Raw genomic sequence first — 271,128 nt, 5'->3', positions numbered from 1 at the left:
TAGGGCCATCTATATGCCTCATTTCCCCAGGTAACTGCTTAAAATCTCTGCTGGTGTCTCAAGCTCAAGATCTCAGAAGCTGATTCCCAGAGAAAAATGACCTGCATTTATTGTTCAGAGAGTTTCTTTGGAAAGTAACTTATTCATGAAAGGTGCTAGTGGACTGTGTTAAGCACCTCTAGAATCCGGGTCTTTCCCTGGAGGACTGAACTTCTTCTAAAGCTGAGACTGTAATTCTGAATGAGAATCACAGAATAGAACTGGTGGGCACCAAGAAGTTCTACCTTTATAAATATATGAAATTTTTCTTTAGGAAGTTTTTAAAACTCTCCCAATATTATTTCATTTTTTTTCCTTCTTGTAAATCTCTCCGTGTTTGGGCTATACACTTTGAGGTTATGTGATTACATGCATATTCATTGACAGTTATCATCTTTTTGAATATGTCTTCTCAGTGAAAAAATTAATCTGCATTATGAAGGTACCATTTAACATTTATGCAATCACATTACCTTATCTACTAACTTTATTCATATACTACCAATTGTCCCAGTGATATCCTATGCTGTAATATTAGTTTCTGGTTCAGGAACCAATCCAGGATCACACGTTGCATTTAGTTGTCTTGTCTGTTACATCTCCTTTAGTACAGATTGATTTCTCAGCCTTTCTTTGTCTTTCATGTCATTGACATTAAAGAGTACAAACCATTTATTTTGTAAAATGGCCCTCAATTTGGGTTTGTCTGATGTTTTCTTATTATACTTTGGGTTACAAGGTTTTGGCAGAAATACTACAAAAGTAGTGTTGATTCTATCTCAGTGAATCACAATAGGAAGCACATGATGACAGATTGTCCTATTATTCATTACAATAATTTTGATCACTTGTTTAAGGCAGTGTCCACCAAAACTTCCAACTTTAAAATTATTCTTTTTACCCTAAATTAGGAAAGAAGTTGTAGGGAGACATTTTGAAACTGTGTAAATATTCTGTTCTTCAGCAAACTTCACTCATTCATTTTATCATCTTTTCTACTTCTTGCCTAAATAAACTTTTACTGTATTGGCAAATTAATGATTGTTAACTCCATTCTCTGTCTTCATTTACTGTATGGCATATAAAAAGTTTGTTACAAAAAGTTTTGCCTTCTACCCCATCTATTTAATTATCTATCTGTCTATAGCTATTTATTTATTATCAGTATTTACTCCTGGGTCTATATCTATTCAATGGAATATACTCTCTTACCATCATTATTTATTTTAGAGCTTTTTCTTTCTTTCTTGCACATGATTTCCAGACTCATCTTGTACTTTCCTTGTCTCTGTCTTAAAATCATCCAGTTCTCAAGCAAACTTTTCAGTAGGGAATGGTATTTAGAAATCTGCATATGGTTGCTCAGAATGCTCACTGCTAATGAAGCACGACTGTTTATATCCCTTCCCAATGGACAGAGTTATGAAATACATAGGTATAGATTTGAATATAAATACCATATTATATCCTCTCTATATAGCTATATTTATATTTAGTTTATAAAGCTTATAAATTCACACTGATGCCTTCAATTTGAATGCCAACCACAGCAATGAGTCTAATCTTCCCATTTCCGTATTTGTAACTCCCCTTTTCAAAGTCAAGAAATCTGACTCCCAGCCTCTGTGGTATAGTCACAGATTTGCTCGGCTGTACTGTGCACTGAAAGAAGGTTCTGATGCAGTAATCCACCGACTGTGAAAAACAAAACTGCTCAATAGAGTACAAGATTTTTTGCTGCTCTTTTTTTCTTCATCCCCACAACACAAATATCCAAAGTACTGCGTTCAAAAGGCAATTGTTGGATCGGATTTGTGGTCACCAAAAGTGGGGCTGCAGGAAGGAGGAACTGGATGAAGGTAGTCAAAAGGCACAAGCTTCCGGTTATACGCTAACTCAGTACTAAGGATGTAAAGTGCAACATGATAAATATAGTTAACACTGCTATATGTTATATATGAAAGTTAAGAGAGTAAATCCTAAGAGTTCTCATCACAGGAGAAAATCGTGTTTTCTATTTCTTTAGTTTTGTATATGAGGTGATGTGTGGTAGTCGTCATTTCATGATGGAAGAAGGTCAGACCAGTATGCTGTACAGCTTCAATGTACACAGTGCTGTATGTCAATTATATTTCAGTAAAACTGGAAGGAAAAAAGAAAAGAAACTGAGGCACGAAAGGGTTAAGCAGTGTGGTAGAGTCAGGACTTGAATTTAAGAATCAGACTCTTAGGAGATCTCATTGGCCAAAGGTTCTGCACATGTTTGTCAGAATCCTCTGGGGGTATTTGGTAAGTCTCTTTCAGTTCCTCTAAACATTTATAAATGGAATCACACTATACATAGTGTCACACAACTTTTGTTTCCCCCACTCGGCTATAACTTGGACATCTTTCCATGTTGATACCTATGTTTCCGTCTCATTATTAGTCCCTTATCCTTCACTGTCGCCCACGTGGGGTCTGTTCACCCCGGCCTGCCTCTCAGCAAGAATCCTGCGGGCAAATTTAGCTAGAATCTCTCCTTTACTGCTGATGTCTCTTCACAGTAATTTTCCATTCACTGACCCCTACTCACCCCCTTGGCTAAAATCCCCACTTTTCCTTGTTTGGTTAGAGTTGAGTCCAATCTCTCTCCCCCACTGCAGGGCAATGATGTACTGATCCCTACACCCATCAAGATAATCCCCCCCACCCCACCCCCCTATGAATGAAGCCTTCCTCACCACCTTTGTCAGAATCATTAAGTAATTTTTTAACACTCCCTCATTCTGCTTATTGGCTATGAATCCCCAGCTGCCCCTGCTGCACTTGGATTCCAGTTTCTCTTCCCTGTTGTAATAATCTTGGACAAAGTCTACCTTGACAGGGTTAACAAGTGTCAGCATAATTTCTCTTTAACAAGTGTAGTGTTCACTGGAAATGGGCAAGGGGAGGGTCACTGAAGATGGACCGACAGCGGTAAGCAGAGATGAATCCCAGAGGCCTTGTATTCCGTGCAGTGGGAGCCAACAAAGGGTTTCAAGTAGGGAGTTGTGAGATCAGGTTTCCAGGTCCCCAAGACTGTGCTGGCAGGCCTGTGGAGGATGCTTGGAGGGAACAAACTAGAGGCATCGTTGTCCACAGCTCACTGGCGGCAGCTGATCAGATTTCAGGAGTGGGGGTTGGCCTAAGCAAGCACCTGCCACCGAGTTGGCCCCAGTGACTTACCAGATGTTAAGGGAGAGCTTCCTGCTGGGTGGGGGAGGAAGTATTTCTAGCAGCTGTGCCAATTTTTTCTTTTTAATCATCGCACGATCTGTTTAACGAACCTAGAGCAATCAAAAACTATGGTCCTCCCGGAGCCACTCCATACGTCTAACATTTCCTCCCTATATTTTTAACCATCAGATACCATGTATTTGAAAATTTTAGGGAGGAATTTAATTCCACCTGAGAAAGAAGAAGCAAATATGAGAATATAATCATTTGAAGATGAAACATTTCAATGAAAACCATATACAAGAGACAGTTTTGTGCTTGAATTTAGGAAGAAAGAACAAAAGTTTAAAAAAATAATGATAAAATTGTAAATATACGCATACATGGAGGGAGAGAGAAAAGAGAAACCGGTAAACATAAAAGAGCCACTAAACCAGCACTCCTTGCTGCAACCAGGTTTTGCTGAAGAAAGAAACACCAAACAGACAATTCAAAACCCTAGAGTTTAAGCTACACTTTTTCTTGTTTCTGTTACTGTGAACCGAATGTAATCCCTAAGGGTTTGCCATGTACGGGTGTTCTCTACTACGTGGGGGTGACAGATGGAATGTTTAGTAAATCAAGAGTTCAAGGCAGGGCCGTAGCCACCGGACCTGAGGCCCCCACGCCTTCCTTGCACGCAGGTTCCATTCCTCCACTTAGGTCTCCGTGGCCCCACTCATTCCAGCGGGAATCTTGAGGAGGGGAGTGTGAAGTGTGGGACACAAACGGCGTCAGCAGGGGACCAAAGGCAGGCTCCTGCCTGACCGGCAAAGGGGGTGCTCTGTGCGGGAGGGGACTCGGGGCACAGACCAACGATGGCGGCCTGGGAGGGGCTGTCCCTGCCGACCTGCAGGGCAGGAGCTGGGCATCCTGAGCTGTGTGAGGTAGGATGAAAAGGAGATGCAAGAGGGAAGAACTGACTAAATAGTTACGTGAGTTTCGTGAAAAGTGAAAGAAGGAGAAGCTGGGAAAGAGGCTGAGAAGCCTTCCGGGCAGGGAGGAGGAGCCGGCAGAGCGCTGCGCGCCGGGACCGCCAGGCAGGAGGAGGGGCTGCGCCTGAGGGCGGGGCTCCGCTGGGCGGGGCAAACCCGCGGCCCGAGACCGGGCTCCGAGGCGCGGAAGTCGGACACGGGCGGCTAGAAGCTCAAGGCGGGGGTGGGGAGTAGGGAAGGGGGAGTTACTGTTTAATGCGTGCAGAGTTTTAGTTTCAAAAAATGAGAAAAGCTCCGGACGTGGTTGGGAGTGATAGTTGCACAACAATGTGAAAGCACTTAATGCCACTGAACCGTCACTTAATGATCAAAAAGGAAAATGTTATGGGATGTATATTTAACTACAATTTTTTCAAAAGCAGTACGGGTTCACCCTCAGGATTTCTAAACAGAGGCAGAAAAGAGTGGAGAGCAATTAATGTGCCATCTTTAAGTAGAGGCGAGGGGAGGACACCAGGGGTGGACAGTGCTGAGGGAGGCCTTCAGAGAGCCAGGGGCTCCCCAACAATGCCCCCAAGACTGCAGTTGGCATCAGGCCTTCTTCAGCTTCCTGGACCCGCACAGCCACCTGGCCACCAGGCCCAGCAGCTTCCCACAGAGCCACGCGGTGCCCAGGGTGGCCACCAGCAGGAACAAGAGGACGTCGAGCAGGTACTGCTCATACCACGGCTGCTGGAGGGCGTGGGGCTTGAGGTGCGCCGCACCCCCTGTCTGGAGGATGTGGTCGATCCAGCCCACCAGCCGCTGGGCGGGGGTCAGGGGGTGGGAACGCCTGATGATGCTGGCGGCCACCACAGCAGATTTGTACCTGTTGGCAGAGACACGGGTCAGGTGTTTACTCAAGTGGCCTCAGAAGTCTTAGAGACCTTGTATCTCTCTGGGACTGGGACTGGGACTGGGCATTTCTGCTTTTACAAACATCTTCCCACGTGAATATGCTGTGCAGCCATATGACCGAATCACTGAGGTAGGAGATGAACTGCGCAGATCAGTGACTAAGAATATTGTGAGATGTGGGAGGAAGCACGCTGCTTGCTGCATTGGGTGTGGTGGCCACTTACCTTCCCATTCTGCCTCTACTTCTGATGCCAGAGGCTTCTCCCAGCTTCTCCACTCTGGCCTCCAGATGTGCCACCTCCCTCTGCTAGACCCTGGCTGCCTACTCGTGTTCTTCCTTTCCCTACTGCTTCTGGTCTGACTTTGGAAGACACCCGAGTGCCCATGTCTCCATGGACCTAAATGACGAGAGGGTCTAGGATGGTCCTGGCTCTAGGTCAGGATTTCAAAAATGAAAGCTATTTCCAGCAACACCATGGGCATGAGCACAGCACAGGGAGAGCTGGCTGTCTCAGAGGCTGTGAACACAGTTTCAGGACAGTGAGCTCTAGGAAGGACAGGGGAGTGTATTCAGTAAACAGCTGGCTTTCATTTCATGGATGTCTAAGCATTCCTGAAAAACACCACGCTCCTTTCCTTTCTTACCTCACACACACACACACTTTTCACCATACACACAAAAGACTGCCTTTCAAGCGCCAAGAGCTGTTGGTTGGACCTTGCCACTGTTCAGCTGGGTCCCCTTGACAAGTTCTTACTGATACCTGCATGCAAAGATCCATGCTTAGTGCTAAAACTGCTAACATATAAAAGTGCACACGTATTATTCTGTGTCCTGGAAGTTTCAGCTTTTACTGAAAAAAGACCCATGTGGTGCCCATCGTGGTTTATGTCTTCATTCAGTGTAAGTAACCACAAGCCCAGAGAACAGAATACCTCTTGTCTTCCATGACTTGCTTCATCTTTAGAGCTAGTGTCTCAGCCTTCAACTGCTTTAACCGGATAGAGACTCCAAAATTTCTGGCTTCAACTCGGAGCATATTTTCATACTGGTCTCCAAGGATAGGAATCCCCACCATGGGCACACCATGTTGGATGGCCTCCATGACACTATTCATCCCACCATGGGTGACAAAAAGTCGGATGTGAGGGTGACCTGTTGCAAATAAGAAAAAGAGCAGAATATTTCAGGATGAAGTTTCAGGACACCAGGATAAGCAGAAAAGGCAAAAGAAAATACCAAGGAAAGTTTAAGGGGTGCTAGAGCCATTGTAAAAGATGATTTTGCTTGCTACACAGCCAAGGATTCCAAGACTTGCCTCTGTATAGAGACTCCTTGCCTCAGCCAAAACCCAGAGGAGGCTCAGAACCCAGGGAGTTCTGTTGAGAATAGTTCTAAGCAAGGCATATACCCACCCATCCCTCCTTCTATCTCCCCAATGCCTCTCTTTGCTTCTCTCATCTGTTTTCTCTTTGTGTTCCCCTATGTCTGTCTCTCTCTGAGCAAACTTTTCTCACCCAACAATTAAAAGCCATCTTCTCTGAATTCCTGATACATTCATTGACATCAAAACTCATGTAGCACTCATAAAACTGACACTGTATGTATTGTCTTTTTAAATATATGAGAAACCCCTTGAAAGCAAAGACTGGATTCTACACCTCAGTATTGCAAGTCCAGCCTCTCCATCCCATCCTTATTTAGAGCTAAGTAAAATGATTGTTGATGGTGAAGAGTTCAGCTTGTGTCAGTCAACTGGGTTATGCATCACAGCCTCCTGGTTTCTTCTTTGAAATGAGAATCATATTCCACAGCCCAGACTTAAAGAAATGCATTTGTAGAAGTGGAAACAGGAATCTGTTTTTTTTTTAATTCTACAGATTATTTTGTCATAGTCTTGGTTACCAGCCTCTGATCCAGTCAGTGGCTATGGCAGTGAGGGGTACCTAAGAAGCAGCTCTGGGCAAAGATAATCTGTTGAGGGGAGGAAATCCTCTGGTATCAGAGACTCAGTCTGCCAAATAACTGGCTATGAGGTTGCTCAGCTTGGCATTCAGGTATATTAGCATCAATGCCGTGAATGTATGAGTTGCTCACACCTTAATAGTTAAGGAAGATGTACTGAAATGTGAGTGTGTCTGTGTGTGAGTGTGTATGGGAACATGGATGAACAGGTGCTCATGAAGCCACCAAATAGAGTGGCAATGTGCCCCCTGGTATGTGTTCTCAGAAATCACAGGTTGTTTAGGATTACTTTTGGGTGACCTCACCCAAGACCAAAGGCAGTAGGTCAATGTGACTTTGATGGCTGTAGATATCAGGCCTCAGATAGAAAAGAATGAAGGGGAGATTGCGGTTGTGGCATGTGGTCTCATAGGAAGTATAGTCTGATTCCCTAAGAGCTCCAACTGGCTGCCCAACTCCTGCCCTCTAAAGAATTACCTTGTGCTGATGAAGTGATCCAGCTAGAGATCAGAGACTTAATGAGCCCAAGGACGTGTAAATGAGAAGAAAGAAGCAATTCTGGGCAGTCCTTACCCAGGAGGTCATTCTGAGGAAGCCAGTCCACGAGTTTCACATTTGCTGCCAATTTGATGTCTTTGGGCCAATGGGAAGCTTTATACTTCCATATCACCCCTTGAGGGAGTCTAGCAAAGGCAGCATTCATCTCCTTGGGGACTTCCTGGGACCGAATGACGCTCACCATGGAGCCCAGGGTCACAAGGACAAAACCAGAGTCTCCAAACTTGGCGATGAAATTCTCAAATTCCTGGAGAGAGGTAAGAAAGGAAAGGAGCGTGGTGTTTTTCAGGAATGCTTAGACAGCCATGAAATGAAAGCCAGCTGTTTACTGAATACACTCCCCTGTCCTTCCTAGAGCTCACTGTCCTGAAACTGTGTTCACAGCCTCTGAGACAGCCAGCTCTCCCTGTGCTGTGCTCATGCCCATCGTGTTGCTGGAAATAGCTTTCATTTTTGAAATCCTGACCTAGAGCCAGGACCATCCTAGACCCTCTCGTCATTTAGGTCCATGGAGACATGGGCACTCGGGTGTCTTCCAAAGTCAGACCAGAAGCAGTAGGGAAAGGAAGAACACGAGTAGGCAGCCACGGTCTAGCAGAGGGAGGTGGCACATCTGGAGGCCAGAGTGGAGAAGCTGGGAGAAGCCTCTGGCATCAGAAGTAGAGGCAGAATGGGAAGGTAAGCGGCCACCACACCCACTGCAGCAAGCAGCGTGCTTCCTCCCACATCTCACAATATTCTTAGTCACTGATCTGCACAGTTCATCTCCTACCTCAGTGATTCGGTCATATGGCTGCACAGCATATTCACGTGGGAAGATGTTTGTAAAAGCAGAAATGCCCAGTCCCAGTCCCAGACCTGGACAGCTTATTTTTTCAAGTCCCCCAGGCAGTTCTGAAGGACAGTTGTGACCTAATGTTGTCATCTTGGCTTTAACACATTTTGTCAGTTCTTCCAAATACTTCTCTGGATCCTGACTCTCTCTGGACTTCTGTGGCTCCCTGAACCCCAGCTCCTAGACCTTTACCCTATTGGGTTGGTTCCATCTCCCATAACACTGCCTGATTTACCATCTTAAAGGACCAGTTTGACAACAGCATTGTCATCCTGTTATAATTTAAAAGCAATGTAAAACCATTACATAAAAATTGGAAAATGCAGAGGAGAAAATGTTTTGAATAAAGCCTCTGTTATCTCACAACCATTACAATCCTTACTCCCAATATGCCCTTGCTTAACAACTCCCTCCCCCTGCCCTGTGGCCAAGGCTGGCCTGCCCTCCTGTCAATGAAGCTTCCACCAGCCTGGCTGTGTTTGTACGACTGCATCTTCCACTCCCTCATCCAGCCAGCATCACCCAGGGAACCCAGAAACATCTCACATCTATCTTCACACTTTGGGGCCCCTGTTATCTCCATCCAGAACATATTCCCTCCCAGCTCCATTCAAAAAAAATCCTGCCATCAACTCAGAGTCCATCTAGCCCGTGGATCGCTCCCCAGCTCTTCCTGCTCACTCAATGCAAGGTCAGTAGCTCAGGCCAAATCAGGGCTCTTTCTGGCTCTGAAATAAATGGTAGTGGGAGAGCCATGTGTACCACCTGAGCCTCTGTCCCCGCATTTATAAAAGTGCAGGTCATCATACTTCCCTCTGGGTGGCAAGAGAGTGAAAAAGATAAATTCCACAAAATTGCAAGCCTGTGAGGATAGGTAAGAGGCAGGCAATTCATCTTAGCTTTCCTTCCATTTTGAAAACTTCTGCAGCAGTGGTTCTGAGTCTTATGTATTCAAATGGATTGGACAGTTTTGCAATTTACAATGCCCAGGCCTGACCCCAGATCAGTCACATCAGGAGGCCTAGGTGGAGTTAAGGACCAGGGCTCTACAGTCTGGGGATGCTGGAGACAATGCCTGCATTCTCACTATGGGTCCCGCACAGTCCCGCCTTGATCACACCCTGTCTCACAGTGTTGTGTGTTTCTCCATCAGTAACTCATCCCCTTAACAATTCTTGCATGATATGATCACGCACAATGAAAATGTAAACATCAACTTACCACAAGGCTTATCCAACCAGGGCCAGGACTGCAGTGAGGCGAGAGAGGGCCCCGGGTATAGTATTTAAGGAGGTCAATCTCAGAATTGTCTAAGTCCTAACTCTGCGCTCGCATGACAGTGAAAGTCAGTACTTCCTGTAAAAGTGTGGCCTGGTGTCTCACTTAACTCACCTTGTACCCAGGATCCCAGTGGCGGGGACAGCCACCAGCTCTGCCCCGAGGACCTCTGCGTGAAATCCATATCAAGGGCTCAAACTTGACTTACCTGTGGCACTGGTTTAATAGGTTTGGCCAATAAGCCTCCAACATACACAGTGTTGGGAAGCAGAGGCCGAGCAAATTCAAAGGCAAAGTCGGAGTTAACAAACCACAGCTCTGCTTTCTTTAGGAGATGAGACAAAACTGGCCTTGGGCCTTCTGGGAAATGCTCCTTGATGGTCTTGTCAAAGGCAGAATGGATTCGCCGTTGCCTCATGCAGAAATTAAAGAACATCAGGAAATTCTTTACTCGGCCCCAGAAGTCCATGCGGTCAGTTAACAAGGAATGGAATACGGGTACATAAGACAGGGGGCTTGGTGGCCCGAAGTCCACAGTGCCAAATGAGGTAGGGAGAAAGGACACAAATGGCCTCCCAAGCTTCTCAGCAACCAGGAAAGGACAGTAGTCAAAAGTTTCAACTACCACCAAGTCGAAGTTCTCATTCTTTAAAGAATTCATGATATCATGTCTCCTGAGCAAATGACTGCACTGAAGCCCTAGTTGTTCCAAAATATTGAAATAGTGCTCAAATGTGCTTCTGTAAGAAAAAATAATAATAAATGATAAATATTCATTGGAGGTGTTAATACCACAATACATAAAAGAATCTTGGGCTACAAAGGAAATATCCTAGGAAAGACAGACCACACCTAGCGGTATCCATCTTAGTCGACCACTGTTCATAGATCGGTACCCTCTTTCCGGTCACTCTGGGCAGATGTTTTCTCTCGAGAAGGTCCCCTTCCTTCTCTCTCCCTTCCCTTGCTTATCCAAATCCCCAGCACTGTCTGTGCCAGCTCTTAGAAAATATATGTTTGAATTCTCAATTCCTGAAATTCACGGGCACAGATGAATTATGCCAACTGAAAACTGATTGCCATCATTGGGACTCTGGGCCCGTGGCAGACCTCACAGATCTCTTTCTACTTGATAAATTCTGTGATGTTCTCTTTAAACTTCATTTACATACTGAACTTTTCTTTATGAATGGTTTTCTTGTTCACTTAGCAAAACTGTGGAAGTCACTTGGTGGCACCATCCCATACATATTGACAATATAGGCTATTTTTTAAAAAATTACTGTGTAATCATGTATGGCAGATTTCCTCACCCAAGGGAATCTTTGGTCATATTAGAACTCAAAATCTCAGCTTAAAGTGGGAATTTCAGGTTTCTATGCCCACAGATTAAGCAAAGAAAAAAATCCTGATTTTGAAACATGTTAGTCTTTCCACTTCAATGCAGGCTGAGGCATCCAGAGAAGATAATGGCAAAGCTTACTGACATGTAATGAATACATTGCCTGTGGGATTATTCTAGGAACCTGTCTTCCTGCAATGCTTTCCCATCACTGCCTGGATAGAATATGGCTGTTTCCTGTTTGTACAACATATGGGGAAATAGATGAGGATAGCCATCTGCACTTTAAGGTACCAGAGCTAACAAATGCAAGGACTCAAGACATCAGAGGTCTCCGGGCTACCTGAAGGACCAAGAGGACCAGTATTCTGGCATAGCTATAACTGTCCACCACTGCACTGTTGCGCCTCAGACAGAGAAGGTCCAGAGACTGAGACATCATTTTCAATATGCGGGTCTCTATCTAATTCTTAGGGTTAACTTCAAGTCACACAATGGGAGTGACCAGCTCAAATCATCTTCTACAGTGTATTTTTAAGGATTTCACATAACAAAGGAGTGGTTACCAAAATTTTGGGATAATTTCACTAATGCTATAAAAATCCTAGATATAGCTCATTAATCATAGTCAAAATTTAGCTAATAAATAGAAAAAATTTCAAGAATGCATGGTTACCTATATCTGTCCTCAAAAATATTAAATTGGGGAGAGTAGACAAATCATATACTTACAGTATATAACTAACATCATGAGACAATATACATTAAGTGTCAGACGTAGGTTAGATCAGACCTATACCAGAGGGACTGTGGTCTTCCAGTTTGAGTGAGGAATGGAGGCTTTCTGGAAATAGCCAGATTTGAGCAGTTACCTTGGTTAGCAAGTAGATTTTCAAGAAAAAAAGAAGGAATGGGTCTTCTGTCATTAACCAAGATAGACATGGATCTCTTCTGCCTTTCCACTTTTATGTCTAAGATTAAGGAATTACATGTTCCTTTCCACTCCAGATGAAACAAAAAGAGAGCCAGCTGGAGACTGGCACTTGCCAAATGTCTCTACAAGGAATGAATCACGCTGGCCCTTGCCATCTACCTCTACAGGGATTGGATCATGAGCTGCTGCACACACCCTGAAAGGCGTTCAGGGTGGAGATCAGGAATGAGGTGCTCTGTGCTCTGGGAAACTGGCAGAACAGGCCTTCAGGTCGTTAGATAGTTTCCAGAGGAGATTTTAGGTGTCAAAATTCTTGCATCATCTCATAGCTAGAAAATCACTAAAATCATCAACGGAGCCCTCTGTTCCTCACGACTAGCAGCAACCTCCTGCAAAAAAAGTGTCTTTGATTGCATGTACCCCCCTTCACCGAAATCACACATATACTGACCTTCCCCCTACCTCTTGGAGCAGTTCCTCAGAGCTGTCTGAAATGCTGTCTCCCAGGCTACAGTCCTCATTTTGCCCCAAATAAAACTTGACTCACAACTCTCACAGTGTGCATGTTTTTTTTTAGTCGACAGGAATCAGCTTCATGTCTTATTTTGCACAAGGTTGATTGCTTTTTAAAAGGGCTTTACATGGCCAGATGTTCAACTTCTACAAAACCATTGTTTAAAAGTCTCCCCTAGATACATGTGAGGATAAAGGAAGAAAAATAAGTGGAAAAGGTATCTTTAATTTAGCTACCAACAATGAGAGGTTGAGGTGCCTATGCTTCTGTGTTGCGAGAATATAGACAAAAATTGTAAGTGAAGTGTTGCGAAGAAGTCCCAGGAGAAGCTACCCCCAACTTGCTACACAAGTACCTTTGTGTTTACAATGGAAGAGAGAAAAAACAGAGCAAGAAAAATCTCCAGTGGCTGGAACGGATGATTTGGTGTGAAACACTTGTTTACCCAACTATTCACCCATCATCCAGCCCCACCTCCATCCGTCTCTCCCTTCATCCAACCATCCCTTTGTCAAATCCTCAGTACAAGCATTCACCCATTCACTTATATTACCAACATTTTGACTCCTTAGTTCAAAAATTTAAAACATTACCTGCCTCCCAAAGTTTCTTCCATAAAGAAATCAAAGGACTTCTTAAATTCCTTGTTAAAATCTTCAGGTAGAAGCCAGTTAATGACATTGTATGATTTCTCACCCTCTTTAAAACCTAAGAAAGCACCAATGGGTTAAGTAAGATAAATATGCCACACAACATGGATTAGCAGCGCGATAATACCGACATTTGATTATGGCCATAATTTTGTATTTATCTGAATCTTTGTCTTTTGAACTATTTTTGTTCCGTCTGGTTGCTTTCTCATTCGATCCCGTATACTGAAAGTGTTTATTGAGAACCTTCCAATAATTCAGGAATGCTTTTCTATTTAAAGCTATGGAAACTTTCATTTAAAGCTTTCATTGAATGTATAGCTATTTGTCTTATTTTACTGAAGAGAAAACAAAGTTAATTAGTTTAAGACAATTTGTCAAGGTTGATTCCAGAGTCTCTGCTCTTTCTGTTTTAGAAAAATTCAACTTCATTATTTAAAGTGATACATCCAAATAGTTTTGTGATTCAGTGAAAAATACTGAATGGCTTCATTAAAATAGTAGTCTTCTGCACTGCTACTCGCCAACTTGACTTCTTCCCAATGACCATGTGTAATAAAAAGTCTGAGTCTATTTTTGATGTTTGACTGCTGGCAGGCTTCAAGCCCTACCTCCCTTTCCCTCTTCTGTGTCTAATTTGGGCAAAGTGATAAGAAAGTCCACATGCTCCCTCCTCTGGCCCTAAGTGGAAGTTTCAAACCATGCAAGTTAAGACAATAGGGGGAAGCCTAACTATACCCCAACCCCTTACCCACAGTAAAAACTAAAGCTAGTTATCCCTCCCTACTCTACACAGCTATTTTTTAGGTGCTTGAGAACCTGCCTTGTTCTTCCCAAAATAAGGCCATATTATTTGAATAATAAACCTTTCATACTCTTAATACGTGTGTGCCTACATCAGTCATGACATCCAATCAGCTCTGTGTAGGAATTGTGAACAGATTAATGGTGGGACTACACATCACAGCTCCCATACCCAATCTTAGTGAAATAACCGACTCTATTCAAGGATCTACTGGGAAATACTTGGCAGTCATTGATTTGGCTAACCCTAACCCTACCCTAACCCATGGTAACCACAAATCAAAAACTTATGATACATATAGAGCAAAAAGGAGAGAGAAAGGAACACAAGCGTACTACTAAAGAAATCATCAAACCACAAGGGAAGACTAAAGAAGAAAAGAACAGAGAAGCACCACAAAAACAACCAAAAAACAAGTAACAGAATGGCAATAAATACCGACCAATAATCACTTTAAATGCCAATCAAAAGACATAGGGTGGCTATTGGATTAAAGAAACAAGACCCATCTACAAGCTGCCCACAAGAGACGCACTTGAGAACTAAGACACACACAGACTGCAAGTGAGGGGGTGGGAAAAGATATTTCATGCGAATGGACATGACAAGCAAGCTGAGTAACACTACTCACACTACTCATACAGGACAAAATCGACTTTGTAACAAAGTCTATAACAAAAGACAAAGAAGGGCATTATATAATGATAAAAGGATCAACACAAGAATAGGATATAACCTTAATTAACATACATTAACCTAATATAGGAGCACCTAAATATATAAAGACAATATTGAGGAGGGAGATCAAGATGGGGGAGTAAGAGGATGTAGAGCTCACCTCCCCCCACAAACACATCAAAAATATATATATACATACATGTGGAACAAGTCTCGTGAAAAACTAACCAAACTAGTAGAAGGACTTCTATACAATCAAAGACATAAGAAGGAGACACACATCGTCAGGTAGGACAGGAAGGAAAGCCCCACGTTCGCATCTGTGCCCCGGGAGGGAACTCAGAGGAAACAGGAGATTGCACAGGTGGACACTCACCCTCAGGAGCGAGCAAGTCAAGCCACAGACTGGGTGTCCCAGCCCTAATGTCCTATGCATAGGAGAAAAGTCCTCCCCTCCGCCCCGGCTGCTTGGAGAGCCTCTGGGACATACATAAAGGCTGGAAAAACCTAGCCTCCACTTGTGAGCAGTGTCCAGGTGCTGGCTGGCCCCAGACAGGGTGGACAGAGGTCTGCCCTAGCGGCCGCCACCGTGCTGCACTCTGAGTCTGAGCCGAGCACACACCCAGCCTCACTCACTCCACACCACAGCCTGGCACTGGATCTAGGGTGGCCAGGATCTGGGAAAAGACTCAGTCTAGGGATGCAGAGGTGACCCAGGACCCCAGGATGTGGCCCAGGTGGGGAAGCAGTAGCCACTGTTGGTGCTTACTCAGATGGCACACCAGAAGCAGCCCAGACTTCTGACGGCAGCGTGGCCACTTGAACTCCCACAACCACCATGCCATGCTCTCCAGTCCCAGTCAAGCAATTGCTCTGGCCCCGCCCACTCCACACCAGCAGCCTCGCACTAGATCTGAGGCAGCCACAGGAGGGGAACAGACAGGATCCTGGCTGCATCTAGGCGGAGCTGCAGACCCCCAAGCAGGCAGTGCATCAGATCTCTGTAAGCACCCAAGCCCCACTTGCTTCGACACTCCCCTTCTTTGGGGTAAAGGCCCCAGTGTGAGAAGAAGGAAAAACACACGCTTACAGAGAACAGAGCCAGCATAACTGACCCTTAAGGATTCCCCACTAACAACTTGAGAGTAAACCCCATTCCTGACAGGCAAGTAATGGCCACTGAGCAGAGAGGAAGTCCCATCTCACACCCTGTACAGCCTCCTCCAACACCAGCTCTTTCTCTACCAAGGTGATGACCATCAGCACACCTGGAGGAAAGACATGACTGGCCTCCACATCAAATCCAGCCCTCCCATCAAAGGCACTGGCACATTTGGTACCTAGGGATGCTCCCACAAGAGATCAGCTCTTCAAGACCATGATTCATAGAGACAGAGAAAGTTAAGTAAAATGAAAAGGCAGACAAACTACTCTCAATTGAAAAGCAAGAGAAAACCCCTGAAAAAATAATGAAACAGGGATAAATAATCTGCCAGACAATGAATTCAAAATGTTGGTAATAAAAATGCTAACTGAATTAGGAAAGAGAATTGATCTAAGCACAGATTATTTGAACAAGGAACTAGGGTTAAGGTTATAATATAATATAATATAATATAATATAAAGAAAACTCAATCAAAAATAGAGAATTCAATATCTGAGTTTTTTTTTTAAGCCCTCTAGAAGCAGTAAGTAGCAGACTAAATGACAAAGAAGAACATGTAAAGTGATCTGGAAGATAGAATAATGGAAATCATCCAATCAGAGCAGCAGACAGAAAGACAAATTGAAAAAAAAAGCAACATATGTGATCTATGGGATAATATTAACCATGCCAACGTTTGCATTATAAGGGTTCTAGAAGAGAGAGAAAAGGGCATTGAAAATGCATTTGAAGAAACTATGGCTGAAAACTTTCCAAACCTAAAGAAGGAAAAGATATCCAGGTACAGGAAGCACAGAGGGTCCTAAACAAGATAAACCCAAACAGACCCACACCAAGATATATCATAATTGAAATGGCAAAAGTGAAAGATAAAGAGAGAATTCTAAAGGCAGTAAGAACAAAAACAAGTCACATACAAAGGAATGCCCATATCAGCTGATTTCTCTGCAGAAACTTTGCAGGTCAGAAGGGAGTGGCATGATATATTCAAACTGCTGAAACAGAAAAGCCTCTGCAACCTAGGACCCTCTCTGAAGCAAGATTATCATTTAGAACAGAAGGAGAGATAAACATCTTCTCAGGCAGGCAAAAACAAAAAGAATTCAGCAATACTAAACTTACCCTAAAACACTGAAGGGTGTTCTCTAAATGGTAAAAAATAACTTATAGGAAAGGGAAAATCCCATTAGGAAAGGCAAATATAGACTAAGGATTGAAGGTCAGCTTCCTCAGTGCACTGATGCCATTTCTTTATTAAAGGTGTTAATAAATAAATGAGATGGGGAAACATACTCAGATTAGGAGTTAATAAATGGCTCAAACATTTCAATACACTGAAATAAGCATCAGGTCAGAAATAATAACCTAACCATGTATTTCCCTGTTTTGCAGGTGTCTAGCCTAGATCTGCTACTCAAGTGAAGAAGGAATATAGTGTTTCAAAGCCTCGGGAATGCCCACGATTAGGGAATATTGAAAGAAACTCTAGGCACTTAAACCTGGAACCTAAGAATAAAATGGAAAGGATCCATAAGCTCCCTGAATTGTTTATAGATTTGGGCGTACATTTATTGGCTAAAGGGGTAAAAGATAGTTTCAGTAATTTCTCAATGTTCATGCCAAAATTATTTTTAACCTAAAAATTTAATTTAACTTAATTTAATTAAAAATTTTAATTAGATTAAACTGTAATTCTTAAAATTAAATTTTAATACACTACAGTTATTTCATCAGATCTGCTGTCGAGGAAGATGCAAGAGGATACAAATATAAAACATGCTCAGTGAAGAAAACAGAACTTAATCTAGAAGGTGTTTGAAATGGTTTTAAGTAGGGACTCAAACAGATATTTGTACACCAATATTCATAGCAGCATTATTCACATATCCAAAAGATGGAAACAACAGAAATGTCCATCAACAGGTGAACAGACAAAATGTGATATATACATACAATGGAACGTTATTCAGCCTTAAAAAGTAATGCAGTTAGGACACATGTTACAACATGAATGAGCCTAAAAGACATTATTCCAGGTGAAATATGCAAGATACAAAAGGACAAATATTTTATGATTTCATCTATGTGATGTACCTAGAATAGTCAAATTATTAGAGAAGTAAATTGTCTTTACCAGGGGCTTGGGCAATGAGTACTGGGCAGTTACTGTTTAATGGGTACAGAGTTCCAGTTTCAGATGATGAAAAAGTTCTGGAGGTGGATGGCAGAGATAGTTGCACAGCCACGTGAATGTACTTAAAGTCACTAAACTGTACACAAAAATGGTTACAGTCAATTTCATTTATGTATATTTTGCCACAATTAAAAAAAACTTAAATTTCAATGGAAAAAAATTATTTTAACAATCTGAACAATTACAAAGCCTTCAAAGTTTTGTAACTTCTCAGAATTTTGTTCCTCAAAGATGCTGCTTAATAATGGATTTTTTTAAAGTCAAAGCCTGAGCAATACTTCAAATTGAGCAATCCAGAGCTTAAAGTCCTAAATCCACTCAATGCTGTTATTAACCTGCCACGTGACTTTGAGTTAATCATTTGCGTTCTCAGAGCTGCCATTTCCTTCTCTGACAACAGAGAGGAGTTGATAAAATTTATGAGCTCATTTTTGCTAAATTCTTTAGATTTTAGGCACTTCCTACATCAGTATACACAAACTCATGGGCAGGCACTGATTTTTCAAGAAAACAGATCATCTCAATGATAGATTCTGATCTTAGCTGCACAAATAAGGGACTCCCTGAGAAAGCTTCTTTAAATTTCAGATATCATAAGAGGAGATGTCATTTATGCTATAGAAAAATAAAAGTGATCCTTACCTATTAGAAAGCTCATATATGAATAATACATCTGGTCAACAGATTTTCAAGCCAAATTATAAAGTAGTATTTATCAAAGCAGTCTGTGACAATGTGTTCAGGGTTGCTTGGGATGGAGTAGAAGTCCAGTAAGGGAGGAGAAAATGGGACTACAGAGTGTGGAGTCCTGGTGGACAGAGCCCAGAAGTTTTCCTATACCTTACATAAACACACACACACAAACGCACATATGCACACACACACAAACACATATATGTACACACCCACCCTTTTCATTCTTTCAATCCACTTAGACTTTTGGGGAAGGGTGATTTTTTTTCCTGTGTTATCATATCTTTTTAAAAATGGAAGTATAGTCAATTTACAATATTGTTTTAGTTTTTTAAATAAACTACTTGAAAAGCCCTTCTATGCAAAAGACATTGTTGTTCTTTGCCTGGAATACACCAAATTAAGAGTTCATGAGAAAGGATACCTGATAGCAATAAATTTCCTCTCTGGAGAAACATGGTGACATTATGACCGTGGTCTTGAAGAATCTGAGAGATCCGGTCCATCAGTAGGAAATGGCTTCCACCTAGGAACAATGCACAACTTGCTTTTTATAATGATAAGCGAAGAGGTCCTAAGATTGATGCTGATAAATCCAGGAGGGGGCCAGGTAGGGAAACAGAAAGTTGGTGGGAAGTAGAGGAAATGAGTTTCATCAGTCAGTCTCTCCAGCTCATTTTGAGTGAGCCCTCGCCCACCCACCCAGAGCCTGCTGGCCTGCTGGCCTTGACATGTGGCAAACTGCCATCAAAGAAGTTTCCTTCTTGTGACTCTGGTCTCCTGTCAGTGTGAGAAGCTTTTCATTTTAAGGCCCTAAAGAATTCCTGATCCTAAGGTACACACTCTGCCTTTTAGCCAGGGACTTATGGAGACACTGTGTCCTAAAGAAACAACTACACTGGTGGAAATTTGGGCACAGTCCTATGCATGTGAGTGTGAAGGGTTCCTAATGGACAATCAACTGGAGCTATTTCTGGAATCCTTCTCTCTGGAAATGCATGCTAGAGTAGGAGCCAGAAATATGGGTGCTTGAATGTGAGTCCAAGAAGCAGCCATTGAAGCAGAAGGATGTGGGGCCACCATTTAGAGCCAAAATGCTTGAGATTCAAATGTGTTGGGCAGAAGTTTCTCAGTTAGGGCCTGAATTTTTCACATCCATTAAGACATGCAAGATAACTGTGGGGCCCGTGGGACAGACCTGCAGGACCCTAAATGCATGGGAGACTGGGACATCCCCCATCCTAGGACAATCCTGGGATTCTAAGAGAAGCTTCACCCTTGGGAGAGGCACGTGCTCCATCGCACTAACCTCTTCTCTTAGAACTGCTCCAACACAGGGACTTGGCTTGAATCTAAGGGTCTCAGCAGCAGAGAGGCCAAATCAGGAAAGAAGATAATGGCAAATGACAAGAGTCTGGAGATTGAGGTTAGAGGGGTATAGAGCTAGAGAAACAGTGAGTAGCTAATTTCCAAATTTTTAATATATAGACTTGTATAATCTGCAGTAACAGGAAATAATAAAGTAGAAATCCTCTTGCCCACATTTTAATCCTAAGACCTGGGGGTCAGGAAGAAGGGGTGATGGCGGGTTCACCCAATCGCGGAGGGTCTTGGTGAGCCCCAGCACATTCTGGGGCGCAGGCGTGGCTTCCCGCACTTCACAAACCACACCAGCTCCCTCTCAGAGTCTGCGGAAGGAGAACAGTGTACTTTCACGGCGTGAGGGAGTTCTTTTACATTATCACCACAAACAGTCAGAAAGAAAAAAGATTTCGAATGGAGTTAAAGAGTGATTTTGAAACTCCCCACTGAAAGGTGGGTGACAGCGGAAGCTCGGGGAGAATGGTATTTGGGTAAGAAACCCTGAGTACATATTGGTATGTACCATTAGGGAGGTCTGCTGTGCTCTTGCAATAGGCGCCTCACTTCCCTGACCCTTAGTTTCCTGCTCAGAAAAACATACTGGGAACTGGATTAGATGATCAGTGGTTCCTTCCAGCTCTAAGATACCCAAGTCTCAGTGATCTAAAAGTGGTCTAAGAGAGCCCACAGTGGGTTAAAATAAAGTCTTAGGGAAGACTTTATTACCCTATGATTACCCCTGTATCTTGATACATTCCTGTGGATGAAAACACTCCACTCTCCTAATTGTCATTGAAAACTCTTCCCTGCTCCACCTAGCTCCTATGCAGCCTCAGAAAATTACCAGTGCTGCCCCCAGGAGAACCTTTCCTTGGCCTCTAAGAGGCTGCAAACGCTAGCTAGCCACAATCGTGTGAGCTTCAGAAGTTGTGAGCCTCTGAATTTCCAGCCTGCGCCCTGGAGGAGGAGTCCGGAGGTCTCCTGCACTGGGCTGGATCTCAAACTTCTGGCCCCAGCTCCGCACTATGGAGAGCGTAAACTGAGCAGCAAGAGAGAGGAGAGGGTACTCCTGTTTTCTTCAAACTATCCCGTCTACCTCGGTGGCGGCAGGGCCCCTTTTCTGCCCACACTAAGGGCTCCCACCTTTTCATCCGCCGGCCGACAGGGTAAACAAATCCGCCCAGACTGGAAAAACACATGGACCAAGGGCTGTTTGCCTGAGCCCTGGCGCGGGTGCCTGGGACAGACCTGTCTCTGGATCTTTAGCCGCTCACTCACCCATCAGGGACAGAGTTAGGATTTTGGCGGTCTCTGAAAGCAGGAGCCCAGGCAGTAGGAATCCGACGAGAAGCAGCACCCGCTGTCCCCGCATCCTCGCTCCGTGTTGAAGCTGCGGAGCCGAGCCCTGTGCTGAGCGTCCTGCGCTGAGAGTGTCCTGTGCTCCGCGCCCCGCGTCCCGCGCGCGGGGCGAAGGAAAATGTTGCGCCGGGAACAGAAGGCGCTCAGGCAGTGAAGGAAGGGCGCGGTCTGGAAACTTGGGGAAAGGTAAGAGCTGATCCTGCCCGTCTTCCCTTCTGTTTGTCCCTTCCTGCCCTCCTCCCTCAGGGCGGACACCTTTGGATATTCTGTCCTCATCCTCCCTACATTTGGGTAGCGGAAAGGAGGGGTCAGTGAGTTGATCCTTAACCCATTGCTGTCCACATAATCTTCGTCCTCCCTGTCTGGACAATACTCTGAATCAGGAATGGTAAGGACCTTGTGAAATCACGTGGCTGACAGCTCCACCTCCAAGTGACTTGAACCTATCTCTGTTTTATGGACGCTTCCCCGAATTTATGGTACCCCCACCTCCTAACGGCTCTAATTATTTCATACTGCCATCCCCATGGCCTATTTCCCCAGGTGCCTGCTTAAAACTCTGCTAGTGTCCTCAACTCAAGACCTCCCTAAGCAAATCCCCAAGGGAACTTGACCTACCTTTCCTTGATTATAGTTTTGAACACCTCATAAGGAGGTAATTTATTCATGAAGAGGTGTTAAGAGTCCTAATTCTGAAGTCCAGGTGGTCACCTGGAGGACTGAACCTCTAATTCTGAATGAGCTTCACAAAATAGGTCTAGAAATCTTTCCAGAGTCTTCTCAGGCACAAGCTGGGGTCATCGTGTAATTCTGCCTCTGTTTTTTAAGATTTGACACCCAAAGCAAAGGCAACAAAAGCAAAAATAAACAAGTGGGAATACATCAAACCAAAAAGCTCCTGCACAGCAAAGGAAATATTTCATCAACAAAATGAAAAAGCAACCTACAGAATGGTAAAAAAAAAAAAAAAGTTGCAAATCATCTATTAAGGGGTTAATATCCAAAATATACAAAGAACTCATACAACTCAATAACAAAAAAATCAATTAAAAACATATCCTTGGACGAAGGATATGAATAGACGTTTATCCAAAAAAAGGCATACGAATGGCCAAAAGGTGCTCAACATCAATGATTGTCGGGGAAGTGTAAACTAAAACGAAAATGAGATATTCACACCTTTTAGAATGGCCATTATCAAAAAGACGAGAAATAACAAGTGTTAGTGAGGATGTGGAGAAAGGGAACCCTTGTGCACTGTTGGTGGGAATAAAAATTGGTGCAGCCCCTATGGAAAACAGTATGGAGGGCCTCAAGAAATTTAAAGTGGAACTACCATATGATCCAGTAATTCCACTTTTGAGTATTTATCTGAAAGAAATGAAATCACTATCGTGAAGAGACATCTGTACTCCCTTGTTCATTGCAGTGTTATTCACATTAGCCAAGATGTGGAAACAACCTAAGCTGCTGTTCCTCAATGGATGAATGTGAAAAGATGATGAAGTATATAGATATATTTATATAATGGAATATTATTCAGCCACGAAAAGAATGAAATTTGCTATTTGTGGATGGACCTTGGGGGCATCATGTTAAGTGAAATAAGCCAGACAGAGAAAGACAAGTAACTTATGATCTCACTTACATGGGAAATCTAAAAGAAAAACAAAACAAAAACAAAACAAAAAATGAGCATATAGATACAGGGGATAGATTGGTGGTTGCCAGAGGCAAGAGGTGGGAGGTAGGCAAAAATGGGTGAAGGAGGTCAAAAGGCAGAAAGCTCCAGTTATAAAATACATAAGTCATGGCGATGTAATGAACAGCATGGCCACTATAGTTAATAATACTGTCTTGCCTTTTAAAGTTGCTAAAAGAGTAAATCTTAAAAGTTCTCATCACAACAAAAAAATGTGTAACTATGTGAGGTGATGGATGTTAACTAGACTTATTGTGGTGCTCACTTTGCAATACACACAAATATCAAATCTTTATGTTATACACCTGAAATTAATGTAATGTTGTATTTCAATTATACCTCATAAAATTTTTAAGTTAATTTTTAAAAACGAGTAGAAAACAAAAGCCTTCAATGGATTTCATGTCTACAAGTTGAAATGAGTCCTTGAATTCTGTTTATACTATATCTTCTATCTACAGGTCTTTATTTTCCACCTGAATGGAAAGCATTACATTCTTACATGCTTGGGCATCCTTCACATAGTCGTGGCCATTGTGGTGAAAGAGAGAGAAGTGGGTCTTTGCCAGCATCACTAGTTTCCATCCCATCTATTCTTGTACCTCTCATAGTGCATTAGCAAAATAAAGGATTTTTTAATCCAACTCCAAACTTACTAATTTATTCAGCAATTTTATCAATAGCTAATTGTGTTCCTGTTCTGCTAGACAGACAGATGCTAAACACAATAGGCAATAAAATACATAGTATATAATGGCAAATGCTATTAAGAAAAATCACACAGGGAAGGATATGTGAAGGGTCAGGTATCAGGGGTATTAAAATTTTAGGTGGCATAATTCAAACGAACTCTAAAATTTTATGAGTATCAGAGAAATAGGAACACAATATTTAGATGCATACACATTTACAATAACAGTGTCAGGTACCATATGTTCCCAGTGAAACAACTCATCTTCATTATGAAAATACCAATTTTGTCTCTAATAATGCTTTTCACCTAATCTATTTTGTCTGATGTTGTTCCTAGCTATTCATGTTTTATTTTTTCCATTAGTGTAACATGACTTCTCTTTTTCTATCTTTTTATAGCCAATCCTCTTGTATCCTCACGTTTTAGATGTGTCTCTGACAATCTGTTTGATGTTTTTAATCAAGTCTATTGAACTCGATAGGTTCAACTATGAATAGATAAGGTTATCAAGAGGGAAAAAAAGATCTTTGGTCAGTTTTGTTCCTAAAGGATCAATTTCCATAATTAATACAGTTTCTTAGTTTTCATCATCCCAGTCCATTTGGGGACCAGTTAATGGAGACATCTGCCACAGGTTCAATATGCCATTTCACATTTGAGCAAAAAGAAATTGTCAGGCAGGCAAACATTCTAAATTTGCTCATTTTTGGTAGATATGAAACAAGTCAGACATATGAATGAGTCTGTCCATATACTGTACATATCATTTTAATTGAGTATTTTAATAGTGGGAAAAGAATCACTATTTCATTCATCCTCCTCTTCACAACATAGTGAATGATATCACTATCCAGTGACAGGCAGACGTAGATACCTAATGATGTGAGGATAATCTGCAACTACAGTCTCCTTAATGTGTGGCTTTTATTTCCTGGTGATGGGCTTAAGGGTTTATATTGTCCAAACTTCTGGTTTCCTGTTGTCCTACGGGTCCCACATTTTCTCTAGTTGCTTTTTTTTTTTCCACCCAGCATCCAAAGAGTGCTTCCCTTCCCTTTTACACTCTCCTCTCTCAGAAATGAAGCATCTCCAAGGCTGCTACCTTGGTTCGCTCATGCTTTTTTGTCCCTTTCCTGTTGCCATAGCTTTGATCTACCACGACTTTTTTTTTTAGGATTTTTATACAGAATGTAGATTTTCCAGGCAAAATTTTAGCTCATCCTTGGGCTTTCTATGGCCCTTTTGTCTTTTCTGGACTATTTTTCTGGACTTGCTAGGTCTCCACAATGCTTTGTAGCAGGAGCTTAGGAGGGAGCGCTGCTAAAATTTGACGGTTAAGTCTTCCACTTATGGAAAGGTGTGGTGTGGGTTTTCTTTGCTTGTGGTGGTTGATTTTCTTTATAGTATAAATAGCATTGAATTCCCTGTAGTTTGTGGAGGGCAAAGCAAGGAAAAAGTCCTTGTGGCATGTTCCACTTCCTCAGTCCTGATAGCTGCGCCAGCATTTTACAAATCTTAATGCCAAAGGGGAGGACATTAGCAAAGAGTGGGGTAGGCTTAATGAGGGAACAGTATGCATGAATGCTCAGGTGAAGTCTAGCACCTATTAATGAGTCTAAAGTCCCCATTCTCCCACACATGTGGGGACATTTTGAGGTTGATTCTTAACCCTATCACTTGTGCAAATTCTTTTGCACAGAAGTTCTCAGAGCTGTGCTAACTGAAAAGAGAATCCATTTGCAAATCACCTTTTCTACAAAACTTTAAATAAGGCAACTTTCACCCTCCTTAAACCATGAAGGCTTAGTTCCCACTCCTTTATGGCAATCGTCCCCTGAGGGACAGCATACCTCCCTCTCTGTACTGTCCTTGGAATCACCAGCTACAATTCCACCCCCTCTTCTCTCATCTGCACAGAAATCAAGGCTGTGGCTCTGACAGAGATCATCCCCTCCTTCTCCCTGCCTGTGGTCCCCATCACACTTAGAAAGTCATTAAGGCCAATTCCAAGCCAGGTGCCTCCTCAGGCCCAGCCAGAGACCATCACCAAGAGAGCACAGTTATTATTTTCATTATGTCCAAGATTGTTTGCTGCTTTGGTGTATAACTATAGACCAGGACAAAATATCAGAACAGAAACAGAATAGAAAATTCTGCTTTGACGAGTCCAGCACCGTAGAGTGTTCTTTGACCATATGTCGTGTCCTTCAGACACGATAGGTTAGTCAACCTGACACCCACTTCCAGATCCCATAGTCCTCAGCAGCTGCCACTGCAGAGGTTTGCCCTTACAGCCTTGCATGCCCGGTGACAGAATTCTGGGCAATGAAGACAGAGACTCTTAGCCAGGTGGAGGGGGAAGATAACTCTGTGAAAACGTATTCTTTCCTGATCAAAGGGGTATTTGTAGCTTCCTAGGCTTTAATGGGAGTTTTCTGGAGAAGCAAATAGAAAAGCAAAGAATTTGCATAGTGTCTGTCTGTTATTCCATGAAAAATGATGGTGGCAAGAGTGAGGAGGAAAGGCTAAGAAGACATCAGCGTGGAAGCTAGAATGTTGTCTCAGTTCCCCTCTGAGTGCCCTAAAGAGGCACTTAGTGTGTGAGAAGGAAGGCGAGTTTCAAGGATTAAAATCTGAGGGTTGTTTGTACGAATTACCCAGGGACAGAATCACGGAACAGCCCTTGCTGATTGGCAAATAAAAAAGGCCACAAGTACCAAATAAACTCCAATCATAGACGAAGCCAGTGAGCAGGAATTTGTAGCAAAATTAGCAAGTAGATATGACACGGATAACAGGGGTTGCTAGAACTGGTGGCAGACTCCAAAAAAATGGTGACCTCTACACACACACATCAATACAGACCCCCAAGTTAGTTCTTGGCATCAGGTCATCTTCAGGTGGCCCCACACAGCCACCTGGCCACCAGGCCCAGCAGCTTCCCACAGAGCCACGCGGTGCCCAGGGTGACCACCAGCAGGAACAAGAGGACGTCAAGCAGGTACTGCTCATGCCACGGCTGCTAGAGGGCGTGGAGCTTGACGTGCACTGCACCCCTGTCTGGAGGATGCGGTCGATCCAGCCCACTAGCCAATAGAGATGGGGCCCAAAGGGTGGGTGCTTCAGATGATGCTGGCGGCCACCACTGCAGATTTGTATCTGTTGTCAGAGACAGAGGGGTGGCAGCAACATTAGATGGCAAGTTTTCAGCCTCTTGAGGCTGGACACAGAAGGCTAGTCTGTAACCAGGCAATTATAACCTGGCCCTGAAATTTACCAGCAGGGTGCATATAAACAGTTCCATTTTATAAATCTTTATAAAATTCAACTTAATGCTGAAAGGTGGGATATGCCTAAGTCAATCCCTGCCTTCATGGAGTTTAGGATCTACTAGACCGAAATATACTCATGGTTGCTAGTTGGGCTCATTAGTAACAAAGCACCACTGTTTGTAGTCCTTTCTGTGGACAGAGGTAGGAAGCAAACAGTTACGAATATAGATACCAAGATTCCATATCTATTTCTGTACCTATAGATGCTACAGCTATGTCTATTATTTAGTTACTGAAAAATCATGAATTTACACTACTTCAGTTCAATACACCAATTCAATAGGTTTTTCTAATATTCCCCATTCTTTCATTTGTAATTCCCTTTTCCAAAAGGAAGAAACTTGGTTCTCAACAGCAAATTATACCAACCTAATTTTAAAAATGGGAAAAAGACTTGATAGAGCACTTTATGAATAAGTATATCCAAATTGCCAATAAACATACAAAAAGATGTGCAAAGTATACCTCAGTAAGTATTGGGAAAAAATTAAATTGATGAGTCAACTGATAATGATAGAAGCATAATATTTACTAAATGGGGGCAAATACCAGATAAAACAGCAAATATTGTAGAAGTTGTTTGCACGTGGAAAATAGGGTGAGGGAGTGGGCTGAGCTGGTAAGCAATGAAATAGGGAACTCTTTTTAAATTTTAAATTAGCCTAGTAGTACTTATTTACTTTTAAAATTATTTGCATATATCAGTTTGGAAAAGAAAATTTATTTTATAAAATAGAAAGAACATGGGTTCTAAAATAATTCAAGAATTTAATTACATTCAGTGAGCCTATGTTTTCTTGTCAGTACAGTGTAACAAATCCTACAACAAATAGAAAAGTAGAGAAAAAAGAACAAAATTAGACACCATTACACTCTTGTTTATTGAGGCTATGTGAGATATTTACTTCCTTTCCCTTTGATAATTTGCATAAAATAAAATGCACAGATCTTAACTATAGATATCAAGGATTTCCAGCATACATCTACTATCATGTGACCACAACCAAGACTGACATACAGAACCTTTCTTTCACTCCAGAAAATTCGCTGTTACCACCTTCTGGTCAATACTTATCTGCCCAGAGATAATCACTATTTTTACTTCTATTACACAGATTCATTTTACCTGTTCTTGCACTGAATATTACACAGTATGTACTCTCTTCTAGGGGGGAGGAAGGATCTGGCTACTTTACTTCACATAACTTCTGTTAGAAGTTATTATTATTATTCTATATTATTGGATGTAGCAGAATTTCATTTTTATTGCTGTGTAATATTTCTTTGTATGAAACCATAATTTATCCATTCTATTGTTAATGGGCATCTGGTTGTTCCCATTTCTTACTATAAATAAGGCTACTGTGAACATTCTTATGCATGCTTTTTGTTGGAAATATGTGTGCATTTCCCTTGGTATAGATCTAGGGGTAGAATTCCTTGATCATAGGGTAGGGTATGTAAATCTTCATTAGATACTACCAAAACGTTCTCCTAAAATATTGTACCAATTTTCATTCCCACCAGAAATGTATAACAGTTCTAATTACTTCCTATCTCTGGTATTGTCTGTCTCATTCTTTTTTAATGTTAGTCTTTCTGATGGATGTGAAATGATATCTCTTTGTGGTTTTAAGTTGCATTTCTCTGATGACAAATGATGCTACGCGTCTCTTCGTAAGTTTATTGGCAATTTGGATATCCTTATTTATAAAATGCTCAATCAAGTCTTTTTTCCATTTTAAAAATTTGGTTGGTATAATTTTTCCTATTTTTAGTAGGAATATTTATATATTCTAGATCAGAGTCATTTGTCAGATATACATTGGGGAATATCTTCTCCCAGTATATAGCTGCCTCTTTATTCTCTTAATGAATCTCTTGATGAATTGCAGTTCTTGATGTAAGTCAATTTAGTTACCTTTTGTTTTAAGATTACTGCTTTTTTAGTGTCCAGTACAAAATAACTTTGATTACCCCAAGTTCAAACAGATAGTACTTGTTTTCTTCAAGAAGCTTTTGATTTATCTATATACTTAGTCTATGATTTATTTCAAATTTATTTCTGTGTACAGTGCTGGATACAAGTCAGGGTTCACTTTTTCCCATATAGGTATGCAGTTGCTCCAGCAACATTTATTGAAAAAAAAATTTAAACCTTTTTTCCCCACATTAAATTGCATCACAGTTTGGTCATCAATCAAAAAATCATACGTGTAGGATTTTTTGTGAATGCTGCTAGTCTGTTCTATTGATCTATCTTTATATCTTTATTCCAATATGAGCCTGCCTGGATGACATCAGCTTTAAAGTCTTAAAATTAAAAAGATTGACATCACCAAATGTTGGTAAGGATGTGTATATGGCCAAATATTGGAGAACTATTTAGCAATTTCCTTAAAAGATAAACCCACATTTACCCCATGTCTGAGCAACTGCTATCTCTGCATGAAAGGTACCATTGTGAGGGTGATTCCTCACTTCCAAAAGGAGCCCAAAAGTTCTACTTACTTGAGGTGTTCATTCAACAGGTTTGTCCATTAAACCTCCAATATAAACAGTGTTAGGAAGCAGGAGCTGGGCAAAATCAAAGGCAAAGTTAGAATTAACCAACCACAGCTCTGCTTTCAGTTGAAGATGGAATAACATTGGCCTAGAGCCTTCTGGGAAATGTTCCCAGGTAGTGTAAACAAACAGTGTGGCTATACCATTCCCCTAAGGAAGAAATGAAGAACATCAGAGAATTCTTCACTTAGCCCTAGAAATCCATGTGATCTGTTAGGGAGGAGTAGAATGCTGGACTGTCAGACACGGGCTCCTGCAGCCCCAAATTCATAATTCTAAATGTGCTAGTAAGGAGGGTTGCAAATGGCCTTCCATGTTTCTCAGCAACCAGGAGAGGGAAGCGATCGACAGCGTCAGCCGCCACCAGGTGGAAACTCATTCTTTAAGGAGCCCGTGATATCTGCCCTTCTTAACAAATGACTACAATTAGTTGCATGTAACTCCATGATCTTGAAAAGGTTTGTGAATGAATCTCTTCAAAAAAAGAAAAAAAGACGTGAAAGACAATTCAATATTAATGGAAGGTGTTAATCTTAAAACACATGGAAGTTTCTTGGCATCAGAAGAAAACATCTAGAAAGCTCTTCCAGCAGCAGCATCCCGCCAGCTCCGCTGCTCTCCCCTGTGAACTTTCTGCTCCAGCTACTGCTCTTTTCATGACCTCCAAATCCACCATGCCATTTCCTTGTTTTTTTGTCATTGCTACAATTCTTTCTGGTGCTTAGAATGTTCGTGCTCTCTTCCTTCTTCCATTCTTCCCCTCATCTCAACTGTACCCACCATCTTGCAGTGCTATTCCTGCTCTGCCTTCAGGAGTTACGACTGGTGGCTCTGATCTCCCTCTCCTGGCTGAATGCTGACATTCATCCATGATGCTCTCAGTTACCTTCCGTTATGTGCTGACTTTGCTCTCAGATGAACCTGTGTGGAGCACTTGCTTTCTGGGGCTGTCAGCATCTTGATGACAGGGTCTTGAACACAAGTGGAGGAACAGCATTTTTTATTGAACAAACCACTCTAAAGCTGTGCGCCAGCGACATCAGCCGGTCTCTTGGTTTCAACTATTGGGCCAACAGATGTCTTCACATTCCACTGGCAGCAAATCTCTCAAAAAAAAAAAAAAGTCACTGTTTCCTGGGCCTCCTGTTGAAGAGCCAGTGAATGAGGACTTTGTACCTTTGTTCACTCACAAGGGCCCCTTCTGTGATACAGATTCTTAAAACCCTGCTGAGGATTAATATCCCGTGTCAGCTTTTACCTGAGGTTTTACTTTGTTTTACTGGGGATTCATTTATTTTTCTTTTAATAATGTTTAAACATTTGCTACAGCTTATACAGAATTTAATAAATGCCCCACCTAAGGGATTCTACACTGATGATCTCAGGACCCAGACTATTGGCTGAAAAGAGAGATTCCAACTTCCCATGCCCAGAAGTCAGTCAGCTGATGAAATGAATGATCAGCAATTGAACTGTATGACCTCATTTTACTAAAGTGAAGGCCCGACTAAAGTGAAGTTCTCTCTGAGAGAGAACTCTGCCCTGTGCCCTCTGGGGAGTGATGTTGGGAGAGACAGAGACATGGCTCAAGGCGGGGAGAATCTGTACCCTGTGTGCTAGAATCCCTGGGAGCTTTGCAAATACATCTATGCCTGGATTTCATTATAAAACATTTACATAAGACACTCTGAAATGGAACCGAGACATAAGTAGTCTTTCAGAATTCCTCAGGTCATTCTAATATGCAGCCAGTTTTCAGAATAACTGTTCTGGAGGGAAAGAGAAGGCAAAGAAGTATTTACCCTAACATAAGGACACAGGGTATATCACCACTCACATATATTTAAATGGTTCAAATATATTTACAATTGGTTCAGAAGAAAGACGAGGGAATGCACTAATGTTGGGGAAAACATCGTTAAAACTTCTGTTTCAATAAGAAAATCCCGTCTGTGAGGAGAATTCCTGATAATAATTGGGAGCAAGTGAGAGGAAGTTGTTTCGTCAGCTCAGCAGTGGGACAGGTAGGGCAGGCTTCTTTCCAAAGAATACAAAGTTATGAGGGAGAAATAAAGGTGACCAAATGCATGGTCAGTTCAGGCTATGGTATGTTTGATGGGGGGTCTTCTGATTGGTTCAGAGGAGGAAAAGCAGACAGCTAGCATACTGTCAGAAAGAGACAGGCCAAGGAGGTCTTGAATTCAAACAAGCTTGTTTCTTTTCTCATTCTTAGGGCTTTTCTCTCTCATGATTATGGAACAGGCAACATTGAAGAGAAGTGGTGATGATGACATCCCTGGCTTGCTCTGAATCGTAAAGGTAAAGATTGCAGCATTAAGGATGACATTCACAGCACTTTTGGGTTCTTGTTTATACATATACATGTCTATATATATGTATGCAGATATGTATCCTTTATCAGAAAAAAAGTTTTAAATTTTCTTGTCTTTTTTATTATTTTTGAAGTGTACTTGATGTACAATATAAGTTACACATGTATAATATAGTGATTCAATTTTTAAAGGTTATATTCCATTTATAGTGATTATAAAATATTGGCTATATTCTGTGTTGTACAATATATCCTTGTAGCTTGTTTTATACACAATAGTTTGTACTTCTTAATTCATTACCCCTAAACTGCCCGTTCTCCTTCCCTCTCCCAACTAGTAACCTCTATTTTGTTCTCTGTATGTTTATATCTGTATCTGCTATATTCACTAGTTTGCTGTTTTTAGATTCCTCCTAAGTGATATCATACAGTATTCATCTTTGTCTGACTTATTTCACTTAGCATAATACCCCCCAAGTCCATCCATATCGTTGCAAATGGCAACATTTCATTCTTTTTAATGGCTGAATAGTATTCCATTGCATATGTATACCACATCTTTATCCATTTATCTGTTGATACTTAGGTTGCTTCCCTATCTTGGCAATTGTAAAAGATGCTGCTATGAACATTGGGGTGCATGTATCTTTTTGAATTAGTGTTTTTGGTTTTTTTGGATATACACCCAGGAGTGGAATTGCTGGGTCATATTGTACTTCTGTTTTCAGTTTTTTGGGAAACCTCCACACTGTTTTCCACAGTGGTTGCACCAAACTACATTTCCACCAACAGTATAAAAGGTTTTTTTTTTTTTTTCCCTCCACATCCTCGCCAACATTTGCTATTTGTATTCTTTTTGATGATAGCCATTCTGACAGGTGTGTGATGATAACCATATCCTATTGTGGCTTTGAGTTGAACTTCTCTAATGATTAGTAATGGTGAGCATCTTTTCACGTGCTTGTTGGCCATCTGCATGTCCTCTTTGGAAAAATGTCTATTCAGGTCTTCTGCCCATTTTTTAATTGGGTTTTTTTTTTTATGTTTAGCTGTATGAGCTGTTTATATATTGTGGATATTAACCCCTTATTGACCATATAATTTGCAAATATTTTCTCCCATTCAGTAAGCTGTCTTTTCATCTTGTCAATGGCATCTTCTGCTATGCAAAAGCATTTAACTTGAAATAGGTCACATTGCTTATTTTTGCTTTTACTTCCTTTGCTTTAGGAGACAGATTCCAAAAAATATTGCTACAATTTATATCAAAGAGTGTTCTGCCTATGTTTTCTTCTAGGAGTTTTGTGGTTTCTGGTCTTATATTTAGGTTTTTAATCCATTTTGAGTTTATTTTTGTATATGGTGTTAGAGAATGTTCTAATTTCATTCTTTTCATATGTAGCTGTCCAGTTTTTCCAGCAACATTTACTGAAAAGACTTTCTTTTCTCCATTGTATATTCTTGCCTCCTTTGTCATAGATTAAGTGACCGTAAGTGCATGGGTTTATTTCTAGGCTCTTTATTGTGTTTATTGTGATCTACATGTCTGTTTTTGTGCCAGTAACATACTATTTGATTACTGGAGCTTTGCTGTATAGTCTGAGGTCAGGGAGCATGATTCCTCCAGCCCTTTCTTCTTTCTCAAGATTGTTTTGCAGTAATTTGGGGTTCTTCTTTAAACATATGCATATCTTTATATATACATGTAGATATGCATTCTTTATCAGAATAAAAATAATGCTTTTTAAAAAGTAGAATTTTACATGCTGTGCATAAAAATTATTAAATGCTGTACATAAAAATAGAAATTTTAAAAATGTGACAATGAGTGTGTATATGTCCATGTATGACTGAAAAATTGTACTGAACACTGGAATTTGACACAACACTGTAAAATGATTATGAATCAATAAAAATGTTAAAAAAAATAGAAATTTTAAAAATATAAATGTCAAATTTTATTAAAGTTTTCTGCATCTATTTGAGATGATCATGTGATTTTTACTTTCAACTATTTTTAGAAAACTTTTACATTTTGAAATGTAGATACATTCAGAAAAGTGCATAAAATATAAATGTATAGTAAATAAGTATAAATAGAAAAATGTTTGTAAAAAACGCCCAAGTACAAAAATCAAAACACTGAAAACACTGCCCTTAGTAACCCAAAGCCTGAGTGATACTGCTGAATATTCATCCCTATCAGAAGCATACTCTGACTTATATAGTAAATTACATGACTTTCTTTATAGTTTGCTCAACTGTAAGTGCACTTCTAAACAATAAAATCTTAGTTTGGGGGTTATTTTTGTTCTTTTGCTCTTTTGAATTGATTTTTTTAATCATTCCATTTTCCCTCTATTTGAAGCTGTATCTTATTTCTATTCTTTTAATGATTACCAAAGAGATTACAGTAGCATGCATCCTTAACTGAAAGTCTAGCTTAAGCAGTATCTTTACTCCTCCTGGATGTTACTATGAACGTCAAACACTATAATGCAGTTTCCTCCACTCCCAACTTATATGGTATAAGTTATGTAATTTAAGTCTCTATATATTTTAACTTTATTATGAAATAAAATGTACATATAGCAAAGCATGTACTGTTTAGCAATTCATTACCAAGTGAACACCTGAAAAACCACCACCCAAGTCAAGAAAGAGAACACAGGCAGCAATCTGGAAGCTTCTCTTGTGCTCCATCCCATCACTAATTCCCTTCCTCTTCCTCAAAGGTAAGCAATAGCCTGACATGTTTGGTAATCTCCTCCTGGTTTTTTTTTTATGATTTTACTATAAAGCATTAATCTTTTGACTCTACAGCTTTATCTTTTTTTTGAACTTAAAATATGTAGAATCACACTATGTTTTCATGTCTGGATTCTTTGGAGCCACATTATGTTTGAGTTTCATCCATGTTGCACAGATGTAATTAATTCATTATCACTTAGTTATTCATATATATATACCTATCATATTGAATAAATAAACCCATTCTGTTCATTGAGTTATCTATGGTTGAAAAAATTATGAATAAAGTATGAACATTCTTGCACATGTCTCTGGGTACACACATACACACATTTTTGTATGATATATATACCGATTGTCAAGCCTAAATTCACCTTCTGGAAGGTGGGAGTGGACCATATATGTCGGGAGTGGAAGAAACTGCATTAATAGTGTTCCAAAGTCCTGTAGCATCCAGGAGGAGTAAAGATACTGCTTAAGCTAGATTTCCAGTTAAGACTTTCATGTTTTCTCCTGTTACCTTCTAGAAGTTTTGTGTTATAGTTTTAGTTAATTTGAATTAATTTTTGTGATAATTTTGTATAAAGTCAATGTCTACACTTTTTTTTTTTGCATGTGGTTGTTCAGTGTTCCAGCATCATTTGTTGAAAAGACCATCCTTTCTCCACTGAATTGCCTTTGTTCCTTTGTCAAAGATCAATTGACTATATGTATGTGGGTTTATTTCTGGGCTATTTTGCTCCATTGTCAGTTTGTCCATTCTTTTGCCAATCCCACAATGTCTTGATTATTGTAGCTTTATAGTGAGTCTTGAAGTTGGTAGTGTCAGTACGCTTTCAATATTATGTTGTCTCTTCTGGGCCTTTTGCTTCTCCATATGAACTTTAGAATCAGTTTGTCAACATCCACAAAGTAACTTATTGGGGTTTTAATTGGGATTACATTGAATCTATAGATCAATTTCGGAAGAAATGACATCTTGGCAATATTGAGTCTTCCTATCTCTCTCCATTTATTTTGTTATTTGATTTCTTTCATCAGACTTTTGCAGTTTTCTTTATATAGGTCTTAGATACATTTTGTTAGATTTATACCTAAGTATTTAATTTGGGGGGGGGTACTAATGTAAATGGTATTGTTTCTAATTTCAAATTCCACTCCTCTATTGCTAGTAAAAGGGAAAGTGTATGTTAACCTTATATCCTGCAAATTTCCTACAGTCATTTATTAGTTCCAGGAGTTTTGTTTATTTTTTGGGTTTTTTTTTTTTTTGGTCAATTCTTTTGGATTGCTATGTAGACAATCATATTATCTGCAAACCAAGACAGTTTTATTTCTTCCTTCCAAATATGTGTATCTTTTATTTCCTTGTCTTGTCTTATTGCATGCATTAGCTAGGGCTAACATAAATGGTGTTGTATTTTTAATTTCAAATTTCATCTATTCTTCTTGGTATATTGGAAAGCAATGCTCTGTTTTCTTGGTCAGCCTGGCCAGGTTTCATCAATTTTACTGATCTTTTCAAACACTCCGTTTTTGGTTTCATTGATTTTCTTTATTGTTTTCCTGTTTTCAGTTTCACTGATTTCTGCTCTAATTTTTTGGTAACAATTACTATTTTAATTCTAAACACAAGATAAAGTAATGTGGAACCTGAAGTACATTTAATTATTTACCTTAAAATATTTCTTTTGTAATACCTGTTAATAAATTTGTAAGGAACAAAAAAATGCCTCAGTCTACTTAAAAGTTTAATCTCAATGATGGTATGAAATAAAACAAATAATCAGCAAAATTCTTAGTAACTTGTAGAAATCTACTTTATTTCATGCAAAGCTACATAATTTCTTATATTTTAACAGATAATCAAATAAACATTTCAAAAATTCATTACATCACAGTAAGTTAAAATACTACAGAGCAATTGCAAGACCATGAGTTTGTCAAAACCAAACTGAGAGAACATTATGCATAGATAAGGCCAAAGATGCTAACTTACTTATAGTAGCACTTTGCAGGTTTTTCCAAATTCATATTTGAAAATGTTGTGAGAATCTGGAGAGAAAAATAGTTAAATCTACAACGCATTGGTCAGAAAGGAAAACATTTGCCATTACATACCAAGCAGTAACAGCTGATTAAAGATAAATTTGGCATCATGCACCAAAAATGAACATAATGAACATTTTGAAAATTATGATCAGATGTACATTTGAAAAGACTTATCTTCTATTTCACCTAATCCACTGAATTAAATAAGTAGCAAGTACTTTATTAATGCAACACAGAAATTAGGCTTTTGGTATGCTTTGCTTGGGTACTGGCATGTATTAAAAGATACTAAAGAGATTTATGAATATTTCAAATTCTACTAGACTACTGAATTTTAGAATACTGCCCTAAGGAAATAGGTTCAGGGCAGAACTTATTTGAGAAAGATTATTAAACTACTTAAAAGCAATGCTACAATTAGTTACTTACAAAAACATTTTATAAAAATTAAATACCAGGAAGTAACAACATCAACATTAGAGTTCTTTTTTCAATGCTACAATGTATAAATATATATTAGATTACAGTAATTTAAAAGAAAGATCCACATGCTCTCTACCTTATAAATGAGAAAAATCCAAGTTGTTTTCAAAATATGGACAAAAACAAATCCATTGGATTGCTTAAAAAAAAAAATACAGAATCTCTCCCCTACAACTTGGTGTACCAAATAGGGAAGATGCTAGCCAGTATTCTTTTGAGATATACACCTTTAAGTGACTATGTTGATAAGATTGATGTCAATAACTCAAAACAGTGTTGTACAGTCAGATTAACAAATTATGACCTTATCCTACATGTCTGCCACAGTAAACCACTCTTTCTAGTCTTTTGCACTAAGTACAATAATAATCTCCTTTTGCAAAATGATTTGCGATCAAGACAAAAGAAAAGATTTTCATGGGAAAAAAGGTTAATTCTTCCTAGGGAGGGTTAAAAACAAATGTCTTCTAGGATATCTATGAGAAAGGAACATGCCAATATTCTTGCTTTATTAACAAATTCAAAATTACAGCAAGGCTTTGATCAACCTCAGTGGACAAATCTTTTGAAAATGGAAATAAAACTGTAGGAAAACCAGACTGAACATGAAAGGGATTAGGGGTAAGGGCATGTTCCCATTGCAGTGGGACCAGAGATGGGACAGGGCTAGTGGCTATTCCACTGGTGTAGATGGCTCACAGGGCCTGGTTTCCAGGAGTTGGTACAAGGGATAACACTGCCTGGTCTTCCAGGTCTCTGAGCAGAAAAAGTCGCTGAGTTGGAAAGAAGTACCCCACACAGAGCGAATTCATATTTCAGAATGTCTCCTGTAACCCTCTTGTATTGTTCCAACCTCTCTTAACAAAAACTTTGACAATGATGTATGTTATTTACGAATTCCTTTTCATAAAAAAGAGGTCTCAAGGTTCTTAATGTTTTGGGTTTGTTTGTTTGGTTTTTAACAATCACTGTTTTTGGAAATCTAATTTTATGCTGAAACATTACACTGAGAATAATTCATTTTACTGAAGTGCCCTACTTAAGTGACAAAAAAGACAATACACTGAGCTAGCATGCATCACATTTACATTCAGATATAGCTTAATTGCCTAGCAAAATCTGTTTCACTACTTTATGTGCAATACTGCTATTCAAGTCATGGGATTTGTAGTCAGAACTACTACCTTTTACATGTACTGATCATCAAAAAGCAACTGTGTACACAAAACAAATGGAAGAAAAATCTGTCAGCACAGTCTAAGTTATACTATAAAGAGAGGCATCAGAAAGGAAGGAAAGTATAAAAGGAATGAGAGATGAAGGAAGAAAGGAAAGATAAAACTCTAAATCCATTTACTTCTTAACGTTTAGAATTCAATACAATATATTACACTTTGAAGATTCAAGTATGTTAAGATTATTCAGGGATGTGTTTTGTCTCTTAGTGCAAATATATTTATCCTTGTGATTTTCAGGCATGGCCCACTCAAATCACAAGCATAAAATTCACATTACTGAACAGTGTGAATTATAATTATGGAGAGTTTATTTTTCCTTTAAAATAGCAATCAACACAAAAATCAAGAACATTCCCTAAATCTACTAAAGGTATTTAAAAATGAGGTTTGCTATTGTACATCAATGAAACTTCTTCATTAATACTCTAAAATATACTTAAAAAAACACACAGGACTTTCCTATCCACATTTAACTTCATTTGGGTACATAACCAGAGTAAATTTAAGAAATGACAATATAATCAAATAGTAGAGCCCCAAAACAAATCAAATAGCAACATTTTTTTTTAGAAAGTTTCGATTGTCGAATTCTCTGATCTGTAAATAAATAGCCCTCGCATGTTCTGATTTGCTTCCTACTATTGTGAAATGAGGGCCTCTTGTGTGATGAAGTTATTCCAAAGGCCTTCTATTCATTTGATAAGAGAACACATTCTGATAATTAGGCTTATTTTAATAATGATTTTTACAGAAATGCTCTATTGATAATAATAAATTATTAACGCAGTAACAAAAGTTAATTAGCAAATTACAGGTTAATGAAATTAACAGATTATTCATTGTTACTTTCTGCAATGGTTATTTTGAATTACTGGCTTATCGAATATCCTTACCAAACAATTATTTATAAAAATAATTTAGAAAATTTAATCAGATAGCCATTGTTATGTAAGAAAGACATCAAAAGGTAACTGCCAGAAGTAATTCAAGAAAGGTACTTTACATGCAAAGTGTATGAACTTAGTAGTAATGTTTTGCAGTAGATGTCATTACATTTTCATAAGTTTCTCAAAACAGAAAATGTCCGTTCTTACTACAGTTTTTTATACAAGGTGACTTAACAAATATTAACTTAGTTCCCCAGCAATAAACTCAGTGGTTAAATCATTACCTTCTCAACACAAATGTACCCAGCCAGGTAACCTACCTATATGATCTGATCATATATGAAATCCTGCTAGATAAATTCTGATTGAAAAGCTGAATACTCTGGATCACTCAAACAACCAAAAATTGGTTTGAAAATGACTCCAAAGTCTTAAAGGGATCTATACTATTTGTGAATTATTACATATAGTTCGATTATTATAAAAAAATTAATAATGGAGGAAAGTAGTACATTCCCTTACATATTTCTATCGACTTATCTCAAGTTATTGTAAGTTATAAAGTAATTGGATCATCTCTTCTCTTTTTCTATTTCTACAGTAGCATCTCAGTTTCATGATAAAGCCTGATGAGAAACAACATTATACTTAAGGAAAATATTCCAAAGTAAACCCAAAGACTAAAAAATAAACCGTATTATTTTCACAGGATCTTGATGAAGTATTCCAAAAAGAGTTTTTGCTTGGTGGACTTACAAGCTTCTCTGTAATAATAAGAAACTGGACCCCTTTCTGGGGTGATCCTTTTCCTATCCAATACCTTCAAATACCATTTAAGGAAACCAGAACAGCTAACAACTTATTTTGTCTTTTTAAACTCCACTATCTAAACATCAACTCAATACCCTCACAATAGCTTTGTGAGGTAGATCAGGAGGTAAACAGCAAGTATCATTTTCATTTCGAAAAAGAAGAAATTGAGGCACTAAAAGGTTACATGACTTGCCCAAAGTTTCAATGGTCAATCATGAAATTACAGTGTTAAATTATCTCTGCTCCTGGCCTACTGCTCTCTAACGATACTTCACAATAAAAGGCTGTGTGTGTGTGTGTGTGTGTGTGTGTCCTTAAATGGACAGCCAATATAACCTTCGAGAGTAAAATCTATCCACTGATAATTATTTTAAAGGGGATCTAATCTCAGAGATTGTAAAACTTTTTAAAAATCAGATTATTAGGATGATACGCTAGTCCTTTCAGTATCTGCATAGAACTGTGTCTTTTTAAAAATTTACATGATAACACTAATAGGAAAATAAAAAATTTAAATTATGATTCAGGGAAAAATTACCTTCAAGAAACATATAATCAAATTGTTTGGGTGACTATATAATTCACCTTCAAACTGGGATATTTAAGAGTGAAAATGAACGCTATTAAAAGTTACGCAGGATAATAGATGTTAAACTAAGATGGCCGTGGGCAAGTTCAAGTATGATCACCACTGGGTGAATCCACAGTATGGATTCTCTAAGAGCTGCAAATACTTCAGGGACATAAAAACTCTCTGCAAGTGTGTTGTGCTCAACTACATCCACTGTGCAATAAAACGCTGATGATTTAAAATATATCTAACTTTGGCTTAAACACAAAGTTTAAAAAATTCAATTTAAAATAATATATTTAACCAACAAGTTATTACACATCTCCATTATAATAGAGTTTTCTGTTCTCTGTAAACCACAATTTAAGTGTTAGTAATAACAGTAAAGATTCACTTTGTAACATTTGAATAACCAGATGTTCCTTTTCAAAAGGCATAAAGAGGCACCTTTAAAAAGTGGATAATTTTGTGGGGCTCTTCGGCTATTAAAAAAACCCCACACTTCACCATTAACAATTGCAATTCTCCTTGAGTGGAATGATCAACACTTAAATCAGTATGCTATATGATAAAGGGGAACACCTCTCTAAAATGAAATCTTTTACAAAGCAATACCAAAAGCGTAAGATAATTTCCAGTTACTACCAGAGACTGAAAAAGTAATACACTGCCTGATTATAGTACACATGCTGAACATACAAACACTATCAGTTGAAGTATAATCTTAATTATACATGCAAAAACCTCACTAATTTACATACAGAGTTGAAAAAGAGCTTTCTACATTCAGTTATGTCTGGTAAGTAAGCTTTGTTTTAAGACATGGGTTTTGTAAATATGGTTATTATCTGAGGTCTCCATCTCTTTGGGAAATAAAGGATCAACACATCCTTCAGAAACAGCAAAAATGTAAATCACAATAATAAAACTGTATAACATTATTCAGTTATGACTTATGGCTTCCTTGGACCTTTAAAACAATTTTCCTGAAAAAAATTAATCTGAAACAAATTTAACTACATATTTTCAACATATACTGATCTTTACCATGAATGAAATCCTTCCACCATAACTGTACTTCTAAGGCAGACACTTCAGGAATGGTATGTAATGAATCCTATTAGAAAAGATGACACTCTATTTCAGTGAACAATATAAACTATTATTACTAAGATGTGATTAATTTTAGTGCCTTTTTTTATCCTGACACTTTTCACTGAGAGTTAAGTGTAAATTCTAGGGCATACAGATGTTCATAAAGACTGAACTAATGTGTTGATCTTGGTTAGTTATTCCATAAATTCATACAGACTTTAAACATCGTCAAATATTCTGCTGCGAGACATTGAGAGGTATCGTCCACCAGGCTGATACCTGAAAGGTGGATAAAGAAATGATCTGAGGCATCAAAAATAATAAAGGAGGAGAGAAAAATAAGAACACATTAAGAGGAAGTGGCTACATAGTTTGTAAGCACTGTAAAATCTATTCAGTAGCTGAAATCAGAAACTTATTCTCAAAGGATGTTATTCCAAAGGGATTTACCTAATTACAAACCAACCAACAACTGTTTTAGAACCTATGCCATATGACACATATGGCAGGATGAGAGACGTAAAAAGAAAAGGGTGGGGAGATGTACGACAGACACATCACGGAACGTAAGAGATATTAATAGATATTCTAGGTATTAATCTAGATTGTTGAATATAAATACACTATTCTCGCTTCCTTGCTATTTATAAGCAATACTATAGCAAATAACTTCATGTATATATTTTGCTTTTGTTTAATTATTTTCACATAGTATAGTGGCTAAAAGCACAGACTCTGTAGCCAGAGTCCCAGGGTTTAAATGCCTAACTGTCATTTACAAGGTTTGTGATGCTGGGTAAGTTACTGAGCCTCTCTAGATCCAAATTCAATTGGATTTACAACCATAAAATACAATTATTATTGTTAAAGTGCTTAGAACAGTGTCTGACACCCAGTCATAGCTATGTAACTTTTGCTAAATAGGATACATTTCATAAATGGGATTGTCAGAAATAAGCATATAAATACTGTTAAGATTCTACCAATTGATTGCAATTCTTCTTTCTTATTTATAATACCACTAGTTGCTTATGAAGATACTTCTAATTGCCACCACTGTATGCTATTATTTCTTAACTATAAAAGCATCAGAAGGTATAAAAAGGTATCAAAGGTTGCTTAAAATGCTTTTTATTGGTAGTAAAGATGAGTATTTTCCTTACGCTTATTTATCTTGTCAAGGCAGAACGTTATCAAAATTTCAGAGGAATGCTGGAGCCAAAATGGCACAGCTGGAACTTACCTTCCTGACTCAGATTCAAGAGGATCATCAGTGAATGTTTCTGCATTAAAATCCAAAGGTTCTGCATCTTGGAGAAGTTCTATTCGGTCCCTTTCATTCCTATTATTAGATCTGGTATATTTGGATGCTGCTGCAAAGGAAGAAAAAAAAGTCCACTTACTATTGTCTTTGTGGGTCACAATCTATGGACACACAGAAAGAAAATTCAAGATTATAAAGAATCTTTATTTTGATAGTGAAGACAATATTAAGAAAAAATAACTACATGGTTATCTTAAAATCAGATTAAAATAATAAATAGTATGACAGAAAATAACAAAGAAAAGTTCTCCCTTTAGCTAGTCAAAGCTCAGAAGCAGCTACAGTGCAAAGACTTAATATGAATTAGAATTAATACTTAACTATGGTATCGTAACAGTGAAACTGTTCAAATCAAATCTAGTTTCAGCTGGTTTCACAGTGAATCCAGGGCTGTTACATCTCATTTCTCAGCTAGGATTTTCTTTAAGGTATAATCAACTCAAACGCTTCAAGAAAGGCTTGAGTCTTTTTCCCACGAGGCAAGAGTTCAGGGCAGTAATGTCCAACAGAAATAAATTGCAAGCCCCATATTTACTTTTAAATTTTCTACCAGCTACATTAAGAAGAAATAGGTGAAATTAATTTTAATATATTTAATTTAGCCCAATATATCCAAAATATTATCATTTCAACATGGGGTACCAGCCATATTGCAAATGCTCAACTGCCATATGTGGCTAGTGGTTACTATCCTGATCAATGCAGGTCTAGAGAACTCTCTCTTTATGTGATATAAGGTTTTCTTTATAAAGAACCTAAAGTTTTCACGTTATTCTGAGCAGTCCAATAGCTTCAATAAAACTATGATACAATTCTTTTTGAAAACTTAAGGCAAGTCAAGCTCTCACACCTTACATTTTTGTCATCTTGGACTCTGTCCTTCATCATTTCCCTCATTCATCAGCAAACACTTGTTGCCTACCAAATGTCAGGTTCTAACTCATCATCCTCCCTCTGTTTTTGAGTTTTAACTGAAACTTTAGCTTTCTTCTATTTCCTTTACCCTAAATATCATCCAACACATCCTTTCCTCTTCATCTTCAGGGTCACTATTTATTTTATGCCCTCATCATTTTTTGACTGAATTACTAAAACAGATACTAAACTGGTTTCTGTGTCTCACTTACCAGGAAATCATGCTTTTTATAGATGTCAAATTTCTCTTTCTAAACCAAAAATCTAAATCATGCTTCTTTCTAGATTGAAATCTTATCTTTGGGATAAAACCCAAACTTCTGAGCATGATAATACCTGTTTCCCAACTATCTCTGCAGCCTCCCCTCTCATCAGGCTCCTCATACTTTAGGCTGTAGTCACAGAGAAAAACCTAAATTTCCCCAAAGGTTCTCACATGCCACTCATTCTTCCTTTTAAAGACACCTTCACCTGGATAAGTACTACTCATTTCTAAACAGCATTTCTTTATAAAACAAATCCTTTCCCAATAAAGAATTCTTTTTCCATCCTCTGAGCCAAGTTCCCTCAGCATCAGGTGTGCACCCTTATACTACCTGAGCATTCCTGCATCTCCCCCAAAAACAAACAACCTCTGCCTTCTATTTAGTGCTGAATCCTGGACAAAAACAGGTTTTCTGTTGCTTCCCAGAAGCAGGTGGCAGGGTCAAGGGGAGGTTTCTTAACTCAACCCACCAGCAAATGTCCTCTGCCTGGTATCAGTCCCTCACTAAATTATGGGTATCCCAAGGGTGGAAATTTATCTTCTTTGTATTCCTGGGAAACTACCTGACATATATGGGCCAGTCAGTAAATTATTATAAAAATGACTGAATATCCTACACCAACTAATAGGAAAGTAAAGAAAAACATCTAGGTAAATAGAAATCAGTATCTGCCTAGAATATGACTGGGATAAGTATTGTTATTTAGGGTAGTACAACTACAACTATTCATTTGATGTCTCAGATGTCTCCTCCTACCAGAATGCATATGTGAGTTTCCCCTTCCTCCCCTATGCTGAGAGATAAGAAGGGAAAGTCACTGCAGAACCACGTGTACAGTTCTATAAAGATATTTCTGGATGGGGAGCCTAATCCTCAGTCTCTATGCAAGTAAGCACAAGAAGAAAAATTTCTAAGAAAACTAGACAATAAACTACTTACATCGGTTGGTACTAATATCTGAGAAGTTTGATTCTTTTGGGTCAATATGAACATTTCTGTTTCTAGTAGAATCTTCTCTACTGTGCCCATAACGTTCTTTCCATTCCTAGCAAAGAAACACACATGAATATACGACACAAGAATCACAGTCAGAAAATAATTCATCAGTGTTAACAGATTTAGATTATATATGGAAAGTAATAGGATCTACTTTCTTTTTCATCAGGAAGTCATCAGATAATCAATATAATTAGCACAGTACCTTTAAAACTCAGATCAATAATTTTCTTATCTCAACATGATTTTAAGTCACCAAACTTAACCTGAATGAAGACATTTATAGACATTTTTGCTAGCTATGACTATTTTAAGTTATTGAATTCTTCTATTTAAAATGTCAAAATAATAGTAAGGTTACCCTGACCATATAAAAGTTATGATAACTCATAATGAGATGTTAACAAAATTTTCTTCCACCCCAATAAACTACGAATCTTAGACACCTGAAAAGTCATTTTTCACAGCAGAATTAAGAGTACTACACAAACATAATTAGATAATGACATATGGCATTGTATCTTAACTGTGCTAAAACCATATTAACTGGAATTATACTCATTAGATTCTTAACAGCTGAAAGGGATTTTAGAGGTACTAATTAAACCTCCAGTGCAGTGCAGGATCTCATTTAAAATAGCCATGCCAGATGTTATTTGGCTGTCTTACTAGAAGACCTGGAAATTTCTACGTGTCATCCCATTGCAATTCTGGTAAACTACGGAAGTTTTCATAGAGAGGTGAACTCTGTCCAGTAACTTCCACTCTTTGGTCCTAGTTATGCCTTCTGAAATAAAGAATGAGTCTCCTCTTACATGATACACACTAAAATACGCAAAGATAACTATCATGTTTGCTGGGTCTTCACTTTTCCAGCATGGACACACCCAGGTGTTGAAAATTTATGGTAACTGTGACTAGATTTTTCTCATTTTTGCCTTTTCATTCTCTGGGAGGTCAGTTTGCCTCAGAAAATGAAGGACTAAAGAAAAATTAAAGAGGAATAAAATTAATGTCACATTACAAAAAAGGCATAATTTTAAAGCAATCAAAATCACTTTAATAGCAGGATTACATAAATTTATTCACTTATTCAATAAATATTTACTGAGCACCTACCCTAGACAAGAAACTCTTAGATGTTAGACATGAAGCAATTTATTACTAATGACTTTTTAGAACAGGGCTGACAGGACACCTCACATGTATGTTTGCAACTATTAAAATGGCCTTTCTGTAAAAATATATCCTGTGTCATTTCCCTACTATTCTTTGGTTTTTAGCCAATTATTCTAAATCAATAAAATTCTTACGATATTTCACATTAATCTCTAGGTTACAGCAATTTAATAAGTACTGTACTTACTCTTCTTCGATTTTCACCTTCTTCTTGTCGTTGCCTTTTTCTCTTCTCTAGAGACAGAAAAGTGGTCTCAAATTTGGTATAACATGGTTTAATTAGATGTAGAATAACTGAAGTAAAGGTATCAGGCTATGACCAATTTCCTTTAAATTACTACAGAGTCAAAGGTAATAGGATATTGGTGGAAAGAACCTTACAGGTCACCTAACTCTATAGAGAATACCTTCTCTACTTTTGTTGAAGATGGCCCTTTCGGCGCTATCTAAATAGTTTTAGTGAGGAAGAAGTTCTTCCCCATGGTGACTTAAAATTTGTTTTTCTGTAACTTCTCTTTTTCTTTACATCTTATCTTCTAAACTAAGTTCATACTTCTTTCTGTATAAGAGTCTTTTCCATCCCTTTCTTCTGGCTATATACTCAATGGTTCTCTCTCATAAGATATGCCCTACAGACTCATCGTTCCAGCTATCCTCTCTAAATTCCTTCTGACTTATCAGTCTCACTCTTGAAAATCTTACCCAGGACTAGACATTATATTCCAGATGAAGTCTAATTAATGCAAAAAGCAGTAGAACTATTATATTAACTAGACACTACCTTCCTATGAGAGCATGTGAAGGCTAGACTGGCTTATTTTAGAGCCACAACACAATTTGGCTTACTTTTAAGTAAGATCACACAAGAACCCCAGACCCAGGTAGGGAGGATATCTAAGAGCCAACATCCTAAAACTCACGTTTTGTTCTTCTTTCCCCCCAATTCTACCATCACTTGAACGTCAAGAAATTTGGTGCAGTCAGTTTTGAGATTGGATTCTAGTAGAGTGTCATGTATTCTACCAGGTTGTTAATGATCATCATTCTAAAACCCAGTCTTGGCTTGAATGATTTCCTATGCAGCATTAAAATAATTATGATTCTTTAACAAGTTTTATAATTGTATTTATCTTGGCAAATCAGTTTCAAAGCAAACAGGAAAATGACTCTAATACCAAACAAGGACATTATTTAGTTGCACACATATTAATAATTTCTGCTGAATTTCTTACAAACAGATGAAACAATCATGTTTTTAAATTATTTTTGCTATGAAAGCTTTACGTAGAATTTTAGCTAAAATAATTAATTTGTGATTTCTTAAGATCAACTAGAAGTTATAAATTATACAAACATTAATTTTGTACTTTGAGTCTTAGTACTTTCCTTTCATTTATTTGAAAAGACAAACTTACCTCGTCTGATTAATTCTTTTCCTTCATCAACTAAGTCTGATGTCATATCATTATCTCCCATGAACTGCTGGAAACCAAGTAGATTCAAACAACGAGTTCCCAAACTAGTAAAGGTAGATTTTCAAAAAGATAACCATTATTTTACACTGTAAATGCTTCAATTATTCTTTAGTATTGTCATCCAAAAGAAACCTATGTTTTACTATTAGTTATCATGTCAAGTTACATAGAGTGACATTTGTCTTTCTTGAATAAGTGCTTATTTCTCTTTCTAGGATGCTTAAATGCCTAGTACTCCATTGACTAGGGTATGCACCATACCAGATTTTTTCCTTCTATAGTTGACAAGGCACTATCCCACCCATCTATTCCTTGATTCACATAATAATCTAGTAAGAGAAAAAGAGATGCTAATCTTACCAACCTAACTACTAACATGATAAGACATGATTTATATAACACAAGCTCCTAATGTTCCATTTGTAGTTTATAAACTTTTTAAATGAAAAAGTATACAATCAAAATTTAGTTTTAGACATCCAAAAGATGATTAGTCTCTTCCTTTAATACACCATTTTCATAATATAAACCTCTGTTTTTTTCTACTTTACATAAAAAAATTGAAAATATTAGATTTTCTATTAGTTCATATTAACAGTTTTATTTTAAATTATAATCCTTTAGCTCCTTTACTTACAATAAGGTAAAATATAGATATTTTTAAAAATTCAATAGCGAATTTATTCAAACAATACCTGTCTGTTTACTCAATATCCTGATATTGGTACATATATAGTATTTATGATAACTATATAATGGTATTGGAAGATTTAAATGAAAAGTGGTTAGATGAAACTCATTTTTGTTAGAAAAGCAAACTGATTGACATCAATAAATTTTTTTTAAAGTAGCATTTTTGGTGTGTCATGGAGCACATAAGCAGTGAAGAGGATAGGCAGAGTACAGGGTGAGGGTGCCTGACACGTGGAAGTGGGAAGACAGGGCACCAGGAAGTCAAACGTACCTGTCCTTTAAGTCCTTTTGAGTCTTACCTCTGCCAAGATGCTACCACTTTTTCTGATCCTATAGAAAAAGCAGCCTCATATGTACTGCCTGATTATAATTGCTCCTCACCTGACCCATTGTGCTGGCTATGGTCTGAAGTATCTAGAAACCCAAAAATGACCATGGGGAAAAGCCCTCAGACTAATTTATGCTACTGGATATAAGCTGGGCATGGAAGTGTTTTATAAGCTACACTGACTGCTAGTATCAAAGGTCAGGACTTGGAGATAACATTCTGTAATTAATCCTATCACTTTGTAGTCTAAATTCTTGTAAGAGAACAACTCTACCTCCCTTTTCTTGACAATATCTCGGGAGGAAGAACTTGACCCAATCATTCAAGCAATCTCTTTAAACTATCCCTAGCATCCCCAAAGCCACAATAAAACAAAGAACCAAAATCCAACCAGTGAATATTTAAAAGAGCTTTAAGGTTAGAAAGAATATCCAGATCAATCTAAGAGTATGTGGGAAAATAAGCAATGTTAAGTTTCTTACCTAAAATAAGTAGCAATGCAGAGAATTACCACCAACATAGGATAATATATATAGAACCCATCTGCAATAAAGGATAAAACTTTCATGGAACCCATAATCTGAGGAGCAAGAAAAAATTAAGTTAAATTAGTACAAGTTCTATATCTTCCAACCATTTTCATCATTAGAAAATTCACCCAGAAACTGTTATATCAATAAATTTGGAGTTTTCAAAAAATGAAGCACTGAATAGACTGATTTTTAAGCTCTCATCACAAGACAAAAAGAAAATTGTAACTGTGACATGATGGATATTAACTAAACTTATTGTGGTAATCATTTCACAACATATATATATATCAATTTATATTGTACACAAACTAATACAATGTTATATATGTCTATTATATCTTAATTTGCTTATTTATTAAGATTTTCTCCTAAATGAAATTAATATTTTATATTTATTACTGAAAATCATCAAATATGTTAAGACCATAAACAGAAAAGTTAATATTATTATAGGTCAGGTCTACTGATACTGCTCAGCTGGACAACCTAAAAATGTATATATATTTTTTTAATTGAAGTATAGTCGACTTACAATGTTGTGTTAGCTTCTGGTGTACAGTGTAGTGATTCAGTTATATATATATATACACATATACATATATGTATTCTTTTTCATTATTACACGTTATTGATTATAGTTCCCTGTACAATACAATAGGACCTTGTTTCAAAAAATAATTTTTTATTAAAATCACTTTTATCCAATTATTAGTAATTACATATATAATCTTTGAAAGAAAGTTTTAGTTATTTTATAAAGATCTAATAATGCTACAGAACTTTTCTGCCAGCATTAAAGAGAAATTTCACAGTAATAGCATCCCATGTAGATAATGAATCTAAAGAACTCTTTTCTGAACATACTTACAGATGTATAAGCAGTTGGCTGTGTATTCTGGTGAGAGATGGATGAATCCATATGGGTCAAACCCAAGAAATTAAGACATAAAGGAGGAGTCAAACGGCAAAATAACCTGCAATAAGCATTTATAAACACAATATATAAGATTATATATATATATAATAAAGCAGCAAAATACATTTTATATTATGTTGAAATACATTAAGAACATTTTAGATCACTGTAATTATTATTCTCATCTATTTGTATTTTGAATTCTAACTCAGAATTGCCCTTACTTACTTGGAAGACATTCTGAATATCCTATTAATCACATCCTCCTTAAAAACAGCAACACCTACATGGCAAAACACCAGCCTCAGGACACCTCCTTTGGTGGTGTTTGCACTGCTTTATCTGAACAATTTGTAGAGTAGCTTTGTATGTACCTCTTCCAAGACTACCATCTCTGCAATCTGTCTCAATAGCATGATAAGAACAGTAACATCCTCAAGGTGAACTGAATTCAGTACATAAAAGATCCAAACTTGTATCAAAGTATGCCACTCTGACAACTACAGGTATAAATAATTGTTAGAGCTGAGTTTTGACCAGATAAAAAGAGAACATGGCTGGAGATAAAAATGATGAGAGGGTATGAATACAAAGAGGTAATGTGAGGAGTTCTTTTATGGTGATAGAATAGTTCTGTATCTTGACTGTGCTCGTGGTTACAGGAGACACACAGACACACACACACACACACACAAATGAATAAAGGATAAAAAATGATGAGAAATAAATAAGGTCTGTAATCTAGTTAACAATAATGTATCAATGTAAATTTCCTGGTTTTGATATAGCACAATCGCCACATAAGATGTCTCTATTGGGGGAAGTTGGGTGAAGGTTAATAGGACTCTTTGTATTATACTTACAACTTGCTTTAAGCCTCTAATTATTTGTGGGAAAAGTTAAAAAGAGTCTTAGAGATGCTTCAGATATTGATTTCTCTTGAAGTTCCCCAAATCTGGCTTTTATAAAACCTAGTATGACTAATTTAACAACATGGACAAATAATAGATTGTGCAACCTAGTCCAAGCTAGAGCCATCTCTCTAAACCTCTGCTAAATTTCTTAGCAAAGAGTATTCTTTTTGGTGTTCTTAGTCCTCCATAATTCAGTTCCAGGCCACTGAATCTCAGAATACTTTCTAGGTCTACCTTCATCTCTAAATTCTCAAATGCTCCTGTCATTACTAACTTACTTATTGACTCTCTAACTGGTAAATCCAGGCTCACTATATCTTTCTTTTCCTTTCTAATCTAGCATACCTATTTTAACCTTAAACTTCAAGCAGAATTTAGCTAGCAATCGACAAGCATCTAATTAATACTAAAACCTAATCAAAATTAGCTCATAGAAATACAGGTGTTAGTGGAAGGTCCATAAATAAGAAATAAAAGAAAGAACCATGAAAATACATGCAATGGAGACATTTTTCTTGTTTCTAAACACAATCTACTTACATGCCACTGAAAAGAAGGCTGTAAGCATCAGTCTGATGATGGGAAGCCAAGTAATAATAGTTAAATACACGAATCCTGAACACAGTAGAATAAACACAGATACTGAGGAAGAAGATGGAAAGGAAGCAAGCAATCTAAACAAAAAAACAAAACAAAAAACCCAATTTAAGACTGAAAGACTTCAGCACTTTGTGTACAATCACAAGCCCTGTACTTTAATTTCAGCTAACATTTACTGACATTCTAAAATTTAAGCATAGTCACAATTTTTTAAACTCCTAAGAAAATGAAATTATGAAAAAATCTACATCTCAATTAGTCCCACATCCTATCCATAAGTTTCAAATCCACCTCCTGAAATGAGCCTGTTCTCCCATTCCCTTGGAAACTCTTCACATGAAGTTATGAAGCTTCATTGGCATAAAGAGGATCAAGGTATTCTCATAAAAATATTTTGCACTGTTTTGCATCTTTTCATCTCTCCTCAAATACAGTTCTTAGTTTCTATAGTCTGAGTAAAATGTTGAAGCTCATTTTTAGAAGTCTGAATAATAACACTGTGGGAAACTTCACTGCTTTCATTATTACTAAAAGAAATATATGGAGAAAAGCAACAACAGTTAAGAATTATACTATAAACTGCCATTTATTTATGATAAATATAAAGTAAACTGACCTCAATATAAATATAATTGTATGTTTTTTCGGCCAGCTGTATGAAAACTGCAAAGAGGGATAAGACAGGCGTAGTGCTAAAGAATGTGCACTCTGACCACACAACAATTACGGAGAAGATGGACAACACCACGGCAAGTATCCTATAAAACCATGGCCGCAAAAGACACTCCCAGTACCACTCTGGAAGATAAAAGAAAAAAATGATTAGGAAAATCATAAAGGAATAACAGCATATTCACAGAGTTTTGAAAAAATAAAGTAAACATAAGTTCTAATACTGTGACACTGTGGTATTCTCATTAAGTTCTTCACACTAAATTTGATAATATTTATAGATTATATACTAAATAATCACAAAGGAGAATAAAATAATTATGACTATTGAATGTAGGTTTTGCAAATAGACTAATATATGTAAATAGTCAAAGAGGACATTTTAGGGGAACATTTTAGTAGTATATCAAGACTAAAGATGAGAGCCAAGCTTCTGATTTAAAATTGCTTAAAATTCTAATTGTTTCAAATACATAATAAGTATATAAAATATTCTTAATATACTGCATATATTTTTGCATAGAATTTTGGTTATATGTGAAGTAACAGTGGAAACTGACAGATAATAAGTTATATGACAAGTAAAATAATTTTGGGAGAGAAGTTTATCAGACATATAATATTACCACTTAGTATAAGTTAAATAACACAAATGCAATTCAACTCTGCATTGGTAAAAAAAATATATACTACCCTTCAGAAAAATCATCATTGAAATTTATATCAAATTACATACCAATAGTAGGATTATAAAAATATTGAATAAATCTATTTTCTGGCTCCGGAGATTGAAAGGTGTGAACAAACTGACAAGTACCACTAGTTTCATTTTTTGCTACATCTTCTAGATAAAATGCTTGTTCCAAAAGAATCTGCCACTGTACTTGAGTTCGGCGGTGTCTCTGAACTGAATAAATCACCTAGAAAAGAGAACAGGGGTATACCTGTCAGTGTTCTGATCCAACAGCAGTACAACTCCCCACTAAGGAGCATGTCTGGGTTGTCACAACAGTGGGGAAGTGTGAGTAGCATCTACTGGGTGGAGCCAAGGATGTTAATATTCTAAAACACATGTAATTATGCTCAGGGAATAATTCTCCCTCCCAAATGCCAACAGTGCCCTTGCCGAGAAACACAAAGTTCAAACACTTCAAAGAACAATGATAAGGACAGGATCAAAGGAAGTTTCTAATACACATTCAGTCAAAATTTCTTTTTTTGTGGGCAGTAACTATGAATCTAACTAAAACTGTCAGAAGGTAAAATGGCTATACTTAACAGAGTTACCTGTTTATGTAGTTTTACCAGACTTTTTTCACTTGGATAGGCATTACGCTTTTCATCAAAATCTTCATAATCATCCATGTTCCTACCCATTTTTTCCTGATATTCTACAGGGCACTGAAAGGAACAGGTAGATCTTTAGAAATCTTATTTGCAAGAAGATAAAAATGTTATTTTTATTAAAAATCTGTCATTCTTGGACATTTCTAATTTTCTCACAAACATCTTCCTTCATTGGTATCTCTAAATAGTCGGATTTTTAGTTGCTGATGTTTTCTTGAAAATGTTTTTTAAGATGCACTGAGTTTCTTCCTACCTCTATTAATATTAATCTTTATGCTCAGATACACTAGGTGGTGATGGGTAGGGCAGGGTATCTTACCTACATAAAGCAACTAGCATTTGAAGAAGATTATTTTAGGTAGGCACCTACTGAAAATGTCATTTGTTTTCCTAGCTAAAGAATGAAGAAGAATCACAACAAATTCAAGATGTTAAATTTCTGAAAGGCATAGTACAGATGATTTGGAGTCATCTGCCCCACTATTAACAGTCATTTAATACCTATATGAACTTGAGTAAGTTAGTTAACCTCCCTCAAGAGGTCTCAAAAGGTATCAAATTTAAGAGAAACGATTAGAGACTTGATTTTCAAGACTATCATATTAACCAAAAGGAACACTAGCTAATAATCAATATAACAGATTAAAATATAGGAAAATAACTGGACAGCCACATGCAAAGAAAATGAAACTAGACCACTATTGTACACCATACACAAAAATCAACTTAAAATGGATTAAAGACTTGAATGTAAGACCTGAAATCATAAAACTCCTAGAAAAAAAACATAAGCAGTAAGCTCTTTGAAATTGTTCTTAGCAATATCTTTCTATATATGTCTCATCAGGCAAGGGAAACAAGAGCAAACAAATGTGATTATATCAAACTAAAAAGCTTCTGCACAGCAAAGGACATCATCAATAAAATTAAAAGACAGTCTACCAAAAAGGTGAAGATATTTGCAAATGATACATACGGTAAGAGGTTAATATCCAAAATATATAAAGAAACTAATACGGCTCAACAACAAATAACCTGATTGAAAAATGGGCAGAGGAACTGAAGAGAGATTTTCCAAAGAAGACATACAGATGGCCAACAAGTACATGAAAAGATGTTCAACATCACTTAATTACTAGAGAAATACAAATCAAAACCACAAGGAGCTATCACCTCACACCTGTCAGAATGGCTATTATCAAAATGACAAGAAATAACAAGTATTGGCAAAGACGTGGAGAAAAGGGAACTCTCCTATACTGTTGGTGGGAATGTAAATTGGTGCAGCCACTACAGATGACAGTATGGAGAGTCCTCAAAAAATTAAGAATAGAGTTACCATATGATCCAGCTATCCCATCTGGGTATTTGAAGAATAAGAAACACTAATCCACCTTGCAGCATAATTTATAATAGCCAAGATAGAAAAACAACCTAAGTGCCCATCAAGAGACGAATGGATAAAAAAGATGTGGTATCTATACAATGGAATACTATTTGGCCATAAAAAAATAAATTTTGCCATTTGTGACATGGATGGACTTGGAGGGTATTATGCTAAATGAAATAAGTCAGACAGAGAGAGAAAGACAAAAAACAATAAACAAAAAAAAACAAAAACAAAGTAAATGAACAAACCAAACCAAATAAAAATAAATACATAGATACAAAGAACAGAGTAGTCGTTACCAGAAGGCAAAGGGTAGTGGGGAGGGTGAAATGGGTAAAGGGGATCAACTGTATGGTGACAGATGGAAAATAAATTTTTGGTGGTGAGGATGTTGCAGGGTTTATAGAAGTAAGACTATAATGTACATGAAAACTTACATAATGTTATAAATCAATGTTAGTTACCTCAATAAAAAAATAAAGACAAACATACAAATCTTTAAAGATAAATAAATCGAATTAAATACAGAAAAAGGAATAGTTCACTGGTTCTGTAAATGCAGAGAAGACAGTTGGGGAACTCATTCCTGGAATAATCAATTTTGGAAGTATATTTAATACCCTTAATGCAATACCAATACATCAAAACCTTAACTGTATGGTTTCTTATTAAATATCTGTATTAAATATTTCACAATGTCATTCATTCTATGAAATATGAAATACAAAATAACATGTAGAAGGCTGATTGAAAGTGATCATTGAGGTCATAGTTTATTTTCTTACAGAAGATATGCCTTTAGAGACCACATTTAATGACATTTTTATAAACTATAAAGGTCTAGCTCCATCACTAAGTCATGGAAATCATTATTTATTACTTTACATAACCTCTATAGCCACATTTCAATGGAAAATACTGCCAGTAAATAAGGTTAAGCTTATAATTAAAAAAGTATAAATTCTATGAACAAATTACTACTGGCTATAGTTAATATTTCCCTGAAAATGGAAAGCAGTTAGAAGACTTCAATCATGGGCTGTTCTCATACTTTCTTTTTCTGGTGCTTTTATTATGATGTTATATCACATAAACATATTTCAAAGGAAAACAGATGAGATATAATTTAATTACCTTTTTAAGTATTGTGTCCACACATTTTCTCAATGGGTGGTTATACTTGATGCTCTCATTCACTTTACGAACTTCCTATAAAAACAGTAAGAGAAATAAAAGTATTTCCATTTCCATAGTTTAGACACTTCTAATGAGGATGCTGCAGGTACTATATATATATTCTTACAAGTTTGGTTTCAACCCAAATTACTTAATATGTACACAAAGTTTCATTCACAGAATAAATTTATTAAGAACATAAGTCAAAACATAAAGTTATAGAACAGCTATAGCTATACCCTCACGCTTTTCATTACTTTCTAGATTTGCTGCCTTATCATTTGCTTACTTGGTAAACCAAGATGAATAAACATTATAAAAAGTTATGAAGGATCAGGCAAACTTTGCAATTCTACAGGAACAGGACTGTGTTCACCTTGCTCATCAAGCTCAATTATCTCATTATCTAAAGTACAGTGAAGAAACCAAAGCAGAATAGGCTAAAATGTCACAAAGCACCTGTTCCTTTCCAGTGAGAGAGTACTCTACAGCAGTCACAACTAATGACTCCCTATACTTTTTTTCAAGTTGAGAATACACTATATGCCAGCACTGTGCTAGGTATAAGGTCACCACAATCTACACTGGAGGGTGTGGTGGGAAGACACGGTGTTACAGGTCTTTCACTAAGATTACAGTGTGGTGATGAGATAATTAAACAAACACTTTAATGAGTGTGAAAGGCATAAAGGGGTTAGGGAGGGGAATCTTTAGAACCAGTAGTTCCCAAAGAGTCACAATATTCCATAATGCTAATGAAATTTCAAAAAAGTTAGAACAACTGTTCTAGGAAGAAGCAACATGTTCAACGGCTAAGGGGCAAGAGTGAACCTACCAGGATATTATAAAGAACATTTTGATTTTAGGGCAGAGAATGGCCTTAAGGGATGCAAAACTGGAGGCAGGGAGACCATCTGGCATATAGACAAAGTTATGAAAAAATGTAATTTATATAACAAAAATCACAATTCTTAACATATGGAGAGCTCTTACAAATCCATAGAAAAGTGGGAAGATAGAGAAGAAATGCCATTGGCTAGTAAGTATCTGAAAAGATATACAAGTTCACTAGAAACAATTACAAATTTTTAAAATGAGAACAGTTCTCATTTATTTGGAAGATAATTTAGCAATATCCATCAAAATTTAAAACATGCAGACCTCATGAATAATCTGTACCAAAAGACATTGTTTCTGTCAAAGAGCTTAGCTTAGTGAAGAAAACAGACATTACTCAAACAGAAATGGTGTAAAAATTGCTGTATAATCTAATGTGGAAGACTTTCTGATTATTTAAACTAAAATAAAAAGCCAAACTGAGGATAGGAATCAGCCAACCAACGGAAGACGCAAGAATATACCAGACAAAGGGACAGTACCATACGAAGGCCTCCAAGTGGAAGTGAACAAGGAGTTTCAAGGAAGTGAAAGAAGTCCAACGTGACTAAAAGGAATGGAGAGTGAGGGCCTGAGCAGCACTTGATCAGGCTGAAGAAGTAACAGCGAAGCACTTCAGAAGGCCTTAACAACAGTTTATTCTGAGGTCAATGAGTAAGGCCTAAAAATGCAAATGACAAGACTTGGGGTTTTAAAAGGTGCTTGAAGCATCATCACGTTACATTTCTAAGCTGCCTTAAAGTTTTATTGACTTGTTAGCATAACTTTGAATATAAACAATACAGTCTGATTATGTATTATATATGAAGATCACATTTTTCCTTTAAATTCTTCAGCATATTAAACAAAAACAAGAACTGAAATAGTTAACTACTGATATTTACTATACCTTATAAATTTAAGTTTCTTTCAAAAGTTTGTAGTTTTTATAAAGTGTGGAAAGTATTCGAAATACTAGCTTACTTTCCTTATATAAAATAATATAACTTTGAACTCTGTCATTATTGTGCCTAATCAATTCTTTACCAGAAAAAAAACATTAAGTCAGTCTGAGAGGCAATTTTCAGTGAAAATAAGTAGCCTGTTTCTCCCTCTCCAAAATCCTCTACCTTGAAAAATGATAGAAGGTAGAGATGACTTCTTAGACCATGTAGCAAAAAATCCTTCTGAATGGTTTGACATGGCTTATAAGTTTTAATAATGCTTCAAAGAAAAGTAACAGACACACAGATGTACACATTCACTCCACAGAAAACATATGAAACACTATGCTAGTTTTACAAAACTGCATTTGGGAGATTTTACGGATAGCTGGAAAACATAATTAATAACTACCAAAAAAGCCCTAGGTAATTGAACTTTATGATCTGTTAAAAGATGTATTCAAAAGCAGTATATTTTAAAAGTTTTCTCTCAAACTAAATTATTCATATTCTTGGTTCCATGCTTTATTTGATGCACACCTCCATCAAAGTGGTCATCCAAACTACAAAATGGATCATGTCTCTGCCCTGCCTGCAAGGTGTCAATGATTCTTCAATGCTTTCAAGACATAGCCTGGACTTTTCATTCTGACATTCAAAGCCCAGCTATCTGGCTAAAAACTGTCTCTCAAACCTTACAAGCTTTATCTTTCCAACATAAACCTTATGCTTAATTAATTTGCTTTTAAAACCTCTTGATATCTGACCAGAATTCTGTCAGCTATGAAAATTCTATCCATCCTTCAAGGCTCAGGTCATATTTTACTGCCCCCATTTCATCTCCTTTTCTGATCACAACTCAAGAAGTGAAACTTCTCTGCACTACAGCATGTATCATTCACACTGCATTTATCATATACTGTAAGGGACTGTACAATTTTCTACTCTAGGTAGTTAGTGTCCTAATGATCAATTCCATATAGCACTTAACATGGCAAGAAATCACTATTAAATGATGAAAAAATTTTCTCTACAAGTTTATAAATTTTCAGATACCCAGAAAAACAGAAGGGATCCCAAACTCCCTTGAAATATATGAATAAAGAAATGCATGTCTGATAAATCATGCATTATTTTGAGGGAGGAAAAAAGGCCCGGAGTTCTCTTGCTGTCTATGTGGACCTGCTGCTATTTTCAAAACAACCATTAAGAAAAAGAGTGGTTTCTTACAATATAAAAATGTGTCAAATTAACACCTGGTACACCTTAAATCTATACAATGTTATATGTGAAATATATTCTATAAAGAGTGATTTCTTATTTACATGGAAAATTTTCTCTTAGTTTTTCAAATCCTTCACACTTTAAACCTACACTAAAATAGCAAGGAAGGCATCAACTGAAGTCCTTAATTTTCTATATCCTATTCCTAAGTAGAGGGTTCCTATTTAACAACAACAACAAAATCTATCTTTATTCAGACACTGATGATTCCTCCTAGCAAAATCCAGACCTTGAATAATAAACTGGACTTAATTTATACAAGGAATTTTGAGAGAACTGGTGAAATCTATATTCCTTAAATCTGAAACAATTGAATTTAACACCAACTTTTGAGGTGAACACTATCAAATTTAAATAATCTTTTAATTATTTTATTACCAAGTATTAAGTTTCAAATATTTTTCAAAAAATTCAAATTTTCAAATATTTTCAAACACATCAAATATAAAAATTACCAAACATAATAATCTTCTTTTGAAAAATATAATAATATCCATCATAGGCTTGAGAAAATATAACAGAATACTATTTATAGGAGATTTATATTTTGAATCAATGTTTTCTGCTATAATTCTTGCATTTTATAAATAAATGTTGAAAAGTCAACATAAAATTTTTCAACCACAACCAAAGAATCAGTATACATTCTTTTGTTCATTTATTCATGCACTTAAAAATGGTTGCTGAGTATCTAGGAGTCTGAAAGACCAAGAAAAATGTTATGGGTCAAACTGTGGTCTCCCAAAATTCTTATGTTGATGTCTTAAGCCCCAGTACCTCAGAATGTAATCTTATTTGGGAATCCGATTGTTGCAGATACAATTGGTTAAATTAATATAGGGTCATAGTGGATTTGGGTGACCTCTAATCTGACTGGTGTCCTTATGAAAAGGGGAAATTTGGACACAGACAGGCATGCAGGGAGAATACCATGTGACTATGAAGACAGAGATCTGCAAGCCAAGGAATACCAAAGACTGTCATTTAACTACCAGAAGCTAGGAGAGAGGCATGGTACAGATTTTCCCCACAACCCTCTAAAAGAACCAACCCTGCTGACACCTTGATCTTGGACTTTTAGCCTCCACAACTGTGAGGCAATACATTTCTGTTGTTTAAACTACCCAGTTTGCAGTACTTTGTCACAACATCCCCAGGAAGCTAACACAGAAGGCTTTTCTGAAGAATTCTCATTTATTTTGAGACCTGAAAATGAAGTAGGAATTAGCTAAAGAGACTGGAGAAAAGAGCATTCCAAGAGTTTGGGAACAGCATACTCAAAGACAGAAAGGAGAGACAATGAATGCAATGGTTAAGAGTAGGGGTTGGCAAACCAGATTCAGTCCAGCCCATGACCTGTTCACATCCATGCTCATTCACTGATATATTATCTATAGCTGCTTCCATGCTACAGAGACAGAATGAATAATTGCAACAGAGATCACATGATACACAAAGTCTCAAATATTTACTATTTGGCCCTTTATGGAAAGTTTGCCAACTCCTATTAAAGTATGAACTAGAGTCAGACTACCTGGATCTATCACTCAGTAGCTGTGTAAATATGGAAAGCTTACTTAACCACTCTGTGTCTCATTTTCACTTATAAAATGAGAATTAAAAAAACTCCCCTCATAAGGTTGTTCTCAGAATTAAATGTATTAATATATATGAAGTACTTATAAAGTACTTATAAAATCACAAGCATATTAAGTCTACATACTTGTTTGCTATTATCATCACCACTATTAAGTGTGAGGAACCAAAGTTGACTGGTGTGCAGAAGACAGAGGCTTGAGATAAACCTGGAGAGCTAAATGTGGGCCAAATTATGTGGTAGACCACATTACTACATTTTAGAGTTTACTTCAACATGAATAAAAGCCTTCAATGTAAGGTTTTAAGTTTAAGAATAACATTATTGGAATAGCATATTTTCCCAGAAGAGAGAAATTTGAGGTGATCATGATAATCCTTTTTAAAATCAATAACCAAATTATTATTTAACAGCAAAATTTTACAATTTGCTGCAATTCTGGGGTGTATATTACTGAAATATATACTTTCAACAACTTTACGAAGTTGGTTCAAGTTATATGAATTTTACAAGTAAAATGAAGTGCCTTAATAAGATAACAGATAGGAAACAAAACTCATGGATACAAATTCCCATGCAAATCGTTCTTTAAAGAGGTTTCCAGACTTGATGGGATTACTTTAGGTCAAACCTTCAGGAAGAAGCGTCCTCTGATTGCTATTTTCACTTCTACTGTGTCATGGTAACCATGTAACTCATCATCTAATCTGGGAAACTTTTGAGTCTTTTAACGATTAAAAGTTTTCCCAAGACAGCAAGCATAACTGTGCACTGTTGAATACATTCTCCCTGCAACTCTGTCAGTTAGAAAATGGAGATATCTCATGAAGCCGAACTGCCAATAAGAAGTCATTTGAAAGCATGAGATATTCTTAAGAATTGCACATGACCAAATTTTTAGTACAAAACTCATTAGTGTGCTAGCAACAACAGAACCAACACTGTAGCCAAAAGGAGTTACGCACAACATGATCAGTGTTGAATATAAGGTTTAAACTTGCTTACCTCCATGACATCTTCTAAAGTTTCTTCTGCATCTGCTTTCTCTGTCATCAATTTGGCTGCCTTAAAATAAGTTTTCATAAGTAGATAACCTTTTTTTGCTCCATTCCAGTATGATCGAGGAATTTCCACCAAGCCATACCCCAACAACAACACAAGAAGAAACAGGCCCCATGTATTTGCAGCAGCTATCCCAATTGTCTGAAGCTGGTTCCTAAGACAGAGAAAACATAAGCAGACAGCTGAGACAGATCATTTTTTCCAAAAGAAATGTAAAATGAAACTAACTAGGGTTAGACAGTTTTTCAGAAAAGTGCCCTAAATGGAAGGCTAGATTTTTACATGAAAAAATTTGACCTTCAAATCCTCAGCTACTTTTTTAGTAACAGCAGATAATGTCTGTTTAAAAGGAAAGTTAAAGTATGACTGCAGAAATAGACTTTAACACAGGAAACGCTTCTATTATAGTTAAAATTAGACTCTAGGATAATTCATGGCAAAAATTATCCTGAAGAAAATTTATTTTTCATTAGGTGCTTTCTTACTCAACATTAACCAAGAGAAGCCTGAAAAATTTTAAAGCCTAAAAAAATTTTAACTTGTGTTGAGGAAGACCCACAAATCTCAAGAACACAATAGTAAGGATTATCATTACTACTCTATTCCTGAACTTTTCAGATCCGGCTCTTCACATATATTACAGATCACAAGTATCTTATAATGCTTAAATTTAATGTTAAAGAGAAATATGCCATCAAATTATACTCAGAACAAAAGAAAAAGTATTCATAAGTTCCAATGAAAAAGAAATCTAGGTATTTAGTCATACATAAGATTTGAAAGTCTATTAAAAAAATCATGAGGGTTAATACTTTTAACATATAGCTCTTAGACGAAGCATTAGTCCTTCGTCTAGTAGGTATATTGAAAGATATTATTCCATATTTTCCACCTTAGTAATACTGATTATTAAGACATTCTTTTGGGGGAATCTATAAAACATATAATGAAAGGCTTCTCAATGAAAAGTCTGTTTACTTAGATATGAGATAAAAGTCAATTTTTAAAAATGCAAATGTACACAGAAACAATGTTAAGAACATGGCTTTTCTTACCATTCTAAGTGTAAATGTGGGTTTACAGCTACATAAATTAAAAATGCTCCAAAAATTAGCAAGTAGGTGCCATAATAGATTGCATTCTCAATCAGTGCAGTTTTGATCTTTCCAGTGATGGAAAACCCTCCTGATCTTGCATATGACTGCATAAAAGGTAACAGAATCCTAGAAGGTTAGAAAAAATATGATTAAAAAACACTTGATATGTCTGTATAATCTCAAAGTAACAGAAATATGTGAATCTCAATTTTAATGTGTAGTTCTTTTCATGAATAAGTATGATTTTGAGTAATTATTAATACTGAACAAACTATGATAGTTGACTGAATAATTTTAATATTAAATTTTGGGGAGAGCAAAGCATATTCCTGGAAGCAAAAGGAGGCCACAATGACTAGCAGAGAGTACAACAGTGTGAGCAACTAATAATGAATCTAAAAAAAGGCCTTTGAAACTTTTACAGAAATTTAGATTGCATCCAAAAATAATGAGGAATCGTTTTCTTCAATAGAAAGGAGATATGGTCAAATTTTAGTTTTCTGAAGTTTTCAACATGGAGAATGGACTTAAAGAGGACAAAATTGGAACTATTTGGAGAGGGTAAGTGATGGCGGTGTGGTAAGAAGCAGAAGCGGGGAAAGCTGGTTGTCAGTATTTTGATTTTGAAGTAGCTAGGACATATCCCAAAGGATGTGTTCAGAGTTCATGAGAAAGAATCAGAAATATACATAGATTTGGAGTCATCACCATAACAATGGTACTGAAATAACATCAGTAGATGAGATCTGGAAGAGTGAATATATAGAATGAATGAGAAGTAAATAACTGAGACTGAATTCTGAGGAATATCAACTTTTAAAGGTAAGATAGACAAAAGAAGAAGAGGCCAGTAAAGCAGACTGAGATAGAAAAATACAGAGGTATGGAAGAAAACTAAGGAGTACATGGAGCAGAAACCAGAAGAATTTGAAAATGGAGAGAGAAAACAATAGAATCAAATGCTGCCAACAGGTCAAGTAAATGAAGAGCCTGTATGTGTGAGTGGAGAAGGAAGGGTAGAAAATAGGGTTCAATCGGTTGAGGAAAGAGTAAACAGTGAGCAAATGGAGACACTAAATATAGACAAGTCACTTAAGAAGTTTGGTTGGGTAGAAGAAACTACGGTATATTCATAAAATGGAGTATTTTACAGAAGTGAAAAAGAAAAGAATACTGAGACATACAATACAACATAGAAGAATCTTCCAAATATGTGAGCAAAAAAAAAAGAGAGAGAGGCAAAAAAAGTACTTACTATGTAACTCCATATTTATAAAGTTCAAAAGCAGGCAAAACTAATCAATGTTGATGGAAATCAGAATCATGTTTACCTTGTGGAGTGTAATGACCAGGAGAGGGGTATGAGGGAAGCTTCTGAGGAGATTGTTAGTGTTCTGTATCATGATCTGAGTGCTGATTATATGGGTGTATTCAGTTGGAAGAAAGTCAAACTACAACCTGTAAACTTGTCTGTACTAATTTACACTTAAAAAAAGTCTCTAAAAATTTTTAGCTGTGATAAAAGTAAATCATTGAGGAGGAAGACAGAAAGCTGGAAAGGGTTGTCATCTGAGAGACTTTCAGTATTTTTTTTTTAAGGATGAGAGAATTGTGCTTGCTTGGTTGAAATTGGAGGCTGTAAGTATAGGTAACAAGAGCTAAAGGAGATGGGTCCATATTTCAGGAAGAGAGATTAATTTTAAGAGTGACTCTTTCATTCCTGGGGCGGCAGAAAGAAAGTGGGTAGTAGGTAGGTTTCTTGGTGAGAAGCTGAAAAGACCTGCCACCTGATGACTTCTTTTCTCATTGGGAGGCAGTAAGGGAGGCAGGAGAGAAGGTGACTGTCTCTAGGATGTAGGGAACAGCCGAAGTTTGCAGTGATTGGAAAGATCTGTTGTGGAGAATGAAGAACAAGCAGACCAGATGAAAAAAGGATGAAAGTCTGGCACTGTTGAGGGCCCAGTTGAGTTCCATGAACATACTATAGGGGCACTATGCTATGCTGTGTGATTTTTCTCTTGCAATGTTCACTACCTTTAGTTTTAGAGCTTTGTTACTTGCATAATATATAAAATGCTCAGTAGGCAGTGGATAAAGTATGAGTCTAGAGCACAGCAGAATGACAACGCTATAGCAAGTAGAAAGAAAAATGTGGAATGCAACATGGGTCAGTGAAACCATGGCTTTGATTAAAGTTATTGAGAGAGTCAGATAACAAGATGACCAAAGATGAGACTCTAGGGAACACCAACTTTCAGGAAACGGGCCACAGAAATGGAATCCACAAAGGAAATTCAGAATGTTGGGTTAAGGACATAGAAAGAAAACCAGGGGATAACGATAACCTTAGCGTGAGCAGTTTCACATAATAATGGGGCTTGAAGAAGGTAAAGAGGGAAGGCAAAAACTGGAAGGGAATGGTAATAAGGAGAATTTCTTCTTCCTGTTTTTTATTTCTTGTTTTGTTTTTTCCTTTCATTTCTTTTAAGATATGAGATTTGAATGAGCAGAAAGCGAGAGGATACAGATTTAAGGAAAAAAATAAGTGACAGGAATAAATTCTAAAATATGAAAGTTCACTGAAAAAATAACCACCTTTTAAAATTTAGCTAAAATTTCAAAAAGTTTATCCTTCACTACAACTTACCATGTTAAAAATTGTGATGTCCAATATACTACCCTCCAGAAAATTGGCATGATCCCATCAGGAATGTAACTCCATGGCTTGAAACACGGATGTTGGCTATTTAATAACAATTTAAAGCCAATTAATCATAAATGATTATTTAAAGGAACTATATAACTAATTTGTCTGTGGCAAAGTTCACTTACATTCAGCTTTCAAATTACTGATTCTAACTTGTACAATTTCATAGAAAACTTAAAACTCAAAGCTGATTGTCAAACTAAAATAAGACACAGAGGGAACAAAACAGTTTGTTCTAAAGAGGAATGCATTTAAATTTTCAACTTTCAGTGTTTTTAGTCACTGAGTAGAAAAGAGGACATAATGTTCTAGTAGTCTAGTAATGTGACAGTTTTTTAAAAGGAAATACATCATGAAATCAAACCTCTAATTTGATTACCTTTAAGGTTGATGATTACTTTTAAAATACTCACCCTATTTGTGGGGTTGGTTATGGTGGGGGAGGAGAATGACATTAGGTACCCTAAAGAAACTGGAACCCTAACTAATCAGTGAGTGTACCACATCTCCCATGGAGATAGATGTCAGCATATATAAATAATTCTGCTGGAATTTTCTGAAGATATGTGTATCTGACCATAGATTCTCCCAGTAACACTCAGCTTTCCTAGACTGTAAGGCTATTCTTTAGTCCAAGGGCTTTCACCAAAAAATTCACAATGGTGCTTCAAGAGGGAGTAACATCTACATTTTAAAGTCACCCATATCCAGCTTAGATCTAAAAATAAATAAGTAAAAGCTATATAAAGAAGCATGGAAATATTACTTAAAGCACTGGTAAAAGCTATACTTCGTATTTCTTAATTTTTTACTTGAAAGTTTGATATGAATTCAACATAACCTTTTGATAATTTGAACTTTATTCTCAGTCTAAAACTATAATGATTTCAAAGGATGTGCAATATGAAAGGAATATCCTACATACAGAATAACCTCTTTGTCCTTTATCACAACCTCGTAAATTAGGCAAATGAGAAAATGCACGTCCCCATTTTTTTTGAACAAAGAGAGGCTGAGAGGACAAATAGCTTTTGAAGTCACATTCTTAGTAAGGGACTGAAAAATCAGGTCATCTTCAAGTTTCTCATTAGCCCCTACTGAAAGGCCTTGTGTACCAATAAATATTAAAAGTTTATTTAAGATTTAAATTTAAATAGAATACAAGGTAATTAAAAGTCTACTAGCAAAGGATGAAGGGGAGGAGGTGAGTAAAGAATGAAGATAATCTTTAATAAATATAAAATCCAGATGGTAAAAAACTGACTTTTTAAACAAATCAAATTGAATTTGAATATACAATAAAATTACAGTGAATATACAGTGGAGAAAAAGCAGTCTTCAATAAGTGGTGCTGGGAAAACTGGACAGCTACATGCAAAAGAATGAAATTAGATTCATTCTCTAACACCATATACAAAAATAAACTCAAAATGGACTAAAGACCTAGATGTAAGACTGGATATTATAAAACTCCTAGAGGAAAACACAGGCAGAACTCTCTGACATAAATCACAGTAATATTTTTTTCGATCCATCTCCTAGAGTAACGGAAATAAAAGCAAAAATAAGCAAATGGGACCTAATTAAACTTAAAAGCTTTTGCTCAGCAAAGCAAACCACAAACAAAACAAAAAGACAACCCATAAAATGGGAGAAAATATTTGCAAATGATGAGATCAGCAAGGGATTAATTTCCAAAATATACAATATAGCTTAGTATCAAAAAAAAACCCAGCCAAAAAATGGGCAGAAGACCTTAATAGACATTTCTCAAAAGAAGAGGTACAGATGGCCAACAGGCCCATGAAAAGATGCTCAATATCATTAATTATTAGAGAAATGCAAATCAAAACTACAATGAGCTATCACCTCACATCACTCAGAATGGCCATCATCAAAAAGTCTACAAATAACAAATGCTGGAGAGGGTGTGGAGAAAAAGGAACTCTCCTACACTGTTGGTGGGAATGTAAACTGGTGCAGTCACTATGGAGAACAGTACGGAGGTTCCTTAATAAATTAAAAATAGAGTTATCATATGATCTAGCAATCCCACTCCTGGGCACATATCCAAAGAAAACTCTATCTTAAAAAGATACATTCACTCCAATGTTCACAGCAGCACTATTTACAATAACTAAGACATGGAAGCAACCTAAATGTCCATCAACAATGAATGGATAAAGATGTGGTATATATACACAATGGAATATTACTTGGCCATAAAAAAGAACGAAATAATGCCATTTGCAGCAACATGGATAGACCCAGAGATTACCATATTAAGTGAAGTAAGTCAGAGAAACACAAATACTATATGACATTACTTACATGTGGAATCTAAAAAAATTAAAAAAGATACAAATGAACTTATTTACAAACTAAAAACAGACTCACAGAATAGAAAACAAACTATGGTCACCAAAGGGGAAAGGAGAGGGGAATATATTAGGAGTTTGGGATTAACAGATACACACTACTATATATAAAATAGATAAACAACAAGGATTTACTGTATAGCACAGGGAACTATACTCAATATCTTGTAATAACCTATAATGGACAAGGATTTTAAAAAGAATATATATATATGTATAAGAATATAATATATATATATATATTATGGGTATAACAGAATCACTTTGCTGTACACCTGAAACTAACACAACATTGTAAATCAACTATACTTTAATAAAAACAGACACTTTTAAAACAAACTCCTCCCTACAATATTTTTTAAAAAAGGAAGAAATTACCTTGGCACTGGGGTAGCAGTTGCATACAGTCCTGTAATATTGCTACTCTCAGGAGGGCTCGAGTTCGCAGCAGCATGCTTGCACCGGTTGTATATTGTCTAAAGCAATGAATGGACGGTTTAAAAATGAACATCAAAAGGTTACCAAATACTTAAGGGATACTAGAGTGTGTCAACCTATCTACCCAAAATTATCTTCCTGGCTACACTTTTTAATGATCAAATTCATATAATAATGTATAACTTCAAAATATGTTAAACTTTACATACTTTAGCTGTCTTAAAAACATATCTCAAACATGCTGTATGATTACAACTGTCTTTTAAATAGTGAAAATCAGTTTCACCTCTTACCGTACTAACATCCAGAGGCAGTATGAAGACAATAAGAAAGCAGAGATACCAAGCTAGCAGTGTTCCAACAATTACAAGTCTATGCTGTTTCTTAAAGTCTCCATATCGATGAAGTAGGAATAATGCCAGAAAAAAGACAAAAACAATCTCGAGTCCCAAAGCTGCACCACTCATTATTCAAATGTTCACCGTGAACAACCAAAGTAATTCATATACAGATCTCGATCATATCTGTAAACTGGGGGGAAAAAAAGCAGTGTTAACATAGGAAATGGCCAATCGGAAATTTATTAATGTATTCATAAACTTCTTTAGAAAATGTCAGGCTTTATATTGGACCAAAAGTAAGATGAAAAGGATAATTCCTATTTTCAAGCACTTATGTCTTATTTTTTAAAGCATTTGTTGAAAATTTCATATAAATTATGTCTTCAGAAAAAAGCTATTTTAGCAAAATTTATACTAGCTCTAAAAATATTAATCAGTAAGAATATTAGATGTGAATAGTTTCAATATAGTATCACGTGGAGTTTGTTCCTTAATATTATAAATCCTAACTGAATGTTTTATATTAATATACTATTGACTGGATTCTAGGAAATTAAATATTTTGCAGAAGTTTTCAAGTCACCCACAGTCATTAATCAAGACTTTCTATCAGAAAAGGAGGGAAAGAAAGAAAGAGAGACCATTGTTTGATGCAGTATTTTTCTTTCTTTTTTGCTACCTATCTAGCTTTCATGACTTGAAATTCTTATTCATTTGCTGTTTATAAAATATACTTATTACTTTTCATCTATCTATATAAATCATATTTAAATAAAGGAAAATTTATCAATGATTACTGAATAGTCATACATTTGAAAATATTTTTAATTATAAACGCTGATGATACAGACATCAGAAAATGGTTTATGTGATTATCTCTCTACTCTGATAAAATAATTTACCTTTACTAACTGAAGGCAATTTCACCTCTGTAAAATCAATATCAGGCATTTTTGTTTGTTATGAACTAATTACAATATTCCAAGGAATGAATTAATATCTTAATATAGAGAATCAAGAGTATGATGTAACCCACCAAAATAAAACAAGGCAGAATCAATAAAGTACTTCAAGTCAGCAAACACCTGTAACCAAAACTAGTTATTAAAATAAAGGAAGTTTGGGTCCTTTAACAGGCTAAATTTAAATTTATATAAGAAATATCCCTACATGGAATATCACAAAGGAAAATCACATTTAATAAAGTATTTTCTTCACTATTTCTTTATATTGTTGAGGTAGTTTCTTTCCATTCCTCTGTAGATTTCAACCAATATCTTCATTTTCCTTAAATGTCTAAAAATGAACCCCGTTTGTCACTCTCTATTGTCATATCCTGCTATTTTTCTTCAAAGAACTTATCTACCTGATACAATGTATAGTCTTTATTATCTTTATTGTAAACACCCACCACCATATACACACATACAGACTCCGGGAGAGCAGATCTGACTATTTTATTTAGTCCTATATCCCATGTCTCTAATACAGTGTCTGGCATAAAGTGGATACTCAAAAATTATTTGTTGAATGAAAATGAATAAATAAAAAACATTACTGTATACTCTAGTATATACACTATTTTTTATTACTGCTGACTTCAAAGGCAATGTAAAACTCTTGTTATAGTCTCCAAAATTGACTTTACAAATACTTATTACATCTCAAAAGGCTTCAAACTCTGCTCATTACTAACTACTACCCAAATTTTCAAATTTCATTTTCAAAGAAAAGAAACTTGTATCACCACAGGATCAGTAAGTCAAATCCTATTTTTAAGCCAAGAATAGATTAAGTGGTTAGATGAAAGCTCAACAAAGAATGTGCTGATGAAAACTATTACCATTTTCAGGATACAGCTTTAAAAAAAAATCATTCAATGTGAATATAATTATTATATGAAAAATCCTTTACGGTTTGACCTGGATATTTATTTTGCCTGAAGCTGTCCAGTGTAAGGAATATGACAATCACAGAAAAATATCAGAGATTAGCAAGGAAATGCTAAAACACTGCAGAACCAAATGATGGAATATTATTGAAGACATGATGTTTGTTAAGATTATTTAATAACATTAGAAAACTACTGGAACGTTAACTGGGAAATTATATTCACACATTTTTACATAATGTGCATAAAACTAAGAATGAATGAACAATGAAATGTATGGAGACATCAATAATAGTTAAGATCATGGGCAAAAGCAAACAACAACATCAGCTATAAACTTGCCACTAGTTACTAATAATTTTATGATGGCTATCAATTTTTCAGTCTGATTCATGGTCAGTACTTCTAAATGTTATAGATGAATAAACAGAATTATGGACCTTTTATTCTAGTAATAAAGAAATGATTTGGTTACATCTCTTCCTATACTCACTGTCTGAGTCTCCTATTGCTACTGTGAAGAATTACTGTAAACTTAGTGGCTTAAGACAACACCCATATGTCACAGTTTCTGTGGGTCAGATGTCCAGGCACAGTATAGTTCAACTGAGTTCTCAAGATCAAAATCAAGGTGTCAGCAGGTTTGTGTCCCTTTCTGGAGACTCTGGGGAAGAATCTCTTTCTAAGTTCATTCAGGCTGTTAGTAAAATTCAGTTTATTACGGTTGTAGGACTGAGATCCCCGTTTCCCTGCTGGCTGTCAGCTGGCATTTACCCTTAGCTCTAGAGGCTTCTTTCCAGTCTTTGCATGGGGCCCTGCATCCCTCTAAGCCAGCAATGGCTTGTCAAATCCTTCTCATGCTTGAAATCACTGACTTAGTTGGGAGGAAGCACTGCTTTTAAGGGCTCATCTAATCTCACTGGGCCCACCTGGATAATCCAGTCATATTTACTGGTTCCTGGGATGAAGGCATAGATATTCTTGGGGGGGGTGTCTATTATTCTGTTTACCACATCATCTATTTTTATTCAAACTGAACTCTTGTTTTATTATGACACCAGGTTATGCCTAGGGGTGTCCCATGAAACTAGAGTTAAAACTTGGGGTTTTGCTAACATGAGATAAGAAAATAATAGTTTTAAAGTCCATATGTTTGATCTTGTATGTAAATTCAAGTGAGGAATGATTTTTTTCACACTCCAGAATGATAGTACTTTTCAAGGTTCCTTATGAATTCCTATAGCCTGTTTTGGTTATTTCAACCGAGTAATTTTCTGTTCAAAGCTAGGGGTGCCTTATTCTCCATCTGATTTAGCTATTTCTATATTAAATTCATAAAATAATTATCAATTAAAAATAAGCAAAAATTGGATAACTCAAGTTTGGCATATTAAAATAACTGTCAAAGAGAACAGCAATTTGGCAATATGTATCAAAGACCTTAAAAAAGGTAAATACTCTTTGTCCTAGCAACTCTTCTTCAAATAACTTAGAGAAAAACATAATTAGGAACAAAGATTTATCTACAATATTATTTTTCATAAGAGCAGTATTTAAATATAACATTGAAACAACTTAAATTTTTCTACGAAATAGTTCAAAAAGTCTTTAAAATGTCCACTAGTCTCACTGTGGTCCATTGCCTTTTTGAGAAAAGCAGCCAAGGGTTTCATAAATCACTAATTCTACTAACCTGGCCACGACCCACAGGAGCAGGGATCACTACCTAGAAGAAAGACTCCAGTACAATGATTAAAGGAGCCAGCCAGATTCCTCCAGCCTACAAGGAAGGTAAGATCCAGAGGGGGACACTTCAGAGATGTCAAATGAGGGTACAGGTGGGATCTGAGGGAGTATATATAAGAAACACACATATATCCATGGACAAAAATATATCAAAATGCTAACAGCGGTTGTCACAAAGTAGTAAAGAGGTGACTTTCTTCTTTGTGCTTTCTTTGTATGTGCTTAACTCTAAGTAATAAACATGTATTATTTTATAATTTTAATATTATTTAAAAATCAGTGCAGTTATATGAAAGTAAAACACTAGACAATGAAAAAAACTGCTGTGGTGTTAAGTGCCTAGAATTACAACTGTTGTAAAACACAAATGTTTTATTAAATCATGGTAAATCTGGGTTCCAAATCCCATCTCTAATTAATAATTGTGTAACTTTATGCAATTTAAGCTATTAAATGAGGAAAAATGATCACCTCATACAGGTTGCTATGAAGATCAAATGAGTTACAAAAGTAAAACACCAAGTAAGAGTTCTAGAATGGGTCTTCAATAAATGCTAGTTGCTTATCTCTGCCTCCTCCATACCATCTGCTTTGAAAAGATAATTAGTTCCCTCGATGGTCTGAAAGCATAGCTTTACCCAAAATGGCCTTTTCCCCCTAAAAAACAAACTGTGAATGGATACCAAATGCTTTTTGCTTCTCATCCTCTATGGTTACCACAGCCTGGGCCCTCACTCATTCCTATAAAACAAAAAATCTCACAGAATTGCTCCCCTTGTCTCTCTTGACAAGTGGGATTACCTTCCTAGGTCTGCAAGATATCCCAAACACACCTTCATCTGTCCTTTGTGTTTTGTCCATTGTGAAGAGACAGAACATATCTTAGAGCCATGTCAAGAAGGTGCACTTGACACACCAACGTCATGTAGAAAAGACAACATTATTCTTCTAGGCACATGATCAAAATGGGGGTGAATCAAAATGGATCATCTGTTGAATTGTAATGATGTGCAGCTATGCAAAAATACACTTGGGGCAAAAGGGCAAATAAATATTCCTTTGACCACAGTAACAGTCCTTCTAATAATATTCTTCAAGTATTAAAGTAATGTGTTTAGGCTAAATGACAAAAATTTTAACAAATGTTAAAATCTGAAGGCAAATCAAAATTTAATTCCATGTGATTAGAAATGAAAAAGAGACATAAGGCTATCATAGGTGAACATTAACACCACAGGAGCAAAGTTGATTTTACTCAAAATCAAAATATTAATTCATTCATTCGATCAAATTTTAGCACCTAATATACAGGCACAGTTCACCTTCCAAAATGTCAGTTCTGAAAGTCAAACATTTAAAATCCAATTCAGTGTTTTACCAATCATCATGATATTATACAATACTACTTTCAAATGCCTTAATTTGTTTGTTAACGTTACCAACGTGGAGGACTGTTTCCTGAATACTTTATGGTTGATAAAGGTTTTTCAGGCTAAACACGCTTTAAATGGAAAATTCAAAGGTTAAGATAATTTTGGAACCTAAAACATGCCAAATATTTTCAAAAAAAAGAAAAAAGAAAAAGACAGGAAGGAAGGGTTAGTAGCAACTGAACAAGAGAACACTGACAAAAATTTTGTCAAAATCTAAGATTCTGAAACTAAAGGAAAAAGTTTCCAACTAGAACCTAATGATTCATCAGACAGACTGTGTTAATTTAAATATGTATCCTTACTCAAATAGGTGAATAAAAACTAGAAATCAAGTCAAGATCCAAATAATGAAAAACCAAAGGAATCATAACTAGATGTGAGTAATGAAAATCAACAATTCTTTACCATCAATCAAAATTTAAATCTTCTACAGACAATCATCCCATGTTTAACAATTTCAGGTATAGGGAGAATTCAGCTTATGATACAGATAAAATATCACCAGAAAAATGTAACTCTCACTCTAAAAATGCAAAAATGGCATATTTTTTGAAGCCATCTTCAAAACTGAGCTGAGTTGCAAACCAACCAAGTGAACTGAATTTCAAAGTCTAACAAGCTCTCTTGAAGAAAGACAAGCATATACAAACCGTTCCACCTTTGGCAAGACATGAGAGAGGTAGCAACCATGTAAGTAGGCAAGAAGAAAACGACTGGAATCGTAATGGATTCTTAAAAGATTTCAGGTAAGGAGATTAAAAGACTTACTTTGGTTAATTAGAGAATAATCCTTAGAATCCTTCCTAATAACAAAATAATTTTTAAAAAGGAATAGCTAACATTTAGTGTGAGTTTACTAGATTCCAAGCATTGCAATAGCACTTAATATACTATCTTAGACTTCACAACCCAGTAAGGCAAGACTCTTAGTATCCTTGTTTAATACAAGAGAAAACGGCACAGAGAAGGTAAGAACTGGGATTCAAACCAAAGCATCCTGACTACAGAAGCTGGCTAACAATTAGGATACCAGAGACTTTACTCAAGTGCAGATGTACTTTATATATATATTTTTTTCGGTGGGAGGAGGTAATTAGGTTTACCTATTTATTTATTTTTAGAGGAGGTACTGGGGATTGAACCAGGACTTTGTGTATGCTAAGCAAGCACTCTACCATTTGAGCTATACCCTCCCCCTAGATGTACTTTCTTAATGCAATTTAGACTTTTTAAATCATTTCTTTTGTTCAGTTTTCATTTGTTCACTTCATTTCAATGAACAAAGTAGAAACATTCTCCTATTAACTATTCCTTTAGACACATCAAGATAGACAGCTAATAAAGTCATGTTTAATATAGAATTTAACTAAGACTTTTTTAAGTTTGCAGGTAAGACTGCCATAACTTATGACTCTCATCTACATGGGGAAAATTAAAAAAAAAATAGAGCAAATGAGAATTAGGAAACAATCCTTCTGTTCTTGCCCCAATCTGCCCACAGAGAGCATTAAGCTAAAGAGAATTAAAAAATCTACTTGAAAATTAATTGAGGGTACAGGAGGAATCTTTTGAAATTTGATTGATAGAAATTTCTTGCTATATAATTGTTCTTAGTCTTTTGTTCCCCAAAGCTAAATAACATTTAAAAAAAACTAGATGAATCTTAACATTTACTTCATGCTATGATGGAACTAAGGAAAAAGTACATCATTCTTCTAGTTAAATAGAATATCTTTTGTCACATTTGATTTTCAAAAAGAACAGTAATACATTACTGAATATACAAAGAGAGCTTATAGTCAAATGTAATTTCCAGTCCTTCTTGGCCTGTCCTATGCCCTGATAATACTGATCATCTTGTTAACTAACTATGCTTTTGCCCCTTGTATGATAAACATTTTCCCAATTAACAAAATCACTTAGAATAGTACCTGAAGCTTCCAAAGAGTACTAGAAATTACTCTGTCATCTGCAGATATTTAAAAAAAATTGTAATTGATTCGTCCTAGATACTGAACTAGCAATTCTACTTCGAGAAGTGTGGCATACCTCTCTCACTAAAATGGGACACGGAGTGTGGTGAGTAGATTAAATAAGCAAAATTAATCAGTAAAACAAAATAACCCACATCAGTAGCAATCACAAGGCAGTTCTTGAAAAGACCAAGCAGCAATCAATGCATAGCTAGTTACTCAAGTCTTCAGTGGGCACAGTTCCTCATATTAAAATACCAATGCATCAAGTCAGGCTTTTATTTACTGTCTTAAGAGAGCAGCCATGCTTGAAAGGAATGCACAAAAAAGTTACTCCCATTTTAAGAAGCTAAATTATTTCTGTTGCCAGGGCAAACTGTTAGTGAAATAGCTGTTCTACAATTTGAAGACACTGATTTTCAAAGTTGACAGGCTTTCTCTAAAGTCCCATAGAGGACCTCATGTCCACCAATTCAGATTATTTCAAGTATTCTGAAACTAGAAATGTTCCTTGGCTCTTAAGCAACTATAGCTAAATTCTAGTACAAGGCTATTTTTCAACTTTAAATTTAAAATTATTCCATCTATTAGACCTTTACTATCTATAAGATCTATATCTAATGTGGCCTCTCCCAATTACTTTGTATCTCAAAACTTTGTTTACTCTCATCATGGCATTTTAAATATTTTTTCTTGTTTATTCTTTCTCCTCCATTAGCTTATAAGCTCCCTTTGTCTTGTTCACTTTCCTAAAGGAGATTGTAACTTTTTTTATTAAAAATATTTCCTCTGAATTGCAATTTTAAAGGAAGGGATGTAGGTTTCAAGCAAAAGCAACTGCTTTCTCCTTAGCCAAAGTAACATAAAAGTAATTTTATGTTAAAAAAAATCAGAACATTGTATTTAAAAATATTTTCCATGTAACATTAGTTTAATGAATTGTGAACATTCAGCCTAGTATTCTTCACCTAGTTTCAATCAAAATCAATGTAAACAGATCCTTTATTCACACCAAGTTCACTTACTTTCAAGAACAGACTGACTAAAGGTTCATGAATGCCTTCCTCTGTCAAGAGGTGGTTATTTTTCAAGATAAGCACCAAGTCTGAAACAATCACATATCCGAGCAAGGAAGGTTTAAGGCCAATATATTGCAAAGAATTTTTTTTAAGAATAAAGAAGATATGTCATACAGCATACTGAAATAATATTATAATATTTATGTGATGACGCTGGACTGTTTACTTCGGAACTTTACAAATCCTCTCCATTTTTATCAGAGTTGGGAATTTACTCCCCTTCTCTCTTCCACTGTTTTCCCAGGGTCAAAGTTACGGTACAGACGGCACAATGGATTTCGCAGGATCATCCCACCCAGGCACACTCTCTACTCGTAACCATCTCCAAACTCTTCTCCGCAGATACAGGCTAAAGGCAGCCCACTTTTAGGAAGCAGGGCTACCAGAAGCAGCCGGTTGAGAGAGAGCAACCGAATGGCTTTATTGGTGGCCCCTAGTGTTGCATTGAAAGCCCTTCGTAAACACAGAGTCGCCTTATTTGCTCTCGGGCTAGTATTTAAGAGACTTTTCAAGTCTGCGAGGGGATGCTCAGCTTTTCCATCGTTACAGGAACCCCCGTGGTCTCCAGCTCCTCTCAAATTAAAACACCGCCTCCGGTTGCCACTGCGCTTTTGTTTGCAAAACGCTTTCACGCGCGTTTTCCGATTTGACCCCGACTCTAAGCCTGTGAAATGAGTGTCGTCGTCGTAGTGCCTATTTTATAGATGAGGAAAGGACCCTACTCACAGATCCAGTCGTAAGGCCTCCCTCTCCCCACCGGAGGAAGCAGCTCCCGGGCAGCAGGGCGACCAGGTGTGATGCCCGCGGCTGCAGTCTCTCACCTGGCCGGCGGCTGGGGATGTGGGCCCCGTGGCGGCGGCCTCTCGGGGTCTCCAGGGTCCCTCTCTCTCGCCTGCGCTCGGTCCCAGACCCCAAAGCGCCTCGCGCTCTTCCCCTCAGGCTCACCGTCCGATCTCGCCGGACAGCGTCTAGACGGACCAGGAAACCCTGCGTCCGCCACAGCCGTCCAGGTTCTGGGACCCACACTCCTTGGCGACGGTGGTGGCGGTCCCCAGAAGGCCTACGGGTTCCCTGGAAAGGAAAACCCGTACCCAGTCAAGCCGCTGACATTTCCCCGTCAGCCGGAGCACCGCCCGCTTCCGCTTTCACGCCTACCCTGTTGGCCGTCCAGGCCCGCAGCCGCGGGGGGTTGTGGGTATCTCGAAGGCGGGCAAAGCTGCAAGGAAAGGAAGTAGAGGCGAGTGCGCCGGACCGCGAGGAAACTACAATTCCCAGCAGGCAGCGGGGCCGCAGGCGGCGGTAGCGGAGGAGAGCGGGCAGAGGGCTTCTGCGCGCGCGGCGAGGATGGAACGTTGATAGAGTTCGCGGGTCTCGCTGCTGGGGGCCTGGGCCGCACGCAGTGCGCCGTTGCGCGCCAGAGCGGGAATCCGAGAGGCGGGCACATCTGCAATTAATGCAAGCATTTAAAACTCCCGAACCTGCGGACGCCATGCATAGGTAAGCCGATTGCAGAAAAAGGCAGAATATGAATGGGCCGTCTTAAATCTTAGGCCGCGAATTCTGCTACTTGCTAATATTGTTAGTAATGCTGTATTGTGAATAGCCTCTCCCCTTCTTTAGGAAAACCTGGATGGGTGGATGCTTTAGTGCGGTAATCAGCGTGCGGTTTTAATTGACTTCCCTTATTGGGCTTTCCTGCAGCTGTTTTCAATCACTGTCTGATTGCCCTCCCTCTTTCCTTGTCTGCTCCCTCCACTTTAAGAAATTCTTGAGGCCTTCTGCGTGATCGTAAATCAAAAAGCCTTTTCAGTTTGTTCGGTTTGATCGGTTATTTTCTCTTTCATTCTTGGGAACTCGCCGCCGGCATGTAAAAATGCAATTAACTTAGCCGCTGTGAAAGTTTTCTACAATGCGTAATTTGCAATTTCGTTCAGGCCCACTTTAGAATTATTTAGGGGTGTGTTTTTGAAAGAAACGGGGGCTATTGTGCATTCCTGCAGGAAACACCTCCAGGAGATTCCCGACCAGAGTAGCAACGTTACCACCAGCTTCACGTGGGGATGGGATTCTAGCAAGACTTCTGAACTGCTTTCAGGCATGGGGGTGTCCGCCTTGGAGAAGGAGGAGGTGGACAGTGAGAACATCCCCCAGGAACTTCTCTCAAACTTGGGCCACCCGCAGAGCCCTCCACGAAAACGGCTGAAGAGCAAAGGGAATGAAAAGGACTTTGTAATCGTCCGCAGGCCTAAGCTGAATCGAGAGAATTTTCCAGGTAAGGTCTGAGGATAAAAGTATCCGTCCAGTAAGCGGTGGATTGAGCTACTTTGTTGGTAAACCTTTGTTCAGGGATCTTTAGGATAGGGTTCTTTTAAAACCGCCTAATTCTGAAGTTATTTTCCAAAGAAATGGGGCAACTCATTGTCTTTGAAGTCTGCAGGAATGTTGGTAGGTATAATGGTGCACAACTGACTTTTAACCCATGTGAAATTTTAACCCCGTGAGAAGACATTCCTGCCTTTTTTCCTTAGAAGGGACTCTGCCTGATCAAAGGCCAGCTCAGTGTTGCTGACAAATGGGAACATAAGCCATGATCCTGTAGGATTCTTTTTGTCTATATTCTGCTGCTTTATAGCCCTGGTTGAGCTTTTTGCCCTAATCAATTTAGTTATTCGTCAAGGGACTGCTAAAGTGAATGTTGAACTAAATGGAGGAGGCTTATCTTCCCAGGTCCATTCCCAAGTGGGATTCTTCTCGTATGTTCTGTCTCCGTTACTACTAGTTTTATTGGTTCAGTTACCCAACCCAAAAACCTGAGTGTCAGTCAGATTCCCACTATCCCCCAACATCCAACCAGTCATTGAATCCTTCTCTCTTCTCTCCTGAATATTTCTCAAGCTGTCATCTTCTCTGGCCGGAATACTGGAATGGACTCATAATTCCAGCCTTATCCTCCCTGGATCCATCCCCCAGAGCTAGAGTGGACTGACTGAAATGTGGACCTCACTATGTCCTTCCTCTCTTAATAGCTCCCTATTCCCAGGCTTCTCAAGCAGATGATTAAGTGCCTCCTGGCATGGATCAGAGCCCCAGGAGTACTCAGAGCCATAGCGTAAACATAGTGCATTGACCTGGGGTTATCAGTTTTTCTTGCTGGTAAGCCATGTGAAACATTAATTCAGCAAATATTTACTGAGCACATTCTATGTGCTAGGCATTGTTCTAGGTGCTGGGGATATAGCAGTGAGCAAAACAAAAACATTTTCTACCCTCATGGAGCTTTTGTTCTAGAGAGAGGATGCAAGAAACATAAATCTGGTATGTAGAATATTAGAATAAGTGCTGTGACTAAAAACAAAAGTAGAACAAGCCAAGAGGGATGGAAGCTCTGGGGTGGGAAGCTGGTTTGCAATTTTAAACACTGTACTGAAGAAAAGTCTCACTTGGACAGTGAGCTTTAAGTGAAGGCATAAAGGAGATGAAAGACTGTACATTGCAAATGTCTTGGAGATGAGATCCTCAAGCCAAGGGAGCAGCTAGTGCAAAGACCCTGGGGCAGAAAAATGTCATGTTTGTTCAAGGAACAACAAGGAAGCCATTTTCCAAGAGTGAATGAGCAAAGGGGAGATGGGCTAGAGATGGCGTTGAGCAGAGTTGCAGGGTGACCTTTTAAAAGGACACACTGATGTGTTGAGACTGAACTGTTGAGGGTTGAGGATAGAAGCCTGGAGACTTGTTAAGAGTTGCGGGAGTGGTGATAAGCAGTGCTTAACTTCTGGACAGAGTCTGACATTAGAGTGGACAGAATTAGGAGGCTTTGAAAGTGTCTGTAGAAGAGGTGCTCATAGTCTACAACTGAAATTGGGTGGGTGATGATAGAAAAGAAGAGACAGATTCAGGAAATAAAAATAAGGTCTTGCAAAGCCAAGGTAGAGAAATATATCCCTAAATTTCCCCTTCTGGGTTTCTTGGAGGATGGTTGATCGGTTGCTTGTTTGCTTAGCTTTTGACCCTTTCTTTGGGAAAGAGGACTGTCAGGTTATGGTCCGGGGATCTGAATCAGGAGTTGAATTAATTAGAAAGGCAGTAAAGGATTGTGGTGAGGTCAGACAAATCTGACTTTGAATCCCAACTCTGCTGTTTACTAACCTTGGGAAGTTTTTTGAGCCCTCTGCACCTTAGTTCCTTTGTGAAATGCAATAATACCCGCGTCACGGGCTACTGTGAAGATTAAATGAAGGAAGATGCATAAAACCCTTAGCACGCTGCCCACACAGAACACACACAGTCAATCAGTAAATCCAGTTAATTTGGTTGACAAAATGACACCCAGTTGAGAGACTACTTCACTTTTTCTTTTGTCCTTCATCCCGTTAATCTGATCCTGTTAGTGTAGCGTTTTTTTTCTTCTCCTTCAAAATTTAATGCCACTGCTATTTTTAGTGCCTGGAATGCAGCACGAGCAATTTGGTGCTTGACTAACCAAATGTGGTGAAAGACACTTCCTGCTAAGATGAGCAGCTTTTGATTACTTTGCTCCACGCGGCTAGCTTCTAACATGGAGTGTGGTTGCTGTAAGTCCTTCCGCGTCCACACACACTGGTGGAAATAAAAATGACGTTGTTTAAGCTGTGGAAACAAGACAGAAGGTCGAGGGGTGGTTGCTGTCTTCTAGGAAAGGCGAGTCAAGTTGAGGAAAGATAGTACGCAGTAAGGAAAGCTCGGAGTGAAGACGGAGGCTGATACAGCGGAGTGATGAGCTGTTAAGGCAGCACGCGCTGCACCAGGCCCGAGGGAGGGAGGCCCGCGCCCAGAGGACCCAGCTTTCCTGGTGATTCCCACTGGATGTGGATGAGCAAAGCGGAGGCTCTGGGAAAGAGAAGGATTTGGAAATGGTCCAGTCACGGAGTCTGAATTGTTAAAATTGACTTCAAAAAATAGTTATCTGAAGTGAGAGAGAAAAATAGTGACTTTATGTTTCCTATGACCTAACAGAGAGGCCAGTTGTATGCTCTGTCTGTGCGTGGAGTTACACACAATGCAGATGGGTTAATTGGGGGGAGGGGGAGGAGACAGGGAGGCCACGGAGGGGCAGCTGGTGTAGCGGATTCCCTGTGGGCCTCCAATGGAGCTGGATCCTCATTCTAGCGAGTTTTGTCTGCAGTTGTCGGGACAGGTGGCTCACAGCTCTGCGGGGATTAGGCTGGAACAGGCCACACCTGCTTCACAGAGCTATCTGGTGACAGTGGGCCTGGGCTGTGTGAGTTTCTCTTGGTTCCTCACTTGGCAGTCTCTCTTTTCTGCCGGCCCCAAGCCAGGCTCACATCTGTTGATAAATCCTCTTCATCTGTTTGTTTTAGAAGATGGAAACTTTGTGCCAGGACAGGTCTGATGGCCCTTGGGGTGATTGTGTGGAAAGCACTGGGAGGAAATGTCCCAGTAATGAGGTCAGTAATGGACAGAAAGAGGACAACTGCATTTTATGCACTGTTGTTAAATGCCCGTCCTGGTCCTCGTCTTCTCCTCCCCGCCCCCACCCCTCGTTCCGCCCAGACAGGGGAGACCCATGGAAACGCTGTTGAACCACTTTGTTGATCAGCTTTCCCATGGCTGTTAAACTGCTTGAAATTCCAGGCCCCCGCAATGGTTTTCAGCCTGGAGACTCCGGAGTTTAAGACTATGCTGATATCCCCAAGGGAACGTGTTCAAAGTGCAAAATTCCTGAGATTCTGATCCCAGGGGTCCTGCCTTGAGCCTGGGAATCTGCTTTTTAATACCCTAGAGGCAAATATTTTTCCTCCTTTTTTTTTTTAAGCCATAAGTAATATATCTTGCATTGCATTCCTGGGTAGGTATCTAAAGGCGAAATTGCACAAAACTGGATTTCTCCTTCCTAAGATATTTCCTATTCTCTTGCATTCCATTCTTTCAAAACAACCCTCATCAAACTAAATTGATTTCATGACTCACCAATGAGTCTCAGCCTGCAGCTCCCAAAACTCAGCTCTTTATGGGAACCTTCCCCGGGCATCCTTCATTGCCCTGTAGCTTCCTTTCATTCATTCAGTAAATACTGATTGAGCCTCATTCTGGCGATCAGGGATACAGAGTGAATGTCACAGACCAGAGATCCTGCTCTCACGAGGAAGTTTAAGAAGCATGGAGGTGATGAGGCCAGAAGTGGGCAGCTGGGTTTGCACCTGAGGAAAAATGGAAATGGTAGTGGCTAAGGGTGATGACTAGCAAGTTTTTGTGATTCTGGCCAGTTTTCGCCTTTCATGGCTCTGAAGTATGTGTAACTGCTTCCGTGTCATTGAAGCCTGGAGCCCTTGGGCTTAATAATTACTTTCCTTTCTGTACAGACCTAGTGTGCAGCCTGGGCTGGGGGCGAGGGATCAGAAGAAGTGAGGGGAGGAAGGACTTGCTCTGGACTTTCTCATCCGCCCTGGGCAGACAGACCAGGCAGCAGTGTGGCCAGGAATCCAGGAAACAGATGGCTGATGTTTTGAGAATTAAATACGGCAAGTAAAGTTAGATTAAGCATATCACAAGCCTGGATCCCAGCCACGAGGGCAGCTATATGAAGACAGACTTCTGCCTCATCTGCTGGAACCATTCAGTTTCAGGCTGTAACGCCACCCACCCCTCCAGCTTTCACCCCCGGCGGGGGTCCCAGCATCAGTGTCAGCTGTCCCGTGTCGGCCCCATGCAGCCCTGAGTCCTCGGCTGCTAGCAGAGGCTGTGCATTCTCTTGGCCACGGCTCCTTCCGACTGGTAGCCGACCCACTGCTAACTCTCGGCATCTTTGTTTCACTCCCTCTCCCCTCCACCCCTCCCTTCCATGCCCTAATGGGTTCCTTTCTCCATAGCGAGTCAAGTTGAACTCTCACCTTTTTGAAACTTGTAGAACCCAGAACAGGAGAGAGAATCCTAGGGTTGAAAGAGGGCAGGTTTTTTCGAGTCAGGGCTGGGTTTGAATTTGCACTCTGCCATTTGCTAATTGTGTGTAATTCTAGTTGCATCTTCTCTTGAAGCCCCTCCCCCCATCTCCAAGCCTCCGAGTACTGACAGGGGTCCCTACCTTTGTCCCTGGGTCTTGTTTTCAGCCTCATCCCTCCTGAACACCTACAGGGCTGAGCCATTCCTTTGCAGGTACTGTACCCCGCGCCACCTGGCCGGCCTTCAGACAGCCGCCTTTGTGGCTCTGTGCTTTCACCTTGGGACATGGGGTTTGAAAACAGAAGAGACCCACATTTACCTCTTAGCTCTGCCACCTAATAGTTCACAGCACCTTGGTGAGGTTAATTAATAACCCCACTAAAAGAGGTTTGCTCACCTATAAAATGAGATACTGCTACTTGGGGCACAGGGTTGCCGCAGAGATTAGAATCAGTGCACATTAATAAATGCCTGAGATTTTTTAGGGCTTGCAGTAAACGGCAGTTTTAAATGCCAGGTTATGTATTTGTTTATTAGTTTGTCTCCCCGTGAGGCCATCGGTGGGGGACTGTGCCTCACAGCCAGCTCTCAGCACCCATACATAGTTAGGCACCCAGGAATGTCTGTTGAAGTGCAGCCCTAGGCCAACCTTGTCATTTTATGAATGAGGAAACTGGTCCTAAGAGGCCAACAGCCTTGCCTGTCTATAAAATAAAGCCAACATTCTTCTCTCAGGTGTCAGTCATTCCTTTGTGAGATTATCAGATGAGCGCTTTCTAATATGCACTGCCAGGATTTGTCCTTGGCGCTGAGTGTAGTGGTTAATTGGTTAAGGAATGTTAACCAGTCACACAGAGACCAAATTAACACATTCACAGTTTGCATAAAGGGGGAGTAAAAGATACTATGCGTTGAGCAATAATCTATGTGTCAGGTATCGCGATAGGTGCTAGATGTGCAAATCTGGGTGCGGGGCTGTGACGGTGACCTGGGAAGGCCCCTCTGACGAAGTGACAGTCAAGCTAAGATCTGAAGGAGGAAGAGGAGTTGGGCGGTGAAGATGGACATGGCAGTGCAAAACTCTCCTAATATTCTAGACTTAGCTTACTCGCGTGGCTTCACTGCCTGTCTTTGTTGTCCTCAGCAGACTTCTGCATTCATTGCTGTGCCAGCTTTTCCTTCTAGCATTTGATTTACCAATCTCATATTCTAATTGTTCCTGGTTTCTTACGTTTTCCCAATAAAATGGGAGGCATCGAGTTCATTAATTAATTTCTCCCACTCTGCACTTCACAATGAGCCTCCCTGTTTCTTTTCCCCACCATCTTTAGTGTAGACACTTCAGTGCTCCATCCAGAGCCCCTTGAAGTTCTCAGTTCCTTTTTATGCTGATGGCTTTCTCCTCCACGAGGGTGACACTCTGTGCTTGAGGGCTTTCTCTGGGCAGGTGTGTTGGGGAGGCAACATTCCTGCTCCCTCCCAGAAGCCCCCAACCAACGAGCGACAGCAGTTGGTGGATTAGTGCTCCAACACCTGTGCTCTCGGCTGGGACAGCTCTGGGGCAGATGCTATATGCTTTCCTAGAGTCCCCTGCAGATTTGAACCCCAGCTCCCCATAGCGATAATCTGCTTGTTAACATCCCCAAATTGGCCTCCTGCCCTTCCATGTCTCTTTCCACTCTTACCAGTACTTTTCTGAGATCACTTTCCAAATAAACACTTTAATTCAGATCATCAAGATCTGCTTCTGGGGATCCCAGACTTAGATGGAGGGTGTTTTGGGGTCTTGACTAAATCACCCGATGCAGCCCTTATCCAAACCCTACTCAGACCTTAGATGTTTTCACATAGCTGAAAATTCCAAGCAGCATTGAAAAGAAAAGGTCACCAAAGGAAAATGTACAGATTTAAAGGTGCAGGGAGAGGCGTGGAGGCAAGAAAGAGAAAGTTTGACTCTCTGCTGCTTAATCTTTTTGTCATAAGTTACTTAATCTTCACAGTGAACAACTTTGAAAGATAAACCTTTTTATTCCCATTCCTACAGATGAAGAAACCGAGCCCCAGAGGGATTGAGTAACTTGCCTAAGGTTCACAGACTCGGAGGCAGCAGAGCCGAATTCCAGTCGAGGCTGTGCTTCCTCCTCAGTCCCCTAGTTCACAGACTTGTTGGGGAGGCCAAGCACCCGGTATCAGGATGGTTCTCAACACATCAGATTCAAAGTTGCACTAAGCGTGTAATTCTTTGCCAAATCAAATGCTAAAATCTGATCTCTATATGCAAAAGGCAGCAGAGATCAGGGAGTTAAGAATTAATGGAAGAAAAACTTGAGAAAAGCCCATTCATCAACTTTTTTCCAATTCGGGGAGCAGAGCAGGTACCCTGTTGGAAAATTTACATCCTCTGTCCACACTGACCTTGGACCAGGATCTTTGTTGCCACACTGAGGAGCTGCCTCCCCAGGTCATGGTCCAGGGTCTGCGTGCACCATCTGCCTTCATCCCTCCACCCCTAGGTTTCAGAGCCTCAGTCAGTCATTTACTTCTGTCCTCTAGGGAGGGAGGGGCGGGTCGTCACTGAGCAACTGCATCTCTCCTACTCATGTTTCCACTGACCACTGCTATACCCCCACACCCTGCTCAGCACAGCACCCTGAACCCTACCACAGCCCATGGGGATGCTTTATTGACATTTCCTGTTTGTTTGTCTCTGCCTCTCATTTAAGCCACCCAGTCTATGGTATCTTTGTGATAGCAGCCCAAACAGACTAACACGGAAGGCCAATGAGAATATCTCAAGTCTGGATCATGAGATAGCTCCCATTTCATTGTGTTCAGTGAAGTTTTTAGTACACAAACTAAAACTCCATTAAAAACAGCCCATTCTGCAATCAAGATTTCATTGAACAGGCAAGAGAAGTGCTAACAAGATGCCTGTTCTTAAAGAGTATGCACATCGTGGTAAGACGTAAACTCTGAGCGGGCCATGCCTTGTTCATCTTTGTCTGTAGAGCAGACCGTAGCATGTAGCACAGTTCAATAAATGTATGAATGGATGAGTGTATCAGACATTGTGCTAGTTCCTCGGAATACAAAGGTTGATTTGAAAAAAAAAAAATCAGGTTCTTGTTCTTAAGAACTCATGGCCTAGTGGGAGTCTAGACAGATGAGTAAGGAAATAATAAAATTGTGGTTAAAAAAGTGACTTGTTCTTCATGATATCATGGGAGGACTTCCATAGGAATGGGGGCGTTAATGGCCACTTGATTTTAAATTACTAGCAGTCGGGGTGGGCACAGGATGTACAGAGGCAATGAGACGTGATGCCGAGTGACTTACTCTAAAAATTACAAGTAGCTCCAAATGGCTAGAACATATTTCTAGATAATGAACCTAGAAAAATGAGTGGGACCGTGACATGAAAGCTTTAAATTTCTTGCTAAGCAGTGTAGACTTCAGGCTGAATGTTCAGGGGCACTACTGAGGGGTTCTAATCAAGGGAAAGATTGCCCAGGAATACTGCCCAGAGGCCACAGCTTGCCACGTTTATCACTCTCCAGTGCATTCTCCGTCATGGTCTCCACAGAGCCTGGTGCAGGGTGCATGTTCAGTAAATACTGACACTTTTTAAATGGAGGGGTCGGGGGTGAGAATTAGGGTTCTCCAGAGACACTACAAATCAGAGATATAAGGAGAGTCATTATTAAGGAATTGGCTTATGTGATCCTGGAAGCTAAAAAGTCCCAAATGTTCAGTCCAAAGGCCTGAGAACCAGAGCAACAGATGGGGTAGGTTTCAGCCCAGGTCTGAAGACAGGAGGGGAGACCCAAGTCCCAGCTCAAAGAAGGGAGAGAGCCACTTCTCCCTTAATCAGCCTTAGATGAGGCCTGCCCACACTGGGGAGAGCAGTCTGCTTTTCTCAGTCTGTTGATCAGATGTTACTTTCATCCCAAAGCACAGACACACCCGGAATAGTGTTTAACCAAATATCCGGGCACCCCTTGACCCAGTTAAGTTGACACTAAAATTAACCACAGAGGGGAGAGGATTGCGCCAAAATTGGTCTGTCGGATCGATTGGAAGTAGACCAAGAAGGCAAGTTACTAAACTAATCTCACCACTCACTCCATATTTCTTGGCGCGTCTTTGTTTCCTTCTTGGCCATTGTCTTTATTATCCTGATCTTGTAGGTTATTCTATACACTCACACGTTAAGAGTTTAATACTGGTTGAATAGCTATTTAGAGATTGTTTTTATAAGACCAAGAAAACCGGTTTTCCTGCGTCCACCTTTTTCTCCCTCCAGTTTATTCTGAACACAGCAGCCAAAGTGATTCTTTTAAAACCTACGTAAGATCCTGTCTTTCCCATGCTCAGAGCTCTCTAGTAGCTCCTCAGCACCTTCAGAATCAAAGCCAAAGGCCTCATGGCATAGAAAGTCCTGCCTGACCTGGCCCCCTCTCACCCCTCTGACCTCTCCATTCTGCCTGCAACTTACTCACTCTGTTCTTCTCCACTGGCCTCCTTGCTGTTCCTCAAAAACACACCCCAGAGACTCAGGCTGGCTCCCTCTCTGTGTTCAGCCTTTGCTCACAATCGCCTTCCCTGACCACTGTGTTCAGGCTTTGACCACCATCCCCCATCCTCTCCTTTGCCCTGCATAATATTTCTGCGTAGCACTTATCTGTATTAACACATCATGTAATTTTTAGCATATTTAACAATTTTTAGCACATCATGTAATGTGTCATTGTTTTCCTCCCACTAGAACGTAAGCTCCATAAAGATAAGGTATTTTTGTCTCCCCAACACCTAAGACGATCCCGGGCATCGTAGTGAGTGCCTGGTACATGTTTTGTTGAATTAATAGATGAAAGTTCCCTTTGGATGCGGTTTTAGGTAAAATGGACTTGAGCGCTTTCTGTAAACCTGAAAGAAGAGGGAGGAAGATCCATTTGCCTTATTTAAAAAGGTCACTGCTGGTTAAATCCACTACCCGAATCCGCTTAGGAGAGAAACGCATTCCTTGGCAACCAAAAGCATCGTGATGTCTTAGATGCTGTTATGTGAGATCTGAGAAGGATGGGACCTGCTCTGAACCAGTTAGTCTAGTCCTTGCTCAAGACGGGCTGGCGGGGGCTGAAGGGAAGAATGTTATGAAAAATAATTCTTTTTCCTTTGTTTTGAAAAATTCTTGGCATTCTCTTTTCTCCTTTGCTGAGAAAGTCTGGTGCTCACTTCAGGGTACAGAGGCAGTGGGTGAACTGAAAAACAGCTGTGAGGATGAGTAATTCATTTAGCATTACATCCCTCTTTTAAGCTAAATATCGTGTCTCCTTTAGGTGCATAGAAAGACTCAGCAGACTTGATACGGCAAAAGAATGGTGATGAGAACACATTTTTTTTTTCTCTCAAAGGAGTTTCTTGGGACTCGCTTCCGGATGAGCTGCTCTTAGGAATCTTTTCCTGCCTGTGTCTCCCCGAACTCCTGAAAGTCTCCAGTGTTTGTAAGAGATGGTATCATCTAGCGTAAGTATTTTTCAGCCCTTCTGGTATAGGTGGGGGAGGAGAGGAGGAGGCTTATTTATTTATTCATTTGGGTCTGGTGAAACTAAAAACCAGGAAAGATGTAGTAGCACAAAGCAAACTAGCTATCTTCTAATTTTTATTAGTAAATAGTGTCTTATTTCACACAGTGAAGGGAAGATTCTCACAGAGGTGACTTACCCCACTACTGAAAACCTCTTTTCCCTGTGTTTACTGAATGCTGACTCGGGGCCAGGGCCGGGGCCGGGGTGAAGGAAGTGATGGAGGTGCAGCAAGGCCCAGCCAGCAGCTCCTCACACTCCGGGTGGGCTGGGCGGTGAGTGCGATGGGGAGAGAGGACTCGGGGCTCTGGCATTAGACCTGAGCGGGAACTCAGCCTCTGCCACCTAGGCTTCGTGTGACCTGAGTGAGGCACTTGACGCTTCTGAGCCTCAGTGCCACCGTATGTAAAATGGGGGTGATGGTACCTGCAGGACAGGGCCGTTGTGAGGGTGAAATATCAGGATGCTTGCTGGAGCAGTGTGTGGCTCGTGCAAGTGGTCAGCACATGGCAGCCAACAGTTGTGGGTATTTTTGTTGGTTTTGGGGCAACACTTTTCGGGTATGGACAGTGAGCTGCACCTGGGAAGTCTTGGTGAGCTGGGAAGGCAGTAACAGGCCAGAAGCAGGAAGAAAAGGCTTTGTTTTTCAATCTGACTGTCTTTTGCATCTTCACGTTTTCTCATACTCATCCACCCCTGGCCATCCTTTGCTTTGTGCTGAAAGGCCGACTACGTCTCTTCTCCCTCCACACATCCAGGACTCTCACAGAGTCCAGCAGGAGCCCCTTCCCTTCCATTCACAGGTGTGCTGGAAATAAGACACTCTGGGTACTTACAGGAGTGGGCGACAGTCATCCCTTGGTATCCACTGGGCATTGGTTCTGGGACTCCCTGGGGGTACCCAAATTAATGGATGCTCAAGTCCCTTATATAAAGTGGCATGGGACGGTCGGCCCTCTGTCTCTGTATCTGCGGATGCAGAAGCCACGGGTAGGGAGGGCTGACTGTATTTGCTTACAAAAGCCCCGGAGAGGTTTGCACACCTGGAATGCTGGAGCATGTGGGTGGAGGTGGACTTTCACTTACCCCTGCCCAGGTGACCTCATCTTGATTTTCTTTTCCCAACCACTGTCCTCTCCATGCAGAGTCTATGAATCTTCATCTCAGTTGTCATACAAGTAGTAACTGACATTTCTTATAAGCACTTGTTATGTGCCAGGCACTGCAGTCCTGCCTTTTTAATAATAGAGGTCAGATAACACGTTGACAGTTTATTTATGCAGAATTATTTCAAAGCCTTAGCCAGTCGTCTGCTTATTTCAAGTGGTATTGAAAAATAAAATCCTAGTAAACGTTTAAAATGTCCCCTCATAGGCTTGGTGTCATGTTTTCTTTTTTGTTAAATTGAATTAATCTGTGGATATTAAAGCTCCCTTATTGTGCTGTTCAGTACATTTTCATACTTCTTTTTTATTTTAGAAACACTATCCAAAATCCAAGTATTATTTTTCCCTTTTTCCTTCACATTAGTTCATATATATATATACACACACACACGTGTATTTCTGTGCATGTATATATATTTTTTAAGCTTAAAAGTTATGGTAAATCAGAGCTGAACTGTGACTTCTTTTTCCTAACAGAAGTCTGATAACCATATCTCATAGTAAAGCAGTGCTAACTTTCCTTCTTTTAGGTACATTTACCAGTTTTTTAGGCTAATTGTGTGTAAGCTGTTCATGCTTTACAAAAGTGGCAGGTGGGCTCATTCACACCACGTTGAACCTGCCCATCTGTGCAATAATCCTTTAGGTGATTGGAACAAGCATTTTTTAAAGTTATCAGCTTGAATGCTGGAATTTTATTCTCTGGTTCCAGATCATTGCTTTGCTCATTAGAAATCCATATAAAGAGGAAGATGAAGGCTTATCCACAATTGGACCAAGATAGAGTCAATAGTGCCTTAAGAATATCATTGCTAATTGTGTAGTCAACTTAAAAACATAGGTTCCTTCAGAATTTGCTTCGAGGTGATTTAGTGCCCATGTCCTCTTGATAGTAAGTGTTGAGAGCCTGCGGTGTCCAGTGCCAGACTCACCACGTGGAGCTCCTCCTCTCTTCCAGGTTTGATGAGTCTCTCTGGCAGACCTTGGACCTCACGGGTAGAAACCTCCACCCAGATGTGATTGGTCGGCTGCTGTCTCGAGGGGTGGTTGCCTTCCGCTGCCCGCGATCGTTTATAGACCAACCGTTAGTTGAACATTTCAGGTAAGAAAGAGTTCCCCCCAAAAAAAGAAAGAAAGAAAAGAAAGAAGAATTCCTAGAAAAATCTTCAGGTAGAAAACAGATCAAAATGTCTTTTTCTCTATGTCCAGACTTACAGCCTGTGACAGGTCATCTGTACAGTCTGGGATATTAATTGCGTATTATTTTATCATGTGGCCTTTGTGTTGAAACATGGCACGGGTTCCAGTGACACCATTTCCATTTTAACTCGGGGTTGCTCTTGGACTCTTCCTAGAGTCTAAGATGCATCTGGGGTCCTCAAGCAAATGGGCGTCCTGCATCCCAAGAGGCGGGAGCCGAGCAGAACACCCTCCAGCAGACACACGGCAGCCTCACTCTTTCCCCGCTGCCCATGTCTGAGAAAGAAAATATGTGAAAATGTGAGGAGGCTTTTGTCGCTCTGGGTTTCTGATCCTATCATGGACAAATCTGCATCCTGAAAAATAATGCCCTCTTTTGGTTTGTTGTTTGGAATGTACTGAACAAGTATGTCTCTGTTACTGACGGTTTTGCAATATGGTTTAGTGCCATCTCACACATGAGCAGCATCACTGGATACTGAACAGAAAAATCAGCCAAAGACAGCAGAGCGGACAGCAACTCGGTCCTTTTCCCCTTCTGTCCGCGGTCACGTGGCGGCGCTCTTCTCACTGGTGCTTATCCCTCTCCCGCTGCTGCTCCTGGGTCTCCTCCACGTGTGTGCTTCCCTGTGTTACCCTCGGGTCTGTCCCTGCCGCCTTCTCTCTCTGATCCACACACAGTCGTGGACAAGCTGCTTCTTGTGCACCCACGTTTAGGCCAAGACTCTCAGATTATCATCTGTAGCCCAGCAGCATCTTTCAAACAAACTCGTATTTCTCATCACTTAAAGGTGTCCAACCTGAATTTCCTCCAAGGACCTCGAGATTAGCCTCTCATTACAAGTTGCCCTTCCCATCTTCCCTGGTTGGGAAGACTCACCCTCTCCGGTCCCTATCATGGCCATAAGCTCCTTGTCACCCGCATCCAGCTCGTTCTTCTGACACCCACTCACTACTTTCCTAAGTTGGACTATCCTGACATAACATCTGGACTTGGCAGAAATCCTCTTGAATTTTAAAATGAATGAGGTTGGAAATTAGCTTGTAGCAATTTCTTTTATGACCAAAACTCTAGCGAGTACTTGAAATGTGTGTGTGGAGTCTTGTTTGTGGTTCTCAGTTGGGGAGGGGAGGGGTTGGATTTGATCTGGATGTACTGCTCTGAACTAGTTCCTTCTGTGTCCAGCCCTTTTCGTGTGCAGCACATGGACCTGTCGAACTCGGTCATTGACGCATCTACCCTCCGCGGGCTCCTGTCTCAGTGCTCCAAGTTGCAGAACCTCAGCCTGGAAGGCCTGCGGCTCTCAGATCCCATTGTCAAGTGAGTGGCAGCCAGAAGTGTGTCACAAAGGCAGATGTTTTTGTGTTGGTTCATTTTGTTGCCTGAATATCACTGGGGCGCCCTGTCCATGTCCAGATGCACTCAGAAAATATCCAGTGCAGTGTTCCAGCTTCTGCCGAACTTTCCAGGATTCTCGTAGGCAACCAGAGTTTGCGTGCTCACTGTATTGCCAGGCCTCGTGCTAGGTTCTGGAAGCACAGGGATGAATCATGGCATGGTCCCTGCCTCCTTTGTGGGAGAGACAGATAATTTCAGTGCAGTGTGTTTGTAAAATGTGATGGCGTATATGTGGCAACACACAGAGAGGCCTAATTAAATTTTGGGAGGGCAGACTTCTCAGAGGAAGTGACTCTTAAGTGAAGTATGGAAGATATTCGCATTCTCATTCAGGATAGTAATAGCAGCTAGCATTTATTGAGCACTTACTATGTGCCAGGTACTAGGGTCTTTAAAGGTATTTTGATGTAATTCTCATAGCAACTCAATGAAATATATTCTTGTTGTTCCCTTTTTACAGATGTGGAAACTGAGGAACAGAGAGGCTGAATAATTTGTCCAAGTTCAGTTAGTAGGTGGCAGAACCAAGATTTGGCCCTGGCAATATAGTATGATTCCAGAACTCTTGCTCTTAATCACTAAGTTTCACTAACATGAGGCATTTGGGAATGAAGAGGAGAGGGCAAATATAATTGAAAGAACCTGGTGAATTTATAAGTGGAAGTTTACCTGCAAGCTAAGTCCAATTATGGGTGAAATGGAAATATGTTTATTTCATTACTGGGTTGTTTTAAGTTTTTTTTTTTTCCAATTTAAAAAGTACATTGATCAGTGTTTCCTGTGTACTTACTCTGTGCCAGTCACAATGCGAAGCCCTTTATTATATTGTATCATTAAATTTTAACAACCCTACCGAAAAAGTACTGATACTGCCATTTCACAGATGAGCAAACTAAGGTAAAACATCCTGCTTGGTGTCATACAGATAGTAAGACATGAAATTAAACTCACTTATTTTCCCCATTGTTATTTCACTTTTATTTTATTTTTTTATTGAAATATTAATTGATTTATAATGTGTTTCTGGTGTACAGGAAAGTGATTCAATTATACATAGATATCTATATATATATATATCTATAGACATATATATATATATTCTTCTTCAGATTCTTTTCCATTATAGGTTATTACAAGGTATTGAATATAGTTCCCTGTGCTGTACAATAGGACCTTGTAGTTTAGTAGTGTGTATCTGTTAATCCCGAACTCCTAATTTATCCCTCTGCCTTACCCTTTTCCCCTTTGGTAACCGTAAGTTTGTTTTCTATGTCTGTGAGTCTGTTTCTATTTTGTAAATAAGTTCATCTGTGTTGTTTATTTTATATTTCACATATAAGTGATATATATTTGTCTCTCTCTGTGTCTGACTTCACTTAGTAGGGTAATCTCTAGGTACTTCCACATTGCTGCAAATAGCATTCTTTCATTACTTTTTATGACTGAATAATATTCCATTGTGTATATTTGTACATATCTATATATTTGTACATATCTATATGTTTGCCACATCTTCTTTATCCATTCATCTGTCGATGGGTGTTTAGGTTACTTTAATGTCTTGGCTATTATAAATAGTCCTGCTGTGAACATTTTTCTGTTCATGTATCTTTTCACATTAGAGTTTTTGTCTTTTCAGGGATATATGCCCAGGAGTGGGATTGTTGGATCATATAATAACTCTTATTTTTAATTTTTTAAGAAACCTCCATACTGTTCTCCATAATGGCTGCACCAGTTTACATTCCCACAACAGTGTAGGAGGGTTCCCTTTTCTCCGCATCCTCTCCAGTATTTATTATTTGTAGACTTTTTGATGATGGCTATTCTGACTGATACCTCATTGTACAAACTCATTTCTGACTCAGAGGCCAGTGTGCTTAACTACCTCACTGAGCTTCATGCTTATTGATTGAATAAGAGTGTCTTGCTGATATTCTTACGTTCTTGTTCTCTGTTTTCCAGTAACCTTGCTCAGAACACAAATTTAGTGCGGCTAAACCTTTCTGGGTGTTCTGGATTCTCTGAATCTGCCCTGAAGACTTTGCTGAGCAGCTGCTCCAGGTAGGAGAGATTTGAGATTTGATGATAGAACTGTTATTTCAAATATACAATTCTCTCTCACATCAGAATAGAACTGGGTACAATTTTTAAGCTCTTCCTAACTCTCCGAGCTCTTGATTTGGGTAATGTAATATCCTTTGCCTTCCAAACTTTCTGTCCAAACTCAGGAGCCAAATCAATTAAGTTTGCCAAGGATACTTGTGTAGTGATCTCTTTTTTCCCCTGTTACTATTAAAATAAGGAAAATTTAGTAGTGTGTTTATCAACTGTGTGGTTGAAATTAATCTGTTTACACCTGACTGCATAGTCAGGCTTTTTTCCCCCCATGGCATCTATAGACCTAACTTAACAGTTTTGATTAAATTGTTTATGAATTTGGGCGATTCCATTAAAAATACCTTTTACATTGTGTAATAATGTCAGTATATAAATGAAGGCTACAGAGTTACAGAAATTAATAAATGAGGGGGTACATGGTTCACAGAATACCCCTTACTGTGTGTGTGTGTGTCCTCTTTAATACCCCTTGGTCTCTGTACCTGTTTCTCCTTAATGGTCTATTGAAATTGCCTTTGGATAAGAACGTTATCAGTGAGGTAAAATGGCAGCCCTACATTTTCTCAGCAATGCCAGGGACGGAGTATGTAGTTTAATGGTTGGGCTTTTTCTTTGAAGCCCTCATTTTCTCAGTTAGCAGAGGCCAAAGAAGATAAAGTGGATTTTTGTAATGCAGCGTCTTGTTATTAGGAATCCCCGGCACAACCCACCAGTGTTTTAAAGCATCTCAGATGATTGCTCATACTGTGTAGTTTTTGCTAACAACCTGGGAGGCTGAGAAAGAAAACAGGCTAGAATTTCTACATCTAGTTCTGGAGTGAGTTTGAGTCATCAGCCATCAGGCATCAGAATTGAGCGCTCCCCTCCATTTCCAGAAGGGGGCAGCATTCACCAAGCCCTTGACTCAGATGCCCTGGCAGCTTTCTGGAACAAACTAGAACAAGGTGGGAGAAGGCAATTTCAGGTGAGCAGACGTCGGAGCTGCTGAGAGAAGCAGAGGTTCTGTGCAGAAAATGGTAGGGACATTCGAGGGCTTTGTGTTTTCTTTGCTTGCAGCCTGAGGCAGCGCTGCCTGGAGAACTCATTCCGGGCGATGGCTTCCTGCTTTCCTTATCACCCCTCTCGTGTGCAGGTTGGATGAGCTGAATCTCTCCTGGTGTTACGACTTCACTGAAAAGCACGTGCAGGTGGCGGTTGCACACGTGTCGGAGACCATCACTCAGCTGAACCTTAGCGGCTACCGGAAGAATCTCCAGAAATCAGGTGAGACCCTCCAGGCTGCTGGGCCCTTAACACTGGCAACCAGGACAACAGCAGGTCTGATTCATCGAGCATCTCCTGAGCGCAGGCCCCCAGAAGTTGTCTCCTACAATCCAGTGCATGTGTTCCTCTTCCTGTTTTCCAGATGAGGTGCGGCTGGTTAGAAGGGTTAGGTAAAGGCAAACGGCTAGTGGAATAGCGTCAAGGTTTGCATCCAGAATCTAGAAGTGGAAACATTTATACTTCGAAACAATTTTTAAGCAGAAGGACTTCTTTTAATTAACTAAATTACTAGGCAAAACCCCAACATAAAAATCGATCGATGCAGTGTTTGATTAGAGTTAAGCAGTGGTTCTCAACTGGGGACAGTTTTACCTGCAGGGGACATTTGACGAGGTCTGGAGACATTTTTGGTTGTCATGACTGCAGGGGGTGTTAACTGGCATCGAGTGAGCAGAAGCCAGGAATGCTGGCAAACAACCTTCAGGATGGAAGAATATCACACAAAAAAGAATCTGGTCTGAAATGACAGTAGTGCTAAGGTTGAAAACCCTGTTTATGAGTCCTCTTTCCAAGTTCATATTTATAGCTCTTACTTGCAATTCAGTCTAAGAGGGCAAAGAGGTTACATAGATGAACACAGGCATTTGAAGTCAGGTGTCGGGCGTGACAAGCGTAGCCTTTGTAAGCCTGAACATCCAGTTATGCTTTGTTTTCTTTGTCTGATGTTGACAGAATCTTGATTTGCCAAGATAAGTGTTTGCAAAGGGCAAGTTTTTTTTTTAATTGAAGTATGGTTGCTGTGCACTATTACATAAGTTACAGGTGTACATAGTGAGCAGTGAGTCACAGTCTTTCAAGGTTATTCTGCATTTATAGTTATAAAATGTTGGCTCTATTCCCCATGTTGTACATACGACATACCCTTATAGCTTATTTTATACCTAGGAGTTCGTACCTCTTAATCCCCCATCCCTGGACGGTTCCTCCCCATTTCCCTCTCCCCACTGGTAACACTAGTTTGTTCTCTGTATTTGTGAGTCTGCTTCTTTTTTGTTATATTCAGTAGTTTTCTGTACTTTTTAGATTCCCCGTATAAGTGATACACAGTACGTCTCTTTCTCCGTCTGCCTTATGTCACTTAGCATTTTAGTGACTTTCCCTCACAATCTCGGGCTGTGGCCTCACACAGCCTAGTTATTTTACACCAGCCACACACCTCAGCCTACCTTCGTGTCCGGATGGTGTGTCAACTCATCCAAATATCCATGCTTTTGTTTATTATAGTTTTTATTATATGTAAAAAGATTTGAACCAAGCATGTGCAGAATGTATCTTCTTAAAATCTAAGGAGTGTTTGAAAACTACTTCTCCAGGACGTGATGCGTCCTCTGGTAAGTAAGTCAGATGTACAAGGCTGTAGTAAATAGCCGTGAGGTTCTCCTAAGTGACCAGGGGTTCGAGTCCTTTGCCTGTGCTTGAGTCCAGATGCCCGTGTTCTCAGGCAAGGGGAACGTTTTCATTAGAGATCTGTGAAAGCAGCAGTGGTGTCTTTCTTAACCACTCCCCTCCACACGCAGTATTCCTGTTCTCCATTTTTTCCCTTTGAACACAATTTCAAATCTGGTTATAGTCATTCTCAAATATACCTAAAACATGTAAAAACACAAAAACAAATCAACAACCTCACTAACATTTTGACAATCCTTTTCCTGTTGAAAACTGTGGGGGTTTTTTTGCTTTTTAGAATGGGGCATAGTGTATGGAATGCTTTGTGATATGTTTATGTTTCAGAAAACCCCATTTCAGTAGCTACGCGCAAATCATTCTCAGTGGCTGTGTGATATTCCATCAAATATATTTGGAATCATTTGTACTGATTCATGAATAACTTACTCAGTTGATCTCCTTGTAATGGATATTTAGAATCTTTGCAGTTTTTCCCTTTTATAAACAACCATGTCACGGACAGAGACGAATCTTTGAGTGCATTTCTAAGGATGAATTGCCAGGTCAAGGATTAGGCTCATTCTCAAACGCTGGCTAGTTCTTGCCAAGTTGCCTTCTGAGGATTTTAAACTGCTACCCGTGAGGATCCTCCTCACTTTGAATCCCACCACTGCTTCTTCCCTCTTCATCACTATGAAAAGAGAAGACAGTGCCCTATGTACATTTCTGTCCCATTTCAGAATTTCCCACTTCTCTCTGGAGAGTTTTTCTGTGCTGAACTGAGGTCCTGGGTGCAAGGTCGAGAAACTCTGCTGTAGGCAAACTGCTGTAAATGGTGTCCAAGTTTGGCTCAAAACACTTTTCTTTGTTCCTCCAAAAAAGAACAGATCGCCTTTTTACTGAGTTTTGGCAGGAATGAGAGGTAGTAAAATCCTGCTTGCTAGACACATTCAGGGCAAGACAGAGACGCAGAGTGTAAGTTGAAGTGTGAGTTTTCTTAATTATCCAATGAGAATCAAAGATTTTTGAATGGATGTCTTTTTACTATGGTGCACACTATTTCACCATATAGATGATAATACAGATTTTGTTTTAGCTCCTAGACTGGTGCCAGGCTGCCTGGGTTCAAGTACCCACCCTGCCATTAACTGGGTAGCCTTGAGAAAGTTGCCTAACCTTTCTGTTCCTCCATTTCGTCATCAATAAAATGGAGATAATAGTAGAACCCACCTGTTAGAGTTTGAGTAAGGAATACATGAGTCAATCCATGAAAAGGACGTTGAGTTGTTTTTGGCACATAGTGAGAGATCAGTCATTGTTGGCTCTTAACTATTTCCCTTGTCCAGCCATCGCTGCCTCCCTGTGGGACAGCAGATGAGCACTGAATGAGGTCTTGGAGGACTTGGCTTTAGGTCTTGGGTTCGACTTTGACTTCTCTAGCTAAAACTGTCTCCCCTGTAAAGTGACAGGTTTCTAAGATCCCTTCTAACTCAAGTGAAGGGAAGGGGACAGTGAAGAGGAATCTTGGTAGTGGCTGCTGTATACTAACCCTTCCCACCGAGGGAGGGCCACAGACAGAGACTAACCAGTGTCACCCCCAAGGTTTCGTTCTCTCCCAGGTGGCGGCAAAATAAGACTGTATCTGATGATGGGTTTTGTGGACCGTTCATTAGCTGGCGAGATGATGGATCACTCCAGATTGTGTTGTGCACACCTTCATTTTTCAGTCACTCATGAAACAAATGTTTATTGAGCACCTGTAATGCACAAGGCCCTGTTCCAGACTTGGGACGTGTGGCGTTGAACAAAGCAGATAAAGTCATCCTCGTGATGCTTCCATTTGGGTTGGGGAGCTAGATGATCAACAAGTAACAAAATGTTATGAAAAGAAGGTAAAAATGCAAGGAGGAAAAATTTAAAGCAGAGTGATCAGGTAGAGGGTCACAGAGAGGGGTCTATTTTGAGATGGATGGTCACAGAGAAGGCCTCCCTGAGGAAGTGATAACTTGCGCACAGACCTGAAGGAGTGAGCCATGTAGATAAGTAAGGAAAGAACATTCTAGAACTAAGGACCAGCAAGTGCATTGGGAGGAAAGTCTCATGTGCTACTTTTGTAATCAGAAAGCGAATTAATAAATGTTATTTGTTTTTTTAAATAGACAAACTTTATTAATGTTTGAGGTTTCTTCCTCTTGGAGCCTCCCCACACTGGGGAGCCAGTGTGGGAGGGGGCAAGGAGGACAGTGGTGGGAGGTGAGGTAGCCAGGGGCTCTCTGAGCCAAGGCAAGAGCTCTGTTTCAATTTCTTCCTAAGATGGGAGGCCCCTGGGGTATTCTGAGCGGGGATGATGTGATCCAACTCACCTTTTAAAAGTCTCCTTCTGGTGCTGTGTTGAGAAAAGGCTGCTGGAGACAAGGGTGGTAACATTTGAGGAAGTAAGAAATAATGCGATTTGGGGTGCATTTTGAAAGCCAGCCTAACAGAATTTGGTAACAGGTTGGATGTGGGACGTGAGAAAACAGTCGAGGGCGACTCCCAGGCTTTTGGCCTCCGCGCTGAACCAGGGAAGTTCCCACTGAGCTGGCGAAGACTTTAGGGAAGGAGCAGATTTAGGGGAGGAATCAAGTGTTTAGTTTTAGGAGTAAATTTGGGAGGTCTGTCGCATAGCCCAGCAGGTAAGCTGAGGAGGCAAGTTGAAAATGCAGGTCTAGGATTCCGGGGTGGGGCTGAAGACAAAGCTGTGGGAAGGGAATAACAACTCAGAACATTAATGAAAATTCGTCTATTTTTAAATAAATAACGCTCATTGATCCATTTTCTGATTACACAGTTAACGCATGTGACTTTCTCCCAAATTCTGGAAAGTTCTCTCTGTCTCATCACCCTTGGTAACTGCAGTTATTGTTTGAGTGTATTTTCTTCCAGCCCCAACCCCCTTTCTTTCTGTGCGTGAGTTTGTGTATAAATATGAGTTTGTGGGTTTTAACTAAATTGAGATTATAGTGCATTGTATACATTTGGCTCTGTTTTCACTATACAGTATATCCTGAGTATTTTTTTATGTCACGAAATGTTATTAAAAAGCTTTTTAAGAGCTACTGTTAGGTATTAGAAGGGATGGAGTTCAGCCTATTAAACTAATTGGGGGACCATTATAACTGTCACTATAATGAACGTCTTCATGAACATCTCTAATTATTTTTCTGAAAGTGGAATTACTGAGCCAAAGAGCAAAGTGTACAATGCCCTGAACACTTAAAAAAAATATATATCAGTTCACCCTTAAAAAAAAATCAGTTAGTTCTTCTGAAAGGCTAAAATTAAATATCTACTTTTAGTATACGGAGAGGGGGGACCTGCTCTATTGTATTTCACCAATTCTGGGCATTGTAATAGGATTTGTTTTTCATTTGATGGTGGAAAAGTAATATTTTAATTGTATTTTGCGTTTCTTGCTCTATTTTTATGATGTTTATTTTACAAAGTATCTTTTCATTTTCTTTGCCTGTGTTACTGGTTTTTTTCTATCTTTTTTAATACTTTTTATATAATAAAACCATTAACTATTAAAAGTATGTTGGAAACTTTTATTCTCAGTTTTCTGATACCTCTTTCTGTTTGTGTTGCTTTGCTTTAACATGGTAGAATTTTTAAATTTTGTGTAGTCAGTTATCAATCATCAATTATCAATATCCCCTTTGTGTGTTCTTTTTTGTTTAGAAACTCCTTACCTATCCCAAGATCCAGTGAATAATCAGTCACCCATATTTTTGCATTTAGAAATGTTTAATACATGTGGAATTTATTTGGATATATTACTTGAATTGGAGAAGTAGATTTTTTCCAGTTGAGATAGCCATATTATTTTTTAATAATCCATGATTTCCCCCACCGATTTTGAGGGCTACCTTCATAACAGGTTGTTTCCTTATATATTGTAGTGTTTGGTTTTGCTTTTTGCTGTTGTGAACGGGATTTTTTTCCCCCTGTATTTCCAGCCAGCTCTTGCTGCTACGTGGATAAGCTATGGATTTTGTTAACCAGCACTTCACACAGTTAGTTCTCTTACTGTTTCCTGTAGTTTTTCAGATGATTCTCTTGTATTTTCCTGGTAGAAAGTTTTATATGCCAAGGTGATAATTTTTTGTTTCTTTCTAATAGCGTGTGACTCTAATTGCATTGTTCTGAACGTCCATCACAATGTTAAATGAAGTATTGATAGCACGAATCCTTGTCTTGTTCGTCATTTAATAAGGACCATTTTTTTTTTCTAGATGTCTCTACCCTAGTTGGAAGATGCCCCAATCTTGTCCACCTAGACTTAAGGTATGTTTTTGTTTATTTAAGAAAGAAAGGAAAGAAAGGACAGGAAAGGGAAGGAAAGGGAAGGGAAGGGAAAAAGGGAAAGAAAGCAAAGAAAAGAGAAAAGAAAAAAGAAAGAAAAATCATGATTGCTAATTGAATGAGAAAAGGATCTTAATTCGGTGAATTGGTGAATTGAAGGAACTACGTGGTAGGCTGTTCCCTGTCTTCTCTGTCTAGGATTGCTGGAGAGGTTTTGAATGCTTTCTTCTGCTCTGTTACAGCGATAGCGTCATGCTGAAGCATGACTGCTTTCAGGAATTTTATCAGCTCAACTACCTCCAGCACCTATCACTCAGTCGATGCTATGACATAATACCTGAAACTTTACTGTAAGTATTTTTCTTTTTCAAAGCTAACAGAAGGCAGGGACCAAAAGAGATGCCACGTGGTGTTAAAATCCATTATTGTTAACAGCACATATTGAAAACTTAAACATCAAAGCAGTGTACCACAAACTGCTTAGGAAAGACCTGCAACATAGGAAAACCCAAGGCAAATTTTTTTTGCTTAGAATGTCTGGTAAAGTTGAGTTGATTGAAGTAGTTGACTAACCATTTATTTAGCTGTGAGCAGGTTTAACTGTTAGAATACTATATAGCACTTTCGGAGGACTTCTGAAAGAAGATAGCCCTTACTCCCAGGAAGCTCAGGGTACAAAGGGGGAGGCAGACCCTGGGCGTGTTTGTGTATTTCCGAAATTTTTCAAATCAGTTCCATTTGATTCCAGAAATCTTCATCTGAGCTTAGAGGAAAAGTACTGTCATCTTCTAGTGGTGTCTGTCCTGGATGGTCAAGGAATGAGAGAAAGAGAAATATTTAAGTAGTAAATATTGTAAGAGTGATGTGCTCTTTGAAAAGGTGGGAGATTGAGGTCCAAAAGAGTGGAGTAACTTACCCAAAGCTAAACAGTGAGTTAATGGCTGAGCTGGGTCTACATTCTAGGTCTCCTGGGACACGTGCAAAATTATCTGGTAGCTTTAGAGGGGTTGATTTTGTACCTTAGCAACTTCCACAAAATCAAGGCAGTGCAAAGAAAAAAAGGAACTTGGTCCATCTTCCTTTTAAGAAGTGCTATACCCAGTCATCCTGGGAGTAATAGCATCTCTTTAGTTTCAGAAAGTTTTCCTGTATTTCAAAGGGCTGGGAAATTCTTCCCATGCCAAACCTAGGTGTATAGCAGTTTTCTTGAAAAGCACAAGAAGTCAGTTTCTCGGATTTGGTCTGGTGCCCTCCTTTCTCATCCCAGCCAGTGTGCCCTCAGTGAGGCTGCTGACCTCGTGTAAGCTCACTGTCCACGTGAAGGTAACCAAGTTTCTGGTTCCTGCAAAAGAAGGGTGGTGAATTTGAACCAGGAATTTAGGTACTCTTCAAATTACTGGTTTGGACCTTATGAATTAGTTTCAAGAATTAAGGAATAAATCAGGGAAGAAGGTTATAGCTCAGTGGTAGAGTGCATGCTTAGCATGCATGAGGTCCTGGGTTCAATCCCCAGTACCTCCATTAAAAATAAATAAATAAACTTAATTACCCTCCCCCCCAAAAAGAATTAATGAATAAATCAGATACTTCAGTTCTACAGAGTTAACTAATAGGATTAGGGAATCCGGTGGTTGTATTTTTTAATTGATCAGTTTAATTAATCTTGGGGTTTAGGGGCTGAGCTGATATCTCATTTGGAAAAGCACTGCCTAAAAGAGTGGCTGGTATTCAGTTTGAGGGCTCTCCGATGTTGGGGTCTAAATTCGTACACATGGAATTCTTATTAAAATATCCTGCCACTTGAATTTTCTAGTGTGCAGAATTCCCAGGAGCCTGATGTGTCCACCCGGAAAGGTTTCTCTGTCATCCGTTCTTTCCTGTCCTCACCATCTGGGCTCCAGCTTCATTGCCTTTGCAGCCCCTGGGAGTGCAGTGATCATTTTTTGGTTGCCGTTCTCGAGATAATCTACCCATGTGTCACTTCTGTTCTTTCTCTCTAGAGAGAGAGAAGCTAAGCAGGTAATACCAAATCCTTTCTCCTGAGCAGAGGCTCAGGGGAGGCTCTGAGCCCTCCCACAATATTTTCATCCAGTGGGATGATAATGCCTGCACCATGATACCTGCAGTGTAATTTGATGGCTCAGGGCTTAGGTCTGAAGTCACAGACCTAGGCGTGAACCCTCATTGCTTTATTAGAACTGATTTGCCTAAATATTGTCTTGAAATAAGGGAAACAGGGGCATCAGGAGTTTAGCTACAGAATAGAGTGAGGACAGACAGAAGAGAGATGCTGTCCTTGAACTTTCAGGTAAAAGATTATGTTTTCTTTAGACATTTTGTATATGTTATACTGGTTTACCTTGTGAATCCATTAACATGAGCTTGCTGGTACCCTATCCTTAAAAGTTTCTCAAGATGAAATGTTTTGCCCTCGAATCTCAGTCATCCTGGCAGCTGATGTATATGAAATGCATGGTAAGAATTCTAGGATCTTCAGCAGTAACTTCCAGAAAGCCACTTATGCTAAAGAGTTTTCATTTCTTATATCAGAAGTGGGAAAATAAAATTCAAGGGTCTTCCTTCTGTAATGATAATTAATGGTTTAAAATACTTGGGAAACTTGGTTTTTCTTCCTCAGGACATAACCTCGTTGTATTTATCCTCTAACCCTTTAAGTGGTCTGATTCCTTCCATCTAAACTTTCTTCTAATTAGTCTGTATTTATCCTTCAAGTAAGAAACCGAAGCCGGAGATGGTATAGTGATCTGAGATTAGGAGAGACAAAAAACTCTTGTTGGAGAATTTGTAGTTAAGGAATTTAGGATTTTATGAGGAAAACAGGATTAGGAGATGAGGTAAGGGGTAAACCTGTGAAGGGGTTTTGTTTACTCAATCTTTTGTTTACCAAAACTAAACGGAGACACTTAAGACATAATCAGTATCACTTTATTCTTCTTAAGTTAGAAATAATGGCTCAAGTACTATATTCATTTCCTCCCCTAGTTTCCTTTTCAGTCATTTCTGTGGTAGTATATTTATTTATTTATTTTTTAAGATGTAATTTTTATTTTACAATTCCTGTACAAGGTTAAATTGGATAAGTATTGGGGTTTTTTTCTCTTTTTTTAACATTTTTTATTGAGTTATAGTCATTTTCCAATATTGTGTCAAATTCCAGTGTAGAGCACAACTTTTCAGTTATACATGAACATGCATATATTCGTTGCCACACTTTTTTTTTTCGCTGTGAGCTACCACAAGATATTGTATATATTTCCCTGTGCTATACAGTATAATCTTGTTTATCTATTCTACATTTTGAAATCCCAGTCTTCCGCGGTAGTTTTTAATTGATAGTTGTGCGTGTGCTCTGTGGTTTTGTAGGTGATACACGTACAAAAGCCTTTTTTTTTTCTTCTGGTCTCCTGAAAATTGTAAAGACTTTCTGGTTTTTCAGCTTGGGAATGATCATTCATCCACCATCCTGTCTGATACTACAGCTCTCCATTCTCACATATAACACCCGAGTGTCTTCCGTGAGTCTAGAGTAATTTCTTTCTTTACCAAGACTCTTCCCCAATGCTGTTGCAGGAACATTTCCCTTTCTGTCATCTGCCATTCCCCATTTTCTCATTACCCCCTGTAGTTTTTTTTTAAATACTATCCACTGCAGAATGACTTACAATTTGGCTACTCTGGATCCCAGAACCAAAATTCTCATGGCTCTTACCAAGTTCTCACTACTCAGATTTCACATAAGAGGGCTTTCAGGCAGGGGTGGGATTGCCTGAAAGCAACTAAGTGATAATAAGTATAAACATCTATGTATCTACCTTTCTCTATATTCCTGTTTATATTCCAGAGATTAGCTTCCTTTAAGAACAACAGCAGTTTGTTCCTCCTACTTTTTTTTATTCTGTTGTGACCTCCAGATCTTATTGCCCCCTTAGAACACCAAGCATATTTATTTTATTTGGCTAGTAGTTTTGTTTTCTAAATTACCCTTCTACTTCTATGCAGCTAATATATATTAAACATCCATCATGTTTAAGACACTTTATTGAGTGCAGAATAAATACTCTTGGAGGATTAGGAAAAGTCAGAGAGCAGGTTTAGCAGGGAAGGTCTTAAGGCCAACTGAACAGTCTGAGGTCTGTAAACACGAGGGAAGTAGCAAAGGTTTTTGAGCTGGGGATGGACAAAAGCTGAGCTGGGCTTTCTGAAGACACATTGAACGTCAGGATGGACATGAAGCTGAAAGGAAGAAAGAGTGGAGGCAAGGTGACAATTATTGTAAGGAAAGTTTGTTTTTTAAGTAATTACTGGCTATGTGGAAATATAAAAGATGCTTCTAATTCTAGGTCATGGATGTGCTCATTGACCTGCAGTGGGATTTTGTTGACATTCCAAACCAAATATTCCCTTTCCTGAGACTTTGTACTGTGTGTCCCAACCTGGAGCAAATACAGATCAGAGGGATGAATGTCTAAGCACACAGATCTGGGTTAAGAAAAAAGAATCATTACCCAAAAGTATTTACTCTGGGGAAACAGGCTCCCTTTTATGGGGGACGAGAATTTCACTGTTGACAGAGTTGTGTTTCACCTAATGTGAAATACCTAGGAAGGAAGAGGACTGCGTTACATGTGGCAGGAGAAAAATGATAATAAATAGAGAAGTAAGGTGGCTATTGCCCCCATCTACACAGAACCCTGCCTACAATATCGTTGTGAAGTCACCGTTAGGTTTCGTCGAATATAATGGACTTGTTGAATATTAGCCATTATTAAGAAGTTATCGACTCTGCTCACGTCTCCTTTTGAGAAGGTGAGCCTCGCTCAGATAAAGGTCAAGTCCATATGCTTAAATTGTATGTAACTTTTGGTGATTCCAACAGATGCCTCAGTAAAACGTTTACTTTTCCCATCACTAGCTTGCTAGCTTCTCGTTACAACGCAGTGATACTTTTCAGTATAAATCAACAAAGGGAGAAAGGAAGCGAAGATGGTTGTGTTGTAAATAAACCTTGGAGTTTTGAGGTTAGGAATTCAACAAAATGCACTTGGGTGTTTCCTAAGGCCATGTTGCCCGAGCTATAGCTTGTGCTTTGTGATTTGATTCACTTTTGCTATTTTCTCAGATCATTGATTGCAAGTTACGTCTTCAGTTTGCATTTTATAAGAACTTGTAAAAACTGGGTCATGTAACTAGTGGAATCGTTACCATAGATACCGCTGCTCTGAAAAGTCTCTCTCTTCTTTCCAGTGAACTTGGCGAAATCCCCACACTAAAAACACTACAAGTCTTTGGAATCGTGCCAGATACTACCCTTCAACTGTTAAAGGAAGCCCTTCCTCATCTACAGATTAATTGTTCCCATTTCACCACCATTGCCAGGCCAACCATTGGCAACAAAAAGAATCAGGAGATATGGGGCATCAAATGCCGACTGACACTGCAAAAGCCCAGTTGTCTATGAAGTATCTATTGCAGGATGGTGTCTCCTCCTTTCTTTGAACAGGGAAAATAGGCAGGAAGCCCAATTGCTGGAGAGCTCAGCTATTTTTATTCTTGGTTTTCCCTTGCCTTCTTTCTACAAGTATATTAGAGAACCATTTGAGAGAGAAAACTTTGAAGTCTTGTTTTTTTTAAAGGACTAAGAAAGCTTTTATCACTGATATACCCTTAAAAGCCTAAGTTGATGGCCTTTTGTAATTTTAGGAGAGTAAGCCTGTAATTTCAGGATATCTTGAAGAGCAAGATTTGAGCCACCTCTTCCAAGTGCCCTTCTTATTAAATCTATTAAGAATCAAGCTTCAAAATCACCACCAGCAAATCATTTTCATAGCCTATATGGCAGCTGAGCTTTCTTCTATTTAATTTGTCAGTACTGCTTTCTAAGACATAGATTTGCAAGAATAATAAGCTATTTGTATTATAAGCTGAACAGAGTGAGACTCATAGAGTAGATTGAGGCAGTCTCTCCTGAGGATTGAAAGAAAAATGCTTTGAAAGAAATTTCAGCTTTGCCTTTAGATTTGAAAATAGGTTGATGGAAACAAATAGCCCTGAGCAATTCACCTTAAAACCTAAGTTTAAAAAAAGCAAACAACCAGCCAACCAGAGGTAGAGAGTTGGTAGAGAATTTGAAGGCTCAGGAGGCAACTTTCTATGACAGGTTAACCTGAATGATCCTCCAACGCACGTGAATGAAGTCTCCTTTATGTACTGTGTTCCCAGGATTCTCAATCAGCTGAGGAAATTTAATTGTGGACTTCTGACTTTATGATCAAATTATGTTAATGTGTGTTCTTTAGCTTTTAAAATGACTTGCTTTGTTTTAGAAAGGTGGTAGTGACCGGTCAGTCTCTAATTCTTGAAATGTTGGATGGAAGGCTGAACTGAGGTTGCCTGCCATGTTCCTTTTTCGCTGAGGTTCTTGAAGTTATTTTTATATTACTCTGGAATCAAGTATTTTAAATTGTCCTTTTTTTTCCTTCTTAATGGTCTCCCACAATGATGGTTTGAAACTACCCATTTTATAAGGTTGCTGGACGTTGAGTTCCCTAAGAGGAACCGCATGTTCCTTTCTGTCAGAAACACACACTAGAAGTAGGTGTATGTCCCACACAGTTTCAGAGCAAGTAAGCACAACTTGCACCTACATAAAAGTGAAGACTCAGGTGTTGAACCTTTTGCTAACATCAGTGATTTTTTTAATGATACATAGAAGCAACAGGATTAAATTCTACTTAAAAAAACATAAAACACTAATTTCTTTTTTAAATTGAGGACCTCTCGTATGTTCAAAATGGAACAAAAGCCAGAACTCATCCTTTCGATTAACATTGCTTAAGTCAGATTTTTCAAATGTTAGAAACAGTGGTATGAAGTGCCCTGATCTGTTCAGGCCTAAGGGAGAAAATTTTCAAGTAGTGTGCTACAGGGAATGATTAGGTTTCAATTTCGTAGTAGTTAAAAAGTGCTAAATACTACTTGAAATTATTGTTTACAGATTAGTGACAAGGGCTGGAGACAGGCTCCGGTTGGACTCTGACTTCCGGATGCCCTCAGACATACAGTACTTCCAAACTCAAGTCCAGCCATAAGCTATTTTGCTAACGTGTCAGAGTAATCTGTATTTTTGTATGTGATTTCTACTTTTATAGACTTGTTTTAAAATAAAACACATTTTTATAAGAACGAGTACTTCAGCTAAGTTGTATTCCTTTCTTTCTCTTTTTTTCCTTGAGTACTGTGGTTAAAATTAGCATTTGGTGGGGTGTGTGATTTGTCTCAGCCCTCTGAAAAAGGCCCTTCAAAACAAGCCCTGACCTGGTCCTTTTTGCCCCATCTACTTCGTGTGCTTGTTGTCAAATTAAAATGTCTGTAATACTGTGACAAGGGGCTAAATACAGGCTTGTTGTGGTTAAAGTGCTTCTCAAAGAAATGACATTTATAAAACATTTAAGTGATAAATGATTGTTAAGTACCGTCAATAAAAGTTAGCTAGTAGCACTTTTTAAATACAAACTTGATCAGCTTATAATTGTGTATTTTAATCTCATTAAGAAACTATTTGGATGGCTTCCTAATACCCTGCATCCAGAGCTCTTCCAGGAACTCAATTCCTTTAGATCTCATCCATTCAAATGGTAGAACAGTGGCCCAGTTCTTTGCTTCTTTTTTTATATTATCACTGCTATGCTTCCTTTTTTGTTTTTAATTATGAAAAATGTCAAATGCAAAAGGTAGAGAAGAGGATGAACCTCATTACCCACTTTCAACAGTCATTAACTCATGGCCAGCCTCGTCTCATCCATCTCCCATCCCCCTGCCCCTCCATCACACATTTTGAAGTAAAACCCAGAATTATGACTTAATAAATAGTTCAGTATATACCTTTAAGAGATATTTTCCTAAATTAATTCTGAAACATTAAATATCAAGATGGTGTTGGAAATTCCACAGCTGTCGAAAGTGTTTTATTGCATGGATTTGTTTCGATCAGGCTCCAAACATTGTTCATACGTTGCATTTGCTTGATACGGACATTTTCTTAAGTTTCTTAATCTTTGGGTTCCCCTTCTTTATTATCCTTACAACTTATTTGTTGAAGAAACTACGTTGTTTGTCCAGTGTTCCACATTCTGGGTTTTGCTGATGTGATCGATCCCTGGAGTATTGTTTAACATGTTAATCTGTCCCCTATTTCCATAAACTGGTAGTTGGTTCCAGCAGCAGAAAGTTCCTAACCAAGAGTGATTTTGCCACCCAAGAGACACTTGGGAACATCTGAAAACAGTTTTGGTTGTCACAGGTGGAGAGGTGCCACTGGCATCTAGCAGGTAGACTAAGGATGCTGCTGACCATCCAGGACAGCTCCCCACAACAAAGAATTATCTGGTCCCAAACCTCAATAGTGCCAGTGTTGAACCCTGATCTAGAGGCTTATCCTATCAAGTTTTGTTTTGTTTGGTTTCACAGGGTGATACTTGATAGATAGTATTATGTCCTTCCTTCAAGAAGTGCATAACATCTGGCTGTCATTCTTTTTATGATGTTAACATCTACCTCTGGTCCTTGGGTCCTCCCTCTCCTATACCCTAGCCACAAGTTCCCAAGATATGAAGCCAAATGCAGAATTTTTATTTCTGTACAAAGTGATGCATTCCTTCTATCCTGGTGAACTCAATCACAATCCAGCATTTACTAATGATCTGCAGTGTGGATAATGTGTTTGAACGACGGCAGGGGAAGGTGCTGACCATAAGGAATGGCACTGAGTAGTGTCCAGGAAAACTAGAAGAACACCATTCCACAGGATACCCTAGCCTTGGAACAAACAAGAAGGCAACCTCCTTCGTTATCACTCCTTTCCCATCCCCACCTAGCCAGGTATCCCGGGAAGTCAAAAAGCTCTCATCACCAAGGGACCAACGCCTCACAAAACAGGTTGAAGTGCTAAAGCCCATACTAATCTCCCTTTATGGATTTGTTTTGCTTTAATATTTATTTTTACTTTTTAGTGAATCCAAATGTCAAAATGCTGATTTTTTGGTATTTCTTAAAGTAGGTATCTAACTTGCACATTTGAGCATTAAAATCAGTGTATTTTCAGGTCTTCAGATGGCAGGGGCTGTGACTGATGAAAGACAATAAAGCAGACTTTTTCCATAGCTATACATTTTTAAATTAATAGGCACACTGGAGTGTGTCATATCCCAACCATTACCATGCATTTATATTGGCTTTTAAACAAAAACTAGCACATAGTCATTTATATTGGCTTTTAAAATTCCTTTTCACTCAAAACTATTGATTTACTACTCGGGATAACTGCAGGTTCATTTGCAGTGGTTTGCTCCATGAGCCAGAAAGCAGAAAGGTAGGACTTTGACAATAATACATTCATCCAAAACTACAGGCGAAGTGGATAATCCACAGCAACCCATTTAAACGACTAGTGAAAATATTTGAAAGAATGGTTTTGTGAAGAATCATTCCATCAACAAATGATGTTTTGAAGCAAAGATCTGAGGCAGAAGATAGCTGTGTAATAAAACTTAATTACCAAAGGTATTTTAAATAGATCATTTTCTTGTGAAAGCCAAGAAGAACCTGACAAATTGTTCAAGCTCTCTTCAATCATTTAAAGAAAATAAGTGTAGGGGAAAAAAACAAAAGTTGCAGTTGGGGGAAATGTATTTAAAAGAACAGTTTGTAAAAAAAACCTGTTTCTCAAATACTGTCCTACTAACTTCAACTATCCAAACATCAGAAACTGCCCCCTCCACCCCCCGACAGACTCCCTGAGAATGTTTCAGCATAGTAAAACCACCATTTATTATTGTAATAGGCAATTTCTTCTCTAGCTATGCCAGTTTTGAAGTATTCATTGTGAGAAGTTACAAATCAGAATTCAACCCCTACTCCCAGTGAACTAACAATCTGATATAAAAAGCTGTGTATCTCTTCAACAGTCTTTTCAGGATCTCAAAAATCTGAATTTTTGCTTTTAATTGTTGATGTTTGATTTTTGAAAAGAGAAGACAAAATTAGTTATAATCCATGCCTTTGCTATCCTATAAAACATTCAAATTAACACAACATTCTTTTCTGTTTTTTTTTTCTTTTGACTTCATGTTTAGTCAGTAATTTTCTTAAAAATCTATCACAAAATGAAGCTCATGACACTTTAAAAAAATACTCTTCATGCTTTCCTTCATGTAGAAAACTTAATAAGCCTTCTTATTGACTTACACTCTAATACTTTCATGGTTATTTTTAATGTTAAAGAATAAGTTGCACTTGAAATAATTCCTCTTTGTGGTTCAGCAGTTCATCAGCATGTTTACTCTTACCCTCCCCCTTATATTTTAAATTATATATATAATATTTTCACTATATCATTTACATATCATGTTATGCCTGGGATCTTTTTTGCACAACTGTCTTGGTAGATAACTATCCTTAAGTATAATGATGCACATACTATATTGGCACAATGAATTAGTGATTTAAATTCTAAATTTACATCATTGTTTTCACAGCAGAGCAATAGATAATCCTTAAATTTATATTGGACAACTTTTTCAACTCAAGTATTTTTCAATAAAATTTGTGTTAATGGTTCTTTGTATTTTATTCTTTTTTTATATTTAAAAAATGAATTCAATGGAAATTCTTTATACTCAAAGGCTATATATATTTAGCAAAACATGTAACATGATCTGATTTACTGAGGCCATTAATATAAATACATATGGAGCATCAAAAATATTAACTCAAAATTATCTGAGGAGTCTATCTCCATTTGCCACGTAAGCACTGTGTCACATATTAGCAGTGAATGAAGTCAGCAGGGCACAGAATACATAGCAGTGGGGAAAAAGGCCTGCTTGAAACAACTTGGGGGAAATCTGGTTTTCAAATGACCCATAATATGAGCTAAAGGAATAAATGAAGTAAAAAAGAAAAGATAAGAGTAGTTTCATTTTATTCACACATAATTGCCATTAAAAGATTAACTCATTCATGAAAAACATTTTTGCTATTCTAACATCCTTTGCCTCTCATCGTCTCTTACAAATAAAACCCTACCACCGAGCAGAAATGTTAGAAGTTATATCACAAATGGAGCACATTAAGTATTTTTAAAACCTTTAAAATATGGCTTATGAACAATTTTACACAGCAGGTTACCTATTAATATGTTACATATTAATAGATCTATGGTACCATTTTGGATAATCAAATTTTCTTGATATTAAAGATGGAGCTGGAATTTTTGTCAAAAAGGTATTTTAAACCTGTTAGGGAGGTTTTATAGTGTGGAATTTTACTTCTTTATCAAGTGGCATCTTAAGTATATCATTTTTAAATCAAACCAGAAACTAGATCCATCTCTGGGAAAACACTAATTTTTACTGTATGCATCCTGTAAACTCCTTGCTGTGAGTGTCTATGCAGATACTCTAAACTAAGAAAAGGAAAACAGATTCTTGTTCTGGATATACATCAAAACCTAAATTACCCTTGTATAGTAACATTTATATAAAAATGTTGAATTTGACAAAAACATGATAAATGCTGCCAGAACTAAGAGCACTCAATTTGATGATACATTCTAGCTTTCAAAGAATTTATGTCTGAGCTCACTAGACTCAAGTTCTATCAGACAGAGTCTGTTTACTTTACCAGTGTATATCCAGCACCTGTCACAGTACATGGCACAGAGTGGGTGTTCAATAAATATGTCAATGACTCAAGAAAAATTCTAGCAGCAAGTAAAAACAAAACCAATAAAACTTTGAATAATTGGAATGAGAATACCAACTGTCTCATGATACTGCAAGAGGTGCTTTCTGTGATAATTCTAGGGTTACTTATAAGTAGATCAGGAATTAGGTACAGAAACTGTCATAATAGAGAAAAAAGAAAAGCCGTAACATTTTATCTTCCAAAGCTAAAATGTAAAACTTGGAATATGAGCTAGGTGAAACCTACCATGATATTAAGTAAGGCAATTCCAAAACTAATATGTTTCGCATATTTATTAAGTAATCCATTTTCTGACAATACTCCTAACACTAGGCAAAAATCTTTTTCAAAGGTTTTACCAAACTCCTAATAGAATATGTCTAATCAGTTCAGCCTTTGAATCTTTGAATCCATGTTACAGAGTTTTAAATATGGAAGAACTTTATTAGACTCAAACCATTTTTAAAAAATTACCTAAGACCTAATATAGTTGTTGGATAATTAAAACATCCCTTAACAGTGTCATGATTTTGTCCAGATATATTTCACCCAGCATTGTCAAAATTAACCTGACAGTCAATTAAATGAAAACAGCTATAAATAATTTCAAAAATGATTGCTTTAAGTTTTAAAATCAATAGTCATCACAATAGCATTGTGTCCTGAAATTAGAAAACTCCTAGCATATATAAAAACACATTTACCTACTTCAGTTAGGTCAATGTCAGGATTTATCAAAATTCTCCATCATCAAAGTTTTTTAAAAATCTTGATTTTTAGATACTATAAAAAATACTAATTAAATATGTGTTTGGTCTGACCAATTCCACAAAGTTAGGGGGGAAAGTAAGGGGAAAAAAAACTTGTACAGTTAAATTTCAAATCCTGAACATTAATCCTTTATTGGAGCCTACCTCTCTAAATTTAAAAAGATACCAGCACTCTTGGAAACCAAGTATGAGCAATATAGAAATTTCACTGGTATGAATTCTAATCAGTTTAGTCCATCCATTTTCTTACACAGTGAACATCTTTTCCAACAGAAGAATAATGCAAATCTCACTTTCTTGGTCACCTTTGAGCCCAAGGCCAACCAGTCTCGACAATAACCAAAAAATGTAGCTTTGTGACCGGCAGTCTGTTTTTGCAGTAAAACTTTTTCCGGTAGTTATCTGTCATCTGAGGAAACCCTTCACTGTTCTAGAAGCACAGTTCGAAGCTCATCTTCTTTATTGATCAACATTGAAGCAATTGCTCCATCATTAAACTCAAAAGAAGTTCCTCCATCCACAACCATGCAGGCATCCCAACAACGAGAACGGACACAAACCCTGAGCAGAAAGAAACATCTTTCAACATTAAATATCAACAGTTTTCTTACCCCTAAATTATAGTTTCTTTAAAACACTTAATTTTTATCTAAACTAGCAGATAGATCATTTGGCCTTGATATTAAAAAATCAAAGTTGCTCTTTGGTATGAGACAATTAGTGACTATGTGATTACATGGATACATTATCAAAACAATTTCAAAATTTAAATGTTCAGGATAGCTCCATTCACCCAAACATTTATCAGGGAACAAGTTCAGATCTGATGGAACTCATATGCTTTTTTTGAATGTTATTACCATTACAATTATTTTAGGTATTGAGCAAGGATGTAACCTATCTTTTTGTGAAAATTTTACTTATATGTAACATACAGAAAAGGTACAAATTATGAGGGTACAACACGATAATCAAACATACACACATAATCACCCCCCAAATTAGGAATCAAATGTTACCTAGTTCCCCAGAAGCTCTCTTAATGCTCTTACTCCAATCCCCAGTCACTACCCCGGCCCCACTTTCCCAAGCATATCCACTATCCTAACTTCAATCACCACAGCAGTAATAGCTTTGTGTATTCTTCAACTTTATATAAATAGAAGAATACAATAGGTATGCCTGTGTCTAGCTTCTTTTGCTTAAGATATTTATGAAATCACCCATGTTATTACATGTAGCAATACTGTGTTTACTTTCATTGCTGTATGAAAATACTTGCACCATTTGAGAACACCAGGATTTAAGTCATCTCTTCTACTATTCATGGGCATTTGGGTTTCTACCTATTAGGAATGTTGCTACTGTGAATACGCTTGAGCATGTCTCTTGGTGCACACCTTTCTGTCAGTGTATCCATTCCTGTTGGATGTACATCTTGGAGTTACTGGGTCAATATGCCACATTCAGCTTTGGTAGGTAACTGCCAAACAATTTTCCAAACTATTCCTAACAGTTGTCTATAAAGTTCTAGTTGCTCCACTTATCATCAACTGGTATTTTAGCTATTCTGGGGGGTGTGTCTGATACCATATTATGTAGTTTTAATGTGCATTTCCCAGATGAATAGTAAGATCAAGAATATTTTGGGGGTGTTTTCCTAATCTGTAGCCTTCCTTTATTCCTTATATGAGGGTCTTTTTTTTTAATTTTGCATTTTTGTTTGTTTGTTTTTGGGGGTGGAGGTAATTAGGTTTGTTTGTTTGTTTACTTAATGTGAGGTACTGAGGCCCATGCCCTCCTGCAATGTAAGCACCGAGCTATATCCTCCCCTCAAGGATGTTTTTTCCATATACTTGTCAGCCATTTTGATACCCTCTTCTGTAAAATGCCTGTCCAAGACTTTTGACCATTTTTCTACTAGGTTGCCTGTCTTTTTCTTATTGAAAAATTTCTTGGACGAATTTTTATAATATATTCTGGGTATGAATCATTGCTGGATACAAGTACTACAAGTATCTCACTCTGGCTTGCCTTTTTATTTTCTTAATGGTGTCTTGCTTTAACAAAAGTACTTAATTCTAATGTAGTTCAATTTATCAATCTTGCTGCTAAGAGATATTTTCCAACTGCCAAGGTCATAAAGCTATTCTCCCATTTATATGAGCAAACATTTAAATGAATCTTTATAGACAGTCTCACCCAAACTGAGTATAGATTTGTTGATTAACCAAAATTAACTCTCAAATGCTAAAGCGATTTTTAAGTATGATGAGTTTCCTTTTTAGTGTCTCTCTTGGAAAAAATCAATTATGTATTTTCAAAACACACAGATGGACACTATAAGCAGCAATTTGTAATTAAACTGCTCTTTGCTTGCTATGAGATAGATGACATTTTTTCATAATTACAGGTTTTCCTGTTAGTTTGGAAAACTGGGTAACTCTTACAAAATAAGAAATTATAAACATTTTTGTATATCCTCTTCTCAAAAAAGAAAATCTGAGGCAAATTCAATAGATGTGGGAAGGGGGGCTCATGTTAGGGAAAAGCTGAAAGAAATGACTTCCACTCTAAAGGGTTATTGCTATACAAGTTAGGCTTATATGCTTCTGTTCCACAGCATATTAAAAAAAGTTGCTTTCCAGTTTCCTTTATAATGATAATTTGATCTTGTTGTATCTTAATATATTTTTAAAAAATAAAAAAGCCCATATCACCCAATTAAATAACTAGATCCTTTCTATTCATTTAAATTTTAGTTTCTCTAAAATGGCACAATAAGTTTTAAAGAAAATATCACTTTAGCCAGGTTAGCATGATACCTCATTAGCTCCACAGGTCCTACTTTTCCTTTTCCTTTGAATGAGTGAATTTAATGAAATTACTTTAAAACCAAGTATGCTTTATAATTACAAGAGATGAAAACAATCACAAGTCGGTTTTTGGAAGCTTACTTTGAGGTGAAACAGCGCTGACGACTGCTTGAGAAAACTCTGTTTGCTATTGGTTCTCGAATACTGAAAAGTATTTTTGGTTCTTCTGGACTGTAAAGCAGTGATTCATTATATTCATTTGTTACTATAAAAGAGAAAAGCAGAATATTAGCACCTTTAGTGAAAGACTTCTGAGTGTTTTACAATTCTGAGAAGGGTAAACGAAAGTGGATGCTATCGCCAACTTAAACGCAGCTCTATTCCAAAGGTCTGTTTGGCAGGAAGTTTCTTGGAACTCACAATACATTCCATTTAAAAAACTAAAAAACAAAACAAAACCCTTATAAGTAAGGAGTAGGTTTCAAGATTAGCCCACAGAAGCCTACATCAACCACAATATAGAAGAAATAGCTACATTGTGTGTAGGGGGGGAACTACAAAGATAGTAATCAAATGAAAATAAAGAAACTAGTTTGAGGCACTCAAAAATGGAACTTGAGTTACCATATTCCCTTGCTAATAAGTTCCTTTCCAAAATATCATGCCAAAGGGTTCCTAAATATAATTATAAATTAATAGTCTTGGTATAAAATGCAGTCTCAAACAATGACAGGCAGTATGCTTTCTCTAACGAAACTGCCATTACTCAAGATATTTTTAGAAATCTTAGAAAGGGACCTGCTCTCTCTCTAACCAAGAGGCACACAAGAGTTGGCATGCAGAGTACAAAGTGGTTAAAGACAACTTGCACAAAGAAATTGGGCTTGAAAGAGTGTTTAATTGACCACCACATTAAAAGTCATTTCTAGATTGTCACATAATCTACGTTATATACCCAAATTTCATTTGAATTATTTGGCTCTTAAATAAAAATATCTAACTCATTCTCAAAAATGAAAATTTGCCTCTCTGGGAACACACACACACACTCACACACACAATATGCTAGCTCTGAAGGAAGTAGCTCTGGAAGTGTCTGTAACAGCAACTGCCCCATTGGCATTCACAACTGCTTCTGAAGACAGTCAAATCTTCAGAAGACTAACATTCCTTCACATAAAGTAAAGTGGTATGTTTACTAACGGAAAAGTCAATCACTGTATTTTATATATAGTGATTTTAAATTAGTTTATATACCTGATATAAATTTCACTTGTTTATATACATTATATTTTAAGTTAAATCATATAATGAAGAATCAATTATTATAAATGCCTAATTTTCCTTTCTTTGATACAGATTTAACACTAATCTTAGCTTACAAGAAGTGACTGAAATAATCTTTTAGGTCTTAAATTGAAAGAAGAAGAAAATAGTCTGTTTTAGAGGGCTGAAAGGGACCTCAGAGATTTAGTTCTGTTTACAATTTTAAAGGCAAACCATCTCGCCAACAAAGAAAGTCTTATATGGGAATTCAAAATATATAAATAGATTAACTGACATTGTTAAAATACTTTATCATGTACTGCTAAATCACTCTAAAGGCAACCAATAAGAACATGCCTGTTCTGATAACTCTCTCAAATGCAAATATTTATGGATGACAGTTGCAGTCTTAAATGTGCCAATATCTACCTTATGTCTTAATTTTGTTTTGATTGTGTATGTTGAAAAATTCTTATAAAGGTAGGTAGAGGCAATCATTAACAAGTTTGGATTTTATGTTGATTTTTTAAAATCTTAGGATATTCTTCAATAAAAATAATTTACCTTAAAATCTTAGGATATTCTTCAATTAAACAGAGACAACAAGATTTAGCTTTGAGGTCCATACTTTCAAAAATGATCCTGGTAGATGAGTAGACTTTAGTGTGTTAAAATTTCAGATGCAAATCAAATGACTATGTTTTTCAGTTTAAGAATTTAAATATTTTTTTAAATTAAATTTAAATAATAAATTTCAAGAATTCCTATACACCAGCAAGCTCCTTCCACTCTCTGATTCCACAGTTGAGGAAATGGAGGAATGGAGTCAGTCTTGCCCATCATTTCACAGTGAGAGGCCAGTTTGTTCTGGGATTGAAACCTAAGTCTTCAAACTCTCTGGTCAGCATCCTTTCCCCAGCAGTGCTAGTTCTCTTAAAGGAGCCCCGAAATAACTGGGCGGAGTAAGTAGAAGGTTAAAGCGAACACAGTAGTGAATATGAAGATCAGCATTCACAGCTCAGAGTTCCTTCCCATTCAGAGGATGTTAACAGCAATGGAGTTTAGGTATACATTTCCTATTTTCCAGATGTGTATTTTTCTATATTTTCACATCCCTTAGGATATGTTTGCAGTCACAATGAAATATAACATAGAGGTTGTATTTCCATGGTTAACAAAAATCATATATAAGACTCCAGCTCTAAACTTTTTATTGTTTAAATATATTTAAAAGGATATTATATTAAGAACATGTTTGAGTCAAAAAAGCACTGTTTGCTAATAGACAAGAACACTTCACAATACTATCCTCAAAATCTACACAAAATTTAACTTAAATTGTGAGTAATTATGATCATTTGTCACTGACCTTTCTCTACCAATTCTCTGTTCAATGGAAGATCTAAATTTCCTTGTCGTTTTGCTATTGAAAAAGGAAAGGGGGAAAACATCTTGATTAAATAAAATATTCTGTAACATATAATATAGCTAACATACAATAAAATACATATATGACATAGGATATTATAATTATAAAATATAGTAGCTATCTTGTCACTCACCAATATTTAGAACATCTTCCACAGCCTGAGTTGCAACCCTGTTAATATTGAATGACCTAGAAACAAACACCACATACACTTTAAATTTTAATTCTAAAAACATACTAAAATGAAAAAGGAATAATCCACATAATGTACAAAGAATTCTTATAAATTATCGAGGAAAAAGCAACCAAAAGACAATAACCATGTCACACAGTTTTAAAAAGTGGGCAAAGTATGTGGGCAAACACCTCATGGGCCTACATTAAAAAATGTTCACTCTTACTCATAGTTGAAGAAATACAAATTAAAACAAGATTTTTCTCAGATTTTAAGAAGTAAAAACTGGTAAGTAATGCATTGACAGCGTATGGGAAAAGAAGTATTCTCATACACTTATGGAATTACAGAAACCACAATTGGAGGGCAATTCTGCAATGCCAACATTTAAAATGAGCATATTCTTCAATCTAGTAGTTTATTCTAAAATACACTTGCACATACAATATGCAAAGACAAGAAAGGATATTCACTGAAGCATTATTTATAATAGCAAAACAACCAGGAAGCAAAAATAATAGCAAAACCATAGTAAGCTGGTTAAATAAATTATATTATAGCTACTCAGAGTATTATGTAGATATTAAAAAGACTAAAATACAACTATACGTAATGATACAGAAAGATACCCATATGTTAAAAAACCAAAGGCACTATATGATATACATAAATAAAACTTCCTTATTTTATTGATATTAAAACATTATACACATATTGAGTGGTTGTGTCTCAAGATAAGTACTAGAAATTAAAATGAGAGACTAGCTTTTCATTGTATACCCTTTTGTACTACTTAACATATTTTTAAAACGTGTATTTCTTTAAATTATAAAGTAGTTCTTGAAATGAAAAATCTTTTACCAGTATGATGCCTTGCTTAACCACAAGAAAAAATGTTAACATAAACATGAATGTTTAAAAGTAGCTCTGTGCTGGGGTCCAAAAACATGGTTAAGGAAAGGCTTAAAAACAAAATCTTCTAGGAATTTAGAATTCTTCTGTCTCATAACTCTTCTCACATGGACTTAGTAGATAATTCCAACACCAGGAACAACACTGCATCGTCACATCACTCTAAACCTCATTCAGCGGCTTTTAATACTTTTGAGGAGGAGGAGTAAGAGATACTGTGTATACCCGTCTAATCCTATACCCTCCAAAAACATTTGGACGTTCTCTTAAGAAAAATGCAGACACACAAAATTTCACATTAAAAAATTGAGGTCATTCACAGATCATGTCTGTATACTGGAGACAGATCTAAAATCTGGCCCTTGCCTATCCTATTTTTCCACCTTTATCCACCCTCCAGTTTCACATTCCAAACACCGCAAGCTCATTCAGCCTCCGTACTTTTGCTCATACTTAGTATGTGGTATAAGGCAAAATACTCTGAGTGTGCTGACTTTCTTACTGCTTAGCACGAGGTTCCCAATACCGATCTCATTAGCATTACTGTCACACAAGATGTAAGACACTTAGGGCACTACCTGGCTCAAGGCAAGAGCTCAACACTGAATGAAAATGTCAAATGCAAGGAATATGTATGAGTCATATTCTATTTTCTCTGAATATATGCACCACTGAAAGATACTGTTTTGGAATTCTATTTTAAATGAAAAGTCACAAAAACAAACTGTTTATTAGGGTTCCACTGAGTTAAAATATATACAGGGCAAAAGATATTAGTGATAATATCTCCTTACTACAGTTAGTCAATATTAGAGCAATTCATAAGACTTACTCTAATATTCCTAGAACTTATTAGGGACACCGCAAATCAGCAGAAACTAAGTCCTCTAAATTGGGGTTAAATTAAAACTAATTCCTGTGGCTGTAATCTGAATCTCAGCCAATTCACTCTAACGGTTTACATTCTACATCAAAGACAAACCATATGCCAGAGCAGATGTCAGCTAGCACACAACAATTTTTTCTGCTTAGATCTACAAACTTCACCATTCTGAGTTCCAGTTTGAAATTAGACATAAATTCTATTAAAGACTAACAACTTGAAAGACAAAGAGAGTCTCATATCCTCACCAGCTAGTAAAACTCTTACTTAAGAACACCTCCTCACCCTTAATTACGTCTGCCAGGACGGAGTGTATGGAGGAGGACTGGGAACAGCCTCAGGACTGGCTGGAAACGTAAACGATCCCCCTCCGCAGTGCTTCCCCTGGTGTACGCTGCAAGCGACAGTTCACACTGGGAAGGGCACAGAGGTGACAATGCAAAAATTCAGACACCTGCTATGCAACACAGCCCCTACATCCTATGTCTTGTGGAAGAATTTTTCGAAATGCAAAGATGAGACAGCTAATCCCCGAACTCATTTTCCCCACCTGGCACATAATTGGGCTGTATTTTCCATCCCTTCTTGCCATATAACACATAACAAAGTTCTAGCTAAAGGCATGAGAGTGGATATCATGGGCAACACTTCTAATCAAGTCTCATAAGCCTCCCACAAGGGACCCTCCATGCTTTTCCTCCTTCTGTGGCTCAGGAGTCTACAGTTTGTCCAGAATTTAAATCCTACCTTCACCATTAATTAGCCACTTGTCTTTGGGCAAGTCAGTTAACTTCTGAGACTTTTTATATTGTTAATAAAAGTAAAATCACCTAATTTCAGAGTATTTTTGAGACTTACTAGTGACAAAGAAGTGCTCAAAAATGGTAGTGCTATAAATTGAAATCATTAATATACAGAACATACAGCTTTCCCTCAGCACCCTGGACCCTAGGCTTCTCTTTCCTCTCTACTTTCTGAAGAGAAAAAGGATCAAAAGATAAATGAGAAATGAAATCATAATCAAAGAATTATCAGTAGTGAGAGGGAGGAGAGTAGAACATGTCAGAAGCAAGCACGCTGCACAGGGCTGAGCAGAGAGGGAAAGGGACTGCGTAACCAAGGGGGCAGAGGCAGGACACAGAGAGACAGACACAGTGAGCTGGTTCTACACTACAGCACAGCAGACATGGGAGCCTCTAACAAGCAACAAAGAGAAGACTGAACTTCTAATCTAAGCCATATTTAAATGCAACATCAACACAGGATTCAACTACACAGTGTGTGGCAGAGGAAATAAAACTCCATTTTAAACAATCAAACTGAAGGTCTGATAAGCACTGCTTTAGCTGTGTTTGTGTACATGGCGTCATTCATTCAAAAGTATTTGAGTGAGTATGTATTAAGTACTGTGCTATGCACACAAAAAGTTAAGCAGGAAAAAAATCACTAGTCACCATCCCTGTGCCTCAACTTGCTCAAACTAACTGGGTATGAGCTTATCAGAAAGTACTAATGTGCTAAGTGCTGTAACAGTGCTATGAGGAAAGAGTGCTGAGGAAGGACATAAAAAGGGAGTAATTAAGTAGGCTTATAAAGGAACTAGGTCCTAGTAAAGATTTCCTATAGAAAATGACATTTGAAGACTGGATTTTTCAGCCAGTGGATGGAAAGTAGAGAACGTTCAGGTATTCAATGCAGGAAGAAGTTGCATTGAGCAAAAACAAAAAGCCCAGACAGAATATGGCTTGCGTTGAGAATTGTAAGCAGCTGGCCGTGTTGCTAGCGTGCAGATAGGTTAGAGGTCGGGCAGGAATAGGCTGGCAAGGAAGCTTAGGTCACATTTGAAGGGCCTTATGTAACAACCTGAGTAATCTGAACATAGTCAGGAGTCAATGAAAGCTTTAAAGCACACAAGGGAAATAGTGAGACATATCTACATTTCGGAAATATTGCTCTGTGATAGACTGAATGACAGCCTGAAGAATAAATAAAGGGTGAAGCACAAATACTCACTCAAAAGATGGGGTACTATTCCAAAGAAATAGCAGAAACTAGGGGGCTAGGACTTCAGAAGTACAACTGATAGGATTTAGAAACTGGTGTGTGTAGAGGGGAGAACAGGGAGACTCAAAGATAAGAGCAAGATTTTAGAAAGTAATGTGTTTTCTCTAGAATACAAAGTCAAGGTTAACAGTGACACCATTAAGACAGGGAACGCAGGAAGAAACACTGATGACAATAAATTCAGTTTTGAATGTGTTGAATCTGAATTGCTATTAACATCCTATGTAGTAGGTAATTTTAGAATATGAGTTTGTACTCAAGAGAGAAGACAGCTACAGATAAAAGTTTGGGAGGCACGTGCATGTGTGTACTGAGAAGCAGAAGAGACTTTCCAGAGAAAGGTCACAGGATAAACAAGTTACAGGATGTCCCTGGTTATTGCCAGTTAGGGCTCGAATACACAAAACTCCAGCATATTTTTGGTATTGTACTTTGTTTTCATTTCTTTACTATTATATAAAATATTCATTTTTAAAAAACACATAGTCCCTAAACACATTCTCATTTTCTTTTTTCCCATTACAAATCCAGTGCAGAAAGCTAAATAATGACCAAATCCAGGCTGCAGCTATAATCTAAGAAGTCAAAGCTGGACTCCTGGACCCAACTGATGAGCCAACCAGCATAACAACACCAGGCTACCTCTTGGGTATTAGAGGCCTTAGATACACTGATATGAGACATCAAGTAAATTACATTACTTAAAGCATTTCACAAAAGTTGATAAGGAACATCCCAAGTTACTCACCAGGCCTTTGATCCCGTTCCAGTACACAAATTAAGCCCCGAACTCTTCTGTTTTTCCCATGGACCATCATCAACTGAAATTTCGTAGTAGGAAGCCCTATAAATTGAGAATATAAAACTGGATCTGCTGAACTTCTGTCTCATGGTAAATAAGACAAACACAGTCTTTTTCAGAGCTGATGAAATCTAAGTAGGCAGCTTAACTTAGACATACCTGATTTAACACGCACACACATTGTGATGGTGATTCCAATATTGAGTAAGTAAAAGAAAACAAACAAACAAAAAAAAACCTTTTTTAAAGTTTGCATGTCTGCCTCCCTCTCTGACCTATATGCTCCTTTCTATCAATACTTCAACATTTCAAACAGGAGCTTCTTATAAATTTTTGCTGCTACTGCTTTTATGGAAACATACAGAGCCTTATCTCAAAATTCAAAGAGAAAATATCATTTCTAGGTGAGTTTCATTCTTGGTAGCCAGCCCTTGATATATCTAAATCTGTATCTAATCCTTTAAGTCACCAATAGTTCCTGCTAAACTCTTGTTTCTTATGTTACATACCAATGTGCCTTTGAATTGATAGTAAGCTAGGAGAGATGATAAAGTTCTAAAGAAAATTCTCAACCAGTCCTGGATCAGTGGACAAAACTATTAGAGTATTTCATAAATATGGAATCAAATGAGTTTTCTGACACCAGCAAAAATGACACTATTCTTTAACTGAATGAATGCATAAACGATTTGCAACTATTCAAAGAAATTTTGACACACGTAAAAGCCTATTTTGTGAGCTATATCTTAAAATAACTGTGTCACTAATCAACACTGGGTTACTTTTCTACAGCAAATTAAAAAATTAAAATAATCCCTTAACGAAATACATCTTTTCAAAACAATGACAATTATTAGATATGCTTGCAAATACTAGCACTCAATGGATAATTTAGCTCTTATTCTAACCCTTTCAACTTCTGCCAAGCTCTTAATCTGTGAAGGTTTTATATGATACAACTCTGTCATTTTCTCTCTGAAGTCAGCGTTCTTCATAAAAATAAAAGATAACAAGCCTGATATTCACATTTAGCCTATTTCATAGCCTTGTTATTTCCTCCTGGAAAATAAGAAATTTTAGGTACATTAGGAGCCTATTATACACAGACAAGCCAGCCAAATCCATAGGGATGGCTGCTATTATGACAGAATCACACGGAAACAAGAGATTAGGGGTAAGTGGGGATAGAAGAGAAGCAGAGGTGGAGAAAAGGAAAGGTCCAGTCAGGTGAGAGATGAACCCAAAACAATGAGCAAATTTAGTGTCATTCTCACATGCAAGTTTATCAAGATTAGTCATAGTCAACTCATAGAATTTTGGTTTCAGGGAAATTATTTTTTTAAGGCAGCAATAAAACTCACAGTCCCTTTAGAGTGGGTATACTTCTTCTTAAACTGTCCACTGCTACAGCCCAAGAATAAGACATTCTAGGTTAGAACAAATAGAAGAAAAGAAAAAAAAAATTGGGCTTTTAAAATGTTCTTAAGTTTAAGAACATTATAAATGAGGCAGGAACAATATTGCTGCAGTTCATATTTTCCAAGCAAAGCACTTAAGTTTTCAGGAAGACTAGAATTCTGTTGTATGACACACTGAAGAAAAGCACAGGCTTACCCTGGCTTTGTTATTTATTAACTGTGTGACTTGGGGCAAATTACTTCGGCTCTCTGAGCCACAGACTTCCCTATAAAATGGAGATAATGAGAACATCTGGCAGGACCCATCAGCATTTATTCATTCCATAAATATTTATTAAGTGCCTAATATGTTTTAATAAACACTGTGCTAGGTACTGGGGACTTAATGGCAAACGTAATAGACAGTCTTCTTGAAGCTTCTATTCTAGTAGGTAGGTTAGAAACTTTAAAGTAAATAGTAATTACCATCTACTGAGGGTGCTGTTTATTGCTTTAAGCAATAAGCAAGATACTATGTAAGAAATAATACAAGATGGCCTCAAGATAGCATTGCCAGTAGGAAAGCTTGCACAAGGAAGCAGCAGTTTAAAAAACAGGCAATACTTCACAAGTTTTATTCACAGTAACTCAATACAGGATCTGAAATCAGAAATGCTGGGTTTATATGATAGTTCTGATGCTAATTAACTAATTACATGACCTTGGGAAAATTAATCCAAATCTCAATTTTTTCACTGATAAATATAACTAACTACCTTTCTTACAGAGTTGCTATGAGGCTACATACGATAACATACACATATGCACAGTGCCTGACGTAGCAGGCATCCAGCAAATGCTCATTTCCTTTTACTAAGGGTCTATGTCAATAAAACTTTAAAAATAAGTTCTAATATTTCCAGTAGTTAATTAAACCTTTTTCAGTAGCATCAGAAGCCAACCCATTGCTGTCCTTATCTTAGTAAAGATATAAGGTGAGGCATCAAAGACCACAAAAAGAACCAGCATCAGATATTAGGGGTAAACCAACCAAATCACTACTGCCACAGAAGATAAAAGCATTCTATCTAAAAATCTCCTAATGGGATTTCACTAAATTCCCAAAGTCTATCAACCGATCCCAGTTCTCTTCCTTTTGTAAGTTATTTTTTAGTAAGTACAAATCATAAAGCAATGCTAGTGCAAGCTCTCAGAAGTTACAACCTTTAAGATACACAAACAGAATAATGTAAGCCATTAAATGGCTTCCCCAGAGTTAAGTATAAACTCACAAAACATCTTTATCTTTATCATCTACGTATTTTAATGTAGACTTTCTCCAATCTCATTTTAAAGTTGTTGCTCTCTTCTGTCCAATGTCCTTAGCAATAATGACTAGATTATATCACTAATTAGAGTTACATTTCCCTCCTTCTCTCTTATGACATAAATGTATCCATTATTCATTTTCATATTGCTTCAAAATTGATATGCAGCAAAAGCAAAACCTTTATATATAGCATAAGTTTTACTATATTAAAATAAACATCTTTATATTTTTATATTTTTGTATATATATTTTTATTGAAGTACAGTCAGTTTACAATGTTGTGTCATCACTTTACTATATTTTTAAGTCCTTTAAAAATATTTTTTTATTTGATTTCTTTGAAGAATACATTTTAGTTTTAATAATTTTTAATGATGTATTTTATTTACTATCTTCCAAAAAACTAAGATACCACTACCTTTATCTTATACATCTTTACATCCCATAGAGGGTGCTCAATATATTTTATTGATAAATTTAAAATTACATGAATCAAAATAATTACAACAACACAAAAAGCATTCTGTTGAATCAGGCTTTGTACTTTTCAGTACCACCTGAATTAAGTTATTGGCTAAAATACGGCTTTTTTAAGACAAACTTTTCTCACCCATAATTAAACTTCCTATAAAATGATATAACTGATGATAAATAGAATATATGGAACTCTCAGTAAACTAGGGGATCATTCCATGACCTTCAAAGGGTCATGTGGTTCTGATAGCAGGAAAGTAGGGTACAGATTCATCTCTAACCCTCACCCCTAATTTACCTACATCTACAAAAATGAGAATGAAAGTTCTAAAGTACTACCAAGAATCATATTAACTTTACATTATGGAAATCATTTTATAACTGGTAACTAATGTCACACAAAGTTTTGCAAAAAATTCTACTGACAATTTAAGCCTAATTTATATTCAATACTCACAAAACAGATTTTATCAATAAAACACATATTATATTTCTATATTCCTAGTGAAGAACTTCACTGACCTTAATTTTTGGTAATAATGGTTACAAATCTTAAACTATCAATACGCTTGCCTTTTATTACACTAAGAAGGATCAGTATTACCTATGCAGTAGTCCTGCCAAAAATGCTTAGTCCTAATCTTATGCAGAGAAAAAAAATCATACAAATTCAAAATAAAGAACATTCTGCATAAGAAATTGGTTTAGACCATTCAAAAATGTTAATATCATAAATGACAAAACAGGGGTGGGGCTAACGAATTGTCCTTAATTCACTCTAAGGGCCATGATGGCCAAATGCATGATCCTTAACTGGATCCTGGATTAAAACAAGCAAACAAATAAATCAGCTTTAAAACACTATTAAGAGAGTTAGTAGGGAAATTTTAATATGGACTTTTTATAAGATCAAAGTTTTACATCGATTGCAAACATATCATTCTCATAGACATTTATAAAGGTCCTATACGATAGATTAAAGGCTCTGGGAAACACTGCAGTAAAGAAGTCTGAATAACTTTGTTTATCCTAGGGTTTTACAAACATTTTTGGTAATAAGGCCTTCTTTCCTCTTTAACATGTAATAATATGTACAGAAGTTTGGAAATATTTCATTAAATAATTCATTTCTATTATTTATGCAGTATTAATTATTCACAAATCTTAGGTTGTATAAGTTGAATAAATAGCATAAAAATTACTAAAATATTAAATTTCAAACTCAAAATCACAGGTTTAAAAGTACCTGGATGATAGACTCTCCCCAATGAAGACTTCATTTAGTGCTCTCACTGGCAAAAGCTGGGGTCCAGAAGCCTCAAACCCTGCAGATAATGAAAACAACAACAAAAAAAATTCAAGATGTAAACTTTAGAAATATTATCATATAAATTTATAAAATATTAAAGTATTCATATTTTTGTCTTAACAGAATCTATACTTTAACATTATTAACATCTAAATTAAATATCTCTCATTTAAAGTATTCACAATTTAAACCCTCAAAATCACCTAAACATTATAGCTGCAACGAAGCCTCTGTCTCTCCAAAATAAACCTTAGTTCTCCTTGAAACAATTCTTCAAGAGTGATGAAATATATTTATCCATAGCATAAAATTCACGTTGTCAAAATTGACTTAGTTTTATTCTGGAGGCTTCAGAAGTAGAAATGATCAAGTACTCCAAAGAAGAGCCATTTTGGATTTAAGCAGCAAGTTACATGGATGGTTCATGTTGGACACCAAATGAGTTACTTTAAAAATCAGATTTTTTTCAAACAGAAAAATCTGAGTGTTTTTTAGCAATGGCAGCAGTGGAGAAACAACCACATCTCCTTTTATGACTCCAAAAAGAAGTCATCTTTTTTTTACTCTATAAGGTTGTACGCACAGCTTAAGTAATCTTCCTTCATGATTATTTAAACATCATTCCGTCACACAAAATCCTCCAAAGAATTCCCACTGCTTTCTGTATCAAACTTGTAATTGCCACCTTCAAATGGTTTCTCTTATCTTTCACCAGTCTCCAACTGGAAATGCCAGCCCCATCTTCTCAACGTCACCAATAGCAGATTCATTGCGCCCATGTATCTCCTGTTGGGCAAGCACTATGGGACAAATTCCCTTTTCTGTCTCCTTCCCATTTTTTCCTAAGTCAAAGCTTAAAAGTCCACTTCAATTCTGGCAGCTAGCCTTAATACGGTCCCCAGGGAGTCCCGCCTCCTGGTATTCACATTTTTGTCTAACTCTCCCTCTAACGTCATACCAGGATTGGTCTATGGGACCAACGTAGGGCAGAAGTAATGATACGTCACTTCAAAGATTCAGTTAAAAAGACTTCTACATTGGTCACTCTCTCAGATCACTTGCCCTGGGGGAAGGTACTTTATGAGCAGTCCAATGGAGAAGTCAACATGTGAGGAACTGAAGCCTCTTGCTAACATACACATGAAGGGTTGTGAAGCAGATCTTCCAGTCCCAGTCTTGTCTTCAGATACTGCTGTCCCTGCAGACAGCCTGTCACCTCCTGAGAAACCCTAAACCTGAACTAACATGCTATGCCACTCCTGGATTCTTGACCTTCATAATCTCTGTGAAATCATAATAATTATGTTTTAAGATACTAAATTCTGAGGTAATTTCTCATGTTTTAAGATGCTACGTTTCAGGGTAAAGTGCACAGGTATCGAATACACATTAGACACTTAGTACACTAAAAAAAACTTTCCACCATTGTCACCAGCACAACCACTGATCTAATATTCTCCTCTGACTTGTGACCTATTACATTCTTTTGTTTATACGTTTATTGAACATTGATTGCATGTATCTCATTTCTTTTGGATTATAACTGCCTAAAGTAGCCCAACTATCCTTTTGATTACACCAAGTTACTACGATACCAAAGAACTTTTGAAAACGTATTTGACCAAATTACATAATGGGTTAACCTTATCAGCTAAATCTCAGAATAATATAGTAGAAAGAACTTAACAGAAAAAGGTATATAAAAAATTTGATGTCTTTAATCAAATCTGATTTACTTAAAACTGCAAAATCTAACTTTCGGAACTGCCTTAATTTGGTACTAGATATATTCACATTTTCATATCTGACAAGTTTTATAAATTAAATAGCTAAAATTTATTGTTTAAATTATTTTTCTTTACATAGGGTAATTACTAATGGAATGTTTTACATCTCCCCACAGATTTTCTGCAAATGCTCAACTAACATTAAGTACTCACTAAAATTTTTTTTTTATTGAAGTGTAGTTGATTTACAATGTTTCAGGTATATAGCAAAGTGATTCAGTTATACATATACATACATATATATTTATTCTTTTCAGCTACTTTTCCATTATGTTATTACAAGAAACTGTGCTATACAACAGGTCCTAGTTGTTCGTCTATTATATATAGCAATGTGTGTCTGTTAATTCCTAACCCCTAATTTATCCCTCCCCACCCTTTGGTAACCATAGTTTGTATTCTTTGTCAGTACTCACTAAATATTACTAACCAATAAATCTAAAATCTTACCAAACTGTAACCACATGTTTTTCTTTTATATGGTCTTGACTTTCTACCTCTATTCCTATTTTTCCTCATCCTAATTTTCATTTCTGTATTGCACTTTTATGATGTATGCTTGCTGAATTTCACCTAAAATCCTTTATTAAAGGAGGAAGAGATTATGTAAAATTGCTTCATCTCATTAATTCTGCTTATATTTTCTTTCATGCTAATTGAATACCAAACATTATCTACTCATGAATTTATATGCTCATTTATAATCTGCTCATTTATAACTTGCTTCCATAGGACATGAAAAGATAGACTCAATACCAAGAAACAATTTTCTATTTAAGAGAATGGATTACAAAATTAATTATAATTTGTATTTTTAAATACGGACTTGTTATACTCGTGACAGAGACCACAACACTGTGTAATTCTCCCACACTATCAACTGTTAGACTATGTTCTACCTATGGGACTAGTAATGGCCGTGGAATATGAGCAAAAGTAGTGAAAAAGCCCACTCCTAAACCCTCCCTAAGGGTCCTCCAGGCTCTCACAGCCATTTTCTCCCCACAAGCTACAGAGGGCCCAACTGAAGACTCGAGGCCTTAGAAGATGGTAGGAGCCTTGTTTGGAGGTTGCCTGAACATCCATTGGACAATGAGATGAGCTCGAAATAAATCTTCAGTATGTTAAGCCACCAAGATTCTGGGATTGTTAATGAAATCAATTAACTTATTCAAATTAATACAATGAGCCTTGCAGATAAGAAAGTTGCTAGTTTATGCGATTAAGATTTTTTTTAAATAATAAATAAATCAACCCTATTTCCCTTGAAGGTATAAAGGTAATAAAAATGAATTCTTCCTTAACTTGTACACAAATACAATCTAGTTAAAGGATAGATTACACTAGGTGAGAGGATACAGCTCAGTGGTAGAGACTGTGCTTAGCATGCTTGAGGTTCTGGGTTCAATTCTCAGCACCTCTGTTAAAAAAATAAGAAATAAATGAACCTAATTACATCTCTTCCAAAAAAAGAAACAAATAGGATTATCTCTTGGGATCGTCTTGCATCATGAAAGTCTCACAGTTACTAGCAAAAGTAGGAAAATATCGCTAAATTATAATCAAATTAGCTCAAAACTGAGAATTCACTTTAACACAACAAAAAAGCTGCATATCATATCACTGTATGCTAACATTCTCTTAGCATCTTACACAAATATTTGAAATACAAATCTTAAGTCTGGGATACAAAATTTTCTAATAAAAAAGTTTTAATAACTAGAACTATGGTAAATATATTTAAATATAAGTATATAAATGTTTAAGTAGTATGAAATCTTGCACAAATTAGTTCACTTTCTTTCTACCACTTTCTTTTTCCTTTCTGACATTTCAAAGATTAAGGCCAAGAATCTTTCCCGAAATATCAACTATCCTTTTGGACATTTTGTAGTCCTTCCCCAATCAACTAGTTTTCAAATTCACCCCAGAAAACATTTCTTATAGAAATATGCTATATTTCTTATTTCAGAATCTAATTATAACAAATTTTACAACTCAGGTAGTCCAATTGTACTTTCCTAAGTGTTGTCAGTGGCACCAAAATCCCCAAATAAGTTCATTATAAGTGACCACTTCTAGAAATTAGAGATTAAAGGAACTATAAATTAAATATCACCCCAAACACATCTAATTCCCAGTCCACCTACTTGCATCATGAACTCTCTCAATGTTGAAGGCTCTACTATGTTGATTCAAACTTAGCTGCTGTTCATGAAGGTCGACAGGAACAGGGTTGATGCCGGTCCCTTCAAGGTATAACCTGATTCGCTGCCTCCACAACCATCTTAAAAGAGTGAAGGGAAAAGCAAATTAACACAGAATAAATTAACTAAGGATTATAATTAGCCAAATTAAAACACTCCTATTAAAAAACTAGTTATTCAATAAACAAATTATATCATAAATACCTTTGTACTGCTCAAAGACAGATTTAGGCATTTATTTCTCTTCTCAATTATAATGGAACTATCTAATGTGTCTATACAAAACTGCCTAAATGACTTGAATTAAAGTCAAATTCTTTATTGAGTATTCATTAAACCCAACATGCTGAGCTAAATACAGTTGTGTTTTGCTCATCAAAAAGTATAACATATAAAAAAAAGCATTCTGAACTTAAAATGATACTATGCTAAGGTGGTCAGATTAGATAAAAATCCCTTAAAATTTATAACGATGCTTTTCCCTCTCCTAAAATCTGTAATGATGCTTTTTTTTTTAAAGTAAGAGAAAAAAGAATAACAAACACTATAACACTTAAGATTACACCAAAACTTAAATGACATTTTTGGTGAAAGTAAAGAAAAAAAAAGAATCAGGTTTAACTGATTTCAAAATCAAATACTGATGTATCAAGAAGCCAACGGGACAGATTCTAGTAGATAAGTATACAAAAATATACTCCCACTTGGTAGCTATAAATTGGTTATTTGTAGAGATGCCAAACTTCTGAAATGACTAGAATCATTATTAACAAAACAATTCCAGAAGACAAGAAGATTTAATACCATTTCACAAATACCTGGAGAAAAAGCTTTCTCAAACTATAAAAGCCAGGCTAAGTACTCAAACTTGGCTCTCTCTAATACAACTGGCCAACCTCATCTCAGCTCCCACCTCTACCCTCCTCTTTTCAGGACCGTCTGACCACAAAACAAATTAAGTGAAAGAAATATGAAAAAACACATCCACTGCTTAAGAAACACTTAACATAGAGACAGCAGGAATCCCAGCATGGTTGGAGAAATTCCAACTCTCAGTCATTCCGGATGGGAGAAGATGAGGATAAAAAAATGTACAAACTCAGAGAATCTGAACACTCAATTTTAGCCACCAGTTTTAATCATCCTTCTACCAAACTGCTAAAAACATTTAACAAGTTTAGGAAAGTAGAGACATGGCCTCTCTCTCACTGAAGGAGAGAAACCTCTATTTGCAATTACATTACAGGCCAAGTAGCATTTGGCAGAGTTTCTCCATACAGTTCCAACTGGACTGGAAGAAGGCAAGTTAGATGTGTTTGTAACTCAAATTATGTAATATTTTTCTGGCTACTGTTGAAACTGTAGACTAATCCAAACATTATCTAATTTGTTCTGTTTAACAGCAGTTTTAATGGCACACATTAATAAGTACATAACAATAATAAGATTACTATTATTATCTTATTACCTTAATAGGATATTTGCAGAATAACAGTAAGAAATTCCTACCTGAACTCACCACGATAGAACTTCTGTAAGGCTTCTGGGAAGGAATGCGTATATCGAACAGGAAGACATAAATGACCTTCAGATCTTTTTAAAAGGGATTTGGATGGTGCAAAAGGAAGAAGAAAAAAAAGTACTTAATTCAAAAGGTATCACTAAACTACAAAAATTAGATATAAAATTTTAAAAATTCTACTCTAGACTTCATTTTGCCACAAAATTGTCTGCAATTTCAACAAGAACAAACAAACAAAAAAAACCCAGGTAGAAACAGTTGACATTCAGCTTTAATGACATAATACACAATACTACCTAAGTTTCCACATTACAGTGAATCTAAAAATGACAGCAAATTTGCCACTGATTGATTTCCCTGCAAAATTATCTATTGGTATAGTGGTGTTTGCATCTTACCTTTAAGTTATTTAACTGTTAACTTTGGGTAAGTTACGTTAGCTTAATCAGCTTCCTCATCTCTAACATGGCAATAAAACTATCAAGCTCAAAAGGTTATTCTGAGGAATCAATTTATGAGAAACTGTTTTAAACCATAAATTCTTTTTAAATGTCATTTAAGATATTCCAGGTCAGTAAGAAACTCAGAAAGATTAATACAATGCAATCCTTCATTTATTTAAAAATATATAAGGATGAACTCCTTCAAAGAGTTAATGGCTTTATGTGGAAGACAGAAATTTTTTTAAAAATCATAAGTTATAAAGTGTTAAGATTGCCTACAGGTTGCTATAGAAGATGAGATGATACAGAATCTAACGTGAGGAAAAGGGTCCAGAAAGCCCAATCATCATTTACATGATGCTTCAATCTTGAGGGAAAGGCTGAAAGTAGGCCTGGCAAAACAAGTCCTTACTAATGACTATAAATTAACTTACAAATGTGAAAAGCAGAGAAAAAGGTTTTTACAAAGTTGTGACTAATCGATAATTTACCTAAGAGAGTCAACATTGAGGTTAAGAAACTTAGTCAGGGAATAGGTTTTTAAAATTTTTATATTTATTGCAATACTTGTACACAGTGCTAAGATTATAAGTTATCAACAGTCATCTGATAGTCACCTGACCTACCTGAGGTCAACTGCAATTCTAAAATACTCTAGAGAGAAGAATCTAGACTTGGCCTGAAGGATTCACTTTCAATGTGGCTTATTCTCTGGTGCTAGCTGCTGGCAAGAGGCCTCAATTCCCTTTGTATGAGCATCTCCACGTGAGGGCTGCTTTGGTACCCTCACATCATGATGGCTGACTTGCTACAGAATGAGCAATCCAAGAGACCAATACAGAAGCTGCAATACCATTTATGACCTGGCCTTGGAATCCACACACTGTCATATGATATTCTAATTGGTCCCAAAGATCAGCCCTGATTGAATACAGAAGTGGGAAGGGAACCACATAGGTATAAATACTAGGAGGTTGGCTATCATATGCCTTCTATACCATTTTGATTATTAAGCATTTAAACATCATAATTATTTACAGGGGTCAGTATAGTGGTACAGAATACAGAAGAGATAACTAAAATTATGTATTTAATTTAGAGGAGTCCATGTGAGTGATCTATCTTAGAAGTAGATCCTCCAGCCCAAGTCAAACCTTCAGATGCCTGCAGCCCCAGGTGACACCTGACTATAACCTCAGAGAGATCCCAAGTCAAAACCACGCAGCTAAGCTCTTCCTGGATTCCTGACACACAGAAACCAGGAGAAATAATAAATGATCATTATTGTTTTATGCCTCTAAGTTTTGGGATAATTTGTTATGGTGCATTTGATAACTAATACAGAGAAGAAGAAACTTAAGTTGAACATTTAACTTCTAGGCTTATTTAAGGATTGTGAGACAATTCAGTGCTTACGAAAAAGAAGTCAGGCAACCTGTGTTACAGCTAGGAGGCTTAATACATTTCTGCCTGGAGGCAAAAAGAGAAACCAAAAGACTTCTAGGATACATTATTCTAGGTAGAAATTAGAGAAGCAACACCTTCTACTTACCAGTTTCAAAATCCCTGCAAGCTAATGAGTATTAAGCCAGCTTTTAAAGGAAAATATATTTCAACAGACTGTATATAATGTGATCACTAAAGAATCTCTTCCTTTAATAGTATAAAAATATGCCATTACGAAGTTCTAAAATACACATGCACCAACATTAAAGGCAATCAAAAAATAATTACTGAATCAATGATCTCAATTACTTATGCCCAGGAAATATTTACCCAGCTAGCTTGGGGTCCTAGCCCTGCTCCCTAAAATCATTTAATTAATCATTCATTTTTCAAATGTTTATTGCCTACTCTGTGTAATACTGTGCTAGTGATAAAGAAATTAAAAGTCCTATATTTGGGTGGGAGGGTATAGCTCAAGTGGTAGCACACATGCTTGACATGCACGAGGTCCCAGGTTCAATCACCAGTACCTCCTCCAAATAGAAATAAATGAATAATAAACCCAACTTTTTTTTAAAAAAAAAGTCCTATAATTAAGGAATTTATAGTGTAATGGAAGAGACAAATAAGCAGAAAATATATGAAGAGATAAGCGCTCTCTGATAGGGAATCACAGTCAGAGCCAGGAGAGGCACTAGTCTTGAATGAACAAGAGCTACACAATGAGTAAGTGGTGTAAGGACACTCTAGGCAAAGGCATGAGAAAAACATGGGCCTTCTGGAGAAGTTGCACTTACTCTTTCACACCTTGCTATCTTAAATATCAACAAAGCTCCTCACCAGAGTTAAAGCTGCCATATGGGAGCCTCCAACCATGGCATTAGGATGCTCACACATTACACTGCACTTAGAACAGCCTCCAGTTTAGGGGAGGAGGGACTGAATGAAGGTAGTCAAAAGATATAAACTTCCAGTTAGAAGGTAAGTAAGTACTAGGGTTGTAATGTACAACACAGTGGCATAGTTAACACTACTGTATGGTATATTTGAAAGTTATTAAGAGAGTAGATCCTAAGAGTTCTCATCATAAAGGAAAAAAACCTTTTTTTCCTTTTTTGTAGCTATAAGAGATGACAGATGTTAACTAAATTTATTGTGGTGATCATTTCACAACATGTGTAAGTCAAGTCATTCATCTGATGTACACCTTAAACTTATACAGTGCTTAGATACCAATTATACCTCAATAAAACTGGGGGAAAATACAATTTAAAAAAAGGAACAGCCTTTAGGAAAGATTCTAGAATATTCCTAGAGTAGCACTAGTCTTTTTTTTTTTTTAGCTGAAGAATGTATAGTGCCTATGGGTAAATGAGGCTAGAAGAAACCAGAAAAGCAGACAGATAACAGATGGTGAAAGATCATATATAGTATGTTAAGGAATTTGCAATGTATCCTGAAAGTGATGGGGAAGCTCTAAAGGATTTTAATTAAGGAGTGGATACAATCAGATTTGTACTTTAGAAAGAATACTACAGCAAAGTATAAAGGATGGGTTGGAAAGAACGAGACTGGAAGCTACTGCTGTAATTTAAACACAAACTAGAAAGGCCTGAGCTAAGTTTAATAGCAGTGAGGATGGCAAGAAATAAACTCAAAGGTAGGATCTCTAAAACTCATAACCAGATCCCTAGAACAATTTGATTAAAGGAGGGAAGGACATTTTGTCACAGCTTCAGCAGATGATCCATGCATCAAGATAGTATGTGAAAACAACAGTATTTGAGTAGTGACCAAAAAATAGGATCCTTCAAAAGAGATAGAGACATAGAGACAAAGAAGTAGCTACATAAACAGAAAGAAAGGGGTGTCATAAATGCCAAAGAAGTACAGATGCAACAAAGCACCAAAAATTTCCCAGAAATCAAGGAAGAAAAGGAATATCCAGTAAGTTCAGGATATCAACTGTTATGTAAGGCAAAACCAGTGTCAATGAAGCAGTTAGGGGAAAATCCAGAAAAGACTGCAAAGGTTTAGAAAATAACTGTGGAGTAAGAAAGTGGAGATACCAAGCCTGGGAGAAAAGGGAAGGAAAAGGGATAACAGCCTAGAGAAGAGGCAAAGGGTAAAAGATTTATTAAATTTTCTTGAAAGATGGCAGTCTTGAACAAGTTTTTAGGTTGTAAGCAATCATGTGCAAAAAGGAGACAGGAAAAAAGGGAACAAATGACAGAACAAAAAAAAATTTTTAAGGGGGAAAAAGTTGAAGTTCTAATCCAGTAGCTTCATTTCCTCCGAGATAAAGAAGGGTGTGTTAAAGGATGAAGGGTAAGGAAAGCAACGGGTACAGGGAAGCTGAGAACCACTCCTGAAGTAGCTACCACACAGAATGGGGATGAGGGATGACCTGGGCCACAGGGAAAGACTATTGAGTAACTTTGAGTGCTCAGATCTAAGAGCTAGAAATTACAAACTGGAAGTAAATTTGGGCAACCAAAGCCCAAACTTGGCCCCCAAGGCCAAATTCCTATGATTTTTTTTTTTCCCAGATGGCCTCAGCAGTGCTGATATAGGAACAGAAAGGATAATAGACTCATCTATGATTGAGCAGAAAGATAATGGTACAAAATATTTAAGAAATTTGTCAAGAAAGTGAATGAAGTGAGGGAGAATTAAGAGAAAAAAATGGAGTGGATCGACACACTGAAAGTCAAAGGGCAGATTTACTAGGATTGAGGGCATAAAGACTGCTGTTTTGAGAGATGGAGACCTTCTAGATGATCGCAAAGTCCAGGGATGATCATGGCTGTGGGTGGCTGGAATACAATAGGGATAAATGTCAGTGAAGCTGAGGAAAGGGAAAAAAATGATAATAGAGTTTGGTCTGTTTATTAAGTCACCCAGGAAATCAGTGAAGGCATAATCAGGAATGTAGACAAGAGCTATAGGAAGGGTAGAAGATGGAACATCATCAACTCATCCATCTTCAGCAACACCAAAAGTCACCAATCCTCACCTGGGTCAAGGGCTCAGATCTATTCTGCCAAAGACACTACTCCCAAACTATCTGGGAAGTCAAACATTGAGGACTTGTCCATCCCATATCATTTAATTATCATATAACTTTCTACATGCAATGCCAGCTAAATACATATATATTTCTCATACTAGGCTAAAAAAGAGAGTTATGTCCTTGAAAATAACTACATAGAAGAGAAATCTACTATAGATAGAGATCAATTCTACATGCCTAAATTTCATCACTAAAATGATTTTGGAACATGGTTCTAACATTCACAATAGCCAGGAATGGTGATGCTTCCACTTAAACAGCATGAACCATAGTAAACTTCTTACAGCAACAAAATGAAGAGCTTCCAATATCTAAGACTTATCATAAACAGACACTATGCAAAGCAAAGCATAAACGTCTGTATAACACACACACACACAAAAAGTTTTCCTTACCGTTCTGGGTCAGTGTTAACTCCAATAACCGGTTTTAGTCTGTCCAAGACTTTACTTGCTGCCAAAAGCATTGTGCCATCACCTAAAGGATGTAAGACATAACCAGACTTGTTATAAAACTAGTTTTTAACATTTTGAACACTAGTTCTTTTAACAAGCACACCCTCACCCCCTCCTGATGGCTGCCACAGTCTACTCCACTTCCTTTCTACACACTATCCCTTCTGTATTGTCTCTCCCGCTCTAATGAAGAATTTCTCAACAGTGGTAAGATTGACCAGATAATTTTAGGCCAGATAATTCCTTGTTGTGGGAGGCTGTCCTGAGCATCGTAGGATGGGAGGCAGAATCCCTGTTCTATACCCATTAGATGCGAATAGTATCCCCCAGCTGGGAACCACTGTTCTAATCCTACCACTTCTACTAGCCAGTCCTCTTCCCCTCTCTCATAACATCAGTCCAAATTCACAAATTATTTTAATGAGAATATATCCAACAATAGAGTCCAATTCTGGATTTTTCTCTCCAAAAAATGTGAAAATTTAGAAAAAATGGTCACTAAAATAATAATAAAGTTCAGGATAAAAATAAGTGTAAGTATACTGGGGCCAAAGAGGGACAGAATTTATCTAATTTCATTAAATTCTTAAATTCAACCTTTTTTTAAGACTGACATAACTAAATCAAAACACAGTTGTAAATAATCCTTTGAATCATATTTGAAGTTAAATGTACACCTTAAATATACACAAGAAAAATATGCACAGAACCTCATAGTAACATCATTCACTATAAAAGTAGAATGTTCTCTGAAGCGCATCTTTTTAAACCTGACCCTAAAAATCAAAAAAAAATTTGTCCTGTGGTAGGACTCCGAAGGCTTCACTACTGCTAGACCACAGGGTATTTGGAAATACTAGTATTAAAGAGCACTTCCATATTCAAACACCTTTATCTCTGTAAAACTATTACCTCCTGCAGCTATGACAGCATCTGCCCATCGAACAGTTTCTTCATCATATTCTCTCCTCTTTACTAGACGAACCTCAATTCCCTCTTTCCTAAGATAAAAAAAGAAAGAGTATATAAAATTTCCACTAACATAAAGGAGTATGTTTTTTGAAAGGCAGATTATTATAATAAAGATTTAAAATAAACAAATTTATGTTTAGCTTTGTAAAGTCAGCTTCATTTTCATTTAACTACACAACCAATTAACTAAGCCAGGAAGTAGTAAATAAACTATCCCAAATCTCCATGTGCTTTTAAAACATCTTTTAAAGCCCCTGACAAACAGCAATATTGATTAATTAGAATTTCATTTTCTTTCCTCTTTCTAAAGCTAAAATTCATTAATACAAAATGGCCCAGAAGACTAACCCAACAAATACTGAGTGTCAGATACTGAAATTGTGACTAAAGTATGTTCTAATTTGCATGTCCTCATACCAATTCTCTTGCATACACATAAACTTATGCATCGACTCATTTAGTCCTGAATTAACTACGGTTTCTAAAATTACAATTTTTAGACATTCAAAAAATATTATAATGAATACCTATATAATTCTAAGAAATAAAACATTACTCATACAGTTGAAGCCTGCTGTGTACAAAATTAACTCTGTAGAAAAGGCACTTCTTAGGCAGACCAAATAATAATTGAAAATCTGTGAAATTTTCAGAATATAATAAAAATTTACTTATAAATATTATAATATCAGTTCCATGAGCCAGGACAATTTTTCAGAAAATAATTTTATAATGGCAAACTTTACTAAAAAATCTATGTATTAGCTGCTAGTAAAAATAGAAACTAAAAGTCCTAAATACAAAAGCCCACCCATGGCTGATCCCACAGACTTACCGTAAACTATCTAGAATATGTTCTACATTTTTGGTGTGAATATGATGTCGTTCAAGCAGTCCACTGTAGCTAGAGCCTTTCAATGCAAGCTGTTATCAAAATAAAACAAATTTTGTCTTATTATATTATATATATTACATATTATATTTCTTTTAAAAAAGAATTTTTTTGAAGGTATATATTAATGACCACCTGTGAAACCTACAATTGTAAACTTAACTAGAAAGTCTGGTTCTAGGAAGTCAATTTGGTTTTAATACCAAATACAGCATTAGGTTTCCTATAATGTATCAACAGGATCGCAAAAACTGTATGTTGTATAGCTTGAGTGTTTTATTTTTTAAGTGGATTTTTAACAAATTGTATATAGCTACTGAAGACCAAAGATGAACTAGTATTTCAGAAGGCAGTTAGATGACCTTTGTTCCACATGGATTTGCAGCTCTCTTGTGTTCAGATTTATGAACTCTATTTGGAATTTACACAATCCAAAAAAAGGATTTGTTAGCTCCCTGAGAATGGGTAACTTTTAGATATAAAGATATACAGCCTTCAAGAATTGTCTTTCCTAGTTATTTGGAGTGACATTTTATGTCATTTCTTATCATTAATATTTTTAAAGTGTATGTCTTCTGTGTAATCCATAAAGTTAAATGTTGAGAGAGAAGTTTCGAGACATCCATTTAATCATCAAGTAGAAAATATGTCCACTAGAGTGAATGCTAGCATCAAAAAACATGTTATTTTGGGGAGCACCAAAATTACAATTATTAGCAGAGAAACTATTGAGGAGAAAAACTGGAACACTGGCAGAAAAGATCTTCTACAACTAAAGATATGAGAGAACCACAAGATGGGTAAGAGGGGCAGAGACACAATAAAGTCAAGACCCATACCCCGAGTGGGCAACCCATAAACAGGGAAAATAATTACAACTGCAGAAATTCTTCCCAAGAAGCCAGGAGTCTGAGCCTCACACTAGGCTCCCCAGCCCACTGGCCCTGCACTGGGAAGATGAGTCCCCAGAACATTTGGCTTTGGATTCCCTTGATCCTAGCCCTGCCACCATGGGGACACCAACCCCAGGGGAAAACCAACCCCAGGACAACTACATCCCTACAGCTTGCTGTATCAGGACCAGCCCACTCACCAACAGGTCAACACCAGCTCTGGGACACCTTGGGCCCCTCAGCCAGCTGCCTCAGGATCTGATGCCACCAACAGTAGGCTGACACCAGCTTTGGGACACTCCTGGCCCCACAGACAGTCATGTCAAGAACCAGCCCTGCCCACGAGCAGGCGAATACTAGACCCAGGACCCCTGGCCCTACAACCACCCACTCCAGAACCCAGCTCTGCCCACTAGTGGGCCAGCACTAACCAAAGGAACCCCAGGGCTCTGCAGCCAGTAGCCTTGTGACCCAGCCCAACTCAACAGCAGTTGGCAGCCATCATACAAGGCAAGGCCTGACAACCAACCAGACATGGGGCCAGTCATGCCTACCAGATCATCACAACAGAAGGACCCATGCAGCCCACACAGGGGGCATCCCTGGAGCATACAGCTCTAATGACTAGACTGGGACACACAGGACAAATACACTAGAAGGGATCAACATTACATTAGATGATTCAGAGGAGTAGATGAGCAAGTTTTGCTTGTCTGTAAAACTTTTGATCTCTCCATCTAATCTGAATGAACTTAAGAGATTAGGAAATTTCATATGTATACAAGTTGCTAGATATAAACCTCAGAGTAGACAGAAACCAAAAATCAGTAACAGATTCACACACAGAAAAAGGAAAGGAATTCAAACACTAAAGACAGTCATCAAGTCACAAGGGAAAAGAACAAAAGAAAGGAATAAAAAAGGACTACAAAAACCACCCCAAAACAATTAACAAAATGGCAGTAAGCACATTCCTATAAATAATTACTTTAAGTGTAAATGGACTAAATGTTCCAATCAAAAGACAAAGAATGGATGGATACAAAACAAGACCCATATACATGCTGCCTCTATAGATACAATGGAATATTACTCATAAAAAATAATGAAATCTTGTTTAAAATCGTAACTTACTGAATTACAAAGTTAAACCAATTTTTCAATAGCATTTTAAATGATACATATTTCACTTTTTAAAAAAGGTTGTAACATGGAAGATACATATTTGAAAAAATTAAAATTACATATAATCTTATTTACTTCCAGATAATTAATGTTAATATTTTGATACCTACCTTCCAGTCTTGTTTATGAATAATGGGTTAAGACTTTTAAAATAGTGTTGTCCTCACTCTATAATCTACAGGGAAACGTATGCTCTTCAAACGAGGAGCTGAGGATACATTTGGCTATTTCAAAATTAATCCACAGATGTTAACTCACATATACAAGGTCAGACAGCCTGTACAAGTCAGACATATCCCTCATTATATTCAGAAGAGAAAACCAATGTCAAGAATATTTTTTAAAGGAAAGTAGCAACCAAGGTAATGATTAGATAATCATTCATTTACTTTAATCAACAAATCAGGTTTGAAAAACTATTCTGAGAGTGAAATTTCTGAATATGGATGACCATAGCATTAATACTCAGATTATTACTTCCATAACCCAGCCACAGATTAACTAAAACTGCACTAACCGCCTCTCAATGAATATGGATCACAATGATTTTCTTTTCTGCTCTTTCCCTAAGGATCTCTAGTTTCAAGGCTTTAAAACAGCTCTTGAATGCTAATGCTAATGACTCCCAATTGCTATCTCTAATCCTGTCCTAACTTTAGGGCTCCAAGTGAATGTACCCAACTGTGTATCTGGTATCTTTTTCTGGATATCTAACAGGCATCTCAAATTAATGTGCTCAATATCAAGCCCCTGATTTTTTGGCAGATTAGTGTCCATGGTATATTATTTTATTACAATAGTTACCTCTCATGAGCCCATTTCAAGAGTTAGCACTTCACATAGCTAGAAATTAAGCTCTAAAAAACTAAACTTACTCATAAAAATATCTGAGTGCCTACTACTGTGTTCATTTACACACTAGTTGAGCTCAGTCAAATGTATTAAATGCAACACTGAAAACTGCTAAGGACAGTGAGAACTAATTCAAATGCACAATGTTTACTAAAATAATTTCATCAGATTTACTGCTTCTAACCTGCAATAAATAAAACTTACAGGTAAATGTCCTTCGGACTTCAATTCCCTGTCCAGGCAATTGAATCTTATGCTACAATTTTTGGTTTGGACAATACAGAACATGTGCCCAGGAATAAAGGACATAAATCCTACATATGGGTACTGTTAATTCTAATTTGGTGGTTCAGGAGCTTTGGTTCCTGGCTCTCAAAAAACTCCAGAAAATTAAGATTACTCAGCAGTTGAATTTTAGGAAATTTTGGTTTGAGATGGCAAAGGACATTTGAATTTGTGGGGAAAATAATTTTGGAAAACTAACAGAAAACTAAGTTTTCCATGATTTTAATACATTTTGCCACCAAAACTAAAATTCCAAATCTAAAGACAAAGTTCATTGAACATGAGATACTTAATATTGGAGCAGCAATGTCATTTCATAAATTCTTGTTCCCATTCAAATAAATTCTTCTTGTGAATGAATTCTCTAATAACTCATGCTCAATACACTCATTTAGAGAATATAAGTTCTTATATTAATTATTTTTATAAATGATCTAGCTGTTTGGGCTAGTAAGCTGCATTAATATGAACTGGCTAACCAGGCAGATAAGAGATAAGGCATTTTTTAAAATCACTAATAAAAAGCATCATTTAGAAAGTCTTTTTTTTTTTTAGAAAGTCTTTTTTTTTTTAGAAAGTCTTAAATCATTTATTCAACTGGCTCTTCTATTTTTAAAAGTTTTAATATTCAAAAGCTAGCCCTCTGAAAATAATAAGACTTCAAATATTTAAAAACACACTTTAATCAGACAAAAACAAGAACACATGAATCCTCTGTAAAATGTCTTATAATTAAGAGGTTAGAGGAATTACTGAAATTTAGAATACATTCTCAACTCTGCAATACTATACCTTACATATTAGCAACAAAGTCTTAAATATTTTCTTTCTTTTTTCTCAAAAAACTTGTTAGTTTTTATCTGCATTAAAAAAATTTTTTAAGATTACCAAGATACCTGGAAAAAAAAGTGTGAATATAAAAGATCTACAAGTAGATATATTTCAGTATAAGCAACACAATTTCTCCTAAAAATTTCGAAAAGCCACCATCACTTCTCCCCATTTGCCTCTGAGGTTAAAACACAATACAACATGAAAGAGAAAAAAGATTCTGAAGACAGAAATTTACCACACCTTTTGGCCAAATGTGATAGTTACACTATTTTCTAAATGGCCCAAACGCTTCTATTAAAGTTTCACAGATATTTTTACATGACCAAAATTGAATCCATTACAAACAAAATTTCTTAAACTTGTTTTATGAGTCAGATGAGTGTTACTATTTTGTACTCCATGTAATTTCCATGAAATCTCAGTAAGGGAAGGAAATAGGTGTTTTTAAATTTAACACATAAGAAGTGCACATACTTATGAGGCAATGAGTTTGGTATGTAAACTCACTGAGCATAATTTAGGCACTCTTAGAAGAATACACTTAAATGGTATGCTAAGCACTACTCAAATTGCCTTAGAAGGATTAGTGCCACCTAACTGACAGCTAGAAAGTAAACTATTTACAGAGCATGATGAAGCTAGGTACAGGGAACCCTAAATATTTCTTGAGATATATTTGGTATTTACCTTGGATCATTTCAGTTCCATTTACCCTTTCTCTCAGGCTTTTACTTTCCCCACTGTTTCCTTCCTACCTCTGCATTCCTCTTACTTCTGTTTACCTATCCCCTTGTATGTTGGGATTGCTCAAGTTTCCATCTCTGGCTTTCTTATCTGCTCCCATTTCATTTTTGTTATCTCCCCTCTCTAGGGACTTGATCTACTAAGTATGCGCCAGAAACTATGGAATTATACTGTTAGCTCAAGCCTGCTTCTTGAGTTATAGGCTCAAATTTTCAAATGCCTACCCTTTATATCCACCAAGAGGCAGACGGGGTACCTCTTCCCAAAACCATCAAAATCTGATTACATATTCCTCCTTCTAATTTGCCCTTTGGAATCCCAAAGTACCTCCATTTACCCAGTCAACAGAATAAACCCCAGGTGTCACCTTTAATTTTCCCCTTAAAATCTCCACAGTCAGTGAGGAAGACCAATAATTATACCTGTAAACTGTTCCTCCAATCTGTCCTTCACAGTCATGCTGCCACTGCTTGAGTTCTGGACACCATCAGCTCCTACCTGGTCTCATGCAATAGCTTGCCTCTCAAATTTCTAAACCAGGTTCTTCTTTTTAAAAAGGTATTTCCCATTCCCCCCATCTAACCACCACCACCACCACAAGCCTGCTTTCATACTAGTCCCATAACGGTGAAGTCTCAGAAAAACTGACCCATCACTCCACTCCTGTGGGGAAAGAGAGTAAGGCTGAGCAAGGGTTGTGTTCTGCTGCTAAAAGACTGAGAACCACTATAAGATAAAACCATGGCATTTAACAACTTTATAAGGCCCAGCCTACCTGCTTAGCCTCAATAATACTCACTCTTGAGTAATGATTTTCAAATTGCCCTTAGAACAGTTACCACGTCAATCTAATGACCACAACCAGCACTATTACTAAAGAGAAAATACACTATACTACATGTAACAAGGGTAAATTGTTTCATGTTCTCTTCTATTTCAAACATGAGTTTGTCATGATGTAAACTTTTCCTGACTGGGAATTAGTCACCAATGTTTGAGTTCTGTTGGCAAAAAGATGAACTTTCCCAGTGTCTTGCTAGTACTGTTCCCTCTCCTTCACATAAAAATTCTTCCTTATTCTTCAATACTTAATTTAAACATCCTAAAATTAAAAGATACAATTTCACTCTCATTACATGGGCAAAAACATTACAGTCTATGGAGTGCTGATGAGAACGCAGGGATCAGGGAGTCATTCAATGCTTATGGAAACATTATTTGTACTTTAATTACAGCATTTTTTTAACTAGTGGAAAAATAGGAAAAAACCTAATTATCCAAACAATGCAATACTATACAGCTGTTAAAATGAATTCACATATATCAACATAGAAAACCAATAGTGAATTAAGAAAAGCAAATTTCTAAAAAATAAACACATTCTAAAGAATGATATTATTGGTGTAACTTTTTAAAGACACAAAATATTACACTCTTTATGGACATAGTCATATTAATAAATATATAATATATAATATATAATATATGGATGAGAAAGATACAAACTAGTGGTTACCTCTGAGAAGGAAGGGCGAGAAAAAGTTGGAAGGACAGGGCTTTAGTTCTAACTATAATATTTCCTTTAAAAATATCTGAAGACAACAAAATAATATGTTAAGTCTACATAGCTGGATACACAGGTATCTAGTTATGTTCTGAAACTTTTCTATGTGGTAGAAACGTTTCATAACCGAAAAAATCTAAACTTTAAAAAGATCACTAAAAAGTCTACTTAAAAATTGAAAAAGCATTCAGGGGTCTTCTTTTTGCCCCTTGATCTCTGCCCTTCCCCAAATCATTCTCCTTTCTGTATTCCCATGAACCACTTATAAATAGTTATGATTTAATGTATTTTCTCCACGCATTTGGAAACCCTGTCTGTTCACAATTCCCCAGAACTTAGCAGGATGCCCAGCACTCAGCAGGTGCTCAATGAATGAACTGGTGAATAAATATTTAAAATTGACACTTAAGACAAAGTAAGCCAATCAACAAACTTCCTGAAATGCTGGCAACAGTGACACTGAAAGCAAGCAAGCATTTCTAAAGCAGATCATAATTTTTATAACTCTTTTCTCCATTACAAAAATTGTTTTTAATGTAAAGTAAAAAATTCAAAAGTTACAACCTCCTCTAAGGAATTGGTTTTTAAAAAATACTGAGCAGAGTCAAATTCAACAAATCTTCAGTTACTTCAGTGATTTACCTTAGTAAAGGAAACTATTTTGAAGCGATCAAATCAGTGCCATTTTTAGGTACATAATTTAATAAATCTAACAATGATATTCACAAAATCATTATTGTGGCTGTAAAATTAGAATTAGTTATGCTACTTAACACTATGTAAATTATAGATTATTTACTATGATCTTCCTAAAAATCATGAAAAAAAGTAGGTATTATTATACCTATTTCAAAGTCAAAGAGGCTGATAATGAGAGAGAGGTTTGGATATTTCCTCAAGTTTACAAAACCAACAGATTGATACCAGGATCACAACTCAGATCTCCTGCTCTTACTTCAGGACTTGCCCCACTATATCCTGCGAACATTCCAACATTAGCCATATATTTTACTACTGCTTGAGAACTATAAAAAGTCATTAGGCTCAATTATAATGATTAAGTTACAAAGGCCTTATCATGTTCCTTATCATGTCCTAATTCTACCAACTTTCAGTCAGAAGAGAGCCAAATGAAAAAAAAAAAAAAAGAGAGAGAGAGTGCGCGCCAAATTGCTGAACTTCCCTCGAATGCAAATGCTTTACAGAACAGAGGTTTGTCTAACTTGCACATTAGAATGCTGCACAATCCACACCTAGTGGTTTATTATAAAGATATTATATATATATAATATATGTATATAAAAAAATGAATTTTCCTAAGGCATGAAAAAACTGGCACACTTGCTGATATTTTGAAAGGCATATTTTTGTTACATATTATGAAGTAAAGTGGCAGTGTAATAATCAACTTATACTTTACTAACTGAGAAGATACTAACATGCACCAATAAGCACTTTTCTTTACTCAGAGTATAATTCATATAATTAAAAACATAGGAAAAGTGATCACAGTAAAAAAAATCATGTTATTTACAATTTCATGGCTGGTCACATGTTTGTAGTTTTTAAAACCTCTCCCAGGTAAGTTTGATACAAAGTGGAAGTTGACTATCAGGGCCCTGAAGCATATTGGTCAATGATTCTGTTAATGGTGGAATTTCAGCTACTGTGATATTCAATCCTTTTACGTCTTTATGAGTCTCCTATTTAACTGCAAATATTATGGGAGTATACCTTAACTCTCTATTTTCCGAGTTGTGTTCCACAGAATTTAAAACATTTTCTGCCAAAAAAAATTTTCATCAGTAAAACTAAAAATAATCTTTTGTTTAGGCTCATGTTTCTCTAACATATTTAATTCACAGAAGGAACAGAAATTGACTAGAGGATGGAGGTGCATTCAAAGCAAAAAGGGATGAGAAAGTAAAGACACTGAAGGGTGCAAATCAAACCACCCTGAAATGCCATTTTTCACCTACCAAGTTGGCAAAAGACCCCAAAATGTAATAAACTGTTTATGAAAAAACAAGCATCTTCATAGGTTGCTGGTGAAGGTATACAATGGCACAGCCTCTAAGGGAAGCAATCTGGCTATGCTTAATTGAAATTTCAAACGCACATGACTTGTGACTTAGCAGTTCCACTCTTAGGTATTTTAGAGCTTGATCCACATATCTATGAATTAACAAAAATGTTATTCATTACAGAATGTATTTTAATAAATTAAGGCATCTGTGCACAATGGAATATTGATTAAAAACTATTTAAAAAGAACAAGGTGCAGAATAGCTTAAATAATGTGTCATCATTGAGTAAAAGGGATGGGATAAAGAAAAAGAACATTTCACTGTGTTGATTTGTATACACTGATTATTTCTGGAAGGAAAACACAAGAAATTGATTAACATTGGTTACTTTCAGAGACAGAAACTGAGTGCACAGTGACAAGAATAAGAGAAGAACTTTTCATCATATACCCTTCTGTATCTTTTACATTTTGAACAATTTTAATGTGCTGATCCACAGATAAATTTAATTAAATAAGCAAAACATCTAGTGGAAACTAAAGCAATTTGAAATCAATGGAAAATGACGTTCAAGACAGGAACTGATCAGAAATGAAACTCAAGAGGTAGATAGAAGCCAATTCATGAAGAGCCTTGTTTAGCACACTGAAGATAATAAAAGTTCACCCACAATAGTGTTTCTCAAAGTGTGATCTGGGGACCACTTGGAAAACTGGAGAGCTTGTTAAAAACGCAAATCCCTGGACAAAGCATCAGCAACCTTAAAGGTATGGTACAGAGAGGCTGAGTTTGGGAGTGCCCACAAACTGAATCTGAATGTTGGAGCCAGGGTAGAGGGGGCTGAGGTTCAGGTACCTGCATTTTAACAAATTCCCTGGGTGACTCCACAGGTTACAGGGAGTTTTTGAGGAGTTCTAAGCAGAGGAGTTACGTGGCCAGATGTTCACTTTGGATAGACCCCTCTGGTTCCTGTGTCTGGAAGATTTGAAAGGAGTGAGTTTCTGTTAGAAGGCTCTGGCAACACTCCAGATCATGTTCTTTAATTTGATAAAAAGTCACAGTGCACATACTACACTCACTGCGTATGAAGTAAAAGTACTATCTGCCCCAGAACTGCAACCTAAGCTATACCATTGTTTTCAGAAAACTAGGTAAGGGAAACAAAACCCAAGACACTGCATCTCCCAAATCTGCCAAGAAGGCAATAACTAGGAGTAATTTAAGCCAATAATTGAGAGACTACTAAATGGAATTATTCTATCCCATTAGGAAACTAGTTTTTTAAAAAATCTAAAAATGGAAACCATTAAAGGGGGTTGCTTCCGGGGCTGTGAGACTTGGAGTGGGAAGAGAGAGGGGTGAAAATTGCTCATTTCTAATTTGGCATATATTAAAAATTTTTGAAATAAAACCTTCTCTTTGACCAATAAGGCATGTTTAGAATGTCAAAACCCTTTCCAATCAGCTTTGATTAATCTCAAGGTCTAGTTTGTAGAGTGTCATCAACCGTGGTACAATAAGTTCCACATCCACTGACAACTACATCTCTTATGATACAAGTAAACTATACTAATAGTTTAATTAGCCTTTGTAAAGTCTTGAGCTGGTAGAGGTACAACCCTGGACTAGAAATCCTCTATTCACAAAAAAAGTCATTGATCCATTAGGGGAAGGGAAAAGCAGAAATTAAAATTAAAATGTAACCAATATGAAAGAGTAACTGAAAGTCAAACTTTGACCCAGTTTGTACATGCTTTATCAACTGAAAAGTATTTCCTCTAATTGTTTAAGTTTTTACAAAGATAGAGAACCAACCATAAGGCTTCAGGGCATGAAATTATACTGGCATTTCAACCCTCATCTTCCATTTGCATTTTAACAAGTAACGTAATAGATCTATTTTGCCATAAAACCACCACGACCACCACCACCACAACAAAAGAGAACCCTCTGATAACAAAACTTCAGGTTACCATGACACTATAGACATAGCAGCCATGATGCCAGAAGACTCAAGCAAGCACTTGGCTACTTTCTTTTATACCCAATTCACATGATTCATATACCTTAGTATCTTTTACTCCAGCAAAACAGCAAACAGTATCTATTAATCATCGTATCATTCCTATTAGAGTCCCATTTTAGAACAACTTCACACAGCCTAGTATTCTTTGGGCTGTTCCTGATCTCTGGTCTGGGCTCCACCTAACACTATTCCATTCTGAATACTGGTCTTAATATAAATGATAAAACTCAAATCAGTAGTAAATAAACCCAGTAGAATTTAATTGAAATGATAACAAAAACGACTATTTCAAAACTGTGTTCTATAGTCCAGAAGTTTTACTTCAAAAGTTTTCTTACTGCAAACAGCATACACAATAGGCAAATATTTACCTAGTACAGATTTCTCTTTAGATACTCAGAATGGCTGCTATCGGTAATTCGATTTTTAAAGAACTGATTCGCCTATCTTTAAAATGTTTTGATTAGTGGCAATCTAATCCAGAGGTCCAGGAATTAATCTAATTCAGATGCCACCATTTTTCTTGAGGCCTTGAAAAAGTTACTTAGAGTTTCAAAATACCAGAAAAGGCCTTGGAGACTGTCTAGCCCAACTCTAGTATTTCACATACTGAACTAGGTGAAAGCACTTTGAAAACTGACAATACTACAAAAAAGTATCATTTTCACCCAGGAGGTCCAAAGAAGTTAAAAGGAAGCAGAGGAAGTTAACCACAGAGAACCTTGGCCTGGCTCCAAGCTGCTGGTGCCCAATCCCACATTCTGAACATGCCAATCAAGTATACGATTTTAAATTGTTGCGGAAGGCTTCCCTAAGATTTCATGAGGAACATACTTATTATGGCTATCTGGCATTTGACAATTTCTAAAAGGCAGATCTTGCAAAATTAAGAGTACAAACAAAGGGGCTCACCTCCTTCCCAAAACAGAAACGTTTCTGACATTACTCCCTGCCTTGTCCTCAATTTTACTCCCTAACAAAAATTCAACTACGCCAACCTCCTGCTCAAACTGTTTGCTAACTTACTGTTTAAATGTCTTCTATAAACTGCTACCTTCAAACACTTGAGGAAGAGAAGAGAAATTCGCACCTAGCATTTCCATCAGATAAATACAGGGGCCCTCTTCAATTAGCTCATTAAACAATCAAGAAGTTTAATGCTGAAAATAGATTCAGTACTTAAAGATGACTTACAATTTCATTTTGATACTCCTACAAAATATTACCAAAAATTGCTGATGATTACTAACCAGGAGTTTACAATAGGCTGTCTATTCGTTTCCAGAATTCTACAGGATTATGGTTATAGGCCATTAATTCCAAAGCAGTGTCAACAATTAGTGATTTCCAATTGAGATTTTTCTGGACACGGTAGCATCATTACTCCCCCTTCCCCAAAGTGGGTGGGGACATGGGATCAGAAGCTTAAAAAAAAGAGTGAAGGCAGATAAAATAAGGGTTTTTTTTTCCTTAGGTGTATTTATATACTTTGCAAGATATTAATACCTATACCAAATATAGTCTATTGTGTTGGCACTGCTACATTATAGACGTAGGAGCTTTATTTCGCAATTACCAGGTTTACCCCCCTTCTGTTTGGACCCTTCTACTTAGTAACATATTTTCAAAGTCAAATTTTCTCCCTTGCTGTTCCCAGCACCAAAGGTACGTGAGCTTTTAAAACAAACTCCTAGAATCTTGTCAGACGACCACGTTCCAGCACGGAAAAGGCTCACCGAGCCCGGCTTTCCCGAGTGCCCCATCCTCGCAATCCTCCGAGTTAAAAGGGGGTGTGTCCGCGGTACCAAGGCCTTCTTTTCCGCTGCCCGCTGCCTGGTCCAGGGTCCCCTTCCCCCGGGGCGGCCTGAGGAGCGGTCTGCAGAGCGTCCGGACCTCAGACACCGGCCCACCCTTCTTGGGGTTGCTGCTGCTACTCCCAAAAGAGAAGTGGGGGTGGCGATGGCACAAATGAATCCCCAAACCTCTCCCATCGTGGGAGCCCCTCTTCCCCCATCCAAGGTTTCCTCGAGACATCCCCGCCTTGGGGGTCTCCGCACTAACAGCGACCCTCTCCCTCTACACACACACGGAGGAGGGCCTACAAGCGAAGCCAGGGGGAGTGGCGGGCTGCCAGCAGGGCAGGCAAAGCATCTAGGACTCTTTGGGAAGCATCGCCCGAGGGGGCGCGGCCGCCCCCGAAAGTCGCCGCCGAGCCGGGGAGCGAACCAGGGCCAGACAGAGACACAACGGGCGGGGGCCGCCGGGACCCACCAGCTGCTTCAGATCCTCCTCCGAGAGCTCCGCGTAGCGGTACCGCTGCTGCTCGAACTCGTACCGGGTTGTTTTGGCCACCACCACTACCCGGGACGGGCGGAAGCCGCCGTCCGGGCGGCTGCCACAGCCCGCCAGCTCGCGCGGCTGCCCCTGCCCCAGGTGCCGCCGCCCGCCGCCGTCACCGCCGAGCTGCGGCCGCGCGGCGGGGCCTCCCCCGCCCGGCCCCCTCAGCGCCGCTGCCCGGCCGCCCGCCACGCGACGACAGCTGCCCAGCAGGAAGCCTCGGTAACAAGTCATCGTCCGCCCAGCAGCGGCTGCAGGCCCCGGCTCCCGCCTCCGCTCTGCGCCGCCGCGGCCTCTGTGTTCGTGCTGGGCGGGCAGAGGTTAAGTGCACCGCGGAGCGTGGCCCGCGGCGCGAGGGGGACGTGCCCAGACGTTGATGGGGGCGGAGAAAGCCGGGCGACTCGGAGGCGGGAGAGCCCACTCAAGGGAAAGGTGGGCGGAGAAGAGCTAGCGACCTCCGGGTGGTGGGTTGTATTTGTTTGGGTAGCCTTTTCCATCCACGCCTGCGCAGTGGCCGCTTCCCTGCCCGGGGGCCGACCGCCAGCCCCACCCCTTTCCCCGTGTTCTCCGCCCCGCCCCTGGCCAACCTGTCAGCCAATCAGAGCCCGTCGCAGTTCCGGAGGCCGAAGGGCTGCGGGGATTGGCTGCGGCCGGGGGAAGACCTGGAATTCTATTTGGTGTTGGAGCTGCCCAAGGAGCCCCGTTGGAACCGGTCTGAGGCGGCGTGGGGGCTGCAAGTGCGATTTTGAGCACCTGGCGGGAAAGCATGGACGGCAGCAGCTCCTTGCGCGGGGTCAGTTGTTTTTCGCTATTGCGCATGAGACTAGACCCTTTCATTATTACACCGAAGACTATATACCCTTTGTTTACCCATTCAACCACCTGGTATTTAATGGCCGGTGTATCCAACGCTGGGCCAGGGGCTGAAGAGATGGACCCAGGACCAGATAGATGCACAATTTGCGGGGCCTAGCGCAAAATGAAAACGCAGAGTGCCTTTTCAGAAATTAATTATTGCAATTCAGATAGAGAGCAGTAAGCCGAGTACCAGGCTCATCAAAGCAGGGTGTTCCGTGGGACTGCGCAGGTGGCAGTCCCTGCTAACCACCAAAAAACTACTACCCCAGAGAAAGAAGGGTAGCCTTTGAGAAAGTTAGAGGATAATGGGTAGACGAGTCTAGCCAAGTGGAGTATTTCCATATATGGTTAAAAAAATAGATAGGAAAAGATTGAAGGGTTAGGAATGTTAATAATTTGGACCTTATCCTATAGGCAGTAGTTGGCCTTTTGAAGGCTTTTAACTGGAAAGAAAAGAGTCCTGAGAAGCGATGTTTGATGACCGTTGATCTGATTTTGGAATGTTGAAGCGCTTAGGAGGCAGGAGGAGGAAGGGTGACTCCAGCGGTTTTGAAATAGTTGTGCATGAGCCTAGGCTGGGGTAGTAGTGGAAATGAAAGAAAATGCTCTCGTTGTAAGAGGAGAATCAAATGGCAGTGCACATCCGAGTGTTTATTCCTCTTGCTCTTTAGATTTATTTGCTTTGGCATCCTCATTGCGTCTTTGTAGTCCTGACGCTATCAGTAACTAGCTTTTGGACTTTGGACAGATTGCTTCATCTTTCTGGGCCTCAGATTCCTCATCTATAAAGTGAGGGAACTGAACTAGTGATTCCACTATTCTGTCAAGCCCAAATTGATTCCAAATCTGTCACTTTTACTTTTCACCAAGCCACCAACCACCAGCATTCACTCATGAGTTCACTGAATATTTTGAGTCCCTACTGTGTCCCAGATAGTATATTAGACTGGAAAATACACTGTGGAGTCTGATAGATGTCTGCTTTTAGAAGGTCACTGATCCCTTCTGGCCAGGAACTTTGCCTCACAGCAGCTACTAATAGCAACTTGTAGTGGACCCTTAAGCACACCCCAACTTCTGTGAGATGTAAGTTACTCATTTATAACTTTCGTCATCCACAGGGTCTTTTCCGTTCTTACTATTTCAACACTCTATAATTTGTTAGATATTAGAAAGGAAGAAAAGGGAGCAGTCACAGATGACACTGAGGTTTGAAGTTTGGGTGACTAGGAGAGTGTCAGTTGATCGATTTGACAAAAAAAAAAAAAAGAATCTAGAAAACCTGTTTTGGATCAGCCTCTGAGTTTTGTCACACATATGCAAAATCTCAGACCCCTTTTCTTCCTATTTCACAGGAAAGAACTCAAATTTTTGGATCTCCCCCCATTTCTGCTACAAACTACATTGACATCTCATGTGGAATATGACTTTGTCCATTGTTATTTTGGGTCCTGTCTGTCTCCTTCCAAACTATTATTCCATCAAGTTTTCCCTTTTGATACACCTTTAATTCTCCCTCTCTGTTGGACTTTTCCTCTTCACTATTAAACATGCTGGTGTCTATGACATCTTTAATTCAAAAAAAAAAAAGCCTCAGCTTTTTATATATTGCTTGTCTTCTGTTTATAACTAGGATTCTTGACAGAGTAGTTATTCATCATCGTCACATCCCTGCTTCCCGTTCATTCATCAACCTGTTGTCATCTAGTTTCTCCCCACCACTTTACTAATTAGGGCTATTTCCATGATAACCAAAGAGCTGATTGTAAACTCAGAAGATATTTTTCAGCCCTTCAATGACTTGGTCTTTCTGCAGCATTTGAAATGGTTATCATTTCCTTTTGAAATTTTTTACTCTGGCTCACAACACACCAGTCCCTAATAGTGTCCCTCCCATTTCTCTGTACCTTTTCTGTTTCCTTCTTCCTAAGCTTATCTTCAGAATCTATCCTTCCCTTGCCTTGCTTTGCCTTCCCTTCTCTCTCTCTCCATTCCCCTGCCTGAGTTTATCTACTCTTGTGTAACGAAAGGAGCTTGAGTTGGGGATTTAAAAAGACCTTGTTTCAAATCCCAGCTTTACTATTTATTGCCTTTGTAAACCTTGGACTAGTACCTTAACTTTTCTGAGCCTACTTCTTCATTTACAAAATGTAATAGCTACCTTGTTAAGTTGTAACTGTATGTACAAATGCCTAGCTGCATGCCCACTACAAAGTATACACTTGGCAAATATTAACCCTTTCTCTTTCCCATGACTTCAGCTACTCCAACTATCTTTAGCCCAGATTGTCTCAGGTGTTTCACAGCCTTATTTCTAGCTTCCTGTTGGATAACATCCTTTGAGTCTTATATGTACAACACAAGTCTGTGGAGATCAAATTATGAGATTGCTTGCTATGGGCCAGACACCCTGCTAAGTGCTGGAGATAAAATGGATAAATAAAAGGTAGTCTCTCCTCTCAAAGAACATAAAGTCTGTGCAGTGGTGAAATTATATACAGGGTGTTACAGGAATTTGGAGGAACAGGTCTTAACTCAGCCTAAGAGGAGTTAGGGAAAACTTTCTGGAAGTGTCTTAAACTAAGCCTTAAAGATTGAATTAGGTATTTGCCAGAATCAGCAAGAATAAGAAAGGAATTCCACAGAGCAAACAGTATGAGCACAGATACGGAGCAACAAAATAGCAGTTCTGAATTCCTAGAACATTTAGAGGGAGGAAGGCAACAGTGGGAGATGAAGCTAGAGAAGTAGACTGGGGAAAGACATGGAAAGTGTCACAGCCATGCTTAGGAATTTGGCTTTTACCCTGCCTATCCTAGGAAGCCACTAAAGGGGAAAAACAATATAGTTAGCTTTGCAAAGATTGTGAAAAGAAATTTCTTAGAAGAAATGCAATCACTTTCAAATATCTGAAAGACTCAACCTTATGAGAAATCAGAAAAAGGTAATAGTGAAATAGTCTTTTATATACACAAAATTGGCAGAAACTTAAAAATGTCGATAATCCTCTAATTGTTTGAAAGCTGTTACATCATCAAGTCTTTGTTAGGCTAAACATTTGCCAGTTACTTCAGTAACTCCTCCAATGCCATGGTTTACAAATATCATCTTAGAAACTTCCAATGTGTTCATGTATTCAAATTTGTCTGTTCCAAGTCTTATGTCAAAAATTACCCAGAACTGTGGGTATAGTGTGCCATTGCAAAACAAACAAACCAAAGTGCTGGCATTCACAGATTTAATATCAGTTTCAACTACCCTCAGACAACTAACATAATCTGTAATATTATTGAGTTTCAAACTTGAACTGTATCTATGACAAGGCTGGTGTGCTTTTCTAGTGTATAAGCATACCCAACCACCTGGGTACCACGTCTCAAGCAAGCTTAAAATGTTCTCAACATTTTATGGGAAAAAATTATATCTCAGTGTGATATTCACAACTTGAAGATTTACAAGGTTAAGATTTATCCTTCCCAATGCCTAGAATGCCCTCTAGTTTACTTCATTTACTTTCTGACTCTGTGAAAGATAAACATCCCCAACCCTGGCTTTTTTTTAAAATGACATCCACATAATCTAAGGCCTGTATAGGATATTAGTCCCTGACAACTAAGGGTTCCTTGCTTTGGCAGTAATGGGTGTAAAATAATATTTTAAGAGAGAACATTTTGTTAGTTTGTAATTAAGCTGAGTAACTGGATATAAAAGTCCTGTTAATAGAAAAGAATGTTTAGATTATCCTAAAATGTAACAGGATATCATGTTAAATACAGAGTTAGTATATTGGGGGAATATTTATCTAAGTAAATTTTAATAAAAGCAGCTCCTATGGAAGAAGATGTATGCTTTGAAATCACCTACCTAATAACCTATGAAAATGAATATCATTGTATGATGGATCTCTTTACATTAAGGGGGGGGGGAAGGATATTAAAAAACCAAAAACGAGAAGGCTAGATGAAGATATAGAATAAGAAGAAACTAAGATGTTTATATTTCTATTAGCCCCCCAAAATATTACTAAATATTTGCATAAAGATTATAAGAAGGAATAGTAGAGTGGGCAGGAAATGGATTGAAAGTCCTAAGCTAAATATGTTTTTGCTGTTAGTAGCCATGTCATAATCCCCAAATTTTCACTCTTTCTCTCTCTGCCTTCCTGATATTCTAACACTATTTTTGGTTCTATTGCCCTGGCAATTCTACATAGATCAGAAATTCAGGTAGTCATAATTTTTTTTTGTCTTGTATATGCAGAGGAGTACAAAGAAAATCACAGATGAAAAGAATAAATTCAAGTTATATTAAAATGTTTGAGGCATTGAGAAAATTCATCTCTGCCATAAAAAGAGGCCAGGAATAAACATGTCAAGAAAATAAAGAAAATCTCTGTTTTTCTGCTTGAATTTAACAATTTAGCATAACCCCAGTGTTCCCATATCAGCTACAAGCTTGTAAGAGAACCAATTCTTTAATACCTTCTCCAAGTGTCTCCCTGTTTATACTATACTTCTAATGAAAATTTTTCCGAGTTTGTTCTGCATCAGCCACTCGCTTAGAATTAAAAAGAAAAAAACTTAAAACTTCTGTTTTTCCATCCTTTGTAGTCTTCCTTTCATGTTAGAGCTTTTCTTTACTGTTTTTTTTTCTCTTGATCTTTTCTCTCTTCCTCTCTCACATTAACTTTTCTTCTCCACCTCCTGAGTCATTGCTTAATTTTTAGAAGTAAAGGATTTTATTTACTATATCTATTCTATAGTCACTGGAAGAATGAATGGAAGTTAGCTACTCTTAGTAGTGAAATTTTACCAAGTTTTAGTTACTGAATTATAGGGAAAGAGCAAAACTTTGAACAATTATAACATACTAGCTAAATTATAGTCTAAAAGAGTAATTCAACTTTCATATGCTAAACTTTTTTTAACATTCTTTATTGATTTATAACCATTTTACAATGTTGTGTCAAATTCCAGTGTAGAGCACAATTTTTCAGTTATACGTGAACATATATATATATTCATTGTCACCATATGCTAAACTTTTAAGCATTAGCTCACATTTGACAATAAATACATATATGTAATTTCTTTTACTACTATAAATGGTACTATAATAATGTAACCTTTTTTAAGTATAGTCACATGTATACTTCCAAATGAATATTGTTCTTCAAAGTAGAAATTAAGCTATACTAGTATTCCAAATATATTGTTGTTGTCCAAAACATTTTCAGAAATCGTCTTGTAATTGTGGATGTTATTCCCTTATTATGGACTGAATGTGTGCGTTCTCACAAAATTCACATGTTGAAGCCTACCCCACGATGTGATGATATTTGGAGATGGGGCTTTGAGAGGTACTTAGGGTTAGATGAGGTTGTGAGAGTAGGGCCCTGGCCTAATAGGATTAATGCCCTTATAAGAAGAGACACCAGAGAACTTGCCACATTTACTAGAATATTTAATTACATAAATTACAAAATTAATTTAATTACATAAATAAAGCGAAGAACAAGTTACCATATTTCATTTTTTGCATACTTACTGTTTTGATACATAGGTTTTGTTCATTCCTTCAACAACTTTTGGGTGCTGACTGTGAGTCAAGCACATACAAGGTGCAATAGATACAAGTGCACCTTTAAAGGAATTCATACCATGAATATATAATCTTACAGAATTAGGAACTCCAAAGGCTAAATGAAAATATGCATTTCCCAGAAGAAAAAGATGATTTAATGAAATGTTATCATGCAGTTATAATGTTTTTCAAAGAAATGACTCTGGAAATTTTGTAAAAGAATTGTTTTATGGCTAGACAATATATGACTGAAAAACATAAATATTTTAGTTATTTATCAAATCCAGCAATTTGTAATTTCAACTATAGTATTCATCAATGTGATGAACAGTTCAAATTAATTCCAAATCCTATTCTAAATTAACTTCTTCAAAAATGATAAATTTTAAACTTCTAAAGGCCATGTATTTCTTAAATTCTGTCATTTTCTCCACAATAATCAAAATATAAAACCTTAGAATGATAAGACTACATAAGAGAAACCCTTTAATTGCAACAAATTATATTTCTTGAACTTTTCTATAAAAACTACTCAAGGAATGAATAGGATCTTCTCATTTAGTTAGGATGGCTTAGTTTTTTCAGTTCTTTCTTTTCGTAGATGTTGTCATATTTATAGTAGGTAGCGCTCATGAACAGGCAACTGACTGTCTGTGGGTCCACCTGGAAGAATCTGTGATGTAAATTTAAAATAATTTATTATACAATATTATATTCAGTTTAATTTTTTCAAAATTACTATAACTACAATAATTTATTAATGGTAAAATGCATGGTTAAAGATGTATATTGTAACATCAGAAGCATAAAATGGGGTAAAATGTTAAAATATAACATATTTTTTTCAGAGTTGGTTAGTTTAATATATAATTCAATTGAACATGAATACTCTCAAATATGCCTACTGGTGAGGAGATAAAATACATAGAATCTACATTTTTAAAAGTAACATTTGGAAATATTACTAGTTTTAAATGTGACAGATAATTAAAACTTTCCTTGATCCATGGGCAACAAGTTTGAAAAATCAGACATTTGATTGCTTCCCTAACATTTAACATTTGTATGCAACCCCTCCTGGAGGAGGTGCTCAGTGGAAAGGGGAAGAGGTAGCAGGGAAAGGGGGTTCATATGATTGACATTTACTTTGTCTCTTTTCCATTGTTTCCCATTTTATACGAAGATAGCTGCATATCACCTCTTTCTTAAAGTGGAATATGGTATAATATGCATTGTGTTCATAACCATGTGTCATTTGTTGATGAAATAATTTTGCCATTTACTCCTTATTGCAAGTTAACATTTTAATGGATACCAACTCATTTTCTAAACACCCCATTTTATTGTTGACAATATAAACTTTATAATAGTATAAAAGAATTTTTTTTATTCATTTCATACATTTCAAAAAATACTAAGCCATTTGTTTAAGAACAACAAGAAAGACTGTATTCACTTAGTTCTCTGTCTCACTGAGTCTAGCAATTTATGGTCCCACTGTGCAAGTTTTGTGCATTTTTCCTCTTGGTTACGTTTTTAGTATTAGGCCAAGGAAGCTGTTTCATCAAGTTCGGCACATGTTCTTTGGTAGATTCTTAAATTATGTATGATTAAAATAGCTGTAAGATTTAAAATGGTTAAAAATTGGGAAAATGCCTGCCAACTATTTTTGTAAGTCCATTGTCAGTCCTCGGTAGAGCAGAATTCAGGGCTAAATAAAACTATTAAGACTGAAAATACTTGGATGACTTTATTGGAATAGCTACATCTATATAACAAACTGGGCTGATTATTTCCTTGACAATGTTTTTCTCCAAAAATAATGAAGAATTTTAGTTTTAAATTCACTCATCAGGACAAGCACTAAAACCTAAAATCCATTAAATGATGGTTCCCTTGCAGCCTTGCTCAATTCATGAATCCTGATGTAATGAAACAAATAGCACTTTCGCCCTAGGCAAAGAAGGTCTTTGAAAATAAAGCAGTCAAATTCCAAAAAAGGGAATAAACAGGATTTTTCAATATTTCAAGCCAGATTTGCCTGCTGGTTCTATTATGAGTATCTATCATTTCTCCTACTATGGCCAATAATAGGAGAATGGGGAGAAGTGAAGAGAAATATGAATGAATGGTTAATTTCAGTGTAGCAATTAATACTTTACATTGTAAATATGGTCGTTTATGAAATGAATATGCAAATGATGTGCAGATACAGCAATGAGGCTGACTTTCGGTAACATTCTAATGAAGGCCACATGAAGAAGACAGTGATTTTCAAACCCACCTCTCAAATCCAAATATCGAGGGCTCTAACCCCAGCCCAATTTGAAAAGATAAGTTTCACTTTTTAAATGTCTATTTCATATGGTAGGGTTGTGAATAAGATTTCTTTCTTAAACCTCTGAACTGACAAAAGAAAAGTTCTTTACCTGATCTAGTTTTTGTGACTTGGATGAAATCATCCTCATCCTCATCACAGCTATCACAGTTAAATTGCTGGAGGACTGTTTCTGGCTGGCTTTCAGCTTGATTTACATCTTGCTGCTTGTCGAAGCTTCGAAGTGCAACAAGACGATGATGTATTGCTGCATATAGACATCCTGTATCTTTGACACTGGCCTACAAGTTGTTAAGAAAATTAGTAACTTAATAACAGCCACATTTTATAGATTTGTAATCTTTTACTATTAATAAGGAAGGGATTATGTGGCGTAAATCTGGAACGTAAATAACCCTAAAAATTAAAAGGGCAAAGAGCCAGTTTATCTTGAACCAAATTGAATCCTAAAGCAGGTAATTTTATGAGGTCCCAATGTATGCATTTTAAACGAAGAAAATGAAATTTTGTGATTTAAAATTTCTATATGAATTTAAATTTGTTAAGACCATCCTTCCTTCACTGTTTTACACTGTAGAAAATTATAGGGTTAGAGGGGGAAAAGCTTTCATTTCCTTTACATCACTTGCTTAGACATCCCTGGCAAGCTACATGGCTCTGTAGAAAAGCAGAGTTCGTTCAAATAGTCTGTGATATTGTACCATAAGCATATCAGAAGTCCTTGCTCTCAGTATTTTTCTATTTTCAGAGTTGCTATCAGTATAAAAACTGATGGTAACAATAACATTAGTATAACATTTGCTGTTGTTATGTTCTTTAATTTATTCAATTCTTATAATAAAACCAAAGTTACTTATTTCATCTGTGTTAGTAAAAGCACATAGTACAGGTACTTGTTTCCTCTTCCCTTTACAGATGAGAAAATTATGGTTCCGAAAGTCACGACCTGTCTGAGTGTACACAGCTGGTTGGCGAATTGGCTGGGACTTGGTTTTTGTCATCAAAGTCAGTGCTCTTTAAGGTAACATATCAGTGGTTTACATTTTTGTATCTTTTCACAGTTTCAAAGGAAATCTGGGGAAAATTTTTTCTCTTCGCTAATCCTTCAGAGAGCTATTGAATCTTTCAAAGCCAAGAACTGAGAATTGAACCAACTACAATGCCAACATTTTGGGAGAGGGTCTTAAAATATGTTTTTTTGTTTGCATGTTCTTAAGTTGCCTTAATTATTTTTAGGGAAAAAAACTATATATTAAATATTTTTGTTTTTCATATTATATTAGATATTACATAATAGGTGTTGAATAAATATTTGTTGACTTTTGACCAATTTAACTTTTTACATCATGTGTAAAGGTGTAATTTTTCTTCAGTAAGTTATTTAATAACAAATATTGAAAGAGTATTGTAATTGAAATACAGATACTGTTCTGCTACTTTGACTTTTTTACATTAAATTTTAAATATGCCTTTCACTAGTATGTATTTCCTTTTGCCAAATGCACTCAGATGTTTTCATTCAAGAAATTCAGAACAAGAAGTTAAAAATAAAAGCAGTGATATATTTTTTGAACAATAAATTTGCAGTATTTAAAAAAAAATTCCAAGAAGTACCATAAGAAAATGCTGGTGAAAATGAAAATTGGTCAGTTTTTCTGGAGAGAAATTTGTCAAAACAAGTCAAAACCTTTTCCCAAGAGAATTAACATGTATGTACATAGAGAATTTCTTGCAACTTCCTTGTAGAATTTGTAATAATAAACACAGTAAACGACCTAAGTATTTAGCAAAATGGGATTGGTGGAATAAATTATGGTACATAATAGAATTATTTTCACCTATGAAATAATTCTTGAAGAATGAACTACTATTTAATAAAGGAAAACACTCATTTTCATTGATAAGTGAAAAGGTTAAAGTATATTTCACAATCAAATACTAGCTATCTAATCTTAACCACTTTATAAAGTGTATTATTATTGTCTTCCTTTGGCAGATGAGTAAAATCAGGTTGAAGAAGGCTAAATAATTTGCCTGATGGTCATACAGTATGTACAGTATGGTACATATGTATACACGTACCCACACATCCATATATATATACTAAAATATAGTTAAGACCAAAATGTTACTAGTGACCATCTCTGGGAGTGGAATTTTGGGTGATTTTTATTGTATTTCATTTGCTAATCTCTAAAAATTATCTGACAATTTAAAAAGTCCATGTGGGCCAATATCAAGCAGCAGAATCTAATGGTAGTTAAATCTAATCTAATCTAATCATAGTCTCACTGTCAGTCTCAGGCAGGCTCCTTTACCCACTCAAAGCCGGGGGGCTCTGGCCTAGCAGAGAATCCAGTATTACCTCCCGAAATGGTAAACAGAGTTTGGGTGTCTTACTCTAACATCTTAATACTCAGCATCACTTAAACCTAACAGTGCACTTACTAGTAGTTAATAAAACCATTGGTTTTTCATCAGTGGGCACTTGCCAACTTTTTTTTTTTTTTCATTGCTATTTGGAAGCCAATTTACTTGCATTGTCATCTTCTGCCTGAGTCACTTGGATACTCAGTCTTCTCCAGTCTTCTGGGTCTCAGACTAAGGGGGAAATCCAGCCTTTTATTCTGGCCTGATTCCTGCCAGCTCTATCTCTTTTGCCTGGATCTTGTATTTGAGGTCAAGCGTTCCTGCTGCCAGGAACAGCTACAGCTATGTTCCCATTCTGTTACCTTGGAGACTGATTCATGTCCAGAATTGGAAATTGCTGTTGGACTGGTTGTTTCAACTTGCTAGCCCTGTGTTTTTCTATTTCTCACTGGGTCCTTTCCAGTAATCTTGAAGCCTCCATTTCAGCATGCAGTATAAGCATCAGACTGTGGATTCCCCTGGCCTCCTAGGAGCCAATCCTGACAATAGCCTCTTTGGTAACTTAATAAGATTGTTGACATAATTTTAATAGTGAGGTGTGGAGGTTTGATGGCATATGCCAGTACAAATGTCCAGGGATGGTGTCAACTGACTACTCTAAATTGGTGTTAATCTCAAAATTTCATAAAAAATTTAGGTGTTATGTTAGACTGCAAACAACCATAATAAATGGTTGATTTTTTGCCAATGGTACAGGTTATTATAATAAAATGAAAAAAATTAGTAATTTCAGAGATCTATAAATATAGTAGGGTGATATTCTACCATTGAAATTTGTCACTTACCTGAATTAAAAACACTTTGATGTTATAATCTTCTAAATCAGTAGCTGTTATTCGTAAATTTTTGTGGTTTGCTCTTTGAATCTCCATTTGAGCCCAGAGTTTGCTATTGAGAATCAGCCTGAGGCTGCCTTGGTTGCGCATAACTGAAATAAGAAGGTGAATTTATCAGATTTCAGAACAATTGATTCCTTAGTCTTCCAGAAGACTTTGCCATTTTTTGAAAGTAAATAAATCTTGTAGTTGGTTTTCAGACTCTGTTTTCACTATTAAATTGCAATTTGACTAGATTATAACTTGGCTTTCAAATTGGGCTTTATTATGTTGGAAGACTTTTTTTAGCTTAAATACTGGAATTACATTTTTTTAAACTATAATATTAAAAATGGTTATAATTTTAGTACTCTTTTAAGGACCTGGTGGTCTGAAGAATATTTATCCAAGAGTTGTTTACAATGGAGAAAACTGAAACAAAAACTTTAAGCATTTAAAAAATGGAATTAGTTAAATAAATGATGATACAGCTATTGAAGATATTATGAACCCATTTAGGATACTGAAGAAAGATAATTAATGATATAGAAAGGTGACCATGGTATACTATGTAAAAGAAAAAAAGCAATATAAACACCATGAATCACAAATGATTCAATATATTTTATACATTTATGGTATATAAAGTCCAGAAAAATATATTTTATTCATAGAGGCTAGCTACTACAGGAAGATAAGCCTATGAATAATTTAATTTTTTTCTTTTTGTTTATCCGTGTTCTCTGTCTTCTGTAATGAATATGTATTACCTACAAAATTAAAAGAAACGTTTTGTTGGGTTTTTGGCAGGTAGTGGAAGGAGTAAAATGTAGAAAACATTGTAGAAGACAAGTAGTACCTGCTTTGGTTGGATTATTTGGAAACCTGTTTGCCTGTTACAGAACTGAAGGACACTGTTCCTACTCTCTAGTCTGAATTCTATTCCTTACTCTTTTGATCTTGTTACCTGAAACTTTACACATATCCATTTACCAGCTTCTACCTGTGGTCTCCTCCACAATCTTTGCCCACCAAATATTGACCAGTAAACCCAGCCTGCCAATAGCTCTGCCTGTGCTTTCTTTCAGTCTGGGCCTCTGAGCAATGCCCAGTGTGTCTTTTGGATGCCAAAATCCTCCTCAGTCTCTCCGTTTGACCACATTCTGATCAACACTCACTCTGCCTGCAGGATTCAGTAACCACACACCTTTATTTACTTGGAAACTGACCCTTCATTCCAACCCACACACCATGTTTAGAATGCTAGGAATAAATTATAGGGCAAATATTCTCTTTTAGAAAAACTATTGCATTTAAGAAAAATGTCATCCTATTCCTTTAAATAATAATGAGATTACTATTTAGGTGTGTGCTGGGCTCTGTCATAAGTGATTTACATGCATTATCTCACTGAATTCTCACAAAACTAAGTCATGGGCTACTGTTATCTTCATTTTAAACTGATGCAACTAAGGCAGAGGGAGGTTAAGTAACTTGTCCAAGGTTATCAGTTAGTGATGGAGCCAGAACTGGAACCTGTGTAGTCTGACCTCAGAGCCGACTTTAAACAGGAAGCTCCAATAGTACATTGGAAGCAATATTGTTTTCAGCAGTCTAATTTACTGACATACAACAGATCTCCAGAACACGATGTGTTCCTATATTGGAAAAATTTCCCTAAGAAATAGTGACTTGCTTTACGAAATAATTCCTTACTTAGTCTTGACTGGAATGTTCCACAATCACTGCTTGTTGCGTCATTCAGTCTCAAAGCTCCTCTGCCCCTTTCAATCCAGGACTGTGCTGTTTTGTTGAATATAAAAAGCTTGCAGTTGATCTAAAGGACAATTTTTTTAAATGTCAAAATATAGAAATTTTTCAAAATGATTTCTTTCCTCAGTTATAACACTTTTATTTGTCTGATATTTTATCAGAATAACCTTTGTTAATGATTTCTAAACCAGCTTTACAAATTTATCTAACTTCTAAAACCGGACAATTTTTGAATGGTCAAACGTTAAAAAACAAAAAGATGCAAAGTGAAAAATACCCCACCAACTCTAGTTCCCAGTCTTCCAGTTTTCACCCCCTGCAACGAGTAATCACTGTTGCTAATGTTTTGCTTATTTTTCTAGAGATATTTGTATGTCTATACATGCAAATATATGTATTTTCTCCCATTTTTTTCTATAAATGGTAGAATGCCATACATACTTTCTGCATCTTGATTTTTCGCTTAACAATATGTATCTATATATAGCAGCTTTTGAAATAAACAATGTTATTTGAGCGATGTAATTTATCTGAAAGTAAAGGAATCATGGAACTATTTGTATACTTTAAAAATTTCAACAAATACAGCATTAGAACTAGGATGTGATACCACAGAGTATTGTACTATAATTTAATGCTTACAAGTGGTTCTCAAATACTATTGGGTACAAGAATCACTTAGATGACTTGTTACAAATACAGCATGCCAGGGCCCCATCCTTAGTGATACTGCAGTGAATCTGGGATTAAACTGGTATGAGAGTTATGTTTGAGACACACTTGTACAGTAAATGTTATCAGCAGATCACGGGGGAAGAAAATAGGAATGAAGAGAGTTTGGAATAAAAGCGGATGGAAAAAGGCCTAAGGGAACTCTGTGCTTTGTTGAAAATGATTAGGTTGTGGTAATTACATTTCATATGCCTAGACTGACAGCTATACCGCTCAACACTCAAATCCTATGTGTGATATTACATTCTATATCCGTCAAAGTCTTGATTCATGTGAAATTCAAAACTTATTTCAAAGAACATTTAAAGGAAAATTTAAAAAATTTATCTTGAACCGAAATCAATTCATCTTATCTGCATTTTAAAACTTTTAGTGTAAATAGAATTTTAACTCACATGATAATAGCACTGATTTTAAAAGCTGACATGAAAAGTATAAAACATAGGCCTGAAGTTATTTTAAGACAGGGTTCTTGGCTGTCATCTCCCTAAGGGACTAATGTGAATGGTTGTGAACCCAGTAACCCATTTTCCCACAAATTACAAATTGTTATAAGAATACAACAAAATGTGATTTAATTTTTGGAAGCCTCTAACGTTTTTATTCAAACAACTCAGTCTTTACGAAAACTATACTTCTGCCTTCATTTTTTTTAATTGAACTATAGTCGATTTATAATGTTGTGTTAGTTTCTGGTGTACCACAAAGTGATTCAGTTATATGTATTCTGCTTTTATTTTTAAAGATGTCTCTGCTAAGGGTAACTTTACTCCAGGTATGTAAGTACTATCAGAAAGAGCAGTACACGATATACAGACCTTTAACACGTTGTGTTCTGCTTCCTCCCCTGTTACAACATCAATTTTCTCCAGCAAACATTTTGGTGATGGTTTAGAAGAGAAAGCAGCAGCTGATTCAATTAGGGTTATATTTTCATTAGCGTCTGTTCCTAAGAGAAAATGTGAAAGAACAAGTAAAAGGCCCCATTTTGTCTACTGTGAAAGTTCTTTCTTGCCTTGGTTAACGTACATCTCTCAGTAGCTTTTTAAAATCAAATTGCTTGAGTTTAGGCAAATCTCTTTAATGATTCCCTATATTGTTAAGTCAAAATATTTTAAAGCTTATACATCATGTAGCAATATTTATATGCTTTAATCTTCACCAAAACATTTTAAAACACTGGAATATTGTTTTTATGTTTTATGGATATTAAACAAATGACATGGTAAAACAGGAAATACGCTAGTTGAATCCAAGGTTTTACAAATGAAATAATTCTTACTTGAGTTTGGAGAGTTGATTGGAAATTTTAGAGTGAATTTGAATAGTTTTTCCTTGATGTATGAATCATTTTCAAGTTGAGGCTGGGTGAGTTTTTGAGAACCCTAGGTGGAAAAAAAAGATACATTACTTAATTTTATCCCATACATTTGCAGTAAACCAAGGGATACTTTTGTTCTGTCTCAACACGGCCAACAAACCCAACAGCTATATTTTTGTTTCGGGCTCCTGTTGTACAGTACAGGGAACTCCTCCCCATTCTTAGAAGACCTTGGTTCTGATCTCAGGAAACAGTCTATTTACCACCAGCCTACTTCAGGTGGGACCCAGTTCCAGGGACAATGGGAAAATTTTTAGAGACCCAAAAGGAGGTAGCAGCTGTTCCCTGCTATGACCAGACTAACCTGATGCCTAGAAGGAGGTGCAATTCTTGTCACCTTTTCAAGGTATTCCAGTATTCCCAACAATCCACTCTTTCTATCCATTTCATTTAAAAATTTAAAAGTTGTCCAGAGAACTCACTAGTTGTCTCAGAGATCATCTTTACAGAAAGAATCCTAACTTTTCTTCTAAGACAGTTTTTGCCAACAATCACTCTTAAGGCTGCATACCTGGGCTTTGCACATGTGTTGTAATCAAGGCCCACGTGAAAACAGATAAGTGATCGCCACGCCATTTATGAGGCCCCTGCAGAGCAGGGAGAATTGGGGATGATACTTCAGAACTGAGATTTATATCTTTTCCCATATGAATTCAAGATTCTTGCACATTACTTGGCATCCAGATAATCTGCTAACATTGGTAGAGATGGGTGTCATTTTCATTTTAAGAAAATAGAAACTAAAGCTTGGAAAGTTTAATGACTCACTCTAAAAGCACATGGTCAGCAAACAAATCAGGAGGGCATCCTGGCCCCCAGATCACAGGGCCACAGGATTACAGGGTTAACTAGAGGACAAACACAGGTGATCTTTACAGCTCCTGCTATCCTGGGGTGTTATCAGTTTAAAGACACGGGAAGCTCGGTTTCCTTTGTAAGTCAAACTTGAAGTGCCTATAGGAAATGCATGCAGGTACCTCACATCACAGCAAATCTGTAATCCCCACCGTAGTTCATTTGTGTGGGTAATTCTCTCTGTCCCCTTTCTAGACTATAAATACCTCTAGGGCTCAGGGTTAGATTTGCACAACCACTCACCCAGGTGGTTTTCAATCCTGGCTGTACGTTCAAATCACCTCACACCTGTCCTCACCGACAGAGATCCTGACCTGGTTGGTTTAGGGAGATCACCAGGCCTAAGAAGAGTTTTGAAGGCTTACCAGATGATTGTAATATGCTACCAAACTTGAGCCCAATGCCAGTGTTTTATCTATCACAAGCACACAAGACATGTTTGTTAAATTGAGTTTAATGTTAAAGTTGATCCTGTGAGGTTTGAAGAGTATTTTATTTGTGTCTGTGACATCTTAAGAAGCTGTGACAAATCTAGTGCGAAATGTAGGAATAAATGATATGGAAGGTTATTTATTCGTAAATAAATAATGTGCATAAATATAGTGCCTGGAACTTCACTCTGGAAGTTGGTCCATTCTGATCCAAATCCAAAAGTATAGGTCAACAGCTATACAGGATCGCTGGGGCTGCCCTGGTCCATTCTGATCCAAATCCAAAAGTATAGGTCAACAGCTATACAGGATCGCTGGGGCTGCCCTTCATCTTGGGAGTGACAGAAGGGTGCCGCTAAACTGAAAAGCTGTGAAACTTCTCTTGGAATTGGGATTAAGCCTGAGGCAGCTGTAGAGTAAGATGGATCTTAAAAGTGACTAATTTGTGAAAGCCCTTAAAATCTTGGAATAAACAGTCCTCATGAGTTGGTCCTTTTGTTATTCTGAGTCCTTGCACAGATTTTAAAACCTATACATCCTCCTTGCAATTAATTCTTCATGTAATTTATAGCCCTACGGCAAGATAGCTTCTTTGTCTTATCTCAGCCAAGATTCTGGTCTGGGTGAAAGTAGAAAGAGTATGAAGATGTGATGGAGCAGATAAAACCGTGGGTACACTTGCTCCACGGCTTCCACTTGGCTGTATAATTCCCCACTGCAGTCATGCTCTGTTTTAGAAACACTCTATGGAAGATGGAGCAGCAACTGTCTCTCGCCGGAGGATGCTCAGTGTTAAGTAAGGCTGATGGTAATATTAGGTCAGGGTTTCCACTTGGCAAATACATTCCCCTAGGCAAGTAAAATATTATCATTTTCCTCTTACAGCTAGCAAAAAAAAACTTATAATAATGCTTTTCAGTGTAAAAGTTTGAAGTGAAGGATTGTGGTTAATGAGAAAAATTTTGCAAATGATTTTAAATGCATCTTGTTATGAAAAATGCTATTGAAAAACTGTATTAAAATATCATGACCAGTTGGGTTTACCTAATTATTGCAGATAATCCTGGGATTTCCTTGGGTACCTTTGGTTTAATGCAAGTCAAAGAACTATTTAATATTTCTTATCTCTAATAATGTTATAATTACACAATTCCTTTCCTCTGTGAGTTCTTGTCTATTATTCTAACTAGAATTTGCTTCCCAGGAGAATCTTTCCAGTTTAAGATTAAAAAAAAAAATGTACCTTTGAACCCAGCAGTTTAAAAGTATGCTCCAATTTAACATTGTTCTAATTAATTTGCCTTGAGAAATTTGAAGTGACAGCTCCCTATATAGTAATAGAAACATGTGCCAAAATCTTACCAAAACTCTTTCTACCATGTTTTCTCCAAAAACGAAATCAGAACTGCAGCTTTTAAAAGAATACTTATCTTCATTTGGCTGAAATCTAAAGAAAAGAAATAAGCATTTGCTATTTTAAATATAGTAACAGTGTATAAAGCCATTTTAAACCTTAGCACACGAAATAATCAGATGATTTACTAGACATATGTAAAGCATAAAAGCATCTGCTAACTTTCGTTTATCTAAAGTTTTTTTAACATTTTTATTGATTTATAATCATTTTACAATGTTGTGTCAAATTCCAGTGTTCAGCACAATTTTTCAGTCATTCATGGACATATACACACTCATTGTCACATTTTTTTCTCTGTGATTTATCATAACATTTTGTGTATATTTCCCTGTGCTATACAGTGTAATCTTGTTTATCTATTCTACAATTTTGAAATCCCAGTCTATCCCTTCCCACCCTCTACCCCCCTGGTAACCACATTATCTAAAGTTAATGAGAATGAAGGCAAAACTGAGATAGGTACTTCCAGGGATGATATTCAAAATGTTTGGCAGCTGTTAACAGCACCGGCCAAACCCAGTCGAGACAGGCCCTATGCCCATCACTGTATTGACTGTGTGATCAACCGGGGGAGCTGCCCAACCCTTCCTTATCTTTTTGCTTTTCCAGCACTGACTCTCCAGCCTCCAGTCTCCACTTTCCTCCTCCCCAGCTGGCCAATGCTTTAGCGATCTATAGTCTCAGGGAAAAGCAAAGCCAGTCTATCTTGCCGGTCACTTGAGTGTGCAGTGGTTTCATTTGGTTTTTCCCTCCCAGAAACTTGTTTTTAAATGTTTAAAGTGTTTTGCATAATGGGAAACTCAAAGACATGCAGCCCTCTATTTGTCAGCAGATGTGCTCTGGGATCCCCATAGCATCCCCAGCGTGGACAGGAGGTAAGTGTTGAGGCACCTGCATGGGCGCTAATCGTGAGCCCAGCTATGTCCACAGCTAGTTGTAATCTTCTCTCAGACCAAACATGCCCTCATCACAGGAGATACTAGTAAATACTAACTTTCATTTTGCACATTTCTACTGCTTTCTTTGTTGTCTTTCCAACCTATGTTAATAAGTCATAATGCCAGAAATAATTAAAAAGAAGGGAAAGAAAGAACACCAGGGGAAGAGGGGGGACGGCTAATCTAGTAGACAGATAATTAATGCCTAACCATAGTGAAAATTTAGCTGTACCTGTTTGTAACATTCTTACCCAAGTCAATGAGACAATAGAGATGACCCAGTATCAATATAGTATTTAAATATTAGAAACATTCTGAAAAGCACTTAAAATGTGTATTCTTTATAAAATCTCCCTTCAGACAGAACTTGGCAGTTCATCTGTACAATGTCAGAAAATTATTTTCCATAAGAAGTTATGATGATAAAAGAAAGCAAGAATGAAAGAACATTTCTGTTTCCTCATCATTAACTTACCCCACTGATGTAGCACCTAAAACATTCTGGTTAGTAGATAGCTGGACTGAAATTCTGGCACTTGGTAAATTCTCACTTAGCAAATAAGAGTTTCCCTCAGAAATCTGAAAGAAAAAAAAAGTCCAACAAAAAGTTCATTTTAATTGCCTTACTATATATAGGAGCATCAGACAAGGAAACGATAGTTATAGTTAAATGTATTGAAATTTACTATGTTCAAGTACTGCCCTAAACATTGTATATCATCTCATATAATCCTTAAAACAATTCTACACACTTTGTATTTTTATTATGTACATTTTATAAGTGAGTGAACTGATCTATCAAGCTTAAATAACTGGGCCAGGCCTGGGCAACCAGGAAGGGGGCTGACATTCGAGCCTGGGTCTCCCTGACACCAGAGGCTGGGTTAATAGTCAGAAATTCCACCTCCTTTTGTTACCTTTACCTTTTTAGCCAAACAAAGTTAATTCTCATTTCTAGATTAGTAAATATATCTCTCAGGACTATTTAATCCCTGGAAACACCCTAAGAGTTTCACCATCATGGCCACCCAACATGGGAGAAAACTCCATCTCTTCCTCTGGAGATTTCCCACTGGTAACTTAATCAGTGAGTTACTCTGTCTGATGTGTATATGCATATGCACTTTACCTGCATTAATGTACAAATGAAGGAGCGAGCAATTTTAGAACTGGAAAGAACCCTATCAGTCATCTGATCTAGTGTCCTCAGTGTTTTGTGGACACATCTCTTCTTCCACCAGGGATTTTCAGAGGTGTTGCAGGGACTTCATACCTTTAAAGTCTGCTTCCATTTTAATTTTATATCAATCAATAAAAATAATTTTGAGTATTTTTCTCTTTATAGCAATTTGAGAGCTGAGAAATATGTGTCAAGGGAGCATGTGCCTTTGGTTAGCAAAGATCAGACTACTTGCTTATGGCTCAGTCACTTAAATGATTTATCTCTCAGCCAAAATGGTAGCTTTTTACTCTTATGTTGCCTAAAACAGTTTTTATTAGGCATATATAATTTAAGTTATACATGAGTAACCACTGACTAGTGACAGGATGGATGAAAATTGCTCTAATTTTGATGTACAAATTAATAAGGAAGATAAAAATATGGGCTCTGTAAAATTCACTTAGAGGTAATTTTCACTAGATCTATAGATTACATCATTTTGTCAAAATTCTGACATAGCATCTATGTCTTTAGATCTTCCAAAATCCTCGTTAACAGGGGAAATTCAATAATGGCATATCCAGTTAGGCTTTCCACTAATTAGGAATAAATTCTACTCATGCCCTTAATAAGTTATTCAAGCAAAAATGCTTGTAAACAGTAGCCTGAAAATTTTTCTTATGCTTTATTATTTAGGAAGAAAATATAAGCAATACTTTAATAAATTTTATTTTAAAAACAAACAATGCAAGATTTAAAAAACAATCATGCCAAAAAATAAATATTTATCAACTTTTGGTATCATAATGTGTAATAAAAATTCTAATTTATAATTTATAGAATATGCCATCCCAAAATCAAATAATAAAACATTTAGAAATTAATCAATACATCATACTTTTTCTTACATACTTTAGAATAAACAACATGCATCACTTCTTAAATAGGTAAATTATGTAATATGGTAATGATTATTAGATTATATTTAAATGAAAATGTTTAATAATATACCGGTTTGAAATTTAAAACATGTTTTACTGAAAAATCACATTAGATATCACACATAAATGATGAAATGACGTTTAAAATTCCTAATGGGTTTCGTGAAATCATGTCTTACAAAGAAAAAGATTTGGAAATATAAAAATAATTGGCAAACGCTAACCACGTTCAACTCCCTCACTTCACTGATGAAAAGGAGAAGGTTGGATGCTTTGTTTAAAATGCAAACACAGATAGTGGCAGAGGTATGATTAATACCAATTTGATTTTTTTCACTGACTTGATTAAGTGACTGTGTTTTTAACACTTCTGTGTGTCACTGTTCTCATGCTCAGTCTGGGAAAACAAAACAAAACTGGTTGATCAGCCCTCAGTAATTTAGCTGGAACAAATGATGGATGCAATAACTTGCAAATTCCAACCCTTTGATCTTGTGTTCCCTTCCTTTCAAGTGCCTGCTTCTGGAAGACACAGCTAGAACTGTAGCAACAGAACATCCCCAAGCCCATATCTGCATGGCCTGAGCAAAATGAGTATCTCCTTAGAAAGGCCCACCATGAGTGATTCATTTGGAAGAGTGAATTTGCCTCTGTCTCCAGAGGTTTCCCAAGCCCTCCCAGTTACACTGTGTAGGTGGTTCCTTGCTCCTGTTATCCATGAAGATGGATCTGGAGTGGACCCCTAATGTGACCTAAACTGGCAGAGCCACACCAGCATATCGACCAGTTGGGGATACAAAGAAATCTCTTTCTTTTTTTTGACTTCTGACTCCCAGCCCCTCCCACCTCAGTGCCCCCCTTTTTTTACAGGGGATCAGTGCACCAGAACAAGACCCAAGGGTCCCTCACTACACAGGACTCAGCTTCACAGCTTAGGAGAGACCACAAGACTTGTTCCCAGGAACAACCCTCCAGTTTAGGTGGACAAATTTAATAAGGTTACTGAGGGCTTTTCGCTATCTTGTCCAGCTGTCTCTCCAGCCTGGTGGCTGTTCCAACAACACGCCAAGACTCAGGCAGCCCCTGATTCTGGATGTGGGCGCCCACGGCAATGTACCAAAAGAAGGATGGGGAATTGATGTCAATCCTACCACGGGAGGTTTCCTTATCTTACTTTCATCTTTTCCTTTAGTATTGCAGGATTCCAACATATTGCGTCCAAATGATTTTCTTACTTTTAAACACCTTTGAGCTTGAGGTGGCTGTAAAATAGCAGGTCTTAGAATGTGTTCAGAATGTTTCACGGGACCTTAAAAGAACAGAATTAAAGGGTCAACATATCTTAGTGAAATACTTCTTCCTCTCTATTTCTTACTAGTTTAATGCTTATTTTCTAAAGTCATGATTAAATGAGGAGTTAATATTCGCTAATCAAAGTCATAATAGTCAGTGAGTTGCCTACTTACTTCCTGCCTAGCTTTTACCCAATAACTATTCGTTTTGACCATGGGACTTGACTCACCAAATATATTTCTTCATGTTTTGTCACTAAATCCTACCTCCATACCCCCAGTACACACACACAGACACACGCACAGTTAAGATACAGATGGTAAAACAAAATTTTAAGGTACTTGTAATGAAGAGAAGCTATATACCTTGTTCTGCACTGTTTGTATCAATATTCCTTTGCACAAAAGTTGATGTCATAAAAACATTATTTTTCTTCACTGTAAAAAGAAATTGAGAAAGTTTTAATTTTGTTTCAGTTTCTACAGTTTTAACAGTCCTGTAGTGAACTCACCAGTAGATGTCGCTGTTAGCACTAACAGTAGTGGGCAGTGCTCAGCCGAGTGCTGATTTGCTAAAAAAGTGTGATGACAAGATGAGTTTTGCTACACAGTCTGTTTACACTCAGAAAAATAAGTGAAAATTAGGTCGCTAATGGAATAGGCAGTCTTCTTTAGAATAATGAAATTGAGTACTGAGAGAAATTCTACAGATTATGAAATCTGAATTGGTAATGAACCATCTGTGTGCACATGTGTATATTTCTTATAGAGTGTTATAAAACTGTTAGCAAATGCTGCCCCTTTCCCACTCTTTAATGACGGGAGAAGAGAGAAGTAAAGATAGCCATTATGCTAGGCTCTTTTTCTATAAAGTGTATTGATGGGCTAAGACTGTGGTCTTGGCTGCAAGAATAGAATTGTAGGCATAAAACAGAGATATTGCCAGTTGGGTTCCAGACTACCACCATAAAGCACATATCACAATTAAGCAAGTTACATGAATTTCTTTTTGGTTTCCCAGTGCATATGAACTTGACGTTTATACCGTACTGTAGTCTATTAAGTGTGCAGCAGCACTGACGCCAAGTAACCATTTGGTGCAAGAGGCCTAGCTTTTGGCCTGTCTTGGCTTTAGACACACCTTCCTCACTAAGCTTAATGATTTCTAGTTTTTGCTTTAAAGTGGGAGACATTCAACTTTTCCTTTCCCTTGAACACTTAAATGCCATTGTAGGGTTATTAATTAGCCTTATTTCAGCATTGTTATGTCTCGGGGACTAGGGAGGCCTGAAAAGAGAAAGAAGGATGGGGGAATAGGCCAGTTGGTGGAGCAGCCAGAACATCCACATTTACTGATTAAATTAGCCATCTTATATGGGCATGGTTCGCAGCACCTCAAAGCAATTATGATAGTAACATCTAAGATCACAGATCACCATAACAAATATACTAATATAATAATGATGAAAAAGTCTGAAATATTGTGAGAACCACCACAATATGACACAGAGACATGAGGTGAGCAAATGCTGTTGTAAAAATGGCTCCCGTAGACTTGCTCAAGGCCTTGAAGGTTGCCACAAACCTTCAATTTGTAAAAAGAACACAGTATCTGTGAAGCTCAATAAAATAAGGTATGCCTGTACTAAACATCTCAAAGAATCATCTCTTGGTTGCAAACTGCAGAAACAGCAGCCTTTGAGCATTGGATTAATGGAGATGAGGAAAGAATGAGAAAAGAATAAGAATTGCTTCTTTGAAGTGTTGTATTATACATGTTGGGAATAGAATTACTTCTGTAATTCAAAGTTCAGTTACATGCTTTCTATGATTTTATTACTGAAAACTAACAATGAATGGACTATATAAAATTATACTATTTGTCTTTGTTCCAGTACAGCAACATTCTACACAACATAAAATGGGATGGTGCCTACTAACATCTATGTTCTTTTATTCATTCTTTTGTGTGTGTGTCTGATGTTTAGAAAATGAATTGAAGCAGTTATACAGAGAATTTAAAGCCATCTCTTTGCTTTTTGCACAAATACAATAAAACAAATCCTCCGGGTTTAGGACCCTTATTCCTCTTAACGTCTGTAACTTTTCAGTCAGATATGGATGGGGCTTAGCGAACTAGAACATATCTCTTCTGTATCTGAAAGGTATCTGACATATTATTGCTTAGTCATGCTTAGAATTGTTAAGATAAATTCATTAGTTTGAAAACTCTGTGGTTCCTAGGTAGAATCAGTTAAAAGGAAATGAATAGTTTGTATATTCTATTTCTTGTGGTAACTTGGAAAAGGCAAGTTGGTTGTTCAGTAGAAACAAAAACATACAAGAATACGAATCATAATTTTAATGTAGAGAATGTTCCAATCATTTCAAATATTTTATTATGATAAAATAGTTTTACTTAGCAAAGCATTACAAACTTTAAATAAAAAGAAACAATGTTTTAATTAGTGAAAATTCGAAATGAATCATATTCTAAACTTTAGAATATAAATTTAAAGCATAAACTTTAGAATAAAAATCTAAAACATAGTTGTATATTTTGAGTACTACATATAGTGTAAACTGTATAGAGGAACAATAATAAGGGAAATAAAGCAAGTTACTTTATAGGGCTGCCTTATATAAAATGGTGCTATGATAAATATGAAATCTTAAAAACAAAATCATCAAGTTTCTACCAAAAATATACTACCAAAGATATACTGTCTGGACTCACAGGGCTGGAATTCACAAGGTATTCTTCCATGCATAGTTTGCTAAGGCCCCTATTTTATTTGCCACTAAAATGTCAGCATTTTATAGTAGCTGAAAAAGAAAGCTTATCATTAATGAGAATGGAGTTTGAAAAGTCAGAATGTCAGGCTTGAGGTTCTAGGAAGTTCTTTATTACCTGGCCCAGAAGGCGGGAAGGTCGGGAGGTCCGTGAAGGATGATGATCTTAGTCGTTTCTGGGACAAGGCTGACACTAAAAGCAGATTGCAAACTGAAGTCAGTGAGAAAAACGGGTTTTGACTTTCTTTTGATTAGGAAATTTTTGCTGTTTTGGAAATTTTTCTCTATCACTAGTTTAGAAAAATCTTTGGTTTTTTACTGATAAAAAAGTGTGCCTCTAAGTGAGGATTATAAATTAATTTCCATTCAATTCAGTACATATTTGAGTGCTCAGCATGTGTGAGACACTATCAGGCATGAAGATGACCTCAGGGAACCCTCCGTGGAGGAGACAGTCATACACATGAATAGCTATATGACAGGGCAGAGGGCAATGTGCTCTAGCACAAAGGAGTCACCAGAGTGCTCTGAGTGTGGACGAGAAGCAAACTAAGTTACGGATTTATTCAAAACATGTGATAAAGTTCTTAGAATAAAATATCTTTTTAAAAGGCAGACATCTGTTTATTTAAGTAGATATTACTTCGGAGGAAGTAACCATTTCCCCTAACTGTAAAGCTAATACATGCTAAAGGCAGAAACTTTGGAAACACAGCAAAATACGAAGGTAGGAGGAGGGCAGGGCACCAACTCACTTGTAATCCAATTATCTGAGATAACCATTGCCAACATCATGGCTTATGTCCTGTCAGCCTTTTTTCCAGTGTTGATACATTGGATTTTTAAATAATAACTCACCATACAGTCCGTTATAGACTGCTGTTTTCATATAGCAATATATTATAAACACTGTCCAATGGGTAGCTTTTTAAACATTACCTGATGCAAAAGCTTCTTAGTAGCAGCACACTCAGAGTAAACGTAACAAGGAACATGCAGCAGTCACGGCTATACCTACCTCCTCGGGTCTGAGAATCTGCAGTATGCAAAGTAAAAGATGAAGACCGGATGCGCTTTCTTGAAAACCCATTACATTCTGTAAGAAATTCAATGTGAGGGGTAAAACTGATTGTGATAACAAAATAGCTTCAATCCATGAGATGGGAGGAGAAATAGAATTTCCTTTTGTCTAGATACATCTTCATCTGACAACATGTTAATACCTGAAGCACAACTTTAACTATTGGGGTTAATAACTGGGTGACTATAAACTGATAGGCGTATCATCCTACTCCGAAACAGTTAGAAACTAGTGGCTTTGGCAAGAAATGCATACAAATTCTGAGATTACACAGAGAATATTTTTGGAAGGTTGAGGGACAGGCAATGGAGAATCATGGGATTTTAGCGTTGCTAACATCAGTGTTCTCAGGGACTTGCATGTCCTCTTTCAAGACAAAAGCCAGTCTACGTGCATGCTTGAAAGCAAGAAAAGCCATTAAGTTTTACATAGTCTGCCACATGCAAAATGCTTGTGTCTGCTTATTTCTTGGTGTAAAGATTGCTTTTGAAATACCGGATGTAAATCATTACCAGGCTCTGCTGCTTCATACAGGGTGTCTTCTGCAGGTCTCTGGAAGGAAACAAAGCTGCCAATGAGAGCTGAGTGTCTGCTGTTTTCCCATCATATTTCCACCCTGTCACTTTATAGGAGAATTCTCAGAAGCCAGAGCTGTTCAACTAGGCTAGGAAAAGCTACTCACCTTTACTTACTAGGCGTGTATTCAAGAAAAAGCAAAGCCTAGTAGAGTGGTTTTATAGTTCAGCAAGTGCAGAATCCCTTGTGGGAGCTTGTTGAAAATGAAGATTTTAAAGCACTAACTCCCAGGATTCTGAAGTGGCTGGACTGAGTGGGGCCTAGGAATCTACTTTTTCAACATAAACTTGGGGGTTGAGTTTTTCCTTAGTCAATTTTATGTGTAATAAGGTAAATTACCTTCATAAGCAAGAATGAATAACAAGAAAATACTAATTAAGCTAAAGTTAAAAAGACAAATTATCATTTGTCTTTCAAAGCAAGTGATTTAGTACAATGCTGGAAAAGCAGAGAGGGTCTTCAAAATCCCTTTTGAATCATAAAAGGCAGTTTAGAACTTATTTTATATCCAGTTTCAACCTGGGCCAGTGGTAGGGACCCATGGTGAGTGTTAGCACTCCTAAACTCTTTCAGTTCCTCCCCTTTCCAAGTCGCTCTAAAAAACCAGATAATTCTAGAAAAATGGCACGTTATCCATAGATTTAAGACAAAGCTTCTGGCTTCCCACTTCACCAAATTGCCCTACTATGTAAATATTGTGGAGGTGCTACTCTGCTAAGTGAAGAACAAGAAGATGAATTCATACAGCAGCGATATCATTTGGGATAGCTAGCTTCTCAAAATACGATTTTCTTTGTCAAAGTAAAAATCAAAGAAAAGTAGCTCAATCTTACCTTAAAAGTTTGTTCTCTCTTTTCAAAAACAAATATTGGTTGCGCAATGACAGATTTTTCTGTGAAAGAAAAGGAACATGCAAGAATTCTAACACTACTCTGACATTTCTAACACCAACTAAAAATATCTGAAGGTTTTTTTGGTTTTGTATTTTTCCCTGCCTTTGAGTAAAATCCAAACTGTTTTACATGAATGCTATAAATCACAAATTTACACATGATTATAACAGTTAGTTACAGAAATAAATACTTGGGGAAGTGATAGTATTATGTTTCCATAAACAGAGAGATCATCCTATTAAAAGAACATGATTTTAGTGTTTAAGGAAAACAAAATACAATTACCTGCATTTAGAAACTCATCATGACATAGTCATTAACATCCTTACTTTTAGAATGAAAAATTTCAAAGGATGAAAAAATCTCATCTGAGAATAGTACTTCTATTGGAAGTTGGACCTCAAAATATAAAAGATATAGATGTACTGCATTCTATCCTTAAAATGATCCAGTAATAATTCGTATTTCCTTGACAAGAGTAGTCATATACTAAGTCATATTTTCAATATTTAGACTAAGATTTAATCTTAAACAGGGTTGTAAAGTAGACAGTTCATCTTCAGCCCTGCCAACCTTATTAATCGTCTGTATTTTTCTATCTTAGGTAATAGAGGAATAGAAACTCATTCACTCTAGGGTATAAGTGAGTGGTAACAGCTTTAAATATCAGCACTCCAGAATTCTTAGGGACCATGTTATGGTTGTTAAGAGTTTGGGCTCTGGAGTTAGGGAGACGTATTTTTTTAAACTTTTTTTTTATTGAAGTATAGTCAGTTTATAATGTGTCAATTTCTGGTGTACAGTATAATGCTTCAGTCATACATAAACATACATATACTCATTTTCATATTTCTTTTTCACCGTAAGTTACTACAAGATATTAAATATAGTTTCTTGTGCTATACAATATGAACTTATTATCTATCTATTTTATTTATTATTTAATATATATTAGTTAGTATCTGCAAATCTCGAACTCCCAATTTATCCCTTCCCATCCCCTTCCCCCATGAGTAACCATAAGTTTGTTTTTTATGTCTTTGAGTTGGTTTCTGTTTTGTAACTAAGTTCGTTTGTCTTTTTCTTTTTTAGATTCCACATGTAAGTGATGTCATATGGTATTTTTCTTTCTCTTTCTGGCTTACTTAACTTAGAATGACATTCTCCAGGGCTATCCGTGTTGTTGCAAATGGCATTATTTTATTATTTTTTATGGCTGAGTAGTATTCCATTGTATAAATATACCAAAACTTCTTTATCCAGTCATCTGTTGATGGACATTTAGGTTGCTTCCATGTCTTGGCTATTGTAAATAGAGCTGCTATTAACATTGGGGTGCATGTATCTTTTTGAATTAAGGTTCCTGCTGGATATATGCCCAGGAGTAGGATTGCTGGATCATATGGTAAGTCTATTTTTAGTCTTTTGAGGAATCCTCATACTGTTTTCCATAATGGCTGCACCAAACTATATTCCCACCAATGGTATAGGAGGGTTCTCTTTTCTCCACAGCCTCTCCAGCATTTATTGTTTGAGGACTTTTGAATGATGGCCATTCTGACTGGTGTGAGGTGGTACCTCACTGTAGTTTTGATTTGCATTTCTCTGATAATTAGAGCTAGTGAGCATTTTTTCATGAGCCTATTAGCCATTTGTATGTCTTCATTGGAGAATTGCTTGTTTAGGTCTTCTGCCCATTTTAGATTGAGTTGTTTGTTTTTTTATTATTAAGTTGTATGAGCTGTTTATATATTGTGGAAATTAAACCCTTGTCAGTCTCACCTTTTGCAGATATTTTCTCCCATTCCATAAGTTGTCTTTTTGTTTTGCTTATGGTTTCCTTTGCTGTGCAAAATCTTGTAAGTTTAATTAGGTCCCATTTGTTTATTTTTGCTTTTATTTCTATTGCCTGGGTAGACAGCCCTAGGAGAACATTGCTAAGATTTCTGTCAGAGAATGTTTTGCCTATGTTCTTTTCTAAGAGATTGTTAGTGTCCTGTCTTGTGTTTGGGAGGCACATTTTCAAATATAAGTTCCACCACTAATTGTCAAGCTACTTTGGGAAACAATATATCTGTACCTTTAGTTTCTTCATTCAAAAAAGAAATGAAGATTGTAATAGTACTTACTTTATAGAATTTATGTGAAAATTAAATGGGTTTTTATATATAATTACTTAAATCTTAACAAGACAAAAAAAAGCCTTTAAGAAAGGATATTATATATATATGGCATAACAGCAATCCCCATTCCAAAACTCATAGCTGACATTGCTAACTTTTTTTTTATTGAGTTATAGTCATTTTACAGTGTTGTGTCAAATTCCAGTGCAGAGCACAATTTTTCAGTTATACATGAACATACATATATACATTGTCACATTTTTTTTCTTGCTGTGAGCTACCATAGATCTTGTATATATTTCCCTGTGCTATACAGTATAATCTTGTTTATCTATTCTACATTTTGAAATCCTAGTCTGTCCCTTCCCACCCCCCGCCCCCTTGGCAACCACAAGTTTGTATTCTGTGTCTATGAGTCTGTTTCTGTTTTGTATTTATGACATTGCTAACTTATGACAACACTTTCTTGACGAGCCCAGATATGACCTCAGAGATGTTCTCATTATAGGTTTCCAGCAGCCATTACCAATATATTGTCCTGGCATACAAGCTGAGGTAATTTGCCATCGCTGGGCTGAATAAATAAAACTCTAGCTGAAGAATTTCAAGGAACTATTGGATAATTATTTCTTATATACCAGAAAGGGCTTCTCCAGCTCCCCACAAGCTTATCCCGTAATAGAGTGTCAAAACTCTGCCCGACCACCCTTTGCCAAGCTCCTGGGGTTCTGTGAACTTGGATACCTTCTTTCCATCCAGCGAGATAAACTGTTCACTTTTTTATGCAAATGTTTACTGTGCTGTCTGCCCTTGGAGCCAAGTGAACCACAGAGGAAAATGCTCAACAACATATCGGCATTACTACCCATATTTAACTGTGGCTCAATTCTTTCTTTCTCAGAACAAGCTCCTTTTCTAGCAATTATATTAGATTTAAGAAATGAGATCTTGAATGGCTTTGAAAGGAAATAGTCTTTGTGAATGTGCACTGGACTACTTGTGAAGTGGAATAATAAATGGGCCCCTTCTAAATTGGACTTAGGATAGTCATCCTTAAAATAGTATAACTTGACCTAACCCTAGGCAAATAACATGTTGACTTTTCCTCTATCAAATCATAGAGCTAAAAACGGGCGAAAGTGATCTTCAGCGGCAGTATTAATTAGGAAATCATAAAGGCTTACTTTATGGAAGGCATATGGTAAAGTAGAAAAGCCATTTTTATTCATCAATTCAACAAATATTTATTGAGTATCTTTTTGTGCCAGCCACTGTGCTAGGATCTAGGCATACATTGTCTGATTAAAGGTATATTAGTCTTGGTGCAGCCACCTTCTCTCCCTCACAATGCCCAGCTCATTACTTAGAAAGCAGATAATCTCCTTACCTCCTCTTCCATTTATATTTTCTCCCCATGTCCCAAGCCAGTCTCTTGGCTCCAAAGACAAAGTCAGAAGTAAACATTTGTCAAGCCATTCGGTTAATAGCGGCTTTCTTACCTGACCCAGTAGGGAAACTTGAAAATAAGAGCATGGACCTTAAAATGATATATTTTTAAATTTATCCTTTCTTCTTTCTAATATATTCATTAATCAATTCACTTATTCAACAAATATGTATTGAGGGGGACTACATACAAGATACTTTGCAAAGTAAAAAGTTCAAGATGAGGCTGAAGATGAAGTTGGGGCTTTGCAAAGCCTTGTAGGTTGTGCTGAGAAGTTTTGTTTTTATTCCAAGAAAAATGGGAAGCCAGTAAGAGACTTTAAGCAATGGCGTGATTCACTCTGATATACATTTTGCTTTTTAAGATCAATTTGCCTGCTGTGTGGTAAATGGATTAGAGGGGGAAGGCAGTGAGGGAGAGGAAATAAAAAATCTAATTAAGAGGCTAGTCTAAATTCTAGAGGAGAGCTGACAAGGTTGCTTTTTATTTCTTTCTTAATCTTGCATCCATGATTTTGTGAGGCAAATGGAATAAATAAAAGTTTAAAATACAGTCTTCTGTTAAAAGGAATGAAAGTGAGGGGATAGGGAAAAAATTTTTTAAACTTAAAAATTAATTTTTATGTTTTATCTGTTTTAAGGTTCACGTAGCATTTAATGAAGCCCTGTATTCATTGTTGTTTTCTGAAATAACTTCATTAAAAGAAGACATTCATTCATCCCACAAATATTATTCAAAGTTACACACAGGAAGGGCACAAATTACCATTTATATAATTCAGTCTCAGTTTACTTGTACTTCTGCAGTGGAGGTACATTGTGGCCAAGTGCTTTTATCCATCATCTTGTCTAACTTAATCCTTTGAATATATTTGTGGGTTAAATATAGTTTCTACCATAGTTACAGATACTTACTTACAGATGAGGAAACTGAGGCTCTGTAAAGCAACTTGCTCAGTCATACCACTAGTAAGTGACAAAAGCCTTTAATTAAACCCAAACCTCCCTCCTACGAAGCCACTGCTTTTAGCTCCCACAGGTCGTACTGACATATCTACAACTCTACCAGCACAATGTCATGTTCTCAGTGTATAATATATACCATGCAGCACCACGCCCAAGAAAACTCAGTACAAAATCATGGCACTTATACTTTTTCAACTCTGTCAATGTTGATTGATGATACACATATACTTCTACTACGAGCAGTGGGGATGCTAAGAAGCAGCTTGGTGTAATTCCTGCAGAACCACCAAGGTCCAGGGACTGGCACTGCTAAGTACTTCTGGAAGCAGAGGTGAAGTTTGGCTAAAAATAGGAAGTAGTTTTGTCTGTCTGGGGACAAAGTGACTGTTCCCCTTCTACTCCAGCAGAAGACTGGGGGTTCCTCCCTGGAAAAGATGGAACATCAGGCACAGCTTGAAGTGGAGCTTCTATATGGAAAAGCGGGGGACTGGGTGAAAGTTTACTTACTATATTAGTTTCCTGTTGTTGCTGTAACAAATCACCTCAAGTCTAGTGGTTTGAACAATACAAATTTTATTACCTTACGATTCTGGAGGCCAGTCCAAAATGGGCATCGGGTCTGTGTTCCTTCTGGAGGCTCAGGAAGGAATCCATTTCCTTTCCTTTTCCAGCTTCTAAAGGTTACATTCGTTCCTTTGCCTGTGGCCCCACATCACCCTGCCTCTGCTTCTGCTGTCACATCTTCTGTGACTCTGACACTCCTGCCTCCTGCTCCATCTTATGATGACCTTTGTGACTGCACTGTGCCCATCCAAGTAATCTAAGATGATCTCTCCATATCAAGATCCTTAACTGAATCATATCTGCTGGCAGTGGGGTTTGCCATGCACCGGAACATACCTACAGGTTCTGGGCATTAGGGTATAGCCATCTTCAGGGAGCTGTTATTCCACCTACCACATATATGAAATGTTGAGGTCCTAAGCACTCTCTGTTTTCAGTTCACCGAATGTTGACAGCCAGGTTTATTTCCTCCGGGCAGGAAATTATAAAATTTTTCTCTGGAGAGTCTGACCAACCCAAAAGAAAAGACCAAAACATACTGACAAGGGAATTTCTCAGCGAGTGGTCAGAGCTCAAGTGCACACAGCTGTCAGTGAGCTTTGTAGTGAGCGCCCCTTTCTTACATACAAACAGGCAGTCACCAGACACAAAAAGCAGTGACTGAATGAGTAGACAGGAGGAAGATAAACTGGATGAAAAAGACTATGCAGAGAGTTTAATATATATTTTATAAAATCATGTACCTATAATTTATTTTCATTTATAACATATATAAAATTATATATGCAAGATATATAATTAATATCCTCAAAAATATGGAACATCCATGATGCAGAAGCAGAATACTATATTTTTAAAAGAGCAACACAGAACAAAAATAAGCTTTTAGAACTTTAGACTTTAAAATGTGGTAGTAGAATCAATATTGATTTTAAAATTTAGAGAATAAAGTTCAGCAAATAGCCCAGATAGCAGAGCAGAAAGAATAGAAATGAGAAATATGAGAAAATTTTAAGAAGACTCAGATAATCAGTCCAAGAATCACTTGAATGCCTCACTATTAGAAGCTCTAGAAAAAGAGAAGGTAGAAAAAAGAGGGGATGAAATGATAAACAAATAGATCATTAGAATTTCTGAAATCAAAGTATGTAAGTTTCCGTTTTGCAGGAGCCTATCCAATACTCAGAACGATATATGAAAATAGCCCCATACCCACGTACGTCATGAAATCTAAGAATCTGCAGACAAAGGAAAGGTCCTAATAGCGTGGAGAAGGGAATAAAAAAGGTTACATATAAAAGATCAGGTACGAAAGGGCTTTAGATTTCTCAGCAACAACACTGGAAATCAGAAGGCAAATGGAGGGGCAATGCTTTTGACACTCTAAAGGGAAATGATTACCAATCTAGAATTATGTACTAATATAAAGTATTCACTAAATGTGAAGGCGTGATAAAAAATTTCCAAACTGTAAGCTCTCAAAATATGTATCCCACATGCACCCATTCTCAGGATGCTCCTGGAGGAGATGCTCTACCAAAAGAGCTGGTAAACTAAGGTGCCAAGAAACAGGGGCACCAACTCAGAAGAGATGGAGGCAGCCTTCAGGATGATGGTGAAGGGATACCCAAGAATGACGGCAGTACACCAGTCACAAGAACACCCAGCCCACAGTGGGGGAGTCCCTGAGGAGACTCCAGAAAAGACATCTCCAAAAGAGATGGGACTAGAAGCAGTTGAACACCTCAAGAAACTGAATATTTTAAAGGATATTTAGATAACTGGAAGACAGTATGGGGTCTGATTGGTAATCAGTATATAAAGAACCAAGAAAACAAAACAAAACAAACATATGACACAATTATTAAATCCAAGGAAAACAAAAAGTTGGGCGGGAAAGGAAAAGTAATCCTGGTATAGTACATGGTCACAATGATGTGAATACTGAGTATTGATCTAATCAAGCTGCTGATACAATGATTTGGGGAAGGCGGGGGAATGGAAAGTGTTCATGTGTATAGTGGCAGTGGTTGCAGGAGTCACAGAAATCTGTGAAAGAGATTCTAATTCTTCCACAGTGGCCGACCAGTAGTGCCTGAAAATAAATAAAAAGAAATAGCACTAAATGTCTGATATTTGGACATGTGGAGGTTTGTACAAAAGAAACAGCTACATGAGTTGGATACTGTTGCCTCTGGGGACCAAGAAAAAAAAAAAAAAAAAAGAAAGCAGAGGAAGGGGCAAGGATATTGCTGGTTTTTTCCAAAAAAGTTTCATAGGACCATTTGGTCCCTTAAACCACATGAATATATATAACTGAAAAAAATAAACACTAAATTTAAAAATAATTCCTTTCCTACCGTAGTGTCAGATGCCCATGATTAAAGGACACATCCCAAGCTCCTGGCCAAGGACAGACATCTTACTGAGTTATACTTCTTGACAAACATCCAATATCTTATTTCTTAGGCCTAACTATTCATAGAAATATATGAAAATAAAGGTGTGAGCAAGATGATTCACTGAGTTCAGAGTGCAATAAAAACACCTCTGAATTGCTGCTCTTTATAATGCCGTCCAATCTACTGAAATTCTGTCCTTCTGGTTTATTCTAAACACTCCTTCACATCTCCAGACAAGAATTCAGCTATAACATTATGCATAATGTAAAAGCATGTTGTAAGATCTTGTTCCTACCTTTTTTAAAAAATATATTTAATTGACACTCAGTCTCTGATGAACAAACCTATTTGTGAAGGAAAGTAACGAGGATTTTCAGTCATCTCAGAGGAGGAGATTTGGAAGGATTGGCTGAGCTGGAAGGAGATCCAAAAGAGGAGGAAGAGACTGAGAATGGGGTGTCTTTGGCTCAGAGTCCCAGTGGGCATGGGGGCAGGTAGCCCTAGGGGCCTCAAGCTTCTGCTACATAGCTCGTCCCTCCTAGAGTCTGGCAGACTGCTTCATCCTGCTTGGTAGGCTAGGGTAGTTAAGGTGAAAACCGAGTTCTCCACACTGGATAGAACTGGGCTACTCTAGCCGGGGCTAAAAAGGTTGTGGAAACAGTCTTGGCAGGAAAGATGATGGCAACCACCCCCTGCGGAGGAACGGGCACTGCCAAATGGGTCGCCTCTAATTGCTACCAGGACTGGAATTATCCACTTGGACTGCAGCCCTGGCAGGCCCTGTATTTCCTTTCCCTTTCTTCCTGAATCTTCCCATGTGTCTCTGCCGCATCCTCTTTTCTAATTTCTTCCCCTGTGCACTTTCTACCCCAGGTTCCAACACTGTCCTTTGTGTCTCTGTCCTCCGCATCCTCTTTCACTGTGTCGGGCTCTCTGTCTGGTCAAAGAGTGGATTGTGGAACTCTGAAGTCTAATAATTCTACAGCTGTGCTTTAAAAAAAAACTCCGAGGCTCAGCTTTTTCGTCTCTCTCGGTATGTATTTTAAAAGGGTTGTTACGAGGATTGAGGCAATGTGTGCATGAGAGACGCCTGGTACAGCTTCCTCTTCCAACCTTTTTGGAACAAAGCAGAATATCTATCCATCCATTCACCCTCCATATATACACACATCGTTCTCTCTATATATATCCAAAATATACATCCATGTATATGCATTTATAAATACATACATACCTAAACATATAGCAATGCCTCAGACCACAGTTTGCACAGAAGACACTCAGTAAAAGTTAACTTCCCTTCCCTCCTCCTCTCCTGTCCTGTGTCATATGCAGTCACCTAGCTGCTGTATGTTAGCTCTGGGGAAAATTCCTCATTATTCCTCAAAGGTTTTCTTTTTTTTTCCTTTCACTCATTAACTTATTCTTACTGCTAGTTTTCTTCTCACTTCTCCTTATTGCACTCCTACCTTTCTTTTCCCTTTTTAATATCAGGAAGTTTCTGAATTCAGGCCATGGCCATGGCCCAGAGATGGTTTTAGAGATCCTTGCTCCTCAAAGTGTGGTCCAGACAGACCAGCAGCACTGACTGGGGACTTGGTGGAAATGCAGACCCTCGGGCCCCACCCCAGACCTATAGAATCCACATCTGCATTTTACAGGATCCCCAGGGGGGTTGTATATGCGTTTGTGTATGTGTATATGTGTTTGAGAAGCAGTTCTCTAGAGCTCCTCCAGGGTTCTGTCAACTGAAACCGAACCTAGGAACAGCGCAGTGAAGACTCCTGGAGTTAGTAACTAAGCCTCCAGACATTCTGAGTAACCTGAAAATTAATGAGAAAATAATCACTGCTCAAATTGCATTCTGTGATTATTATGATACAGTGTGGGCTACTCTGAAGACTTAAAAGAAATGCTTGTAGTTAGGATATTGAAATATTGATATTGATATTGAAATCAGTCATTCAGCTGTTTCACTTGATGCAATTAATGATTTCTTCTCTGATGCAAAAGTTTGTCTTCCATTTTAATATAATATGTCTGAAATCTGACTTTTTCATGGAAGAAAAATTTTTAGAAAATGTCTCTGCCTGAGATTATTAAATGTCAATTAAAATGGGTTTTTTTTTCCTGCAAAGCAAAATTGTAGCCTGAAAGCATAAACTACATCAAAAGCATTTGTCATAGTTCAAAGATTTTTCAACAAGAATTTGAAACATCTGAAGTCTCAAGCATAACAAATGACATCTTCTGTAGAAAAAAGATAAATCCTGGTGGGTAACCTTAATCTCTGTATGGAACCCTGAGAAGAGACACAGAGGGTCTGAATCACAATCTTGGTTTAAAAAAAAAACAAACCAGAAACACAAATCTATGTTAAAATAGTCAACAATAATTTTAAGAAATGACAAATTATAGCTCCAGAAGAAAGAGGAATCTGTGCTAATTCACAAAGGAACCGCAGGCATAAGACGTTCTGTACTTGTTTCTAGCCATTTATGACGGAACTCTGTGAAAACACAAAAGGGATAAACCAAACAACAAATTATCCACCAAAATCTCAAAAGGAGGCGGTAGGACCATAGAGTGACATTATTAACTGATGCGCCACTCTTGATTCTATCTTATGAGATGCTTTGTACTGACTGGAAGGTAAAACAACCGGGACTCTATAGAGAAACAGGCAGTTTACACAGGAAGTTGTCAGGCTGAACTCACAAAGCTCAACCTGAGACACAAGATGAATGGACCCTGCTGGAACGACTCCAGCCTGCTCATCCCTGCTGAAGTTGTGACCAATTTTGTGTACTGTGAATACAAGCATGTTGTAATCAATACAGTATATGAAGTAAAAGGAGAAAACATTAGCTCTTTTCAACTCAATTCTGAAGTTTTTGAACTGCTCTAAGTTTTTGTTGGAAATGAAGTTATATACTGCCTACTCTAAGAAATCTAGCATTTCTTAGTTTTGATTCATTGTGAGCACACACTAGAGGAAAAAAATCAATATGAGCATAAAACAAAGAGAGCTATTCCTCTTCTCATTAATACCATTCTGATAAAGAAGTTACCTGTTTTCAGAATAGGACATTCTGAATAGGACATTGGAGAAGAAGATAAGAAAATTTTCTCTCAACCTACTGAATATAACCATTAACACCCAGAACGCTGTCTAATCCATTCCATTTTCTGAACTCATCTGATTCTCATGCTGCTAGTCTTCAAGGGATATATTCATTATAAGTTTCAAAGATTCTAGACTCTTTCCTCCATTGGGTTGGTCTAGGTCTAGACACAGATCAAGTTTGAAAAACCAAGACATAAAAATAATAGAAGTATCTTATGTGAGCAAGAAGTGAAAAGAACCAGAGGTTGTGTCAAACACAGACTTGCTACCCTTCTAGAGGTAGGACCAAGCCCCTAAAAATTCTGGGTTGAATGCATTCTCACCCAAACTTCCAACTCCAAACCGCACTGCTTAACTCATAATCCAGCCATATGTTGTAGTGGGCTATCGCCAGTGACTTAATTTCTTTTGCCTTTTAACATCTGAAAATTTGCAGCAGCAACCATTTAATTGAAGAAAAGTTCTTTTCATTTCTTAACGTCATTTACTTCACTAATAGCATTATAAACAGAGAAGTTCACAGATTTTAAAAAACAGAAAATTTTCATTAAGTCCTTCGATACAGAACATCTGGCAAAATCACCCTGTCGATCAAAATACAATGATGACGGAAGAAACTGGCTTTGTTTTTGAGAGTGTCCTGTAATGAATCCCGAAAGACATGGTCGTGATGTACACATGCTTTACATTTGGGGATGATCAGTGTGTAGAACAGTTTCATGAAGACCTTATTTTTCAACAGATCTTTTTCAATAGCCATGACGGCACACACCATTAAATTTTACTATTGTTTCTGTGTCAAAACATGACTCTTTGAGTTATTTCCTTTTCTTTCTTCTTAAAACAGTACCATATGACATGCTTATTAATGTCATGACTAATCTTTAACCTTTTGCCTTTTGAAATGTCTAACTCAATATGACCTAAAAGTTAGGCCTTGCTGATCACCCATGATGCTTCTTTTATGTACATGCATAATATAAAAATGTATATTTGAGTCATACTTTACAAACTATAATACATGCTTAAATATGTTAATCTTTGGTGACTAAATGAATGACTACCAAGAGCCAGAACGCATAGTTTTAAAACTCTAAGGAAAGCATACTGAATTCAAGTTCCACCTCCTCAATTCACTAACTGTGAGCCAGGGCAGGTCATTTGATTCCTCTGAGCCCAAGTTTACTCATCTGTAAAATGGGGATAGTGAGACATACTTCACAAAGTTATAAGGATTAAGCGAGGTAATGTAGGTGAAGCGCTAAGCACAGTGCTTGGCAGGTGAGAAATGCTCAGTAAACTGTGAGTCTGATTACATGATTCGATCCTCAAGAGGTAAGTTATTAAACCCTTATGTTATGAGAGAACTGTGGCTCCAAAATTACAAGACGTGCGCAAGTCTTGTCACACCACTAGTACCTGGAGACCTGGGACCAAAACACTTGAGAGGTGACTCTGAACCTCATGCCTTTTCCTCTAAGAAAGGCTCCCTCTTGGCTTCCATTGCAAGTTAAATGCCCATTTTACAGCTGCTTCTCTTCTGGAGCTGCAATGTACCGGTGCTGTGACAGCGCTCCTGCTTCTGTGGTCTGTACCAGCCTGGCTGAAATGTCATCCCAGACCGTGTGAGTCTTCCTGCACTTTTGTTTTGCCATCTATAAACATGCAAGATGCTTCACTTATTTTTACCATTTTCTGTTCATATTTTGACTTTAAGAAGTTTTGTTCGAGAATGTCAGCAGGCACGTGGCGTGGTGAGCCTAGCAATTTAAAATCTCCATGTCAATATTTATTTTCAGCCACTGGCAGAAATGACTCAGAAGAATGTATTACTTTTGATGGAACATACCCATTTCTCCATAATTTGTGTGCTTCTGTGATAAGATTACCTGCAATCTTTGATTCCTCGAATATGTTTGTCAGCAGCAAACGTGGGCCCTCTGGATTCATAATGCTGGAAAAAGCTATTTGCTCTTTCTCTACACCATTCCTTCGTTTATGCCCCTGGGGTAATAAAGATGCAGGACGTGTCCTGGGATGTGCTTGGTCAACTCGGTGCCATTTGGAAATACATATTTCATTTGACAGCATTTATAAATCACATATTTTCCCCTCAGAATAACTTGCAGTGTGAAAATGCCTCCGTATGTTATAAGTGGGTCTCTCCGTTTTGGTGAGGGAGGAGGGAGTAGAAATATAGCCTAGGTTTCGTGACATGTTGAAGACAAGTATTGAGCAGGCATGGGTACAGATTTAAAATGGTATCTGTTCAGGTTCATTTTAAGTAATTCTCTAATATTTTCTGTACTGCTAAAATTAAAGAGGTGATTTTGACACAAAATACCACATTAGTAAGAATTAAATCACTCTTCACAAAGACTATTAATAAGTCAGTATGGCTGAACACAGCTTCACATCTTGAATCCAGATAGATGTAAGCTCTTCCCTTGCAGCAAAGAAGCACACTATTTTTAAATTCCCTCCTGGATTCCAAGGACACAGACCGGATGGAGAAGCTTGATTGCAACTTCTTCCAATCCCAAAACTCTTTTCCTTAAACATATCCCCCTTTGTCCTGAGCCTTTGAGCAAGCATGAGAAAAGGCTCCCTGTTTTGCAGTTTCCACAGGAATAAATGGATGTTATTCCACTGGGAACAAGAGCTCGGAGGCCTGGGCAGTAAGAAAGGAGCAGAGCTGCCACCCAAGGTGCTGTCAGGCCCTGGAGGCCTGGACCATATTGGGACCCTCTTGGGAGCTCACAGAAGCCTCCAGAGGTCAGCATTCACCCTCACCTTACGTGTGAGGACTGAAATGCCCTGCTGGGCCTCGGGGCACAGAAGTGGAGCAGGGATGCTGTGCTGCCTGCCACGGATGCTTCTGCACACGTCTTACTACGCTGCGTTCAGACTAGTTTGAATTAGCACAGGGAACTATAGTCAATACCTTGTAATAGCCTATAATGAAAAAGACTATGACAAAGAATATGTATATATATACACACACAACTGAATCACTATGCTGTACACCAGACGTTAACACAACATTGTAAAGTGACTATATTTCAATAAAAATAAATAAAATAAAATAAAATAAAATAAAATAAAATAAAATAAAATAAAATAAAATAAAATAAAGTAAAATAAAATAAAAAGAACTAGTTTGAGAGAAGTAAAGGCCAGGTAGCAATTTGTAAACTTTACTAGAAACATTTGTTCATCACGCTAAGGGAAATTACAGGAGGAAAAATTTAACTCTTTTCAAGCATATATATATTTGAAAAATTCTTAAAAAAAAAGAACAATCCTTTATATTTATTCATTTTCTTTCCTTCAAGCTTTTATGATCATTCAACTATTATGACAAGTCAATATGAAAGGATTAGAGGAGATACTGTAATTATGTGATGTCTTTTTTAAAGTGTTTTTTTTATTGTGGGAAAATATGCATAGCATAAATTTTACCATTTTAACCATTTTAAATGTACAGTTTGGTGGCATTAGGTATTTTCACAGTGATGTGTAACTATCACCACCATCCATCTTGAGAAATTTTCTGTCATCCCAAACTGAAATTCTATCACTAAACACCAGCTCCTCATTCCACTCTTCCTGCCAGCTCTCAGTAATCACTGTTCTGCTTTCTGATTCTGTGAGTCTGACTGCTCTAGGTACTTCATGTATGTGGTCATACAATGTCTTTTTGTGTCTGACTTATTTCACTTAGCATAATGTCTTCAAGGTTCCTCTATGTCATAGCCTGTGTCAGAATTTTATTCCTAGGGGGAGGCTATAGCTCAGTGGTAGAGCGCATGCTTAGCATGCACAAGGTCCTGGGTTCAATCCCCAGTACCTCCATTGAATAAATAGGTGAATAAATAAACCTACTCCCCGCAGAGAAAACTTTTTTAAAAAGGATACCATCTAAAAAAAAAACAACAGAATTTTATTTCTTGTAAAGGTTGAGTAATATTCCATTGTACGTATATACCACATTTTGGATCTTTTTTTTTTAATCAGATTTTTTTTTTAAATCAGACATTTACAAAGATAGAAGTTTGGCACATCTATTATGGTGGGTTTTTTTTTTAAGATTTGCTTTCTATATTTGCCTCCTCCTCCTTTCTTTGCTTCTATTTGACTCTGTATTTCTTTCTAACACCCACTTTCCTTGCCTCTCTACACGTTTCCTTCCCTCCACTCCTCCCATTTCTCCTTTCCTCCATCCCTTATAAACTCATCATTTTGTCTACATGCTAATATTAGGGTTATTACATGCCAAGTAAATACTTTTTTATGGGTATTTTTTTAAATGAGGATAAACTCATGTTTATCTCATCTTAATTTTTTTAACCATTTTAGATACTTCTAATAATGATGGTCCTCTTATCATAAAATTATTAGATAGATGTAGTGTAGATGAAATATAGTCCTAGCTCTCTGCACTAACTACTGAGCAGGCTACTTCTCTCCTCTAGTTTCAGCTTTCTAATACATAAATTCAGTTGTACTATGTGATCTTTGAAGCCCCAACATTTAATGATTTATGAATATCAGTCACTTGGAGGAACTTTTGGGGAAGACAAATATTGATTTATTTGGTAAATAATTACCTGCTATGTGAGAGACATTTACAAAGACAGAAGTTCAGCACATTTATTATGGTGAGTTTTTTCTTTTAAGATTTGCTTTCTATATCATTGTTTTTTTCCTCATCTTTAAATTTGTAGCTAGTTGCTTTCCACAAATCCCTCTAAACCTACTTTGCTTCATCCCACTATCAAAACAATCATTTCTACTAATTAATCTTAGCTTACTCAATTTTCCAAAAGAAAAATGGTGAACACCACCAAAACGAATCCACATTTGAGAATGAAGCCCCTTGTAACAATGCTGGTTTTGTTAAACAACCAAGACCTCATTATCTGTAGTGCTGGTATGTGTCTTACCCATACTCAGTTTATAAAAACACACATCCACACAAATCTTCATCTGCAGCTTCATTTCTCTGTTTAACACAGCCAGACCCAGACCAAAATGGTCCATTTCCAACATTGCTAGATTTTTTCCTTTGTTCTCTTCTCTCTAGATAACAGCGTCCCTCCTTGTTATATATTACCTCCTTTTACCAGAACAAGAAAGGATTTGGTGCCAGTTACTTAAACCAATTAGTATGTAGATCTGAAGGATGGTTTTTCCTCCGAGATGAATCCCTGCTCTACAGGCAGGATCAAGTTATTGAGCTGTAGTTTCTGGAGGTCTGGTAGGTTTTCAGAATCTGTTGAGGGAAAGGAATTTACATCCTCTTGGCATTCTTTTAGGACCTGAAGCCCATTCTGGGTAATATAAGCCACTTAAAAAATTTCTTCCTTCTCTCTCCTGTGAGATTAAGTCCCATCTCCTCAGTTCCAGTTTAACAACCCCTGCCTGTCTTCTGGCTCAACTCACGGATGTGTTGTGTGCTCTTTTGATATTAGTTTAGTTTGTATCAAGATATCTTCAGCCCATCATCCCTTGCTAGAAGTCTAGATCGTATTCCTATGACTTCTGTCTTGCTTGTTTATTGCCACCACAGGCGGTGAGTTATCTGACCATTGGGTAGAAGGAATGCAGCTTCCTAATGAATATGGGTATTTATTGTATTTTGAATCCTGACTTTTGGATATTATGCTAGATTTGCCAACAGATTTCATTAAAAAGCAACTCAGGTGTGAAACTTACCTTGCCTAAATGTTGATTAAGATTTCAGGTCAGGTTAATGATTTAATGTAATGGTTGAGCCAGCACTTTGTCAATAGAGTCCTGAGTTTAAATTAAAAAGGAAATTATAACAATGACAATTATTTAGCTCCTTTTTAATTTGGAGTTTTAGGTACCAGTTGTTTATTTTGTCAAAAGCACAAACTATTTCTCCAAGACCATATCAGTCCAGTTCTAAAAACAGTACATTGCTATCTTTCACACTTCATGCAGTGTGAGAGATAAGGTCTGTGCTGTTGTATAAATTGGAATGAAAACTGCTAGGCCAGCAAGCGGGTCGCTTGCTCTGGGCTGATATGTTTGCATTGATACAGATGCATTTTCTTACCTGTTTGTCTTAGAGTCAGATAGCCCCTTTTGGGAGACAGTTGGATGTGGTTAGTAGTTTGTGTAGAAATTAGCTGGTGACTTCAAAAACAACACATTTTAAACAGCTGAACTACATATTGAGTTCAAGGACCAGCCATCACTCAGGCCCTTCACAGGTGCTTAGCTGAGCATCTATTTTGTGCCAGATAAGAGGCAGTGAGCATGAGTTAAAGCACAGGCTCTGAGTCAAGGTTCTTGGGTTAGGGTCTTACCTCTAGACCCTTGCTGTGAGCTCTTAGTCAATACCAGCCTCGTGAGGCTTTCATAAAGAAACAAATCAATGCACAAAAAGTGTTTAAAACAGTGTCTGGCATATGACAAACACTCCATAAATGTGATTTGTTTATAAGTGACACACTAGCACTGTGGTGTAGTCTAGGGTATAAACCCAGTTAACTGCTCTCAGAGGACTTGTACAACACAGTTAAAGTGACAGCATCAACATGAACGAAATAATTATGGGCAAATCATAGAATCTTAGTTTTGAAAGCGATCTTCCCCTAGTGGAACTTACCATCTAAGATGTCTAGAGCATCCTCAGTAGATGGCCTCCCATAACACAGCATATTAATAGGGGTTAAAATGTATGCTACTGCCACAGCTCTCCAGCCCATGTGTGGAAGCATGCTGGTTGTGTGTTACACGTGTCCTAATAACTCGGTCCTTCATCCCACAGGGTCTGCCTCTTATCTTTATCTCTAAGGTGTTGTACACATTTGAGATTCATTTACGTGGTTGCAGGTATCAGAAATTTATTTCTTGTTACTACTGAGTAGTGTTCTAGTGTATGAATATACCACAGTTTGCTTCTCCACTTACCTGCTTGTATCAGGTTATTCACATGTCAGTGCTGGTAGGAATAAAATCCGCTATGAACATTCTTGTGCAAGCTTTGTGTGGACACATCATTTTCATTTCTTTTGGGAAAATACCTAAGAATGTAATTGCTAAATCATACGGTAGGTTTAGACTTAACTATGTAAGAAACTGCAAACTATTTTCCAAAGTGGTACACCACTTCACGGCAATGAATGGGAGTTCTGGTTTCTCCACATTCTCCCCAACACATAATATCATCAGTGTTTTTAATTTTAGCCATTCCAGTGAATGTGAAATGGTATCTCACAGTGATTTTAATTTGCATTTCCGTAATGACGAATTATGTTGAACATCTTTTGCTGTGCCTACTGGCCATTTGTAAATCCTCTTTTGATGTGCCTGTCAGATCATTTGCCCATTTTCTAATCAAACTGTTTACATTGGGTTCTTTACATATTCTGATTACAAGCCTTTTTTCAGATTTATTTTTCACAAATATTTTCTCCTAGTCTTGTCTATTCTTAATGTTATCCTTTAAAGAACAGATACTTTTAATGTTGACAGTCTGATTTATCTATTTTTTATGGTTAGCACTTTTTGTGTCTGTCTAAAACCTGCTGATTCTAATTTTGTGAAGGTATTTTTTTGTTTTCTTCTAGAAGCTTTGTAGATTTGCTTTTGCATTTTAGTATATTTCGTCTCAAATTAATTTTTATATGAGGTAGGTATTGAGGCTCATTTTTAGTAATATGTTTATCTGTTTGTTCCAGGGTTATTACAGAAAAGACTGTCTTCTCCTCTTTTGAATTATCTTGGTATCTTTGTCAAAAATCAATTGACCACACATGAATAGGTCAATTGCTAGGCTCTCTCTTCTGTTTCAATGATCAATTTTCTATCTTTGTACCATTTTTATACCACCTTGATTATTATAGCTTAAAATCCATAAGTGTAAGTTGTCAACTTTGTTCTTCTTTTTCAAGATTGATTAGCTATTCTAGGTCCTTTGTATTTCTTTATAAATTTTAAATCAATTTGTCAAAAAAAAAGGCTGCTGGCATTTTGATTGAGACAGCCTCGACTCCCTAGATCACCTAGGAAGGACTGACATCTTAATAATGTTTAGCCTTCCCATTTATGTATTTAATTCAATCTTCTTTAGTTTCTCTCTGCAAGGTCTGTTTTAAGTGTATAGACCTTACACAAATTTTGTTAAATTAATCTATAAATATTTTCTTTTTTTTTCTTTTGCAAGAATACTTAAAAAATTTCAATTTCCAATGATTCTTGGCTAATATATAGAAATACTGATTTCATATCCTGTCATCCTGTGACCGTGGTGAACGCATTTCTTAGTTCTAGTATTTTTGTGGTGGGGGGCGGGTAGATTCCTAAGGATTTTTCTACGTAGACTATCACTTCTCTCTTAATAAAAACAGATTTATCTCTTCGTTTTCAATATGTAAGCCTTTTATTTGCTTTTTCTTACCTCAGTACAGTAGGACCTCCAGTCTGATGCTGAATAGAAGGGGTTACAGCTGACACCTTTGTTTTCTTCCTGTTCTTAGAAAAGTGTTCAGCCTTTCACTTGATAGTGAAACTACTGTGTTAGCTGTTGCTTTTTTGTAAAGTTCTTTATCAGGTTGAAGAAGTACCTTTCCCTTCCAAATCCTTTTAAAATTACATGATAGAATGTTGTATTTTGTTCATTTTTTTCCTGCATTTTTCGGGCACTGTGTTGTTTATAATAATTCCTTATTATCTTTCCAATATCTGTGGGTTCTATAATGACACTGTCATTCCTGATACTGATAATATGTTTTGTCTCTTTTTGTTGATAAATCTAATTAGGCTCTTATTAATTTTATTAATGTTTTTAAAGAGATAACTCTTAGAAGTCAGGGATAAGCAGAATCAATCTTCCCCCCAGCTTTAGTTTTAGAAACAGGAAAATGAAGGAGGGGGTTTGGTTTGTTTATTTTTACTTTCGTTTTTGTTTTTTAAAGTCTAACTTCAGAAATGTAATTAGGGATGGCTTTGGGCAGCCATAGCTTTTAAAAATTGTGATAAAATACACGTACCATAAAATGTACCATCTTAACCATTTTTTAGTGTAGAGCATGGTAGTTTTAACTGTATTCACATTGTATAATCAATTTTCAGAACTCTTTCACCTTGCAAAACTAAAACTATTAAACAGTGACTCCCCACTCACCCTTCCTCTTACCCCTGCCCAGTCCCCTGAAAACCCCTCTTCTACTTTCTGTCTCTATGAATTTGACAACCCTAGATATTTCCCATTAGTGGAATCATACAGTATTTGTCTTTTTGCCTGGCTCTTTTCACTTAGCATAATATTCTTAAGGATCATCCATATTGTAGCACATGTCAGAATTTCCTTCCTTTTTAAGGCTGAATAAAAATCTCTTGTATGTATTTTGTTTATCCATTTATTTGTCAGTGAATACATACTTGCCTCCAACTTTTGGCTATTGTGTATGCAAGTATCTGTTTGAGTCCTTGCTTTCCCTTTTTTTAGGTATATACCCAGAAGTAGAATTGCTAGATCATACGATGATCCTTTTTAAATTTTGAGAAACTGCCATACTACTTTCCACAGCAGATACATGATTTTACATTCCCACCAACAGAGCACAAGGGTTCTAATTTCTCCACCCTCTTTCCAGTACTTATTTTTTCTTTTTTTGGTAGTAGCCATCCAAATGAGTGTAAGGTAGGAAATTGAAGTTTAAGTCACTACATTTATTTTCCCAATCCTCACATAAGCCAACTATTAGAGAGGCTTATTATGGAAAGGATTCCAGTTGTAGGTGGAAGCCTGAACACTGATAAATTCTAATAATAGAATATGAGTTCTCCCCTTCCTAATAATTTGAAAATGATCTATATTTGTTTTTATCAATCTGTGGTTTTAAACGCTTTGCAGATAGAATGCAACTATCTCTTTGAGGCTTCCTTTTGGAGGAAGAAAAACAGAAATATGTGTAGTTTTCTTCCTTTAATTCCAGTCCATTTTAACCATGTATCACCCAAGAGATGTCATGTTGTACACAAATTGTCACTTCTTAGAATCACATAAAAAGGAAAGCCAATACAAATCTGTTTTGAGAAACGTAACGTGTATTTTTATGTTACGTTTTCATATAAAAGGCAATTTTAGTTGTGTGATACTACTGGGTTCCCTTCCTCATGGCTGTATCTTCACTCCCCAGCACTTAAATTCTGTAGGTGTTCTAAACTAAGTACACTCTTGAATGTTCACAGAATATATTTAAGGGAAATAGTGCATTTGCAGCAAACTAAATGTAATTTGTGTTTTATGGTTTAGATTCAGAGTAAATTTGATGACAGGGTAAACAGACAAGGCTTAGCTTTCATACTTATATTTACTAAGATCTAAGTGAGACAGTGCCTTTTGAAACCCTCAAGAGAAGTGTAGCTAAAATACAAAGAATGATGATGAATGCAGCAAAATCAGAACACTATGGAATTAAATCACTTTTTCTTTAATTCAGAAAGTTGGAAAAATATCATTAGCTTGGTTTTTCTTACTGAATTCCTCAGAAAGCACATGATAGAAAGCAACCTTGGGGAAAATCATCTTTTAGGTATTCAATAAGAAAGCATTAGACAAACAAATGAGGGCATTAATCTGTGTTCCTTTACTTGCAAGTTTTTGACTTATAGGAAACTGTCTTGACATTAACAGAACACATGCAGAAAATCGTGGCCAAAGTGTCAAATGTAAAGAATATAAAGTTGACGCTCTGTATCTGAGGGTTCCCTATCACCAGAAGCAACCAACCACAAAGTTCCAAAAAGCAAAGCTATTTACATAGCATTTACATTGTATTTATAACTATTTACACAACATCTACATTGGATTAGGTATTATAAGTCATCTAGAGATGACAAAGTGTACAGGAGGTTGTGCATAGGTCATATGCAAATACTGTGTCATTTTGTGTAAGGGACTTGAGCATCCAGTCCTAAAACCAATCTCCCACAAATACCAGGGATGACTATACCTGATCTTTGTCCCCCATTGCTTGCACAGAGCTTCAAAAACCCTTTGAATTTCCTGACTGATATTTGAGTGTCTTTTTTTATGCTAATGAGGTGACTCTTGGTGGGCCCTTTGATACTTTCAAGGGAGGGGCTGGTCACATCAGAAAGACCAAGTACCTGTTTAGAGTGTTGGAACTTCCAGCCCTCTCCCCATTCCCAACCTCCAAGGGAGAGGAAATGGAGATAGAGCTTAATAATGGCCAATAATTTAGTCAATCATGCCTACATGATGAGATTCCATATAAAACTCTGGACACCAAGCTCAGTGGAGCTTCTTGGTTGGTGAACTTAATGATGTTCTGGGAGAGTGGTGTGCCCAGACTCTGTGGGGACAGAAGCGCCTGTACTCAGGATTTTCCTAGACCTTACCCTATGTAACCCTTCATCTGGCTGTTCATTTGTATCCTTTATAATTAAATGGTAACTGTGAATATAGTTTTCTTGAGTTCTGTGAGTTGTTCTAGCAAATTATCAAACCTGAGGGGACTGTCAGAAGTCTTGACTTTGTAGTTGTTCAAGCAGAAACATAGGTGGCTTGGAAATACTTGAAATTTGTAGCTGGCATTTGAAGTGGGGCAGTCTTGTGAGACTGGGCCCTTAACTTATGAGGTCTTTGCTAACTCTGGGTAGTGTTAGAATTAAATTGAATTATAGGACACCCAGTTGCTGTCAGAAAGTTAGTGTCAGAACATACAAAGAAAATCAGGAGAAATCCAATGCATCTTGGGTCTGCAGAGGTTTTCTGATATGGACCAATGAAAAATGTTTAAACGTTGTAACACTAGGAGTCACGGATTTTATGAGACAGCTATATATAGCAGAAAGTGCACTAAATATATCTTTTAATAACTGTGTAACCTTGGAAAAAATCACTTGACCTTGAAGATTCTCAGTTTCCATATCTTTTAAAATGAGGATAATGATACTTACCTTTAATAGTTAGTTTTATGTGTCAACTTGGCTGCACCGTGGTGCCAGATATTTGGTCAAACATTCTGGATGTTCCTATGAGGCTGTTTTGAATGAGATTTACATTTAAATTGGTGGACCTTGAGTGAAGCAGACTGCCCTCCATAACATGGATGAGCCTCATCCAATCAGTTAAAGACCTGGCTAGAACAAAAGGAAGAGGAAATTCTGCCAGCAGACTGTTTTTGGACTTGAACTGCAACATCTGTTGGATCTTCACATGGGGCTCCTAACTGCTGGCCCATGTAGCAGACTTTAGACTTGCCAGCCTCTGTAATTGTGTGGGTCAATCCCTTAAAATAATCTCTATCTATCCATATCTATGTCTATCTATCTACACACACACGTACATATAGAGTGTGTATATATATATATGTACATGCTTTGAGGTTAACAAAGTAGTTTCACAGACATTATCTTATTTAATTTTCATAACCACCAGGTGAGGCAGTGTATTTAGTCAAGGTTCTCCAGAGAAACAGAACCAATGGGATGTCTACGTATGTGACTGTGTACATATACATATGTATATATACACATATGTGCATATGTACATATGTAGGTATGTATGTGTGCACACTCACATGTGTATACATCCTGTTCATTCAGTTTCTTGAAGGAGCCTTGAGACCACCACCTCACTTGGTTGTTATGAGGATTAGATAAGGTAGTAGATGTGAAACTACTTTGTGAACTTCAAAGCATTATAAAACATAAGGATGGTTAAGTCTGCCTAATACATGTGATGTGTACCGACCTTTGTGTTAAGGCTTTTAGAGACATATAAATTAATGTCTAAAAATGTGATCTCAGATCAATGTTATAGATAAATGGATTTGAAATATCACAGAAGAAGCAACAAATAGGAAGGCAGCTTTCTGGACTTCTGATCTGGGCTAGTATAGCATCTGTGGCCACAGAGTAGAAAGTCTGTGCAGACAGGAAGCCACACAGTTTGGCTGGCTTAGTTCAATGTACATACCCAGCATCTGGCCCAGTGTTTTGCATAGTCATTGTCCAGAATATTTCTGAAGAATAAGTGACTTTTATCTATGTGGTCACCCAAAAAGTACATTTTGTGAGTGACTCGGTGGAAAGAGTTAAATACCTCTGAGTTAACATTAAGCACCTTAACTCTAGCATGGAGGGCTGGAAAGTACGTATGTGTTGAATCTGGTCATGGCTCAGAAGAGTTACGTGTCAATTAATCATGGTCTCTATGCTGGAGTCATAGTCTGGCTGGAGGTAGGCCAAAGCCACAAGCTCAGGGTACCTCAGTGAATAAATCCACAACCAGACCTCACTCTCTGAAACTAGTGCCTTTGCTTCCTTGGACCTCTGCTGATTGTCACATAATAGCAAGATGCAAATATAGCTCGGAGGAATAAATACTTTTAAACTCCAGAACAGTAACTGGAATACAAACATTACCCAGTGTCACCTGTCAATTCAGATCTCTAGATGGCATTTCTTGTAGCAGTCAGTGACCAGTCTGGATTGCACTAGCATGCTTCCCAGCTTTATGGATTGTGGTTTATGTGGGCAGATATTTTGAGACTCGGCTGTGGAAGAGTATGGTTGCTTTCAAAACATTCTAGGCAAAAGCCTCAGTCTGTGAAAGGAGACCAGACTTCTAGTCTTGTTGATATTTTGGGAAGTATGTCATCATAATGATATTTCCAGGCTGCTCTGGATATGGCCAGTAAGGGAGAGGCCATCAAGACAGCCTGCCTTAAATTAAAACAACAGTGGGACACTATTTTCCACTTATAAAATTGGGGGAAAAATTTTAAATAATACCCAGTATTACAGAGAATATATCCCTATTTGCCCCCTCCCAAAATCCTAAAAACATGCATATCCTTTGATCCTACAGTTCCAACTCTAAGGATGTATTCAAAGAAGATAATCTTATCTCTGCAATGATTGATTCATTAGTGTATGTTAAACACAGTGTTGTTTATAATAGCGACAAATTAGAAATCAATGAAATGTCTGGAAGTAGTGAATTGCCTAAAGGAATTTTGCTACAACCTTATGACGGAATAGTATACAACCGTTAAAAATAAGGCTGTAGAAGAATATATAATGACGTGAGAATTTGTTCATAATCTATTGTTGAGTTAGAAAACAGTTTGCAAACTCTATGTATAAAATAAGTCTGTTTTTATTTAAAAATCAAGCAAAAGAATAATCTGTATATGTGCATAGAAAAGAAGACTAGAAGACTACACATCACATTATTAATAACAACTATCTTTGGGTGGTGGTTTTTATAGGTGATTTCTACCATCTTTATGCTCCCCCTAGCAAATTTTCTGTAATAAATATTACAACGACAATTGTCGGGGCAGGAAGGTAGCTTTAAACATTTCAAACAAAATAAGCAGCAAATAAAAACCCTATGATGAATTAGGATTGACTATTAATAGAGGAGCAAGTACATTTTCTAGAGCTATGATTAAACCCTGGCACATTCTAGGGCTCTGCATTCTAAAGCAGTTAGTTGAAAATAATTTATATGAGGCCTGATGGCACAGAAGGGTTTTAAAATTTTTTGCTGTTTTCATTTAATATGAAGTATTTTCTACCCGCACTATACTAAGCCTTGTACGGCATAAAGTCCAGGAACTGAAGCAAGGAGGCGGCCTGACACATTCATACAAAGGTTAGCACACAAATGCCACCTTGGAAAGGGGAGGCTCCAGCCCTTCAGCCAGCACTCCATGGCCACTGAAGTCTAAAACTGTGTCTATGGAAAAATAAACAAAGAGCTCATAGCCTAGATCCACACATAGGCAGAGGCATCACAGGGCACTGAGGGGAAGTTAGAGATGTCTGAGGTAAATCCTTAACTCGGGGGGTGATGTCACCCATGACGGCAACCAGCCTTGGCTACAAGTGTCCTTTAGTGTCCCTGACAGACTGGATTGGAGGGAGCATCTTGTCTATTCGTGTAAACCATCTTCCCCTAATTGATGCAGCTGGCTGAGTAGTGGATTTGAAATTTTTAAAAGATTGATGGTGAAAATGGCTGCAAGGTAGAGAGTTTATTCTGAATGAGTGCCCATCATGTGAAATGTGACACTTTTCCCTGTCTGTCTCTAGCTGTTCCAGAACCATAAAAGATAAAGAGCCAAGAATATATATATTTTGCCCACAAATGAATAAGCCAAAGGTCCAGACAAAATTAGGCTTAAACTTTAAATCCAAAAGGGTACCATTAGTGGTAGGACAAGGGAGAAAGTTCCAGACTAACTTAAAGCCACTCTCAGCAAATTCCCCCTGTAGCTGATTCAGCCTTGCCCAGATGGGTGTTTTGAATTACACAAAATCCAGAAAACTCTAGAAAAGTGCCAGTGGCTAGAAGTGTAAGCATATAAATTTCAGGGTGACAACTCCAAGGAATATGTATTCTTGATAGTCTTCCATAGTCCTTTAAAAATCAATAGTGAATCCAAGTTAACTCACCCTTACGAATCACTATTATGTCTATTCTCAGAATTTAAAAATGGAAGATTGCAAAGCATTTCACAACAGAGATTCTCCAGGTACTCCCCAGCCCACCTTCCTTCCAGGAATGCAAATAGACAGGTCACAGAACACACAAGCCATTAGCCTGACTGACTCACCTTGATGTTGCTGATCCTCCGGAAGCTTCAGTCTACAGGTGTGCAAACTGTTGAACAGGTGGCTGCTGCCTTTTCTTTGTATAGCAGACATGGTACTGGCAGTACGACTGTGGCTTCAGTATCCCTAGAGTATTTCCTTCCCTCGGCCAATCACCTAAAATGGTCTTCATACGACACCCAGAAGCATCTAGGTACAAGCAGATCTCGTCCTTGCATGTAAAAACATTCACTTCTCTAATAAACTTCCAAGTGTTTACTAGTCATGACTCTTGAAATTCAAGTTATTTACCAACTTGTAACTTCTCCTACATATGAAGATGACAATTCATTTGGAGAAAAGCACAACTTAATTCTTCTTTCATTTCAAAACACATTGAAACTGTCCCCACTTATAGTATAAAATCCTGCAAAATAACTATGTCTAACAGATGACAGTTTTGCAGTTGTTGACTCCTTCTGCTGGCATGAAATCTCATGCCCTGAGTATTTATAGAGATGATTGCTAGAGTAACACATACACAAAGGAAAAAAGTGCTCCTGAGTTAAATCAAGTGATTTCTAAGCCTGGTCTGAGTTACCCTCTGTGACAGCTGAAAGTGAACAGTTCTTAAGGGAGGCTGGAAGGGGGAGGAGCCGAGTGGGCTAGGCTGATTAGCATAAAGAAGCAGGCAAGAAATGACATTGGAGTTACTTTGAATAATCGTGACCAAAGCAGAGATTCTAAAAAGATACCCTGACATTGCAGTAATCACATATCTGACTTCTGCTGCTTTGTTTATAATTAAAACAAAAGCTCGAAGCAGGGGTTTATTTGACATGGATATTCACTTGTACGTGCAAAATCTAAAGGAACTGGTAATGAGCTCATGGAAATGTACTGCTGGAACTTTCAATTTCTGTAAACACCTCTGAGTCTTCAGAAGGGGGCAGTTTTAGAGCAGCCTGCCTGCCAAGGCAACTATTTGGAGTTCTGAAAGAACAATAAACACACAAAACATTATCTTTCCAGAGATCTATCTCTGTTTCCCCTCAGATTCTTTATTGCTACTTCTAAGTCATAAGACAAAGCTATTTCCGGTGTTTTCTTGTGCTGAAATAGCATATTTCACTGAAATATTGAAAATAATTTATATTTCATTGAAACAATAGCATATTTCATTAATGTTTAAAAACAAACCCCAAAGACCTTTCATTGCACTGGGAAGCCTGCTACCTCTGACGTTGTAATGAATGCTGGATGCTGGTGGATCCTGTCCTTCATGATCCACGGCTCTTTATAGACTCAGAAGTGAGGTGGTGGGCAAGGACAAAGGAGAAAGGCAGAGCTGTTTAGCCTCAAAGTCTGGATCCTGCAGCTTCCTGTGCACATTTGGAAATCGGTGCTTAAACTTGACACCCGAACTGGAAGGTTACCACCTAGCCAGATCCGGATAGGCGTCCTCTACTCGGAGGCAGTGAACAGTTCCGAAAGCCTACTCTGAGCTGTGAAAACTCTTACGAAATGTATGACTGCCCTTTCATCATTCTTACGACTTTTACTAAAGTGCTCTTACCATAATCCATTGCAGTTTTAGTTCCCTCAGAATTTAACAGGTCACTGAAGTGTTTAGCTGCTTTGAGAGAGATTCCTGTTACAGAGAACCGTGGTTTCTGTCTAAGTAGCTGGTATTTATCTCCTGCTTCACAATGGTCGTGGTAGGAGGCTGAGGTATTTTCTTCCTGGATGACATAAAGCTGCCAATATTCTATCAAGTTGTGGTCCTCACTAAGCCTATTGTTACATAGATCAGTCCCATACCCCAGAAAACTATAAGCCAGCCCTTGAGAGAAAATAGATTTTTTTAATGTTTTATAATGAGAAATTTATATTTTATATATAAATATAAATATTTATATTTTATGATTAGAAAACTCTGAATTCTAATCATAAAATATCAATTTTATCATCTAAATGCCCTAAGTTTATAGGAGGATTTTCTTTTTTCAATAGAACCGTGTTTAAAAAGCATCCTACATTACATATGCATCGTACATTAGCTCACACGTGAGTTACCTGCCTTGTTTCAAAAGTATGTATGATATCTGGTCAACAAGTGTATGTACTCTTGGAAGGTCCTTAGACTGTTGAATGACAAGTATTATATAAATACAAAGCAGTAGTATTGCATGTGTCACCCTCATTCTCAGAGCCTAAGATGAAAGACCCTTAACAGAATGCAAACACGGCAAGAACGAGGCCCTGGGCTGAGCCCAAAGCACTGCAGGAATTAAGTGGTCTTTGCAATCCAAGGCTGGTGAGGTAGTGTTAAGACTTTAGATTTTCTGTTGATTTTAAATAACAGATCCCTTGCTCCTTTACGTCAGCCAACGGTAGATTTTTTTTTTTTTCCAAATCGCTCTTCCTTCCACCAAAGATCCTGTAAGTGAGAATGCTGAGTTTCAGGATTTCACCGTGGCTTATGCGACACGTATGTCAGAAAGCACCATCCAGGCAGGCTTTTGAAGCTGTTCAGAGTTGTGTTACTCTAAGTTGCTGTATGTTTCTAGTTCAAAGAGTTTCCCGTGGGGGCTGGACTCTCATGATTGCTATTTGTAGAAACATAAGAGATGCAAATGGTTGTATCAGAGATGTTTTACTTGGATACTTGCTCCTGTCCATAGATTCAGGAGGCTACACTGGCACAGCACCTTATCAGAGATGCTCACTATACTGAAGTTGCTACCATTCAATGCCATCACTGGAGTCTTGGTTATCAGAAATGTGGCCACATTCCATAAACAATTGCCTTGGCAGTTCAACCGAATTTTGGCCCTTTCACGGGTGAGCCTTAGGTTTGGCTGCCATAGGGCTCCCTCTGGAGGTCAGCAGAGTCCAAGATCAGTTAGTAAAACAGTCTTGGCCTCAGAATAAACCCACGTCTTTTCATCCAGCACCCACAAAAATGAGCTCTTGTATTTATGAGCTTAGAAAGTGATTATCTGTATCTGAGACTATAGAAAAATTACGTGATTGTAAGTGAAATTTGATCACTGCTGTGTGCTGATATTTAATCTCTGTAGCTTTACATTTTTCTGTCTTTATTGAAGCTTTTAGCCAAAGTGAAAACACAACAAAATAAAACCAAAGGTCAGAAAAATGCAGAGTTTTATTTTGTTTGTTTTAAACCCAGACTACAGTGGTTCTGGTTCCATAATATCCACCATCTGGGTAAGATCAAATGCTCCTACAGAGTCTGAATTCCATCTAAAAGTATTTGAAGTACACAGACATCAGGGTCAATGGATTTGCAGCAGAACTGAACTCTTTGAAGGTAAATACTCAGTAACTGGGATCATTTCCAAAATAAAGCAGATTAGTTTGCACCAGATCAAACGTTTGTTACTTCACTTGAATTTACATTTACAGGAATAAAATAATAACCAAACTATATTCCCTCTCTCTTTCTTCCATCCTTCTTTCCTTCCTTCCTTCATTTATATTCTCTCTTTTTTTCTCTATTTCTTCTTTCATTTATTTATTTTATGTTAGGTGAAGTATAATATAATTTAATTAATTAATTAACTTATTCTGTATCTGGAATTTGCTTTAAAATAATTTAAGTGAGAAAGATGGGGTTATAGGAAAAATAAGATTGGCCATAAATTGATAATTATTAAAACTGAGTGATGGGTACATGGAATTTATTATATTTTCATTTCTACTTTTTTTTTTACATTTCCACTATAAAAATTTTTTGAATGTAATTACTTATGAATCTAATTGAAAGGGTACAAGAAATAGGCAATGAAAAAAGAATAAAATAGGCAACATGCTAAATTTATTAAAATATGGAGAGAAACTTCACATTTCTTTACACATTTAATTTTTTACTCCATATAAAATATAAAATATATACAAAGATAAGAAATGTTAACATTCATAATATATTCATGTGGCAGCACAGAAATACAATTTATAAACAAACAAACAAAAGCACACTGGGGTACATTCTCAAATATCTGCTGTTGGCAGGGGGCCACGATCATCAGGTTCAGAGACCTCTGTGGCAGAGGAAGAAGGCTGGACCTTGTGTGAAGATGGCACACTCATGTAAAGAGAACCAAACAGTCATTTTATTCATTACTTCTCAGCTATTCAGATGTTCCTTTCTATACCATTTTTCTTATATTCTCACTTCTATTTCTAAAAATACAGTTAGATGGTGTCTTAGTTTGGGCTGCTATAACCAAGGACCATAGATTGGTGGCTTATACACAACAGAAATCTATTTCTCACAGTGCTGGAGGCTAGACATCCAAGATCAGAATGACAGCATGGTTGGGTTCTGGTGAGGGTCCCTTCTGGGTTGCAGACTGATGATTTCTCCCTGTGTGCTCACATGGCGGGAAGAGGATGAGAGGTCTCTCTGGGGCCTCTTTTATAAGGGCACTGATCCCATTCATGAGGGCCCCCTCCTATTGATCTAATTGCCTCCCCCCAGGCCCTTCCTCCTATTACCATCACATTGGGGGAATTATGACATAATGAATTTGAGAGGAACATGAATATTCAGTCCATAACAGGTTGAATTTTCAAAGATGGAGGAGAGTTTTCATCCAAATTCAGCTCAGTGAGGCACTGAGGAAGAAATATCCATGAGCTCTTTGTATTCCCACATACATGACTTCAGAGGTCTGCCCACAATATTCAGTAAATATCCTAAATAGAAACTTTAAGAAGACAATAGAGAACAGATGTTTTTAAATTACTTATAGAAATGATTAATCAAAATGCAGGGTGAGCACACACTTCCAAATCTATTCAAATGATTGAAAAGTTATACAAAGAGATAAAAAAGATGATGTACATTACAAAGTTATCTTTATGTATCTGCCATCAGTGGACAAATAGGACTTACAAGAAGATTAAAAAGAGATGGAATCTTAACAGTAAAAGTGAAATAAACCATGGTAAGAGAAGCAGCTTGGGTCAATAAATATGGGTACCATGAGCAGTCATCACATACTAATGAAAAAACTGCACATGAAACAGTAGCATTTAACCACAGTATAAATGCTGACAGTTGTCCTTTAAGAATGTAAGTTATCTGCTTGGAAAAGTCTTTTAAACAGGGACCAGAAAGACAAGCAGATCCAGAAGTGTCTTAGGACCACCCCCTCTTACCTCCTGGATGGGAAGAGACATGGAGAAGAGACTAGAGAGGAAAGTAGATGTGCTCAGGAAAGAAATACACTAAAGGATTCCACAGCTAAAGTCAGCTCCGCCTTTGCAATAATTGGAGGATGTCTTCAGACTGCATGTCTGCTCTATATCCATGAACCCAGAAGTGATTCTGTCAACACAACCAGCATACTGTCACAAAGTATGTAGTCAATCTTCAGGAGAAGCCTGCTAGGGAAAAAGACCCACACCACTGCAGAGGAAAGTCATGCTAACTCCCCAAACAAATGACCTAAATTTTTGCTCATAAATATGAATGGCCAATACAACATCATCAGATATTTGAGAATAGAAGAAAGAAAAAGGACCAGGATTAAGCAATCAGAACAGATAACTCAATTAAAAAAATAGAAATAATGCAGAAAACCAAAGAGAACTTTAAAAAAATTAGTAATTTTAATGTTCTCAGAGAGAGAAAGGATAGAATCTATACTATAAGAACAGGTTGCCATAAAAAAGATGACCCATTATGTCAGCAGAAATATTCTTAGAAATTAAAAATATTATTGACAAAATTTTTTAAAATGACGAAAAAACTTACCTGAGTAATAAACATGATTAAAGATAGAATTAGTCATATAGAAGGTAAAAGTCAAGGAAATCTCAAAGATGCAGAGCAGAAAGACAGACAGAAATGTGTGAACCAGCTGAAACACGAAGTTAGTGTAGGAATTCCATCTACTCCTCCACTTACTAGCTGTGGCCGCAGGCAAGCTGCATAACTGGTAACCAGCCTTGTGTGTGGTTTGCCGTTTGCCAGTACTGTTCTAAGGCCTTACACATGATAACTCATCTAAACCACTCAGCAGTCCTCTATCTGTAGGATGTCTTTCTGTCTGGCATGATCTACTACATCCTTAATTTGAGGAGCAGGATGCTCTGTAGTACTTTCACCTAATAAATTAGTCTCTAAAAAATACGAATTAAGTGACAGAGTCCCCAGCCCACCTTTCACCCCTCCTTCTAATTGCTGGCCAGAGATCCTCTCTCTGCAAATATTGCTATGCCTATGGTGAGGAAAAACATAAGGCACAAACATAGAAGCACTTAATCATACAACCAAGAAATCTCAGAGACAAGATCCAACACCAAAATGGTAGTGGAAATCCACTGACATGTGGTTTTGGCTTGAACAGAATTTCAAATAATATTAAATTAGCAATCAACCTTTCTTTTAAAAGACCTGTATATTTTATATAAAATTCTAAATTATAGTTTCTTGTGACAAAATTGGAAGATGTGGCCCCCACTTCCAGAAAAGCAACAAGTCCGCTAGTTAGGACAGGCTGTTGTAACAGATAGACTCTAAAATACAGTCTCTTAAAAAAGATGGAAATTTCTTTCTTTCTCACAGAAGGGTCCAGAGATGAGCAGGTAATCCAGATTGGGTAGGTGGCTCTATCTGAGGTCCTCCAGGAACCCTGGTGGCTTCTATTTTTTTGTTCCAAAAGGAACACTTTTATTTATGATTTTACACAGTGAGTACCTTCACCAGAAAACAAATTCTTTGCCTCCTGCAAGTATTCAGATATTGAATGAATTAAAGCAAATTTAAATCTCCTACATCACAGATGATGAATAGAAATTTAAAAGCTCTAGTATTTATAAAGCCCTGTTTTAAAGATTTTAGATAAAGATACAGTAAAAGAAAACAAAAACCAATTTTAAAAGTTCTCTGCAAAGCATATGTGACCTGTGATGACCTGCATGGTGCTATAAACAAGAGGGAAAATATGCAATGCTCCATGTTCGTTAGAACCCAGATGCCTCTTTTGTACTAACTGCAAATGCTAATCTGATAGTCCCTTTGTATTCTTATTCACCCTGAAGTGGACATTGTTGAGTGCCTGCGCAACAACCATTCCCTCCTTCCTCTTTGCTGGCAGCACTCTGATCTTGTGCAGCCATGTGCTTCAGGGGAGGTGGGCCTCATCCTCCTCATCAGGGATTGATCTAACTCATTGTGAAGATCCCATTCTCTTTGCACTAAATATTTAAGGGAATATAAATGCTCTCAACACAGCCTTGCTCTAATTTGTACCATGTCAAATGGCCTTTATAATGAGCAGAAATGATACTGATAAAAATTAAGCATTTAGTATCATAATTTCCAGGAGAGAGAAGTCATTCCATCAGCATGGACTGGCTTGATGCCATCCCTGCAGCTGCCTCACCTTTCACTATAACAATGCAAAGAGCAGCAGGACACTTGACTTTGGAAATAGCACACACTTTGCCAATATCAATACAATACTTGTTCGGCTCTGACTTTTCCACATCTCCATTCCTCGTATTAATATTGCATATAGTAGTCACTGGTATAGGAATCTGCGGCCAGCAAAGTTGCTCCTGGGCTTCCCTCAACCGCCCTTTCTCTTGCCTATTCATTCCTCAAACTTAGCTCAAGCATCTGCATGAAAGATTCCCTGGTCCCACCCGCTTTGGGATAGTATTAATCACACCCTCTTCTGGGCTGGAGCTATATTTTGAATGTATTTCTATTATTGTACATATCGTATTTCCTGAAAATTACCTGTACGTATATGTTTCTTTTCACTAAGATATGAGTGCATCAGGCTTAATATATGATGCTTTTAAATTAGGAATAAATGGAAGAAAGGAAAGGAGACCATAAGAAGGAAAAGAAGGGAGGGAAGGAAGAGGGAAAGAAAGATAGAAAAATATGATGGTTTCTTTCTTTTTTCTCAATGGGACCATGATGAAATAATTAACTTATGATGTATTTAGATACTAACAGATTATTCCCCAAATTGGGAAAATTTCTCCTCCCTCCATGGTTAAGAAACCAAATGGAAAAAATTGCATCCAAATTTCCTGGAAAAATTGTTTGGGAAAGGTAGATTAGATGACAGGAAAGAAGTGATTGAAATCCGGAATAAATAGAAAGAATAAAGTGCTACAGACCTAAGGAGCGAAGATAGACTTTAATATCATTTAAATGAGATCGTGATTATTGAGTTGGAAGGGCTCTGAAATCAGTCAGGCCTGTTGGAATCTGAGCTTCACCACTTGCTAGCTGTGTGACCTTAAGCAACTTGCCATCTGCCAGTTTCTGTTTCTGCATCACACAAAATAAGTACAATAATATCTATCTCATAAGATCAATATGTAGTCTATGTTGGATGAGATAACAATACCTGCCCCAGTGTTAGCACAAGCCACTTAGATGTTTAGATGTTAGCGTCCTTCATGCATAGCAAGTACTTAGAATATATATATGCACATGTATGCATATATATATACACACCACACATATTTCTTCCCATTAATATATATGTACTCATACTTAACATATGTGTGTATATATATATACTTGGTGCATATTATATATACATATATGTATATATAGTTGACCCTTGAACAATGTGATTAGGAGTGACAAAACCCTCTGTGGAGTGGAAAATTCTTGTGTAATTTTTAGTTGTAGCCACCGTTCCCAGTATCCACATCCAAGGACTCAACCAACTGTGGATCATATAGTACCATAGTATCTACTGGAAAAAAGTTACATGTAAGTGGACCTGTACAGTTCAAACCCATGTTGTTCAAGAGTTAACTGTATACTTAGATATATAAATACATATGTATATACTTAGAACAAACATGTGTACACATACATGCACACATTTGTCATGAGTTGGGGAGGACTCATGATGGAAGTCAGGGTACTAGACCAGGATGAGAGGAACTGCTCTGGCTGGTGAGCAGGGAAGGAGTTGTTAGGGTGTTGGACCAGCTCAGACATATTCTGATTTATACTCTGTTGTGATTTATTTAGGACGAGTCAGTTCTCCACAGAATAAATATTCCTGGACAAGTTGGTAAAATCGAGGTTCTGATCCATCTAATTTGAGGCCTGTGGATTGCATGGGCCTCAACAAGGGGACATGAAGACTCTCTGAGGACAGGGACCATGTCTAATTAAACTTCGAGTCCCAAGTGTGGAGCACAGAGAACAGCACACTAGAGGTGGCAATGAATTTCAGTGGAAGAATGAATTCATGAAATCACGCTAAAGTCCAGCCTGAGCCTAACTGCTGAAATTTATGTCAACAGCAGAGCCCAGAAGTCCTTGCATATTTTTTCTTTGATGGCATCTTTTTAAAACCTGTATAACATCAAGCAAGAAAGAGGTGGGGCTTCCTTCTTCCTTGACTTTCCTCACATTCCCATTTTCAGTGTCATGAAACCTTTGTCAGCTCTGTGGCTGAGAGACAGCCAGCCTTTCAGCTGTGGGGATTTTCCAGTTGCATGAGAGAGCTTCATTAGAAACCATCTCCACTCTCACCCTCCAAAGTTTAAAAAAAAGAAGAAAAGAAATGATGATGATTCCAAAAAGCAGATATTTTTGCTTTCTTTTTTCCTATTTTTAAGGGTTATTCACCATATGCTTAAAATTATGTCATTTTTATGATTTATTAAGTTCTAAATAAAATACTATTTATAGTTACACAAAACACAAAAGATGTTAACTAAACACAATGTAAAGATGGAGACAGCAGCCCAGTCTGAACTCAAGAGGAGAGCCCCTTTGGGAGCTGACTAACGTGATTTGCTTGATCAGCACTTGGCAGCCCCAGTGAAGGACAAACACAGCAGATACAAGTGGAAAGATCTGCGATACATGCTAGAGAGTCAAGCGGGCTTGGTATAAGAAATAACATTATTTGAGGGAATTAGAACTATGAAATACAGTTAAGTATTATGTAAGTGGGAACTGTCTAAGAATTATTAAGTAAGATTTATAGTTTCCCCTTTCAAAGCTCTGTTGAAACAAACTTTATAAACATTTTGAATTGAGAAGTAGGCAAGCATTTAGTAGTTTAAAGAGGCTTATTCACTTGGATTCCAAAAGGCTGATAGATAATTAAGAGACCTGAATTGTCTACCAGAACATGTCAGGGATTTGGTTAGATAATTTTTTCAGTGAGGTATTGCATGCCAAAAAAGTCTCTTTGTGGTTTGAGAAGCTGATTCTTGGGCTTTGGAGTCCACCTGGTATTATGTCCTAGACCAAAAAAACTCATGGAAGTCATGAAAGAAGTGGTATCCTCCACCCCTCAACATGATGTAAAGCCTGGCTTACCACAGGCAGATGGTGACTAGTCCTTGGATGGACCCATAATGGCATAGGAGGGCCCTTAGACACCTCCACTGGCAGAAGTAAGTCACCAAGCAATCGGCCCTGTACCTGAGCCCATCCAAATTCTTTAGGGTGTTCAGGATCTGCTGAACAGGCCATGGAGAATAGAAGCAGGAGACATTCATTCCTTCAATGAGTAGTTCTCAACCCTGGTTGCACATCAGAATCCCCAGGGGAATTTGAAAGCATTCTGATTCTTGGGCCCCAACCCTCAGAAAATTTGAATATATTGGTTTGGGGTGGAGCTTAGAAGCAAATATTTTTATTGTTTTTTTTTTTTTTTGGAAGGGGAGGTAATTAGGTTTATTTATTTATTTATTTTTAATGGAGGTACTGGGGATTGAACCCGGGACCTTGTGCATGCCAAGCACACACTCTACCACTGAGCTATACCCTCCCCCTGCAAATATTTTTAAAGAGCTCCCCCAAATGATTCTAATTAATAGCTAGGATTGAAGAACACAGCTCCAGATTTGTAAGCTCCTTGAGGGCATGCTTACTATCACTGCTCATCTTAGCATCCACAGTGATGCCTGGTCCATGGCCCATGATAAATATTGTTGGGGTGAGTGAAAGAGAACAAAAACAAAGGCTTATGTTCGAAACTAAGATCAGCAGTGGTGCTGCCAGTTCTCCTTTATGTTTATCTATACACCTTGATGCACACCAGTGGGTCCCACAGGAGTTGTTAGCACAGTACCTCACTTAGACCTGGTGCAGTGGGGCCCACACTTTGGAGGGCCTTCCTGAAAATTTTCTAAGTTTCTTGCAATGCCCATGACTGGCCGAGAATGGCAGTGCCCTCTTGGTGTGGTGCCCTGTGCCCAGAGCAGAATCTTTGTTTCTACACTATTTTGCCTGTGTGCTCAGTCAGGTGCCTCCAGGAGCTTCTAGTCTCAGGAGAGAGGGATTTGACAGACAGCAATTCCTACAATTCTGATGGCCCCACAGATATAGAAGCAGATGTGGAGTCTGAAAATTACAATTTCCCAACCTTGTGTTTTAAAAGCAGACATTAAACTTAATGTTACAGGGATAAAATTATGTTCAGTTATTTTTATCTTCAATCCTGCCAAATAGATGCTTGGGAAAGGCAGAGATTCTTTACTTCTGGCTTTCCTGAACAGAATTTGTATTTAAATGACAAACACTTTAATATTAGGGTTTCTCTTCCAATCCTTTTAGTTTCTGAATGTCTTCATTCGTGGTAAGTGCAGGGAAGAGTCCTGTTATTGGCAAGATGGCAAAATACAGAACAGATTTTTCCCCGGGTGTTTTAAGAGACCCTTTCACCTAAACAAATAGTAGTGTAGAAGAGTCATGTTTAAAATCATCCTTCCTGGGGTTTTGTGGGAGGGTGGGTTTTATTTGATAATATCGGAGGTCATGACTGATTCAGACCCGTCATCCAGCCAGTTGTAGTGGCTTCCCAAAGCTGTTTTGCCAAAACTATCCATTTTCACTTCCCCTCCTCTTCCCTCCAAAGAGGAGTACTGGAGAAGTTGATAAGCTATTAATTGTGACAATAACTTGAGACATCAATCCACTGGTCTTACTTTCTTCCCTTTGCTACAAACCTCTTCCTGGGTCAGAGAACAGATGCAAATACAGACGTGTAGTTTCAATGAGGACCAGCCAGGTGTGAGACAGAAACACTGGGGAGAATCAGTAGTCAATTAATTAGATGCCCTACTCCATCTGCTGGAGGATGGTCTGTAGAGCTCTCTGAGAGAAAGACTGGGGTGGCTTCTTGAAGAGACCTTGGAGTGTTAGAGTTGAAACTCTTATTCTTTTCACACCCTTGCTCTCTTAAGAAAGGAGAGTACTTGCCATATCTCCCTACAAAGAGATTCCCCAGAGAAGGTCCTGTGAAGCTCAGGGGAACACCTGAACACGGGGACTGGCTGAATGGCAGAACCCATCAGCACACTGGGGGCTGCCAGGCACAGGCAGAAGACATCAGAGAGCTCTGGATACAGGCAGAGGGCATCAGAAAGGGACAGAACAAGTCGGGAGAGGCCACAAATCACCTCCCAGTTTTCCACAGAGCAACAATGGTTGTAAGGGGGATTCTAAGCTTCCCAGGGCCCCAGAGGTCCCATAAGATGGTTAGAAGCAGAGGTCAGTTTGCTAAGCAAACCCCGATACCCCGATACACAGCAGCAAAGGGACCAATACCAGCCTTTGTCCCAGATAGAGGGGCTCCTGTCCTGGACCCCATGCTTCCGCAGCCTCCAGGGATCTGAGATCAGAGCTGGCACAGGCTGACCTACAACCCTAAACATTTGCTCTCTGATTGACACTTTTCAGGCTCCAGGGAAAGCTTCTCCACTCCCTCAGATCCTTTCAACAGAAGGCAGCTGTGTCCAAAGACCTGAAGGTTTGTGGGCTGTGCTTCTGCAGAGACTGCCCGGGGGTGTAGGGAGAATTTTAGCAGTGCATTCAGTGGAAATACTTTGGGGTAAAAAAAAAGACAAATTAATTTATAAACCCTCTCTTAAATTAATGTTAACGCAGAGGATTCCTTTATAGTGAAATATTAGTTCCCTCATAGTGCCAGCTGTCCATTTCCTTCTTCCTCTTCATGTTTTAATTTGTACTTCCAGAGGTGCTCATGAATTTGCCTGCTGTTTTTCAATAGTTAACCTGATAGCTGAGAAATAACTGCAGTATTGTTCATGTTACCTGTGAATGTGTGTATATATGTAGGTCTAGTTGTAACACGCATGAAGCATGATTCCTTTCCTTTATACTGGCAATTTCATGGGCATTAAATTCTAGAATTTACAAATAGTTTTATAACACTACTTAGTAAGATTTAATTTAAATGTTTAAAAAATTTTAATTTTTAGCTTTAATGAAGTCATTTTGACTTAAAATTTGGTGAAAACAATGAATTGATACTCATTACAACATGTAGTTTGCCTTTTAATTTTAATAAATAATTTTAAATATTTTAAAAGATGTCTCACTTTTGTTAAAATTAGGAAAAATAGTTTTATTTCTCTAGATCTACTTTAAATTTTCTTAAAAATTCACTCAATTTTATACAATTTAAATATAATTGAATTTTATTTTTTAATTTATTTCATTACTACCAACACAAGAATATAAGTTATGTGTGAAAAATTTGATTATATCAACATAATTAGTAACTTTATTTAAAATGAGGGACAAAAAATTTAGATTCCAGGAAACAAATATGTATTAATTTCTGAATTATTACTCATCCAAACACTGCCAGCCTAGCAGGTACATGCAATATAAGTTAAATTTAATTGTATTCATTTGATATTTTGTTAACTCTTAGTTTTACATAAATTTTTTTCTGATTTGGTCTTACAAAGTATATTTTCAAGTTAGGACAATAGGACACATTTCGTTTAGCAATTTGTTAACTTGATTTATAATTCTTAAATATGTAGACTTATGGTATGTGGGCCTTCATTTGCCTCAGGCCTTGAAAAGGTTGGGAGGATGTGAAGGAACCCTGCCAGCAGAGGCTCATGGCAGACCACCACTCTGGAGTTAAAGCAGAAGTGAATCTCAGGATGCCAGGAGCATACAAGGACTCCTGAGCCAGCAGGGACACACCTACAACCAGACTGGGGATGACACTGGCAGCTAGAATCCGCAGAGAAGTGACTGTAACCAGCTATTCAGTTCCCTGCCCACTGAGCTGTAGCAGTTAGCTCACTCTTCCTGACCGTCCCATCTGCCTGATGACTTCACAAGTCAAGCATGACAGTCCTTCTCTGGAATTTCAGTAAAAGTTGGGAGTGAAGGCAGTTTAGAGAAAGAATTTTGAACAGGATAGTGATTGAAATAAATAATATCTGAATTTGACTACAGATATACTAAACTAGATGGATGCATATTTGATTGTACTATATTTAATTTTCCTGCTGTAGAACAGAAATGGGGACTTGTAAAAGGAAAATGGCCAGTGATACAAAAATTGTTTCATATTTGCCAACATCTGATTTGCACTTTTCCAATGCATATCTCTTACTAGTAGCACCTTACTGGAGAATAGGACACCTTTTAAATGGTAGAGATCAGCAAAAGGAGAAGAATGAGGATTTTTGATTTCGTGGCTTGACACAGTAATTTGTGCAATAGAATTACAAAAGTCTTCAAAAATATGTCCATTTCCTTGCCCTGCCTCAGACTAATTGACTCAATCTCTGGATGTAGAGCTTAGTATGTATACATTATAAAAGCAACTCAAGTGATCCTAGTAAGTGGCTAGGGTTGTAACCCTCAAAGCAGGTGTCTGCCCAGTCAGCACTTTGCCAGTTTTATATCTGTTCCCAAATCCTGTCAGATTCACTAGTTAATACTGCACTCTTTCTTCTCTCCCCGTCTGTGTTGTCATGGTCCAAGATCCTGCCAACTGATTAGGTCCTTTGCCTCAGGTACCTTGCACAACAGCTTGTTTACTGAGGAGTGTATGGCAGCCACAGCAGTGACCTGGGAAGTAAGTCTGTGTCAAAGCCAATTAGTCTCACTGTTTCTATTTTAATGAAGCAGATCAATTAAGAGGGCTGCACTGGAAAATTCCTGGGCCTGCCAGACCAGCAGTCCTTGGGTATTATGTGATTAGGCACCAAATTCATTCATTCATTCATTCATTAGGCATCTTTTGAGCACCAACTATGTGCTAGACACTAGAAATAAAGTGATGAAAAAAAATGCAATCTCAGCCTTCAAAGAACTCAGTTTTTTATTTGTTAATTTAGAAATCAATTCTGTCTTAGCCACCTGGAGTTTACCTGTTCTTAGTCCCAAAATTTGCCACTGTTTTCTAGACTGTGGAATTTGATCATAGGCCTGTACTTTTTTAGTTGGAAGAGTCACTAGTTTTTAATTTTACAAGGTAGAAAAAAATCAAATGGAAGTCTTTTTAATTTTTAAAAATTTTTTATTGAAGTACAGTCAGTTTACAATGTGTCAATTTCTGGTGTTCAGCATAATGTTTCAGTCATACATGTATATACACATATTCCTTTTCATACTCTTTTTCATTATAGATTACTAAAAGATATTGAATATAGCTCCCTATCTTTTTAACACACAAAACTTAGCAAGTATATCATCTCAGCATAAGGAAGTGTCGTTTAAATGATATACATTTAGCTTCATAAAAAACTCCACACTACTTTTTCTCATTTTGCTGCCTTCCAACAACCTCTTTCTACAAGATTTGTTTAAAACCAAATAACTTTCTTTCTTTACTTTTCTTTTTCCTTTCTTTCCTGACAATGAATGGTAACCATTATCTTTCTCCAAATAAATATTCTAGAAACTGTATTACACTCTGGCCAAGATGGAGTAATAGGACCACATTTATCCTTCTACCTTAAACAATCAAAAAGTGGAGAAAATATATGGAACAATAGTTTTCAAGTCACTGGATATCATGCAATGAGTAACCATGATTCCTAAAAGGAGACAAATGAGGTAAGCCCTATATTTATCCTTGCTTGCTGTTCTAAGAGAGATTCCAGTTCTGTAGTACAGGAAAGGGGAAACCCAGGTAAAGCCTGGATGATTCCTTGACTTGAGATGGAGATGAAATTCTGGGGTGAACAAGGTGACTGGTGTTCACAGGAAAGAGTACTGGGAAATAAAGAGCTATACAGACAGAGATTTCTGAAGACCTACACAGTTTCCCTTGAATCTTCAGCTGAGTACTGACTAGCATGTGCATATGAGGAAACTGCCTCAGGGATAGAATCACGTGGAATGGGTAGAGGAAGAGTGCTTGGCACTCATACAGGGTCATAATAGTGCTTGTGCTTAGAAATCGCACTGGAAAACTTCAAGATTCATGGGGCAATGGGTAAAGTACTCAGAAGGGTGTTGTCTTGGTAGTGGGGAGTAATTAGCTCTATACTGAGGACTGTTCTGATCCCATAGATCATAAAGCAAGAACTGAGTCAAACTGTTTCCACATAACTATTTCCCACAACAAAGTGCAAGAGTATTTATGTAAATATCATCAATGTAAATCACATAACAAGGTAAAACTGACAATGATTGGTAGCCAATAAAAATTACCAGGCATGCAAATTAGTACTAGAGATCAAGAACATGTAACCCCATAGTAAAGTAAATAATTGATCAATCAAAATAAACTCAGAACTAAATAGATGTTAGAATTAACAAACAAGAATATCAAAATAGTGATTATAATATGGAGTATTCTATATGTTCAAAAAGTTAAAGAGACATGAAAGAAGTAAAAAATAGACCCAAATAGAAATACAGTGTCTAAGATGAAAAATACACTGCGTGTGATTAGCAGAAGATTGAACACTGGAGATGAAAAAATTAGTGAATTTTCAGGTGGACCAATAGATACCATCTGAAACATAATGTATAGAAAAAAAGATTTAAAAAAAAATAAATACAGCATCAGTGAGCTGTTGGACAACAAGTGAACTAATATATGTGTAACTTGAGTAATCAAGAGATGAGAGTCAGGGAAAGGTAGAAAAAATATTTGAAAAAATAATAGCCAAAATTTTTCCAAGTTTGATGAAAATTTTAAACCTGCAAATTCAAGCATAAGAAAAATAAAGAAAACTATACCAAAGCACATCATAGTCAAGTTGTTCAAAACTAATGATAACAGGAAAAATTCTTTAAGCAGTCAACAAAAACATATATATAGCACATGTTTTATACAGAAAAACATAGGTAAGAATGTTAGCAGATTCCACCTTGGAAACAATGCAACTAATAAGACAATGGAGCAATGTCTTTAAAGTATTGAAAGAACACTATCAACCTAGAATTCTACGCCAAGCAAAAGTATTGTTCAAACATACAGGCAAAATAAATAACATTTTAAACACAAAAAGCTAAAAAAAAAGAAACTAATTATCAACATACCTCTATTATAAGAAACGCAAAAGAAAGTCCTTCAGGCATAGGAAAATTGTATCAGTTGGAAATACAGATCTACACAAAGGAATGAATATCACTGAAGATGGTAATTACATAGGTAAATAAATAAGATTTTTCTCATTATTTAAATATATTTGAAGACAATTGTTTAAACAAAAATATTAACAATGTGTGCGAGGTTTATAACATTTGCAAGCATAAAATCTATGACAACAATAGCACAAATATCAAGAGGGAAGAAATAGAGTTATAGTATCATGAGGTTCTTATAGTATAACTAAAATGATATAATATAATTAAAGATAAGCTATGATGGTAAAAGATGTAACTTATAAACCCTAAAGCAACTATTAAAATAACAAAAGAAAAAGTTATAACAAATAAACCAACAAAGGAGGTAAAATATAATAAGATGAGAAGACAAGCCAAAGCCTGGGAGAAGATATTTGCAAAAATGTATCTGTTAAAGGAATATTATCCAAAAAATACAAAGAACACTTAAAAACTCAATAATAATAAATGAACAACCTGGTTAAAAAAAAAGGGCAAAATACCTGAACAGACATCTCATCAAAGAAGATACACAGATGGCAAGCATATGGGAAAATATTCAACATCATATATCTTAGAGAATTGTAAATTAAAGCAATAATGAAATGCCACTACACACCTATTTGGAGAATGACCAAACTCCAAAACACTGATAACACCAAATGCTGATGAGAAATTGAGGGAAAACAGGAACTCTCATTCATTGCTGGTAGGAATACAAAATGTTACAACCATTTTGGAAGAAAGTTTGATAGTTTCTTACAAAACTAAACGTTTTTTTATACTGCATGTTCCAGCAATTGCATTCCTTCGTGTTTACCCAAAGGATTTGAGAACTTATGTCCACACACAGATGTTTATAGCAGCTTTATTCATAATTGGCAACACTTGGAAGCAACCAAGATGTCCTTCAGTAGGTAAAGGGATAAACTATGATACATATAGCTAATAGAATATTATTTAGTGTTTAAAAGAAATGAGCTATTAAGCCATTAAAAGACATGAAGGAGACTTAAATGCAGAGTATTAAGTGAAAAAAGCCAATTTGAAAAGGTTACATATTATATGATTCCAATTGTATGACATTTTGGAAAAGGCAAAACTCTGGAAGCCATAAAAGAATCAATGATTTCCAAAGGGTTAGAGGGGATGGAGAGATGAATCGGTGGAGCACAAAAGATTTTTAGGGCAGTGAAACTACTCTGTATGATGCTACAATGGTGGATACAAGTCATTATACATTGATCCAAACCCATAGAATTTACAACAATAAGACTGAAACCTAATGTAAACAATGAACCTTGGGCGATGATGTGTCCATGCAGGTTCATCAACTGTGACAAATGTACCACTCTGGTGCAGGATGGTGATAGTGGGGGAGGTATGCTAGTGTGGGAGTAGGGGATATACAGGAACTCTCTGTACTTTCCACTCAGTTTTGCCATGAACCTAAAACTGCTCTAAAAAATATAGTCTATTTGAAAATAAAATAAACAGTAAAAACTACGATCAATCCAAAAGAAGGCAGAAAAGAAGAAAGAGAACAAAGAACAGATGGGACAAATAGGAAAAATAGCAAGATTATAGATTTAAATCTAAGCATATCATTGATCACATTAAATATAAATGGTCTAATACTGGCAGATTGTAGATTATATTAAAAAGTAATGTTCAGTTTTGCTTCCTACAAATGCAAAAATGCAAATAGATTAAAACAATATACCATGCTAACACTAATCAAAAGAGAGCTCCGTTGGTGATATTACTATCAAAGTAGATTTCGGATCAAGGATATTCCCAGGAATAAGGAAAAGCATTTCCTAGTAATAAAGGGGTCAGTTCATGAAAACAACATAACAATCCTAAATGTTTATGCACATAATAAAAGATCTTCAAAATACATGGAGCAAAAACTGAAAGGATTGAAAGAAGAAATAGACAATTATGGTCAAAGATTTCAATACCTCTCTCTCTTGATAATTAATAAAACAAGTAAAAAGAAATCAGTAACTATATAGAGAACTTGAACTATGCTACCACACAACCTGACCTGATTCCTTTATAGAACATTTCACCCAACAACCCACAGCACACATTCCTTTCAAATGTACATAGAACATTTACCAAGAAAAATTATATTCTAAGCCATCATATAAAGCTCTGTATATTTAAAATAATTCAAGTTATACAGAGTAATTCTCTAACCACAATGGAAATAGAAATCAATAACATAAAGATATGTGGAAAATCTGTAAATATTTGGAAACTAAAAAACACATTTGTAAATAACTTATAATCCAAGGGAAACCAAAAGGAAATCAGAATGTATTTTGGACTGAATACAAATGAAAACATAACACGTCGACATTATAAAATTACAGTAATCAATGCAGTGAGATGTTGGCATCAAGATAGAAATATAGATCAATGGAAAAGAATAAAGAACCCCCAAATAGATGAACACATATGTACACGGCTGATTTTTGACAGAAGTACAAAGGTAATTCAATGGGGGAAAGGATGATGCTGGACGTTTGGATATCCATAGGCAAAAAATTGAACTTGGATCTTTATCTCCCATCACAATAAAAATTAACTCAAAAAGGATCATAGACCTACATGCAAAAACCCAAACTGTAAAACTTCTAGTGGAAAATATAGGAAAAAATCTTTGTGACCTTGGATTATGCAAAAATTTCATGGATAAAATATGAGCAGCTTATAGGTATGTCATGAAATAAATGATATGATGTTATGACTCATAAGCATGAGTCATAAAAGAAAAATTTGATATATTGAACTATGTCAAAATTAAAAACTTCTGGTCCTCCCTACTTCAGAAAGACACCTGCACGCCAGTGTTCATAGCAGCACTATTTACAATAGCCGAGACTGGAAACAGCCTAAATGTCCATCAACAGATGACTGGATAAAGACGATGTGGTATATTTATACAATGGAATACTATTCAGCCATAAAAATGACAACATAACGCCATTTGCAGCAACATGGATGCTCCTAGAGAATGTCATTCTAAGTGAAGTAAGCCAGAAAGAGAAAGAAAAATACCATAAGAGATCGTTCATATGTGGAATCTAAAAAAAAAAAAATAGAACATAAATACAAAACAGAAACAGAGTCATAGACATAGAATACAAACTTGTGGTTGCCAAGGGGAGAGGGGTGGGAAGGGATAGACTGGAAGTGCAAACTTTGTAGATACTGACAGGCATATGTAGAACAGATAAACAAGATTATACTGTATAGCACAGGGAAATATATACAAGATCTTGTGGTAGCTCACAGTGAAAAAAAAATGTGACAATGAATATATTTATGTTCATGTATAACTGAAAAATTGTGCTCTACACTGGAATTTGACACAACATTGTAAAATGACTATAACTCAATAAAAAAATGTTTTCAAAAAAACTTGCTAAATAAAAAAATAAAACAACTTCTGGTCCTCAAAGGACACTGTTAAGAAAATAAAAAGACAAACAGTAGACTGGAAGAAAATATTTACATATAATATATCTGATAAAGGACTTGTATCCAGTATATAACAAACTCTCAAAATTTAATAACAAGGAAACAACCCAATTTTGTATTGTTTTAGAATTAATTTCAATTTTGCAAAACAAGTCTTTTTAAAAAAATAAGTAATTAAGTAGGAAAAGACATAATTTATAACCAGAATTTCTATCTAATAAACTACCTCAATTTCCAAGCCACTGGCTACAAGAGACAGATATGTAACAGATAGAATTGAAATTAAACCTAAATAAACAAGTATTTATCTACTCACTAAAATAAAACTCTTAGCCAAGTTAGTTGTAAAGAAATATGCAGAATATTTATAGAATGAGTTGTATCTTAAGATATATTCAACAATATCTTATAGTCTATTGGCTACTTAATAACCTGATGCCAAAAAAAAAAAATTAAGAGTAGAGGAAGGCAGATGGACTGCACATGCACGACGCTTTTATTACCTATTTATGAAAACATCAAGGTCATCTCCTGAGAGTTGGGGAAAGGAGGCTATCAGACAACCTGTCCAGGAAGTGGAAAATATAGAGAAGGCTGAAGTCATCATATGCATGATATACATATACATACATTGAGAAATTCCAGAAAACCCAAATTGAAATGCTTTCCCTGTCTGACTTACTTCAAATATCATATGAAATAACTTATACGTGAATCTAAAAATGATACAAATGAACTTATTTACAAAATAGAAACAGACTCACAGATATAGGAAACAAACTTACGGTTACCAAAGTGGAAAGCAGGGAGGAGGGAGGGATAAATTAGGAGTTTAGGTTTAGTATATACACACTACTACATGTAAAATAGATAAACAGCAGGACCTACTATATATAGCACAGGGAGCTATATCCCTCTGTGTAGCACAGAGAAATATATTCATATCTTATAGTAGCTTATGGTGAAGAGAATATGAAACTGAATATTTGTATATTCATGTATGACTGAAACATTTTGCTGTACACCAGAAACTGACACAACATTGTAAACTATACTTCAATTTACAAAAAAATGAAGTCGTTCATGCCCTTCTAAAAAACAAATGTATCTGTTCACACCTGAATGTCACCTGTTAAATTTTGATGACCAGTTTTAGTTAATACTTTTTCATTACATCTTTAATATCTTTTTTTTAACATTTTTTATTGATTTATAATCATTTTACAATGTTATGTCAAATTCCAGTGTTCAGCACAATTTTTCAGTCATTCATGGACATATACACACTCATTGTCACATTTTTTTCTCTGTGATTTATCATAACATTTTGTGTATATTTCCCTGTGCTATACAGTGTAATCTTGTTTATCTATTCTACAATTTTGAAATCCCAGGCTATCCCTTCCCACTCTCTACCCCACCCCCCGGTAACCACAAGTCTGTATTCTCTGTCTATGAGTCTATTTCTGTCCTGTATTTATGCTTTGTTTTTGTTTGTTTTTGTTTTTTAGATTCCACATATGAGCGATCTCATATGGTATTTTTCTTTCTCTTTCTGGCTTACTTCACTTAGAATGACTGTACTTTTCCAGATATTTTCTTTTCCTGGAAAAATAAGAGCAATTTTTGCATTTGTCTTATTTTGTTAAGATTAAAAGTACGCCTGTATAATATACCAGTTTTGCTGTTGTTACATTATCAGCCGGATGCAATGAATTGGACCTTGAGGAATAAACTAAGAAATATTGTTAAGACAGAACATAAATTTTACACAGCTTGAAATACCCACTACCCTCTGCTTGGGATGGGACCATATCTTTTTCCCATCTTTCTCTGGCTGCTGACCAGAATCAAGAAATACAGATATGCATACAATTTTTTTTAATTTAAAAGTTAACAAAAATTTAGTGGCTAAGGAAGGGGGCTACACAAATGTCCTGAAGGCCTTAAAATATTTTTGACGAAATACATTCTCATTTTAAGTGGAAAAGGTTTCTCACACACCTTCTCAAAGAAGTCTTAAAAAACCCATTCTAGGAGAGGTAATGTCAACATTACTCAATTATAAATAAACTCTGAAGATGAAGTATTTGGCTAGATCATTGCCTCCTGTTTTTTGCTTTACAAAGTACACCTTTCAAATATTATTATTCTGATGTTCACCTTGTCCACATTCAAAGATGTGAAAGTATTCTAATGAAGTTGTTTGCTATTTTCCTTTGCCCTTAACCTATATCGCAACTTTTGTTCCTTTAAACTTATAGAGGCATTCATGTACTTTACCTATGGTTACCAGAATTCAGTTTTTATCAAATTAAGAGTGTTTATACCAGAAATAAGAAAAATAAAGCTTATCAGAAGACCATGACCTTCGTACTATTTTTCCAGCTGTCCCTCTTAGAACTTACTGCCTGTTGCTCGGAACAACATTTTCCTTCCTGCCTGTGAGATCCTGAGACATTGGATTTGGTGTTTGTTTATATATTCTTTTATTCAAAACATCAAGAACTACATCTTTGGGCGACTAAAAAATTGAGGAGACAGCAGTGAGCAAACTTCTGAACTTGTGATAGATGAGGAAGGAGTGTGAAGTGAAAGTCTAAGTAAGGAAAGGCAGGTTAGAAAGGGACCCTTGAGCGTTTGTTTCCTGTCTTGGGGAGCCTTGTAAAGTGGGAGGATCCAGGTCTCTTAGGAGGCTGGCAGATAAACTCTTGGAGAGTTGGACTTGGGCTGGTGTCTTACCTTCCTCAGCACTGTTTCACATCCTGGTTCAGCCACGACCTGGTTCAGCCATGACGTGGACCACCTGGGTTCCTACTCTCAGACTCTAGGCAGACTCTTTGTTTCACCTTCCTTTCTTTCTACCAGCCCTTGCCTTGTTACTGGAGTAAAACTTCTCTCCTCTCTCTTTTATTCTTCATTCGCCTCTTCATTCCATTTTATTAAACCTACTGATGACTTTTTGAAGAGTAATAAGAATAAAACATTTTATTACGCCCAAGTAAAACCCTATGGTTTGAAATGAAATGGGCTAAAATTAATAAACAGTGTCAGCAACCTCTCTACGAAGCCCTCACAGGCACTTAGAATTCTCCTTTAGGAAGTCTCTATCTGCCTTCGCATCCTACTTTAACTTAACTCTGCTTCTCTGTAGTCCCTCCTTTCCCCTAAGCTGGGCCACTTAAATTAACCTGTGGTTGGGGTTATGCCCTCTCCAGTCCAGAACGTGACCAGTTCAGACTATAGGTGGACAAGATTTAAGGAACTCCAGCCACACTCCTCCTAAAAGTCGTGTTTTACTGGTGAATGAGAATAAACACCATTAGGTGGACGTCTGGGAGCAAGCATTATAATTGTTGTTGTTGTTTTTACTTTTAGAAAACTATTCCAGTAGCTCCAAGACATAAACTTATTTTATGAGCTTTTGCAACAAAGAATGTCCCTCTAAATGAGACTTGAAATGAACTACATCAGAATCACAAGGTATTTGTCATTCAAAGTATTAAAATGCCAATATCCTGGGCCTCACATCATAGTGTTCAAAATCTCTAGGGTTGGGTCTGTATTTTAATACAGAACTCTGTATTTTAATAGCTCTCTATGCATTTCTGATATTTACTCTAGTTTCAGATCCTTACAGGTCCCAGAAACAGTTAAAATACATTTGTATGTATACGTATTTTTTTTGGAATTGCCATTTTGTTTCTCTGAGTAAATGGCACCAGCAAAAGTAGATTAAAAGGAAATCCCTTTTTTTAAAAAATCACTTTCTAAAGGAATTAGTATTGTGAAACTTTGCATTCATGTGACTGGAACTTTAATGATGTATCTTTTCCACATTTGCTTGATTAATGCAAGTCCTTCTTTATACTTTAACCTAAACTTAGGCTATGTTATTTCATTTCTAGTTGGTTCTGCTGAGCAATTACTCACGTATTTATTCAGCAAACAACTGTTGAGGGTCCTTTATGGGCCCAGCGCTGTACTGGGACTGGGGATGCCTTTGAGGCCCTTACAAATGAGAGCTGTGGTGGGGAATATTTGAGTCAAATAAGTAACTAGGAAATTAAGATGCAATGAGGCGAGCATCATGAGGGGATGTGCACAATACCCAGGTGAAGTAAACTACGTGAATAAGCCACATTCTAACCAAAGCACTAATCTGAATACTGCAGCTGCAGAACCACCCAGCCATGGGCAGGGTCTGTGGTTCCCCACCATCGGCAGAATGCTCAACTCGGTATCTCTTTTAGTAAGGCTTCTGAAAAAGGAGTGTATATACTTACACAAAAGAAAAGTTTAGACATAATTGTAACTGGAATAAAATATCCCCAACCTTAAGGGACTTTTTCTGAACAGGGGGAGTCAAAATATTTCTACTGCTCTTTCTACTTTAAAAAAATTAGTAGGTATCGCACTGCTCAAAAATCAAATTAGAATATGCTAAAGAAATGTTTGCTGACTCTATCACTAGGGGTGGAGTCTTGATGTAACTGGCCCATTGTTTAGCAGAACACCTAATCAGAATCTGTATTTGCAGACATGCCCTGATTCTAGTTTGGTTGGGATGGGTTGGAGTTAGATCAGGGTTTCTCAAAATCTGCTCTACTGACATTTTAGTCTGGTTAATTCTTTGTTATGGGAGATTGTCTGTACAGTGTAGGATAATTAACAGCTTCCATGGCCACTACCCACTAGATACTAGTAGAACCTCCCTGCTCAATCATGCCAATCAGAAATGTCTCCAGACATTGACAAATGTCCCCTGGGGAAGGGGAGGTAAAATTGTCCCCAGTGAAGAACCACTGGGTTAAATTGCTCTGCATTAGAAAGTAACAGGAATTTGTGGGTTGTTAAGCTGACATCTAGGAAGAGAGAAAAGGGAGAGAGTGCGCCCAGTAGCATAGCCACAGACTTGGCTTGAGAAACTACCAGTGATAGGGAAGACGTTGGACTTATAAGAGTCATGTCTAGTAAAATTGTAAATTTCAAATTGATTCCTGTTTTGGGCTGAACTGAATTTTCTCTTCTTTTTTTCTCTTCTTTTTTTTAAACCCACAACCAACCAATAAAATTCTATTGCATAGCAATAAGGGATTTGTAGCCTACCCCCCAACCCCCACCGCCGATGAAATCAGTTGGCACTGCATTCCAGAATTCTAAGCAGTGACCAACAGAGAAATGAGCAGAGGCCCAAGATGACTTTGAGGAGCTGTAGGTAAGAGTCAGAGGACAATGGAGAAGCTGTGCAGACTTACTACAATGAAGACTTGAAACATAATTTCCCTTCCCCAAATACTGCAGGAAGGAAAGCAACCATTTTGGAAGAGATCAGCAGACACAAGAAAGAATAACTGATGGCAGTAAATTGTGTCTTTCCCTTTCTTGGACATGTCTTTAAATACAATAGCAGGTGAACACATTTCAGATGGATCAAGCACTATATTTTACATATTTATGGGAAAGAATTAGACAACCTCTTGGAAGGTATTTTTAATTGATGATTTTAAAGCAAGATATGAATACCAAAGCAATGAAAACTAAGTACTTTTGATTTTAGTTATTTTTTTAAATGAATGATTCAGGTAAAAAAAAAATTAAATCTATTTATTGAGGAGAAACTCCAAGAGCACACAAAAGAAGTCCTTAGATTTTTTTTTTTTTTTGCACATGGTTGAATTAGGATGGTGGGGATATGGGTAAGCCTTTCTTTAGTCAATTTATATTCAAATGTGGTTATTATCATTTTAGCTAAAAAATACATATATCTGTATATATACTTGGTGTATGGATATATCAGTAAGTTAGTCAGGTGACCTCATTACAACTAAGAAATTTAAGCAAATGGATTCAATATAAACCAGATATCTTCCTGCAGAAGTCACTCTAATGAGGTCGAATTTCTTTAGGCTGACTTATATGGATAGGATATGTTATCAAGACTTGAACAAATGTGAAGGGAAGAGAACTAGAGCCCAGCATTTTTTTAATTTCTGTTAGTCCTGAGATGCTCTGAGAAGTAAAAGGTGCTCAGTAAGTTTGAGGCATGCCACATAGTAGATTCCCTTCTTGGAGTTTCATGATTGACATTAATGCATTAAAAACTTTGAGAAGTCCTGCAGCAATAAATAGTTTAATTTCACTTAACCCCCAAATTTCCAAGTTTACTTCATTCTGTGGAATACACTTTGGAAAACACCACTGTAGGCTGATTAATTGTTTTAACATCTGAAAAAAAAAATGAGTAAACAGAAGTGTGTATGGTAGGGAAGGGGGAAGTTGGTTTGGAATCAAGAAAAGGGAAAACTCCCAATATTAAGAATGTGTCAGCTACCTTTAGCTGGGTGTAGGGTGTAGGAGAGTCTGACTGATGAACACAAGTGTTTTGGTTTGATTGGTAGTCATGTACCCAGGATGGAGATGGATATGCCAAGCCTTTTGACTCTGATACAAGAGCCATTAAGACCATTCAGATACTCCCCTGATTTCATGCTCAGCAAGCAGCCTTCTGGCTATGATTTGGCTTTCCATATAACTTTATAGGTAGGAAGAAAAGCAATGACATTGTTCCAGTGCATTTGATAATTTCTTTTAGCAAATTATTCAGTAAACCTCTGGCATGAGTCTCTTGTGAAATCAGCTGAGTAAGTCCAGCTAATCCCAACTGCTTCAGGGAACTCTGGAAAAAATCAGCTTTGCACCTGCAAGCTCAGGACTGATCTTGAGTTTTAATGATTCTTCCTAGGACTATCACCTTCCATTCTGAGACCAACTTGAATTGCCTCCGTTAAAAATAGCCTCTCTTCACTCCTATTAACTATAAGCAAATGACAAAGGTGAGTTTTGAAAAGAAAGATCTTAAAACGATGACAACAACAACAAATCTCATTGCATAAACCCACGCTTCTCAAAACTGAGAAATGCATGTACACAGCAGTGAGCAAAGATACACACAAGGCCTCAAGACAAACACAGCAAATCTTCGAGGAGTACTCATTTTGTTCAATCTAGAAATTACTTTTATATTGAAACAAACATGAATATACTTTTTTAACATTTTTATTGATTTATAATCATTTTACAATGTTGTGTCAAATTCCAGTGTAGAGCACAATTTTTCAGTTATACATGAACATATATATATAGTCATTGTCACATTTTTTTGTCTGTGAGGTGCCGTAAGATCTTGTATATATTTCCCTGTGCTATGCAGTATAATCTTGTTTATTTATTCTACAATTTTGAAATCCCAGTCTATCCCTTCCCACCCCCTGCCCCCTTGGCAACCACAAGTTTGTATTCTATGTCTATGAGTCTATTTCTGTTTTGTATCTATGCTTTGTTTGTTTGTCTGTTTGTTTGTTTTAGATTCCACATATGAGTGATCTCATATGGTATTTTTCTTTCTCTTTCTGGCTTATTTCACTTAGAATGACATTTTCCAGGAGCATCCAAAACATGAATATACTTTGGAATAGAATAAAAAATACCCCTGAAATGTTAGGATAAAATGTGAAGCATCAAACATTTCACACTTGTGGAGGACTGGTTTTGACTTTGCCCTCAAGACTGTCCTGAAAGGAGAATGGTGGCATGGTAGTAATCATCACTAACCTTGAGGGGAAGCATGGGAGTCACGGCTTAAGCAAAATTTAAAAGGAAAGAGGAAAAAAAAATCTAACATTTTTCAAGTGCCTACTATGAGCCAATCATTTTAGATAAACAATCACAAAAAACTCAGCACTATCAGGTAGGCATCTTATCCATTTGTAAATGAAAAATAGTAGCAATGATGGAGCCAAAATTTGGATCCAGATCTCCCATCTCTGTGTTCCAGCTACTACATCAGAAGTGTTCTAAACAGTGAATTACCATGACAGTGTAGGGTCTGAAAACTTGTTTCATAGGTAAATGGTAAATATTTCAGGCTTTGTGGCCATTGGTCTCTGTCACAGCTACTCAAGCCTGCCTTTACAGTGTCAAAGTACTCATAGACAATATATAAATGAATGAGTGCCTGGGTTCCAAGCAAAATTTATGACACTGAAATTTGAATTTTTTCAATTGTTGCATATCACAAAATATTCTTCTTTTTCTCTTTTCCAAATATTCAAAAACCGTTTTTAGCACATGGACCATATAAAAATTTGACCATAGTTTGCCAACCTCTGCATTAATGAGTTGTAAAACTCAATTTAATGAGTTGCTTTCAACATTAAAAAGTTTAAAAATATACAAAATAGAACAGAAAAGAAAAATCACAGTATACCATGTATGGTAATTGTGTCATGAAACATTTATTTTTACTATATTTTATCAAATCTGAAACCATTATGAGAGGTACCATGAATTTATGTATCTCCAGGAGAGAGGAAGATAAGCTGACATTTATAAATGCAAGATCTCATCAATTGTAACATGCATCTTGGTTTTAAAGATATTAAAATGTGAAAATTATGTCTTATAATGACAATATAATGAAACACAATTTACATACGTGTGTGTGTGTGTGTGTACGTGTGTACAGGCACACACACTAGTTGAGGATATAAAATATATTCTTTGCCATAAGTCATGGCCAATACCACAAAGCCTCTGCTTGTACCATGCCTTTTGAAATAAATGAAGAAGTGAAAATAAAATTTTTAAGATGATTCAGATTTTACCATCTTAAATTATTTTTCCACATTTCTTTCCAGTTCTTGCTAGAATACATGCTTAATTTTAACTTAGCTGTAATCATGGAAGAAATACAATTTATATTCTGGGTTTTTTTCTGTACATTTCCAGGTTGCTACTTAATTTTTGCCATTGTCACTTTTAATGGCTGCATCATATCTAATGATTTTGGTAATTTCTAATGCATAATTTACCAAGCCATTTTCCTATTAACTGTTAGGTTGCTTTCTGTTTTTCCATGGGTCTATAATGAACACCTTTGGATTCTAGGCTATTCTTTTCTTAGAATGTTGGTTATTATGTTAAATGGTACAAATATTTTCATGACTCTTTAGACATATTGCCAAACAGTTTCTTAAATGGAAAATAATAATTTACATGTTTGATACCTCTCAGCATTGTTTTAAATTTTGAAAATAAATGCTTAAAGAAATAAAAATTGATGCTTTCCTATTACAGATAATGAATTTTACATCTGGAACTTCAAAAATAATGATTCTTTTTAAAGAAATAAATCCCAGGAATTAAGCTTTAGCCTAGCTGAGAAACAAGTGGAATGTAGGTCTATGCCTTCTCAGTTGATTTCACTCTGCCAGTGAGCAGCACGAGTCACAGGTGGAACTACTCCATGCCCCATGACAGCTGGCCCAGCAGGAAAACCTCTGTGGCCCAAAGGTCCCAGTGGTACAAAGGGAGACAAATGAGACATGGTGTTTGGGTTCTGCATGGAATTTTGCACTGCCCAGGCTACCCCTATCAGGTGATAAGTCTCACGCTTGGTCAGTTGCGTCTCATGTTGCTGACCTTGGGGAGAAAGTCAGTCTTGCTTAGTAAAGACGGTGATCAGGGCTAACCATTCCTTGCGCCACTGTCAGGCTCAGTGTAAATCACTGCAAATTGATGGAGTTGCTGTGACTATTAATCAGAGTTCTTCAGAAAGACAAAGCTAGTAGGATATGTGTGTATGTATTTACATATGTATGTTTATATATAAAGGGATTTATTATATAAAACAAGGTTTATTTTAGGAAATTGGCTTATGCAATTGTGGGCCTGGCAAGTCTGAATTTTGCAGATTAGGCTGAGAGGCTGGAAAATTGGGAGAATTGATGTTACAGCTCAAGACGGAAGGCAGTCTGGAGGCAAAATTCCTTCTTCCTACAGGGACTTCGGTCTCTTTTTCTTAAGACCTTCAGTGTCTTCAAGGTCCACTCACATTATGGAGGATAATCTGCTTTATTAAAAGTCTACTGACTGAAATGTTCATCACATCTTAAAAAAAAATAACTTCACAGCAGTATTGAGACTGGTGTTAAACCAAATACCTGGGTACCATAGCCCAGCTAGGTTGTTACAAAGTGGACCATCATACCCCTTACTAATAACCACACCTCATCTTTTCTAGGCCTCCCCAAATAGGAGGACAGAAGTGTCCCTGAGAGGCATACTTTCCAAGTACTTCTCCCTACTTCTATCAGCCAAATTAAGATTTTCCTCAAAAGGAAATGTAGCAGTCTGAAAAATTCTTTGAATTTAAGGGTTTCTTTTTTTCTTCAGGAACTTGGAAATAATCAGTTTAAAAGCACAGCTTAAAATATTTCAGACCATAATTCTAACCATCTTTGTAGGTTGTATTGAAATAGCTGGCAACTACTTCCTTCTGCTTAAAGTGCTGTGGAATTTCTGGCACAAAGGAACAAGCTATGGAAGGAAATACAAATTTTCATATTTGCATGCACATAGATTTCAATTTTCTTAACTGCAAATTAAGGGGATTGGACTAAATTATCTGAAAATCTTTTTTTATATCTAACTTGTAGCCACAATAAGCCTATATCCCTAGTGAGTATAGTCGCCATCTGTCCCATGGAGAGGGGACAGTGAGTGCAGGTGTGTGAAATGGAGGGGCATACTAAGTATTTACACATGGCTGTAACTCACACCACCAAAGTACGGACTTGCTCTTTCACTTTGTTATCACACCCCAGCCCTGCCCCTGCAATTTCATCATGACTGCCAAGAACAAAGAAACTAGGTTCTCAACAGCCAGACTCAATGGGGACCTTGCCAGGTGTTGAACAAGATTGATTTGAGCAAACGAGAAGATCTGATTTGTGACCTTTGCAGCTATGATACATTAAAAGTCTGGGGATGGTGAGACTAGCTCTTTTTGGAGAAATTAGAGTTTGGGGAGCTTTCCAGTGTTATTGAAGAAGGCAAACAGTAGACCTGCCCAACCTCGAGTTAGGGACACCAAAAGAATCTGCCCAGTGAGTTTTGAAAGAATCATTCTGGAAGATAGGGCTGATGTGTGTCTCTCATCTGGAGCTCTCTGGAGGGCCGGTGATGCACAGAGGTGCACATGTCAGCCAGTACAGGTGAGAAACAGGGGAAGAGTTTCTGGGGATAATTCAAGTCCCCACTGTGTGGTATGGCAAAGGTGTGTGAGCTTTCCATGGGCTCAGTGTGGATTCTGGAAGATGATGGGCACAGAAACTGGCTTGCTGCCCAGACCTAGGTGGCCTGATGAAGGATCAGTGTCATGAGAGACTAGAGACAAGTTCCCCGGGCTGAAGGAAAGGAGGTGCATTCCTGTGGGAGTGTCTATGACCAAAGATGTGCAAAAGGTCACAGCAAGTGCACCACAGATTAGAGCTCACAGGCAAATGAGGACACAAGCAACTAAACCCAGCTAAGGAGTGACCACAAACCAGATGCAGAACCTCTCCTCACCAACATTCAGCCAGAGCCCTGAGGTCTCTCCCTCCCCTCCCTGAGGCTGAGACTGCCAGGTATAGTCAAGATATGGGCCCCTGAGAGCCTAAAGTTCTGACATGAGGAAGAGGTGAGCAGAAGCTTGGAGAGATTATCAAACTAGATGAAAACCGGTAATAATAGAAGTAGTAATAATAATCCTTGGATTTGACTGAATATAAACTGGAGAGAATTATGTTTCAGTTAAAAGAGGCTAAAAAAGTTACAGGTGAAGTCTGAGTTTTCTAAATTGTCTTGAATTTAGTTTTCAAGAAGATATGGGGGCTAGTCAAAGGAATACACACAGAGATAAAAATAGAATGAGATCCATATTTGCTCATCACTGGTTTGTGACTTTTCAGTTCATACATTCCACATAGAAAGTTCTCGAATCAATATTCTTTTAAATCTAGCATTCTCTTTCAAAGGTGATATGTAGACATAGCAAGTGTTTGCCGTGTCTGTTCATGCCTCGTGGTTTTGAATGGATTGATTTAATCCTGCCTGAATTCAGATTTGCTCTACTGATTGTGAAACCTTCCCAGTGGAGAGAAGAGCTGAGATGATTGGAATGGGTTTAGGGAAAAGAGAAGAGGATGGAGTGATCATTAGCAATTCTGTCTAAAGACTACTAGCTTCTGCTTTTTAGAGAGATGATTTGACCAGGGCTGTATTGGGCATGTTATTTTTTCAGGAGAGATTATATCGTAGGTGTAGTGCCCAGCACACTGGTGGTACCAGGAAATGGTAATTACCTCTGTCCTTTCCAGATGCATAATCATTCATTGCATTATCACTGCTAAGAGATTGTCTCTGAAAGTGGCTCAGTAGACTTCATACCTGAGTTTCTGAAAGAAGTTGGGCAGCAGGTGTGACTGGGAGACCTTCTAAGTGTGCAGGGCATTGCTCTAGGCATCCAGGTAGATGCTTCCTGCTTCTGACCCATTGGCTACATTTGGGTGTGTCCAAAGGTGTTGCCTGCATTTTTGCCCTGGGAAATTCTTAGTATATGCTAGGAATAGGGAAGTTTGCTTTTCAGCATTTTCACTCTGTGAGGCTTTTTTCTTCTTCATTGGTTTTTGACTCCTTATTTCAGAACTCCTGCACAAGTAACCAGTTACCATGACTACTTACTGGTTGGTTTTTTGTGCTTCTCATAGCAGATAATCTACTTGGGGGGCAGGTCACCTGATTTTCCTTTCTTGAGGTCAGCCAATGCATCAAGAACTCAGGTGAAGAGTTCAGGGGCTTTCTGAATCTGAATTAGCTTTCCTCTCAGGGCTATGTACTCTGAACCTTTTTAGCAGTGTAGACGGAGTACAAATGAAAGATAAGTCACCCTATGTAAAATGACTATAACTCAATAAAAAAAAAAGTAAAAAAAAAAAGTCACCCTACAGATAAAAAAATATACCAGCAGCTACCATTTATTGAACATGTGTTTAACCTTCAGTGGTCCCAACAGTCCTCTGGGATGAGGTCATTTTTCCCATTTTACCCCAAAGCTTAAGGGGATGAAGTAACTCACACAGCTAGTAAGTGGGTTTGAACCCAGTTCCATCTGACTTCAGAGCCCACATACTTGCCTCTGTGCCAGATTACCTCAGAAGTGTCCTTGGTCAAAGAAATAACATACATTGGTTCCAAGGGGTATTTCTGTTAACCTAAGCAATTTATTTTCTCTTATCAAAACAAAAATTTTTAAAACAGGGTGATGTGACTTAGTTGGGGAGAACAGACATGGGGTATTTGAGAGGAGTAAGAGTTAACTAGGTGAAGAATGTCTCAGAAGACCACTCCAGGCAGAGGAAACTGCTTGTGCAAAGGCCCTGGGGTGGGAGCAAGGACACTTGGTACATAAAGGACAGAAAGAAGGCCACTATGATTAGAATGAAAGGGCAAAGAAGAGCCTCTGGAGATCTCCAATGGCTTGTAAATGCAGAATTTTCAAGTTCCTGTTCAGGGGAGAATTCAGTCATTTGGATTTCTAGAGGTAAAGGTTTCACTGAATGACTGACATGTATGTCTTAGAGGTTATTCCTGAAGAATGGTGCCTGAAAACCACAGATAATAGCTAATCATCATTGAATGCTTACTTTGTGCTTAGATATGGTATGAAGTGCTTTATGTTGGTTCTCCTGTCCGATCCTCAAAACATTATAAGGCATTGCTAGCCCCTCAATAACAGCATTGTTTATTGCATTTTTTAGATGAGGAAACTGAGGCATAGATAGAAATGTTAAGTAACTTGCATCAAATCATGCAACTAACAACGGCAGAATGAGGATAGGACTGGTTTTTCTCTGTTCCTTCCTCAGCCCAAGCTTTTGTCACTGTTATCTGTAAATATTCTACCTAGACTATGGTTTTTCCATTCATAATTTAGGGGAGACATAAAGAATTTGCCTAGAGTAGATGTCCAAAGTGAGCAAGGTGATCCATGAGGTGTAGGGAGAAAAGATCTGAAATTCTATTTTTTAGCTCGTTGCCTTCTTTAGTTTCCTTTTATCTGTGTTACAGTGTATATGATGAATTGGTACAGTAGTGCATAGATATGATCTATAAAGAAGTTAATAGGCATTATTGGGAAATAAATGTTCACCATTATTTTACTGACAAGTATGAACAATGAAGATGTTTAGAAAGCAGTGGTCTAGAGAAGAACTTAAAAGCTGTCTGGGAAGAGTAGACAGTTGAAGAAAGGAAGACAAAAGAGTGACATGTCATGGCACAGAATCTGGAGACGATTTTGTGCTGCTCCAGACGGTAAAGGTAGAATCACAGGGTAGAGGCAAAGGGAGGCAGATTTCAGATCAACATAAGACAAGACTTCTAACCACTGAAAGTAGGAAAAAAAAGAAGACTTTATGCACTGCTTTTGAGCCAGTGAGCTCCTGACCTGGAGGGATTCATTCACAGCCTGGGCATGTGTGGATCAGAGCCACAGTGCTGAACACTCCTGCTTTGGCAGAAAGGTTGGACTGCACAATTTTCCAGGTCCTCCAAACTATAAGCACCTATAACTCCATGATTATTAGAGGACGTGTTGCAGATAGTGTAAGCGATGACGTCTCAAACATGGCAGGCATGTCTCAGAAACTGTACTAGGCCCACTCTTGTCTTAGGGTTTTTGCACTGGCCCTACCCTCTGCTGAAATGCTCTCTCCCACACAGTTACACCCATGGCTAGCTTCTTTCCACCTTCAGGTCTTTTCTACAAGGCCTGCCCTGACCACACTACTTAGAATTGCCCTGCTCTCACTCCCAATTCCTCTTGCTCTGCTCTACCTACTTTTTTAATAGCACTTGTTACCATCTAACATACTAGGTCATTCACTTTGTTAATTCATTAATTGTTTATTATCTTTCTCCCTCTGCCAGTTTTATGGGGTCAAGGATTTTTGCCTTTTATGTCCAAGCACCTAGAGCACTTCCTATCATATCGTAAGCCATCCATAAATATTTGTTAAGTAAATGGTGGAAGAGGGTTGGGCAGTCTGAGCTTAGGCTCTGCCGGGACTTGGCTGAGTGACTTTTAGCAAATCACTTAATCATACTGGGTCCTTGTTTTCTCTTAAGGCCTGTACATCTCTAAAAATAACTGTATGATTTTAAAATTCAGTTTTGGTGGTTTTTTGTTTGCCTCTTAAGAATATGTCAAGCAATTTCAAATGAGCACCAGCACAAATATAAGAAAATACGCCAGTCATCCCTTCTGAACCACACTTTGTTCTTTATGTAGCTTGGCCGCTAATCTGAGCATTTACACACTCAAATTCTTTGTTGTTCTGAGAACCATTTATTAATGGAAACACACCATTGAAAGATAAAACTAGTGACCAGCACATGTTTACCACACTTCCTCTATGAACCTTCCTCTATGAACCCTCTGTGCTGGGGATTTTCCACTGCTAGGTTACTGCTTAGGGGAAAATTTTAGAGCAACAGAAAAAAACACCGAAAGTCTGCTCCTGTTACTGGTATAATTTATCCTGATTGACCTAAGAATACTGGGGACATGCCAGCTGGTACTGATTGTTTGGTGATTTTTTTTTTCAATCTACACACATTTTATGAGTTTTGCTAGCATTTTCAGATGTACTTTGATGGCTTCACATGAACATGACGGAAGCTTGTTTAAGAACTATATGAGAGTATATAGTGATTAGATAATTGTATATAATACATATATTTAAGGAAGCACAAACATATGTGGTAAACTCAGGTAGTATTTTCCCATAGAATAAAAAGCTTCAATAAACTAGCAAAATAAAGGCAAAATAATCCCAAAGGAAGGAGAAGGAAGGAAATAATAAAGTTATGAGCAATAATCAATACAATTGAAAATAGAAAAAAAATAGAGAAATTCAGTAAATCAAGAAGATGGTGTTTTGAAAAATCAATAAAATTGAGACTCTAACAAGATTGACAAAGGAAAAGAGAAGGTAAGTGACTAACATAGAAATGAAGTAGGGGATATCACTAACCCAGCAGGTTTCAAAAGGATAGTAAGAGAACACTAATTCTACACACAAATTCGACACCTTAGATAAAATGCACCAGTTCCTAGAAAAGCATCAATTACCACAACTCGCCCAACATGAGAGAGATAATTTGAGTAGTTCTATAACTATTAAAGAAATTAAATTAATAATTATAAAACTCCAACAAAATTCCAGGTCCAGATAGTTTCACTGGAGAATACTACCAAATGTCTAACAAAGAATTAATATCAATCCGACATCATCTCTTCCATAAAATAGAAGAGGAGGAAACACCTCCCTAATATTGGGCTAGTTAAGCTCTGAAACTGGCGAATATTTGAATTATTTAGGTTTTTAAATTCCCTTCACTCTTTGGAAACTAGTAAGTTTTTTCTCCTTAGGTTATTCTGACACTCATAGTAGACCCTTAATAACTATCTACTGAGTAACTTTTTCCAGCATGTTGCCTATCTACACATACCTACAGAAAAAGTGGAATCAAGTTCTCTTCTCTGTGCTGCATTACTCTCTAGTTTACTTATTCCCAAGCATCCTGGAATTGTTTTTGTTGATGCCATCCTGAGGTGCAGTTAATAAAACCTGTTAATACAAAATAGCTAGTTGAACTAAACTTCCCGCTGGGACTTTTTGTTTGAGGATTCTTCTGCGTATCTTGAATGTTCCAATTACAGCTCACAATGCTGTTAGTTATCCATTTCTAAATAAATAAAACAAACCTCCCCAAAACTCGATGGCTGATTTTGTGAGTTGAACACAGTTCTTCTTCCATCCTTGTCTTGGGTGCATTTAGTTGGCAGGTAGGCTGGGGCTGTGAGCTGTGATGCCTTCATTCTCCATGTGGCTCGTCTGTATGGTAGCTTGGGCCTCCTCACAACATGGTAGTCTTTTTTCTTTAAATTGAAGTATAGTTGATTACAATGTTGTGTTAATCTCTGGTCTACAGCATAGTGATTCATTATATATACATACATACATATATACATATTATTTTTCATTATGGGCCATTACAAGGTATTGAATATAGTCTTCCCTGTGCTATATATATATATATATATATATAACGCCTTGTTGTTTATCTATTTTATATATAGTAGTTACTATCTACAGATCCTGGACTCCCAATTTCTTCCTCCCCACCCCCTTCCCCCGGTAACCATAAGTTTGTTTTCTATGTCTGTGAGTTTGTCTCTGTTTTCTAACTAAGTTCGTTTGTCTCCTTTTTTAAAAAAATTCCACATATAAGTGATATCATATGGTATTTTTCTTTCTCTGTCTGGCTCACTTCACTTAGTGTGACAGCATGGTGGTCTTAAGGCAGCATTCCAAATGGCTTCATCACATGTCTGGGACTTCGGCTGAGATGGCTGGACTTGCTAGGGGCTGGCCATGTGGTCTCTCCAGCAAAGTAGCTGGACATCTTGACTTCTTCTAATAAAGCAAAGGTTGCTGATTCTTAAAGAAGTTTTAGCCTAGACTAAACTAGCACCACTTCTGCCACATTATATTGAACAAAGCAATTCACAATGCCAACCCAGATTCAAGGAGAGGGAAGATAAACTGCATCTCTTGATGGAAAGAAAGCATAGAATTTGTGAGTATCTTTAATAATATATGGCTCTAAATTATTTATATTCTTCCCAAATGCAAGATACACTCATCCCTTCCCAAGATCTGTAGGCACCTCATTCCATTATGGCATCAGGCACAGGCTTGAGATCTAGGATTTTGTCATCTAAGTCAGGTTCAGATATGAATGAAGCCCCTAAGGCAGTTCTCTGGGAACAGACCATCACTATGGCTTCTCATTACCTATAGATCTGTGAATTAAAAGGATAAATTTTCTGCCTCCCCAAACACCCAACATACAGAAGTGAGACAAAGAGAATCACAATAATGGATATTCTTACTCCAAGAGGGAGGAAAGGAGCGTATGTAGAAGTCCTTGATCCATAGTAATTTGGAAATCCACAGATTGTCAGGGTCTCCTACTACAGTGCAGAGAATGCTTCTTGATTAGGGCCCAGGTCTGCTCTTTTAGAGTCTCTTTTCAATCTACTGTTCTTGGTATCTCTTGGTTATACCATTTGGATCTTGGCTCTATTCCCTAAGAATGCCCTTCTTTTCTATAAGGCCCAAGTTTACAGCTGAGTTACTTTCTTTGCCTGGTTTCTGCCTATACAAACTTTGGAGTCCAGAAGTCTCATTTTATTTTGTACTGCCCCTGTCCCTTTTAGTCCAAATTGGTGATACTTTTGCCAACACAATTCTCTTTAAAACTTTGTTTTTTAAGCATCATATGTTCGTTTCATTAAATAAAAGTCACACACGTAAACTTTTCCAAGATAGGCACCTCTTTTCTTTAGACTGCAAGTCAGGGTTCTGTGGAACAATGGTCTTAAGATTCTTACATCTTTCCGAGGTCTTAACAAAAGGATGCACAACCACAAAGCAAGGTCATACAACCTTGATTAGGTCTTTTCTTCAGTCCCTCTTTTACTGTCAGCATCTTGGATTTGATCTTTACCCTGAGACCATTTCTTCCTTTTGACGCATGAAAAGTCTACATATTTTCCAACCTAGCAAGTCCAGGGTAGGAAACATTTCCACTAACTTCTGTTTTAAGAAGGAATAATTTCTTCTTTGGCTCATTCATTTCCGTCTTACCATACTTTATCATAGATAGCTAAAACAAATTTTCACTTTCAGCATTTTGCCTGGCAATATCCTTTGCCAGATCCATAAATTCATTGATGTATTTTCTATCTTCCAGGTTATCACAGACAACAGTGTTGATAAACAATTCAGTACTACACAATATGAGTATTGTTTTCTCCAGCTTTCAATAGCAAGTACTTTACTACTGTTCCAATCTCCGCTACTAGTCTCCTTGCTACCCTTCCAGCTTCCACCCACTACCTGTTCTATAGCTATGCCCACATATTTTAGGTTTTCTTTATGGCCACATCTCACTTCTAGTTACCAATTTCTGTATGAATTACATATTGCTGTGTAACAAACAATCCTAAGTCTTAGTGACAGGAAAACTTTATATTGCTGTTCATGATTCTGTGGGTTGACTGAGTGATTCTTCCAATGATTTCCCTTGGTCAGTCATGAAACTATATTCATCTGGCAACTGAGCTTGGGCCACAGGCTAGAATGCCTTAGTTCTCCACGTGGCTTCCCCACATGGCTAACTCGAGTTTCCTCACATTATAGTCTCAAGGCTACAGTTCAAGATGGCTTTGTTCACATATATAGCACTTTGTTCAAATATCTGAACAGCCAGGCATCTCCCTCTCCATGTGTTCTCTCCAGCAAGGTAACTGGACCACTTCACATGGTGCCTGAAGATTACAAGAGAACAAGACAAAAGCTGTCAAGTTTCTTAAAACCTCAACCTTAAAATCTAGGCCTACAACTAACACTATTTCACTTTTGCTGCATTTATTGAACAAAGAAGGCTACAAGGCCATCATCATATCATACAAAAGGAGAGGAAAATAGATGTCACTTTTTGATGGGAGTAGTGTCTAGAATTTTTAGTCATCTTAGATCTATCAAAATGACAATGAACTCAAGGCAGTATAAACCCTTTGTGTTTCTTTTTTTTTTCTTTGCTATGAGTTTATGTGTTTGTTTTTGAAGTATAATTGATCTACAGCACTATGTTAGTTCCTGTTACACAGCATAGCAGTTCGATATTTCTAGACATTTCAAAATGATCACGATAAGTCTAGTTACCATCTGTCATCATGCAAAGGTATTACATAATTATTGAAAGTGTTCCCATATTGTATATTTCATTCCTATGACTCATTTATGTTGCAACTGCAAGTTTGTCATTCTCTGCAGTGTTTCTTGATTCTTAGATTTTTCTGTATATCTTACCATTCTACCTTCCACAGAAAGACTTACAGTTTTTTGAGAGCAAAGATTAGAGAAGACTAATTTAAGTAACCCTTTAAGCCCCTTTCTTAGAGTATGCCACATAATAGGCATTCAAGAAATGATTTGTGAGTGAATGTTGGCTGAATGAGATGTTCAGTCTGACTTTCATAATGTGTTTATTGTTTTACTCTAATTCCATGTAGAACAGATTTCCATGCATGCTAAACTTGCCAACTTTCATTAACTGAGATATTTGATTATCAGTGGTGGAATATCCCATAACTATTGTTTTAACAGCAATTTTACTTTAAATAGTAAAATGAGGTTTCTCATAAATAGAGTCTTTCTCAAGGGCAACAGTTCTTAACCCTCACTGCATAATAGAACCATCTGGGGTGCCTCTAAAAAATGCCTTGCCAAAGCTTATCTCCCTAGACTAATTAAATCAAGATCCCAAAATGCATTAGGATTTGCCCATAGGTGATTCTAATCTGCAGCCAGGATGTGAGACACTTTTCGAGGGATAAGACTTTTCAATTGTGTCTTGCAACTTAAGGAGGTAACTTTGGCCTGATGTTGCTCAGCTTCAATCACACTAGTCCAGCTTTTCTATCTGATATATAGATATAGACATAGACATGGATATAGAACAATTTAGTCACGAAAAGAATTTGATGAAAAGATAAAGTTTGAAAGCACTAATCTTGGACTCTTGTCTTTATGAAATAGAACAAGCAATCATTAAGATATTTTTCTTGGCACTTCTGTGGCTGATCTACATGAACAACTTTGAAGTTTTAATTGTTTAATAAAAGGCAGGATCTGCCTTCCAACACCTCCAGGGTGTTTCTCTATTTGTGCAAAGACTTCTGGCAACATTGCAGAGCTGAAGCTTATTGATCATCTTCTCTATTTTCCCAAAGGTTATACAGGACCTAGTCTCTCTGTACAGCAGATCAAGAGACCCACTCCTTGCCTCTTTCCTAGGTGCTTTGCAAGGCTCAATGCCTGACAAGTCCCCAAAGCTTGTTTTGCTCTGAGGAAGAATGCCAGATCATTTCCTTTGAGCCCTCCAGACCTAATGCTTGTGGGGAATTTTACACGACAGAGAAAGGCAAGAATTGCTATGGAGAAAGTTTTCAAAAGTATTATTTCTCTAAGAGCTAAACAATGTTTTTAATACTCAAAGTAGAATCAAGGTTCGAACACTCTGTGATTTGGATACTTCCTCAGTTCAGATCAGGCAGCTCAGGTCTGAAGATAACCTCTACAATTTAGCAAGACAGGGTCTTCAGGAATTAAAGCTTATGAACAATGTCCACATGGGTCATCATGCTAAGGATCTTGTAAAGCCAGTTCCATCCACATTTTCTCTCCTCCTTGTCACTCCTCAATCCCTTGCAATCTGGTCATGCTCACACCATTCTATTCTATTCAAACTTCTCTGGTAAACGTTGCCAAATCGATGGACAGTTTATGGTCCTTAGATGACTGCACTTCTCAGCTGTGTTTAATCAGGTAACTCTTCTCTAAATTTTCTAAATTTACTTTCTTACCTTCTCCAACAGCACACTCCACTTGTTCTCTCTGACCATTTGATTGTACCCTTTGATGGATTTCTTACCTTCTCTCTCGACTTCAAACATTGCGGCCACTCAAGTGTTTTTGATGGCCCCTACTCTTTTCATGTTACATGTTCCAGTGATCTTGTTTATGCTATTTGTTTTAACTGTTAACAACTACTGATGATTCCTAAATCTCTTTGGGCTCAAATGTTACTAACTCTCGTACTCAGCAAATATTTTCCAAAACACAGTCACAGTACCAGTGTGGATTGGTCTGGAAGGGCTTCTAGCAACATCCTCATGTTGTGCTGTAACCTCCACCACAATTCCTTATGCTGATTTCTATACACTTCCTTTCCTCCACTGATTGATTGATTCATTGATTGAGGCCTTTACATGCCCTTTCCTCCTTTTCCTGTCCCTGGCCTTCAACCAGACATCATTATGATATCTCAGTGTGAGATCTAGAAGCTGGCATGAAAGAAGAGAGATTACAGTAAGATTTACAAGTGCACCCTTTCTGATCAATTACATGCTGCTCTTCAGGGTATCATCTGAGTGTCTCTTTCTTAGGATTAACATGCATGTTTTGATTTCTCATTTTGTATAGGCAAAAAGATATTTGAAGATGACATCTTGTCCTTTTGCTCTTTCCTTCTGTTTTCGTGTTGTCGCACATTCTTCATGTCATTTCCAGCAACTGTAGTCTTACTTATTTAAGGAACTTGCCCTTTCATCATAGACTTTAAGCAACAATTTTGGTAGCTCTTCCCTGTTCCATGTCAACCAAGGGTGCTTGGAGAAGGCAGTGAGGTATTACAGGTCTTGGTAGTTTACTTCATGGCACTGTTTCATATGGTGATCAATGTCCCCTGCAGGGCCCGATGACAGAAACATTTGATCTCTTTCTTCATGCACAGACCTAAAGGACATTTAAGGGCTCTCTTGAGTAGCTCAAGAGATAAAGTGATATAAAACACACTCATATGTTCTGCATCTTTCCTGCTTAAGACATGTAGCTTGAGTTTTAGCTTTCTTGCTCACTGGAGACAATCCTGATTCTTGCCAAAAAAGACCCTTGGGTATCAGCTCATTTCTGGTTATTTAAAATTATCCTTGACCTTGATAAGGTTGCTGTTATAATAATTTGAGGTGGTACTCTGTAAGGCAGTATCCAGGTCAGACCTCTTTACTGCTCTATCTCTGATATCTAGCACATAGTAGGTGCTCACTAAAGATTTGTTGAAAAAAGGCCTATGAATGACTATATCCTTATACCTCTTAGCTAATAATGTGGGTGCCTCTTGCTTATGACGGCTGAAGCAGATGTGACATATTTCTTAGGCCACCAGGAGTGTGGGTTTGGGAATTCGTCTTGACACCAGGCAATTTTTGGTGATTACAGAGTAAGTTTTGCTGCTCATGTCTTGTGTTGTTGTGTTGAAGGTCACTTAGTCCCTAAGTGTCTTTCAAAGAAGAGCCTGGCCTACTGGCTGAGCACAACTTCCCGGACGGGTTGCATAATAACTTTACTTTATCATTAGGTTATTCTGCAGTTCATCAAAGGGGATTAGTTCAAAAACAGATCCTAAAGGCCTTTTAATGGGAATAAGAACTAGGGAAATAAGAAATCTGATTTCAAGTAAGCTCATGGAAATTTCCCATAGGAAGGTGGGTCCCCAGAGTGGCCCCAGAGACTGACACATCATGATGGGCATCTTGTCCAGTCTTTTCAGATTCCTTTGGAAAAATTCTCAGATGGCCGAACTCAGTGACAACTTCTACAGCTATAAAATATCAAGGACACATTTCTCCCATCCAAAGACCTCCCAAGGACCCTGGTAAGCCAACCAACAACCTTTCTCAGAGAGGAATCAATGCCACTGCATTAGGATCACAAGAAACCCAAACAGTTGCTCTCTTCAAACCTCTGTCGCATCAACAGTTCTCTTCAACACCTTGTAAGTCTCTGATTTTACATTCAAATGTTGAAAACCTACACACTCTACCCAACATTTTCCTATGGAACTTTTTGTAGTAATAGAAATGTTCTATATCTGGATTGTCCAAAATGGTAGCCATTAGCCACATGTGACGACTGAGCTCTTGAAACATGGCCAGTGCAGCTGAGGCACAGAATTTTTAATTGAATTTAATCTGATTACTTTAAATTTGAATACTCACATGACATCAGTGGCTACCATGTTGAACTGCACACCACTATACAATCAAAATATATATGAACACAAAAAAGAACACATGAAATAATCCTTATTCTAAAATTATAAAAGTAACATTGTCAATAAATTTAAAAATTTAAGTAGACGAATGTGGGGAGAAAACACTAAAAATACTCATATCTCAAAACCTAAATGTAAGTATTATCTACATTGTGGTGTGTCATGTCGCTTCTATTTTTTCTCTTCAGTTTGGTGTAAGAAGGGAAAATAGTGCAAGCTAGCCAATATACAGTTAGAATCTTCAATAGACTCATAGACATAGAATACAAACTTGTGGTTGCCAAGGGGGCAGGGAGTGGGAAGGGATAGACTGGGATTTCAAACTTGTAGAATAGATAAACAAGATTACACTGTATAGCACAGGGAAATATACACAAAATGTTATGATAAATCACAGAGAAAAAAATGTGACAATGAGTGTGTATATGTCCATGAATGACTGAAAAATTGTGCTGAACACTGGAATTTGACACAACATTGTAAAATGATTATAAATCAATAAAAAATGTTAAAAAAAAAAAGAGACTGGCATGAAAATCCCAGGTGAACCTGGTTTTAACTGATTATAGCGGCTGTGCCAGGATCTGTCTCCTGCTCAGACAACTGGCTGGTAGCTGCCTCTGTGGGGTGAAGGGCCACTCCTGTCCTCACACAAATCTCTCCCCCATAAGCTGTCTGTCATGCCCCGAATTCCCACAGTATTTAGAATGATGCGTTTCTGTTAACAGTTAAATATTATGCACAGCACCTCATGACATTTCAGTCTTCAGCATCTCCCAGGAGCATTGTCTAGGCTGTCCGACCCGAGGCTGGGGCATTTGAAGGGCCAGGGCAGCTAACCGGCAGTGTTTAGCCACTGGGACAAGGAAGGAGAGCACCTGGAGGGAAGAGTCTGGTCAGAGAGAGATGGAGAGCTCCATACACATACTTTAGTCTAGGACTGGATCACTCATACTGAAGACATTCATTCATTCATTCATTCATTCATGTGTCCATTCCACAAGTAATTTGTGAGTACCTCTTCCATGTCAGGGTCTTTCGGAGGAGAATGCATATATTGGGGCAAATGAAGTCATGCTCATGCCCTTGTGGGTTCCAGAGCCTAATAGAGATAGGTAATAAACGGACCAAAAATTTTAGGTACAAGTTGAGAAAAGTGCTCTGAAAGAAAGAGAATGTAGTGATCAGAGTAAAGGAGGAAAGACTCTCCATGGGTAAGAGCAGCCTTCTGTGAAGAGAAGACCTTTTTACAGATATAAAGGAAGGAGCTAGTCCTGTGAAGTATTGTGTGTGTGTGTGTGTGTGTGTGTGTGTCTGACTCGTTGGAGAAAACATTTGCAAAGTCCTGGTAGGGAGCAAGCTCGGAGCACAGTGAGTGAAGGAAAGGTGGCCTGGCTCACAGTTGGAGAAGTATGCAGGGGCAGGTGACGCAGGCCCTTAGACCACACGAGGGCTTCACTGGTTTAAAGGAAACAGAAGATATTGAAGATGCACTCAGGAGGGTGGCATGATTATTAGCACCTATTTCAGGTAAAACTCTATTCTCATTACTGTAGACATAGCATGGAACTAAACCAGCAAAAATCCTTGTCCTTACGGAGCTTATGTTCTAGTGGGAATTGAAATCATAGTAAAGGCGAGTTTAGAGAAACTGTTGAGAATTCAGCCATAGCCTCTGAGGTGACTGGAGACATTCCCTGAGGCAGATAAAGTTAGACAGGTGTGACTCCACCTGCAGCACGGGTATCTGTCTCCTGTCTCAGGAAGGACTTTTCGCTGGATCTCAGGCTTCACCTTCTCCCAGTGTTCCCTTTGGAAACTGTTCACTTGTCTCCTGGCCTGATAAACATGGCTCTCCTTTGAGGCAAATCAATTATCTTTTGGTCCAACAATGTGTAAGGGTGTGGTTCCGGTATTGTCACTCACTTACTTCCTAATTCAGATGAGTATGTGCTAAAAATTTCAAGCCAGACAAAGTCAAAAGCTTAACTATAAGCTAGTGGCAGGTCAAGTAATGAATACTCCTTTTGGGGAGGAATTTCATCCACTGCTTAAGCTGCTAAAGAGACACAGCCCAAATCTAAGCAGTCTTCAATTTACTCTCCACTGACTTCTCATAGAGAAGCCTCAGAAATTCATGGGCCAGCGGCCAGCTGTGCCACAGACCAGCTGCTCATCCTTATCCTTGTGACCAGCCATCACCGCTCCTGGAAACACAGCACAGAAGTGTAGTGAGGCATAACATGACCCTCCGAGGGAAAAGACAGGATGTCCAGTTCATTTCCGTTTCTAAATGCCATTCCCAGACAGGTGAAATGGGATGAGGTTTCCTGTTAAGTACTCCCCATCATTTGGCTATGGCTTTGTATAATATTGAAGGGAATGCCAAAAAAAAAAAAGGAAAGAAACAAAAAAAAAACCCTTAAGAACCAAGATAAATAATATTATAATGCAATGTTTTAAAACTCAAAATTAATGCAAAAAAGTCCATGATGGATGAAATATCATAATTTTACCTAAAGACAGTACCCACTGGGGTGAACACCCTTGGCTGGGCTTCATTTGACCTGGGGCTTTCTTCAGCTGTGAAACACGTGGTAAGTTACTCACCTCTCTGCTCCCAGTTTACAGAGGAACAAACTGAAACCCAGAGAGTGGTAGCTTTTAAAATTCTGCCCAGGAATTCTAATGTGCACTAGGGTTGAGAAGAACTGAGCTGGAAAATGATCTGGTAGGCCTGATAAACTAATTGCAACTCAAGTGTTAGTTGCTAAATATGGATTCCTGTATTTCTCCTGCCACATGTTGCCAGCACTCTGACAGTAATACTCTCCCAGTTTAGGGCAGTGTGACATCAGGGCAGGGTCATGGGGAAGGCTGAGCCCCTACTTCCTCCTAGTCATCATGCTGGATGCTTGTCATTTGGTTTAATTCCCCACCGCCATCTCCATTGAGGAGAAGAGGAAGCTGATGTCTGCAGACAGGGAGGCCTTCCGTGCAAACCCTCAACGAGCCTCGCAAAGCAGATTCATTCAGTGGGGCACCAGATGTGCTCATTTCACAGATACTTGTCTGCAGCCAGCAGTGAAAGTTTCAGCATCACAGAAATGCAACTTTCTGTCTAAATAATTGGAGAGCCCCACATTCTCCATCACCTTGAAGGGCACTGGGCCAGAATTCAAGCAAACAGAGGTTGAACTGGCTCTGGGGTCTGTTGAGGATGGGCCGTGTCCAGACAGAGATGGCCTGAGGATGTCTGTTTGGGGGAAGACTAACTCCAGCCCAGATAGTCCTGCTGGGGAGAGATTTCCTATCCCCCCTCTTCCCTTCCTGGTCTCATTGTCCCCACAGTTAATGTGTTTTGAGCTCTAACTCTGTGCCAAGCACTGTCCATCCTTTGTATAACATTATTTTCAGTCTTCAGAACAACACTATGTGGTAGGAATTATGAGATCCTCTTTATTGATGAAGGATCTGAGACTGAGTGATGTCAAGCAATTACCAGGCTTCTTGGCAAGCACTGAGTAGCAGAGTTAGGATTGGAAATCAAGTGTCCTTAGGCCAGAGCCTGCACTGTGAAGCATGGTTTGTACTGCAGACCCTGGTACCTTTCCAGTTATGAACAACTATTTGAGAAATGGTGGGCTAGCACCTTCTTAGTCAGCTGTCCAGAGTATGGTGCAGTGGGTGTCACTGAAGATCCAACAGTTTCCCACTGGTAAATAACATAAAATTTCCACCATCTGGGTATTTTCCATTTAAGGAGGCAGCATATTTTACCTGAGTCAAGTGGTGGTTTACTCACAGCTCAAGGAAATGCTAGAAATTAGGAACTCTATAGTTTACCTGACCTCAGCCCAGAATTATGTAAGCTTACTTCTGAGCAAACTAGTAACTTTCCACTTCAGTCCAGACTGGAAATATCCCCCACCTCCCAAAACCTGGGTGTATTATTCTTGCAGCATCAGTCAGAGGATGCAAAATGACAGCCATGTCAGTATTCAGAGCTTTTTCTTCTCTCATATTTAACCCAAATATACCATTCACCTTTTAGCCCCATTTCATTAAAAAAAATGGTACCCAGAGGAGATGTTTGAGGCTAAAGACTGTGTTTTATCCACCTTTGTATCACCAGCACATAATACAGTGCCTGACGTAATGTGGGCCCCAAGAAGTATTTGGTGCACAAGTGAATGGTGTGTTCTGACTGTGGAGAAGGGGCTGCCGAACCACCATTGACAGGACATAGGCAGAGACATTTTTTTCTAGAAGTGCAGATGGGTTTTCAGTAAGCCACCATGTAAGTCATCCTCTGCCCTGCTTCCCCTGCTTTTTCTAAGCTGCCTCCCTGCAGCTGAATTTACTGACACATCTCCCTTGTGTTCCCCACCCCACAAAGTCTAAAGTTCATCAAGTTGGGGACAGGAAATGTATCTAAGGCTTAAGGCTCCACCACCTACCGGGGTGTAAGGTTAGGACAAGGTCCAAGAGCAGAATGCTGGGTTCTCTGCTTTATCTGCCGGTTCACCTAAACCCTCGGAGTCTGCTAAGGCATCTCACCTAATCTTCCCAGCAATCCAGTGAGGGAGACATGTGCACCTGTTAGAACTGGGCTTGTCTGCATAAAACCGGCTCATCCACACAAGACCTTCTTTTCCTCGCCTGACAGGAAGCTGCAGGACCATTCAGGGCTGGTCCTGGGGCTCCTGGTGCCAGTAGGGTCTTAGGCTTCACTTGGCTTTCAGCTCCGCAAGGCTTAGCTTGTGGCTTCATGCTTCATGCTCACTTGATGGCTCTTTCTCTTTCAGCATCCTGTCTGAGTTTCAGGCATTAAAAAAACGGGAAAGGATGAAGGACAAAGTGTATGCCCATAGAAAATCGACCCCTTTCACATGTTTTGCCCTCAGCCCCTCCCAGGGGTTTCTGCTGACAAGTTACCAAACACACCAGGGACTTTGGGGATATTAGTGGTTTTAATTGATCACACTATTTCTGAAATGATATTGGGGTCTTTTTTATAATGGTGAAGGGGAGGCAAGACTGGCGTTTAGTAGTGTCTTGCTACCACATGGCAGAATTTGGTGCTACAGGGAAGAGCCCTGGGGGCCCGTGGATGTGGGTACGGTGCTTCCTCCCCACCCAGTCCATAGCACCGGGCTTCCGTCTTGCTTCCTCTCTCCTCACACCTTCCCACACACCTCATCCTTCTCCAGAACTAGAGCCCTGCCCTGAATCCCAGCCATGTCCCAGAGCCCCTTTCTTGCTTCTCCGTGAGTCCCTCTCACCACTAGCAGAGTCCTTCTGTCTACCAATCAGATTTCTAGCGCAATGGACAGCATCCTTGCCTACAGCCCCTTGGTACCAGGGTGGACCTCCCTAAACTTGAGTCTGTCCAATTTATTTCTGCACTTGTCCAGGGGATGACCCAGAGCCTGTTCCTATCATCAGGTTAGTTTCAGTGCCCAGACAGTCGAGAGGAAAAGGAGCTAGGCTCCTGTGGTAACAAGGTCCCCAAGCCTTGCACTCGGTCCCTCTTGCGGCTAGAGGTACCATACTCAGAGCTGAAGGGAAGCAGCCTTCACCTCCCTTTCACATCGTCTGACCACTGAAAGGACACTGAGGACGTGTTTCCCAGCATAAAAAGAAAACAGCTGCAGGGCTGTTACAGGAGGTAGGATTTAAGGGCGCTGGAGGGCACGTAGCCATCATCTAGGCTCATGACTGTGCTTTTTTGAAGAGAAACGGAGGTCTGGAAGGGTGGAAGTGACTTTTCTAAAGAGGGCAAAGCTGCACCCACACATATTGGATCTCAGCCACACAGCCCATGGTAAGTGTGTCAGGGTGAGCTAGGAGTCTGGGGCCAGCTGGTGGGGTACTTCCCAGAACGCTCTCCCAGCCTCCTATTCACAAAGCATCCAACTAACTACAGAGAAGGCAGAGAGAGGAGACAGTGGGTAGCTACAGGGAGGGTCTCTGTTCTAAACCAGAAGAACATTTTGGCAGAGAACTGGGAAGGCAGATACTTCAGGAAAGTCAAATGCTGAGTGGTTGAATAGAAAGAATTTCACACATTAATAGTTCCAGGCACAAATAGGGAAATGGGTCTGGAGCAATGATGTTCAAGGACATTGTTCAAGGATGCTTAGGGCTGCAGTAACAGACAATAGTGATGGCAGCTAAGGTTCATTGCCCTCCTGTGGGCCAGGCATTCTGCTTAGAGTGTTATCTGAATCAACTGACTTCATCGTTGCAGCAGCCCTGCGAATTTGCTACCAATGGCCCACAATTTCGTATCCAGATTTCTTGAGGCCAAATGTGTTTCCACTTTAGAATTTTTCATATTTTAGAAAAAATGTTGTGGTGTGTATGCTGCAGTGTTATGTAAGGTTATGGGATTTGGGGCAGCACCCAATAAACAAGCACATTGACATTTCTGCACCAAGTGGGCTAGACAAAGACCCTAAAACCCTCATGTCAGTCTTGCCACCAGGTTCTTGTGGATGCCCCAGTCACAAAAAAGCTTCAAGTTTCTAGGGGGAGGGTAGAGCTCAGTGGTAGAGTGCATGCTCAGCATGCAGCAGATCCTGGGTTCAATCCCCAGTACCTCCACCAAAAAATAAATAAGTGAAATAAAAATGAAATTTAAAAAAATTTTTTAAACTTTAGGATTTTTGAGCTTTGGTGATTTCAGAGCTTTAAAACTGCATCATTATCATCAGTTTCCAGAGGAAAGAACTGGCAACCTGGCTCCAGAGCTTGTGCCATTAGCTATTTTGTCCTGCTGCCTGGTAATAATGCACATCTCTCATATTTTATACTTCCAATAACACTGTGATGGATGTAACCTCACCCAGTCCTTCTAAGAATGTTAAGGAAGAGGGAACAAACTGAGCTGCATCTCTTTAACAAATGGGGAAGCAGGTTCAGAAAAGGGGTGTCTTGTTCTAAGGCACAGCCTGGATGGATAGAGGCAGAATCTAAACCAAAAGTCAAATCCGCAGACTCTTGACTCTCCTGACTCCACTCCTGTGCACTGTAAGCACATTTCTTATGAATTATTTGAAGGAAGAGTAATAGGAAGAGAATGGTATTATTTGTGATGGTTTGAAGTGGGAGCAGAATCAGAGTAGAAACATGAAAACATTTGCTAACTCTTTGAACAGATAGTCAAAGAGGAGGGTGTAATAGCCTCCTTATCTCTCCCAGATGCCACAGAGCAAGGTCCTGACCCGCTGAGGAAGGGGACGTGACAAGGACAGCGCACCCGTCCTGCAGCTGGAGATAGATTTGTTCTCTGAATTGAGATGATCCCTCCTGACATTAGGGTTATCTGAGGTCCCCTGTTCATCTCCAAGGGCAGTGAAGAAAACAAACAAGCAAGCAAACAGTATCCTGAACATGGGGAGATTTGGGCAGGAGGTTTCTGCTTTTGTGTCGTAAGGGCTCCAGACCAAATATCAGAAACCCACAGCCACAGGGAGTCATGAGAAGTGCGGTCTGTGATAGTCAGGAGCGGGGCAGAGGGGGCGGCTGCAAAGTCAGCCTCTAGAGCAGGTAGATGAGGGACGGAGAGGGTGCTGCCCAGCTCTTGTGCTCAGAATATTTGTAGCCCCTATCATGGGCTGGAGAGCAGGCAGGGTTGGGGCAGAAGGAGAGGCAGCGGCCCTGGAGGATCCTGGGAAGGATGGAGAGATGAGGGATACGGAAAGACTCCTCCACCATCTCATGCCACCACATCACAGAGCACTACCTCCAGCAGGAATCTCTGGAGAAGGTTCCACTTCGGGACACAGCTGTAATTTTTCTTAAATTACCAATTGGCTATTAACGGCATGATCTGCAAATATTTCACCATTAGAGAAAGTCCTTTGTCCTGATGAATTCTCCAGAAGACACTGTGTGCAAAGATTCTGCCAAAGAAGTGCCTAAGCACATGCCATCCATCTGTCTGGAATGTTCTCTCCTCACCTTCCTGTCTGTTAAATTTTCTCTCATCTTTCAAGCTATTCCTTGGACCTGTGCCTCTTCCCTGGGTACCCCGATAGGTTTCTTATGTACACAGCTATTAGAACTATGGTCACTCTATAGTATCATTACATGCTTGCAAGTTGATCTTCCCCAATAGATGGTGAGTATAATAATATAATTCACAAAAGACTAAATGGGGCAGTGACTGTGATGTGTTTGGGGTAGGGTGGGCACCAAGCAAAAGTTAGCATTTCTCTCTCTTTTTTCTGTCAATTCTTCAACTGAACTATTTCCAGAATTCATTTCTTTCTCTCCTGCTTCATTACCACCACCATAATCCATTCCTCTGTCACTTTAAAAGCTTCCTAACTGCACTCAGTGCCTCCAGGGTCTTTCTTTTAATATACCCTACAAGCTGCTGACTAAAGAATTTCCCTAAGATGTCTCCATCCTTGTGTTCTTCCACGTTCAGGACTGCAGTGGTTCTTAGGAGTCTACTGCACCAGTCCCAACAAACACCTAGCAATATATCCAGCAGTACCATTTGTTCTTCCCAATCATGAAACTCTTTCTTAATAGAACATGAATGTTATTCAGGTTTTGAGCCAACCATGTGTGGAGGTGTTTCAGGGGAGGTTGAACCTCCCTGGATGGAACTCAGTGATATCCTAAAGGGCCCAGGCTCTTTCCAAACTTTTGCTTCACTATCCTTATTACCTTGGCTTTTCATCCTCCCGCTCATAGCCCATGACCTCTAGATGGCTGCCGTCTCTCCAGCATCATGAGTGATTCAAAGACAGGAAGCAAGTGGGAGTGTCAAAGGTTTTCTATTCTCAGTGCTTTGTCTTTTTATTCAGAAAGGGAAGCCTGCCAACTCCCTAATTATCATGTCTGGACCCCTCCTGTGGGCACTATTGAACCCCATTGAACATTTTACCCTTTTCTAGACACCATTGTCCCTTACAGTATGGTTGCTATATTTACTAAATAGAAATATGACACCCAGTTAAAACTGAATTTGGTAAACAATGAATAATTTCTAGTATAATTATGCCCCAAATGTTGCATAGAAAGTTATCTGTTGTTTGTCTGAAGTTCACATTCAACTGGGCACCCTATATTTTCTCTGGCAACCCTTCCTCACAGGCACTGTCACAATTCCCACCAGGTCCCACTGTCTCCCTAAGGAACTGATAGTATGCCTTGAGTCCTCAAAATGCCTTGAGTCCTCAAAATGCCATAGCACTGGGATGTTAAATGAGAAACGTGGCCCAAATGCCTCTCTGTGCCTTTTGTTTTACACTTTATTAATGGAATCCCAAAGAAAAGTCACTTGTTCCCCAATGTCCTAATACATTTTCAACAAGACATCTCTATACATATAGCCCCTCCTGCCTAAGAGTTCTGGAGGTGGAGCAGGGGCGGAAGACAAATGTGAATGGCAGACACTGATGTACCCAGCACTGCTCCTTCCATCTGAAGCCAAAGTTTGGGCCAAGCTTATCTGCCCTCCTCGAATCTAACTGGGTCGTTAGAGCCAGGGGCTCCAGACCTGTTATTTTGGGCAACATCTTTTCAGTTCATGCAAATATACCTACCCACCTGTCTCCACCAACATTTCAGAATCCTAGTAGACACAGCCCAGTCACATAAGTGCTATAGACTTAGTCTCATAAGTGCTATTCAGAGGAGAAACCAGCAAAGGCTTCACTGCTTAAGGCAGTCTTCATGGAAATCAGGATTTGGCTTGGCTGTTGAAGGAAGGAACTGAACAGCTCAGAAGGCAAGAAGGGGATGGGGGTGGAAGGTGGAAGAAAGTGTGTTTTCAAGAGACTGTGGGGAGCCCAAGACTAAAGCAGGGATTGCCTGCTATGGCATCATGGAGAGGAGGTTGAGTAACTTCAGGACCACATTATAGAAGACATTGGAAACAAGGAAGGACAGCACCACTGGACTTAGTAGGAAATCGAGAACCTTCAGAGCTTCTGGATCAGAATGAGTGACCGGGTGAGAGCTGCACTGTGATATTTGCTGATTGATTCAGCCATACAAAGAGAAATCCCATGCACAAAGAAGACTTGCACAAAACTGAAGTTAGAAACTGTTAGAGCCATAAGACTTTGCAATCCAAAAGAAATATTTCAGATCCCACAACCTAGGCTTGTTTTCACATTTCCCCTCATCATTCCCCAGTGTAAAATTGAGTCACTTAAAGAGAAACCCAGCACATTTTGTTGGAGGTATGCACTCCTCTGCCAGTTAGGAACTCTGAACCTTTAGAGGAATTTTTACTCATTCTGGTTAAATTCGTTAGCTCCTGGACTTAAGAATAAGACCATCTAATATTTGAGAAAAACATATATTATTAGATAATCAAGTTTATATCAAGTTCATCTTGAGCATAAGGATGCCCCAGGGCAGCTTTGATCATCACTAACTCTCTGACAGCCACTTCCTTCCTCCTGGCCAAGGGCTTGTTTACAGGAGACGTTCTGGTTTGCATACCTTTCTTCACCCTGCATGCCACCTGCCAATAAAACAGTCCTGCTTCACTCAGCTACCTGCCTACCCACCACGCACACAGGCTTTTCCTGCGTTCTTGCCAAAAGAATTAGGTATGCCCTGTTATCTAGTTACCCTGTTCTCAGAACAGTACAATTGATCTGGCCCAAGGTAAATCCCTCCCCCTTTTGTACTTTGTCTCTCTGGATGACCCCTTGTTCACCCAGGGACCTGGGGGCCTCTGTTCCTTCCATCCTGCTTTAAACCCTATCCCAAAAAGGACCTGGAAAACTATTTCACATGATGCTTGGAGATGTTCGTGTGGGGGTGGAAGGAAATCTGAAAAGTTGAAAGGCAAAAGAATATAATGCAGTCCTTTTCTAAGACATCTTCTTTTCTTTATCTTCTTAAAACAAACAAACAAACAAAAAGCCTGGTTTGGAGGTGGAGAGTGTCTTTGCTATTACTCCTGTTTTCTTTGGAATTTTCCCACTGTGATATTTCCGTGTTTGCTAAGGTAGAAATGGTCATCAAAGCTTAATATGCAATCCTTCCTAGGGAAAAAGGAAGGAAACTATTTCTAAAATAAGTGAAGCCCAAATCAGCGTCAGCCTTCCGAGGAGGCAGCACTCCTGCAGGCCAGGGACGCCTTTCCAAGATGAGGAACACGCTTTGTGAAGGCCCAGGTGGCTCCTTGCTTGGTCCTTCTTCTCCAAACCCTTCGCTTGAGTTGTCAGAAGGGTCATTCTAGTTTAGGATTACACTACTTTTCCATTTATTTATTCATGAACAGATAATCCATGTACATAACACAGAATTAAAAGTATTCAACCAGTGATTGAGTGAAAAGTTAGCCTCCATCCTTCTCCTGCCCTGGCCACTCTGTCCTCCCTGGGGGTGATCTGGGGGTTCAGTGTCTTCTGTGTCCTCTTTCCAGAGCTCATCTATGCATTTTTCAAAAATATGGAGTTATTTGAAGCTCTTTTATTGGTTTATTTGCTTATTTTTTCAAAGCTATGGGTCATTCACATGGGTCAAAAAATAACAAATATAAAAAGTGATCAGTGAAAAGTCACACACACACACCCTGTTCTCTGCCATCTCCTTGGTTTCTGCTCTCTACACCATCCCTTCCCTACACCCTGCACCATCGAGTTTTTAATGTTCCTGTGAATTATTTCAGTCTTCTTAAAGGAACACACAATCAAATATAATTCTTATTCTTCCCTGCAAGAGCCTATATAAAGACAAAAAAAAGATTATTTGAAAAAGCAATAAAAAATAAAAATAAAAAATATACATTAATGGAATTAACTATATGCAGTTGATGAAGCAGTCAACTTGATTATAAATATATATACAATAAACTATAAATAATAAACAAACTTAACTGCATGGGGTTTCCTTGCTTGAGGATATTGTGATCTCCTTAAAAGGGACCCCCCTTTTCAAAAGTACTTAATAATCACTATGTCCTGGGCTGGACCAATCAGAATCGCTGCCAGCAGTACACCATACCAGGTGTTCCAGTATACTATACAGGGGTGTCCTGATAACTCAGCCTGTTTGCCCCTGGATCAGTCTGTGCAATGCTGGGGGCCAACGTGACCTACCACCTAGGTTGGCCCTGCGGTTTTGCCCATCACACACAGGGATGGTGTTCAGGGATCGCTGTGGCTCTTGATGGGAGGAAGAAACATCTGCTCTGAGCCCCGCCATTCTAAGGTCATTTTTATTTGAGAGGTTCATGGGTCCTTCCCAGCAGCCTGGAATTTTACTGTGTAATTAATTGCGTTTTCTCTCACGGTTGGGCGATCCCAGCCCCCATAACAGCTGTGTAGGTTATTGCCTCATTTACCTACTTGGGAGGCCGATACAAAGAAGGATGTCCCCACTGTAGGCTCCAGAACCCAGCTGTGTCCTGGCTGCATGTGCTCCTGCTGTTTCTTCTCCTTGCAATACCTTCTCCATGCAACCCTAATAAAGTCCCACCCATCCTTTAAAATCCAGTTCAGCTATCCCCTGCAAACAACCCAGGTCTCCCATTTAAATGTTTTTCCTCGAACCCTTCTTGCTGTTTCTGTCATACAACCACACTCTGCTTATAGCTGTAATTCCATCTATAATTATAGATATGCTTTCCCCACCATAGGACTCTAAATTTTGTGACCTAGCCATTACTGTCTCTGTAATCCCCATGGCATAGCTTAGCATGGTACCTAAAAATAGTAGGATCTCAATAAATATTTATTAAACAAAATTGAATTGTTTGGTTTAATCCTCACCCTTAACCCAATTGGTGGTAGAGGGTGTCGGGGAAGAGGAGTAGCACCGAAAACCTCTTACTTGATGGGTTCAAAGAGAAAAGGCTTTCCAGGTTGACAATGAAGCAGGATGGTTAAGAATTCAGTCTGTGCATTAAAAACAAACTTGCGGTTACCAAAGGGGAAAGGAGGAGGGATAAATTAGGAATTTGAGATTAACACCTACACACTACTGTATATAAAATAAACAAGGATTTACAGTACAGCACAGGGAACTATATTCAATATCTTGTAATGACCTATAATGGAAAAGAGTCTGAGAAAGAATAGATACATGTGCGTGCGTGTGTATGTGTGTATGTGTGTGTATGTAACTGAATCACTTTGGTGTATACCTGAAACACTGTAAATCAACTATATTTTAATTAAAAAAAAAAGAGAGAGAATTCAGTCTCTGGCTTTAGCATGACCTGAATTCAATCCAGATTCTGCACTTATTAGCTACATGACCTCAGGCAAGCTACTTGACCTCTTTAAAATCATTTCCCAAATGTAAAACAAGGATGGGAATACTAGCACCTACCTTACAAAGCAAACAGGGAACATTCAATCATTACCATTTTTAATAGCTTTTATTGAGGTGGCTGTCACCATCATCTGTTTCTGGTCAGGAAGCTTTGACAGTAGAAACTGAAGTCAGGAGCTCTTTGAAGCAAGGTTCTGACCACTTCCACTTCCAAACTGCATTTGCTTGGAAGGAGGGAAATAAAAAAAAAAAAAAACATTAATGAAACTTCAGTGAGCCTGCATTTCCCACTGGGAAAGCAGGCTGAATAGCTATAATTGTGAATGTCTTGTCCAAGTCTGTTTATCGGTTCAAAAATAAACATTCTCATTTCCAAACTGATATCAATACTGAGAGCCACAGGGCATATTTTTTATTTGTTATTTGGTAATAACCATAGGTGTTCTTAAAATTTTTTTTAAGATCTGTCCAGTTATTTCATTGTAGTCTCAGTAACAAATAAGTCAATAGCAAATTAAATATTAGGAAGTTTTCCAACATGAAACAATTAGAACAAGCACTCAGCTGACAAAAGAACATGGACAATTTACAATTTCTGAATTAAAGTTGATAGATAGCCTGCAGATACCATGAATCTTTGCAAAATTCAGGAAGCAGAGAGTTAAGGACTGGAAATGGTTTATTAGTGTGCTGGAAATTTCCATTGCTTGTTTTGATGGCTATGCAAGGGGTTATACATGGAGAAGAGCTGTCTCCACGTGTGTGTGTGTGTGTGTGTGTGTTGCCTCTTCATAAACCCTTTGCAATGCTAAATCACAACCTGTTTCTCTCCAGCTTTCTTTGTTTTCTAGCCTTCTCTGGAGTCACCAGAGGGCCCCCTTCTGGCTTGTTTATTGTATAACCAGTGCCCTGCTATATACATGGTCTTACACACAATCTGACCTATTAATAGTTCCCTTGCAAAGGCATTACTGGTAATACTTGTTAATGGAATGGTTATTTATAAAAATGCAGGTCACTTGAAAGTTTATGAAAAATGTTACAAGTTCAGTCCTTTAGAGCCAAAAGGGACGTAAAACTATACTTGAGCCAACCCCTTTTTAAACTTTGACATGATGAAATTGAGGCACAGAGAAAAGAAGCAATGTTCCTAAAGTCACAAAACTAATTGCAAAGTCTGGCTTTCAGACTAACAATGTATGGTCAACTACATAAAAAGCAGAAATGGAGTGGTTTTTATCGTCATGACCTGCAAATTAACAAGCAATGCGAGCTTTTAGGGGGTCATGTTTGGGAAACAGAAATAGCAATATGGCACATTTAAATCCTGTTCGTGAAGCAGCAGCACTAAAACAGACATTGCAGGATTCAAGTATCAAGATGTGTGGATGAAAAGAATTGACATGCCTCCCCATCTGTCTACCTTTCTTCTAGGAGAATGCAGACCCAGGGGGAGGAAGATGGCTAGGTCCCAGATGTGTGGGTGTGGCCAAGGATGGAGAAATGACACGTCCTGAGACCCAGGTGGCTGGTCTGTCTAGGGCTGACCCACGGGCCAATCTGACTTAGAACCATGGAGAAACTTGGCTGAAGGGGAAAGGCATGACCAAAGGAAGAGGCAGGAAGACCCTTGCTTGCTGTACTGGTGCTGCTGTTTTGACCCCTGGGGGAGTCTCAATGTGCCTAGAGTTTCTGCTTTTCCCTCTAGGCAATTATCACATGAAACATCTTCTGGACCTTTTCACTTGGTGTTTTTTTACAGCAATGCAAACAGTGATGACTTCAGGCAGACGCTGTGCTGAACTGAAGCATCAGTGCTCTTGTCACGTGGTTCTCTGTACTTGGGAGAGAGGCTGGAAGCTTTCCTGTGGAGGGTGAGGGGGCCTTCCCAAGCTTTGCAGGGGCACAGCAAGGAGGACTCTCTGGAGGCACATTCAGTTGGGTCCATCCCCAAGAGAGGGACGTGTGACAGGTTCAGGCCGTCTCTGCACGGGAATGGCCCCGGACAAGCGCTCCAGACTCCGTAACACCAGCTTTCAGGCTTTCCTGGCAGTCATGTCAGGCTCACCAGCTACATGACGGGAAATGCCTGTGGTCTGGAGTTGTCAGTGGACCTGCCTATTAGCCTTTCCCCTCACCACCAAAGGAAGAAAATATTCGTGTACCACCAGCAGCATGAACCTGACCTCTCTCCCCTCTAGACTTCCTGGGCTTATGTTTATCTCAAATTTTCAGAGGGAAAAATTGTAGCTCAGAGACGTTTAGTGACTCTGAAAGAATCAAGATTTGGATCTGGATTTACAAACTGATATTAGCAATTTTGGGGGGTTTGATTTGGGTTTTTTGCTCACCAAAGCATCTTCTCTTATCCCTTCAATGAGAAAGAGATTATCAGATCAGCTCTTGTGTCTGAGATGGATGTGGATGGGCAGGACACTAGAAGCATTATCTCTGCCTGAGCTATGTTCAGGTACAAGCTTCAGCTAGGTTTCTGAGACACAGAGCAGGGTGGACAGGGAATCTGGAGGGACAACTAGAATGTATCCATTGGGCTACTAGGGTTGGCATCCCTGCCAGAATCCTATAGATATGGGGGTGGAGCAGCTTGGCAAAGAGAAATCAGATTACCGCTGCCGTAAGAAGGGAGAGGAGAGGAGTAAGCCGTCCAACACAGCAAACGTCCATCACAAACCCCTAGGGGCAGAGCCTGTGCCATGGCTGTGCAGAGAGCACCTCACACTCTGGATGAGGACTGATGCTGGAACCCACCGCAGCTAGGGGGAGGTCCACGGAGCCAAGGGCCTGGCACTGGCACAGCTTTCCGCCCCTCAGAGCCCACCTCCTGCTCCTCTCTTCCCCTCTTCCCCCCACACTCTGAGGGCCCCTCTCTGGGTACTGCCATGTGCTCGATTGCATTG

At 37.9% G+C, this 271,128-nt stretch overlaps 5 protein-coding genes, 1 long non-coding RNA gene, 1 other non-coding gene and 1 pseudogene across 18 annotated transcripts; 2 read left to right on the top strand and 6 right to left on the bottom strand.

Moving 5' to 3' along the window:
• Positions 1-4,075: 4,075 nt before the first annotated feature.
• UGT3A2 (UDP glycosyltransferase family 3 member A2) lies at positions 4,076-21,488 on the bottom strand. Of its 2 annotated transcripts, XM_072951185.1 has the most exons (7): positions 21,362-21,488; positions 19,146-19,247; positions 13,129-13,243; positions 9,954-10,485; positions 7,648-7,879; positions 6,045-6,264; positions 4,076-5,079 (listed from the first exon to the last, which is right to left on the bottom strand). In XM_072951185.1, the coding sequence occupies exons 1-7, from the start codon at positions 21,453-21,455 to the stop codon at positions 4,803-4,805; spliced, it is 1,572 nt and encodes a 523-aa protein (XP_072807286.1). In that variant the 5' UTR covers positions 21,456-21,488; the 3' UTR covers positions 4,076-4,802. The 2 variants fall into 2 exon arrangements, with proteins under 2 accessions (XP_072807286.1, XP_072807289.1); XM_072951188.1 differs by lacking the exon at positions 19,146-19,247 and having other exon boundaries at positions 21,362-21,455.
• Positions 21,489-29,690: 8,202 nt separating this feature from the next.
• LOC102540678 (UDP-glucuronosyltransferase 3A1-like) lies at positions 29,691-30,181 on the bottom strand (annotated as a pseudogene).
• A 6,432-nt stretch (positions 30,182-36,613) lies between these two features.
• LMBRD2 (LMBR1 domain containing 2) lies at positions 36,614-78,683 on the bottom strand. 5 transcript variants are annotated; one of them, XM_015235464.3, is made up of 18 exons: positions 78,349-78,683; positions 69,358-69,595; positions 69,005-69,102; positions 66,189-66,284; positions 63,500-63,667; positions 62,388-62,598; positions 56,640-56,714; positions 54,056-54,169; positions 53,505-53,688; positions 52,713-52,894; positions 52,037-52,170; positions 50,535-50,640; positions 49,616-49,713; positions 48,053-48,156; positions 46,825-46,871; positions 45,402-45,507; positions 43,201-43,330; positions 36,614-42,260 (listed from the first exon to the last, which is right to left on the bottom strand). In XM_015235464.3, exons 2-18 carry the CDS (start codon positions 69,529-69,531, stop codon positions 42,176-42,178), a joined length of 2,112 nt encoding a protein of 703 aa, XP_015090950.1. In that variant the 5' UTR covers positions 69,532-69,595; positions 78,349-78,683; the 3' UTR covers positions 36,614-42,175. The 5 variants fall into 5 exon arrangements, with proteins under 5 accessions (XP_015090950.1, XP_031532526.1, XP_072814879.1 ...); XM_031676666.2 differs by having other exon boundaries at positions 36,614-42,236; XM_072958778.1 differs by having other exon boundaries at positions 36,614-41,979.
• A 98-nt stretch (positions 78,684-78,781) lies between these two features.
• Positions 78,782-110,196, top strand: SKP2 (S-phase kinase associated protein 2). 2 transcript variants are annotated; one of them, XM_031676672.2, is made up of 10 exons: positions 78,782-79,024; positions 79,623-79,799; positions 89,878-89,989; positions 92,173-92,316; positions 93,601-93,735; positions 95,779-95,877; positions 97,067-97,197; positions 102,918-102,969; positions 103,230-103,337; positions 108,253-110,196. In XM_031676672.2, the coding sequence occupies exons 2-10, from the start codon at positions 79,625-79,627 to the stop codon at positions 108,464-108,466; spliced, it is 1,170 nt and encodes a 389-aa protein (XP_031532532.1). In that variant the 5' UTR covers positions 78,782-79,024; positions 79,623-79,624; the 3' UTR covers positions 108,467-110,196. The 2 variants fall into 2 exon arrangements, with proteins under 2 accessions (XP_031532532.1, XP_006199728.1); XM_006199666.4 differs by having other exon boundaries at positions 78,788-79,024; positions 79,528-79,799.
• A 3,773-nt stretch (positions 110,197-113,969) lies between these two features.
• NADK2 (NAD kinase 2, mitochondrial) lies at positions 113,970-156,426 on the bottom strand. 2 transcript variants are annotated; one of them, XM_072958770.1, is made up of 12 exons: positions 155,856-156,426; positions 143,118-143,206; positions 142,223-142,311; positions 141,251-141,332; positions 135,881-135,964; positions 134,315-134,451; positions 130,315-130,393; positions 125,814-125,909; positions 121,165-121,220; positions 120,972-121,025; positions 118,478-118,601; positions 113,970-116,081 (listed from the first exon to the last, which is right to left on the bottom strand). In XM_072958770.1, the coding sequence occupies exons 1-12, from the start codon at positions 156,153-156,155 to the stop codon at positions 115,943-115,945; spliced, it is 1,329 nt and encodes a 442-aa protein (XP_072814871.1). In that variant the 5' UTR covers positions 156,156-156,426; the 3' UTR covers positions 113,970-115,942. The 2 variants fall into 2 exon arrangements, with proteins under 2 accessions (XP_072814871.1, XP_072814872.1); XM_072958771.1 differs by lacking the exon at positions 155,856-156,426 and adding an exon at positions 155,321-155,338.
• A 6,417-nt stretch (positions 156,427-162,843) lies between these two features.
• Positions 162,844-210,564, bottom strand: RANBP3L (RAN binding protein 3 like). 5 transcript variants are annotated; one of them, XM_072958773.1, is made up of 16 exons: positions 210,474-210,564; positions 184,151-184,209; positions 183,254-183,293; positions 182,679-182,756; positions 181,779-181,853; positions 179,234-179,305; positions 178,750-178,884; positions 176,569-176,573; positions 175,948-176,051; positions 174,480-174,564; positions 171,733-171,835; positions 171,269-171,399; positions 169,662-169,782; positions 167,916-168,058; positions 164,792-164,981; positions 162,844-163,035 (listed from the first exon to the last, which is right to left on the bottom strand). In XM_072958773.1, the coding sequence occupies exons 1-16, from the start codon at positions 210,562-210,564 to the stop codon at positions 162,992-162,994; spliced, it is 1,476 nt and encodes a 491-aa protein (XP_072814874.1). In that variant the 3' UTR covers positions 162,844-162,991. The 5 variants fall into 5 exon arrangements, with proteins under 5 accessions (XP_072814874.1, XP_072814876.1, XP_072814875.1 ...); XM_072958775.1 differs by having other exon boundaries at positions 182,679-182,696; XM_072958774.1 differs by lacking the exon at positions 181,779-181,853.
• A 10,619-nt stretch (positions 210,565-221,183) lies between these two features.
• TRNAA-GGC (transfer RNA alanine (anticodon GGC)) lies at positions 221,184-221,256 on the bottom strand. Its single transcript has one exon. It is a non-coding gene; the product is annotated as a tRNA-Ala (tRNA).
• Positions 221,257-236,412: 15,156 nt separating this feature from the next.
• On the top strand, positions 236,413-254,616 carry LOC140695704 (uncharacterized). Its single transcript, XR_012071527.1, has 3 exons — positions 236,413-236,729; positions 238,062-238,152; positions 254,438-254,616. It is a non-coding gene; the product is annotated as an uncharacterized lncRNA (long non-coding RNA).
• Positions 254,617-271,128: the final 16,512 nt, after the last annotated feature.

This window comes from Vicugna pacos, chromosome 3 (genome assembly GCF_048564905.1).
Source record: "Vicugna pacos chromosome 3, VicPac4, whole genome shotgun sequence".
NCBI lineage: Eukaryota > Metazoa > Chordata > Mammalia > Artiodactyla > Camelidae > Vicugna > Vicugna pacos.
Note: the sequence above shows the minus strand (reverse complement) of the source record. Positions and strands in the feature narration are given on the sequence as shown.

What these genes read in the sequence shown, in the direction of transcription:
- UGT3A2 (XM_072951185.1), bottom strand. Translation starts at nt 21,455, where the DNA reads ATGCGGGGACAGCGGGTGCTGCTTCTCGTCGGATTCCTACTGCCTGGG. An exon ending in GAAGAAACTTTGGGAGGCAG is followed by an intron (nt 10,486 to 13,128) that starts GTAATGTTTTAA and finishes TTTTTCTTACAG; the next exon opens with AAGCACATTTGAGCACTATT. An exon ending in CTATTAAACCAGTGCCACAG is followed by an intron (nt 7,880 to 9,953) that starts GTAAGTCAAGTT and finishes ACCTCTCTCCAG; the next exon opens with GAATTTGAGAATTTCATCGC.
- LMBRD2 (XM_015235464.3), bottom strand. Translation starts at nt 69,531, where the DNA reads ATGAGTGGTGCAGCTTTGGGACTCGAGATTGTTTTTGTCTTTTTTCTG. An exon ending in TGCCTCTGGATGTTAGTACG is followed by an intron (nt 69,103 to 69,357) that starts GTAAGAGGTGAA and finishes TCATTGCTTTAG; the next exon opens with ACAATATACAACCGGTGCAA. An exon ending in CTTTAGAAGATGTCATGGAG is followed by an intron (nt 56,715 to 62,387) that starts GTAAGCAAGTTT and finishes CTGTTTTTATAG; the next exon opens with GAAGTTCGTAAAGTGAATGA.
- SKP2 (XM_006199666.4), top strand. Translation starts at nt 78,981, where the DNA reads ATGCAAGCATTTAAAACTCCCGAACCTGCGGACGCCATGCATAG. An exon ending in AAGAGATGGTATCATCTAGC is followed by an intron (nt 89,990 to 92,172) that starts GTAAGTATTTTT and finishes CCTCTCTTCCAG; the next exon opens with GTTTGATGAGTCTCTCTGGC. An exon ending in CTCTCAGATCCCATTGTCAA is followed by an intron (nt 93,736 to 95,778) that starts GTGAGTGGCAGC and finishes TCTGTTTTCCAG; the next exon opens with TAACCTTGCTCAGAACACAA.
- NADK2 (XM_072958770.1), bottom strand. Translation starts at nt 156,155, where the DNA reads ATGACTTGTTACCGAGGCTTCCTGCTGGGCAGCTGTCGTCGCGTGGCG. An exon ending in TGAGAGAGTTCATGATGCAA is followed by an intron (nt 130,394 to 134,314) that starts GTAGGTGGACTG and finishes CATTATCTGCAG; the next exon opens with GGTTTGAGGCTTCTGGACCC. An exon ending in GGGGAGAGTCTATCATCCAG is followed by an intron (nt 125,910 to 130,314) that starts GTACTTTTAAAC and finishes CTCAATTTATAG; the next exon opens with GGCTTCCTACTACGAAATTT.
- RANBP3L (XM_072958773.1), bottom strand. Translation starts at nt 210,564, where the DNA reads ATGTCTGCTATACAAAGAAAAGGCAGCAGCCACCTGTTCAACAGTTTG. An exon ending in TTAGGTGCTACATCAGTGGG is followed by an intron (nt 174,565 to 175,947) that starts GTAAGTTAATGA and finishes TCTTTTCTTTAG; the next exon opens with ATTTCAGCCAAATGAAGATA. An exon ending in ACATGGTAGAAAGAGTTTTG is followed by an intron (nt 171,836 to 174,479) that starts GTAAGATTTTGG and finishes TTTTCCACCTAG; the next exon opens with GGTTCTCAAAAACTCACCCA.